The 247,780-nt window shown below is 52.1% G+C and overlaps 1 protein-coding gene and 2 long non-coding RNA genes across 13 annotated transcripts; 2 read left to right on the top strand and 1 right to left on the bottom strand.

Moving 5' to 3' along the window:
• The first annotated feature begins 8,144 nt into the window (after positions 1-8,144).
• On the top strand, positions 8,145-246,266 carry ANK1 (ankyrin 1). Of its 11 annotated transcripts, none has more exons than XM_020876352.2 (44): positions 8,146-8,575; positions 141,927-142,028; positions 165,249-165,347; positions 170,210-170,308; positions 170,811-170,909; positions 171,889-172,074; positions 173,064-173,162; positions 173,564-173,662; positions 173,937-174,035; positions 174,861-175,058; positions 176,667-176,765; positions 177,177-177,275; positions 177,755-177,853; positions 180,074-180,271; positions 180,689-180,787; positions 182,706-182,804; positions 186,039-186,236; positions 188,952-189,050; positions 191,242-191,340; positions 192,058-192,156; positions 193,236-193,328; positions 193,808-193,880; positions 194,628-194,651; positions 196,165-196,258; positions 197,656-197,734; positions 199,794-199,891; positions 199,985-200,209; positions 201,373-201,527; positions 201,818-202,029; positions 202,529-202,733; positions 202,997-203,093; positions 203,377-203,605; positions 204,983-205,108; positions 205,429-205,548; positions 206,803-206,881; positions 207,121-207,195; positions 209,139-209,270; positions 210,999-211,145; positions 227,202-227,760; positions 230,587-230,824; positions 235,852-235,935; positions 236,851-236,991; positions 237,212-237,345; positions 243,843-246,266. In XM_020876352.2, exons 1-43 carry the CDS (start codon positions 8,450-8,452, stop codon positions 237,308-237,310), a joined length of 5,778 nt encoding a protein of 1,925 aa, XP_020732011.2. In that variant the 5' UTR covers positions 8,146-8,449; the 3' UTR covers positions 237,311-237,345; positions 243,843-246,266. The 11 variants fall into 11 exon arrangements, with proteins under 11 accessions (XP_070315830.1, XP_020732011.2, XP_070315829.1 ...); XM_070459734.1 differs by having other exon boundaries at positions 8,147-8,575; positions 227,688-227,760; XM_070459731.1 differs by having other exon boundaries at positions 8,149-8,575; positions 236,851-236,916.
• On the top strand, positions 32,483-36,043 carry LOC139032558 (uncharacterized). Its single transcript, XR_011485080.1, has 4 exons — positions 32,483-33,081; positions 33,503-33,613; positions 33,800-33,872; positions 34,899-36,043. It is a non-coding gene; the product is annotated as an uncharacterized lncRNA (long non-coding RNA).
• LOC110126596 (uncharacterized) lies at positions 129,196-134,830 on the bottom strand. Its single transcript, XR_002310485.2, has 3 exons — positions 134,553-134,830; positions 129,835-129,947; positions 129,196-129,745 (listed from the first exon to the last, which is right to left on the bottom strand). It is a non-coding gene; the product is annotated as an uncharacterized lncRNA (long non-coding RNA).
• Positions 246,267-247,780: the final 1,514 nt, after the last annotated feature.

The raw sequence follows: 247,780 nt of genomic DNA, 5'->3' as shown, positions 1-247,780 counted from the left end.
TCTTTCATGTCTGACTCTTTGCAACCCCATGGACCATACAGTCCACAGAATTCTCCAGGCCGGAATGCTGGAGTGGGTAGCCTTTCCCTTCTCCAGGGGATCTTCCCCACCCAGGGATCGAACCCAGGTCTCCTGCATTGCAGGCGGATTTTTTTTTTTTTACCAGCTGAGCTATCAGGGAAACCCAGGAATCATGACAGGAGGAGGGCTGAACTGAAAGGGTCCGGGGCGGAGTTCTTACTCATGAGCCCCAAGAAGAGCTGAGTCAGGAGACAGGAGGGGAAGCAGGCAAGAGTAGGGCAAGATCCAGGAACTCCGGGAGACACAACCGAGCCAGATGCCCCCGGGAGTTACCTTCAGGGTGGAGACGCAGCTGTAGGTTCTGTGACGCGGATAGCGAGCTCGGGGTGAGCGGTGGGAAGTGGCGACTGAGCTTTCGGGCAGCTTGGCGGTGGAGGGAAGGGCCGGTGGGGCTGTGGGCATCATGGCTAGTGGAGAGGCATTGCGCGGATGTCCGCAGAGGCAGGACTGATTGAAGCCGCATTATTTCAGGAGGAGGGAGGCGGGGAGGTCCAGAGGACAAACCAAAGGAGGAGCGTGGACCAGGGGGGTGGGCGTAGACAGGTCCACATGCTGAGAGGTGAGGACGGTCAACCTGGCGCTTTCTTTTGTGACGTGGAAGACACGGGCACGCGTGGAGCGCTACAGGGGGCTGGGGTGGGCAGCGCAAGGTGCCGGGGCGCAGACTGGAGGGGAGCAGGCGGGGCCTCCTCGGGCTCTGGGGCCCGGGGCAAGGGGAGTGAACGCGTGAATTTGATTCCAGCATTTTCCAAGAATGCAAACGTAATAATACCTCCTTCTGTTTTTCTGTTTCCTTCGAGTACCTTGGCTTTAGGGCTCTTCCTATCTCTTCAAATCCCACTCTGGAAAAGGCAATGATTAAAATGATAAGTTCCATCATAAGTAAACCTTGGGCAGGAAACGAGGAATCCGGGAGCTCAGTGATCACCTTTGTGATGAGCTCCTGACATTCTTTTGGACAAGGATGGGAGACAAGGGAAAGCCTGCCTCAAATATCAGAAGGGACATCACACAGGAGAAAAGTTTGACGAGTTCTCCCTGTCGGTAATGCAGGGGCCAATAAACGCACTCAGGGAGAGGCTGTGGGCGCAGATGGAGCAGAGAATGGACCCTGCAGGCCACCTGCGGAGTGACCTGGCTTGGGAATGTGGGACGGAACAGAGGGATCCAGCGCTCACACTGGTTGGGAAATGGAAAGGCAATTCCTTTGGATTCTAAGATTCTCTGATTTGGAGCTCTGATCCTCTGATTTTTGATTCTCTGATTTTTGATTGATTCTCTGATTTTTCTGGCTCACATTGGACTTGCACACCTGTGGGGGTGGCACTGGTGGCGGGGCTGGGACCCACAGTGGGGCAGGAGAGCCTGTGTTCTCAGAGGGCTCAGAGCTGCTAGAGGCAGAGCTGGACAGGCCTTCAAACCCCTCCTCCATCTAGGATGTCAGCCCCAGCATCGCAGCAAAAGCATAGACTCTACAGACTTTTTGTTCCAAGCTCAGGTTTCCTAGGTGGCACTAGTGGTCAAGAACCCACCTGCCAATGCTAGAGACATGAGAGATGCGAGTTCGGTCCCTGGGTCGAGAAGATCCCCTGGAGGAGGGCATGGCAGCCCACTCCAGGATTCTTGCCTGGAGAATCTCATGGACGGGGGAGCCTGGTGGGCTACAGTCCACAGGGTTGCAGAGTCCGACATGACTGAAGCGACTTCGCACACACACACACACACACACACACACACACACACTAAGTCCCTTGGCTTACCAGCCAGAGACCTGGAACAAGTTATTCACTCCGTGCCTCAGTTTCCTCACCTATAAAATGGCAATGGTGATGATGGCGGCTCCCTCATGGAACTGTTCTTGGGGTCAATTATGCTCAGAAGAAGGCCTGGCGCATTCAGGGTATTTTAGCTATTTATATTATTTAGCAGCAGGGAGGCAGCTTTTATCTCGGGAAACTTTATTAATTATTAATAATGTTTCTTTTAAGAACACAAATTGGTCTAGTTGCATAAACTCATAATAACAGAATGGGGTTGGGAATTGGAAATTCTAGGGAAGAAAGCAAAAATATAAAAGTGGATGCCCTGCCTTTCCCTTAAGAGCAAAATTAAAAGACTCCACCGAAATCTAGAGTTTACTTGAGTAGTGATTGTCTCTGGGGAGGAGAGAAAAACAGGGGCTTCCAGGGACTATCTCCTACTCTGGGGTTTCGATTCACATCCCACAGTCACTTTCCTGGCCATCTGAGTGGACAGCCCATGCAGACTGTGGGTGCACGCAGGACCCCAGGGAGCAAGAAGAAAAGGCAAGCAAAGCCCAAGGAGGGTGATGGTCCTACCCTGCCAGCTGGTCAGGAGGTGTGGGGGTGCCCCTGGCGATGCTGTGCAGAGCCCCATGGGTTCTGCTTCTACAGCCTTGGGGGCACAGGCCGGTCCTCCGGTTGCCTGCCTACGGACAGTATCGCATGGGCGGAACTCAGGTCACTGCTGTTACCTCCCCACCGCTGGGCCTGTTGACTCACCTGCCCAGCCAGTCATCTGCTGGTTCCCTTTAGGTCAGCCTGGGAGTTAGGGAGCTTGGGTCTGAATTCTGACTCTGAGTATTACATGTATGACCTCAGGGAATTTAAATCAATACACTTGGTAAAGAATCTGCCTGCAATGCGGGAGATCCAAATTCGATCCCTGGGTCGGGAAGATCCCCTTGAGAAGGAAATGGCAACACACTTCAGTATTCTTGCCTGGGAAATCCCATGGACAGAGGAGCCTGGAGGCCTTAGGGTCACAAAAGAGTCAGACGTGACTGAGTCACTAAACTGCCACCACCACCTGGCCTCGGCTTCCTCATGTGGGAAACAGGGATAAGAAGGCTCTTGTCATAAGAAATAAATGGTGCACAATGAGTATCAGTGCTTTGGGCACAATTAATAAATGGTGATTCTTTTTACTATCATCTATTGCCATGGGGATTTTTCACTTTCACGCATTGGAGAAGGAAATGGCAACCCACTCCAGTATTCATGCCTGGAGAATCCCAGGGATGGGGGAGCCTGGTGGACTGCCGTCTATGGGGTCGCACAGAGTCTGACATGACTGAAGTGACTTAGCAGCAGCAGCATTGACATGGGGAGTGCCTAGAAGGGCTATCCTCTGAACCCCATAGATCAGGGATCCCCAACCTCTGGGATCTAATGCCTGATGATCTGAGGTGGAGCTGCTGTAACCGTAATAGAAATATAGTGCACAATAAATGTAATGCCCTTGAATCATCCAGAAACAAACCCCCTCCCCAATACCTGGCCCATGGAAAACTTGTCTTCCACAAAACCAATCCCTGGAGCCACCAAAGTGGTACACAGATGACCAACACTGTCTGTCCTCTGACCAGGATGGAGGAATCCCTCCAATGGCCAAGATAGCTGATGTTGTCTTTTTCTCCCATCTCTTTTTCTGCTGATAGGACTCAGCTAGAGCAGCCGCAGCCCCCTCGTCACTGCGCCCATGTCCAGATCATCCTGTTGGAGCAAATGCCTTCAGGCGGCTCAGTCGAATCTTCTCCTTCTCAGTTTGCAGCCTTCTCAGTACCTAAGATCCAAGGAATGACCTTATAAGTGACCCCCAGCTGTGGACCAGATTTCCATCTTGCCCTCACTGTGGTTTTGGAAATCTAGGGCCATCCAGAGGAAATTTGGGGGAACTGAGGCAGGACCTTTGTACCCACCTCCCACTGTTGATCAGCATTTCCCCTTTGTACCTGGGGGGTTTTGTTTTGTTTTTGATCTTTGAAAAGCCCCTGTAAGGATCTCCTGTATGGATGTGAGTTGGACTATAAAGAAAGCTGAGCACCGAAGAATGGATGCTTTTGAACTGTGGTGTTGGAGAAGACTTTTAAGAGTCCCTTGGACTGCAAGGAAATCCAACCAGTCCATCTTAAAGCAAATCTGTCCTGAATATTCATTGGAAGGACTGATGTTGAAGCTGAAACTCCAATACTTTGACCACCTGATGTGAAAGAACTGACTCCTTGGAAAAGACCCTGACGTTGGGAAAGATTGAAGGCAGGAGGAGAAGGGGACAACAGAGGATGAGATGGTTGGATGGCATCACTGACTCAATGGACATGAGTTTGAGTAAACTCCAGAAGTTGGTGATGGACAAGGAGACCTGGCGTGCTGCAGTCTGTGGGGTCGCAAAGAGTTGGACATGACCGAGCGACTGAACTTACTGACTGACTGTAAGGATCTAGATACAGAGAAATCAGGTTTCCGGAGCTAAAAATGACCTTAGACACCAATTTGTCCAACTCACTGCCTTAAGAAACAAAGCTCACTGCAGCACTTTCTGTTTACTGAATTGTTTCTCTTTCCCTCCTGGCCACCCTTTAAGGGAGGTATTATCAGTATCTCTGTCTGTCTATAGATAAGCAAATTGAGTGCTTTAGTGCAACGTGATGGTTAAGCATATGCACTCTGGAACCAGACTGCTCGGGTTCCAACTGTGGCTCCGTTGTTGACTAGCTGTGTGACCTTCAGTGGATTAGTGCCCGTCCATGCCCAGTGCCCCCACCTGGAAAATGACGCTAATGCCCAGTGCAGGGCTGAGTGAGGGTCAGCGCGTGTTATTGTTGCAGACGTCCTGCAGGTTCTGTTCCTGACCACCACGGTAAAACGAGTATGTATGGCAGTAAAGTGAGTCATCCGAATTGTTCGGTTTCCCAGTACAAATAAAATGATGTGTACACTCCACTGGGGTCTGTTAAGTGTGCAAAAGCATGACATCTTTAAAAACGTGCCTACCTTAATTAAAAAACACTTTATGGCTACAAAGTGCTAACCGGCATCTGACAATGCAGGGTGGCCACAAACTTTCATGCGGTGACCCAAGGACAGGAGCAGATGAAACCAAGGAGGATCTTGGAATGCAGGAATGGAAAAACCAGACCCTTATCCACCTTCCCTCCCATCCCCAATGTTGTAACTATTAATGAATTTCAAGTCCTCCTGACCAGTATAACCTGTCTCCCCTCTTTCCCGTATAGGGATAAGGTATTTGCCTTACTCTTCCCCCCAACCCAATATACCTGCCTTCATCCCATTAGCAAATGACCCACAAGACCCCTATCCTGCTCCTTACACCCAGGGTATAAAGATGAATCAAGGACCCCTGTTCAGCGTCGGCTCTCCCTGACCATCAGGGAGCCAGCCCGCCGTGCTGGCAGCCACTCTCCCCTCCCTACTCTAATAAACTTTATTCTTTTCATTCTGCCTCGTGTCTGGGAATTCTTTTCCAACCCGCGCACAGACCACAACATTTCATTTTGTAAAAAGTGTCGTGTCTGGGAAGTGTAGGAAAGTGAAATGCAATAAAACGAGATAGCCTGTCTTCCTTGAGCCAGTACAGAGTAGACTTGTTGATTTTCTCAACACACGTTCATTGAGTCACTGCGGTGTGCCTGGCCTGCAAGGTGCTGACGATACAAGGATGGGCAAAACCAGCGTTCCTTCCCTCACGTCTAGTGGGGAAAATGGGCATCGGTGGGAAGTCACACGTGTGTGCAGTTGTACCACGGCAGGTCTTATGCAGGAGGCACAGTGGGAAAGGCAGAGTTGGTGGGGCCTCCAGAAGAGCTTCCTTGAAGAAGTGAAGACCACCTTGATGTCTGAAGACGAGCTGGACTTGGGCAGCCTGGGGATGGTGGGGTGGGGTGGGTGGTCAGGCAGAGCAGTCTGAGCAGAGGGTAGTGAGGTCTGAGTCCCTGCGGATGGACAGCCCTGGCCCCTTCAAAGGCTGCGGACGCTGGAGCCCGGGGTACGAGGGCTAGTTTGAGGAAAGACCAGTCGGTGGGAGGAAGTGTCTGATCCTTCGGAGCCTCACCAAAGGATTTCTTCATCCCCAGAGCAAAAGAAGGATGCCGAGCTGAGATGTGAAAACCATCAGATCGGTGTTTTCGGAAGACTCGTGTGACTGCAGTGTTCGGGATGGGTTGTGGGTGACCGAGGGGATGCAGGGATGATGGAAGGAGGACAGGGGTGGGGCACCAGTGCGTGGGCCTGGCATTCGGAGGAGAGGTCTGAGCTGGAGATAAAATATGTGCCTTGTTGGCAGGATAATTACAGCCAGGGGCATAGGGGTGCTGCTCTGGGAAGACATTCTAGAGTCACCTTGTCCCAGAAACCACGAGTCACCTGCAGCTCTTACATGACTGAAACGTGCCTCCTCTGAATTTAGATGTGCTGAGTATAAAATACACACTGAATTTTGAATTTATTTGAAATTGCATTTATTATACTAATAAAACATCACTTCCCTCATGGCTCAGCTGTAAAAAATCCACCTGCCAATATAGGAGACATGGGTTTGAACTCTGGGTCAGGAAGATCCTCTGGAGAAGGAAATGGCAACCCACTCCAGTGTTCTTGCCTGGAGGATCCCATGGACAGAGAAGCCTGGTGGGCTACAGTCCATGGGATCGCAAGAGTTGGACATGACATAGCGGCTAAACAAGAACAGTATAAAACAATGTGAACTATGTCACTGATACTTTTATATCAGTTGCATGTTGAAATGATAACATTTTGGATATAGTGAATTGAATAAAATATATTATTAAAATGAATTGTACCAATTTCTTTGAACTTTTAAAAAAATGTGGCTACTTGAAAAATTAAATTACATGTGGAACTGGGATTATTGGCTTCTGTCATGTTTTGCTTGAACAACGCTGTTCCAGTGTGAGAAAGGGAGAGGGTCTAGGACCCAGCCCTGGGAAAGAAGGATGTTCAAAGCAAGATTTCAGACAGCACCTAAGCTAAGGGGAAGCAGCTGGGTAGATACGGTTGCCAGGGACAGGGAGACCGAATGCTCACTTCCAGGCTCTCGTCCGGCTGGTTAGCCTGCCTCAAGTCCTCAGTTTCGGAGGGTGGAAAGAGGCAGAGTATTTGATCAGAACCTTTCACTAATTCTGAAATACCGTCCTCCACCAATTCCTCTTAAGCTCTACGTGGACCAAGAGCTCCCTCCCACTGGCCGGGCTAGGAGGCGCCTGGGAAAGGCCCCAGGCTGAGGGATGGGGGCTGGCACCGGGTCACGCAGGGAGCTGGGGGATGAGCCGAAGGCCCTGCCCCGCCGCAGCATGAGCTTGTGGCCGGTGACCCACACGACCAGGGGTGTGGCTCCTACAACCGCACACACACGAGCAACAGGGGTGTGAGATGCCAGGAACTGGGGGGTGTCCCCGGGGCCGAGACCTAGATCCATTCCTCTCAAAAGACAACTGAAGGCAAACTTCATCTCGGACGCCTTTCCTATCTGTAATTGGCAAATATGCAAATGAAAGGCCCACATGGTCTGGCCGGGCAAATCAAGCTCTAGGCCAGCGACTGGGGGAACCGGCGCTTCCGGGGAGCCTGGGCACCGCGCCCCTCCGCGGGCGCCCGGGGCGGAAGGCCCGGAGGGCTCGGCGTGGGGGGTGCGTCCCGGCCCCCTCGGCCGCCGCCGGGGGGCGCTCCAGGCCCGGACCCGCCGCGCCCCCCAGCCCCCACCCTGGCCGCGCGGGCCTGGCCTCCGCGCCCCGCGATGCGGTCGCTTCCGCCGCCGCTTCCAGGCTCGCTGTTCGGTGGGATAGCGTGGGCTAGCGGCCCGTGGCCGGCCGTAGCCTCCCCCGCGTCCCCTGGCTCGTTGCGGCGGGGCCCTCCGGCAGCTCCGGGCGGCGCGGCGGCTTTGTTCCCGCGACCCGACGGCGCGGGGGCCCGTGCGTCTGGCGACGGCGGCGGCGGCACTGCAGTGGCGGAGCCCGGCCGGCCCGCGCGCCTGCAGCCGGGCGCTCGCAATGCGCCAGCGCGGGCGCCGCGCGCGCCGAACCTCGTCGGGCCGGCGGGGCAGCCCGGCCGCCAGCTGCCCCCGCGCCCTCCTGCGTTAACTGCTGGGGTCCGCCCCCTCCCCGCGGCCCGCCGCCCGCCGCTCGCCGCAGTACGAGCCGCCTCCCCGCCCCCGCCCCCCGCGCCGCCGCCGCCGCCGCCGCCGCAGGAAAGGGAGGGGGGCCGGAGGGAGGAAAGGAGGGAGGCGGCGGGGCAGAGCCCAGAGCCCGTCCCGGGCACCCGCCAGGAGCTCCGGCCGCGGCGGGAGGCGCCATCCAGGGGCCGCCGGGCAGCCGCCGCGCGCCTCGCCCTCAGCGCCTCTCGCGGCCGCGTCCCCGCCGACCCGGCCGCAGCCTCCGGCCGCGGGGAGGGCAGCTCCCCCCGCCGCCCGGGACCCCCCGACTCCGCGGAGGGCAGACTCCTTTTTTCCTCCCCGGGAGGGTGTCGCCACCTGGATCGCCAAGTGCGAAGGGCCCGGGAGGCGGGGACCCACCGGAGCACGGTGACCGGCCATGGCTCAAGCGGCCAAACAGCTGAAGAAAATCAAAGACATCGAGGCGCAGGCCCTCCAGGAGCAGAAGGAGAAGGAGGAATCCAACAGGAAGCGGAGGAACCGCTCCCGTGACCGAAAGAAGAAGGTAAGGGGAGGGGGGCGGCGAGCCTGGAGGCGGAGGCGCCAGGAGGTGGCCGCTGGGGGAAGGGGCACGGCGGAGCCCGGAGAGACAGGGGGGCGCGGGGCCCCGCGGCCGGTCCAGGCGATGTTGCCGAGCGCAGGGCGCGCGGGGCAGGAGCGGTGGAGGGAGGGGGCTTCGGTGCGGCCGGAGGAGGACCGGGCAAGGAGCTGAAAGGGCAGAGCGGGCGGCCTGGAGGCTGAGGGCGCGCAGGAGCCCGCCCGCCCGCGGAGACCTTTCAGCACCTTGGACAGACGCCGCGGGCCGGGCGCCGCCAGGAGGAACTTTTCCGCCCCCCGCCTCCTGTGGTCGGCGCGGGGTGGGGGGCTGCTCGCCGCCTCTCCGGGGCTTTCCAAGGAAGCCGCTTTGGGAAATGCGGCCCCGGGCTCTAGAGACTGCTCTGCCCGCCGCCTCCCCGGTGACCCACTCTCGGAGGCGCGGAGAGCCTCCTTCCCAGGTCTCTGAATGGTGGGGCCTCTGCCCTTTCCCCACCCTCCTTGAACCCCGGGAAGCACCTTGACTGACCCTGTGGGGTCCCCGGGGCAGAACAGCTTAGCCTCGTTGGGGGGGGGCGCGGAACGGGTGGGCATTTGGCACCATCTCCAGTTCGGGTCACTCAAGATGAGCAGCGGATGACCGAAGGAACTTCCCTTTGGAAACCGGCCGCGGGTGCTGTCCAGCATCTGGCCCAGGGGCCAGATCAGAGAACAGGTCTCCTTTCTGTGTAGGAGTCGGTTGGTGGTGGGGGCGGGGGCTGGTAGTAACAAGACAGCCCCCACAAAGACCCATATCCCTTAGGGAAATTGCTGTCTGTTCAGCACTCTGGGTCTGGGGCCTTCCTACCCCCAACTCAAAGCACCTTTTAATAAACACCTTTGGTGAGAAACACCTTCACTTGTGAAGGGAGGGAGTCAGTTGACTGGGCGAGGGCTCCAGTCGGGGTGTTGTGGAGCCCCCCATGGAGGAGCTAGGTGCCTATGGATGCGGTTCTTTGGGTTGGAGACAGGCCGAACTTCGGCTCCAGCAGAGCCATTTTAACCTGCGGGCAGAGAGGTGGGGCATGGCCTCCGAGCCCATTGCCTGGGAATGTGGCCCTCGGGGTTCCCGGACTGAGATGCTGGTCTTGGTTGAGAAGGAAACATTTTTTTTTTTTTCCTTGAAATTGGCTCCCTCTGAGAAAGAAGTTTGAAGCCTGGGGTTGAGAGCAGCGTGGGGACAGGCTGCCTGTGGGTCCTACTCCTCCTCCTGCCAGCCAGTCGGCAAGACCCACATCCAGCCCGTTCCTCGAGATGAAATCCAGGAGCAGAGAGATTCTCTGATTGCACCCCAAGTGGCCGGTGCGCTAAGCTTTCCTATATCCCTTCCAAAAAAGCAGCCTTCCTCCCCCGAGGGACTGCTGTCTCATGTGTAAATAGTAGTTGCACCAAGGCACCACCACTTTAGCAGGACCTAAAAAGAAGCCTTCTCCAAACTGACAGGGAGCCAGAGTTTGGGTTGGTGCCACTTAGACAGAACGCTCCATCAGGTCCTTCTGCTGGGTCTGAAATACTGGAACCCATCTTGTGAGCCAGGCCGGTAGGAAGTCTGGTTATAATCTGACAGTGCTCACCCACTTTCTTGGCATGAATGTAAACTTCTCCTTAGGAAGGCGTGTTCTCTATTTCCATCCCTGCCTCGTGCTTTAGGAGCCAAGCCCATCCTCTCCCAAACTGCTCACTCAATGTTTTTATCCCACTTTTTGCTCCCCAGCCTCTTCCTTGATGCTCCTGAGACCGTCAATATGTATATATATATATATATATATATATATATATATATTTGAGCCAGAGTCAAAACAAAACTCTCCCTTTCCTCTCTTCTGAGAATTCTTTCCATTCTCTGTAGCTCCCTTCAATATAACTCTGAATCCCAACTGCCTGCAGGACACACATAGAAAAGTAGCAAGTCCAATATTCTTTTTGTTTCTTAGTCTGGACATTCTTGGTCAACTTAATCTCCATGTCAAGTCTAGATGATAACATATTCCGCAGTACCCCCCCCCACCCCCCAACCAGTTTGGTTATTTTGTTTTACTAGCTGGTCACAGCGTACTGCGTCAGTAAGCATTTGAAAATCTTCCACACAGATTTTCATTATTTTACGCAGTATCCTGGGTGCTAGGAGGGATACAGCAATAATAAGGAAATCTGAATTCAAAGTGGTAGCGATGCTGTAAACTCTTCAAGGGATTTTTGGGGTAGAGGGGCACTAAGGTACGCGATGAGGTGTCGGGGTGCTGCATTTGTGTTTCGTAATGCTAGTGAGTTCTCTTTGCCATCGGCCTGGTCTTGCGAGCCATTTCAGAGAGCCGAGTTAAAATTTATAGCAAAAGGCAACGTCGCAAGAAGGTGGCAGGCCCTTGGGGAAAGGTGAGGGACGGACAGCACTGCAGGAAGGCTGGCTGGAGGACGCGCGTGCAGGAGCTGGTTGAGCAGATGGCCGAGGCGGGGGTGGGGGCCCAAGGGAGGGTTCACATAAGGTGAGGTCTTCGCTAGACCCATTTTTCACCAACGAAGTCATGGTTTGAGGCGAAGTATGTTAAGACCGAGCAGCTGAGGCCTCTACCCTGGTCACCCCAGGCTCGGGGACGCTGTGGAGCCACCCTCCTCTCAGCACGAAGGAAGAATTCACACATGCAGACAGTCATTTGATGCCAGTGAACTGGTAATTCAGGGGAGCGCGGAGCTCAGCAAGGGCATTCTGGATTTACGGAAAGGGAAGGCGTTTGTCCCACGGGTAACCTACTTATCGGGGCCTGACGGAGCAGAACCACAGCGCTCCCGGTTTGTAGAAATCATCACGGTTGTAACTTCGGCGGTGGTTGCAGCTTTTACAGTTGCTGGTATTGTGTGGGAAGGCGCTGGCTGAGGGCTGTTGTGCAGCGGCCCTGGAGGCTGCTGTTGTGACGTGCTGACTGACACAGATAGAAACCACCTCGACGCAGGGAATTGAGCTCAGACTCTGTAGCTGGAAAAAGGCCTGCATTCTTCTGGGGCTTCATTCAGTTTTCTGCTTGTGCAGCATACGTCCTCATCAGATGCCTGCCGTTGGAGCTACAGCTTTTTGGGGAAAAAAAAAAATAAGATCCAGTATTTATGATGCTGACTTGATAAGTCCCCTGCGCCTGAAGATGGGGATGGAAGTAAATAAATTGCAGGGCATGTTTCAAGCAGGTATTTGCATTAAGAATGGCAGCTTCCTAAGGCTGAGGAAGCCTTGGGCATAAGGATGTGTGTGCTTTTTCTGCCTTCTTGAAGCTTGAGCTTGGGAGATGAGGATGAGGAGTTTGGAGACGGAGGTGAGGCAAGGCAGGATTCAAGAAAGGGGAAGGGGAGTGGGAAGGGGGAGGGAGGTAGACAGAGAAGGGGGCTGGGCTCTCAGCCCTACTCTAAGGGGTGACCCTCAGCCTGCAGCGCCTGTGAGTGCCCCAGGGTGGCATTTACTGAGCTCTCTCCTCATCCCTTACTCTCTCCACCTCCTTCATCCTCTGATGCTGGTGAAGGAGGGGATCAGGCCCTGTTCGCAGCTGTCCATCTGATACCCAGCAGGCATGCCGTGAATGTGGGGATGGGGATGGGTGGGTGAATGAGTAGGGTCTTATGTCTGTCTCTGTTCACCCAGGTGATTCTTGTCATCGCTTGTGTTAGGTGAGCAATATGCTCTTGACTGTCTTTTGGGGGCACCTGAGGAAAGCCTGACATTTCTTTCATTCCTGATCACTTTGCAAACCACCGGACCCTTGTAGGCAGGCAGTGGAACCATCTAATTTTTTGGTGCAGTGGCTTCTACCACCCAGACTGCAGTTAATTCCTCACAGGGTCCCTGCTGCACTAGATGTCAAGTGAGTTTAGCCATTTGGAACAGCAGTGTTTGCACAGGGCCCCGAGGAGCCCAGCGGAGGCGGCTACAGAAAAAAAAAACAACAAAAAAGGAAGCCCAGGAACAGAGAGTGGCTGTCTCCACTTAGCTGTGTGTCAGCCCTGCCGGCCTCCGAAACATCCTCCGGGGCCCTGGGCCTTCCTCACGCAGCAGACGAGGCCCTGCTCCTGGACTGCGGAGATGTCTTCGGTTGATCCAGTGACCGGAATCACAGGGAGATTTAGGGGGACCTGTAGGAGACTGCAGTCCCCCAACTGTGGCCAGGGCTTGTTCCCAGGAAGAGGGTGGGATGGGGCGGGGAGGTGTGGGTGATTAAGAATGGGGTGAAAGGCAGGTAATTAGGCAGGAGAGACCTGTGAGCCCACGTTTCATTTGTAAAGGGTCCCGAATGTAAAGTGCTGCTGCCACCTCCAAATTGGTCTATACATTCAACCCAAGGAGAACGCCCAGGATCGGAAAGAGGCATGTTCCTCATGCGTCTTTAAACCAAGGCCCTGCCATGAAATCACCGCAGTAGTGTATATCGCAGTATGCCTTGATGTTTGTATATGAAATCTCCATTTGGCTTTTGGAAAGCATCATGATTGCATGTTAGCTATTAAACGCACTCATTTATTTAGTTTTGCGCCTTTAAAATGTACCACGACTTGGGTAACTGCTGCCTTGATGCATCTTATTTTAGTACCCGGGGAGCCTCAATACAGGGACGCGGCCTTGCCCCCCCGCCCCGAGCACTGCGAGAAGATGCGAGAACTTTCCCAACTTGTTCTCTGGCCATCTCCCAACCCAGCCCTCCCTCCCTGCTGCAGGGGCGGTTTTGGTGGGGCCGTTCCCTGGGGGCTACCGTCACCCTTAACCATCCACTAGACCAAGAGAGCAGGGTGTTATGGGCAAAGGTCTTCCACCCTTAGTTGTATCCAGCAGAGAGTGTGGCTGGCACATCACAGCTGCTGCTCAGAGTAGGTGGGGCGGCAGCTGAAATTCAGAACCTGGAGCAGGGGACCTCCCTTCCAAGGGGACCAGGAGCCGACTCTGGGACCCTTCTCTTGCTCGCTAGTTCAGCTTATTTCCTTCCAATATGGCAGTTTTTATTTTCACCTCAGTCTAAGGACTTGCTTATTTTTGTGGAAAAAACAAGCAAGCTTTAGTGAGCGGGTGCCACATGCCAGGCAGTTTTCATGTATGTTGCTTCATTCCTGGGCTTTTTCTCTGTCGGGTGAATCCATCAGCTGTTCCTTCATCCTTCACCATCAAAGCCCATCATTCTTTTCTTCAAGAGAGCTTTCCTGAATGTCCTCTGTCCCTCTTTCTCTGTATCCTGGGTTGCCCCAGCCTTCATTCTGGTGTGTGTGTTCACGTGCATGGGTGTGTGTATGCACATGGGTGTGTGTGTATGAGACACGTGATCTTATTTTATCCCCTCTGCTAGATTTTAAGCTCTTTGAAGTCAAAGCTAGAGTCTTTGCACATAACCACTCAACAAATATTTATGGTTTGAAACGATTCAGGAGCTACGTTTAACTGGTTCAGAAGTTTTTCCCTTGGTCTTTCTATTTGATGCTTGAAGAGTTGGCCCTATAGAAGTGGAACCAAGTAAATGTGGGGTTTTTTTCCCTCCCTGAATTATTCCGACTAAAGGAAAGTCTGCTGTCATCAGTGTTTTGGTTTTTGGAAAAGGCAAATATGCTTTGCTTGGCTCCATCACTCCATTCCTGGTTCTTGAAAAGCAGCTCAAACATCTTCCTCGTACAGAGCACTGGGCTGGGAGTCAGGTGCCTGGATTCCAGTTTCAGTTCTCATACTTACTGGCTACCTGGCCATGAATAAGCCACCAAATTTCTTTGAGCCTCAATTTTCTCATCAGTGAAATTGAAATGAGAATAAAGGAGGTGTACTTTGTAAACTTTAAAACTCCTGTCTATTTAAGAGGTTACAGTTAGTAACACAATAATGTTTGTCAATTAAATTATTCTTTCTAATAAATCCAAAGCCAGAGCTCCGGCCCAGACTTCCAGTGGTGGCATGAAGTCTTGACATTGGCTTGGCAAGGCCAGCCCATTATTATTTCAGTGCTGGTAAATGAGAAAAAGGACACTTTAAATCATTTTCTCCATTTCATTTTCAGGAAAGAAATGAATTTCCTATTTTGACAAGATTTATTATAGTGGGCTTAGTTATCTCCATGGGTGCAGTCTACAACTTTGAGATGGGCTTTATTAAAGCCCTGGGTGACAATTACAGCCACTTGCCAAAAGAGGAACATAAATGTGGTTCCTGAACTTTGTGAGAATACCATCCCTGTTAGAGCCCTGGCTGGTAAATCTGGGGTGTGGAATATTACAGACAATGAAACATGTTGTTATGGGCAGACCAGACTCCTCCAGGGGAGACTCTGTGTATCCCAGGAGTGTAAGCCCAGCACATCCTCCAGGAAAGGAGAACTTGCATGAGGAACCCTCAGAGATAAAGCAAAGAAGACCGAGTGGCCAGACAGTTTGAAACCAAAAAACCTTTTATTTCTCCTTCGCTGCCCATGTGACCGGATGCTTTCCCAAGAAGAAAATTTTCCTGTGTTTTTGCTAAGGTGATAATACTTTTTCAGTGTCAGTTAATGCCTTTTTACCCTTTTCAGGGCATCCTTGACCATGACAGCTGCAAACACCCTTCTTTGCTTATCCGAGGAGGGCCTGTGTGTACTGAGGCTGTGGGTCCTATGGGCATTGTCTCGCTGGATCCTCCGGTGGCCAGTGACCTCAGACCCGGGGCCTGACTCCAAAACTTGTTCACAGGCCTCTGCGCTAGGCTGCCTTCTTACATGTTTGTTACATCCTCGGTTTGTTCAAGGCTACCAGGTGCTGGGAGGGGAGTCAGAATGCTGGTACTTTTCCTGCCTATGCAGAAAGGACTTGCACATTGGAAGGAAAGCTGCTGGCGTGGGAAGTAACCCAAGGAGGCTGCGAACAGGGGCCAGTGATCCGGGCTCAGGACGGAAGCACTGGCATCTGGATGCCAGGTGGGTGGTGGAGCCCACGGGCTCCTCTGAACGTCTCTGTAGCAGCCCGTGGGATGGTGAAGACCCCATTGAGGCCTTGGGTTAAGACAAGGGGCCAGATGATGAGTGACTCCCAGGGGTGGCCTGCTCTGTTTCTATCTTCCCTGCCTCACAGAACGGTCCTTTCTCCCTTTACTGCCTGTTTTAAAGATTTCTCTTCCTACTGGTGGTAAAGAGGTAAAGAGTCTGCCAGTGCAAGAGACACAAGAGATGCGGGTTTGATTCCTGGGTCTGGAAGATCCCCTGGAGAAGGAAATGGCAACCCACTCCAGTATTTTTGCTTGGAAAATTCCATGGATGGAGGAGCCTGGTGGGCTACAGTCCTTGGGGTTGCAAAGAGTTGGACACGACTAAGCACGTGCCCACCACACTCCTGCCACAGAGCTGGCATCTTCCCTGTATAATCATTTAATAACGTGCTTCTACATGGAGTTATAGTGAAGACATGTCTCCGTTTTCATCCATTCTCCCTAACTCTCTGGGACTTTTGCTTTCTTCTGGATGCCTGTGAGGTCCTGGGCCTCTATGTGTAATGCTTGCCAAGACCTCAACTTGGATGGGTGGGAAGAGAAACAGCAGGGCCAGACTCTTGCCCTGAGTCCCTCCCTTGAATCTCTGCGGTTTCATTTCCTGTTCCTAAGAAGTCCAGTGGGCTAAGAGATGCCCATGAAGAGCAGTGCGGTCAGAGAGAAGACAGGCTCGAGAGATGAACAGGCACAGACTAGCCTTGAGGTCGACTTGGGAGAAGTCAGGGTGGAGTCAGAGGAAGCATCCCAAGAGAGGGAAGGAAAGGAGGCACTTAATTATGGGCTGGCCGGAGCCGTGACGCCTAACCCAGCTCTGAGATGGAAGGGATATCCCCAGATGCTCACGGTGAGACCCACAAGGAAACAGGGAGGAGAGAAAGAAATGGTCCCGGCGGCTCCCCCACGTTGCCAGTCTCAGAGCCACCCTGGGGAGAGGGTTTGTCATGGAAAGACCTGCCCCACTGCCTCCCTGCAGAATCGGCCGCTGGGGGCAGTGGGGCCAGGAGCCCGTCTGTCCAGTAAGTTCCCCCCCGGGCGATGATGCTCCCATAGAGCAGCATGGAACCTCTGTTCTAGCAGACAGACAGGAACCAGCTGGTGGACGTGGCAAGATCAAGGGAGAATCGAACCAGCAGGTGAAGGGAAGAGAGGAGAGGGTAGGGGGTTTGCCTGGACTTCTTATTTGTTCTCTGTCCACTTTCCCAAAGGAAGTGGGGAAGGAAGGGTTGACTTGAGCACTGTGGCCAGTCTTGTGGGAGGAGTAAGCCTCACTGGGAGTAGGGCCTGGGGAGGCATTCTGGGGGAGAGACTGGGTCCTCATGGACTGTTGAGGGTCAGCCAGGTGATGAGGGCCAGGACATTCATCTGAGGCTATAGCAAGGGCAGAGGGTGAGCCAGTGGGGTCTGGAGACGGGGTTGGCCCAGGACCTGTGAGCCAGTAGCAGGAGCCTAAAGACTGCAGTCAGGAGGACGGGGGGAGGTGGAGAGGAAGCTGAGCTGGGGCCAGGCCAGGGCCAAAGCCCAGAGGAAGCCTGAGGAACTCCGGAGGGGAGTGTGCAAAGCTGCTCCGCCTCCAGGGCAGAGGTGGGTCGGGACAGGGCAGCTGCACAGTGAGCAGGGCATTGAGAACGCTGAGCAACGGTGGTCCAGAGGAGGGTAGGGTAGTCATGCTTGGCGGCCAGTGGGGATGGAGTGTGTGACAGATTGTAGACGTCTGGGTGGTGGAGAAAGTCCATCTTTGTGAGTAATAAAGTGAGTGTGAGTAAGTAATCGGGGATGATGCTGTGGGTTTCTTCTGGACATATGTTAACACATCCATGTGTGTGTGACATGAAATGGCAGCGAGGCCTCGTATCTGACTTGGCGCTGGGGTGGTTAGTCGGTGGTGCCCTTCATGGACCTGGGAGAGGGTGAGGAGGAAAATGACGAGTCCTTTTTACGGAATCTATGGGTTGTCTAGTCAAGGCTATGATTTTTCCAGTAGTCAGGTATGGATGTGGGAGTTGGACTATAAAGAAAGCTGAGCACCGAAGAACTGATGTTTTTGAATTGTGGTGTTGGAGAAGACTTGAGAGTCCCTTGGACTGCATGCAAGGAGATCCAACCAGTCCATCCTAAAGGACATCAGTCCTGAATATGCATTGGAAGGACTGATCCTGAAGCTGAAACTCCAATACTTTGGCCAGTTGATGCAAAGAGCTGACTCATTGGAAAAGACCCTGATGCTGGGAAAGACTGAAGGCAGGAGAAGGGGACGACAGAGGATGAGATGGTTGGATGGCATCACGACTCAACAGACATGAGTTTGAGTAAACTCCGGGAGTTGGTAATGGACAGGGAGGCCTGGCGTGCTGCAGTCCATGGGACTCGCAAAGAGTTGGACATGACTGAGCAACTGGATTGAACTGAACTGAACTGTTCGGTAGCTTCCTGGGGCTCATGTGATGGAAGGGGAGCTAATAGGAAGTGTTCCTCAATGTGGGGGGAAGCTGTCAGACTCCATGGGAGGAGAGGCCCTCAGTTCAAGTCTGAGCTCTCCCACAAAGCCCTGGTGTGTATCTGCATCTGAGCATCTGAGAGATTGCCTTAATTAAGGCTGTGCACCTGACCAAGCCTGCAAGGCTTGGGCGGAACTCAGGCATCTGACTGGTGGATACTCATGCCTGCAGGGGAGGCGCAGGGCAGAGGAGGACTGCGGTGGGGACAGGACTTACTATCTTAGTTCCCCGGCCAGGCTTTGAATCCAGGCCTTCAGCAATGAGAGTGTGGAATCCTAACCACTGGACCACCAGGGAATTCCCCTGCCACTTTTTTTTTTTTAAATTTATTTTTGGCTGCACCAGATCTTCGTTGCTACATGGTGGGTTTTTTGCTGGTTGTGGTCTGTGAGCTTCTCACTGCAGGGGCTTTTGTTGTGGTTTGTGGGCTCTAGGGTGTGTGGACTCAGCAGTTACATTCCTGGGCTTTACAGCACAGGCTCAGTAATTGTGGGCTTAGTTGCCCTGAGGCATGTGGGATCTTCCTGGACCAGAGATTGAGCCCGTGTCTCTTGCAGTGGCAGGCAGATGCTTAACCACTGGCTCACCAGGAAAGTCACTGCCACTCTTTAAGATGTTACGTTGGTGCCATCATCCAAGTTGTGAAATGCTAGGCATTCATTCAAAATGATGCTTAAGAGAACAGGTTTTTAAGAATATGCTTCTAATAAAAAAGTAGGAATAGGCTTCAGCTGTAATAGAATTTAAAAATGTAATGTAATTAAAAGACAGAGAATGCCTTGCTTATCAAGGAGGGTCCCAGGCCTCCTCTGCTTGTGTGTCTCTTGGAGATGGAAGCTGGCATGGATGGATGACCTCACATGCCAGTAAAGAATTCCAAGGTGATGTGGACTGAAGCCCAGTAGGTAACAGAATGTTCTGGTGCCAAGTGGAGCTGGAGTGTGGTCCTGAGAGTCCAGGCAGCTGGGTCTTGGCATGGGGAGCTGTCCATTGTAAACCAGCCTGAAAATGTGTGTGTGTGTGTGTGTGTGTGTGTGTGTGTGTGTTGGGTGGAATGCTCTATTCCACAGCCAGAGTGATCTTCCAAAAATGCAAATCAGATCCCGACACTCCGGCCTTTAAATCCTTCGCTGGCTTCCTAATTGCCCTTAAAATAAAGTCCTAGAAGTTTACTCCAGCGTCCAAGGTCCCCAGTCTAGCCCAGAGTTGCCTTTCCTGTCTCATCTCTCCTGCAAGCTGCACTCAGCTGTCCTCCAACCTTCTTCTAGGACTTAGGATATGTTCGTGTTCTCTGCTTTTGGATCTCCCATTGGCTGAATTTTGGGCCTCAAACACAGACACCGGCTCCGCTGTCAGAATCCAGTTTAAACATCGCCTCGCGGGTGCTAGATGAGGTTGGGCCATGCTGCCCAGTAAGGAGGCCAGGAGATTGTATAGAGCACTGTGTGTGCCAGGAGGGCGTCTTGGGTCGAGATGTCCGAGCTGCAGAGAAGAGATGCGAGCAGTGGCCTTGGATGGAGTCAGGTGGCCCAGGGACTGTGTCCTGGATGTTTGCTAACTGAGCGACCCTGGGCAAGGTTCTCAGTTTTCCTCTGAGTCTCAGTTTTGTCATTTGTAGGGCAGAAGGAATATCTACTGGACAACTACGCAAGGTTATTGGAAGGATTGAATGAGTTAATGTATGTGAAAGTGTCTGACTCTTTGCAACCCCATGAACTGTAACCCACCAGGCTCCTCTGTCCGTGGAATTCTCTAGGCAAGAATACCAGAGTGGGCTGCCATTCTGCTTCTGCAGGGGGTCTTCTTGACCCAGGGATCATACCCAGGTCTCCCACATTGCAGGCAAATTCTTTACCGTCTGAGCCACTAGAGAAGCCCCCAAACACCCAACATACAGTAAGCACTCAATACATGCTAGTCTGATGCCTGAGTTCCCGCTTGCACCCATCCCCCCACCCTCCATGGGGAGCAACCAATGAGATCCAAGGCATGGCCCTTAATAGGCTCTGGGTTCCTTTCCAGAGATGGCCATCAAGGATTCCTCCCAAGGTTGGTATGCTCATCCAGCATCACTGCCAATTTCTTAAATGAATTAGGAAAAATGAAGAAATGTGAGCCTGATCTCAAATGCCAGGGAAAGCAAAGAATCGGAAACAGCCCAAGTCAGAAAAATGTCCAAGTCTGAAATGTTGGTAGAGTTGCAGAGATGTTACTTTCTCCTATGGTCTGGAGGTTTGGCAGATCTTGAAAAGAGGTGGTTTGGTCTCTGCCCCCAACCCCCAGGAAACGAGAAGGCCGCTGTGCCGATCCCAGCTCACGTGGTGTGCAGGACGCACGGGACCCAGTGCCCCTGTAGACAGGGAGCCATGTCCTGGGAACAACAATGCTGCAGCCAGACCTCGCTCTCTGCCGTCGGTGGAGCAGACCATAGTCTGAGGGTTGGCCTCTCTTTTCACGTTATCTTCTGGCTTGTGTGTGTGTGTGTCGTGTCCTGAGGACCTGATTCTTGAGCATATCTGCCTTTGAAGGACATCTGCACTATAAGCTGCAGGGTTGAGCCTTCGCACTTTAACCCACTTGATGTTGCTGCATGCACAACAGGACTGGGAAGAGGCAGATGGAAAGAGCATCCTTCATGACTCTGAACCAAGATGAAATGACTCTGTACCAAGGTGAATGCAATAACAGCATTAGATTCTTTCGGAAGAGCGTGTGAGGGTCTCTCGCATGAACTCAGCTTCCTCCGCCCGGTTTGTGCCTCCACTGCACCTTCCGGAACCTCCGTGGTCGCTCTTCTGGTCCAGCCTACATCCTTTCTCGTACTTCCGGTTCCTTCCTGTCACCTTTAGGCTAGAGTCAGGCTTTTCCTCACGACTTCCGAGGCTGTTGACACCCTGCCTACCCCTGGGGGTCTTACCCCATCCCCACCATGGTGCCACCTAGGTTTATGGTGCCACCCTGCCGCCTTACCTTTCATGCCCGCCTTCACCGCCTCCAAGCTCTCCCAAGTGTGGGCCAGAGATACCAGAGAAGAGATGCCTGCCCTGAAGGGAGGTCAGGGAGGGGGGTGTCCAGGACACCTATCAACTCTGCCGTCTGTCGCAGCGAATGGCACTTGCTGCCAAGTCCTAGGGCCATGCCGGGTATGGACCCGTTACCTTGCGTTTCTCAAAGGGTGATGGCTGTGTGTGATCTGGATAGTAGGGGCCTCCCCACCTCACACATCACCCCCAGATGATGTGTGAGCATTAGCTACGCATGGTTGTGGACGAAAAGGGCAGACTGTGGGATCAGGAGAGCTGAGCGTGCTTTCTAGTTCTTTTCTCTCTGGAGTAGCTCTGGACACGTCTCTGAGCCTCAGTTCTCCACCTGTCAGTTCAGTTCAGTGTCTCAGTAGTGTCTGACTCTCTGCGACAACATGGACTATAGCATGCCAGGCTTCCCTGTCCTTCAACTTCCAGAGCTTACTCAAACTTATGTCCATTGAGTTGGTGATGCTATCCAACCATCTCATCCTCTGTCATCCCCTTCTCCTCCTGCCTTCAATCTTTCCCAACATCAGGGTCTTTCCAATGAGTCAGTTCTTCACATCAGGTGGCCAAAGATTGAAGATTCAGCTTCAGCATCAGTCCTTCCAATGAATATTCAGGATTAATGTCCTTTAGGATGGACTGGTTGGATCTCCTTGCAGTCCAAGGGACTCTCAAGAGTCTTCTCCAACACCACAGTTCAAAAACATCAATTCTTCAGTGCTCAGCTTTCTTTATAGTCCAACTCACATCCATACATGACTACTGGAAAAACCATAGCTTTGACTAGATGGACCTTTGTTGACAAAGTAATGTCTCTGCTTTTTAATATGCTGTCTAGGTTGGTCATAGCTTTTCTTCCAAGGAGCAAGTGTCTTTTAATTTCAAGGCTGCAGTTACCATCTGCAGTGATTTTGGAGCCCCAAAAATAAAGTCTGTCACTGTTTCCATTGTTTCCCCATCTATTTGCCATGAAGTGATGGGACCAGATGCCATGATCTTCATTTTCTGAATGTTGAGTTTTAAGCCAACTTTTTCACTTTCTTCTTTCACTTTCATCAAGAGGCTCTTTAGTTCTTCGCTTTCTGCCATAAAGGTGGTGTCATCAGTGAGGTTAGTGATATTTCTCCTGGCAATCTTGATTCCATCTTGTGCTTCATCCAGTCCAGCATTTCTCATGATGTACTCTGCTTATAAGATAAATAAGCAGGGTGACAATATACAGCCTTGATGTACTGCTTTCCCTATTTGGAACCAGTCTGTTGTTTCATGTCCAGTTCTAGCTTTGCTTCTTGACCTGCATACAGATTTCTCAGGAGGCAGGTCAGGTGGTCTGGGTTTCCCGTTTCTTTAAGAATTTTCCACAGTTTGATCCACACAGTCAAAGGCTTTGGCATAGTCAATAAAGCAGAAGTAGATGTTTTTCTGGAACTCTCTTGCTTTTTTGATGATCCAACGAGTGTTGGCCATTTGATTTCCGGTTCCTCTGTCTTTTTCTAAATCCAGCTTGAACATCTGCAAGTTTATGGTTCTCGTATTGTTGAATCCTGGCTTGGAGAATTCTGAGTATTACTTTGCTAGCGTGTGAGATGAGTGCAACTGTGCAGTTGTTTGAATATTCTTTGGCATTGCCTTTCTTTGGGATTGTGATGAAAACTGATCTTTTCCAGTCCTGTGGCCACTGCTGAGTTTTCCAAATTTTCTGGCATATTGAATGCAGCACTTTCACAGCATCATCTTTTAGGATTTGAAATAGCTCAACTGGAATTCCATCACCTCCACTAGCTTTGTTCATAGTGATGCTTCCTAAGGCCCACTTGACTTCGAATTCCCTGATGTCTGGCTCTAGGTGAGTGATCACACCATCATGGTTATCTGGGTCATGAAGATCTTTTTAATATAGTTCTTTGTGTATTCTTGCCACATCTTTTTAATATTTTCTCTTTTTGTTAGGTCCATACCATTTCTGTCCTTTATTGAGCCCATCTTTGCATGAAATGTTCCCTTGGTATCTCTGATTTTCTTGAAGAGATTTCTAGTCTTTCCCATTCTATTGTTTTCTTTTCTTTCTTTGCACTGATCACTGAGGAAGGCTTTCTTTTCTTTTTTTTTTTTTTGAGGAAGGCTTTCATATCTCTCCTTGCTATTCTTTGGAACTCTGCATTCAAATGGGTATATCTTTCCTTTTCTCATTTGCTTTTTGCTTCTCTACACCTCTAAAGCAAGGGAACTGGTTTAGAGGGCTTCTGAAACTCTTCTGGGCTTCCCTGGTATCTTAGATGGTAAAGAATCTTCCTACAATGCAGGAGACCCAAGTTTGATCCCTGGGTCAGGAAGATCCTCTGCAGAAGGAAATGGCAACCCACTGCATTATTCTTGCCTGGATAATTCTATAGACAGAGGTACCTGGGGGGCTACAGTCCTTGGGGTCACAAAGAGTAGGACACGACAGCACGCATGCACATAATTGAGACTCTTCTGGGCGAGTAAGGGTAGTTCTGTGAACATGTGAATTTCCAAGGCCTCAGGGAAGCTGGCCCGCCATGGCCGAAGGTGTCCCAGGCGACACTTGGATGCAGGAGGCCCTCGGGTGTCGAGGTCCAGCTCTGATGGACCCCAGAGAGCTGGGCTAACCTCCCAAAAGGGATGTTGGCAACAGTGTGAAAGACTGCGTAGCTCGGGGGGCTGGCTCAGCATGTGGACACTCATCCCCTCTGACGGGTCATCCCCACGAGGCTGGTGCTGTGGTGGGCAGGCCAGGGAGGTGAGGGTGTGCTGGCAAGGCCGGGGCCACACGGGCTGCTGGAAGGCGGCCGTGCCCAAGGTCAGCAGTCCGGTCCTCTGGGCACAGGGCTGTCAGGTAGCCCCCGTGACCCCTCAGGCTCCCTGCAGTGGCCAGCTTGGGGCCGCCTCCTACGTTCGTCATAAGCGCAGCCGCTGGGAGGGCAGAGAGCACCTGCCAGGTGGAGAAAGAGAGAGCGGGCACCTTCTGTGTTCAGTGCTCGGCGACGGAGGCTGTCACCTGCTTTCAAGGTCATGAGCAAAGCCAGCCTCCCCACTGAGCTTGAAGGAGCCCAGAGCCCTGACTCTGATGGAGAAAGGGGCTCCAGGGGTCCCCACCTCCTGCCATTTCTTGGAAAGGAATTCTGGCCGTCTCCAGGCAAGAATACTGGAGTGAGTTGCCATTTCCTTCTCCACGGGATCTTCCCGACCCAGGGTTCAAACCCATATCTCCTGCATTGGCAGGTGGATTCTTTACCGACTGAGCTACAAGGGAGAGGTTGGTCCCACCCATTTCAGCCCCAGACAAAGCTCTTTTATATTTTCAGCCTCTGTCCCCCAGGGTCCTTGCCTTCTCCGGGGAATGCAATGTCCCGGGGCCTGCAAACCCATCCCCTTTTCTCCAGGGGCTGGGAGAGGAAGGAGTGACGTCCCAGGAAGGGGTCAGCCAGGGCTGGGCTGTTGTTGGACTAGAACCTTCTCCAGTGCTTGCACCATCTGGGAGGTAAGTGCCCAGGTCTCAGGCCTCAGAGAGCCCCGCGGACAGTGGCCACTGTGACATGGAGCTGGACGGATGGCCAGCACGGCCCATGAGTTGCTTTCACTGCACTCTTGGCGGCCGGGCAGAGAGGCAGGTATCAGGTGTGTCTCTCGGGAGAGGATGGTAAGCCTGGGAAGACTCAGTGTGGTTCACACCGTCTGGACATGTTTGTGCTGCGTGTCTTCAGACTGTCTCTCTCTGAAGTCGTGGAGTTTTGTAACAAGCGGGCAGTAGCAGGTGTAGCGTGTGGTGAATTGAAATCCATGTTGCGTTCAGTTTTCCGCATCCATCAGCCACCTACCCAGCCGCCCGCAGGGACGCAGCGAGGCCTGGCTATCAGTGGCCCGTATTCTCTCCTCTGAGGAACAGAAGGGATAGCAGGGGACGTGACTCACCTGAGCCCACTCCACCTGGGAGGCTGGCTGAATGGGCCATTATACAGGACCTTGGAGGGCTCAGGAAGGTTAAGTAAGCACCCCAGGTCACAGCTGATCAGAGCCGGGCTGGGGTTCACACCAACTGCCTGATGGGAAAGCCTGCACCTTACTGCCTCTAGGGCTGTGATGAGGCTCAGACAGAATGAAATACATTCCTCAGGGCAGAACCATGAGGGGCTGGAAATGGAGGACATTTTAAAAGCCCTTAGCACTGAGCTTGGAGGTGGACAAGAATGCCACAGGTCAGTTCCATGACTCTGCAAGATGAAATACATCCCGTTCTATGCGGGCCTCCAAACCACGTGGCAGGGAAGGCATGAGCCCTCCCCCATGAGAACCCAAGACACAGAGAGACCTGGAGATGGATACAGACAGACGTCCCAGGCGGTGCCCAACCAGCGCCTGGTCGTGGGAGCGTGTGGCACTGAGCATGCTGAGAAGTGGCTGGGTGACCTTGGGGACGTCACTTCTCCTCTCTGGGCCTCTCGCCCACAGCACAGAGGGCCTGGAGTAGGCCAGCTAACACAGCGTCTTGGAAGGGACCTTGGGTATCTCACAGACCTGCCCCTTCGTGGGGAGACCGTGGTCCAGAGACAGGAAGCAGCTCATCAGATCACACAGCCGTTCTAGTGGCCCAGCACGTGCTAGAACCAGGCTCCCAGGCTCGGCTCTCATGCGTAAAAGTGGTGAGAAATCCCTGCCCTTACGAGCTGTGATTTGTTGAGCATGACCTGGCAGGAAGAACTTGGAGAAGGGCTGAGGGACTCTGGTCCTTTGGTTCTCCGTGGAAAGGGCCCTGCCACGCCCAGGCAGCAAGCGGGAGAGCCTGCAGAGACGGGGTGTTTCCTCTGCACTGTGGGCGGAGGGGCTCCATTGCTGGGACCCGCCGGGCACCCCGCACAGAGCAGGCTGCCAGGGGCTGAGTTTGGGTGGAGAAGCCTGAGCCCTCCCTGGGCCGGGTGGACAGAAAGGTGCTCTGGAGGGATTGTTCCCACGAGCCCTCAGCCCCTGTCCTAACTAGAGCTCTCCAGTCCCACATACAGCTCGGGCCCTGCTCGGGACCCGTGCGTGGCCAGCCACGGCTGCTGTGGACACTGGGTTTGTTCCATGCGGCCTCGGGGGCATGTTTGTCAAGGACAACCTCCTCATTCTACACGCAGGAACTGAGGCCAGGACGGGGGTGGGGGATCCCTTCTCCCAGGCACACGCATGAGCAAGCTCTGAACCTGGGCCCTCTGGGTCCTATTGGGAGGCAAGGCCTACTTGCCCCTTGAGTTACCAAGTGTGTCTGTCTGTCTGTCTGTCATCTGTCTTGTGCTGTGCTGTGTTCAGTCGCTAAGTCGTGTCCAGGCTCCTCTGTCCATGGAATTTTCCAGGCAAGAACACTGGAGTGAGTTACCATTTACCTTTCCAGGGGAATCTTCCCAACTTAGGGATCGAACCCACATCTCCTACATTGCAGACAGTTTCCTTACCACTGGGAAGCCCTATCTATCTTAGTTACCTACTATTTCATTGTGCTCTTTCTTGGGGAAACAGGGGATAAGAAAAACTTCTTGTAGGCATACTGTGTTCTCCATCCTTGGCCTAAGCTCATTTCTCCCACTTATATTCTTCCCTTCCCCCTCTTCATCATCTGGGCAGGGTCCTTGCCTACATGCTACCATGCCCCATGCTGCACACAAAGTCTGAAACCCCTCTCCCCTTGGCTACCCAACAAGCTCCTACTCATCCTTAAAGTCCAGAAACACTATCACCTCTTCCGAGAAGATGTCCCTGACTACCAAGCAGAAATAATTGCCCCTTCTTCTGTGTTCCATCCGTCCTACTAGTCTCACCATCACAGCAATCATGGTTTTGTTTTAACCAGAGGTGGGAGCACTTTTATTTTTAATGTTTTTTAAAAAGTGATTTAATAACATTACAAGAATTTCACTACATAGAGAAACATTTTTTTAAGCCATCCATAGCTATATTCTCTAATACACTGTTCCTGTATGTTAGCGTATATTTATTTTAGACTGTTTCTGTGTTTTCTGTTTTTGTGGACACAGCATGCTTAGAATTTCGTGGTTTGTTTCCTTTATTTTCTTTTTTCAGTTCTCCTGCCTAGGGTGGGGGTCTATACAGAGCAAATGTGCTTCTGCTCTTTAGGGGCTCACATTTGACTAAGGGAAAGGGAGCAGAATAGATGACTGAAATGCTAGAAATTACCAGCTGTCCCAGTCTGCCTGGGACTGAACCAGTTTTAGGATCGGAAGCCATGTGTCCCAGACAAACCAGGACAGTTTCTAATAGGTCACCCTACTAGAAGCAAGTCCAGAGTTGGGCGAACTTTTAAAAGGTCAGATAGTAAATATTTTTCCGTCTCGGTTGGAGGCATTCAATTCTGCCAACCTGGCAAAGAAGCAGCCATAGACAATATACAAATGAATGAGCATGGCTGGGTTCCAATAAAACTTTATTTATGGACACTGAAATTTGGATTTCAGCTCCTTTTCATGTGTTACAAAATGTTATTCTTTTATTTTTCCCCCTACTATTTAAAAATGTGAAAGCCATTGTCAGCTTGTGGACTGTACCAGAATTGCCAGCAGGCTGGACCTGGCCCTTGGGTACAGCTTGCCACGCCTTGGGTTGACCGCTGCTTCCTTGTTAGACCTCGCAGAGAGGCTGTGTGTGCTGTGGCCATTTCTGTGTCCCTAGAACCTGCTGGTTGAATGAATGAATCTGATGATCTGATGATTTATGTTCAGCATGTACACAGAAAGAGAGAATAATCTTTTTTAAAAGAAGTATTTATTTTTTTGGCTGCATTGGGTGTTAGTTGCATATTCGGGATATTTGCTGCATCATGTGAGATCTTTCGCTGTGGCTCACGGACTCTTCAGTTGTGCCATGAGGGCTCCAGAGAGCCGCGGCTTCAGTACTTGTGGTATGCGGGCTTAGTTGCTCCGCGGCAGGTGGGATCTTAGTTCCCTGACCAGGGATCGAACCCAGGTCCCTTGCATTGCAAGGCAGTTTCTTAACCACTGGACCCACCAGGGAAGTCCCAATGGTTGACTTTTTAAAGGATCTTTTTGACACACGGAGACGTGATGAGCGTTATTGCTCCCATTTCACAGACAGGAAAACTGAGGCCGGAGGACTGGTCCATGGGAGAGTCTCAGGATCTCACCTCCGGCAGGGGCGCTGCTATGTCTTTTTCCCAGGGGGGCTGCTCTGGGTGTTGAGGCCCCTGCAGTCGCTGGGTGAGCTTGGAGGAGCCAGGCCAGCAGGACGGCTGGGCCGCGAGGGTGAGATCAGCCATCCAGGAGCGCGTCGTTCGGTTGTGAAAGTAGAAGCAATCTGGTGCCCGCCTGGTGGGGGAGGCCTGTGTCACCACGCCTTGCTTTCCTTCCTGTGTCTCTGGCACTGCGCTGTTCGGATGTGAGGCACAGTGTCTCTGCCGCTGAGGGGGAATTGTTACACATAGCTAAAATTAGATGTTTTGTTGGAATTATGTTAATTTGACTTAATTGCTGGGGGATGTCAATGTTCTTCAGAAATCCAGGCACTCGCTGGTCTGGCTGAATAACAGTGATCCATCCTGTTTGGGTAGCGCCTGCCACTCTGGCCCTTCCACCTTCATTATCTGATCTGATCGCTCACAACAAACGCGGAGGCCAACAGCCCAGAGGACGCCATCGGGTTGGAGGGGGGAGTGTCATATGGGTCTGAGCTCTAGGTGGCTGGAGTTTGAAAACTTTGTGCCTATTTTTGAGCTGTGGGTGAGGCTGGAAATGCCTGAAGGTGTGGGGTACCCTGCTCTTGCAAAGCTCCTGTGCTTGCCTTCATGCTATTAATGGTCATTTTGAATTATTCCTCGTTGTTTTTTTCATTTATTGGAGTGTAATTGCTTTACAATACTGTGTTAGTTTCTGCGGTACAGCAAGGTGAATCAGCTGTGTGTATACATTATACCCTCTCTCTTGGACCTCCTTCCCACCCACCCCCCACCATCCCGTTCACCTAGGTCATCACAGAGCACCTAGCTGATCTCCTGGTGCTTTATATCAGGTTCTCAATTGAGAGTTTTTTTTTTTTTTTTTTAAAGATTCCTCATTTTTTAACATTGCATTTTCATTTTGCACAGGGCCATGCAAAGCACGCAGTCCGCTCTGGCCATGAGATCACAGCCTGGCACTTGTATATTTCTGCCCTGTTAACCCTGGGATGTGATCTGATCTTGGCCATGACAGCTGGGATGTTCAGAAGAGCATCTTTTCATAAACAAGTCCCCCAACCCTGGCTCAAGGTGAGGTTCCTGGATGAGGTCTGGCAAGAAGGCCGGCTGGTCATTCCCCGGCTCCTCCCCCTTCTGCCTTCACCCTGGACCACGGGGCAGGTGTGTGTCCATGTGCGTGCAGGGGACCACTCTCCTGTCGGAGGCAAGGTTGAAGATGAAAGACGTGCCGTCCAAGCACTGCCTGGGGATTCGGCCTCAGGCTGGGCACACAGTGAATCTCTGGGTGCTGTCTCCCCAGCGGGCTGAGCATTGGGAGCCACCCTGGCTCCCTGGGTCTGGTGTAGACGAAGCTCTCTATTAGTTCTTGTTGCTGCTGCAGATGGCATTTGGGATGACGTCACAGGTCTCAGAGTGGGCGAAGCCACTGCTGTTGGACCCGCTCCCTTCCAGAATGTCGGTGTCTGGACCTGTAGTGGACTGTGTTCTTCCAGGAGTGACAATGGCCTGGGTCACTGACCCCCCGCTGGGTGCCAGGCTTGACCACCAAGCCCGAGCCTCCCCCTCACATGCTGCCTGTGACCCGTTTCCCAGACCCCCTCCCACCTGCCCCACTCAGGGCGTTGGCACGTGTCCGTGTCACTGTTCCCTGGAGCTCCCTGGGCCCCCTGTCTGTCTCAGCACAGATGTCACCTCCCCAGAAAAGACTGCTCTGAAGTCCCCACTCAGCTCCCCACCAGCCGTCCATCCACCCACCAGCACGTCATTCTGTTTAATTTCCTTCGTTATCTGGAATCATCCTATCTCTGGTGTTTTATATGTCTCCCTCTACCTGTGTTAAAAAAATACATTCTCTGTCATGTATATGTATGGCTGAGTCCCTTCACTGTCCAGCTGAAACTATCACAGCGTTGTTAATTGATTGTGGTGGTGGTTTAGTCGCTCAGTCATGTCTGACTCTTTGTGACCCCCATGGACTGTAGCCCACCAGGCTCCTCTGTCCATGGGGTTCTCCAGGCAAGAATACTGGAGGGGGTTGCCATTTCCTTCTCCAGGGAACCTTCCCGACCCAGGGATCGAACCCAGGTCTCCTGCACTGCAGGCAGATTCTTTACTGACTGAGTTACCAGGGAAGCCTGACTATAAAATAAAAAGTTTTAAAAAAATACATTCTCTGAGACCAGGGACCTTGTCTGGCTCATTCACTACTCTACTTCCAGAGTCTAGAAAGAGTCTAGAAGTAGTAGGTACTTAATAAGTATTTGTTGAATGAAATGATAAATCTACCCTCCTATAAATGTAGGCACCATTAGTCTCCTAGATGGGGAGACTGAGACCCAGGAGCAATTCAGAAAGCTGCCCAAGGTCCCAGCGCTTGGAGAGGAGGGACTCTGCGGCCCCACAGTCTGGGTGTGCCGCCAGGACCAAAGTCTTCCGCCTCCCCAGGGGCCCTGCCCCCTGCCCCCTGCCCCAGCCTGGGGTTGGTGTCAGGAGCGTGTGTGCACTTGTGCAGCTGGGCTCTCGCTTTTCCAGCCTGTGCTGGGAGGATCCCTTTCCTGGGGTCCTTCACTGTCAGTGGGGAAGTTCCGTACAATGCCATTGGTTTTCTAAAACATCGGATGCTGCAATTGCTTTCATTTACAAATTTTAAAATGAGTCTTTCCACTAAATCACACTCAGTTTTACATTTTACATTAGTTTTATATTGATCAAGTGGCCTTTATTGACAAGAAAAAGTTCCCTGACACCTGTCTGAACCCTAATGAAGTGAATTGAAGTGAAAATCGCTCAGTCGTGTCTGACTCTTTGCGACCTCTTGGACTAGACAGTCCATGGAATTCTCCAGGCCAGAATACTGGAGTCATTCCCTTCTCCAGGGAGAAGGATCTTCCCAACCCAGGAATCGAACCCAGGTCTCCTGCATTGCAGGCAAATTCTTAACCAGCTGAGCCACAAAGGAAGCCCAAGAATCCTGGAGTGGGTAGCCTATCCCTTCTCCAGCAGATCTTCCCGAGCCAGGAATTGAACTGGGGTCTCCTGCATTGCAGGCAGATTCTTTACCAACTGAGCCACAGGGAAGGCCCTGATGGGTCATCCCATCAACATGTGGTAATGTACGTAGAAGTGCTCAGAAAACCTAGAAGTGGTACAGAAACGGGAAGGATACCCAGCAACTCTTGGTTTCTTAATAAAATCGATCAGTCCAGTGAGGATCAGGTGAAGGGGTTTGGGAGGTTTCTTTCTGAGTTCTTCAGCGTTCAGGTTGGAAGTCAGACCTTCCAGTGGTTGACGGAAAGCGCCTGGCTTCTGGGTGGACAGACTTCCACTCAGTCTAAGCCACACCCTGTGCTTCTTTATGAGCCTCAGTTTTCTTCCCTGTAAAATAGGCCTGCAGTTCCTCCTTAACGCCTCTGTGTGGCTTAAAGGTTAAGGGAAATGTTAAACGCACCCCTCCTCGTTCAGGTGTATGCCCACGGTCAGCCCCATTCCCGAGTGGGGCTGGGAGATGGGTAGGGAAGGAGCACGGACTCGGGACAGGATGGCCAGTGGGGGAGGGCTGCTCACAGCCTGCAGAAAAGGAGACTGGCCTCCGTGTTGGGACAGCAAGGCTAGGGGAAGTCTAGAAGAATGCGAAGGCTTCTGTCCTGGTGGAAGGGTGCCGTCCCAGGCCCTACCATGCGTGCTCTGGGCTGGAGGGGGAGCCTTGGAGGTAACCTAGGGATGAAGGCAGAGGAAGGAGGTGCCCTTGGTCCCCACTTCTCCTACCTGGGTGCCCCCCCACCCCCGCAGCCCTTGGCTGCTTTAGATCATCTGAAAACACAGCAAAGAAAACACAGAGAAGCTATGGTCCCTGTGGAAGAGAGGGCGCCCCGGGGACCCGGTGACTTGCGTGAACCCATCATGCCCGGGGCAGCCTGTGCTTTGCTGCCCGTGGCCACGCGCCCCATGCGCTTCGGGCCGCTGTTACCTGGTGCAGCGGGCAGAGTGAGCCAGACGTCGTGAGTGTCCACCGCCTGTGTGTGCACGTGTCCGACTAGGGCGCGAGTTGGCCCTGACGCTGGGCGACCCGTTAGAAAGAGCCGGGACTTGGGGGTTGGGGGGCCTGGGGGTCGCGTCTAGGCTCCACTCGGCTGGGGCACTTGGAGCTTTTCCCTTTGTAGCTGTCCAGTGTCCACACTGAGGCCGTGCAGCTGATGCGTGGGTGGGGAGGCCGGTGACCACGCTCTTGAGGACTTCTGGATGCCCAGGGCTGAGGCTTTCATCTCCCTCCACACAGACGTCTGTGCATCACCCCTCTCTCCTCCTCACCCAGATCCCTGTGCCCTGCTGGTGCTGCCAATCCCAGCGGGCAGGGAGCCTGGTGCGGCTGACACCGTGTTCCAAGGGGGCCGCAGAGACCCAGCTTCTGGACCCCAGAGCCAGGAGGAAGGCGGGAGGGCCTGGGGTCTGAAGAAAGAGGAGGAAGGGGGCGGGAGGAGGGGGACCTGGTCCTTCTGGTGCCTTCTAGCCTGGTTCCCTGCTCTCCCAGCCACCGCCCCGGGCTCCATAAATGTCCTGGAGGAGATTGTCCCAAGGGTCTGCCTGAGGCTGGCACAGTGCCTCCCCCTGGACCACCGCAGTCTCCCACCCGCCCGTCCTGAGAGTCCCGCAGCTTGGACAACGCTCTTTCATCTCAGAGTTGGACATCTGTGGTGAAAGGGCTTGGAGGAATGGCCCCCGGAGGGCCCGGCATCCCGCAGAAACGTAGTAAGTCATGACACTGAAGGGAACACAGAGGGAGATGAGGCTGGAGCCAGAAGCCAGAAGCCAGGCCCTCGGTGCTAAACTTTGTCCTTGCAGACACAGAGAGTAGGGCAGCCCTCGGGGGGGCCCGCCAGGGTCTCATTGGTTATCGTCAGGGATGACACGGGCGCTTGTCGTCGCCTCCTCATTAGGACACCATGCCCAGACGTGAAGAGAGGAGTGGAGGGAACTCACGGTCCCTTGGGTGCCCCTCCCTCCAGGGCACTCCGAGAGCCGGGTGATTGTCCAGCACCGCTGGCTGTCCAAGGGCCCAAGGGCACGTGACTGGGGCCGGGGCTGGGGGGCATGCAGATGAGCAGGTTGACCTCAGGAAACTGCTTGTTGGCGACACCGTTCTTACCTCCACTCCCTGTCCTTCTCCTAGGCCCAGGGCAGCCTTTGAAATTAAATTTAATTTAGTCAAAACGAATTGTGATGGATGTGAGACAAAGCCTGATCTGAAACAGAGGCATTTCCAGGTTTCTGCGGGACCTTGGTAAGTGGCAGTGGGCCGTTCCCTGAAGGTAGAAGCTTCCGTGCAGAGCGGGCCTCCCCTCGACAGCCTGGGGCGCCCCCTCAAAGGCCCTGGGTACACCTCCCCTGCCTTGCCCACCCCAGGGAGCAGCTGCCCTCCCCCCACCCCAGGATGTCCAAAAATCTGGGCCCCTCCCCTCCCTGTTAGGTGTCCACGTTGCTGGTGGTTCTGCGTCAGATGTCTGCCTCCATCCCCAGGGACGTGGGCCCTCGGACAGTGGGTAAGACAGGCTCTGAGATTTGGAACCAGGGCAGTGGGGAAGGGGGACCCCGGCAGATCTCTTAAAGATCATGCGAGGGAAAGACCTGGGTGAACCTCCCTTCTTTCCAAGGCTTCATGAAGCCTTGCTGCAGGCGTCACCTTTAAAAAAAAAAAAATCTTAAATTCCTTTTATAGTCTAGATTGAGGATTATGAAGCGAGGGCCCCCACCCGCTTGGCAGGCGCCCCAGCTGTGCTAATCAGACACCCACGGCTGGCTGTGTCCCCGCGGCTCTCGGGGTCTGACCCCGGATCTTTGCTGTCACTGTCACCTTCGCCCGGGTTGACCTTCCAGAAGGATGGCTCAGGTGGAAGGAGGAGCTGGGTGTTTGGGCTTTAGAGCTGGACTAGAATCCTGGCTTCAGATCGCCATCAGGGGAGCTTCTGGCGTGTTAATTGAACTTCTTTGGACCTGAGTTTCTTTTTCTCTGAAGTGGGGGAATAACAGTATTGGAGGGGTCTGTGGGGTAGCGTGCACAGAGGGCCTGGCCCAGCGCCCGGCAGATGGCGACTAACGGTGCCAGGCAGGGCAGTGGGGGATGGACAGAGACAACCTGGGCTCAGAGCGGCCAGGTGCTCCCCATGGCCGTGTCCCAGCTCCGTTTGGGGGTGCTGGACCCTCCAGGGGGACCAGCTCCTTCTCTCTGCACAACCTCTGAGATGTTTAACTTGAAGTCATCTTGCTGCATTCCTTGGGAGGAAGTGATTTGTATGACTAAGAACACGAATCAGCTTGGGCGATGCGAGGCTCATCTGTTTCTGAAATATTAAAAACTCTCTGAAGTGAGTTAGAGCAGAATGATGACAGAGCCTTATAAATAATAAACCACCGGGGGCTGCTGAGGCTCTGTCCTCGGGACTGTGGGTGCCTCTCTCGGGCTGCCCCTCCCCGCCCCAGGGGGCCCTCCTCCCCAGCCAGGGTCCTTGGGAGGGGCTTTGCAAGATGCATGCATCCCTGGCAAGCACAGCCCTGCCCTCTGTTTCCAGGCAGCTCCCAGGGCTCTGTGCAACTTCCCAGACTCCAAATCCAGACTGTCTATCAGGACTCGGTGTATTTGATTGCTAGGTCAGCGGCTGTAACAACAGACTACAAACTGGGCGGCTTAAACCACAGAGATTGACTCTTTAGCATCTCTGGAAGCTGGAAGGCCAAGACCAAAGTGTCAGCAGGGCTGGTTCCTTCCAAGGCGGTGATGGGGAAATGTACCAGGCCGCTCTTCTTGGCTGCGGGTGGTTTGCTGCAAGTCCTCCGTGTTCCTTGGCTTGTAGACACGTCACCCCGTCTCTGCCTTCGTGTCATCTGGCATTCTCCCCGTGTGTGTCTCTCTGTGTCTGCACTTTCCCTTTTCATAGGCGACCAGTCACATTGACCTCACGTTAACTCGATTACCTGTGTGAAGACCCTACTTCCAAGCAAGGTCACATTTTGAGGTCCTGGGCGTTAGGACCTCAACCTGTCGATTTTTGGTGGGGGAGAGCTTAGGGGGTGACATAATTCAGCCCATAACACTCAGGTGGGCATCTGCTGAACTTGTGTGCCTGGGGTCACGAACGGTGGACACCGGAAACCCTTGGCTGTCATTGGAGAGGGGTGCTGGGCTCTTGGAGCTGGTGAGATCGCCCCTCACTCACTGATAAGGAATAAGCTCCACACGGGGAGCCCCCGAGGCAGAATGTTGGCTGCCTGGACTCCCCCTTGCCCTTACATTCTGTGCTCCTGTTGTTGGGTCAAGTGCATGTATTCCCATGACCAGGAGAGAGGGAGGGGAGGAAACGTTTGGGGCGTGTCAGGTACTTTCACCTCTCATTTGATTGTTAAGAGAACATCTTTGATGGTTATGACCATCCCCATTTTTCCTTTTATTGGTAAAATACATAAAACCTGAAATTTACAATCTTAACCATTTTTAAGTTCAGTGGCATTAAGTACCTTCATACTTGTGCAGCCATCACCACCACCAACATCCATCCACAAGCTCTTTTCATCTCACAGATCTGACATTCTGTACCCATTAAACAATAACGCCCCCTTCCTTCTCCCTGCAGCCCTCGGCAACCATCACCCTACTCACTGTCTCTATGAATCTGACTCTTCTAAAGACCTTGCCTAAGTAAACGTATACAGTGTTTGCCTTTTGTGACTGGGTTATTTTGTTCAAGTCCTCAAGGTTAACCTATGTTGTAACATTCTAAAGAATTTTCCCTCCTATTTCAGGCTGAATAGCATTCCATTATACTCACACACACACACACACACATGACCATCTGCTCATGGACATTTGGGTTGCTTCCATATTATGGCTATTGTGAATACTGCCTCCATGAACATGGTCTACAAACATCGGTTTGGAAGTTCCACTTTCCCCACACCCTCCTCAACACTTCTTCTCCGCTTTTTGGATAGTAGCCCCCCTAATAGGTGTGAGAAGGTACCTCACTATAGTTTTGATTGCCATTTCTCTAGTGATTCGTGATGTTGAGCATCTTTCCATGTACTCGTTGGCCATATTCATATATCTTCTCTGGAGAAATGTCTACTCAAGTCCTTTGTCCATTTTTGAATCAGATGGTTTGTTTTTGTTGTTGTTGAGTTTCCACCTACATTTTTAAGATGAGAAAATCCAGGCTCCGAGAAGTTAGATAACAGGCTGAAGATTGCCTGGGTAGTGGTGGGCCTGGAATTAGGACCCAGTTGCTCCAAAGCAAAGTTCCCCCTTTCCATTTCCATTGAGTGCTGCCTGAGAGGCGACACTTGAATCTAATGGTCCGTAGGAAAGCGGGGGAGGGGGAGAGTATAATCAATACAGATTTGTTGAAGCCCCCACTCTGGATTCAGCCCATCCCTAGAGTTTTGGGAAGTTAGGTGGGCATATCCATGAGCCCTATCTTCCAGTGGCTTCCAGTCCCATTGGGGAGAGATTTGGACTCAGAAATGAATCAGAATTGGGACTGACACACAACACACGACTATATATAAAGTAGATAACTAGGGATTCCCTGGCAGGCCAGTGGCTACGACCGCTCATGTTCAATGCAGGGGGCCTGGGTTTGATCCCTGCTCAGGTAATTACTTCCTGCATGCCCCAACCAAGACTGAAGATCCAGCATTTCTCAACTAAGACCCGGAGCACCAAATAAATTTTTAGAAATTCTTCTTGTTTAAAATAATAGATAACTAATAAGGACCTACTGCCGAGCACAGGGGACTCTACTTAATACCCTGTAATGGCCTTATACGGGAAAAGAATCTAAAACAGAGTGGATTTATGTATATGTGTAACTGATTCACTCTGCTGTACAAGAGAATGCAACACACGTTGTAAATGAGCTGTATTCCAATAAACAGTAAAAAAAAAAAAAAAGAAATTGGAGACTAATGCAAGAGCTATGTTACAGTCCACAATGGTTTGTAGACAAGTCGTAGTCTGCACTGAAACCCCGGCAGATGGGGAATGGGCCTCCGTGGTGGGAGGGGCTGGCCTGGGCAGGTGTGTGGTCCAGAGGAGATGGGGGGACTTGCTCTGGACATGGAGGCTGCAGAGAGGACACTTCTTGAGAACGGTGACTGCTGGCCGTGAGTTTGGAGGACAGTGAGCGAAAAGGGACAGATAGGCCCCTTGATCACCGAGGGGGTGCAGCTTGTCTTCACTCTGGATGGAGCTTTTGTTAAGGGGAGGCTGCGACCCCCTCTCCTCAGCTGTGCCCCCGGCGTGCAGAACCCAGGTGCCCCAGTCACAGCATCTCCAGCAGGACCAGGTGCTCGGCGGGTGTGAGTGTGGGCCGCTGCCGGGGGGAGCCAGGCCGGCCCCTTCCCCAGCCTCTCCCAGCTCGACTCTGCACAGCTCAGAGCTGATTGTGCTGCCTCTCTCTAGAATTGGTGTCTGCTCATCGTCCCAAGAATTGGGCCTCTTAGGAATGCTGTTGCCCAAGGCTGCATATTTCATGGGTCTCTAGTAGTATTGCTGTTCCATGACCCGTGGAGCTAGGGGTTCATGAGAGGCCGCTGGCAGTAGGGTGCTTGGCACTACATGAATCCCAGTCGTCCACTGGGATTTAACAATCCCAGTGCTTGTTAAAATCCCAGAGTCCTGCCCTCCTCAATCTACTGAACTGGATTTTCTGGGGGTAGATCTTAAGAATCTGTATGTTGGATCCTTTCTTCTTAAGTCTCTAGATGCTAAAATTTGAAAGACCAACATTATTGCTAAATGACTGGACGTTTGGATTTGTGACAAAGCTGAAAATACACAAGTTCCTAGTTCCCTTTGACTAACATCTGCTTTTACTGTGTGTGTGTCCTCATGCGAAGAGTTGACTCATTGGAAAAGACCCTGATGCTGGGACGGATTGGGGGCAGGAGGAGAAGGGGACGACAGAGGATGAGATGGCTGGATGGCATCACCGACTTTTTGGGCATGAGTTTGCGTAAACTCCAGGAGCTGGTCATGGACAGGGACGCCTGGCGTGCTGCGATTCATGGGGTCGCAAAGAGTCGGACACAACTGAGCGACTGAACTGAACTGAACTTTAGTCCCTAAGTCATGTCCAACTCTTTGTAACCCCTTGGACCATAACCCTCCCGAGACCTCTGTCCATGGGATTCCCCAGGCAAGAATACTGGAGCGGGTTGCCATTTCCTCCTCCAGGGAATCTTCCTGAGGCCTAGGGGTTGAATCCAAGTCTCCTGCATTGTCAGGTGGATGCTTGACCACTGAGCCACCTGGAAAACCCTTTTTTACTGCATACGGTGTCACCCAATCAAAATCTTGTGTCAGCTGACCAGAGCTACAGAGCATCCAGGTGTTGGAAAGTGTCTTCAGGCCCCCGTGGGTGTGGCCTCTGCAAGTCCTTGGGCCCTTTTCCTCTTTAGGGTAGCATTTCTCAGTGGGGTCCTTGTCTTACCTGTGTCAGGGCATACAGCCCATGGTAAAAAGTATAATATATAATATATATAGTACCATCTGGGTTCTGCCTCAGAATGGCAGAAGGAAGATCTCCACAGACGTGGTCCCCAAATCCGCATTTCCAGCCAGATCCCCAATGTGGGATGTTCTTTTGCTCGGGAACATTCCAGAATCGCAGGCTCCACCTCCCCACCTGGGACCCTCACAATGGCATGGGGCAAGTTGGGGAGCCCGCTAGTCCTGGGAGATGGGGGCCACTGGGGAGCAACCTTGTCCAGCCGCACGGACTTTGGGGTGAGGAGGGCCTCATTTTCTCATCTCTCCCTGCTCAGTGGCTGTAACTTTCCCCCTCTGGGCACAGGAAGGAGGGTCCCCCAAAGGAAGCCAATATATAGGGAGCTCAAGAATGTGAAATGATTTAGCAAATGTTTCACCCACCCCTTTCTTATTAGGATACACTTCACCTGGGGCTACAGTTCTAGCTTTCCTCCTCCCTGAAATCTCACCCTCTTCTGTTAAACAAGCTTTGGGTGAAATGTCTTCCATCAGAAAGTTTGGGCCTTTATAAATTTTTATCCCAGGGACTCTGCTCCCCTTCCCCTCCCTCCAAATTTTCTAAGCTCTTTTTAAATAAGATCTGGATGGGAACCGCTTTGACGCAGCATTTCCACAGCCCAGGCTTTAGTGAGGTTTGTAAATAATGAATCAGACCAGGGTCAATATCTTATAGCAAATGATTTAAGATTCCTATCAGACGATCTGTTGGAAGAGGTTCCCAGGCCCATTTCTTAATTATTCACAAGATATATAAAGTTATAAATCATTCAGGAGACGATAATAAATGTGGTATTTCTGATGAGATTTCATACATTGTCTGGAGTCCACATCCAGTCCCCGAGGGGCCCTGCCTGGATCTTGGTACAATGGTTCTCACTGGACGTGGTCGGCAACCCCACCACCACCCCAATCCCCAGGGGAAATTCAGCAAAGTCTAGAAGCATTTTGTTGTTGGGAGTGGGCAGCAGGGTGCTGGCTTCCAGTGAGTTGAAGCCAAGGGTGCTGCTGAATATCCCACAATGCATAGGGACCACCTGCCCCCCATCAGCAAAGAATTCTCCAGCCCCCAAGTCAGGAGTTCCGAGGTCAAGAGAGGCCCTATCTCAGTGCATACCAATGCCCTTGGCTGCAGAAACTTACCTGGGAAATATCCTTCACCCCTCCAAAAATACGTGAAGAGCTTCAACCATGCTAGGTTTGGGGGAGACAGAGATGTCATTTCAACAGAGGAACACAACTTTGTGCAGTGATGAACAGAAAACCAGCAGCCTGGTGGTGGAGACGTGCTGAGCGAGTGGGCCTGACCAGCCTGGGTTGGGGGGCGGGCGGCCAGGAAGCCTCTCCTGGGAAGGTGGGTGCTCGAATGAGATGCTGGGGCATCAGTAAGAGCCTGGCAGGAAGCCGCTCCAGGTGGAGCCCCAGGAGGGGCTGCCGTTGGCTGCCGCCGGCTTGCAGAACACCTGGGGAGGAGGGGCGTGGGCCAGGTCCCGATCGCCTCTTTCAGAAGCATTGCTCCTTAGGCCTGCCCTCCGGGGATTTTTCTCAGGGCTGTGCTATCAGCTGGACGCCACAGGCACCAGGGCACGAGCATTTCCACTAGGCTCTCAGATCGCTTATTTCCGAGAAGACGGCTCCTCCCTCTACAGACCACACTTCCGCCCTTCGTCCGCCCCTTCCGGCCTGGAAGGAGCCCGTCCTCAGAGCTGTGGGCCTCACCTGGCCTGCACCCTTCTCTTTCAGACTTGTGCTGAGAAATCTCCTTCTGAGGCCTCTTAAGGAACTGCTAGCAACTTGTGTCACTGAGTCCAAGCTCACCCTGCTCGCCACACGTTGGGCCAATGAATCCGAGGAAAGAGGGGCTGAGGCAAGGAAGAGACTTTAATCGGGGAGCTGGCTGACTGAGAAGATGGCACCTAGTGCCTCCAAATAACTCTCTTGTCGGGATCTGCATGCCAGGTTCTTGTATAGATCAGAGATGGGGGGAGGTGAGGAAGCAAAGTAAAAAGGCCACGAATCTTGCAAACATCTCCTAGAATGGCAAGCCTCAGGCAGCGGTATGTGTTAATATCTTCCTTCTTGCCATCTGCACGTGGACAGGGTTCTGAACAAAGGCAGCTTAGTTTAACAATCAGGCAGAGGGGCAGAATTCTCTGAGGCAGGCCATTCTGTGTGATTATAACAGAAGCAATGAAAAGCAAGTCAAAGAAACAGTTCCTTCATGGAGTCAGAATCGGCTTCTTCTCGGCAACACTTTCAGCTTGACTGCTTCTCCAGGTGTCCGGATCTGTCCTCTCCATGTTCAGAGTTGATGAGTGAGAAGGATGGAAAATAAAATGACATTTGGATGGAAGACAATCTGGTGCTTCTTCAAAAAGTTAAACAGAATGACCCTGTGGTCCAGCTACTCCACACCCAGGTATCAGTCATGTCTGACTCTTTGCAACCCCATGGACTGTAGACCTCCAGGCTCCTCTGTCCATAGAATTCTCCAGGCAAGAATACTGGAGTGGGCTGCCATTCCCTTCTCCAAGTTATAGATACGTTGGAGAGCTGAGAGCAGAGATTCAAATAGGTGTTTGTCCATTCACGTTCACAGCAGACCATTCATGGTAGTCAAAACATGGAAGCAACTCAAGTCTCCACTGATGGATGAATGGAGAAGCAGAAGGTAGTTCATACACACAATGAAAAATTATTTTTAGCCTTAAAAAGGAAGGAGATTCTGACACACGCCACAGCATGGATGAACCTTGAGGATAGTACGCCGAGTAAAAATAGCCAGTCACAAAGGGACAAATACTTTCTGCTTCCATTCAGATGAGGTCCCCAGGGGAGTCAGATTCACTGAGACAGAAAGTAGGAGGTGGTCACCAGGGGCTGGGGGAGAGGGGTGCGGAGTTGTTGACTCATGGACACGGAGTTTCAGTGCTGCGGGATGAGGAGCGTTCTGGGGACAGCTGGGGGTGATGGGCGTGCAACAATTATAAATGTACTTAATGCCACTGAGCTGTACCCTTAAAAATGCTTAAAATGGTAGATTTTATATTATGTATATTTTACCCCATTGGGAAAAAAAAAGGAAAATTCAATTTGGGGAAAGGTCGAAGGCATAGAACAAAAGAGAATACAGATTACCACTGGGTGGCCTTGTGTATCTGGAAAGGAAATGTAAGAAAAGAGGGGGCAGCTTCTCCACTGAAGGGGTGTCCGCAGAGTCCCTCCAAGCTCAGTGGAGCCGGCGTGGCGGGAGGGGAGCGTGGGCAGAGGGGCTGGCGGTGGCCGGGTGTGAAGCGACTTGTACCCCCCGGTGCTGGAGGCCCGTGGAGTGGCTGTGTCACACCAGCATTGTAGGGAGACTTTCCAGGATCGCTGTGGTCCATGGCTCTGAGGGACGGTGCAGAGATGGGGGGGCGATGGTGCTGGGGAGGAGCCCAAGGGCTTTGGGAGGAGATATGGGGTTCAGCTGGGAGCTGATGGGAGCCGAGGGAAGCGGGGGAGGTGGGTGGAGAGGGGAAGTTCCCCAGGCCCTACGTTGGGAGGAGGGGAGCTGAGGAGGCGGGGTTCCAGCCTGAGGGCCCACCCCCTTCCCCAGGCATCTGCTCCGGTAGCCAGTGGTGGGCATGCATTTGGCATTGGGGAGGAAAGTCTGGGGACTCCCGCGTGGCTCAGCGGCAAAGACTCCACCTGCCAGTGCAAGAGACACAGGTTCGATCCCTGATCTGGGAAGATCCCACATGCTGCAGAGCAGCCAAGGCCGGGCGCCGCGGTTACGGAGCCTGTGCTTGGAGCCTGGGAGCCGAACCTGCTGAGCCCGTGTGCTGCAGATAATGAAGCCCGTGCACCCTGGAGGCCGTGCTCTGCAACAGGAGAAGCCACTGCAAGGAGAAGCCCGCACACCACAGTGAAGAGTAGCCCCCGCTCGCTGCAACTAGAGAAAAGTCTGCACAGCAGTGAAGACCCAGCATGGCCAAAAATAAATTATGAAAAAGAGGGCAGAGGTCATTTCCTTTCTAAAAAAAAAAGAGAGAGAGAGAAAAGACTGCCGCCTCGGGAGAAGGCAGACATGCAGCCTTTCAGTTCAGGTCAGTTGTGTCCACTCTTTGGACCCCATGGACTGCAGCACGCCAGGCTTCCCTGTCCACCACCAACTCCTGGAGCTTGCTCAAACTCATGTCCATTGAGTGGGTGATGCCATCCAACCATCTCATCCTCTGTCATCCCCTTCTCCTCCTGCCTTCAATCTTTCCCAGCATCAGGATCTTTTCCAATGAGTCAGTTCTTCACATCAGGTGGCCAAAGGATTGGAGTTTCAGCTTCAGCATCAGTCCTTCCAATGAATTATTTTCAGGACTGATTTCCTTTAGGATGGACTGGTTTGATCTCTTTGCAGTCCAAGGGACTCTTAAGAGTCTTCTCCAACACCACAGTTCAAAAGCATCAATTCTTCGGTGCTTAGCTTTCTTTATAGTCCAACTCTCACATCCATACATGACTACTGGAAAAATCATAGCCTTGACTAGAAAGACCTTTGTTGTTTAATATGCTGTCTAGGTTGGTCATAACTTTTCTTCCAAGGAGCAAGTGTCTTTTAATTTCATGGCTGCTGTCACCATCTGCAGTGATTTTGGAACCCAGAAAAATGAAGTCTTGTCACTCTTTCCATTGTTTCCCCATCTATTTGCCATGAAGTGATGGGACCAGATGCCAAGATCTTAGTTTTCTGAATGTTGAGTTTTATGCCAACTTTTTTCACTCTCCTCTTTCACTTTCATCAAGAGGCTCTTTAGTTCTTCTTCACTTTCTGCCATAAGGGTGGTGTCATCTGCATATCTGAGGTTACTGATATTTCTCCTGGCAATCTTGATTCCAGCTTGTGCTTCATCCAGTCCAGCATTTCTCATGATGTACTCTGCATATATTTAAATAAGCAGGGTGACAATATACAGCCTTGATGTACTCCTTTCCCTATTTGGAACCAGTCTGTTGTTTCATGTCCAGTTCTAGCTATTGCTTCCTGACCTGCATACAGATTTCTCAGGAGGCAGGTCAGGTGGTCTGGTATTCCCATCTCTTTAGGAATTTTCCATAGTTTGATCCACACAGTCAAAGGCTTTGGTATAGTCAATAAAGCAGAAGTAGATGTTTTTCTGGAACTCTCTTGCTTTTTTGATGATCCAACGGATGTTGGCAATTTGATCTCTGGTTCCTCTGTCTTTTCTAAATCCAGCTTGAACATCTAGAAATTCATGGTTCATTTACTGTTGAAGCCTGACTTGGAGAAATTGGATCATTACTTTGTTAACATGTGAGATGAGTGCAACTGTGTGGTAGTTGGAACATTCTTTGGCTTTGCCTTTCTTTGGGATTGGGATGAAAACTGACCTTTTCCAGTCCTGTGGCCACTGCTGAGTTTTCCAAATTTGCTGGAAGTTTCACAGCATCATCTTTTAGGATTTGAAATAGCTCAACTGGAATTCCATCTCCTCCACTAGCTTTGTTTGTAGGATGCTTCCTAAGGCCCACTTGACTTCACATTCCAGGATGTCTGGCTCTAGGTAAGTGATCACACCATCATGATTGTCTGGGTCATGAAGATCTTTTTTGTATAGTTCTGTGTATTCTTGCCACATCTTCTCAATATCTTCTGCTTCTGTTTGGTCCATACCATTTCTGTCCTTTATTGTGCCCATTTTTCCATGAAATGTTCCCTTGGTATCTCTAATTTCCTTGAAGAGATCTCTAGTCTTTCCCATTCTATTGTTTTCCTCTGTTTTTTTGCACTGATCACTGAGGAAGGCTTTCTTATCTCTCCTTGCTGTTCTTTGGAACTCTGTATTCAGATGGGTATATCTTTCCTTTTCTCCTTTGCCTTTCACTTTCTTCTTTTCACAGCTATTTGTAAGACCTCCTTAGACAACTATTTTGCCTTTTTGCATTTCTTTTTCTTGGGGATGGTCATTATCCCTGCCTCCTGTACAATGTCATGAACCTCAGTCCCTAGTTCTTCAGGCACTCTGTCATATCTAATCCCCTGAATCTATTTCTCACTTCTACTGTATAATCATAAGGGATTTTATTTAGGTCATACCTGAATGGTCTAGTGGGTTTCCCTAATTTCTTCAGTTTAAGTCTGAATTTGGCAATAAAGCGTTCATGATCTGAGCCACAGTCAGCTCCCATTCTTTTTTTTTGCAGACTGTATAGAGCTTCTCCTATCTTTGGCTGCAAAAAAATATATTCAATCTGATTTTGGTATTGATCATCTGGTGATGTCCATGTGTAGAGTTTTGTCTTGTGTTGTTGGAAGAGGGTGTTTGCTCTGACCAGTGGGTTCTCTTGGCAAAACTCTATCAGCCTTTGCCCTGCTTCATTCTGTACTCCAAGGCCAAATTTGCCTGTTACTCCAGGTATTTCTTGACTTCCTACTTTTGCATTCCAGTCCCCTCTGATGAAAAGGACATCTTTTTTGGGTGTTAGTTCTAGAAGGTCTCGTAGGTCTTCATAGAACTGTTCAGCTTCAGCTGCTTCAGCCTTACCGGTCGGGGCACAGACTTGGATTACCGTGATGTTGAATGGTTTGCCTTGGAAATGAACAGAGATCATTCTGTCGTTTTTGAGATTGCATCCAAGTACTGCATTTCGGACTCTTTTGTTGACCATGATGGCTACTCTATTTCTTCTAAGGGATTCTTGCCCACAGTAGTGGATACAATGGTCATCTGAGTTAAATTCACCCATTCCAGTCCATTTTAGTTCACTGATTCCTAAAATGTCAATGTTCACTCTTGCCATCTCCTGTTTGACCACTTCCAATTTGCCTTGATTCATGGACCTAACATTCCAGGTTCCTATGCAATATTGCTCTTTACAGCATCTGACTTTACTTCCATCACCGGTCACATCCACAACTGGATGTTGTTTTTGCTTTAGCTCCATCTCTTCATTCTTTCTGGAGTTATTTCTCCACTGATCTCCAGTAGCATATTGGGCACCTACCAACCTGGGGAGTTCATCTCTCAGCATCCTATCTTTTTGCCTTTTCATACCGTTCATAGGGTTCTCAAGGCAAGAATACTGAAGTGGTTTGCCATTCTCTTCTCCAGTGGACCACGTTTTGTCAGATGCAGGCTTGGGAGAAGGCAAAGCACTGGTCCAGGTGGATCAGGAAGGAAGGAAGCTGTTCACTTACTCGTCCAGCAAGTGTCCACTGAATCCAGTTGAAGTCAAACACCGTGGTGGGCGCAGCCAGAGGGTACATGTCCCCTTGGTTACGTGCCCAGGGAGATGGGCTGAGTACTGGGTGTCGACCGGGCCCTCCCTAGGAATACAGATGGGGGAAGGCCCAGCTCAGCCCAAAGCAGGCCCTGCTGCTCCCAAGAGCTGTCATCTTTGGACGGTGGCTTAAAGCCCCTTCTCAGACTCGCTGGGACACCAGGGCCAGGGCCAGCTGCGGGTTAGCACAGCCCCTGAAAGCAACTCACCTAGAGGCTCCTTCATAATAGGCAACATGGTTCCTATAAATCAGGGAGTCCCATGGGGCACGTGGCCAAGTTTGTTTGTTTCTTTAATGGTTTGTGTTTTAAATTTTATTTATTTTCATCTGTGCTGGGTCTTCACTGCTGCACGGGATTTTAGCTGCAGTGCTCAAGCGTTACTCTCTAGACGTGCTGCTTCTCGCGGCGGTGACTTCTCTCGTTGCAGAGCACGGGCTCTAGGACATACAGGCTCAGTCGTTGTGGCTCCTGGGCTCCAGAGCACAGTTTCAATAATTGTAGCACACGGCCTTAGTTGTTCCGAGGCATGTGGGATCCTCCTGGATCAGGGATCGAACCCGTGTCTCCTGCACTCGCAGGCGGATTCTTTACCCCTGAGCCACCGGGGAAGCCTGTGGCCAAGTTTGTAACATGTGAGTCTATGGGAGTGGTGTCTGCTGGCTCCCAGCAGTGCAGTGGTCGGCAGCCTTATAAGTTCTGGGTTTTTTTATTTGCTGAGACTAAAACAGGGAGTTTGTCCCGGCTGACAAACTCGGGCAGCTGCGCTCACAGAGCCACACTGGGGCAGCAGGCTGTTGGTACCCATGGATCCGAAGCTCGTGGGGTCTCTGGAGGCCGGAGGATCCGAGAGACAGAGCCTGATGGAGTCTGCAGCCAGGCCCCCACTCAGAGCTCATAGTTGGGCCACAATTGGGTGGCAGGAATGGGCACGATGTCCTGGGTCCCTGGGGGCACAAGGCTCCCTGAAGGAGAGTTAGCTGGATGCCCCTCTCATCCGCTTGGGATCAGACTGGTCCACATTCCAGCCGGAGACACCTTTCCCGGAGGTGTAGTGGGGCTGCTCGGGCCGTGGAAGGTTTAGTTGATGTTGCACTGCTCGGGGGCACACTCAGTTGTGCCCGACTCTCTGCGACCCCATGGGCTATAGCCCACCAGGCTCCTCTGTCCATGGGATTCTCCAGGCAAGAATACTGGAGTAGGTTGCCATGCCCTTCTCCAGGGGGACGGTTGAGTAGGGAGCACTTTATACAAACCTAGTCATTCAACATCATGTGCACACAGCTTGGACCAGGGGTGCCTGCAAGAGAGAGGTGGGGGAGATGGGTCTCCTGTGGTCTTGGACTGCTCAGCACACACTCCGCATCCACGGGTTCAGTGACCCCCGTGGGGAGGGTGTTGGGAAGCACCGAGTGATCTCCCCTTCTGCTTCACCGTCTCCATGAGACTCTCCCGAAGGGCTTACTTTTCCTTAAATTCTTCCGTTGATTTTATCGACGACAAGCCAGTGGTTGTGGTTTGCTGTTGTTGACGACGCAGCCCAGCATGGTCACCAGAGAGTAAATCCTGCACTCTGACGCGAGGCCCTTTCCTGCGGAAGGAGGAGCCCTGGGTGGGGAGGGCCTGCCCTTCACCATCGGGCACACCCGCCAGCACCTACCTTCCGCAGGACAGGCTGTCTGCGGCTCCTGTGGCCTCAGACAGTCATCCTGGGGCTGCAAATAAGACCTTCGTATTGGCTTTTTCCTATATAATCCAGGGGGAGAAACACTATTCCAGTTGGCTTTTGGGTGAAATGGCTAAAGAAAGACAGCACAGAGCCGACTCATTCTTTGCACCTGGTGTTATGTAATCAGAACAAACCTGAACTGACCTCTGGCGCTTTTTCAGTCCCAAGACTCTCAGGAACAGCCTGAAAGGAAGACTGTTCGCTGCTCCAGGAAGGAGGAAGCCTCAGCTCTGGGCCCTAGTCCACCTCTTACGGCTTGTCTGACCTTCCTTAGGCACTGTTGTGGGCCTCAGCCGTTTCATCCACAAAATGGGGTTAATAACACCTCACTGACAAGGGTGCTATCGGAAAAACTCTTCAGCTAGTCCAGCCAGGGCCTTCACACCCAAACCTTAGATTCCATGAACACTATTAAAAGCAAAAATGTCTTTTTGTTTATTGTGTATGAATAGGCACAATTATATGCATCTGTTAATGTGAATTCATGAAAAAAAATAAAGAAAAAGCAAATTACCAAGCAGTACATCTTACATGATGTCCTTTTGGTCAGTAAGTAAATATTTGCAAACTCCACCTGCCTACGAGGACAGTCACACAGTTTCAAAATTACTTTTAGCCAATGAGATTATAAATGATTTCTCTAAGAAGGCATGTTAATCAAGTAGGATACGAGTCTCTCTGAAGACTTAGCAAGGGAGGCAGAAATCCAGAGAGTGTCTGCAAGCTCCTGCCTCAACCCCTGGTTCCCCATGTGTTCATTTTTGCCCCGGTGTCATTAGGCCTGGCTGTCGCTGGGGGGCTCGCGGGTCTTGAGTGTGGGGTCCTGGGGATGGGAAGTGACCCCTGGCTTGGCAGCAGAGTACAGACCCCCAGGCTGGCTTTTCTTCCACAGCAGAGCTCCACCGTGGTGCCCCCGAAAGGTGTGTTCGTGGGTTCTACCGCAAAATTGAACACTTCCAGCTTCAGACAAACTGCAGGGCCTCTTGGTCCGTTTCTCCTGCGTTGCAAATGGACGATGGGGGTTCCTTTCTGCAGAGTTCCCAAACCCTCTGAGCATGGAACCTTTTAAAAACAGAGCACGCTCTGGGATGGTTTCCATGGATACTCTGGGAAGTGCGGTTCCCCGGGGTTCCGTGCAGACTGTCCAAGCCTGCACCTCGTAAGACGTGCCCGGCAGCCCCTGCCTCGTCAGAAGGAGAGCTTTGCTTTATCCAGTGCGTGTTGTTGCGCTGCTTGTTGAGACTTCATTCCACCTGAGGTTGGTATCTGTAGATCTGTCTCTTCCAAGAGCACCTCACTAGACAGCCTTCCTCCTCAGCTGCACTCAGAGACCTTGGCCCCTGTCGATTTTCCTGTGAAGCTGTGGTTCCAGGTCCCCGCCTAGTATTTCAGCCCCTCTTTCCAGTGTTTCTAGGATGGAGCATTTCTGAGGTTGTTAAAAGGACAGGGGGGTGTCCTGAAAGCGGCGGGTGAGCATGTGTGACCCGTTCATATCACTTTTGCTGGCAGCCTGGCAGCCTGGTTGTGGAAATGTTGACCTGACCTCGGGCGTTGCTCTGGGCACATGGGGTGGTGCTCCGAGGACCCGCCTCATCGCATCTGTTTCTTGTTCAGCCCCCAGAGCACCCTGGGAGAGCCACCTCCTGGAGAATGTTCTTAGTTACCTGGATACTCCTTCGCTTATTTGTTTTCCCTGAACTGGAGAGAGATGCCTACGTGAATAACAACAGTTCCTGTTGTTTTTCCTTTCTTGGTTTCAGGCACCCTCCTGTGAGCATCGCCCTCACCACAGTTCTTGGAAGGGGACTTTCTTTGTTCCCATTTTACAGATGAGGAACCTGAGGTTCAGAGAAGCTAAGTGACCCAACCAGGTCACACAGCTAGCATTTCCACTGCAACTCACAGCCCCGAGCGTGGCGCTTACCATCCAGGTGTCTCGCTGTGTGGGGGGTGGGTGGTTCACGGTCTGGTCCTGGGCATGTTTTCACTAAGGGTGTTAGGTTTGGCCTCAACTCTTCGCTGACTGCCCCATCTCCTTCACCCAGTGTGGCGGTGGGCGGTGCTCTGGCCCCTTTATACTTTGGGAAGCCTGGCCCATGAGCCCCAGCCTTGAAGCTGGTCGAAGCAAGATTGCTCCTCTTACCCAGAGGCAGCAACCAGGCCAAGCAGGACTCTCCAACGTGGGGCATAAATCTTGAGCTATTCTTGGCCTGCAGAGACAAGATTTTAATGACCTGGCTCCTCTGGGCTTTGGAGACTGTGCAGAATTTTAAAGAGTCCGTGAGAACTGCAGGCCAGCCCTGCCCCCGTGGCCCTGCCCGCATCGTGTCATCAATGTCTGAGCAGGTTCTGTCTGCGTCTGTCTTGTTTGCTGATGTAGCTGGTGGAGGGCGGTGTCCTTGCTGCAGACCCTACGGTCTCTCCGACCGTACCTGCCTCCTCACGTTCCCTTCTTCACTGCAAGGGACCTCTTGGAGGCAGAGGTCAGGCACGACGCCGGCAATTTTCCAGGGAATGTGGGCGGTGGGCGCATTAATTCTGCTGGGTGACTGGGGCCGGGGTCGAGCTGCCCTGTGTGACCGCGGCCCTGCCGACCCCCACCTGGATCTGTCGGACTCCGGTTCCTTAGAGGTCGGAAGCCAGCCATTCGTAACCCTGTGCCTGAGCTGCTGCCTGGGTAGTTTCATTCCTGGCAACGGTAGCCAAGGAAGAAATCCTTCGACACGTATTTATTGAGCACGTAATCTGTAACTGTCGAAAACAGTAGCCTCTAAAGCAATCTGGATTTAAGAAACTCAGCTCTTGTCGGATGGCCAGGCCCCCGGAATAGCTCTCTAGGTGCTGACGGGCCACACTGCCCTGCTGCCCTCAGCCCATGGAGCCAGCCACCTGCTGTCTCCTCGTGCCTATTCCTGGGGCCCGGCCCTAAGCTCTCGTGGAGCCCCGTGGGGTCTCAGATATCCCCTCCCCGTGGGATGACCCGGGGGTAACCCCAATTCTGATGCCAGATTCCGGTCCCCTGTTCAGCGTCCTTCTTCCGCCAGGCATCGCTGGTGACAAGGTTCCTGGGTGACCCCCTGTTCTCACTCCCACCTCCCTTCCCGCTCTGAATCCTCTCTGCTCTTCACTGCCTGTTATTCCCCCTCCCCACAGAAGCCTCCTCCGTCACCATCACCCCACACAGGCGTTGAGAATAGCCTTGGTCTGTTCAGTGCCCTAAGGGGCCTCCCAGACTCGGCATTTATGTAAGCAAGCCCCTTAATCCACGTACAGCCCTGTGAAGTAGGTTTCACTATTGCCCTTCTCTGTCGTTTGTATTTTCAGACCAGGAGACAAAGGTGAGCTTGCCCTGTGTTTTATAGGTGCTAAGTCGGGGGGACAGCATTCAAACCGTGGTCTGCCTGCCCTCTGAGCCCAGGCTCTGAATCACTAGACCTTCAGGCCCCCCCTGTGTCTACACTGACTGTCTGAATGACTCACCTGGCACTTGGTAGTCTTGACACTTAAGTCGTATTGTCTTTTTTAGGGGACTGTGCTCATTTCAACCTGCACTCTGAGGACCACCCCACGGTCCCTCCCCCAGTGGCTCACATGGAAAAAAGTGTTAAAAAAATGTTTCTTGACAGTTGATGTTGGTGTTACCCCCTCGGCCCAGGTGGATTTTTAGCAGAATTCATCAATCAATGTCTCAGTATAAAGGGATGAGTCAAAGCGGGGGTTCAAGGTGTGAGATGGGGAGAAGTTTTCTTAGGGAATCTGTCAATTCTCATTAAGGAAGAGGAAAGGAGAGGGAGAGGCTATGAAATAATATGTATTAAGCACCAAAGCGTAATATACAGTAGTCACTTTTTTAATGCATTGTCTGAAAACTACGAGGTAGTGTTATTATTCCGGCTTTTCAGATGAGAAAATGAGACTCAGAGAGGTGAAGGGGCTTTGCCAATACCCAGAGCTATTGAATGAAGAATTGGGACTCAAAGCCAGTTTTCTCTGATCAGACTCTATATAGTTCCCACTCTGCACAAATCTTTTTCTCTCTAATTTTTAAGTAAACTTTAGGCCAAAGGTCTAAGTCAACTCTCATTGGTGTCGACATTTGATAAGGTTCAGGCATGTTAGAAAACCAGAGCAAAAGGCTTCAAACTTGCATTTCTATCAGGGGTTGTTAACCTAGAATTTCTGTACCCTAGAGATTCTGCAAATAGCTCTTAAGAAGTTCCCTTAAAATTAAAAGCAAGAACTGTATTCATGTGCATTTTCCCTGGAAGAGGGAAAGGGGACTTTATCAGTTGCTCACAGGTTTCACGACTCAGAAAAAGGTCAAGGATTTCCAGTTTAGAGGGACAGAAAATAGATTCCCAAAAGACAGTTCATCCATGGACTTCTGGTGGAGGCGACGTTGTCCTGGGTCGTTGGCAGAGTTTACATGCGTTCAGGAGGGAGTCAGTGCCAGAGGGTCTCCCCAAGCCCCTTTGAGCCTCTGGGTTTGAGATGTCCTGGCTCTAAATCTGTGGAGCCTGCAGCCTCCAGGCCCATCCTAGGCTGGGTGATGGATGGGATGTGACAGGAGGTGGATGGTAGGGAGCCAGGACATATAGGATTTTCCACTCAGCGGGGGCAGGTTCCGAGGGAGGCTCTGCCCTCTCGGGTTAATGCGTTCCAGTGAACCTGCTGATGCCAGGGGAACGGAGGGCAGAGATGTGTCTAGGCCGCAGGACATGCTGCAGTGTAACGTCCAGTTCTGGATGATTCAGTGTCGTCGTGGTGTTCACGTTTATAAAAATAGAGTCAGTTATCTCGGGTAAGGCAGAGCGCTTCCTCTCGACTTCTCTCGCTCAGAATAATTTGATTTCCAACATGGCCAGAAAACAGTGGCTCTGTGGGTTTTTCCGCACAACTAGTGGCTTCTTTCATTGAGTTGGACTGTGAAAAGTACTCTCTAAACATGACCCAGTGATCTGAAATGCTGACAGAAGGAGGATGTCTTCTCTGCAGTGTGGTTTGCCCTCTGCCCAGGCACGGTCCAAATGGGGGGCTCGTCTCAGGCCTTGCAGCCCACTTTCTTCACCTTGAAATGAATGATGGGAAGAGGATGAATCTAGAGATGACCTGGATTCTACGGGGTCCATACTTCTGTGACTTTGATCACTTCCCATTTTCTGGGTCCCATCACAGTGTATTTTGTTTATTTACATAATTGTCCAAGCATCTGCCTATCTGTTTGGCTGTCTATCCATCTATCATTTATTATCTCTTCAACTAACATTTCTTGAGTATGAGCTATTCCTAACGCCACTGCCGTTGGGAATGCGAAGATAAATAAAACATAGTCTCTAAGCTCTAAATACCAGAGCAGCGTTTCTCGATGTCAGCATACAGACAAATCCCCAGGGATCCTGTTAAAAGGCAGAGTCTGAGTTGTGGGTCTGGATCCAGAGTTGTGTGTTTTTAAGATGCTCCCAGGTGGTGCTGATGTTGCTGGCCTGGGAGCAAGTGACTCCGAGGTCCTTAATGTGTCCCCCATCTTCTCGGTGTTATCGTGAGGATCCGGTGTAGTGTCAGTCACTCAGTCACGTCTGACTGTGTTCCCATGGACTGTAGCTCTCCAGGCTCCTCTGTCCATGGAGTTCTCCAGGCAAGCACGCTGAAGTAGGTGGCCGTTCCCTTCTCCAGGAGATCTTCCCAGGGATTGAACCTGGGTCTCCTGCATTGCAGGCAGATTCTTTACCATCTGAGCCACCAAGGGAGCCCCAACGTATATAAAGGTACCTGTCAAATAGGATGTTTGTTCTTGCTGGATTTCAAGACAGTTGGGTGACATAGATGCTTCTGCCGGAGGTGTTCTTGGCCCCCTGGTTGATTCAGCGGAATCGGGGCCAAGCTGAGGTATATGGATGCTGGAAGATTCAAGTTTTAATCTTGATTTAAAGTTAAATCAGGTTCTTTTTTCAAATGCTTTTCCCTTATAGGTTATTACAAAATATTGAGTAGAGTTCCCTGTGCTATAAAGTAGGTCTTTGTTGGTTGTCTATTATATACATAGTAGTGGGTATATGTCAATCCCAGAGAATCTTATATATATCCACTTCACAGAATTCTACCAAACATGCAAAGAACTTATACCAATCTTTCTCAAACTCTTCCAAAAGACTGAAGAGGAGGGAACACTCAAAGACATTCAGTGAAGCCACCATCGCCCTGATACCAAAGCCAGACAAAAACACTACCAAGAAAGAAAATTATAGGCCAACAGCATTGATGAATATATATATTCATATTCATATATATTCAGATGAATTCACCTATATGTATGTGTATGCATATATATGAATCACTTTGCTGTACACCTTAATCTAGCACAGTATTGTAAATCACCTGTACTTCAATTTTAAAAAAAGATCAGGCAGCCACATACACTAAGTCCCCTCTTCCTGCTTCCCCTCGCCCCATTTCATGTGAGCTTTTCTACGAAGGATGTTCTCTTTCTCTTGAGATTACTCTGGCCCTATATCACCCACAGGACCTCAAACCACCCAGCAGGGAACAGCGGCCTGCTGCAGAGAGATGTGGTTTTGCTATTTAACCAATCAGCAAGATTGGCAGCCGTATGAAATAGCCAAATGTTTAACCCAAGATTAGTTAGTGAAAAAATCCTATGTTAGGTTGATAAGGATGTCAGCCTAACAAAGATATGTCCGTCCTTTATGAGGCAACGGTTTGTGGTATCCTATTCCAAGGGTGAGCATGGTACCCCTTCGTTAACTAATACTGTTAACCCCAGGGGTGGTGACCTTGTGTTTTGGGAACACCCGTCCCCTTTAAGTGTCTGTTACAAGGTGGTAGGAGTGTGAGGGGATTGAACTGAGAGGAGACGAGAAGCAGTTTATTCTAGTCTCATCCTTTCACTCTCTTTAAGATATCAAAATTAAAATAAATATGATTTGTAAAAGCAGTACATCAACATCATCTAGAGCACAATCAATACTAAAATTTCAAGGTGAAAAATTACCCAGAGGGAGAAAAACATGAAGTGTTCGGATCCCAGAAGAAGGAAGAAATCTAAAATATATTTCATTGATCTCATCAGAGCATTTTTAGGCTTGCTGGTTTTCACAATGCAGAAATTCCAAAAGTTTATTTGAACACTTCACTAAGAAGACATTGTAAGCAAAGTTGCCAGAACATTTTCGTAGAGTAAGTCATTTTTCAGCAAACCCTGGTTCTCTTTGGCATGTTGGTATCAGGAGGAAAGCCAGGAAAGAGAGCAGTTTTGTTCTCTTGTAAATTGATGATGGTCCTGTTCCTAAAAAGTTGAGCATCGAATGAATTTTGTAAATTGAGTCTTATTTTTGAATGCGCTAGGGGAATCCCATAAAAACAAGAAGCCTTTTGGTTAAATGAATACTTTCTCTCTCTCGCACTCTCTCTCTCATTTTGCAATTTAAAATTTTTTCTCTAGATCTGGAGTTTTGTATATTTTGTCTGCTCAGAGCAGGAACCACCTGTGGATAAAGAGAAGGGAAGAAAGAATAATTAGTCCAATCACACTCCTTGGGGTCCAGGCTGGGAGACCCTTTCAGAGAGGCCAGATGCAAGGTCCTCCAAGCAGCCTTCTACATGCAAGGTCTTCAGGAGCCGGATGAGCCCACGTCCCAGGTGGTGAGGGTGCCAGGCAGGGGGCCAGGCCAACCTGGGTTTGGCTCCTGGCTCTGTCACCCACCAGCTGTGTCCTAGAAAACTCATCTGACCTCAGTGCCTGCAGTTCCTCAAGTTTGTGATGAAGCTGTTTCCCTTAGAAAGTGCTGGGGGGTGAGCCAAGACTGCACCAAACAAACAGCAGATGCTCTGTAAGCGGTAACTGCATTTAGGGAGGGCCCCGGGGTATTTTTGGGTTTCCCAGGTGGCTCAGTGGTAAAGAATCCGCCTGCAATGCAGGAGATGCGAGTTTGATCCCTGGGTTGGGAAGATTCTCTGGAGAAGGAAATGGCAACCCACTCGAGTACTCTTGCCTGGAAAATCCCATGGCCAGAGGGGCCTGGTGGGCTACAGTCAATGGGGTCACAAAGAGTCAGACTCGACTGAGCGACTCAGCAGTAGCAATGGGGTGTTTTGGTGCAGAGTCCCTTGACCCAATGGGGACATCCTGTGTTTTCCTCACTTCTCTCTTTCTTGTCCCTACTTTAGCTGTTCTTACCATCTCCTAAAGACGGTCTTTCTCTCTGAGATCTGTGTGGGGAGGGCCATGACCAGTCAGCAGGGTTTCTCACAATATGGAATATCACAGTCGCCAGCTAGGTGTTTTTTTTTTTTTTAATATTTGCTGGTGACTTGGTCGCTCAGTCATATCCGACACATACTGCCCCATGGACTGCAGCCTACCAGGCTCCTCCATCCATGGGATTCTCCAAGCAAGAACACTGGAGTGGGTTGCCATTTCTTCCTCCAGGGGATCTTCCCAGCCCAGGGATTGAACCTGGGTCTCCTGCATTGCAGGCAGATTCTTTACCGATTGAGCCACAAGGGGAGCCCTTTCAATATTTATTTTTACTTACTTTTCTGGCTATGCCAGTCTTACTTGCAGCATGTGGGATCTAGGTCAAACCCAGGCTTCCTGCATTGGAAGTGCGGAGTCTTAACCACTGAACCACCAGGGAAGTCCCTTACCATCTAGTTTTTACACCAACCTGCTGCCCGCACGTTCCCTTCCCAGGGCAGAACTGTCAGGGGGCCCCTGGCTCTTAACTGGCCTGCTCCGGGTCTCACGGCTAATGGCTCAGAACAGCCCCGACTCTCCGTGCACCTCCTGCCTCCTCTCTCCCTCCCTGGATGCCGTTCCAAGGCATCCAGCAGCCTCTCCTGCAAGGCTCAGCATCCCTAACGCTGCTCTCCTTCCCGCCACTTGAATTTCTCCCCCTAGGAAGCTGTCGAGGGCTCAACCACTTACAGAGAGCCTGGCCCACCAGCCTTCATCCTAAAACCACAGAATAGGGTGCTGATATCTGACTGAGAAGGTCCCGAAGACCAAGGATCACCATGCTGAGAGCCCCCAGTCCAGGTTATTTTTCTGAGCTGTCTGAGCTGAGCAAGCACACGTTATCTGCATTTAGCAGCTTTCTGTACTTAGAGGCAAAGGAGCCATCCCTGGAGGCAGAGAGGCCGAGGAAGAGGACCGCAGGCAGGAGGGATGGAGGGGATGAAGGTGGCTGAGGGCCGGCCCTGCGCCGGGACCCACGCTGGGCCCTCCGCGCCAGGTCAGCCTCGTGAGACCCTCCCTGTGCCTCCGGGCCCCCTGAGTCTGGCTCTGGGAGATCTGGGTCCAGTTGGTGGCAGGTCGGCCCCTGGCCTTCCAGTTGACCCTGTGACAGCCCTGGCCGTTCTTGGGCCTGATGAAGCCTTTGAGAGAGAAGGAGACGGAGATAGCAGGAGGAGCCGCTGAGCAAGCTGATGACCGCACTGTGCTGCCAACATCGATCCAGATTTGATCGATTTCCGTCTGCGAACTCTGCAGCCCCACTATTGATCCCGAAGCACTCGAATCGACAAGGAAAATGTCTTCCTCTCAGAAGGTGGGCATGCTGGCCAGCTTGAGTGCTGGAGCGCCTTTGGAGTGAGGGGACACAGGTGAGAGTCTCATGGAGGGGACCTCCCTTCCAGAGACCGCTGGGCTCTTCTTGAAGGGCCTCCTTGAGGTGGCGTGAGGATGTGCGAGTGGGCTTTGGAGTGAAGTCCACCAGGGTTTGGCTCCAGTTCAGCCACTTGCTTTCCTGGCGTATTGCACAAATTTTTCATTCATTTGTTTTCCATTCAGTAACTATTGAGCGCCTAATATATACTGTGTACTTGAAATACACAAGTGAAGAAGTTCAGCCTGACACCTGTTTTAACAATGTTCTTTTTTTCTTGCTTGAGGAGGTCACTTTGTTTTAAATTTCTATTATGAGGAATGTCAAATATACCCAGAAGAAGAGTTTTCACTATCCGCCCTCCCCATTATAGGGCACTGTAACATGTGCTGGAGAAGTCTCTGTGAGACCTGAAGTCAGTTACTGAGCCCTGCTAAACCTCAGTTTCTTCATCTGCAAAATGGGGGCAATGTACTTACTTAGCGGGCAGTACAGAGGACTGAATGCTGTGCTTCAGGTACTGTGCTTAGGGCCCTGCATGCAGGTGGGGAGGACCTCATACCTGTGAACAAACACAGGGCTGCAGGGAGGACTCAGTGAAAGGACGACAGAGTGATGGAAGAGGCATAGTGCTAGTGGGACCAGGGACCATCGGGGTCACGGTCGTGATGCTGGCTGCTTACAGCAAGTGCCTGACCAAGAGCAGAGGCCCTCAGTAGACGAGGGTAATGATGAAGATGATGGTGATAGTGATGGTGATGATGGTGATGGTGCTTATGGTGATCCTAATAATGGTGATGGCAATGATGGTGATTATAATGATGCTGCTGCTGGTGGTAATCATGATGATAGTGATGATGGAGGTGATGATGGTGATAGTGATGGTGGTGGTGATGATGAAGATGGTGATCATAATAATGTTGATTATAATGATGATGATGCTGGTGGTAATAATGATGATAGTGATAATGGAGATGATGATGGTGGTGATGATGGTGATGGTGATGATGAAGATGGTGATCATAATAATGGTGATGACAATGATGGTGATTATAATGTATAATGATGATGATGCTGGTGGTAATCATGATGATAGTGATGATGGAGATAATGATGGTGATGATGGTGATAGTGATGGTGGTGATGGTGATGATGAAGATGGTGATCATAATAATGTTGATTATAATGATGATGATGCTGGTGGTAATAATGATGATAGTGATAATGGAGATGATGATGGTGGTGATGATGGTGATGGTGATGATGAAGATGGTGATGATAATAATGGTGATGACAATGATGGTGATTATAACGACGGTGCTAGTGGTGGTAATCATGATCTTGATGATGATGGTGGTGATAGTGATGGTAGTGGGAGTGATATGGTAATGATGGTGATAATGTTGATGGTGGTAATCATGATAGTGATGATGGTGGTGGTGATGATGATGAATATGGGGTGGTGAGATGCATTTTCTTGAATTTAAACATGGTTGGTAAAAGAGAGATGAGAGAAGAGAGAAAATTATGTGCTAGTGAAAGGAAGTGAAGAGATCTCTTAGAAGAGGCATCATCCTGTTCTGTGAAAATAATATATTAAATATGAAAGTATGAATATGCTGAGATGATGTAAAACCCCGTAGTGTGGGTTGAGGATCTTCCACGTGCAAGGTGTCAGGCTGGATTCTGGGGGCTCACGGCTCACAGTCAATGTCAGGCATTTGCCTTTGCCTTCAAAGAGATAATCCTCTATTTGGGGGAGACACAACAGAATCTCCTGATAAATTTTGACAATTATTATTTAAATAGCAGCCCGACACCGAAGAAGAGCTGACACAAGGTGAGGTGGATTAATCGGCCGTTAATGGTGCAGATGTTAAATGCTCCAAGGTCAGAGGAGAAGAGATCCCTTCAGGCAGAGCCATCATCAACCTCTTCTGATAGATGGGTTTCTGTTCAGTCTTCACGGATGTGTGAGAGAGAAAGTCCTTCAAATATGGTTCAGAGGTCAATGCAATGATGTCAAGTTTGGTTCAAACTTGGTTGCATAGAGTTTAGTGAGTTTTAAATCACTTTTAGGTGTGGTTCAAATCCCTGGGTCCCTGTCTGGCACTGGAGAGAAGAAGCCCACTAAATAAAGCTTCAGGGCAGACTGCTGCCCCCAGGCCTGGAGGCTGGGTTGCGTGCAGGTGGGGGAATGACTTAGCAGCCAGCCTTGGGCAATCCACCTCCCTGCTCGGACTTTGGGATTCCAGCTGTAAAATGGGGGTAACCAAACCCTCCACATGGCAGGGATTGTTGGGAGGATTACGAGATGACTTGAGGGCACAGTATATTCAGCTGTACAGACTTGGGCTGTTTACAAGTTGGTCTCATCTAATCCCACTTTCGAAAGGGTGAGTTTTTCCTTCACCCCCCAGGGACACATTTTCCCAGGCACCCAATACCCTGGGTGGTTTGATGAGAGACAGTCAACATAGGACAGAGCCTCGGGCACAGAGGTAAGCGTCCCCAGGCCAGACACTGGGCCAAGGGTAAGAGAAGACATTGGCTCTGTCCTGCATCCGGCTCTACAGAGACAAATGGTGTCAAGCAAAGGGGTGAGTGGCTACTGGTGTTTCATGTTCTATACTTCTCTTGGGAGGTATTTGCATTTTAGCCAAGACCTTATGGAGATTGTACCTTATGCTGAAAGAATTGCTCCTTGATGGATATCTGGGAGGTTGAGAGATCTGGTGATAAAACACTGGATACTTATCAGGAGGTGTGTATTAGATTTTGTTACAAAATAATGTGTGTAGTGTTCGATGTTGTTGTTCAGTTGCTAAGTCATGTCTGACTCTGTGACCCTGTGGGCTGCAGCACATCAGGTTCCTCTGTCCTCCACTATCTCCTGGAGTTTGCTCAAATTCATGTCCATTGAGTTGGTAATGTTATCTCACCATCTCGTCCTCTGCCGACCCCTTCTTCTTTTACCTGCAATCTTTCCCAGCATCAGGATCTTTTCCAATGAGTCGGCTGTTTGCATTGGGTGGCCAAAATATTGGAGCTTCAGCTTCAGCATCAGTCTTTCCTATGAATATTCAAGGTTGATTTCCTTTAGGATAGACTGGTTTGATCTCCTTGTGGTCCTTGTGTAGTATAGGTCTATTTTTCAAAGAAAATGACAAATCAACTGGATAGTCACTGTGAATACATTCATGCACATAAACACATGTACACAAAGATCCACAGAGTTGCACATCAAACTGATAACAACAGTGAATTTGGGGGAAATCTGGGATGGAAGGTAGGGTGGCCAAAAAGGATTTGTCTTCTCTATGTTGTTTCGGTTTTGTTTGGGGGAGAATATACTCATTGGTCAGAGCAGGGAATTTGGAGTTGGAGCACTGGATTCTTTGAGTTTCCTCATGTGTCAATGAAGACAAGTTAGCTTCCCTGGTGGCTCAGATGGTAAGGAATCTGCCTTCAATGTGGGAGACCCAGGTTCGATCCCTGGGTTGGGAAGATCCCCTGGAGAAGGAGGTGGCTACCCACTCCAGTATTCTTGCTTGGAGCATCTCATGGACAGGGAGCCTGGTGGGCTGCAGTCCACGGGGTTGCAAAGAGTCGGACTTGACTGAGCACCCCCACACACAGTCTTCAATGAGCTGTCATGGGGACCGAATGAGGTGATGAGGATGTGGCTGCCATCACAATGCGTGGCACAGAGAACTCCCTCGAGAAGAGTCAGTGTCGGCTCACCTGACCATTTCCTCTTCCTGTCCCACAGGAAGACTACATTTTCCAGCCTGCCTTGCAGTCGGCAGTCACACGGCCGGCTCTGGCTGACGAACTGTGTGCAGAAGTGCCGTCTACCTGTTCTCACCACAGATCCACCCGCACCATCCTCCTAATGTTTTATCTCCCCAGGTGAATGTTAGATAAATGTGTCTCAGAGGATGTCTACTCAGAAAGCCACCCAACTCACATTAGATGGTGACACGAGCAAGAAATGAATGAGTCTGCGTTGACCCACTGAGATTTGGGGGGTGCTTTGTTGCCAGTGCTGATGTGATAATCAACCTAATGTATCATTTCCTAAATCCATATTGGAAAATCCAATAAGAGATGATTGTAAAATTGCTCTGGGCTGTGAAGGGGCCCATGCGGTAATGGCCAGGCTGGGCAGTGAGCCTCCTGAGAGGAGAGCCCGGCCTCGGACTCCGGGAGGGCCAGGGATGGTGGGTGGGAGAAGGGCTCGGAAAGAGGGCGTCCAGGCCCCCGCCAGGTGCAGAGAGGAGCCTCCATCTGCGGATGGCTGCTGCCGCTTCTCGAGTTACAGGAGAGTCTGTGGATCAGGCAAGGCTCAGTTCCCAGGATCAATTCACTGCAGGCTGATAAGAGACTGGATGTGTTGTTGGGGATTGGCCGTTGCCCAGGCCAAAGCAGAAAACCTGCACTGTAAGCAGTAATTAAGAAGCGATTTGCCCTTGGCCCCTGTTCCTGGGATGAATGCCAGGCCCTGCGAGCATCCAGAGCGGCCAGTCTCCGGAGCCGGCTCGGCTGGGGGCAGGTGACACGTGCCCACAGGTGCCTCGGCCCACCTGGGCCTTGGTGGAGCCCTGTCCTAGCTCTGGGCCCGGGTCCTCTGTCGCGCCTGTCCTGTGGGTGAATACTGCTGCAAAGGGGGGCTTCTGGGGCATGAAGGTGAGCCGATCGCGGGGGCAAGCTTGCCAGTGTGATGGGCACTGTGGAAATGTCAGTAGCTGACTGTGTGAATTTGGCCACAGCACAGTCATTCCCTGGGTCTGTTCTCTCTTCTCTGCCACGGCTGGGGGTGGGGTGGGCGGGGGAGGGTGGCCTGTTTGTCCAATTCCGGACCCAGGGAGACGGTCCCGGTGCTGACAGCATCCCTGCCCTCTTGGAGCTTCCAATCTGCTTCATCAGTTCATGTCCCGCAGACAGGCAGTCTCGGGGGCTGTGGACAGTGAAACCTGAAACCGGGAGCATCTCCCTTTGCAGACCAGATAGTGGAGCTGAGTTTGGGGATGAGGTAGGGAGAAGCGATGGAAGAAAGCAAGACTTGTTGGTGAGCCTGGTATATAAACACTCCGCACATCTCTGTAATATATGCAGTGACATATACTTTTTTGCCTGTGGAAGCTTAAAATCGTGTTGGTATATATAAGACAGTTGTGGGAGGGGAGGGAGAAAAACAGATGGGAAAGAGGAACAGAGAGGCAATTTCCTTTTGCCTTGACTCTGGGTGGATTATTTCGTGGGAAGGCACGGTTTATGTTCCTCTTGGCGAGCGGTTTCCTACAGTTAATCATCCCCACCCCGCCCCCCACGGAGGTAAGGGAGGTGCTGCAAGACAGGAGTGACTCACCGGTTCACCACCAACCCCCCCAAGTCTCAACCCCTGCTTGCCAAGGCCCACACCTTCCCATCCGGGGTTTCTTGTGCCTTTTAGGGAACAGCCCCAGCAGCAAAACCCCAGCCAGGGGCCACCGAAGGATGAGAACTGAGTGAAGAAGTTTCCAGCCTACTGGCTCAGACATTCCCATCTTCTTGTGATGAGATCGGCTGCCCTGCTATTTTGGGGGGTGAAGTCTCTCTTTCGGAATAAAAATGAACGGGTAGATTAGCTTAGTAAGAAAAAGGATTTTGCCTTTTTCTTCCCTGTGATCCTATGAATGGTGCCAGGCCTGGTCTCTGGCCCCGGGGAGGTGCAGGGGACTCCAGAAAGCTGATCCAAGGGTGCCTTCCAGGCTCCTGCTTCCGACCTGCCCTCCCTAGCCCTGCTCGCCCTGCCCAGCCGCCCTGGGACTGCCTCACTTGACCGCTTAATGAGAAAAACAGCTTACCTTTGCAATCTGGCTTATAAGTTACACAGCTCTTTCAGACATTACCCCCCCTCCCCATTTGCTCTTTGTCGAGTCTGTTTGTTGGTAGGTCTGCATCTTGAGTGGTGGTGAGGTTAAGTGGTGTGCCTAGCACCAGTAGAGCTTGATTCTGTATCCTATGGGCTTCCCAGGTGACGCTAGTGGTAAGGAACCCGCCTGCTGATGCAGGAGACAGAGGAGACGCAGGTTCGATCCCTGGGTGGGGAAGATCCCCTGGAGGAGGGCATGTTAAACCCACTCCAGTGTTCTTGCTTGGAGAATCCCATGGACAGAGGAGCCTGGCGGGCTACAGTCCATAGCGTTGCAAAGAGTCAGACAGGACTGAAGCGACTTAGCACGCACGCACGCACTGTATCCGGTGCTTGCCCCTGCGGGGCAGTATTGTGAGGGGTGGGGGGCGTGGGGGGTGTGTGATGGGGAGGTCTGTGTGTGTCACTGTGTGCAGAGGGCCGTGCTGTGTCTGGTGTGTGTCTGTGTGTGGTGGGGTGCGTGCCTGCATGTGTAGGGTGTGGGGGCGATAGGGGCGGGGGAAACTGTTGTCTATGTCCGCTTATCGTGGGCTGCCAGAGGCCTGTCCACCTGCCTTCTTCCCCCGGGCCTGCCTGGATTCCTGCAGCGTCACATTGCACCTGTATCCAGCCGTCCTCATGAGACCAGGTCACACCTGTAGTTTGCCTGTGGGCATTCCCGAGAGGGTGCCAGGGTCGAGCAGGTGGTGGGTGGACATGGGCCGGGAGCAGCTGGCTTCTGAGACATCAACTTCAGAAGGCCAGGGACACGGCCACACTTCCTGGCTCCCTCAGTGACAAATGTGTGGTGTCACGATGGGAGACTTCTGGAAGCCCTCTCGACCTCCCTCTCTCTGATAGCCAGACCGCACCATGTCTGGGGCTAACAAGCTCCATACAACATATAAGCTGCTGGAAATTTGTTCCCAAATCACCGCCTTCAAATCTCGAGAGAGGTCCCTTGCGGCGTGTTCTGGGGGTTGGTGAAGTCCGCATCCCTGGATCCCTCTCCTTGAGATTCCCTGGATGCCCATTACATCATCCCTTCAGCCGCTCCAGGAAGGCCTGGGGCTTGACCGCTCCACAGGACAGAGTGACTCTTGTGACCCCAGGCACCTGGTCCGCATCGCTGCTGAGTGCGGGCTGTGTGCTGACCCAGGGCCGAGCTTTGCCTGCACAATCTCACGCCTGCCAAGTACCTTTATCTGAATGATGGATGCAGGTGGTTCACTGAAGGCAACGGTCCCCTGCCCCGCCCCGTCTCATCCAACTCCGCCCCCCAACAAAGCGTCTGTAACAGCTCCTCTGTGCACGTCTTCAGGTGGCTGTCTCCCATCTTGATATTAACATGCTCTCGGTTAGCCTCCACCGCAGTCCCGCGGGGCAGCTGCTCCTAGTGTCTCCATTTTACAGATGAGGAGACTGAGTCTTAAAGGAGACACGTGTTTTCCTCGGGGCCCCTGGAGCTGGGACACAGCCAAGCCAAGGCCCGCCTCCCTGTCTTTACCCGAAAGCCACAGCGCATCCAAGAGGCCACCCCATGCGTCCCCTCTTTCTGCCCGGTTGCCCCCGGAGCTCGGGCCCCCTTGCCACCCGGAGGGGCTCCTCTGGCTCCAAGGCCGGGCTAGCGATAGGCACAGCGCCCTCTAGCTTCCACCCAGCTCGGAGCATGGCCGTCTCCCCAGCTCAAGGATCACAGTCTGTTTCTTCTGGAAGTGATGCTCCCAGGAGACACGAGCTGGTGGCCGAGGGGCGTGGGCTGCTCCATGGGAGCTGCCTGAGCACACTCCAGGGAGGAGGGGGCCGGGTGGGTGGTGGGAAGCATCACTTTTTCTCCCTCCCTCCCATCCTTCCTGCTTTCCATTCAGCTTTATCAAGGCATAGTTGATATATTAAAAAGCTATAAGTTTAATATGTATAATCTGATGACTTTGGACACATGCATGCACCTATTATGCCATCACCACCATCACAATGGTAAACATATCCATCACTTCCAAAAGTTTCCTTGCATCCCTTAATTTTCTTCTTATAGTTTGGGTATTTTTTTTCCTGTGTAAGAACACTTAACGTGAGATCTACCCTCTTAGCAAACTTTGAAGGGCACACTTTCGAATTGTTAAATGTAGGCGCAGAGTTGCCCAGCAGCTCTCTGGAACTCACTCATCTTGAGTCTTTCTCTGTGTCCACCAAACATCCCAGCTGCATTTCCTCGCCCGCAGCCCCTGACAACCACAGACCCATTGTCTGCACCTGAAGTTTCACCTCTCTGGGTCCCTCGTAGAAGTGGGGTCAGGCAGTGTTTCTTCCTCTGTGACTGACTTATTCACTCAGCATAATGTCTTCCGGACCCATCCATGTTGCCCAAAGTGGCAGAATTTCCTTTCCTTTAAGGATGAGTAATATTTATGGTATGTGTATTAACCACATTTTCTTTATCCATTCATCTGTCTAGGGATGTTGAGTGGTTTCCACACTATTGATATTTTGAATAATGCTGCAATGAACATGGGGTTACTAATATCTCTTTTAGAGTCCAGTATCAGTTCTTTCGGGTTTACAACCTGAAGCGGGGTTACTGGATTATAAGGAAGTCTTATTTTTCATTTTTTAGGAACCTCCACACTAGTTTTGAAAGCAGTCGCACTATTTTACACACCCACCAGCACGGCCCACGGGCTCCAGTTTCTCTACCGCCTTGCCCACCCTGGTTATTCTTTCTGAGAACAGCCATCCTGACAAGTGTGAAGCGATAGGAAGGGTCACTTTCATTTTCAGCGGGCCACTTTTTCCTTTCTGGCATGCATATACCGCTACTGAGGCTTCCACGGTGGCTCAGTGGTAAAGAATCCACCTGCAAAGCAGGAGCCACAGGAGATGCAGGTTCGATCCCTGCGTTGGGAAGATTCCCTGGAGGAAGGCATGGCAACCCACTCCAGTATTCTTGCCTGGAGAATCCCATGGACAGAGGAGCCTGGCAGCCTACAGTCCATGGTGTCACAGAGAGTCAAACACAACTGAAGTGACTTGCTGCGAACACATACTGCTATTAAAGTCAGTTGTGTTATGGACTGAATGTTTGCATTCTCCCCAAACTAATACGGTGAAGTTATAACCCCTAATGTGATGGTGTTAGGAGATGGGGCCTTTGGGAGATGGTTAGGGTCAGATGAAGTTGTGAGGGTGCACCCCTCATGCTGGGATTAATGTCCTTATAAGAGGGGAACAGATGGCAGAGCTTCAGCTACGTGAGGACACGGCAAGACAAGAGCCATCTGCCAGTCAGGAAGAGGGTCCTCACCAGGAACCGAGTCTGCCAGCACCTTGATCTCGGATGCCCAGCCTCTAGGACTGCGAGAAAATCAGTGCCTGTGTTTAAGCCACCCTGTATAAGGTCTTTCGTGATAGCAGCCCAAGTTGAATAAGACAAATTGAAATGTGAAAAAGTAGACAGCTGTCGGTTTAAGTGGTACCACTAGTGAGTATGTATTTCTTGTATATTTTGAACAATTTTAGATTTACAGAAAATTGCACATACAGTACAGAGGGTTCCCATACTCACTGCACCCAGTTTTTCCTGTTATTGGCATCTTAGCGTGGTACACTCGTTACAGTGAGTGACCCAAAGTTGACACGGTTTTATTCACCGGAAGCCCACTTTATTCAGGTTGCCCTGGTTCTCTCCTCACATCCTCTTTCTGTTCCAGGATACATCCTGTCTGCAGGGCAGATGCCATGCTACACCTTCTCATAGAGGGTCAGGCTCCTCATGGCTGTGACGGTGTCTGACTGTCCTTGCATTGGATGATGTTGACAGTTTGGGGAGCCGTGGTACCCACTGGTTTCCTAGGATGTGATTTGGCTGATGGGCTCTTTTCCATCCCTGAGAAGGCAAGGTCCCCGCTGAAGTTGTCCAAATCTTCCGTTGGGAAGTTCCTTCTGTGGGTGAGGATTTGGAGTGAAACACACCAGTTTCCTGGGCAAAATTTCAGTCAAATGAATTCTCACCCCACCCATCTCTGCCAGCTGGAAATGGAAGCCACATCCAGGGCTGGGAAGGGGGTTGGCCAAGCCTGCTGAGTGCCCTGCAAGGCTCGGAGGTGGGGGTGGGAAGTGGGGGTGAGAGGAGCCCCACCGTCTGGGTTTGCCTCCAGCTCTGCCCGCACAGACACCCCCCTGCCAGTGACCCTGCATCCCCGCCTCGGTTGGTGGGAGAGTGACGGAGAGCCGCCTTGGTTAGCTGGTGCAGATGCAGAGTGCCTAGACTTGTTAGCACCGAGCAAGCATGGCTGTGCTGATGTCAGTACCAGTTGTAACTGGAAACCACTGACACGGAGGAGACTGGTGAATTCCCTTCCGCAGCACCCTTCCTGACAGCCAGGTGGTACGGCTGTTTTTCTACTTGCAAGATCCCTTTAAGACACAGCGCAGGAGTGTGTGGCATGTAGTAAATTCTTTACAAATGTCAGGATAGTATGTTTCACAGACACCTGGGCTCATTGCAGGCCCCCTGGCCCTCCCAGGCGATTCCAGTCCTACAGCCTCGTGGGTAACCCATGGGCTCTGCGGTCAGATGCTTGAGGGTTCAAATCCTGGCTGTTCTTGAGACAGGCTGGGACCTGGGACCCTTGGCGGCAGGGCTTGCATCGGACAAACGTCTCCTCCAGTAAGGAATTGCAAAGCAATTATAAAGGGACTAAAAATAACTGTGTCCATGGGTAGTTGGTGCAAATTATGGACAAAAGGTACAAAAAGGCCAAGAACCCAGCTGCTCCTTCTGAAGATCTGGGAACAAAACAGTGTGTTGGGAGCAAGGCAGGGTACCCTGCACACCCCCTAGATACAACACCCCCAAGGGGGTGGGCAGACCACCTAAGCCATCCTCTGGCTTGACCCCCACACACACCCTACCCTTACCCCTTATAAGGCACAATCTCGCCCTCCTTGGCCAGCAGGCGAGGGAAATGGTTACTTGTTCTTACTCCCCGCCCTGCCCCCACTGCAGCGTGAGCCCCAGGAAAGCCTTGTCTGGCCTCTGATCAATATTTGCTGTAATCATCATCTGTGGTTGCGTAGATCCCAGACTGGTAACACTCTCACCACTGGCTATGTGATCTCGGGTAGTTCACCAGCCTCTCTGCACCTCGCTTTCCCCAACTGTAAAATGGGGATAACAGTAACACTTCCTTGTAGCATTGTTGTCTGGGTTAAATGAGATGACGGGTGTGGCATATAGTAAGTGCTCAATAAATGGGAGTGATTAGTGTCATTAACACATCTGTGGGGACAGCCTTTGTGGAAGGCACTGCCCAGGGGCTCAGGAGAGATCACCAGTAGTGGGGAGCATGCATGTGTGCAAGAGGTGGCCTCTGAGGTCCAGTCACCCCTCCGCTGGGGACTCAGGTCACCTGCGCTTTCCCCACAGCTTCAGTCCTTAAGGTGAATATGTTTCTGCTACCCCATATTGTGTATTGGGGTGTCATCTGAATAAGGTACCATTTTTATTTATTTGTTTATTTTTTTAAGGTACCATTTTTAAAGTTCTGCCCTGTCCACAGGCCATGCTCCATGCTTTCATATATACGATTTCACTCAATTTTCACAAATGTTATCCCATTACGCAGGCAGAGAAACGGAGGCTCACATATGCATCCACAGGTCACAAGACTGTTGGCAATGGGCTTGGAAGCCCACGGGTCTGTGCTTTTGCCCCCCAATGCTTGGCCACAGAGAGCATGTGCCCCAGTAATGAAAAGCACCGCACCCTCATTATGAACATTAAATCTTTCCCGGGGGCAAGGGCTGTGTCTGCCTTGTCACCTCCATCCTACACCTTAGTCCAGGAAGTGGCACAGAGTCAGGGTGTGATCAGTGCTTGCTGAGTGAATCATGACTGCTGCTTACAGCCATGTTGCACCCTTCAGCCCATCCTATCCTCAGAACCACCCGGCGGGAGAGAGGCTGATAATGTAATCTCTAGCTCCCGGGTCAAGGGAATGTACGGGAAATGAACACTGACCCAGGCTGTTCTGCAGGCGGATGTGTTGCGGATGTAACCTTGTTTAATCCACGCAAGTGGACTCTGAGGCGGTGTCCCGCGGCAGCAGACTGCAGAGAGCCAGGACAACGGCCTCCATCCACGTCCAGACCCCCAGGCCCGTGTGCTGCCCCGGGCACCCCTTGCCCTCCTTTCCAGAGAGCCCTGGAGCCCTAAGCCCTCGTGGTCCTTAGCCCAGGCTGAGTTGCCAGCATTCAAAGCTGGGGCACTGAGAAACGGAGCTTGACCTAGGACGACATGATGCTCAGCCCCCCAAGACCACCCCGGGGGGATGGGGAGACAGGAGCCCGCCTGCGCCGCTGCGACAGTGTTGTCCGTAAAGGGCCTGGTGCGGCGTCCGGCACGTGGGCTGTGCTCATGGCGCAGGACTGGTCATCGTGTGTTCGTGCTCTCATCACACGGCCCCTAACATTGCAGACAAGAGACAGCAGGAATCAGTGGAGGGCGAAAACCCTGCCTCATCCATTTCTGTTACGAATGACTTCCTCTCCCCTCCACAAGAGCAAGAACTGAGGTTTTTTTTTTCCCCCTTCTTTAAAAAACTCGGGGTTGTTAACAAAGGAACTGAGCCGTCAGCAAGTTTTCCTCATCAAGAAAGGATTTGCAGAAGGAAAGGAGGTCATTTTGACAAGTCTTGTGAGTTGCGCTGGGTGCAGGGGAACTTTCTGGCACATCTGGGCCTTCCAGAACTGCTGCTTCAGAGGGCCGCGTCATCCCCACTGGGGTCCGCGGGAGAGCGTGACTCCCTCCACTGGAGCAGCTGGGCAGGGCGCAGAGCGCAGGGTGGGGGTGGGTACGTGGACTGGAGCCGCTCCTCTTCCAGTCCTTCTGCCCTCCCCGCCTGCAGTAGACAGCAGGTCCTCTCCCTTTCCCCTGGTGGGGGCTCCCAGGAGACTGGATGCTGTGTGCGAGGGTCCCAGGGGGTCATGGGGGGGTCTTTCTGCTTGGAGGAGCCAGGACCTCCGGGTAAAGATGTCCCAGGGCAGCCTGGCCCCCCGCTCAACGTCTCAGATGGCAGAGACCTCAGGTGTCCCTAGGCCAGGAGTCAAGAAACTTCTACGAAAGGCCAGACAGCAAATCAATACCTTAGATTTTGCAGAACGTGTGATTTTTGTCACAACTGTTATTCTTGATTTTTTTCCCCAACCATTAAAAAATGTAAAAAAAATCCTTAGTTTGTGAGCTGTACAAAAATCAGCCAGGGGCCATAGTTTGCACACTCCTGTCTAGTCTGTGTTCCTCTTCTTGCCTCCTGAAGCCTCCCCTCTCCACCCGACCCTGGACCAGGTGTTTGTCCAGCCCAGCCTGAAAGTCTTCCCAGTAGCGATCAGCCATCACTCTTGTTAACGAATGTGAAAAGCCTCAATGGTAGTGGCCTTGGTCTCCAAGACACCTCTTGCCTTCTAGCTACGCCCGCCTTCTCGCTGTCTTCAGATCAGACGTTCAGTTGTTGGGAATTAGCCCGGCCCTGGGCTCAGCGACCATCCTAGTCAGAGCCCTGCCCTGGGAGGGACCAGGTGTTGAGGGATGCCGAGTGTGTGCAATGGCAGGAGGCGAGCAGTAGGCGGCAGCACTGAGCCGCCTTTATTCAATTTCTCCCTCAGCAAGAGTCTCAGACCCAAAAGGGCCCTGGCCTTTGCATCCTCATCACTGGAGGAGATGGAGACAAGACTGCTGCGCTCCAGAGCGGGGGCTGGTGCTCCGGCCTGCTCACCTGGGGCTCCATCCGCCACATTGCTTCCTCCAAGACTGGGCCACATTCCTTTACTTTGGGTGACCTCTTTGATGCCTCCAGGACATCCCCGCGGTGATCACTAAAGGTCCGCTTGGGCCCCTGATCACCTCTCTGCAGGGCCCGGTCAAGCCAACGCTGCAGGGGTGGGGGCGGGGCCGGCCAGGCGGAGACTGCAGAGCGGACTCTGTTGTTGGGCTGGGGATGGTCTGAGTGGCCGGGCAGGTGCTCGGGAGTGCACCTGGACTTGGCAAGAATGAAACCCCAGGACTGCCCCCTGACGTCAGACCCACTTCCTTTCTATCATCCTGGCTAGTTGACTGGTGTCCCGCATCTGAAGCTGGCGTTCATCTGCTCCTCCCCTCCCCCTGCCTCACTGCCCACCTCCAGTTCACCCCCGGGTCTGCTGTATCACCTCCTACCTGCTTTTCAAACCTGTCTGCTGCTCAGGACCTTGGCATCCTAACCCTGGACCAGCCCACCCCTCTGCCATCGAGTGCTCTTCCTAAGATGCGCCTCTGACCCTCGTGGTCTCAGCATCCAGTCAGACCCCCTAACCGGTCATGCCAGGCCAGCCAGGCCTTCCACGCCCGTCTCCTGCCACACTGTTCCTTGTACACCCTCCGCCTTTTTTTTTTTTTTTAACCTCCAGGCCTTTGGCCGAGCTGGGTCCCCCGCCTGGAGCGCCACCCCCGCGAGTCCCCCCACTCCCCACCTCCTCCGGGCCCACCTCTGCCGGTCCTCCCAGAGTCAGCTCAGACGTGGCCTCCAGGAAACCCCGCCGACCCGCCTGCAGACCTCGCGTGCTCCCAGCTCTGTTGGGTGCTGGGTGCCCCCAGAACACGACCTCCTTGAGCACCAGCACCGTCTGGACGTGGCTGTGTAAGCGCAGCGCTCGCAGCAGCGGGAACACAGAGGCACTCTAGAGATGCGTGGTCGTCATAGCAACAGGTGACGGGTAGGCAGGGCCGGATGAGGCTGAGACACGTCCGGCCCCCACGCGGGGCAGCCAGGAACAGGAGAGGACCCGATCGTAAGCGGGGACCATTCCCTTCGTGGCCATCGGACCTTCCCGAGATCTAATCGAACCCAAGTCCCTGGCACTTCAGTTTAACCTTGTTCCATCCACCCCTGCAGACGGAGAGCAGCTGCTTCGAGTCTGCTGGGGCTTTTAATACAAATTCTGTACAGATTTGCCCTCTGTTAATGGCAAAAGAAAAAAGTCCAAGAAGGGAAGTGACACCCCCTTCCCTACATGGTGGGGGGCCGTGGGTGGCTCCTCCCCCAGACATCTGTCACTATCACGGGGCCTCAGAAAGTGCAGAGATCACTGAGAGTCCCCTAAGGGTGACTGGTGGCAGAGTCCATCTGGGGGGGGGGTCTTGAGGGTGACCCCTGATGTCTTTTTCAGAGGGTCTGATGTATCCTGGAGGGGCTGCCTTCGCCCCAACCTGCTTGTGAGCAGAGTCTCGGGCTGGCTTTCCCTTTCCCACCCACCTACCTGCCCACACCTGGCCTTGGAGTCCAGCTTCCAGTGGGGCGTAGAGGTTGGAGAGAGAATCTCCTTGGCTGGCCTTTTCTGCCCCTCCCCCAGCACCCCAGTCTGCTTTGGGGCCAGGTTTCTAGACAGGTTTTCCTAACAGACCCAGCTATGTAGTCCCCAGGGGAGGCGCCAGGGGGCAAGCGATGTGTGTGCGTGGATTTGGATGCACGAAAGTGTAACAAGCCACCTTCGAACATGTGGTAGGCAGGGCCACACGTGGTGGGGGCATGGGGGAGGATAGCGCTGCCCCGAGAATTGACTTGGGGAATCCCGCAATTAAAAAAATGCGTGCACGTATCACACGGGACACACAGCAAACACACTTACACCAACACGTTACTCCTTACTTATCTGCAATTCCGATTTATGGAGCTTCCCGTCTTTTCTCTGGCAACCCTGGTAGAGGTGGCTCCCTTGAAGTGGGTGGACGGTCCCCGTGTCAATCAGTCTGGAGACGGGTCCTCCTTTAGGAGAAGAAGGGGCTGGAAGCCGGGCCCCGGGTACCAAAGCCGTTCCTCTTGGCTTTACTTTCTTGGGGTTCTGGGTCTTTGACCATGTGGTGGTGGGAGAAGTGGCCCCGTCCCATTGATGCTGAGCAGAGCTAGGCAGGGAGCCCATGAGCTGGGCCTTAACCTCTGGGTTTCCTTCCCCCTTGTTGGACCCCAGAGCCTTTGGGGAGGGGTGCTGAGATCCTGGGGGGAAGGGTGTTGTCCTTGGGTGGGGGGGAGCAGCAGTGTCCACGGAGGCCCAGCAGGTGGGTGTGGAAGGTGGGGCCCCCTCGGGAACTGAGTTCACTTGGAAACCCCTTCTTTCCTCCCAGTGGGGAGTCTGTCTCTCTTTTCAGTCTTGGAGGATCTGGGCTTGAGTTTTAAAGCAGTTTTTAACTTAAAAAAAAAATTGTAGTAACAGTGAAATCCACCTCTTTTGTTCAGTCCTGTGGGTTATGATGACTGCACGGAGCCATGTCCATCACAGTGGAGACCAATCGCTTCCATCAGGCCCCCAGATTCTCTCACGCGCCTCCTCACTAGTCACACCCTCCCCGCCCAGACCCACAGTTCTGTTCCCCGCCCCTGGTTCGGCCTCTTCCCAAATGGCCTGTGCCCGGATTGTGCCAGCTGCATCTGAGAGCCATCCGTGTCACTGGCTGTATCCGTGGTTCATTCCTGAGCAGTGATCCACTGCATGGATGTGACAGGGTTCATTGACTCACCCGCCAAGGACATCTGGGTCGAGTCCAGTTTGGGGCGATTATAAACAAAGCTGCCATAAACACTCATGTACAGGTCAGGGGTTGTGTGTGAATGTAGGGTTTCCCTTATCTGGGACACATACCCACCGGTGGGCCTGCCAGCACATGCCGAGTCTATGTTTGATGCTATAAGAAGCTCTCAGGCCTGAGGGTTATGTGGAAACTGGTGGATACCCAAGCCTCCCATGCTTTCCAGTCGATGGCACCATATCCCTGTTTGGCACTTTTGCAAATGGGGAGATGGAGGCCCCGGAGGTCCAATGGCTAGAGATTGCATCAGGGGCCTCTCCCAGGTCACCCTTCTGCTGCTTCTCACATCGCCCTTCGTCAGCTTCTGCTGCGACTCCATCCTTATATTATCCGCGGAATATGTAGGCAAAGGTAAGGGCACCTCACTTAGAAAAAGGAAAAGATTTGGTAGGTCAGGTTTTTCTTTGTGAAAGGTCAGTTAAGGGGGTGGCAGGCTTATAAACAATAAGGTCTCCTAGTGCACTTGGAGAATCAGTAGGAGAATCTGAATTTTGGAAGACGATGTACGCTTCGCTAGGGCACTATAACTTTCAGATCCTAGTGAGAGGGTGAGACCAGGAGAAAGCAGAACTAAAAGTGAAGACTGGGACTCTGGAGTCCGAGTGCCTGGGTTAAAATCCAGCTCCATTCGCTGCTCATGTAGGCTTGATGTGTCCGTTAGGAGCATGGTGGCGATGACCACAGAGCTTCTCCATCCACTGATAAGGGCACTGTGACCAAAAGGATTAATCCACTGGGTTGAGAAAGTCAAGTGGCTTAAACACAGACATATTGATGTACTGAACTGGTCTTTAAAGAGAAGACCACAGACACAGTCCTGGCGCTGGGTGGTTGGCTTGATGGAGTCACCTACAAAGGCGTTCTTCTGTGATTCATCTACTCAGTGAGATGACGGGCTTCTGAGAGCCCGTCAAACTGCTGGCGACTGTTTGCTTCATCTCGCTCGGGTCTGACTACATCCCCCCAGCGCCTGGCTGCCATCTGGGACTTGTGAACTGCTCCTGAAAGTCTGAGCCTCCGGCCGCACTTCCTTTTATCTGCTCCAAGTTCAGAATCAAGACGGCAGGGGCTGATACTCCCTGGGAATCTTGCCTTGACCACAGTCCCAGCTTTTGAACATTTCCACGGAGGATTAATTATTATTCATGCTGTCATTGTTATATAGGTCATTTTTTCTTTGGAGCAGTTGATGGGATTTTTATTATCTGTGGAGAGCAGCCATGCCAGATTGGAGACTACTTTTGATTGATGATTTAGCTTAAAAATAGTTTCCTATTTTAATAAGTCTCATCAGGAACAGATGACCCCCGAGAGCAACTGCTTGCTTATCTGGTAGGCTGTGTGCTTTGAAGAAATGTGTGTATTTTGAAGGAAAGGAGAGAGCTGCCCCTGGCAGCTGAGCACTGAGGCAGAGATTGGCCGTTCCAGCTTGACCCGCTGGCTTCTACACAGGGACCCTCCGTGTTCCTCAAGCTGAGAAGTCAGGCAAGGACAAGGGGGCTTTTTCCAGTTGCATTCAGGCAGGCAAAAAATCAGATTCCACAAATATTGAGTACTGCCCATGTGCCAGACAAAACATGCTAAATGCTTTCATTTATATTATCTGTGGCATATGTGGGCAAAGGTAAGGGAAACTGAAAAATGAAAAGATTGGGCAGGTCAGGTTTTTCTTTGTAAAAGGTCAATTAGGGGGATGGCAGGCTTATAAACAATAAGGTCTCCTAGTGCACTTGGAGAACCAGAAAGAGAATCTGAATTTTGGAAGATGATGTTTGCTGGGGAGCTATAAATTCCAGATCCTAGCGAGAGGGTGAGACCAGCAGAAAGCAGAACTTAAAGTGAGGACTGGGACTCTGGAGTCCGAGTGCCTGGGTTCAAATCCAGCTCCATTCGCTGCTCATGTAGCCTTGAGCACTTCGTCTCTCTGAGTCTCAACTTCTGTACCTGCAAGTGGGGGTAATGATGATCCCCCCCCCCCATAAAATCACTGTGAGGAGTGAGATCTAAGATCATGAAGCCGCAGGAAGAAACCTCAGAGGTTTTTTTTCTAGAAAACGCTGCAATTGAGGTTTCGCCTTGCAGCCTTGTGGAGGAAGCCGAAAACCAGCTAATAGATCTGGAAAGGTGCTTCCCCAGCATCCCTGTTCTGTCAACAGTGGTCGCCGCACTGGGCAGAGGAGAGCAGGGGAGATGTGAGTGCGTGGTGGCAGGCTGTGCGGTGAGTGCCCCCCCGCCCTCCCAAAGCCCCTTGTCTAACCATTCTAAAGTCGGGTCAGAAGAGCATTTCTTGCATTTGATCTTTTTTTTTTTTAACTGGAATATAACTGCTTTACAATGTTGGTCAGTTTCTGCTGTATGGTGAAGTGGATCAGCCGTATGCATCCATGTATACCCTTCCTCCTGGGCCACCCTCCCACCCCCACCCTCACCTAGGTCATCCCAGAGAGCTGAGCTGAGCTCCCCCGGCTACACAGCACGTTCCCACTGGCTGGCTGTTTTACCCGTGGTGGTGGATACAGTGTCAATCCTTGCCCCCCAGTCTATCCCGCCCTCCCCTCCCCCACCGTGTCCACCTGTCTCTTCTCCACGTCTGCATCGCTGTTCCTGCCTTGGACGTAGGTTCATCTGTATCCTTTTTTCTAGATTCTACATATGGTTGGTTTAGTCACTAAGTCGTGTCCGACTCTTGCGACCCCGTGGACTGGGGCCTGCCAGGCTCCTCTGTCCATGGGATTCTCCAGGCAAGAATACTGGAGTGGGTTGCCATTCCCTTCTCCAAGATTATACACAAATGTGTTAATATTTAAGCAGTGAGTCCGCGCACCGAGGCTCAGCGGCCGCCAGGGGGCGCCGGCGAGGGGGGCACCGCTGGACCGAAGCGGGGAGGGACCGCGCGCCAACACCTTCTCCCTTCCTAGAGCTTTTGCCAAACGCTTTCCCCCAAAGTCTGCAGCCTTGTATGGAACATTTAAAAGGTAATGAAAAAAATCACTGCCCCACCGTAGCATCCCCTCATAGCTCAGTGGGCAAAGAATCCGCCTGCAATGAACGAGACCCCGGTTCGATCCCTGGGTCGGGAAGACCCCCTAGAGAAGGGATAGGCTCTCCGCTCCAGTGTTCTTGGGCTTCCCTGGGGGCTCAGCTGGTAAAGAATTTGCCCGCTTAGCGGGAGACCTGGGTTTGACCCCTGGGTTGGGAAGATCCCCTGGAGAAGGGAGAGCTACCCACTCCAGGATCCTGGCCTGGAGGATTCCATGGACTATTCCATGGGGTCATAAAGAGTCGGACACCACTGAACAGCTCTCACCTTAACTTTACCCTAGTGTCCGGGACGGCGGACATTCCCGTGTGAGAAACAAGGTGTGCCGTGGTTACAAGTGCCCTCTGCCCAGCCCTGCGAGCAGGAATCATTCAGTAACAGTTGCATTGAAGGACATTTCAGTGCTATTTCAAGGGCAGAGAGTGGGTATAAGACTCAAACAGAGGAGCAAACAAAATGCCCTTGGGGCACACAGGAGGTGCTCCGTCTGGTGATGGGGGTGATAGTTATAAGGAAAGAGGAGCTTCCTGGAGGAGGTGACATCTGGGGTGCACCTGGGCCGCTGTTTCAGGGAAGGGGCGTCGGGCAGGACTTAAGAGGCTGGTGGCCTCCAATGGAGCCCACACCTCTGCCCACGTCAGACGACTCCACAGCCCTTTGAAATCTGAAACATGAGATGGGGAAGGTGCAGAAGGTTCTTCCGTAGAACCCTGGACCCAGGAGCGGGAGGGAGGCCGCCACGCCTGTATGGAAAAGGAAACGGTGCTCAGAGGGGTAAGGCGATTTGCCCAAGTCACACAGCTAACTCAGCAGGGGCTGGGCCGGGGTGGGGAGCACAGGGAGGAGTGCGGGGGGATCTGGAGGGAAGGGGAGCACCCAGACTTCCTGTCGCGTTGTCCCTGGCACACAGCCTTCAGCGTGAAGCTGGGCATCAGACACCAGAGCGAAAGCAAGTGTTGGTCGCTCAGTCGTGTCTGACTCTTTGTGACCCCATGGACGGTCGCCCACCGGGCTCCTCTGTCCATGGGATTCTCCAGGCAAGTACTCTGGAGTGGGGTGCCGTTCCTTTCTCCAGCATCCCTGGCCCAGGGATTGAACCTGGGTCTCCTGCATTGCCGGCAGATTCTTTTTCATCTAAGCTACCAGGGAAGGCCACATTAAACTTCAGGTGATGGAGAATTGATTAACTCCAAATTGATGCCTAGAATTACACCCCCACCACCACCCCCATGGTCTAGGGAGGAATGTCCTGTTTAGATTCTATTACCCTGGGACTGCGCTGAACTTGTGAATGATCTTGGTCCATATTACTAACAAGTGAGGTGCAGAGGGTGCTGGCTCTTTCTTGCTCCAGCTGGGGGTGGGGGTGGGTCTGTATGTGGGAGTGGAGGGAACAGCCTTTGCAAAATAGTGTCAGAAAAAAATGCTGCTTCAACCTGTCTTTATTGTATCCTCAGTGTCTAGAACAGTGCCTGACAGAAAGCAACAGATGTTGAGTGAATGAATGAAAAAAAAATGCTGCTTCAGTGTCAGCAAATAACTCTTGTTAATTTGCAATCCCATCGAACCTTAATTTCCTTTGGAAGACCTTTTTACTCATATTTAAGTTTGGAGACAGGGTCAGAAGGAGAGTTTGCATTTCATTACTTCTTTGTTTGATGAACTGGCCAGACTGTGGGATGGTTCACCCTTGGTAAACTCTGACCCAGGAAGGTCCAGGGTAGTTCTTAGAGAACCAGGCCGCGTGTCCTCCGCCTGCCAAGGGAGGGCCTGAACACGAGGTGTGAGCCCCATACTTTTCATGAGATTGGTGTTTACTCCTGGCTTCTGGCGGCTTCTCTGAGAATTTCTACAAACATCAGAAGGCAGGGGGCGTGACAGAATTCACAAAACAGGAAACTGTCTGAAAAGCAGCAGTACTTACTCATCACCTACTATACATGAGGCACAGTTGCTGACCTTGAGGGGCTCACATTAATTCCAGGGACATAAGACCAATTCAATTAGAAAAGATAAGGCATGAGATAAAGCCCTGAATTGTGCCATCTGTATCACAAAGGCGGAACGTATTGACAGGAACCAAATTAATACCAACTGGGATTATCAGGCCAGGCTTGGCAGGACCGGGAATTAAAGGTAGGAGGAGATTTAAATGGATGGAGGAAAGGGGTGAGAATTTGGGAACAGCACGCCTGAGCTACAGAGGCAAGAATGAGTGTTGTGTTTATTGTTGGAGCGAGGCTGGAAAAAAATCACCATGTACAAACTATTACACATGGTATACATCCAATTTTGAAAAAATATGTTTTATTCATATGCAAGAAAAAAACTGCAAGCAAGTTTATCAAAATATAAACACTGCTTGTTGAATGATGGAGGGATGATGGAGGGTTTTTAGTTTCTCCTTTTTACTTCTTGGTATTTTTTTGTTTATAATGAAATGACAGTCTTACAGTGAGGAAAAACTAACACATGGTTCCTTTTTTAAAAAAATATTTTTTTATTTGGCTGTGCTGGGTCTTAGTTGTGGCACACAGGATCTTTCATTAGCAGCTTGTAGGATCTAATTACCTGACCAGGGATTGAACCAGGCCTCCTGCATGGGGAGTACAGAGTTTTAGCCACTGGATTACTATGTAAGTCCCCATTGTTCCTTATGAGAAGATATACTCATGTGTGTGTGTGTGTGTGTGTTCAGTTCAGTTCAGTTCAGTCGCTCGGTCATGTCCGACTCTTTGAGACCCCGTGGATTGCAGCACGCCAGCCTCCCTGTCCATCACCAACTCCCAGAGTTTACTCAAACTCATGTGCATTGAGTTGGTGATGCCATGCAACCATCTCATCCTCTGTCATCCCTTTCTCCTCCTGCCTTCAATCTTTCCCAGCATCAGAGTCTTTTCCAATGAGTCAGTTCTTCACATCAGGTGGCCAAAGTATTCAAGATCAGTCCTTCCAATGAATATTCAGGACTGATTTCCTTTAGGATGGACTGTTTGGACCTCCTTGCTGTCCAGGGGACTCTCAAGAGTCTTCCCAGGTCCAATTCTTTTGCGACCCTGTGGACTGTAGCCCACCTGGCTCCTCTGTCCATGGGGTTCTCCAGGCAAGAATACTGGAGGGGGTTGCCATGACTCCCTCAAGGGATCTTCCTGACCCAGGGATTGAACCCGCATCTCTTGCGTCTCCTGCACTGGCAGGCAGATTCTTTACCACGAGCACCGCCTGGGAAGCCCGTGTACTCATGAACCTGTGCTCAGTGCCCTGGCGCCTAGGGAGGGCGTGTCTGGGATCGCACAGACCAGCGCTGGGCGGGTGTGCGCACGGCGGGCCGCAGTGGTGAGGGGTGAGGACTGGTGGGTGGTGCCCTGCGGGCTGCACTGCATCCTGCCCGGCAGTGGGGAGTGGAGGGGGCCTGGTGGGAAGAGACCAGCGCAGAGGCCATCACAGTGAATGATTCCGACCCAAGAGAACAGGAGACCCGGCCCTCGTGGGTCATGAACACTAAGGGAATGAGCTTGGCCAGAAAAGCCTTTTCTAGAAAAATACAGCAATGCACAGGCAAGAAAGGAAGGATAAAACGTCCAACAGTGGGCTGTCAGAGGTGCTGAGATGATGTGTTCCATCCCTCGGACTGGATGCCCCGTCTCAGTCCTGGGCTAATCCCCAGGACTCATCTCAGGTTCTTGTGGCTGGACTAATCATGAAATTAACACGGGATGGATTAACAGGAGCAAAAAGACGCAAATCTGAGCTTGTGCTTATAGAGGTCACACAGAAACTGGGACCTAAGAAGTGGCCCAAGCAGGCAGCTTTTATGCTTTTTAGACAAAGAAACCATAAAATTGTGTGACGGGACAAAGAAACTGGGTTTGGGCGCTCAGTTAATGAGTCTCTGCAGAACTCGGGCTTGGGGTTGTCAACTAGACAAGTAACAGGGTTTGTTCACACAGGTTTCTTGGCCCCAATTCCCCAGCACGGGTGCTGTTATTCCCCGTTTTCTACCTCCAGATGCGGGAGGTCACCTTCTGAGGAGGAGATTTATGTCCTGCTTTTTGGGAGACAGAGAGGAGCGTCAAAGTGTCCCTCTTGTATGTCTTTTCTTCTTTTCTTTTTTTTTTAAATGCTTACATAAATTTATTTTTATTTACTTACTTTTTGGCTGAGTCTCAAGGCATGCAAGATCTTAGTTTCCCGACCAGGGATCGAACCCATGCCCCCTGCATTTCTTAATAACTTGAATTCAAAGTAACTAGAGTGCCATGGAGGGGGATTTGGGAGCCACCCACTCCGAGACCCAGCCCCTCCATCAGCAAGTGGTGAGACTTCCGAGTTGCTGGGCCTCTGGACTGGGGTTGAGGGGTCGTGGTTGCCTGTGGACCATCACTCGCAGGCAGGGTCCGGGTGTGACGTCTTCACTCTGTCCCAAACCCCCACCTGGAAACAGGGTGGTTCCCTGGTGCCCAGCGCCTGCCTGGGACTCTGTAACCTACACTTTGTCAGCAGGGCAACTTCTCAGAGGCAGCGGCCACACAGGTGGCCCTGAGCGTGGGAGCTATACTGGAGGGGGCCCTGGGGTGCTGCATGGCCATTTCAAGGTGCGGAAGGGCAACCTGGGCCACGTGTTGCCTAGGACAGAATCATCACTAATGTCACTGCTCACCTGATCAGGACTCGCCCATCCAGAGGCCCGAGACACTCTGGGTTTTCCCTGGCAAACGTCACTGACTTCCATCCCGCGGGGGCTGGAAGTGATTCTCCCACCCAGAATGCAGGGGCTCGGTCAGTGAGCAGCCCAGCGTGAGTGGGATTAACTGAAAGTGCGACCCCAAGGCCAGTGCTTGGGGCCACAGAGGCTGGAGGAGTCCTGCAACTTACCGACAATCGCAATAAAAGATGAATGGTCTATCGATCCCTTAAGGTTCACAGGAGGATTGCTGTGTACCTCATCCCAAGGACAAGGAGGTCGTGAACCCTAGAAGCCCTGGGAACAGGCAACCAGATGGGCTGCAGCGTGCCCTGGGTCCTCTGCTGAGAACTGGTGAAAATGACTTCACTTTCTCGGCCTGCCACGGGTGACCAGTGGAAAGCAAGAACTGGGGAGCAGGGGGGTGGTGGGCCTTGAGGTCTTCACCCTTGAGTAGATGCAGGGCTGGAGCCTGTGAAAGGAACACATGCTCCAGGCCTCACAGCGGATTTGTAGCCAGCCCTCTGCACACGAAGCCCCTGGTGGACAGAACCCGGAGGGTCAGGAGTGCTTTCAGCATCAGCGCTACTCAGATGCCTCCGTCACTGAACTCCCAGGGATCCAGTTCAGGAGAATCCTGTTCTGTTCTGAACTCTGATGTCCAGAGCTGAAGCCTTGTGGAGGCGGGGTTTCCAGGCATAACTCCTCCTCCATCCCCATCATGCACACCCTGCCTGCCTTCTGGGGGAGAACCGGTTTAGGCATTTGTGGCATGTTTTTATGCCCCAGTTCTCAAATTGCAGAGTCCAGCTTTACTCTGTATAATAACAGAGTGGTGGGTTCTCTCTAGAGATAGTGAAATAGAAGCAATCGGAATTTGCAAAGTCTGAAAATGACTTTGCAAGGAACCATTTTTCATGTTGCTTGTGCTGACACCTTTGTAGGGAAGGGAGTTCCCTGGATATCACAGTCCATCGTGGCACAAAGAGTGTTGTAGGTGCTTTCTAACTGTTGTGTGGATCAGTTAACGAGGCAATGTGATTATAATAACGAAATGAGAAGACATGTTCTTAAGTTTAGAAATACTTCGAATGATACTAGGCACTGCTTAGGGATATATCCATATGTTATAAAGGTGTGCAAACATGTGTGGAATGACAAACACCAAATTAATGTTATTGGATTGGGACGAAGTTGCAGAAGATGGATTTAACTGCTTCCAATGTTTTATTTCTTGAGCTGAGCGTTGGATACACAGCTGTTGTACTGTATTTTTCTTTGTCCCCTTTAGTATGTCTTCAACATGGTAGGATACGTTTTAAATATAAATAAAACTACATTTAAAAGATTTCTCATATAAAGATGGCTTCACAGAAGAAAAACTGGAGGGCGGGAAAGCTGAGTAAATGTCTGTTTCTCCCCTAAGTTGGATGCTTTTTTTCTTACTCCCTTGCTTATCTACACCAACCACTTCTCCCTCCCTAGATTGTGCCTTCCAGCGTTTCTAAGTAATTATATCTTCCACCACCGGCTAGAAGAAAAATACGTCCAGGCAGTAAGATGGGGGCTCCTGATGTGATCTGAGCGGCTGTGTTTCTTCCAGACACCAGCTTCTAAATAAAAAGATCATGCATCATACGTGAGAGGGTACAGACATTGTTGGTGGGGCACCCGTTTTGTGCCCACGAGGCACCTGTTACCTCATTTAATCCTCGTATCAGCCTGAGATGTAGGTCTTAGCCTTCCTACTTTATAGATGAGTGATGGAGCCTGGTGGTTCTCAGCAGCTTGCCCAGAATAAGGAGCCCACTGCCCGCTCCCCCCCACCCCACGACCTCTGGCCCCGGAGTGCTTGTGGGCTTTCCTAGTAGCTAAGACGGTGAAGAATCTGCCTGCAATGTAGGAGACCCGTGTTTGGTCCCTGGGTTGGGAAGATCCCCTGGAGAAGAAAATGGCAACCCACTCCAGTGTTCTTGCCTGGAGAATCCCACGGACAGAGGAGCCGGGCGGGTTATGGTCACAGAGTTGGACATGACTGAGGGGCTAATGTTCACTTTCACCAGCGGTTCCCAGACACAGTCACTTTGGCGCTCATGCCCAGAGCGGCCTCAGTTGCCCACCTTCTTGAGCTGTGGCCCCCAGAAAGGGGTGCAGATCCAGCCACGCACTGGGGCTCTCTGCCTTGTGACCAGTGGCTCCCCTTTGGGAAATGCTTAGGAGGGTACCAAGTGACTCATTGGAAAAGACCCTGATGCTGGGAAAGATTGAGGGCAGGAGGAGAAGGGGACGGCAGAGGATGAGATGGTTGGATGGCATCACCGACTCAGTGGACATGAGTTTGAGTAAGCTCCGGGAGTTGGTGATGGACAGGGAAGCCTGGTGTGCTGCAGTCCATGGGGTCGCAAAGAGCTGGACATGACTGAGCGACTGAACTGAACTGAACTAGAGAGTTAAGGATACAAGCCAGGTGGCTGTGGAGGGCAGTGAACCTCTCTGGCCCTCAGGAGTACTGGCTCATGATCATGACAGTCCTGGGATCTCCAGACTGGGGTCCATGTACCCTTCTCAGTGTGCAAGATGCAGGAAGAAGACCTCCATCCTGTAGCAGTTTCTGCCTCACTGTGTTTTTTATATGCACATTATGCATAGGCAAGGTAGTACATTATATTATTTATGGATTAAATAATTAGCCAGATATTGAAGCTACAGGCTCAGAAATATTTGTATTAGTAGGAGCATGCAACTTAAAATGTTTGAAGGCTTTGAAAAGTCAACTCAACTGCCCTGGTCCACCTTGTTTCCAATCAGCCGCTGTGTGAGCACACGCATGAGAAAAGAGCCCAGGTCGTCTCGTCCAGACACACGTTCTCCCTGGTGCTGAGTGCATTGGACATGTGGGCATGGAGGCACTCTGGGGAATGTTGATGAAACTCAGAGAGGAAAGCTGGAGACAGGTAGATGTCTCAGTTTTCAAGAAATCAGATTTCAAGGTATACATTCTGGGAAAGAAAATTGGTGGCTCAGATGGTAAAGAATCCACCTTGGCAATGCAGGAGACCCAGGTTTGGTCCCTGGGTCGGGAAGATCCCCTAAAGAAGGGCAGGGCAACCCACTCCAGTATTCTTGCCTGGAGAATCCCATGGACAGAGGAGCCTGGCAGGCTACAGTCCATGGGGTCGCAACAGTCAGATACGACTGAGTGACTTTCACATTAAGCAGATGGTTAATGGCCGGTTAGGGGAAAAATCATGATCTCTGGCAGCTAGCGTGGGTTCAGCAGGAATGAATCAGCCCAGCTGAACTCCTTTCCTTCATAACACTCGACAGGGGTTTATTGGGAGACATTGTTCATTCATTCATTTTTTCACACACACATACAATTCATGGTCCACTTGACAGGAAATTTCTAAGCATCTAGTATGCTTAAAATCTCATGCTTGAATGACATCTAATGATGAGTATATTGGAATCTCTGCCCCCAAAGAGCTTTCCTTTTAATAAAGGAGACCAACCGGTGCACAAGTATCTATAATAAAATAGAATAAGTGCCACATTTGTTGTTGTTAAAACACTTCAGTCCTGTCTGACTCGTTGCGATTCCGTGGACTGTAGCCCATCATGCTCCTCTCCTTTTTCCCAGGCAAGAATACTGGAGTGAGTTGCCATTTCCTTCTCCAGGGGATCTCCCCGACCCAGGGATCAAACACATGCCTCCTGCATTGGCAGGTGGGTTTCCTTTTTAACCACTGAGCCACCATGGAAGCCCATAAGTGCCACACAGAGGTTCTATGATAAGCAATGTGGTTCTTTCATAAATGAATGTGGCTAGGATTCAGCCACAGGAGAATCGTCTGGAGACAGTGATTCTGACAGCAGGACCACACATATCAGAGAGGAGGGAAGACACTAGAACTTCTAAAATACTTATTTTGAAATATCATATTTCCAATTTTTTTACCTTTATATATGTTTGATACTGGCAGAGCCACTCAGTAGACTTGGTGGACAAAGTGAAGAAAACTGAAGACAGTTTGGGTCGGACGAGATAGTTAGGGAACTTGAAACTAGGTGAGCAGCCATACCCAAGTGGGTTGCTTGGTGAACCTTTACCAGCCCTGGGAGGGGGCTTTGGTGACAGGCATCGGGTCCCGTCCTCAGTGGGCACCAGTTGACCCCTTAATTTGCAGTTTTCTTGTAAGCACAGTGACCATATTCACCTAACTCTGCGGGGGAGGGGGGGAGCATTGTGTGCATTCCGATGCCTGGAGACTGTGAGTGCCCTCTGTCCTGGGTTGGAACATTCTGGAATATTTCATCAGGCTGTCCAGATGAAAGACTGAGAAACACGGGCAGGCTAGGAGGAGAAATGTGGAGGAAATAAAGATAATGAGATAATAATAGCTGCATTTCCTGAGCACATACTATTGTGCCTGAGGAGCTTGTACACACGTGGTCTTGTTAGCCCTCACCGAAGCCCCAGGAGGTGGCCTCTGTGGTCATTCCCACCAGACAGCTGGACACGCTGAGGTTTACAGAGGGTCCTCAAGCCTGCCCAGCTGCCCAGGACTGGGGGAAGGACCTGGGATTGTGGCCGGGAGGGGAGGCAGCCTGAGGAGGTGGAGCCAAAGGAGGTGGGTTACAGGGTGGCAGCCCCCATATGTGAAGGAGCTTCTGAACCCCGAGAACAGTCCTCTTGGATGGTCAAGGGGAGGTGGCCCCATTCCCCATTGAGATTCTGCCATGAGATGACATTTAAGGTCTGTTGCCACTTCGAGTTCTATGATGTGTGTGAAACATTGGACTTGTTGACGGTGGCTTTGCCGGCTGTAAAAGAGACATTGATCTGGCTCCAGGTAGCATCCTTGGAGGAGCACAGATGGCTTCACCATGGACACCAGCTCGCTTCCAGAGAGGCCAGATCCCTGGCCCGAGGGGCGGAGGGAACCACTGTGAGTGGCTGTTACCTGAGATTTGCCTTTTAGGGGAGGAATAAAAATCAACCTTCAAACCTTTATATCGTCTAACGTGAAACTTCAGATGCACCGATTATTCAGCTGCATTTTGAACAGTCAGCATTTGTCAATATGACTGACTTCCTCTCCAAATGCTGCCGAGATGTAGGAAACGCCAGGTATAAATAATCACACAAACTGAGCTGTGTTGGGAAGCATAAGCTGGAGAATCGAGCTTAAACGCCCTCTCGGCTGGAAAATGACTGCCAGACAGAACATTCCACACCTGAAATGTTATCATTGTTGGATCCAGGGTAAACCTAGAACTGGAGGGGATCGAGGGGAGTTCTCTGTGTCTCTCTTTCTTTCCCTGCCCCTTCTCTCTTTCCTCGACCCGTCACCCCTAACATAGGACCCCATCCATTGGATACCTATGTGTGTATGTGTGTTAATTGCTCGGTCGTGTCTGACTCTTTGTGACCCCATGGACAGTAGCTCGCCAGGCTCCTCTGCTCATGGGATTCTCCAGGCAAGAATACTAGAGTGGGTAGCCATTCCCTTCTCCAAGGGATCTTCCCGACCCAGCAGTTGAACCCGGGTCTCCCACATTGCGAGCAGATTCTTCACCATCTGAGTCACCAGGGAAGCCCTTTGGTAGCATATGGTCCATGCTAAATGGTGACCAGGTGAGCCCAACAACAGGACTGATTTCCTTTTACAAAGTCGAGGAAGTCGTGTGGTGTGAGTCTGGGATTAGTTGGAAGAGTGGATTCCAACCTTGATCACTAATTAGCTGTGGGACCACAGTGACTCAGTTTGATTTTCTGTGTTTCCATTCCCCAGTTTGTAAAACAGATAGTAATCATCACTTTTCATGATAATAAAGACTCTGGGATTGTCCCGAGGATCACAAATCTCATTGTACGCTGATCTGTCTGCAAACTGCTCTACAAATGCGTAATATTATCTCGGCTGTTATAAGGGGGAAACCTCCCGTGACTCTGGAGGCTGTTTACAAAGGTGCACTCACTCACTCACTTCAGTCGCTCAGTCATGTCCAACTCTTTGTGACCCCATGGACTGCAGCACGCCAGGCCTCCCTGTTCATCACCAACTCCCAGAGTTTACTCAAATTCATGTCCATTGAGTCGGTGATGACATCCAATCATATCATCCTCTGTCATCCCCTTCTCCTCCTACCTTCAATCTTTCCCAGCATCAGGGTCTTTCCAATGAGTCAGTTCTTCACATCAGGTGGCCAAAGTATTGGAGTTTCAGCTTCAGCATCAGTCCTTCCAATGAATATTCAGGACTGATTTCCTTTAGGATGGACTGGTTGGATCTCCTTGCAGTCCAAGGGACTCTCATGAGTCTTCTCCAACACCACAGTTCAAAAGCATTAATTCTTTGGTGCTCAGCTTTCTTTATAGTCCAACTCTCACATCCATACATGACTACTGGAAAAACCATAGCTTTAGCTAGACAGACCTTTGTTGGCAAAATAATGTCTCTGCTTTTTAAAATGCTGTCTAGGTTTGTCATAGATTTTCATCCAAGGAGCAAGCGTCTTTTAATTTCATGGCTGCAGTCACCATCTGCAGTGATTTGGGAGCTCCCAAAAATAAAGTCTCTCACTGTTTTCATTATTTTCCCATCTATTTACCATGAAGTGATGGGACAGGATGCCATGATCTTCCTTTTCTGAATGTTCAGCTTTAAGCCAACTTTTTCAGTCTTCTCTTTCACTTTCATCAAGAGGCTCTTTAATTCTTCGCTTTCGGCCATAAGGGTGGTGTCATCTGCATACCTGAGGTTATTGGTATTTCTCCCAGCAATCTTGATTCCAGCTTGTGCTTCATCTAGCCTGGCATTTTGCATTGTGTACTCTGCATGTAAGTTAAATAAGCAGGGTGACGATATACAGCCTTGACATACTTCTTTTCCTACTTGGAACCAGTCTGTTGTTCCATGTCCAGGCCTAACTGTTGCTTCTTGACCTGCATACAGGTTTCTCAGGAGGCAGGTCAGGTGGTCTGTATTCCCATCTTTTGAAGAATTTTCCATAGTTTGTTGTAATCCACACAGTCAAAGGCTTTGGCGTGGTCAATAAAGCAGAAATAGATGTTTTTCTGGAATTCTCGTGCTTTTTCAATGATCCAACAGATGTTGGCAATTTGATCTCTGGTTCCTCTGCCTTTTCTGCATACAGTTTGAACATCTGGAAGTTCAGGGTTCATGTACTGTTGAAGCCTGGCTTGGAGAATTTTGATCTTTACTCTGCTAGCGTGTGAGATGAGTGCAATTGTGCAGTACTTTGAACACAAATGTCCACATTTGCCATAAATGCAGGGTTTGATTTACGGCTCCCCAAATGCTTGAGATAATTAGATAAATAAATCTCTGCTAAGCCAGGATGTGTAACTGCCCAAACTGGTGGTCCTGCCCTTACCTTATAATATGTACACAGAGGAGCAGTAAGGAGTGGGATCATGGTAGGGATTAAGCATTGCTCCCCAAATAAGGATGGTTCTTAAAAGCCTTTAGGAGGGCCCTGGGTGGAGTCCCATCTGTGTAGTGGGTCTGGCTGTCCGCCTCAGGCCCCCAGCCACACCACGACTTGCAAGGCTGGCTCGCAGCTTCCTAAGTGGTATGGGGTGATAAGACTACCTCAAGAACTTGACTTTTCTAAGAGTGAAAGAATAATTAGTCCCCATTGCCAACTGGGTCCCTGGAAACAGTTCACCCATTTTCTGGAGGAAAATTGGCATTGCCCATCAAAGCCAGCCTAGAAAAATGTCTGGGAAAGATGAGAAGGGAATAATCACATTCAAGAACATGAAGATATTAACTGTCACATTGTTTAAACTGGCAAAATAGGACTCCCCTGGTGGTCTAGTGGTGAAGAATCCACCTGCCAATTCAGGGGACGTGGGTTTGATCGCTGATCTGGGAAGATCCCACATGTCCAGGGGCAACTGGGCTCATGCACCTCAACTACTGAAGCCTGCGTGGTCTAGAGCCTGTGCTGGGCACCAAGAGAAGCCGCTGCAACTTTCACTGAGTCCAAGCCCGCTCTCCTTGCTGCAGGGCGGGCCAATGAATCTGAGAGGCGAGGGGTTGAGGCAAGGAACAGACTTTAATCAGGGAGCTGGCTGATGGAAAAGATGGCACCCAGTGCCTCAAAATAACCACCTTATGGGGTCTGGATGCCAGGTTCTTGTATAGATCAGAGATGAGGGGAGGTGAGGAAGCAAAGTAAAAAGGCCATGAATCTTGCAAACATCTCCTAGAATGCCCAGCCACAGGCAGAGTGTGTGTTAATTTCTTCCTTCCTGTCATCTACAGTACACAGTTCTGAACAAAGACACTTCAGTTTAACAGTCAGGCAGAGGGGCAGGATTCTCTGAGGCCCATTCTATACAGTTATAATAACAAAAGCAATGAAAAGCAAGTCAAAGAAACAGTTCCAATGTGGAGTCAGAATTGGCTTCTTCTCTGCAACAATGAGAAGCCAAGCTCCATAACAAAAAGTAGTCCCTCCTCAGGACACCTAGAGAAAGGCCACATGCAGCAATGAAGACCCAGCACAGCCAAAAGCAAGTGCATTTTATTTATCTTTCTCTTTCTGATGCACTTCACTCTGTATAATAGGATCTAGGTTCATCCACCTCATCAGAACTGACTCAAATGCGTTCCTTTTCATGGCTGAGTAATATTCCATTGTCATATGTACCACAACTTCTTTATCTATTCATCTGTCAATGGACATCTAGGTTGCTTCCATGTTCTAGCTATTGTAAATAGCGCTGCAGTGAACAATGGGATACATGTGTCTTTTTCAATTTTGGTTTCCTCAGAGCATATGCCTAGGAGTGAGATTGCTGGGTGCTTTTATGGTGCTTTTATTCTTAGTTTTTTAAAGAATCTCCATACCATCTTCCATAGTGGCTGTATCAATTTATATTCCCGCCCACAGTGCAGGAGCCTTCCCTTTTCTTCACATCTTCTCCAGCATCTATTGTTTGTAGGCTCCTTGATGATGGCCATTCTGACTTGTGTGAGGTGATATCTCATTGCAGCTTTGATTTGCATTTCTTTAATAATGAGCGATGTTGAGCGTCTTTTCATGTGTTTGTTAGCCATCTGTATGTCTTCTTTGGAGAAATGTCTGTTTAGGTCTTTTTCCCACTTTTTGATTGGTTGGTTGTTTTTCTGGTACTGAGTTGTATGAACTGCTTGTATATTTTGGAAACTAATCCTTTGTCAGTTGTTTCATTTGCTATTATTTTCTCCCATTCTGAGGGGTGTCTTTTCACCTTGCTTATAGTTTCCTTTGCTGTGCAAAAACTTTTAAGTTTAATCAGCTCCCACTTGCCCACACTGTTTACTTTTGTTTTTATTTCTGTTACTCCAGGAGGTGGGTCATAGAGGATCTTGCTTTGATTTATGTCATCAAGTGTTCTGCCTATGTTTTCCTCTAAGAGTTTTATGGTTTCTGGTCTTTCTTTTAGGTCTTTAATCCATTTTGAGTTGATCTTTGTGTATGGTGTTAGGAAGTGTTCTAATTTCATTCTTTTACATGTAGCTGTTCAGTTTTCCCAGCACCATTTATTGAAGAGGCTGTCTTTGCCCCATTGTATATTCCTGCCTCCTTTGCCAAAAATAAGGTCCCCATAGGTGCATGGGTTTATTTCCTGGCTTTCTATCTTGTTCCATTGGTCTATATTTCTGTTTCTGTGCCAATATCATTACTGTCTTGATGACTGTAGCTTTGTAGTATAATCTGAAGTCAGGAAGTTTGATTCTTCCAGCTTCATTTTTCTTTCTCAAGACTGCTTTGGCTATTCTGTGTCTTGTGTTTCCATATGAATTGTGAAATTTTTTGTTCTAGTTAGGTGAAAAATGCCATTGGTAGTTTGATAGGGATTGCACTGAACCTGTAGATTGCACTTGGTAGTATAGTCATTTTTACCATATTGATTCTTCCTACCCAGGAACATGGACTGTCTCTCCATCTGTTTATGTCATCTTTGATTTATTTCATTAGTGTCTTATAATTTTCTGTGTACAGTTCTTTTGTCTCCTTAGGTAAGTTTACTCCTAGATATTTACTTCTTTTTGTTGCAGAGGTGAATAGGATTGATTCCTTAATTTCTCTTTCTGATTTTTCATTTCTAGTGTATAGAAATGCAAGTGATTTCTGTGTATTGATTTTGTATCCAACAGCTTTGCTAAATTCACTGATTAGCTCTAGCAATTTTCTGATACTATCTTTAGGGTTTTCTATGTACAATATCATGTCATCTGCAAATGGTGAGAGCTTTACTTCTTCTTTTCTGATCTGGATTCCTTTTATTTCCTTTTCTTCTGATTGCTGTAGCTAGGACTTGCAGAACTGTGTTGAATAATAGTGGCGAAAGTGGACACCCTTGTCTTGTTCCTGATCATAGGGGTATTCTAATGCATATATATGGAATCTAGAATAACGGTACTGAAGAATTTTATTTACAGAGCAGCAATGGAGAAGCAGACATAGAGAATAGACTCAGGGACATGGGGAGAGGGGAGGAGAGGGTGAGACGTATGGAAAGAGTAACATGGAAACTTACATTACCGTATGTGAAATAGAGAGCTATTTTAAAAACTAGGGAATTTGCTGTATGGCTCAGGAAACTCAAACAGGGGCTCTGTATCAACCTGGAGGGGTGGGATGGGGCGGGAGATGGGAGGGGATGTATGTACACCTACGGCTGATTTCTGCTGAGGTTTGACAGAAAACAACAAAATTCTGTAAAGCAATTGTCTTCAATAAAAAGTAAATTAAGTTTAAAAAAGAAAAAAATACATTTTAAAATTTTAAACATAAATTAGCAAAATATTTTAGGCAGCACCTAAGTGGTCAGCAGTAGGGGGTAGTTTAAGTGAAATAACAAGCTTTCTTGGGAACCCTTACTCTGCAACCAATAAAAGATGAGCAGATGTGTATTTTTCTTACATCTGAATATTTTAATATTCAGTAACATTTCATATGAAAAATATTTAACAAGAGAGGCTTCCCAGGTGGTACTGGTGGTAAAGAACCCACCTGTCAGTGCAGGAGACATAAGAGAGAGGGGTTCGATCCCTGGGTCGGGAAGATTCCCTGGAGGAGGGCGTGGAAACCTACTCCAGTATCCTTGCCTGGAGAAGCCCATCGGCAGAGAAGCCTGGAGGGCTATAGTGCATGGGGTTGCAGAGAGTCAAACATGACTTAAGTGACTTAGTATACGTGCCTGCACATGTTAACAAGAGCAGGTTATAAAGCGCTAAGAGTCCTGTTTTTGGAGTCGTGTGTGTTCCTATGTGTTGCATGTGCATGTTTAGAGGTCTGAGGGATAGTCACTTGAATGGTAATGCCAGCTACCCTTTCTGGAGCGCTGGCCGTGTGGGGCCGGCTCCGCGCGTGTGTTATCCCCTAGACCTCTCACCAAGCCCTGAAGCCAGCACGTGTGGTCTTGGCTCACAGCGGAGGGGATTTAGGGCCTGAGAGCGGTGAGTAGAAGGCCAGGCTCCTGCTCTGCTCAGGGGAGAACCCAGGTCTGTCTGACTGCAAAGCTGGGGTTGTCAAACCTTTCTTGATCCAACCTTTCTGTCACAGTAGTGGTTCTATTCAAACTGCGAGATCATGAGCTATTTTACTATTTTGAGGACTTCCTTGGTGGTCCAGTGGCTAAGACTGAGCTCCCACGACAGGGGGTCTGGGTTTGATCCCTCGTTGTGGAACTGGGTCCCCCATGCCACAAATGGAAGGTCACATGGCTCAACTAAAGATCCTGCATGCCGGAAATAAGACCTGGCACTGCCGAAGAAGTAAATAAATATATATGTATATTCAAAAACCTACCTTTTTAAAAAAACTTTTATCTGATGATAAATTCTCATTTCCTGTGTATTTAAATAAATGTGTGTTCCACCCAACTGGATCGGATGGGGATGACAGCATGGGGAATGACTGGCATGAGGCTACTGGCATTTTGAAAATGGCCTCCAGTCCTCAGGTTGTTGAATTGCAAGAACAGGGCATTACATAACCCAGGCCATTACCGGAGTGTGACATTGTTCAGTGGATAAAAATAAAGTGCTTTTAGATCAGCACTTGTCCTCATAAAATTCTATGAAGCAAGCAGAGACGGTTTCTCATACCCATTTTGTAGATGAGGAAAACTGAGGCTCAGCGCCTGTAAGTGGCCTGTCCCAGGCTCTGTGGCCTGTCCCAGGATCCGTGGTCTGAAGTAACAAAGGATCCATTAAAACTTAGACCATCTAACTCCTAGTCCAGAGCTGTTTACATAACAAGAAGTTTTCAGAAAGAGGTGTTCTGGAGTGGAAAGAACCCCCTGGGAACTTGGGTGGGACTGAAGTTGGGTGGAGGGTCTGCAGCAGGGGTTCTTGGGTCAGGAAGCAAAGCCCTATGACCTCTGAGGAGGTGGAAGGTCGAGCACTGATCTATCTAAGCGAGACCCTTTCGGGTTTGGCTCAAAGCAGAGGGCTGCTGACCTGGAGACAGGCCAGACAGGCTCTTTCTCCAGAAAAGTAATCTCTCCCTCCACCCCACCCCTCTCCTTCTCCTCCTCCAGACCACTGTTCTCCTAGAGAGAAACCCAACCCTGTAGACACTTATAGAGAAGGACGTTTCAGTGACATGGATCTGACCTTCTTCAACTAAGGCCCCCCTTGAAGACCAGTGTTTTATTCTCCAGTTTAAAGCTAAGAGAGCAGCCTCCTTGGCAGCGCGTGTAGCCTGTGGCCTGCACGGCTGGCCCTGGGGGACCTGGAGACAGCCCTTCCCAGTGGACACCCGTGGCTGGCATGCTGTCTGCAGTCCAGGCTCCATTCAGCTGTGCGTGGTGCTTTTGAAAAGCCCCAGGGCAGAGGCCAGGGTCCACAGTGGCCAAGTCGTAATATCCATCCACACCAAGCTGTAGAACAAGGAACATGTGACTGAGCCCCCCCACACAGCCAAGTTCAAGTTCTCTGGCCACCAGAAGATCCACATCTCCAAGAAGTGGGGCTTTACTAGGTTGAATGTGGATGAATTTGAAAACAGGGTGACAGAAAAGCAGCTCATCCCCGATGGCTGTCAGGTCAAATACATCCCTAAAGGTGACCCTCTGGACAAATGACCAGTCCTGGACTCATGAGAGTCTTGGCACCGTCCCCTTCTTACGCCACCAATGAATCCTACTTTCCTGTCCAAAAAAAAAAAAAAAGAAAGAAAAAGAGAGAGAGGAAGTAAATGTCCTTGATTTCTTACAACTATCTCAGGATCTCTTAGAGATGGTCAAAGGTTTCAGGCGCCGCCCACTGTCTTCACCACGTCATCACCATCCCCAGGGGACCCATCGTGGGGCAGGGCACGGCCGCCTCTTAAACTCCACCTCCTGCCTGTCACGTGGCAGCAATGAAGTCATACTCCTGAATCTAAGGTCGGGTTAGACGCTCGCTGCAAGAAGGTGAGAGGGTCAAAAGGAGTGGGGCAATAATGACTCAATTTTCCACGCGAGTCTTCAGGGGCGGGGTGTAAATTCAGATAACGTGAACTGCAAGTGGCTCCAAGCCATTTGTAGGCTCATGCGCTGCTCTGGGGACAGGAGACTGCTCCAGAGTAAGACACGCGTCTCTTCTCGAGCTCCGTGACCTTGGCGAGCCTCTGTGCCTTGGTTACTTTGTCATGAAAATGGGGTCATCACAGTATCTACGCTGTGGGGTTGATGGAGTCAGAGGTGAATGATGGAAGCATTAGACTATTTCCTTAACCGTCACATCTGTGGTTCCATGCCTGGAATGTAATAGTTGCTTGTAAATACTGAAAGATAGATGGATGGAAAGAGAGAGAGAGATGGAGAGAAAGAAGGGAAGGGAAGTGTGAGCGGTGGAAAGAAAAGTGAATGAACAAGCTCATGATAAGTGCTTAATAAATCCTAACTATTATTATTATCAAGCATTTCATTCTTTACCCCTCCTCTGGAAAGGAGAAGTACAGTTCTGTTGATTTGAGTGTGGTTACCTGTTTTTCTCCTGACGTGTCTCCTGATGGTGAGACTGTTGGGAGTAAGAGAACAAATCCGATGCAGCATTAACAAGGGATATCTGAGGAAGAAGAGGGTCTGGAGAAAAGCATTGAAAATCAGCACGTGAAATAGTATGGGAGGGTCGCAGTTTGCTGTCTTAGATCATGGAGCTGCGGCTGTACTAGCATCTTCCTCTTCCTTTTCTCCGCATTCTTCCTCTTCTTTTACCCAGCGGGGCAAAGCTAGAGGACTCGGGATTTGGCTCTGCAGACATCCTGGATGAGTTCTGGTGTCTCTCGGGTGGGAATTCGTTTGCACAGTAAGGATGCAGCTGTCTGAGTTGGGATCAGCCTCTTGTACTGTAGCTCCACGATTTTTCTTTCATAGCTCAGTGTCTGAGGACGTTTGATTCCCTGTATCTGCAGTCTGGAAAGTCTTAGGGAGTCTCCCAGGTGCTTTCAATGTGTGTGTGTGGTGGGGGGTGTCGGTGGCAGGGGGTGGTAATGGTGGGGTGGTGTCCAAGGGCAAAACTAGTCCCATACTATTAAGATGTTATTTTCCCTTCTCTTCTCACTCTTTCACAAGTGTAAAGAATATGAGATTTCACTGATCGTCCCTGAGACTACACACGGCCGCTAACCTTTAAGAAATGCCCGCTTGCCGAGTGTTGGTGTCGGATCCAACAAGACAGTATATGATTAACTTACAAGGCTGAGACAGCCCTCCCCCCTTTCCCACCTACATATCTGAGTGAGGCCAGACTTCATGGACCTCAGCCTAAATAGGTTACAACCCTGGACTGAAGAAGCACAGAAGAATTCAGCTGCCTTTTCTTTTAAGCCAGACACCAGACAGATCTGTGAACATACAACAACCCTCTTCTTACTTTTTAAGAAAGTACAGTTGTTTCCCATAAAAATGTTATCTAGGTCCGTCTAGTCAAAGCTATGGTTTTTCCAGTAGTCAAGTATGGATGTGAGAGTTGGACCACAAAGAAAGCTGAGGGCTGAAGAATTGACGCTTTCGAATTGTGGTATCAGAAAAGACTCTTGAGAGTCCCTTGGACTGCAAGGAGATCCAACCAGTCCATCCTAAAGGAAATCAGTCCTGAATATTCATTGGAAGGACTGATGCTGAAGCTGAAACTCCAATACTTTGGCCATCTGATGTGAAGAGCTGACTCATTTGAAAAGACCCTGATGCTGGGAAAGATTGAAGGCAGGAGGAGAAGGGGACGACAGAGGATGAGATGGTTGCATGACATCACCAACTCAATGGACATGAGTTGAGCAAGCTCTGGGAGTTTGTGATGGACGGGGAAGCCTGGCATACTGCGGTCCATGGGGTCGCAAAGAGTCGGACACGACTGAGCGACTGAACTGAACTGAACTGATGTTCATGCGAAATAAGCTTACTGTGCCATGTTCAAGTGTATTAGTAAGCACTAGTTTAAAAAACTTTCTGGTTTAATTGCTAATACAATAAATATTGATAGATAAAACACATTTAAGAAAAAAGCTCAATTATTTTTAAAAGATAAAGGGGTCCTGAAACCAAAAAGTTGGAGAGTCACTGTCCTAAATTTATGAGAATGAGTGGGTCTACCAATGGTTTACTTGTCATTAATTAACTGTCTATTATTTAACCTCTTCAACCTTGTACCTTCCTGAACTCTTCATGCTGAAATACTTTAAGTGAATGAGGTTACATCTTTGTTTCAATGTTTTGCTGAATGTAAGAATTTTGCAGAAGGCTAGGCTAGGGCAAGGTAGATAAAAGACGTATAAGGTTTAAGAAAGTGGGAGTAAGTTTTCAGAGTCTGGAACGTGTTCTAAACATATTGAAATCTTATCAAACTTGCAGTCTGAAAACACATTGTGACATTAAAACAATTAGCATTCTCCCTTCCAATAGTCTCCTTCACTTTGAAAAACACACGAGGACAAAATGATTTTGCCAACAGGTTACCCCTCTCGTGGACAAACCACGGCAGGGAACAGACAAGGAAGGAAAGCTACCTGACTCATCTTATGAGTTTGGTTTAGCATGATAAGAAAACGAGACAATGTGGGAAAAAGAAATGATAAACCAATGTGATGGCTGAAAACATGAACACAAAATCTTTGATATACTTCCTTTGACAGCACCCTTGCCCTTGGGTGTGGACTGGGCTTAGTGACTTGCTTCTAGCAAGGAGGCTCTGGTAGAAGTGACGATGTGTGGTGTCCTGCTGCGGTTGCTGTTTAGTCGCTAAGTCGTGTCTGACTCTTTGTGACCCCATGGACTGCAGCCCAGCAACTCATAAGAGGCTTGTGGCGTCTGCCTTGCTCTCTTGGGTCCTTCTGGGGGCAGCCGGCTGCCACACTATGAGGACACGCAAGCAGCTGTGAAGAGGTCCGAGCAGTGAGGAGTTGAAGCCTTTTGCCAATAGCCATCCAAGTGACCCACCCGAGGACCTCGCAAGCAGAACCCCCAGCCCAGTTGAGCCATCAGGCGACTGTAGCCCTAGCGACACCCTGCCTGCAATTTCATGAAAGACCCTGAGCTGGGTCACCCAGATGAGCTGCTCCTGAATTCTTTTTTTTTCTTTTAATTTTTATTTTATATTGGAGTATAGTTGATTTGTAAGGTATTAGTTTCAGGTATTCAGCAAAGTGATTCAGTTATATATATACATTTACGTATTATCTATTCTTTTTCAGATTCTGTTCCCATTTAGGTTATTACAGAATACTGAGTAGAGTTCCCTGTGCTAGACAGGAGGCCCTTGTTGCTTTCCTATTTTATGTTCAGGAGTGTGTGTCTATTAATCCCAGCTTCTTGATTTATGCCCCTCTTTCCCCTTTGGTGACTCTGTTGTACATACATACACACATACATACATACTCAGTTATACATGTATATACATACATGCTCAGTATATACACATACTCAGTTATACATGTACATACACACATGCTCAGTATACACACATACTCAGTTATACATGTATATACATACATGCTCAGTATACACACATACTCAGTTATACATGTATATACACACATGCTCAGTATACACACATACTCAGTTATACATGTATATACATACATGCTCAGTATACATACATACTCAGTTATACATGTATATACATACATGCTCACTATACACACATACTCAGTTATACATGTATATACATACATGCTCAGTATACATACATACTCAGTTATACATGTATATACATACATGCTCAGTATACATACATATTCAGTTATACATGTATATACATACATGCTCACTATACACACATACTCAGTTATACATGTACATACATACATGCTCAGTATACACACATACTCAGTTATACATGTATATATACTGTCATGCTCAGTTATACATGTATATACATACATGCTCAGTATACACACATGCTCAGTTATACATGTATATACATACATGCTCACTATACACACATGCTCAGTTATACATGTATATACATACATGCTCACTATACACACATACTCAGTTATACATGTATATACATACATGCTCAGTATACACACATGCTCAGTTATACATGTATATACATACATGCTCAGTATACACACATGCTCAGTTATACATGTATATACATACATGCTCACTATACACACATGCTCAGTTATACATGTATATACATACATGCTCAGTATACACACATACTCAGTTATACATGTACATACATACATGCTCAGTATACACACATACTCAGTTATACATGTATATATACTGTATATATATTCTCTTTCTCATTCTCTCCACTGTGGTTTATCACAGGATATTGAATGCAGTCCCCGGTGCTGTCCAGTAGGGCCTTGTGTATCCATTCCACATGTAACAGTTTGTATCTGCTAATCACAAACTTCTAGTCCCTCCCTCCCCCACTCTCATTCCCCCTTTGGCAACCACAAGTCTGCCCTCTATGAAAAGACATTATTTTAAAAAGTCAAAAGGTGAGCCCCACCCAGGGAAAAGCTTCTTGCAAAGTCTGTAACTGAGAAACGATTGGTATCCAGACCATGTCAAGAACTCCGACACCTCACTAAGAAAAAGACAGATAACAGAACAGAGAAATGGGAGAAAACAGGCTTCACAATCCTTTCACTGGAAGGAGGAAACAAATGGCCAAGAAGCACCTAAAAAGGTGGCCAACCTCGTTAGTCATCTGGGAAATGCAAATGAAAGCTATGACCATTGTACACCTGTCTTCTCAGTCGCTCGGCCATGTCCAGCTCTTTGTGACCCCATGGACTGTAGCCTGCCAGGCTCCTCTGTCCGTGGAAACCTACCTGGCTGACAAAAATGTCAAAGTCTGACAGTGTCAAGTACTGGTTCAATTGGGGAGCAACTGTATCTTCTGCTCTTGTGAGTTCCATACACATCTTGACGGTTCTAGGAGAACTGAGTGTGCACATTACAATCCCGTGACTTCACGCCCACTAACACACGCCAAATGGATCTTACACATGCGCAGTAGGAAATGTGTCTAAGAATGTAGCAGTAAGTAGCAAAAACCTGAAAACGGCTTAAACCCCAATATCTGCAAAATGGACAAGTAACTTGTGCTATTCAAGTCCCATGGAACACTGTCCATGGGAATGAACAAACGACTCCCTCTGAAGTGCAGGAATTATGTTGCATAAAAAATACAAATACTAGTAGAAGAATCCATATAGCATGATTCTACTTATTCGAAGTTAGAAAGCATGCAAAACTAAACAGTATGTTGTTGAGGGATACATTCAGAAGTGGTAAAATGGTAGAAGAGGCAAGGGAATGAGAAACAGAATTCAGAACCTGGTGGGTGGGATGAGGTCTCCAGGCAGGAGGAATCAGAAAGAAGGTATGGATGTGGGCGCCTATAACCCTTTCTTCATTAGCTGGGTCAGAGTTCTTGGTGTTCATTTTTTTAACACTTAAAAAAAAAAATTCTTCTCCATTATGGTTTATCACAGGCTATTGTATATAGCCCTGTGTTATACAGTGAAAGTGAAAGTCTCTCAGTCGTGTCCAACTCTTTGTGACCCCATGAACAGTACAATCCATGGAATTCTCCAGGCCAGAATACTGGAGTGGGTAGCCTGTCCCTTCTCCAGGGGGTCTTCCTGACCCAAGCATATAACCCAGGTCTCCCACATTGCAGGCAGATGCTTCACCAGCTGAGCCACCACGGAAGCCCTGCTATAGAGTAGGACCTTGTTGCTTATCCATTCTAAAAGTGGTCGTTTGCATCTACCAACCCCAAACTCCCAGTCCATTCCTCTCCCCCCCTGCCTCCCCTCAGCAGCCACACGTCTGTTTCCTATGTCTGTGAGCCTGTTTCTGTTCTGTAGATAAGTTCATTTGTGTGGCTGATTCACTTTCCTATACAGCAGAAAAACGAACACAGCAGTGTAAAGCAATTATATGCCAATTAAAAAAAAAAGATGTGGCACATATATAAAACTGGGGTACTACTCAGCTATAAAAAAGGACTTGACATTCATTTAATTATCTTTCTTTATGCCTTCCGCATGGCTATAGTAGGGTTTTTTTTTGTATTGAAAATTCATGGGACCAATAAATACCAAATTCTGGTTAGTCGTTACCTCTGAGCAAGAAGGGGATGGGATTAAGTTACATTGCACTTAAGGCCTTCAACAGTATCAATTATGTTTTATTTCTTTAAGAAATCTGATAGGAGACAAATTTTAATGAAACTGAGGAATGCGTCCTGGAGTATTTACACAGACATTCTCTGTAATTTTCATTTTGTTTGAAATATTTCCTAAAAAAAAATATTAGAGGAAAAGAAACATGTGTGGAAAGTCTGGAGGGAAATGCATCAAAATCTGAGTGTGATCACATTAGGGGGCTGCAGGGGGGTTGAGACTGTAAGTGATAATCTGCACTTCTGAAAATTTTTCAATGAGGATGTCATTACTCTTGTAATTAAAAGCCTATTAAAGATTTTTAAGAATTTGAAAAGGAATATGTATATATATAAGTATACACAAATATACATATATGAAAATGTATACATATGTGTACATGAATCACTTTGTCATACACCTGAAACTAACACAGTGTTGTTAATCAACTATACTCCAAATAACATTAAAAGTTAAAAGAAACTATGAAAAACTTGTATCAACTTATTTTTCCTCTTCTAAAACTGGAACATCAAGAACCCTTGAAACATTCAAACAGTTGCTGGATTCCATCCTTACTAAGGGAATGGATTGGTCCACTGTGAACAAAACCGGTGTTAACCCTAAAGCCAGATGGTGACTCGGCTTCCAGGCCCTGGATACAGACTGCCGGCTTGGAAACTGGCTCTGTTGCTTGAGTAGGTTCTTGTTCTTTCTGTGCCTCAATATCCTCTTCTGTAAGCTGGGCCTCAGGCTACGGATGCCTCAGAGACAGTTACAAGGATTATATAGGTGACTGTCACGTGCTTAGAACAGCCTGGCCCATAGAGTCCCAGGTATAAGCTTGTACATTCATAAGTCAGTGGAACAAAGGAGGCGGGGCTTGGAGAAGGAGCAGTGCTGAAATTTGGAGGGATCCTCGAGTTCCTGAAATAACCAGGCCTTGTGCTTCATGGGCTGAGACAGCGTCCATGGTTCCCTTTCAGAGATGAGGAGGAAAGAAAGGCAGAAAATGCGTGAACACTCCTGGGAGCAGCCTGCGGACCAGGGGCTGACAATGTCACCTTGTTCCCCATCAGACCACTCGCCCTCCCTTATCCTGGTTGTCACGGGAGCTCCGCCCCGGGGAAGAGTCAGGGCCTCCGGGCGCCGTGAGGCCAGCACTTTGGAGCCTGGTTGAGCCTGGTTGCTGGTTTTGTGCTGTGTGTAACTGGTCTTTCCCTACTGACGGGTCCACGGGAGGAGAGCCTTGCACTGCCCACGGGGCTGGTTCTGGGGAAACTTCCACGGCATCCGGGCGGGCTCCGGGAGACCCAGAGCTGCTGGACTTTGAAGGCTCAGGGGCCTGTGAGATCCATCTCATTGCCTAAAGCACCATCCAATGGCCTCGCAGAATCCTCGCAGCCTGCCTGCTGGTCCCCTTGCCAAAGATTTGAAGTCACAGTTTCGACTACAGGCATTTTCTAAGTCCTTGTTACGCTCCATGTTTAGTTGCTGCTGGCTTCTCTTTAGAGCCCAGGGACTCTGAAGAGGAAACTATTATAGTTTCTGTTCTTCCCAGGATGGTGAACCAGCTCCTTGCTCCCACCACCCTGCTGGTGACAGCCACGGTCGGTCCAGAACCTCCTCTGAGCATTTTTTTTTACTATTCTGGCCTCTCAAAAAAAAAATTTAAAAACCACATGAAAAAAAAAAAATTCTGCGCTAAGGACATTGTTTTGAATTCTTGTCTATAATGATTGTGGGCTTCTCTGGTGGCTCAGTGGTAGAGAATCTGCCTGCCAATGTGGGAGCCTCAGGAGACTTGGGTTTGATCCCTGAGTCGGAAAGATCCCCTGGAGGAGGGCATGGCAACCCACTCCAGTGTTCTTGCCTGGGAAATCCCATGGACAAAGGAGCCTGACGGGCTACAGTCCATGGGGTCGCAAAGAATCGGATACAACTGAGCGACTGAGTACTATGGTGATCATACTGTTGTTCAGTTGCTCAGTCTTGTCCGACTCTGTGACCCCATGGACTGCAGCACGCCAGGCTTCCCTGTCCTTCACCATCTCCTGGAGCTTGCTCAAACTCATGTCCATTGAGTCAGTGATGCCATCCAACCATCTCATCCTCTGTCGTCCCCTTCTCCTCCTGCCTTCAATCATTCCCAGCATCAGGGTCTTTTTCCAATGAGTCTGTTCTTCGCATCAGGTGGTCAGAGGATTGGAGCTTCATCTGCAGCATCAGTCCTTCCAATGAACATTCAGGACGACTTCCTGTATTGAACCCTGCTGGTTTGATGATGGTTATAGTGGGTATTTTTATCCTAAAGGTGCTCTGGAACCTGCTTTGCCCTCCCCACCCGCCTCAGTGCTGGTCTGCTGGGGGATGCCCGGCCCCCACGCGGGGTTTCCAGCTGCTGTGGGAACAGAGCGTCGCGGAGCGGTCCTCGCTGGTGGTTCTCACCGCAGCGGTAGCCTCACACCAGGGCCCGCTTGGATCTGCGGAGAAGCTGAGGCCGGATGGCTGCCCGTTGGGGCCCCGGACCAGCCTCAGCACAGAGGCGGCCGAAGGGCCAGGAGAGACGCTGGAGAGGCTTTCTCAGGGAGGACAGAACCCAGCAGCATCAATACACGTGGCGAAGCAAAAACACCGATGTGTCCCACCTGAGCGTGTAACATGGCCCGTGCAGGGCAGGCCTCATGTTTCATCCGCTCCCTCTGCCCCCGACTGCGATTCCAGGGCACCGTGTCCTCACCGGATAAAGCCACTCGGGGCAGGTGCCCCCTCATCCGGTCCGTGATGGACGGATATTGCACAAGAAGCCTCCTTCCACGCCAGGCCTCAGGAGCGTGGCGCTGGCGGGACCCGCTGGGCAGCCTCGACTCTTGGCCCTTTTCCCTCCCAGGCGCTGTTTCTGGTGACTCGCCTCTGATCCCCAGGAATGTGGTTATTTTGAGCCCCAACGTTATTAAGATCGTGCCCAGATTCCCTGCAAATTGGCCATGAATGAAGACAGGGCCTGGGAAAGCCTGTAAAAACCTAGACCCCGTGTCCCTGCAGCCCAGGGCTGGTTACGCAGGGAGGGTCAGGGGCTCTGAAGGGCCCTCTGCCCCTGGGAGGGGAGCTACCTTCACTTGGGGAATTTGTCCCCTCTGGACGCCTCCTCCAGGCAACCCCCCTGGCTCTGCAGGACTCCAGCACCCAAACTCAGCAGCCAGGGCTCAGAGTGGCCCCCCACCCTACTCATCGCCTGAAGGGCCCAGGGAGTGGGGCCAGGCCTCCTGGCTTAGCACGAGCGAGGGCGCCCCAGCAATCTGCAGGCCCCAGGCAGGCGCCTCCCCTCTGCTTGGCTCCTGGGCCCGATAGCGCCTGTGCTGCTGATAAAGCCTCCGAGGCCCCAGCCTCGCGGGCCCCGCAGAGGCGTGGTGGCTCCGGCAACCCCAACTGTATCCACAGCCCACGGTGACTGACCTCGGGGACCTGGCCAGGGACGGCATGCACTTCCCAGGCTTTGGCAGAGTGAGTGCTGGGGCAGCCACTCCAGGGAGGGGAGGGGGCGATGGCAAAGAGAGAAGGCGGGTGGGGCCAGGGAGGACCGGAGCTGCGCGTTCACCCAGTCGCATCCCTGGGCCCTTTTTTCGTCGGCAAAGGGGGCAGGTGGCCTCTGCTTGACTCAATTAATCCAGTTCATATTTTTTACTGCCCGAGATTTGCTGTCAACTTGAGTTCCGCCTACCTGGCTCTCTGAATTATATTCTCTCTGTGTTAGGGGTCGGGAAGGATACTTTGGAAGCTGTTTCTTTCGTCTGTCTGCAGGGTCTCTAGAAGCTTTCCTCTGATGCTACCGAATCCTGCCTCTTCCGGGAGTGTGGTCACAGGCCTGTGTCCCTGAGGGAGCATAAGGCAGCTTTCTGGGGGCTGCTCTGCGGGGGCCCGGGGTCAGCCCTGTCTGGAAGGGGTTTCTCAATGACCCACAAAAGCCAATTGACCCACAAAAGCAGATGCATTGATCTGCTTGCTCTGTTGTTGAAACGGGGTACTTTGGATTCATGTTGCTAACAAAGGATAGGGGGAAAGTCGAAGAAGGAAGGGCTGAAAGTGGCTCTGGGGTACGGGGTCTAAGGGTGTTCTTAGAGAGGCTGCGGAACGTTTCAGGGGTCACCCCCCCCCCCCGATTCTCCCCACGATAAGAGTTATCGTCGTGGCCTGCGGGCTGTGCCTGTGTAAGGTGTCCTGGTTCGGGGTGAGGTTCTTGCCTTTGGTGGTGGATTCAGGCCAGACCCAGACCCCAGCACACAGGCTCAGGGGTTGGTGGGTCTGCGCTGAGAGTCTTCTCTGGAAGCTGGGTCTGCGCTGAGGCTGAAAGTTCTGAAAACCTTAGGAAAAGAAACTAGTCTCAAGTGTGGTTTTTATAAGCAGGGCCGTCTAAGCTCAGCTGAGCCCTGGACTTCAGGAGTCAAAGACAATGAATTTTTAGACTCAGATGGCCACGCCTTACCTCCCCACCCCCCACCCGGCGTCTTTGCAAAATGAGCCGATTTATCTGGAGGTTTAGCTAAGCGAACCATGTTGAGAAAGGCAGGTTTTTCATCGGTGCTGTGGCCGAAAAAATAAAAGAAAGGAAGAAAGATTAAGAGTGCTTTCTAAAGGCAAAGTAACTGAAAATGACTGTCTCCAAGGTCTGTTCAGCATCTAATCTGGCTTCCTCGTGGGCCGCTGGGTCAGTCCTGGGGTGGTACTGGCAACGCAGCCGTGAACAAAACACACACAACCCTGTCCTGCGGAGCTGACCATCCAGGAGGATGAGAAGCCAGGCTAGAAACAAAATAAATGAGTGTTCCTGCATTCAAAGCTGAGAGGCGCTGGGGCAGGGTGCAGGCAGGGGGTTTCTGCCATCAAAATAGGCGCTCGGCAGGCCTCAGATAGGTTGACTTTGGCCTTTGTGTTTCAAAGCTCGATTCCACAGGACTATGAATAAAGGATTGTAATTTGCTGTCTGGAATCTTAAATATCAGACTGTGTTAATGGTCAGAAGCTGCAGATTTCTCAGTTACATCATCACTGTCGAGACAGGACACCTAGGGATGGGGCAGCAGAAACTGTCCAGTGGGACGGCTGGGTGCTGGCCTTTCTGGCTGGCCCAACTGGATGGATGGATGACATCTTAGGCCTCTTCTCTCTGGGGTTGCCAGGATTTCTCATATCAAACTGCTGTGGATTGTATTTGCCTGTTATGATTTGGGGTAGGGGGGAGCTTGCTAAATGTGTTATGAGCACTGACAGACGTGATGATCTTGGTTAGGAATAGTCTCAAGAACAAAGAATATTAGTTTTCGTAAAGAAAGATAGTGCTGAGTTGTGTCTGACTCTTGTGACCCTAGGAACTGTAGTCTGCCAGGCTCCTCAGCAAGAATCCTGGAGTGGGTGGCCATTCCCTTCTCCAGGGGATCTTCTCGACCCAGGAATCAAACTCAGGTCTCCAGCATTGCAGGTGGATTCTTTACCAGCTGAGCCTCCAGGGAAGCCCATTAGTTTTCAAATCTCCTATTTAAACAAACAAACCAACCACTGAGCAGACTTGAAGGAGGTGAGCTCGGCCCTGCAGGGCTCTGGGGCAAATGGCCGATGCCAAGGCCCTGTGGCCGGCTGGAGCAGCAGGAAGTCATGGGGTGGCGGGAGGGAAGGGTGGGGGAGGGGCGGGGTGCAGAACTCGCGGGGCCTTGTGCACCATCATAAGGACATTATTTTAACCCTGAGAAGGATAAAAAGCATCAAAGACAGTCTTGGGGTTGAACAAATGGGATGACTTGACTTATCCCTGTACCCATGACCTCCGAAAGCCTTTGCAACCAAACTCTCAGGTATGGAGTTGGAGTATGGAGTTGACCCCTCGTACAATTGTTCTCTGCCTATTTTAGCTCTGGGATGCACAGGGCTGGCTGCTGACATAGTGACAGATGATTGATTTCATAGTCATACCCAGGTATTCATAACCCCCTCTCCCTTACACTCTGCAATTTAAGGAGGAAGTAGTGTCACAGATGCTCTTGACTTAAAAAAATTACCACGTGTAAAATTAAGAAGGAAATGGAGGCCACTCTGAAATCATAATTTATATGCAGGACAGCAATTTGCTGTCACAACTGTTGCTGGTGGCTCGTTTTCTGTGGATGGAGCTCCTGGAAGTTAGCTGTCCAGAGAGCTCACTGCATGAACACGAGGAATTACTGGAGGGAGAAGCTTGACTTTGTTCCAAGTTTCGAAAAGTAGTAATGGTCTTCTTGTCCCTGGTGGCTCAGATGATAAAGAATCTACCTTTAATGCAGGAGACCCGGGTCCAATCCCTGGGTTGGAAAAATATCCTGGAGAAAGAAATGGCAACCCGCTACCGTATTCTTGCCCAGGAAATCCCAAGGACAAAGGAGGCTGGCAGGCTACAGTCCAGGGGGTCACAGAGTGGACATGCCTGAATGACTAACACACACACAATGGTCTTCTTGGGTCTTCCCAGGTGGCTAAGTGGTAAAGGATCTCCTTGCCAATCCAGGAGATGTGGGTTCGATCCCTGGGTCAGGAAGATACCTGGGAGAAAGAGATGGCAACCCACTCCAGTATTCTCGCCTGGAAAATCCCACGGACAGAGAAGCCTGGCGGGCCACAGTCCATGGGGTCACAAAGAGTCGGGCACAGCTTAGTGACTAAACAACAACAAATGGTCTTCTAAGTGGCCTTGCTCCCTGGGATCCATTCTTCACACACAACCAACGTGGTTTTGTAGGAAACACATCCCACCCTGTCACTGCCCTGCTGTGAACCTTCTGTGGCCTCACCTTGCTCTTAGGATGGAGTCCAAACTCCTCCCTGGGACCTCCCTCACCCTGCCTGCCCATCTTTCCCTGCCCTACTTCCTACTCCATGCTTCCAGAAGAACTGTCAGCTCATTCAACAGGTTGAGCTTGGAAATTATTCTATTATATGTGTGAACTTCACCCGTGCATGCTTTGTTCACTGTTGTTACTCAGCATGTAGCACAGAGCCCTGCACATAGCAGGTATTCATGAAATCTGCTTGCAATTCATGAACGAACAGTACATGACTTGCAAAAGAGCACCTCATGACTGTTGACAGTTCACTCATTGGGCCACAAGGCTGCAATCCAAGCTCTAGCGGTTTGTGTGTGTGACTTTTTATATATTCTGCTCTTGGGATTTTTTTGTTTTTAATCTACAAGATTGTTTCTGCTTCCTCTGAACCCTTTTTGCATTAAAAAAAATATTTATTTATTCATTTAGCACCAGGGTCTTTGTTGTGGCTCTTGGGCTTTCTCTAGTTGCAGCAAGTCAGGGGGGCTACTTTCTCGTTGTGGTGCAGGGGCTTCTCATTGTGGTGACTTCTCTCGTTGCAAAGCCAGGCTCGAGCACAGGCTCAGTAGTTGCCATGCACAGGCTGAGTTGCCCCTCAGTTCAGTTCAGTTCAGTCGCTCAGTCGTGTCCGACTCTTTGTGACCCCATGAATTGCAGCACACCAGGCCTCCCTGTCCATCACAAACTCCCGGAGTTTACTCAAACACATGTCCATTGAGTCGGTGACGCCATCTAGCCATCTCATCCTCTGTCGTCCCCTTCTCCTCCTACCCCCAATCCCTCCCAGCATCAGGATCTTTTCCAATGAGTCAGCTCTTTGCATCAGGTGGACAAACTATTGGAGTTTCAGCTTCAGCATCAGTCCTTCCAATGAATATTCAGGGCTGATTTCTTTAAGGATTGACTGGTTTGATCTCCTTCCAATCAAAGGGACTCTCAAGAGTCTTCTCCCACACCATAGTTCAAAAGCATCAATTCTTCAGTGCTCAGCTTTCTTTATAGTCCAACTCTCACATCCATACATGACCACTGGAAAAACCATAGCCTTAACTAGACGGACCTTTGTTGGCAAAGTAATGTCGCTGCTTTTTAATATGCTATCTAGGTTGGTCATAACTTTCCTTCCAAGGAGTAAGTGTCTTTTAATTTCATGGCTGCAGTCACCATCTACAGTGATTTTGGAGCCCCCCAAAATAAAGTCTGACACTGTTTCCACTGTCTCCCCATCTATTTCCCATGAAGTGATTGGATCAGATGCCATGATCTTAGTTTTCTGAATGTTGAGCTTTCCAACTTTTTCACTCTCCTCTTTCACTTTCATCAAGAGGCTTTTTAGTTCCTCTTCACTTTCTGCCATAGGCACGTGAAATCTTCCCAGACCAGGGATTAAACTTGTGTCCCCAGCATCGGCAGGTAAATTCTTATCCACTGGACCGCCAGGGATGGACTCGATGGACATGAGTTTGAGTGAGCTCCGGGAGTTGGTGATGGACAGGGAAGCCTGGCGTGCTGCAGTCCATGGGGTCGCAAAGAGTGGGACGCGACTGAACTGACTGGACCAGCAGGGACGCTCCCCTCCTTCTTGTTTTACTGGAACCTCCGTTGAGACTCTTGTCGTTTTCTAATACTATGTCTTTCCACTTATTTAGACAGGTGTCTTCTCCCCCAGGGCGGGGAGGTGGGGGAGGGTGCAGCCTGGCTACTCAGCTCCGAGTCAGGTTCTTCTCCCCAGCGCCCACCCAGGTCTTGAACGTGGGACTGAGAAAAAAACATATTTGTTAAAGGAAGTCGTTTAAAACCCACGAATGAGCCAGAACGCTGGCTTCTCCTTCGCTTGCACACCCGGTGAGCGCTGACGGGGTGTTAGGAACCTATCGCGGGCGTTTGCTCAGAAAATCCGTCTCCCGCAGGCCCCACGCAGAAGCCGCAGTCACAGCCTGGGCCCGCCGGCCGCTCGGCCCTGATGCCCTGCGGGGCGCGGTGTGGCGAGGCCCGCGGGCCGGCGCTGGCAGACGCGGGGGCTTTGTCATCGCGCTCCTGCCGGCGGTGACAGCCAATCAGGGATCGAGAGGGAAACAGAACTGTCGCCCCCCGGGCCTCCCGCTCATCCCGACCCTCATCCCGACCCTCATCCCGACCCAGGCTGACTCATCTCCTGAACGACCGTCGCTGCCGGGAGGGAAGGCGCTCTGTAGAAAGGAGGCGGTCCCGGGCTAACTAACGGCCGGAGCCGCGGGCAGGGGAAGGTGGGCGGATGCATGCGGCAGGGATGGATTGAAAGGAAACGCGCTTGAAGGCAAACGCACCCCTACCCCCAGACTTTCTCTCCTGCCCGGGGCCTGGAAGGCAGGTTCCCTCCCGAGGAAGCTACAGGCACCAGAGTTGCCAGGATACGGAGGAGGCCGCGGGAGGCCTGTCTTGCCCACCCCCCACCCCCCACTCCCCACACCCGCCACCCCACCCCACTCCCCCGGCCCCCTCCCCAAGACCATATTGGTCAGAATACTGCCTTGCTTTTCTGGAATGATGGATTGTGAAGCGCGTAGCTTGTCAGGAAGAGCGCAGGGTTTCAGTTTCCTTTGGAAAACGTGTGCCTGTAAAAGCCGAAAAGAAGCTGGCTTTGGTCCAGCCATGGATGGAGGGTGAAGATGATTTGCAAACATTGGAAGAGATTCCAGTTATTCTGAAAACCCAATCTGGGCTCTGCTCCCTCTCCCACTCTGGCAGCCTCTCCTCCCAGCGGGGTGGATCGGGGGTGTATCTGTGGTGGTTTTCTTTTTCTCTGGGGGAATGGAATGGCTGGGCTGTGACATCTGTAGGCTGCCCCTGCCCACCCCCCTCGCCGGGGGCTGGGGGGGGGGGGGGCGGAACTGGCTGGCATTTCTAAGTGGTTTGATTTGAAGGTACCCTTAGGCTTGGTAAGCCCCAAGTTCCACCATTAGAAAGCATTCCTCAGGTTCTTAAAAGGGCTTTCATCTCTCAAAGTCTTCTATTAATTGCATATGCTTAAGCCTTTTTAATCGGAGAAGGCAATGGCAACCCACTCCAGTACTCTTGCCTGGAAAATCCCATGGACGGAGGAGCCTGGTAGGCTGCTGTCTATGAGGTCGCACAGAGTTGGACACGACTGAAGTGACTTAGCAGCAGCAGCAGCAAGGCTTTCTAATAGGATCTCAAGTCATACAGATGCTAGGAGGTAATTCTTATTTTGTGGGTTTAGCTGAGGATCAGGCTAAATCAAGGAGTGGAATTTAGGGCAGGGTCACAGAATGGGATGGAGAGGGTTGAGGTGAGGACAGAGGGGTAGGAAGGAAAAGTCACTTTGCTCCGGACAGTGACTGGGATCAAGACCCCTAGGCATCTGTACATCCTGGGATGTGGGTTTCAGGCATTGTGCCTGTCACCGTGTAGACCTTGATAAATGATGTTGGACTGAAAGTGCGAGTAGGGACCAGTGGTGGAGTTACTTGGATTCCGAACCCACCTCGTGCACAGGCCATCCAGGGCGTCGTGAGGTCAGCCCAGGAATCGGCCGAGCTTCTGGACTCCAGTGCCCAGGAAACTACTCCTTGTTCCTCTGCTAGACTTTGAAGAGCTGTCCAGAATAATGTAGTTCTGAGTTATTATGTTAATCCGTGCAGAGTTATGTAGCACTCGCTATGCACACTTCATCTAAATGCCGTCTTGAGGCCACCCTGAGAGGTGGGTGTTCTTATGCCCACTTTCCAGATGAGGAAATAGAGGCTGCACGGCCAGTTAACTGGCTCAAGTCCCACAGCCAGGTTCCTGGCTCTTGTAAGTCTCCCAGCACCCTGTAGATGCTCATAGGTTATCCAGTCTCTTCATTTCACATCCTGGTCATGCTGAAACCATTATTTTATATGCCTGTCTCCCCACTGGTCTGCATCCCAAGGCCCAAAGCTGGACAGGACAGAGGTCTCACCCCAGCGTTGCCAAAGGCTGGTACGACCTCGATGGTCCAGCCTCCAAGGTCTGCAGCCAAACCACCTGCGCTTGAATCCCTGCCAGTTTCTCGGTGACACCTTGAACTAGTTTCCCTGAGATGCCTCCCTGACAGACTGGATGTCTCCCAGATAACCAGCGGTCAGAACACAGCTCGTCTGATCATAGCTCGGTGGGCTCCATAGGTGCAGCACCCAGGCCTAGTTGCTCTGCGACGTGTGGAATCTTTCTCGACCAGGGATTGAAACCATGTCCCCCACATTGGGAGCGTGGAGCCTTAACCTCTGGGCCACCAGGGAAGTCCCTGGAATGTGAATATTTCTGCATGGCAGCTTCAGACTCAAATTTCATTTCCAGCTGCTGGGGAGCCCCCCCAAAGGCTTTGGGTAGGACAGTGTCATGACTATAGAACATTCCCTCTGATTGGGTGAGGAAGGGGGTCTTCAGAGTGTCAGGGAGTGGAAACCAGTTAGGAAAATGTCTCCCTCTCCAGGCAAGAATGGGTGAGGTCCAGATTAAGGGGATGGTGGACCTTTGATATCCCCGAGGGGACCAGCTACCACGCGGTGGGAGTACTCAGCTCAGCTCAGCCCATGCTCCCAGCAGCCCCTCCAGGAATCACTACCCATGTTACCCCAGAGGAAACCGAGTCTTGATGCATCCAGGAGGGGTGAGGAAACCAGGTTGCTCTCTGCGGCATTGTCGGGGCGCCCCTGGGGTCTGGGGTCTGGTCCTCAGCTTTCAGGCCCAGCACCTTGTTCTGGAGGCACCACCCGAGGACAGCAGGTCTAGGAAGTGACTTCATGCTACCCCGGCCTGCAGGAGCCTAGTGTGGACATCAGCTGGCCAACTTCACAGGGAGGAGGAGGGCCCCTGTGGCCCTCTGGCATCCTGCTGTCTCAGGCACTTGGGTTCTCTGGCCAGTGAATTTGCCCCACGAAGAGAATCTAAGTGGCCAGTCGGTTAGAGCAGTGTCTGGGGAGCATGCAGTCAGGGAGACAGGGGCGAAATCATCCAGGAGAAGATGTCATCAAGACTGCAGGGAGGCCTGATGAGCTATTCACACACCACAGCCAAGAGCATCACACTGGTTACAAACGGCTGGTTAAATAAGACGGGAATAGAAAACAGGTCTCGTCACCCGTGTCCACGCTGATCAGAGTGGTACCAGATGCCCGGGATGCTGTGCTGAGCAGGAGCCTGGAGCCACTTTCGGGCTCATAAAAGTGTGTGTGATGAATTAACAGCGTCTTCCGGGTGCCAGGTGGGGGAGGGTTGGAGTACCAGTGGGAGGGTTATAGCAGCCATTTCTGGTCCCTGGTTTTTTTGCTTTTTCTGCTCTTCCATCTTTTTCTTTCTTCTTCCATCGAGCCGCAATCAGATGAGCCATGTTCTGACTGCTGCTCATTTGAGAGACATGCAGTCTGTCAAGGAGACGTCAGAAGCCAGCCAGCGCTGTGCGTTGGGTGTGGATTTCGCTGGTTACCTCTCAGAGGGTGAGATTATATCACACGTTCCATCTTCCTTGTCTCCCCTGGCTGTGACTGTCAGGTTCGGGGGTCAAATTCTCGTGAGAGAGTGGCAGGGTCTATGCAGAGACCTAGGCACGGAGCCCACTGGCCCCCAGCCCTGAAGTGATGGCAGTGGGGGTCAGCTCATCACCAGCTGTGCGAGTTACCACTCATCTCAGCTGTCAGAATGGAGATTTCCAACCCAACTTCCTCAACCAAGCTTTGGATAGAATCACCTTCCAACCTGGACTGTTGACCTCCCGGCTGGGTCTGCCCCCAACCCCATCTCTCTGCACCCATTCAAAGCCACCCTCCTTTGAGAAGGAGGATTCCCATTGTCCTTTGACAATGGGAATTGTCCCTCCTCCCCCCAGCTCCCACTCCACCCTCCCCCCGACCTGTCCCCGCCAGGCTGTGGCCTCGTCTACCAGGCAATCCTCTCTGTTCTCGTATGTCTCTGGGACCAAATATGTGCGGCATCAAAAAAAAAAAAAAAAGTGAATAGCAAGAGATTTCCCTGTGGGGTTCAGTGGTGAGAATCTGCCTTCCAATGCAATTTGATCCCTGGTCAGGAAACTAAGATTCTGCATGCTACCAGGCAGCTAAACCCTCCTGCCACAATGAAGACCCAGTACAGCCCCCCAGAATTTAAAAATAGCAATTGAACCCCAGCTCTGAGTGTGTGTGTGAAACTTTACAGAGTATCGAGTTTGTTGCATTGAGTGACAATTCAGCAGGGCTTGTTTCCACTGCTGTCTTTTTTCCTTCTCCTTTAAGATTCCCTCCCTCATTGAAACAACCTTTTAGGAGAACTGCAGTGTTTTTCAGATTTGGTTAAGACTTATTTGCAGATGGAGTGACGAACTGACAAGCTGGGAGCTTTGGATTCTACATCTTCGTCTAAACTGTCTTCCTGTAGGGTTTTGAAAAAAAAAAAACACTTCAGTTTGAAAGTTCTTGTTTCTCCATCTGAAAAATATACTTGGCACCAAGGGCCATGAGGGAGTTTGGTGTCAGGCGCTGTTTGTATTAGCGGGTTGTTCTTTATGTCTTGGGCACAGAGCGATGTTCAAATAGATGCTCCGGGGTTAGGGTCCCTGTCCTCGCCTTTTCTCTCTACCCCATTCATCCCAGTGTGGCCATTGGGAATTCTAACTCCAGACATTGAATATATGGGATATATTTAAAGCATGTAGTGCATGGGTCGGCCTTTTTTTTTTTTTAATTGAAATACTGCTGATTTACAATGTTGTGTTAATCTCTGGTGTACAGCCAAGTGATTCCGTTACACATATGGATACTTTTTTTTTTTTTTTTGACCATGCCACTCAGCACGTGGATTCTTAGTTCCCTGATCAGGGATTGAACTCGCACCCCTGTGTGGGGACCACAGAGAGTCTTAACCACTGGACCACTAAGGAATTCCCTTTTTAAAATATTCTTCCCCACTGTGCTCTATCATAGGATATTGAATATAGTTCCCTGTGCTATACAGTAGGTCCTGGTTTTCCCATTCTGTGTGTAACAGCTTACCTCTGCTAACCCCAACCTCCCACTCCAGCCCTCCCCCACCCCGTCCTCCTTGACAGCCCCAAGTCTGCTCTCTATGTCTGTGAGTCTGTTTTTGATTTGTAGAGAAGTTCATTTGTGTCATGCTTTAGATTCCACATGTGAGTCATATCATATGTTATTTGTCTTTCTCTTTCTGACCTGCTTGACTTAGTGTGATAATCTCTGGGTCCATCTATGTCACTGCGAATGGCATTATTTTGTTATTTTTATGGCTGAGTAGTATTCCATTGTCTATATGTATACGGTGTATACCACTGTGTATATGCAGACAATGTATACCACTGTGTATATGCAGACAACATTGTGTATATGCAGACAATGTATTCCATTGTGTATATGCAGACAATGTATACCGTTGTGTATATGCAGACAACATTGTGTATATGCAGGCAATGTATTCCATTGTGTATATGCAGACAATGTATACCATTGTGTATATGCAGACAATGTATTCTACTGTGTATATGCAGACAATGTATTCCATTGTGTATATGCACCACATCTTCTTTATCCGTTCATGTCAATAGACTCTGAGGTTGGTTCCATGTCTTCAGCCTTAAGTTGTTGATTGAAGCTCTTTCCTTGGTTTGTTGGCATTTAATTTTGTTTGTGTAACAATGCACGTGTGTCCTGCTTAGAGCAACTGCTGGTGGCTGGGCTGGGGAGTCTGTCTCTGGGGTCCCCATGATCCAGTTGATCCCCTCCTGAGGCAGTTCTGCCAGGGCCCCTGCTGGGAGACTTCCTTCCATCCTGCCCTTCCCACATGGAGACCTTCCTCCAAAACCTCCTCCCTCCCTCATCCCCAGCCAGCCCTGCCCCCTACTCCTGTTCCTTCAGTCTTACTCTGGAGCATCACTCACTCAAGCTGGTGAGTGATTTCTGAGCTCCTGAGATGGGCGAGCTCCTCCGGAAGTGAAGCCTGGGGTGGTATGTACAGAAACTGCTGGACCCCAAAGGTGGGAGGAATTTGCCACAAGGAATAAAAGGCTTTGGAAATTCCCAAGAGAGAAAATCCTGCAAGCAGAGGAAATCGAGGGGAATTCCATGGAGATAGGGCCTCCAAACTGGCTGTCAGGGACAGGTTTGGTGCAAGTAGCTGAGGATGGAGGCAGAGGAGAACATGGAAGGGCATCTCAGAGGAAGAAAACAGTGAGATGCCAGCTCTGATTGGGTGGCACGTCATCAATCAGTTCAGGGCAGGAGAGGAAGGGAGGGGTGAGGTCAGGCTAGACATGCAGCTGAAAAGGGGGATGACCTACCAGGCTGTTCAAAGGACCTGGAAAGCAGTGAGCCGGGGAGGTTCAGGAAACTGACTCCTGCACCAGCGTGTAAGTTTCACAGGAAACTCCACCTGGAGGTGGAGGCACCTGGGAGGTCGCTGCTGAGTGGTCCAGCCTTGATTCGAGGCGTGAAACGGAAAGCAGTGGATGCGTGTGATGGTGGGAACTGAGAGCAGGAACTGATGGCCCCCATGTGGGCTGTGCTCTCGGGACTGGACAGGACCCTGGTCCTGGCCCTCAGGACTGCATTGCATGTGATGCTGGGGACACGGAGATGCAGAAAGGTGAAAATGCTCACAGCTGCGAAGCAAGTGTTCAGTGGAACTGGGATAAGCAGCCAGGACAGCTGGCCCCAGAGCCCAGCTTCTGATCCAGTGGCTTCTCCTGCTTTCACGAGAGCAGCTGAAGCAGGAGGCTTGGGAGGCGTGGCAGGGGCGGGCGGGGGGCTGGCATCCCTCCTGCTGGGTCCTGTGGCAGCATTTCTCTTGGAACTCCTGAGCCCCCCAGCCAAACCTTTGACCCCAGGGTGCCAGCGTAGCCCTCTGGCAGGATTGTGTTGGCCCAACTTTTGGACCCTTCCCATCACCTACACTTCTCATCTCTTCAACGGAGCCTTACTGGTTTCCTGTATGCAGGGGTCCCCCCCATAAACCAAAGCAGAAGCACCTCAGGAAGCGTGTCCCCATCTGAACTCAAAGCACAAATGCATGATAGGATGTTTACTTAATTTGCAAAAGCTTCACCATGGGGTTTCTTTAAATAACTAGCTCCCAAGTGCATAGGGAAATTATTATATATGAAAATGTTTGTGGAAGGCAAAAAAAAAAAAAAATAAAGCTTTAACAGAGTTGATTAAGATGTACCGTACACGCTGAAGGTATCTAAAAATGCTTCCAATTTTCTCCTTGCCTTTCATATTTGTCCGTGAATTTAATGGCAAACATCAATCATCTAAAAAAGTGTCTGTGTGTAGATGGTAACCTTGAATTGTTTCACAGGTGTAACTAAAGAAATGAAAATATATGTGTAGATGGTAGCCTTGAATTTTTTTAACAGGTCTAACTGAAGAAATGAAAATATAGTAAAGTTCACACATCCCAAACAGGACAATTATGGAATTGATTCTTTATATCACCAAAGGATGTTTTGTTTTAGGAAGGAATCCACTAAACACAGTTTGCTATTGCATCGAAAGTGAAAGTGAAAGCCGCTCACTCGCGTCAGACTCTTTGCAACCCTATGGACTATACAGTCCATGGAATTCTCCAGGCCAGAATACTGGAGTAGGTAGTCTTTCCCTTCTCCTCCAGGGGATCTTCCCAACCCAGTGATCAAACCCAGGTCTCCCACATTGCAGGCGGATTCTTTCCCAGCTGAGCCACAGGGAAGCCCAAGGATACTGGAGTGGGTAGCCTATCCTTTCTCCAGGGGATCTTCCCAACCCAGGAATTGAACCCAGGTCTCCTTCATTGCAGGCAGAGTCTTTACCAACTGAGCTATTGCGTTGAAGTTCTTGTTTTTACATTAATTCCTGGGGGCCAAGGAGATATCGGGGGCAGGGTAGGCTGGGGTATAGAGAACTGAAGTGTTACAAGGCTTAGCCAGTGGGACATCAGAGTGAAATGACCAGCCTTTCCTGCTGTGGGGAAGATGAAAGGTTTTAGAGTCAAATGCTGTTGATGGTACATTGACCTAAACACCTCTATCAGGGTTTCCCCAAGATTGCTCAGAGCCTTAATATGCTCCCTTGTTTTGTGACTCTCTAAGGATGAAGTTTGCATGTTCCACATTTGCTTGCCCAGTGCACCCTTGGTGTGGAGTGGGTGACGCTGCATGGGGCTGGTGTTCCTGTGAACACACTTTGGGAAATGGAGTTACCAGTTTCCATGGAGAGGGTGATGTTCAGATTTCCACTTCAGGACAGACATCGATGATTGGAGCACATATGCAGGGTCCCCATTTTGAGTGAGAAAGAACTTTCCAGCAGTTAGAACTCTCCAAAGAGAAAAGGATGTGATCAGATGCCTGCCTAGAAGGCCATGGATCGGGAGGAGGACCTAGGGGGCCTCGGACATGATGACCTTGAGCGATTGTGATGAGATTGCTCAGACCAGAAGCAGGTTTCAGTTGACAGACATTCCCGTGTGCCACACTGTTCACACTGTTACTTTGTTAGGGGGTTGACTTGTCTGAATGCCAGTCTAATCTTCTTCTCCTGCTGGGTCTATGGGACTCAACACTCGCATGGCTGGTTTCATAGCTCTCTGTGGAAATGAGAAAACCATTCCATCAGGCGAAATGGATTTGGAATGAGTAGAGGAGCTTTTTCCGGTGTAGCTATTTTTGGAGTGCCTCTACCACTCAGTATATATGGTGGCTAAGAATCTCAGGACTTTCTGATCCACTGATGTCTAGGGATCGAGTCCATGAAATCCTTGAAATTGTGGAAGCTGAATAGGATGGAATTCTCTCATCTACTTGGGGATCCAGACTGACATCTTATTGACTTAGATTTGCATGGGTGATTAGAGATAGAGAGGTCCTAATTCCAAGTGTAAAAATTAATGGCTGCAATGTGCTATCTCTCGATTCAAATAAAATGCTTAGACCTTGATTCACTAAGGATCCGAGACCACCACCTGAGTGATAGCTCTCAGCAGGCAGCACCTAACTGCCTCCCCCACCCCCACCCCGGGCGTTAGGAAATACCCAGGTGAGGGGTTACAGATATTTAGGGACAGGCCTGCAGGATGCAGAAGTGACTCACTCCGAGTGCTGCCGCTTCCGCTGGGAAATAAGATCTTATCTTGCGGAGGTGGAGACTGGAATGGTTGGGTGACTTGCTTGCTGGCAAACGGATCAAAGGAGACACACAGGGGGTGATATGAGGAGGCCCGGAGGATGGCAGCTTTTTGCTCTCCCAGTTGAAATACGCAGGGAACGCCAGGCACATCCTCATTGACACAGATGGGTGTTTCTACTACATCCCCTACTTTTTTTCTGGCCCTATATTTGACCTTGAGAGAGTGCACATTTCGTGTAACAGCCCTCCAGGAAATATTCCGTCTTCCATCAGGCAGCCCCCTAGAACTGGGGTGGGCTGGGGGCTGGCTTCCTCTCTGGGAGGAGGGCAAGGCAGGCACACCCCCATGTTGGAGGCTGGCCCCCTTCAGCTGGTGCCTGGCACAAGAAGCTGGTGTCCGGCATCTGAAAGGTCTACTTTCTCTAAACCAAGGACTCAGCATGCAGCGTCCGAGCTCCTGTTCCTGTACCCGTCATTTAAAACCCCAGTGATTTGCATCCTTGGGTTTCTTAGCACCATTCCCCGTTTGGCCAGAGAGGTTCTGACCACTCTGCCTTTGACCTTCAGGCGGTGGGGCCAGCCCCAGCTGCTTCATGCAAGCCAGGTGGTAACAGCCACGGATCGGCCCCCGCAGCCCCTACTGAATTTGTTCCGTGCCCCCAGCATTTGCTCTCGCCTCCCGAGCCCTGGGCTCTGGGATGGAACCTGAACTTGACCTTCTGGACCTTGGCAACCTTGTGCCTTCCTTCCCCCACTCCCCTCTCCTGGTTCCCGTTGGTTGTAGCTCAGTGTCTGAGCAGGCCCCGCACCCAGGAAGGGCAGGGAGAAGGGGCCTTCTGAGCAGACCCCAGGGGTGTGAGCTGTGCTGGACCAGAGGACGGAGACTTGGTTTCTGGTCCTGTAAATACTACCGCCATGACCTGTGACCCTGAGCCGGTCACTTCATCTTTCCGGACCCAAAGATGAAGGGTGGTTTTCAGGTCCTGAAGTCTGTGCCTTTCCAGCTCATCCAGGGCATGCAGCTCTCTCTGAGTCGTGTTTTGGTTTCCACTCTGGCTGGGGTTAGGAATGATTGCATGCTGATCCCTCGGCAGAAGGCAATAGCAGAATGTGTGGTGGGAATAAAATGAGGGCGGGGAAGGAAGGAGGCAAGAGCGGAGCCTGAACACCAGGGCCGGGGAGCCTGGAAGGTGGTCTTGCCAAGTCCCTCCGTGCTGGGATCCCTGGGGTGCGGTCCCCAAGCAGAAGGCAGGCGACACCACTGTCGGTAGGGGTGGGGCCCTCTGGTACCCAACCTGAGGCATCTCTCGGATCACACGGAAATTAGGGGGATTGCTCAACAGTTAGGAAGGGCGCCGGGGCAGGGAGTCCTGGCTGTGAATTCTGGATGGCCTGAAGCTGGCTGAGGGCTGGGATGGCAGAGGTGGCTGAGAAGGCTGGAGGGCACGGGGCGTCCCGCTCCCCATTGTGACTTCCGACTGCCTGTCTTCTCCTCTTCTGAGCCTTCCAAACAGAGTCCCCAGTTAAAACACAAAAGGAGGACTGTTTTCCCAGATAGGGAAGACTTTCCCACAAATGCAGAAGCACAGGGCGCAGACATTTCTCTTCAGCATCGCTGGTAAGGGATTTCACCCGTTTCCCCGCGAGGCATGGGGAGAAGTTAAATGCCGAGACCTCTTCTGGTTTTCTGTGTGTGCGTGGTATGGACTCTCCCCACCCCACCAGCTTGTGCCCTCTAGACGTGACCTCTCTGGTCAAACTGTAACACACCCGCCCACAGAAATGATGGAAGAGACAGCGGTGAACCCAGCGGTCCTCTGCCCTCCTCAGCATCCTGCCCACATCCAGCCCCAGACTCGATGCCCTCTGACCCACTGTTTAGCTCCGTGTCTGATGTTGCCCTAACAGTGACGATCCACACACTCGTACACACACACACACACACACTCGTACACACACACGCACATGCACATGTACGCATGCATGTATGTGCATGCACACAGATGCACACACATCATCCCTGAACAAGTACTGTGGCCTCCAGGCCTAGGAGTCCAGGAAAACCAGCCCCTGTGGCCCCAGGAGCACCAGCCACGTGGGTGGGAAGAATCTAGTAAGAGATAGGTGTCTGCTCCCCGCCCCCCGGGGGGGAGGGGCGGGCGTTGGGTATAGAAGGATGAATCATCCTTCCCGAGGAGGAGGAGAAGCTGGATGCTCTAATAATGAGTCACTCAGGTTCACTCAACAAACTCCTACGGGCACTTGAAAGACGTTCCTGCTATTTATGAATCCAGAGTCCAAGAGGAAGGCATGGAGAGATATTGACTCCAGCTGAAGAGGTGAACCTGGGCCTCCCATCTGGCCTGATTAGCCAGCTGGGCTCCAGGTGAGGACCCGGGAGGGCCTGGGAAGGGGCCATGAAGGTCCGTGACTTCAGCCTCCCTGGTCGGCCCCTGGACAGGGTCTGCTGCTGCATGCTAAAGCCCTTCAGTTGTGCCTGACTCTTTGGGACCCCGTGGACTGCAGTCCACCAGGCTCCTCTGTCCATGGGATTCTCCAGGCAAGCACACTGGAGTGGGTTGCCATGCCCTCCTCCAAGGGATCTTCCTGACACAGGGATCAAACCCGTGTCTCTAACATCTCCTGCATTGGCAGACGGGTTCTTTACCACTAGAGCCACATGGGGAGTCTATTAAAGAGGCCAGGTTGGTGGAAAGGGATGTTTGCTTTATTTTGGAAGCTGGCAATGTGGGGAGGGTGGACTCCTGTCCAAAAAGCGACTCCCTCTCCCAACTAACAATCACTGGGCAAGAGTTTTATAGACGGAGGGAGGGGGCTACAGGCAGAAACAGCACGGTCAGCTCTGACAGCCATCTTCAAACTGGTCCTCAGGGGTCCGACCAGCATCACCTTGATTGTTTTCAGTACAGTCACCCTTCAGAGTCCATTTGCTTCCATTTCTTGGGGTCAGTTCTTGGAACTGTGGCAGCTTATGTCATGGACACAGTCTGGTCATCATACAGTTAACCTCTTGCACCTGGGGTTTCAGTATCTATGAGACGGCTCACAGGATATGGCTCAGAATATTATCTACAGCCCTTGAGAAGGAACGAAAGGTCCTTGACTATGCCTAATGACTACATTATTATTTGGTCTCCTTTGGTAGCTTTCCTTTGCTTCTGCATGTTCTCACTTCTCTGATTAAGCTTATTCTTTGGCTGAAGTTTTTCCACAGACAAAAGGCAGGCAGAGGACATGGGGGCGAGGACCGCAGTGTCATGCTGTGTTTTACATACACGTGTCTTATTACTTTATCTCCTTTCCTTCCCCATCAGAAGGCAAGCTCCGTGAGAGCAGGATGTCTGTCTGTCTGTCTGAGGACACGCTGGGTCGTAGATAGTCCAGGCACTTAATAGGCACACAAATATTTTTTAAAGAAATAAGCAGATCTAACAACCATCATCTTACCCTCCTCTTGCATAACATAGGGATGGGAACTTCCTACAGCCTCACGACGTTTAAACCTTTAAAGGCTGTACTATCATTAGGAATAAACCATTCTTTTACGTAGTTTCCATGCCATTCCCTAGAGTAGGCATGTTTGTTTTGTTGACTAACATACATATTTTTAATCGACGAGTGTTTCTGGATCCCTACCTTCTGTTTACGAAGCGTGTATTCTCTTTATCTTCTAGAACCCGACACCTAGAACACAGGGGGCTCCAAGTAGGATCGGTAGTGTTAACACGGATCCCAGCGACTGCCTGGAAACTGGCAGCCCTTAAGGTTCTCACTGCTGGATGAAAGGGTCCCCTGAGTGCCTTATTCCCCTGTGATCTCAACTCTTGATTTGAATTCCTGGCACTTCTTGATGGAACCTCATACTGCCTTTAAAAAAAAAATACATTGGAGTAGATTTCACTTACAGTGGTGTGTTAGTTTCGGGGGTACAACAAAGTAAGTGATCCAGTTACACATACACATGTATGCATTCTTTTTCAGATTCTTTCTCTTCTAGGTTATTACAGATTGCTGGGTAGAGTTCCCAGCGCCACACAGCAGATCCTTGTCGGTTGTCCGTCTTATATACAGTGGGGTGTGTATGCTCACCCCAAAGTCCTGGCTTATCCCTCCTCCCACGGCTCCCCTCTGGTAACCATATGTTTGTTTTCAATATCTATAAGTCTGTTTCTCTTCTTTAAATAAATTATTTCCTATCATTTTTAAATTGAATTCCACATATGAGTGATCTCATATATTTGTCTTTCTCTGTCTGACTTATTGCACTTAATATGATAATCTCTAGGTCCATCCATGTTGCTGCAAATGGCATTATTTCATTCTTTTTTTATGTCTGAGTAGCATCCCATTGTACATATGTACCACATCTTTTTTTTTTTTTAATCCATTCTTCTGTTGAAGGACTTCCACACTGCCTTTTAATCAGACACTCATGGGGTATCTCTTGAGCTATTGTCTTACTGAAGCTTTGGCCTGTGTATTGTTCTATGTATTTCCCATATAGCTATATCTTTCCCCTCTACAAGTTTGCAATCTTCCCAAGGCCAGGAACCACAGAAGATGCTTGTCTGTGTCTTCTGCAGGGTTCTCAGATCGCACACAGCAATTCAGCAGCTCATACGTCAGAGTGGAAGAGGGAACGAATGAGAGAAGGAGACCTGTTAGCATCCTGTATGGATACTTTTTCTCGCTGCCCTCATCCTAAAATCACTTGCAGAGCTCAAGGTTGATGTGGATATTGACAAATGGCTTTCTTTTGGAAATGCTGACTTGGCCTCTAGGTATCTGATTTCAGAAGTCCTGGAAATGTGTCTCTGATGACCAAGAACTAGCTCAGTGATTACAGACATGATAACACTCGTTTTACTGATAAATGATTCACTGCCGATTTCTCTTTCTTTTTCTAATATTTAACCTTTATTTAGGAGTTCAAGGTAGGGGCGGGGGGTTGTTGCTAAGAAAGGCCATGTCGAAAAGTAGCTAGGGAATGGCTATCAAGGGTGATTTTAGAGTAGAAATGAGGTCTTCATGAACTCATAACATTTTGGGGACGGCAAGAGAAGGAAAACATCTCTAACATTTTATTTCTTTAAAAAGATATGCAGTCAAGGCTTCAGAGAGGGACTGTCTAGTCAGCCTTCATCATTGTCCGGATGAGAAATGTCTAAGTGAGAAATAGATCTCAGAATTCACCCATGGTGGGTGGGGGTTTCTGCAGATGAAGTCGGATGGAGAGAAACGTAGATCGGCCTGATGACTTATAGCTTCTTTCCTCACCTTTTTATTTAAATAATCATAAAAGGGGTGATATAAATACTGTATGAAAAGATATTTGAAAGAGAAGCCAGCCGGAATTCACAAGAGGATTAAATAGAGAGCTAATGGTCTCTATTCAATTATTAAGGGTACTATGATGAGCTCTATGTGACATATCCTGTGTAGCATCTGTCCTGTTGCCTTGGTAGTAAAGAGACAATAGCACGGGGAAGCTGAAGGCCGTTGCCAAGGTGCTTTTCAGGGGTAACCGCTAACTGCCCTGTTGAAAGGCGCTTAAGCGCATCTTAAAGGACAGAGCCTGCCCTCCTGTTGTCAAGTTGTGAAAAACAGCAAGCTTCAGGGGCTGGTCGGTGGGCTGGGTGGTAGTTTAATTGGGCTTGATTCCCTTGAAATGTTCTGGCTCCGGGAAGAGAGAGAGGAAACCTTTTCGGTCAGCATTTGGCCGTCGGGGCCTGAGTGAAAGGGGTGAGATGTTGGCTCCATCGCAGAGGATCCCCAGGGCGCCACTGCCGTGGGCTTAGCACGCAGGGCCCCCGGGGGGAGGCTTAGCACCTGCTGCCTGGACCTCCCTTCGCCCGGTTTGGGAGGGAGTGTCCCTCAAGTCACAGTGATGATTCCAGAGAACTCAACTGGGGAGCCTGGGATTGAAATCACCCTTATTGTTTCAAGTCTGTCTATTTCCCCAACCCTCTGGGAAGGACAATTTCAATCACCTCTTATTAAACCTTTAATATAACAAAACAGAAACAGACTCTCAGACATAGAGAACAAGCTAGTGGTTAGCAATGCGGGTGGGGCTTATGAGATACAAACTTCTATGTATAAAATAAAGACAAGGGTATATTGTACAGCGCAGGGAAATAGAGCCAATGTTTCATAATAACTCTAAATGGAGAATAATCTATGAAAATGTTGATTCACTATGCTGTATCTCTGAAACTAATATAATATTATAAATCAACTGCACTTCAATGAAAAAACAAAACAAAAAACTTCAGGGGCCTGGATTCATAGAAACAGTGGTCTAATATTTCTGCATTGAACACATCTTAGAGCAGTGGCTAGGGTCTTTTCTGATTATAGAGAATGGCCACATTCATAGACAGGTTCTAGTTGCACTCAGATTTCCAGGACTGAACAATTCTTTCTGGAAAATTCCGAATTTCATGTTTCTCACATACCCTAACCACACCTTAGGCTCACTGAATCAAGCAAAAACCAGAGCAGCTGCCTTCACTCTGCTCCACATACCACCCAGAGCATCATATTACCCCTCAGTGGCTTTGGGTAAATTACTCAGTGTCTTCATGTCTTGGCTTTGTCTTCTGTACAAAGGGGGCAATGATGGAAGCTACCTCACGGAGTGGTTGTTGAGCATTAAAGGTGTTAAGTAAAAGGCTTAGAATAGGGCCTGGCTTGTAAATTTCAGCTATCACTGCCCTTTCATCTGCATCGAATTGTCATGACAGTGAAGTATCAGGGCCATAGGGCATGGAAGGGCTCACCCAGCAACACCTTCCCAAGCCCCGGTTCCTAGGGGATGTCTCCGCCAAGCTGGGAAAGCCTTGCTACCCAGGCTGGACAAACTCGGAGGCCGCAGGCCTCTCTGGAATCCTTCAGGCAAGTCTCCACATGGCTGGCGATGGGTCACCCCCTCCAGGCTCTGTCTCTTCAGGGAGAACCGTTCAGATAAAGCCCAGCCATGCAGGGCTGTCAGAGCTGACACTGACCATCCTCCAGAAACTCTGGTTATGATGGGTTTCATTGCGGATAGACAAGCCCGTTGCGCTACTTGAAAGAAGACAAGGGTTTCCGCGTTAGCATGTGCTGCTGAGAAGTGAGTGCGGCCGTGCAGTTTCTCTGATGTGTCCACCTCTTCTCCTCACAGCCCCAGGTTGCAGGAGCAGATTCCTGCAATGTGAGGAAGCACTGGGTATAGTTTAGCAATGGGACTGTCCGACAGCCCATCACGTCGCTTCGCCCATGTGTTTTCAAAAATGCGTGCAATTTCCACCCCAGGTCTGGGCTCTGCACTCAGCAATCAGGCAACATGATCTGAATGTAGCTGGCACTTCACACCATGGAGAAAGTGAAGCGTGATGGTCCGATGTGGGCCAGTGCACTTGCCGATGGGGGATGCTCTTGGAACGATACTGACACCTCTCACGACATCTTGTGCCCCCTCCCAGCCTCCGCTGAGAAATGTGAACTGTTGCAGACTGGTCTGCCTCCCTGCCCTGAGACTGAGGAGGTGGAGTTGCTCTGTGGGGTCCAGATTGGCAATTTAGAGCAGATGGAGATTGTAGGGGAAGGGCTGGGAGCCACAGGCTGGGGTGGGGGACCCTTGTCTGCAATGCAGCCCACCTAGGACTGTATCCTCCCCACCCAGAAAACCACAGTGGTCCCAAGGCTGTATCCACAGGCACCATTGTGGCTTACAGGGAAATGAACAATTGGGTCAAATAGCCCTGGACATCTGATTATTTTTTCACTGATGTGACATTTACAAATCTGAACTGATCAAATCAGATTCCAATTTGGCTAACGTTCCTGGAGCCTCTGGCGTGTGGGCAGAATCACGCTAACACTCACGTCTTGTTTTGACCTGGCCTGGCCAAAGCTCCCGTTCGGTTGACACGTACTGAGAACTGCTTCCATGCTGGGCACAGGGGTTCTGAGACGCACAGGAGAGGATGCCTCCTGCTTCTTTACCGCCTGCCCGGTGGTCCCAGGGCTGCTCAGCAGAAGCACTTGCTTGTTCTCAAGGCAGTTCATCCTTTAGGAGTTCCGGGTCTATGTCTTACCCCAAAAGAGAAATGGATGCTGACACTGAAACTTGTTATTGAACATCAAACATTCTGTTCTCTTCATCTGGCTTTTGATGAGAAACTGATGTCGGCTTCTCACTATTGGGGAAATAATCTCATCCCCTGCAGACTCGCCCCTTCAGCCCCATCCCCACCTTCTCTCCAGCACAGGGCAGGATTTCCAGGGTGGGGAGTGGGCACAGAGACCTCTTCAGGGGTCACGGTTTTTTTTGCTTCCTCCTGTAGGCAAACTTGGCTGTGTGCTGGCAGGGCTGAGGGGCAGCGGGGAGAGGGAGTTTCCAGTTCTGATATGAAAACCAGAAGAGAGGGAGATGACTGATACATAAAAAGGCAGGTTGATTTTTCACACTGTGCAGGGGTATATTTTTAAAATCTCGATACTGAAACACAGACCCAGCAGGCAACTCAAGACTTCATGGTGAGGGGGCGGCTTCCATGAGGTCAAGTCCCAGCGGGGCCCATGGTGGACAGTTGGCATCTAGTTCCAGCACGGGGGGGAACCCCTGTGTGTAGGTGAAGGGAAAATCCTAGGTTCAGCTGTGCCCTCCCCGCCTCCCCGCTGCGAGGTCGGGTTTAAGGCCGGCCCTCCCTGGAATCCATGTAGCACCTTCTCGTAGGTTTAAAAATAGACTCCAGGCCTGCCAACCCTCTTAAAAGGAACATGATGGGAAGAGGGCCAGCACCGTGGGACCTGACACCCGGCTCCCATCAGCTCCCTAAATAGACCCCGGACTCCAGGTCCTGCGGCCACTGAACTGGCTGCTGGGAACTCCCCACGCAAAGTTCAACAGGAAAGCAAGCCAGACTCTCTTTCCCTCGCCTCTGCAGGTCTGAATTTCTCGGTCCGCTGGATTTCTCGGTTCATTCAACATGACAGCCGTACCATCTGTTCTGTGAAGTACCCCCCCTAATTAACTAGGGAGGGGGCCGGGGTGGGAGGGTTCAGTGCTGTCCACAAGAGGGAAGACATTTCCTCCCGCAGCAGCAACAACGCTCTAGACGGTTCGCAGAGTCCTGGGTGGCTGACCGCTGCCCCAGGTGCAGATAAGCCGGCCTGCCTTTCTCAGTAAAGGGCGGAGCCCTGGCGCCCACCCTTATCGGCCTTGGACAGAGACACTGGGCCGGGGCACCTCCCTGCGTGGGTGTGAAGCCCAGCAGATAGAAGAATGGTCGGGGGCAAAGCCAGCCTTGTCAGCTGGGGAGGAGCTGCGGCCCCAGGCTGGGCTCAGGAGCAGGGCTTCAGCTGTATGCGCACCCTGAGACCTGGTCCTCCGCTGCAGAGAAAATGGAAATGGAAAATGATGCAGCGGAAGACAGCCCAGGAGGTGCAGCTGCTATAGCATCACAGCAGCGTGCTGGGGGTGCTGGGATCCTGCTCCCAGCCAGGGCTGTTCTGACCTTGCAGAAGCAGTGACCGGGCCCTAATTTTCCAGTGTAGAAGCCAAATCAGTCATACTCCCTGTCTCAGGGTGGGAGGGGAGGAGGTCACCTTTGACCAAGGCTTTCATGAAGGAAGCTAGAGGGAAGGAGGAAAAAGAGCATTCTTGCCATTCCCTGAGGACCTACTACCTACCTGGGGTGGTGCTGGGCATTTTTACATTATTTGCACAATACCTGGGGTGGGGGGCAGGGGAAGGTTACTTTCATTTCACTGATGAGGATGCGAGTGCTCAGAAAAGTTATTTCCCCTTATCAAAAGTACATGAGCCTGCTAACTTTGAGTATTTTAAAGCTGCCCAGGAAAGCAGATGGTGATCCTGACACTCAGGGAGGACCCAGCCTGACTTGATTGCAGAGGAGGATGAAAATTGGAGGGACAGGAGCCCCATGGGTCCTCCAGTTCCCTGCAGGGGGAGAGGCATGGTCACTGCTCCAGGTGTGAGTTTCCAGGAGGGCCATCTCTGGAATCCCAGCTCTGCCCTGAGTCTCAGCTTTGAAGTCCCTGGAGCGAGGAACCAGCTGGGATCATGGCTGGTTCCTGCCGGAAGCTGCCTCTTCCTGTTCCCCCGAAAGGTTTCTGGGGAGGCAGTCATCTGAAGACCCCAAGCACCCAAGATCCTTTGCTTCAGGCTTCTGAGCAAAAGGAAGCATGCTCCCAGTTTGTGGAAGGAGCTCAGGTTCACGGGGGAGTCTGTGGCAGGGCGCCCGGGAGCTGCGTCCCTTTCTTCTCCCCGCGCCATCTCCGCCCAGCATAGCTGATGTGGCCTGGAGCACAGAACTTCACAACTCCTCCAGCACCTCATTAGGCTTGTCCGTGAGGAACTGCAGAGACAGTTGGTAAAATATTCAGCACGACTGGGGAAAAAACTGCATACACCATGAACCTGGAAGATGGAACCAGTGGTCCTTACCAAGCAGCCCTCATCTTTTTCTTAGCCCATCGATTCCTCTCTGCTCCTTTGTGATGGTTGTTTGCTTTGATTTCAGCGACTCTCCTGGCAGATCTCCCAGGCATACTAAATACCTGTAATAAAGATGAATAAGTAAATGCATTACCATGTATAGAACAGATAACTAGTGGGAACTTGCTATATAGCACAGGGGGATCAACTCATTGCTCTATGATGACCCAGAGGGGTGGGATGGGGTGGGGTGGGGGGTGGTCCAAGAGGGAGGGGGGATATATATATATACATATATGTAACATATAGCTGATACACTTTGCTGTAGAGTGGAAACTGACACAACATTTTAAAGCAATCTCACTCCATTTTTTTGTTTTAAAGACACATTGAGAAGAGCAGTCTTCAGGCATGAAAATATACAGGAAACAGGCAAGCAGCAGTATGATTCCTTGTTGTCGAAGGGTGTGGGAGTAATGGAAGGTTGAAGAGGGACAGTCTATTAAGAGGGGAAAAGTAAGGGCTTATGTTTCTGAATCCCTAGAGCCCAAAGAGGCCCTTAAAAGTCATCAAGTTTATCCTGCATTTCTATGTGCTATATCAAATGATGAGTTATGTTTCTCTGCTACTCCAAAGGACCCCCCCCCACCCCACCCCCACAGCAAGGATTCAGCTCTTTCTGAACAATGAATTCTATTATGTCACATCCCTTAGCACTGGAAAAAAATTTCTTCTGTCTGATCTACACCTTCTTCACATCAATTTAATCCCATGATTGCCAGTTTCCTTATGACCCATGGAAATATTCATATGTCGGTCAGCAAGCATTTATTTGGCACCACCCAGCTCTTTGTGAAGTGAGGGAGAGGGACTGGGTCTACAGGACATGTGGACCAAGCTGTCTCTACCTCTAGGAAGCTTATAGCTGAGTCCTGGTGGCCAAGGCAGCTGGGGAAAGGGTGCCATATAATTCGCCCCACTCTGGGATCTGGGTTCTAGTGCTGAAGGGGATTACATACATCTTAAGAGCCATCTTCTTGAGCTTTCTGTCTTTTTAAATTTTTTTGGCATGTGGGATCGTAATTCCATGAGCGGAGATGGAACCGGTGCCCCCAGCACTGGAAGCACAGAGTCTTAGCCCACCAGGGAAGTCCCTGCCTTCCCTTCTTTAGTGTCAATCATCCCAGGTCCTTTAACCTCAGACTTTATTGAGTAGCGTGCCTGGAGTTTTTTCCTTCTCCTCTTGGGCTTTGTCTGACTCTGCATATCTAAGTTGCAAAAACCTCAACCCTTCCGAGGTCACAACCAACCTCAAGAATTCTTGGCAGTCCTGAGTCCTCAAGTCCTCTAATAACACCTCGGGCCCTTTCCCGTTCTCAGCAGAACCATAGGATGTAGTCAGCTTCTGGTCCACTATCTTTTTTCTTTGTGATTGTATTGGATATGTGTATTGAACGTATTGACTATATAACCCACAGCATTTATGGTGTAAAGAACCCTGGGCTTCGGAGTTAGATTCCCTGGGTATCAGAATTGGATTGGGAGTTTTGTGCTATTTAACTTCGAATATTTCACTTGTAGGATCTCAGTTTTTGTGCTCTGGGGAGGAATTGGGAGGTTGGCATCGACACATATACACTACTGATACTGTGTATACAGTAGATAAATAATGAGAACATATGTGTAGCACCGGGAACTTTACTAAATCCTCTGTGGTGAGCTGAATGGGAAGGACATTCAAAAGGGAGGAAATATACGTATATGTATGGCTGATTCATATTTCTGTACAGCAGAAATTAACACAACATTGTAAAGCAACTCTACGCCAATAAAAATAATTTTAAAAAATAAATGTGCTATCTAGGAAAAAAGCTCAGTAATAAGACGACAAACAACCCAATTTTAAAAAATGGGCAAAATATTTGAACAAATACATCACCAAAGAATATATGCAGACAGCAAGAAAGCCCCTGAAAAGATGTTTAGCATCATTAGTTATTAGGGAAATGCAAATTAAAACCACAATGAAATACTACTACCCATCTATTAGAATGTCTAAAGTGGGACTGACCATACCAAGTTGGAGCTTGTCCTAGCTATTGTAAATAGTGCTGCAGTGAACGTCGGGGTGGGCTTCCCTGGTGGTTCAGATGGTAAAAAAATCCACCTGCCCATGCAGGAGACTTGGGTTTGATACCTGGGTCGGGAAGATCCCCTGGAGAAGGGAACGGCAACCCACTTCAGTATTCTTGCCTGGGAAAATCCCATGGACAGAGGAGCCTGACAGGCTATAGTCCATGGGGTCACATATCGGACAGGACCGAGCGACTAATACCAAGTGTTAGCAAGGATAATGGACCAATGGGAGGGGCTACAAATGGGCAGGAGGAAACTGTTGGAGGTGATTTTGGAGGTTCCTTGTCTTGACTGTAGTGATGGTTTTATAAGGTTCTGTATGTATAAAAACTTACCAAGTCCATTTAAAATATGTAGTTTATGATGTGTCAATTATACTTCAATACAGCTGTTCAAAATGGTCTGTTTTTCAGTTCATTGTGTGAGCCAATTGTATTTGTGCTTTTGAAACTATTATAAGTACTGTTCTTCTTGCATTTGAGTAGGGCATTTCTCTCTCTCTCAATATTAATGTTAGAACAGTGCTTTGGAATCCCTTGAGATATTGTGCTGGGCTATCATCAGGGCTGTTCCAGTAACCATCATTTATTAATTGAAGCTCGCTGTGTAGAGGCTTTTAGCAAATCTGAGAGGCAGTTTTAAGGGGGCACCATAGCAAAAGACCTGTAAGATAACAGGAGGTTTTAAAATGTGTGCATTTTTGTGCCTGAAGGAGGGGCTGTGGTGAACCCCCCGCACCCAGGCACCTGTCTTTGGTACAGGGATGTGGTGCTTTCACCTTTCAGAGGTTGCCTGTCCTCTGATGATGATGAGGGTCTTGGGCCTGGAGAATTCTGATGCCTCGTCTTCAAATACCAGTGTTGGCCCCCACACAGGAGTTCACTGCATTACACACTGCAAGTCACTCTTTTCTGGGAGCATCCTATTCCTCTCTCTTGATCCTTATTTATCCCTTTTATTGGGGACCTTCCCCTAATTGTCGAATAGTGCTGAAGGGGACCTTACTTGTTATTTTTTTTTAATTGAAATATAGTTGATTCACAATATTAGCTTTCAGTTTCAGGTGTACAACATAGTGATTCAGAATGTTTATAGATTGTATCCATTTAAATTATTATAAAATATTGGCTCTAGTCCCTGGGCTGCACTTTGCACCTGTATATCTTGTTTATATAACACCTAGTAGACTGTACCTCTTAATTTTCTTTCCTATCCCCTATCCTCCCCCTCACCGACCTCTCTCCCCACTAGTTTTTTGTATCTGTGAAACTATTTCTCTTTTTTTATATCCATTTGTTTTATTGTTTAGATTCCACATATAAGTGAAAATGCATAGCTCTTTGTCTTTCTCTGTCTGATTTAATTTCACTAAGTATAACACGTTTCAGGTCCATCCATGCTGTTGCCAGTGGCAAACTTTCATTCTTTTAATGGCTGAGTGATATTCCATTACGAGCTTCCTTAGTTGCTCAGTCATAGAGCATCCACTTGCCAGTGCAGGAGATGTGGGTTCGATCCCTGGATTGGGAAGATCCCCTGGAGAGGGAAATGACAACCCATTCCAGTATTCTTGCCTGGGAAATCCCATAGACAGAAGAGCCTGCCAGGCTACAGTCCATGGGGTCACAATAAGTCAGACATGACTTAGTGAGCACATAACTACAACTACAACATTCCACTGTATATACCACATCTTTATCCATTCCACTGTTGATGGACACATAGGTTGCTTCAGTCTTGAAAGAAATTGAAGTCGCTCAGTTGTGTCTGACTCTTTGTGACGGTATGGACTGCAGCCTGTCAGGCTCCTCCATCCTTGGGATTTTTCCAGGCAAGAATACTGGAGTGGGTTGGCCGTCTTGGCTGTTGTAAATAGTGCCGCTATGAGTGCATTTTTTCGAATTAGCGGTTCTATTTTCTTGGGCTAAATACCCAGGAGTGGGATTGCTGGATCATATGGTAGCTCTATTTTTAGTTTTTTGAGGAACCTCCAGACTGTTTTCCACAGTGGCTGCATCAATTTACAAGAGCACCTTACCTTGGAAAACAGTCAGTTTTTCTAACCTCAGAGCATCTTGCGTAGTGTCCCCTCCTGGCCCTGTGCACACTTAGTTTGGGGATCTTGCCAGTGCTGCTAGTGGAAGGGCTTTGGGTCAGCTGGACCCTCTGTTTCCCGGTAGTAACCTCGGACCTGACCTTAACCTCTCTGGGTTCAGCTTGTCCACCATACAATTTCACTAGCATCTTCTGGCTTAAGAGGTGGCTGCGAGGGTTAAATGAGGTAATGGCAAAATGTCCTTCACCTCACAGTTACTTAAGGGGTTGATGCCTCCCAAACACACGGCCCTCCTGTGCCCCTGCTTCAGGGCGGGAGGGGTGGGAAAGAGCCTGTGCCATCCCAACTGCTCTTTGCAGAGAGCGTGAAGCTGGGCTCACGATACAAAACACGCATGTTGGAGCAAGCGGTGTCGCCAGCGGCCGTGACAGCTCCCGGGGTGCTTCTGCGGGCATCGCTCAGCGTAATCCCTGGTGCCACCCCCACCTCCCCGACATGTCTTTGACATCCCGCCCCCCCATACCCCCGGAATGACCTCGGGAGAAGGGGAGATGGTCCGGGAGCAGAATCTGAGCGCTTCCTCCGGCCTTGGATGACAATACCCTAAAACCCGCGTCAGCCTGGAAGGATGAAGGAAGACGTAGTAACACAGTCTGGCCTCGCGGCTTCCCTCCGCCGCCGCGCGCTCTCGGCAGGAGCTGGAATCTCAGGAGGCACACGGGGCGAGAGCTGGAGACACACAAGGCGGCGATGGGCATAAATAGACTCTGCTGAGCTCACCGTGACCGGCCCCGCCGGCCCCACGGCCCATTCACCCGGGCGGCCGAGGAGGCAGGAGGCAGGGCGGCAACGCCATGCGGCTGGGAGCGCCTCACCTCCATTGGACGTGGGTGCCGCCCCCCCAGCAGCCGCAGGACGCTGCCCCCCGCCGGCCGCCCTCCCCGGCCGCTCGGCCCGCGCGCCCGCCGCAGCCTCCCCGCGCCCGCGCCGCGGGGCTCGGCCGCAGGCGCCTCATCTCCAGAGCCCGCTTCGCGTGAACTTGCCCAGCAGACGCGAGGATGGGGGACACAGTGAAGACACCCCTCTAGGAGCTGGCGGGCGGGCCGGGGCCGGGGGCCCGGGGGCCGGAGCACCGCCGGGCCCCGCCGAGCGGCCGGCGCCGGTATTTTTAGCCCGATGCCGGGGAACTTGCTGGCGCTCCGCGCGCCGCCGAGCAGATAACGGGGGAGGGGAGCCGCGCGCGGGCTCGGGTTTCCGCGCGGGCGCCGGACGATGGCAGCGAGACAGGGCAGGTCGGGTCCGGACGCCGCGGTGAGTGCCTGGCCGCCGCGCCCTCGCGGGGTCCACGCCGCCGCCGCCGCCGCCGCGCCCCCAGCCGCGGGCTCGCCGGGCGCCAACTTTTGGGGCGCAGGAGCGGGCGCCGGCGGGGCCGCGCGCCGGCCGCCCTTCTGCTGCCTCACGCCCGCGGGCGCCTCGGCTTCCAGCCGGAGCCGGAGGAAAATTCCTCTGACCCGGAGGCCGCCGCCGCGGAGGGGCTGGTGCGGGAAGCGTGCCCGGCGGGAGGGCGGGCAAAGCGGGGCGCACGGGCGGGCGCGCGGAGGTGCCCGGAGGAGAGTCCCGCCGGGCCGGCTATGCGACTGGGCGAGGAGGTTGTGGGGGCGTCCGGCCGCCCCTCGCGGGAACCCCTCGGACCCGCCGGGTTGCCCCGGGCTTGGCCCTTGGCCGGAGAAGGGCCGCCTCGCGAGCCCACGACGCGCCTGACCCTTAGACCTCCGAAACGCGAGCGCCCGGACGTCCAGAAGCAGCGGGAAATGAATGGGGGGAGAGGGAGCCGGGGCCGCCTGTCCTTTGTCATCCTCACCGCCACCCCCCCCCTCCCCGGAGAGCTGTGTGCTGTCCCCATTTTAGCAGTGGGAACGTTGAGGTCGGGAACTTGTCCGAGGCACAGCGTCAAGTGGCAGAGCGGGGCTCCCCGCCAGTGCTGCCCACCGTCAGGGTCCGCGGGTGGCTTTTCTCCCGGCCCGCGTCGCCCAGCCTCCGAGCCCGCTGCCGGAGGAGCGCAGGAAGGGGACGGCTGGTTTCCCCCCCGGGCCTCGCCCTGGGGTGGATAGCTTCGAAAAGGACCTTGTGGTCTCCGGCTTGCGCGCCTCGTTTCGTCAGCGACACCTTTAACAGTCCAACTTTCCAGAGAGAAAAGGAAAGGAACCTAATGAAAACGCACCCTGGGGCCGCAGGGGTTCACGGCTGCTTCTGTGTAGTCGGTGGGATTGAGGCAGGGGCCAGGCAGGTGTGCGCCCGCGGGCGCTGCGCCTTTCTTTTGGAGGCCCCACCTGGACCGCCAGGAGCACCCCAGCGCTGAGTCCGAAGGGCGCTCAGGACTGGAGGGCTAGCCCCACGCAGGCCCGGCTCTACTTGGTCTCCTGGTAGAGCTGCAGCCCCCTAGGACAGGGTCCAGAGCCTGGACTGGGAGATCCAACCCTGACTCTGGCCAGGAAACTGCCTTTTGCCCAGACAGGACCCTTTGGGAAGGAGATCCCCTCTTACCGCTGTTTACAGAAGCTGGTAAGAGCTGTTTCCAGTCATCGTTTTAGATGAGAATTTTGCACTGAAAGACCTTGAAAAAGTCATGATTCGTCCTGGGAAAACTCAGGTCATCTCAAGCTCCAGACAAGGCCTGCGGAAGCCATGGGTTCTCCCCGCTGCCTGGTCTAAACTTCAGCTTCGCTCTGGTGTTGGGCTTTGGTCTTAGGGAGCCTCCCCCACCCCCAGATGCAGTCTCCCACCCCCCAATTACCCCACCCCCACCCCTGGCTTGCTGACATTTGGCAGCAGGCTTCTGGCTCTCTCTCCCGGAGACACTGGAGCCCCCAGGGCTACTATCTATTGCTATATTCGTATGGCCCCACTCAGGAAGTGCAAGTTTAATAATAGTCTGGGTGTCTCAGGTAACCAAGGACTCACCTCCCTTTTCCGAAGAGCAGCCCTGATGGGAACTTGACTCCCAGGAGGAATCCTGGTCCCTTTCTTCCCCTCTACTTCCTTCCTCCAGAGGGGAGGGCTGAACTGGGCACAGTCTCTGAGCGGGGGCAGAAGGCTCCCCCCCTCCTCCGCCAGCCAGAGCTGAGCTGAGCTGGAGAGGAATCTCAGGGTGGGAGAACGTGGGCAGTGAGGAAGCACTGCCTAGGTTCACATCCTGACCCGGCCAGGATTCGCTGTGTGACCTCAGACAATGTGCTTAACCTCTCTGTGACTTGTTTAGCTCCTCAGTGAGGAGGAAAGAAGGAAAAGTACCTGCCTCCAGAAAGTATTGGGGGGAGCCAATGAATCTGCTGATGGAGAGGGCTTAACACAGAGGAAGGGCTTTCTAAAGGTAACTTCTGTTGTTATGGAAGGAAGTTCAGGGACATCACATGAGTTGACCTATAGGGATGGGGGCTGGGGACACTGTGAGATGTGTGTCCCCTCCTCCCCTGAGTGCTGGCAGTATTCTCAGGGGAAAACTTAGATTTCCATAAAGCTCAAGATGAGCACGGAGCAGAGGTGTGAGCAGGCAGCCTTGGTGGGGTGATCAGAGGGGTGACAGCTCTCGGGGGGTGATGCAGAGGTTAGGGGCATCGTGGATTGACTTTTCTGGATGCAGGGAGCAGCCTTCTCTAACCTCTCATCTCTCCACTCAGAGGCTGCCCTACAGGGAGGAGCGCTCAGGAAGGGCCAGGGACTCTGCTCCAGTCTGTCCAACCGCTGAGATAGTCCGGGGCATATTTGTCACTGTTGTTTTTATGGTTGGTGTTTACTCATGTAAACAGTCTAAAATGGAGCCTATTGGATTCTTTTGACTTTCTGCCCTATTGGATTATAGACTGTTCCTAGATGCACCAGGAAGCGGCTCCTAGGACAGGTCATTGAGTTGGAGGTAATTGAATTAGCGGCTCGGCAGGATGAGCTGGCAAGAGGCGGTCTCATACTCCAAAGAGGGTCATTTGCTCTGCAGCTGAGACAGCCCCCGGCGCCCAGGAGATGCCCACTGCATGCTTGTCGAAGGGGTTACTTTCTAACTCTAAGTCACGTTGCGCTTCAAATCTTGAGGGCAGGGACATATATGCGGAATTTCTACTCTCTCCGTCGTTGCCCTAGCAGGATCCTGGACTTGCAACAGGACCTCAGGAAATACTCGTAGGATTAACTGGGGGGGTTCCCAGTGGAATGACACCATTATTACCTACAATCCACCTGTAAGATACTCCCAGGATCCTGCTTGGGTTATGACTACCCTATACCCAGAGAAGACAAGAGAGGAAACGAAAAAGCCTTAGTAATTGAACTTCACCCCTAGTTATGTAGGTGACCTTAGCCAGTCACTTCCTTTTTGCCATCAGTTTCATGATCAGAGAAGGGAAGGACTGAGACTAGATGATTCCTTTCTAGAGGCCTATCTTGGACTTAATGCAGTGGCCAGGGTCAGAGCAGAGACCTGCCGGGTCCCTTTCTCTGCTGTGAGTTCACTGCTTAATTGGAAAAGGCATAGGCCCCTCCCGGCTCCTACATCTGTCAGGGCTTTCTGGTCGCCCTCAGGTTTGAAATTGCGGAGAATGCGCCTTGAGATCAAAGGCAGTAGGAAGGTGTTGGCTTGGTTCAGGGAGTCGTGGCCTGAATCCCTGAGTATTAACCGACACAGAACCTGGGCAAACTGTTCACCTCCCCCAACCTCTAAAATGGATGTCATCGTTACACCAACCTTCACAATCCAGTTTGTGATCAGGATTAAAAGATAGAATGTTGGTAATATATTGAATTGACCAAAATGTTCATTCGGATTTCTCCTTAACAGCTTGCAGAAAAACTCAAACTTTTGGGCCAGCCCAATACTTGCCCAGTGATTGGTATAAGTATTATAATTTCATGGTGCAATTATATACACAACAGTAAGTATTCAGCCTTCCTCAGCCTAGTCTAGGTCGGGCTTCCCCTGCCCTCTATTTATCTGTTTGTCTGTCTGTTGTAAATACTCTCCTTTGCTGCCTAGATTCATTGTTTTGAATAGTGACAGTGTCATTAGCTGGTGTTGCATCTGTTTTTATCCACTGTGCTCAGTTTTCATCCCTAATGCTCTGGTTATGCTGCAGAAGATCGTTTGGGCAGGTGAGAGATGTATTTCTAATACTGTCATTTTGGGGGAATAACATACTGTATTTTTCTAAACAGCTGAGTCCACCGAGGCCTTCTGAAGCAGCAGGCACAGACATTTTTGGAGAGACTAGCCCTTGAGCCTGATTTCTTTGGGAATCCAGCTCATAGGGAACCCATGGATTGGTCCTCATTTCTGAAATACTCCTTTACAGATTCCCTGCCAAGAAGCCTGGGGATACTAGGTGCCCTGTGTTTTGGGTCAAGGGAAGTCTTGGCCTAGCAGACGATTTGTACTTTGAAGGATTCAAAAGAGATAGAAGATTTGGTCCCTGACCCAAAAGCAAATGATTAGCCCATGGGAAACAAGACTTGCGTAAAAGAGGAAAGTGTATTGAAAATGCATTTTAAGAAATCGAGCTCTTGTTTCTAGATGTAAAGATGGTAAAGATTGAGTTTCCAAGGTTAGCAGCTCAGAGGACAAAGGGCCTGAGTGGACTGTGAAGAAAGGCAAGACGGGGCTTAACAAGCGAGAGTACGTCAGAGTGAGGGCCTCTCAGGAGACAGGGGATGGGGATGCCGGGGCGGGGCTGGGGGGAGGACGGAGAGGAACCCGCCATCCTGTTGTGCTGGGGGTGTGCGATCCGTGTGTGCAATGAACCAGCAAACTCCGGGCTTGGCTTTGAGCTTCTGTACCGGGACCCTCACGGGCCTGGAGTCGGGGAGGCCTAGCACGACATCAGGACTTTAGGAAGAGCAGCGAGGTTGAGTGGAGAAGGATCAGCCAGGAGTCTTGGAGCAGGACGGGAGGGCTGAGATGGCTGGGGCAGCCCTCGGGGGTGAAGGTCTGTAAGGCTGGAGACTTCTTCTGCCTTGGATTAGCTCTGGTTTAACTGTCGTACATGGCGATTGTTGGCTGTAGATTTTGACTCTTCCGTGGTTGGGGACCATCATCTGTTCTAACAAACTGCTGCAGACTTGGTGGCTTAAGACAGGAGAAGCTTCTCTCGCAGTCTGGAGGCCAGAGGTCTGAACTCAAGGTGTGGGCAGGACTGAGCTCCCTCTGGAGGTGCCAGAGGAGAGATTCTATGCTTCTAGCTCCTGCTGGTTGCCGGCTTCATTGCTTGTGGCCGCATCACTCCTATCTCTGCCTGCATCTCATGTGTGTGTGTGTGTGCGCGTGCGTGCGTGTTCTTCTGTCTTTTATAAGGACACTTATCAGTGGGTTTAGGGCTGGCTTCCCAGGTGGCGCTGGTGGTGAAGAACTTGCTTGCCAATGCAGGAGACCCAAGAGACATAGGTTCAATCCTTGGGTCAGGAAGATCCCCTGGAGAAGGAAATGGCAATTCACTCCAGTATTCTTGCCTGGGAAATCCCATGGACAGAGGAGCCTGTTAAGAGTAGGACGTGAGGTGGCAAAGAGTAGTACACGAATGAAGTGACTTAGCACACAGCTCAGGGGGTATCCAGGGCGCTCATCTCAAGACCCATGACATCATTACATCCATAAAGACACTTTCCAAGAGGACACATGCTGGGGTTCCAGGGGTTGGGGTACAGACACATCTTGGGCACCACCCTTCAGCCCACGACAGCACGTTCTTGGATGAGGGGAGCACGAAACAGGGAGACAGAGCACCCCAGGCTGGATCTCCTGGAGGAACAACGGTACAAACCGCCCCCCCACCACCAAACCTAAACACTCCCCTTCACTCGCGGCCTGTCATATGACAGCCCTCGCCCATCAAACTCATCCCGAGTGCCCACCACGTGCAAGCCCTGTGCTCCGCGCTCACGCTGGTGCAATCATTACACTCACATATAATCTGTAATATTTCCATTCAATTTCACAGCCAGGGTATGGGACAAGCCTTGCCCTCCCCTTACAGCTAAGAATGCAGGAGTGGAGGTACCTGCGGACCGTGGGACCCCCTAGATGCAGGGAGCTACTCAGAGGCCCTGCACTTGTCTGCCTCGCTGGACCTTATGTCACCCCCTTTCCCGCTTTCTCACCCCCTCCCCCTTCTGGCTGTCATTCACCTCTAGCACAAGCCGGTGGGTGTCCCGGGCAGGGCCTGCTTGCGTCTGTAGGGGGCTGAGCCTCAGCCTACAGACCTACGTGCTTTACTCTCGTTCAGGAAGACTGGCGAGGGGCGCCTGCCAGGTCAAGAGGCAGGGATCCTGCGCAAGTCACGTGGGCTCTCTGGGCCTCAGTTCCCGCATCTGTGAAATGGGCACGGCAGGAGTACTTATCTCCTGCGGATGTCTTTAATGGCTCAATGAAGCTCTCTCCTCTCTCTCTCTCCCGACCCCGCCCCGTGTAAATGCATATTATAGTCAAGTGCCGATAATGGTTCCCGGCATGTAGTAAGTGCTGGGTGCTGTTTATGTGAAAGCAAAACCCGTAAAACAGCACCAAAGTGCTTCGCCTGATCTCAGCGGGTGGGGCCGGGTGGTGGGGGCCAGGCTCCCGAGTGGGAAGGTGGAGCCTGCGGAGGCCCCGAGGCAGGGAGATGCCAGGCCTGCTGAGACGTCTCCCCGGTGGAATGGGAACCCTCTAGAAGGCAGCCCCTCCCGGGTCCCAGCCGAGATCGCTTGCTTATAAATACTCCAGCCTCTGAAGGCTACCCCACCCTTGGGCCGAGAGCCGTCCGTCTTAGGGGGCTCCAGACCCGCGCACGCCTGGGGACCATGGTGGGCACTTAAGGGGAGGGGGTGGCGGCTGCTGTGGCCCATGAGCCCCTCAGCACGCAGACCCACTCACAGCTGCTCTCTGTCCTCACAGGCCGATGCTGCTACCAGCTTTCTGAGGGCAGCCAGATCAGGTAACTTGGACAAAGCTTTGGATCACCTGCGGAATGGGGTAGACATTAACACCTGCAACCAGGTAAGTGAGAGGGAGGTGGGTGTGTGGCCTCTAAAGAGTGGCTCGTGCCTGGAGCTGTTTTCTGCAGGCTCTGCCTCTATGAACCTTTCTCCCCCTGGCCTCAAACACCCCCCGGGGCTCCCGCCCATTGAAGGCCCTGCCCCGGGCGTGTGCCGGCCCCGCTATGGCCCAGGGCCCCACGGGGAAGGGCTGGTGCCCTGACAGCGTGGGCTGTGCCCTGTCCACCCCCCGCGGCCTCTCCCGTCAGAAGGGCCCGCTGGTGCCCGCTGCGGGCTTGGACTTTGTGGCTTTTGAAGTGGGGGCAGGGGGCGGAAGGGCTTTGAAGGATGCTGTGTCGGTGGCGACATTCATCTCCTTTGTCCGCCGCGGCCTTTGTGGGTTTGCTGCTGAGAAGGAGGTAGCGCTGAGGACTCCCTGTTGGGTGTTGCCAGAGGCTGAGAACCAGGGCGGCTGGAAGGGTTCTCTGGACGTTTCTGGTGCTGATGACGGGGCTCTGTGGCAGGGGGAACTGAAGGTGCGCGGGACGGCCTGGGGCACAGATCGGCAGGTGTGGGGCCCGAGACTCGAGGCCCTGACTGAGCAGAGAGCCGTACGCTCCCTGGGGAAGAGAGGACAGGGGTGGGGCCGGGGCTGTGGATCTGATGCCTTTGGTTTCGTTTGTCTGTTTTTGCCAGTCGGTTGAGTTGTTCGGCTACGTGGCCAATTCTGTTTCTAATTGAGAAGAAATTTACCCATTCTGGTTTCGTAAAAAGCCATCCTAACCATTAGAAAACTGTTTCTGGTTGTGGTGAGAAGCACCTCACATAGAACTGACCGTCTCAAGCATTTGTAACTATACAGTTCAGTGGCCTGAGTTACATCCCTGGCCATCACCACTATCCATCCCCAGGTTCATTTTTCATCTCGCAAAACTGAACCTCAGCACCCAGCAAACTAACTCTCCGGCCCCTCACGACCAGCATCCTCCTGTCTGTCTCTGGGAATTGCGTAGCAGTGAACTCACGATGCCGTGTTTGTCTTTGCGGACTGGCTGTTTCCCGGAGCACAGGCTCCCCCGGGTCTGTCTGGGTTGTTCTGGAATGGGTGGCTTTCACAAACCAGCAGAAGAAACACCCAGGATGCAGCTTAAGGCCCCTCAGCCTCGCCTCCCTGCCCTCTACTCCACTTAAAGTGCACGGGATCATGTGCTGAGATTCCTTTTGGACACAGTTGGGCTTCTGTGGCCTAAATCCACACGTGGAAGCTCAGAGAAGATAGGGTGGGGAGTGTGGGATAGGAAACAGAGGTAGGAGGGTGATACGGAGCAGCAGCCATGGCAGTGGGCTCCAGGGGGAGCCAAGCATGTGGATGGACTTGGGGTGCAGACTGGATGGGGAGAAGCAAGCCCCCGCTTCTGTCATCCCTCCCCCCAAACATCCCAGACGTGAGGCATTCTGGGTGGTTCTAGACAGCATATTAAAAAGCAGAGACATTACTTTACCAACAAAGGTCTGTCTAGTCAAGGCTATGGTTTTTCCAGTAGTCATGTATGGATGTGAGAATTGCACGAGAAAGAAAGCTGAATGCTGAAGAATTGATGCTGTTGAACTGTGGTGTTGGAGGAGATTCTTGAGAGTCCCTTGGACTGCAAGGAGATCCAATCAGTTCATCCTAAAGGAAATCAGTTCTGAATATTCATTGGAAGGACTGATGTTGAAGCTGAAACTCCAATCCTTTGTCCAACTGATGTGAAGAACTGACTCGTTGGAAGATAACCTGATGCTGGGAAAGATTGAAGGCAGGAGGAGAAGGGGATGACAGAGGATGAGATGGTTGGATGGCATCACCGACTCGATGGACATGAGTTTGAGTGGACTCCGGGAGTTGGTGATGGACAGGGAAGCCTGCAGTCCATGGGGTTGCAAAGAGTTGGATACGACTGAACGACTGAACTGAGTTGATAGGTTCAGCGCAGAAGGTTGCCTTTGGGGAAGTGGACACTCTGGTCCCATTTCTTTTGTGGAAAGGGGCAGAGGAGCCAAGTCTGGGGGCCACGAAAGGGTGCTGGGGTCAGAGGGCTCAGCAGAGGGGCTGTGTGAGCTGTGGTGGTCTCCCCGCCCCCTCCGGGGGGGCACCTGCAGATGCACTCCTGGGGGCCAGGAGGCGAGCTCCCAGCTTCCTTCGTTCAGGCCCAGAAACGGAGCTGAGCGTCCCTCCACAGGGCAGCTCCTGGTGAGAAGCACCAGCCCCCCCAGAGGCCCTCCGAGGGTTAGGATGCCCACTCTCAAAGGGGCCACTTAGCAGGATCAGGGGCAACCACGTGGTCCTGAGCCCTGAGCCACGGGCAGGTTCTGAGCACACGGGCAGGACTCTCCTGATGGGGCTGCTGCCGACAAGGCCCCACGAGCCCGGCCTGTCCCTGGGCGGCTGCTCCACGGGGCCCCTCCTCGGTCCATTGCCGGCTCGACCAGCGCCCAGGCCGCATTTGCACATTATGGGCACCGTCTCTGAGAGGCTTAGTGCTGGAGGAGGCTGCTAACTGCTGCCGGCAAGGAACGGGGGGCTGGTGGTTGAAGGAAGGGCTCCCCAATGCACAAAGCCCCTCCTGTTGGCCTAGCCCCGCGGCTCCTTCACCCCTCCCCCAGATCTGAGCCCCGATGGCCCTTGCCTTTCGCTCTGCCTGCTGCAGAGCTGCCCCAGGACTGCCCACGTCGCCGGGGCCTCCTTCCCGTGTTACAGGGCGATCGGGCTTTTGCTCCGAGTGGAGATACAGGCGGAGAAGATGACAGGGCCCCGGGGTCCGGGGCGAGGTGGGTCAGAACCTAAAGCTCAGCTCACCTTGGCACATCCCTGGGACAGCGCCCTGGCTCTGCGACACGCACAGACCCATCTTCCTTACGGCATGAGAGCGTCTTCTCTTTAGAGCACACATTCACTGTTCTGAGAAGATTAAAAAACACAGGCTCTTGTTCTGGGGTCATGGCTCGAGAATTTGCTTCTGTCGGAACCTTTTGAGCCGATGGACCGCAATCACAGTGATAGGGCAAACGCCGATGCTTACATAAGTAACATACTTTCAGAGGATGTTTCGTGGAAAGAACAAGAGTCGTTTGCCATAATCGGAAATAATTACTCTAAGTAGTGTGGAAAGAGGCTTATATAAGAGACATCTGAATATTCAGGGCAACTTCCTTGGTGCATGGATTTTTGTCTGCTGATTTTTGTCACCATGATTACGGTTGTAGAAAAGAGCAAATCCACACACAAGGACATAGAGCTACACGTGGCCTCGCAAGTATCTCTACGTAAATACTCCTTTCATTTATTCAAGCGTTTTTCAAGCTTCAAATCACACAGTCCATGTCTTCCCGGATACCTCCTCAAGTGTAGAGCTGGGCTTTAGGGATTTCATAGTTAAAAAACAAAAGCCATCCTCCTCATCCACTCTGACCCATAGTCTGCTGACTGTGAGAGCTATTTATCCAATAATCATGCAAACAGATCTGCAGACAAGCTATATTAGGAGCCCAGGAGGAAAGTCATAGGGAGTGAGGAGAGTCTGTAAGAGAGATTTGGGGGTAGGGCCAGAGGTCAGAAAAGACTCCTGGAGAAAGAGCTATTGAGCTAAGGGGTAAGTCAGGGTTAATGAGGGGAGGGAGGGAAGAACATTCCAGAAGCAGAGAAGAGCCCCGAGAGTTTAGAGGCGAAGGTGGCAGAGCTGCTGCAGGCGGGAGGGAGAGACCAGGGACCAGATGAGGTCACCCAGCGAGGTGACCTCGGGGCTAGGCTGGACGCGAGAGGCAGGGGTGATGGTCACAGCAGCCGATAACTGGGTCAGCATACCCCAGGGCCTGAGCCGCGTGTGTGCATCATGCGTGTGGGCACGTGTGCGCCCGCGTGTTTCCTGCTCCGCCGCACGTGAACCCTCTGGTTGCAGAGTGAGGAGGGGGGTCCAGGGCAGGGCCAGAGCAGCCAGAGCGGCAGGGGTAGGGGGCAGACCAAGAAGGATGGAGGCATTTCAGCCCTTGACCTCCCACACAGCCGCGTGCGTGTGTCCTGATGGAGCGTCCACCCAGCCTGTAGACCTGGGGAGGGGTGCCGACCTTTACCCTGAGAGCCGAGGGGGGCGGCCACAGATTCAAGCACAGCCGCCGGGGCGGCGGGTGCCCACTGTGGACACGGCAGGCGGGAGGGCCCATGGGCGGGTACGGGAAAGCCAGTTTTCAGACGACGGCAGCGGTCCGGGAGGGACGTGTCACTGGCCCGGGTGAGGGTCGTGGCCATGGGGATGGATGAATTGGACAGGCATGTGGGAAGGGGCAGGAGACTTCAGAAGGGACCCTCAGATGTCTGGCTTGTACTGGGGGGTGGGAACGACTTCTGCTCACCGACCCAAGAACTAGGAGCCGGCTCAGTGTGTGGAATTGGGGTGAGGAGGTGAGAACGGGGTGGGGATCCTCTTACAGAGCCTTTGAGGAATCTGGATATTTGAGCCTGGAATCCAGATAAGAGGTCCAACCCAAAGATAGATATTTGGAAACCATTCAGCACTTGAGGAAGCGAAGTTCTGTCCTTTGGCTGATGAGAACAGGAAGGAGAGGCATGTCAAATCCAATTCCCCAGTGTCAATTCGCACGTGTAGGGGTCAGTTCACCCGTGTTTATTAAACACCTTCTTTGTGCCAAGTATTGGGTGCTGAACAAGATAGTCAAAAGGGACAACATCTGTGCTCTCGTGACATTTACAGCTGGTGAAGAAGACGGGTGATAAGAAAGCAAAAAGGTATCTAGCGTTCGCTAATGAGACATCCTGTGGAGGAGAGGGGGTGAGGGGTCTAATCTTGAGGGTGGTTAAGCCAGGCCTCTCTCAAGGGGTGATTTGAAAAGAAGTGAGGGAGAACCATGTGGGCTCCTGAGGTGAGCAGAGCAGTCTTGGAAGATGGGGTGGAGTGGGGGAGGGCAGGGGGAGGATGTGCAAAGGCCCTGGGGCAGCATGAGGTTGGTTTGTTTGGGAAAGAGCAGGAACAGGGTGGCTGCAATGGAGAGATGGAAGGGAGGCATAGGGTGGGGGGAGGTGGGAGACATTGCTGGGGCCGAATCTTGAAGGATTTTTGGGTCACGGTGAGGACCTGGACTTTGCTCCAAGGGTGATGGGAAGTCTTTGGAAGGTGCTCCATCTGACTTAATATTTAAGAGGTGACCCTGGCTGCCATGTGGAGGATCGTCTCGGGACACAGCAATGGAAGCAGGGAGATGGTGGGGTGTGAAGGAAGGGGCCAAGCAGAACCCCGAGGGGGCTTTGAATAAGGGGGAGACACTGCAGAGGGTAAAGCCCAGGGACTTGCCTCCCCAGGGTCACAGAGTCATCGCCTTGGCTAGGGCACATGGGATGTGGGTCCTGGGGACCCTCACTCAGCCCAGGACCGTGTCATTCTCATCACCGGGGCTACCACATGGCAGTGGACTGGTTAGGCTGTGTCTCAACTCAGAGGCCATCATGAAGACCCCGTGGTTCCCAGGGCCTGAAGCTACGTCCCCCGCGGTCACTCCATACCTCTCACAGCTCAGCGTGTCTAGCCGCCCAGAGTGGCCATGTCTTATCTGTCCCAGGAGACGCTAGGTGTCTGGGGGCGAAGTCCACAGCTGCCTCTGCCCATAGCACCTGGCACACAGCGTGTCATGTGGTCAACACTGGGCTGAATAAATGGCTGCGTTATTAGGCATATCCTAACCTCAGCTTCCTACGTCCAGTTTCCAGAATGGTTGCTAGATTGCGGTATCAAAATATTTTATTATGGAGGCCATAGCAAGGTAAAATAATACTTTTCTGGGATAACTGATTGACCGTATGCACTTAGCCATCAGCCCAATGAAAAGAGAACGAGAGGAGACCAAGTCAAAAATCCTCTGTTCTCCCGAATTCCTAGAATTGCCAGGTCTACATGGGGCTCCGACTGGGAACAGCCTGCTCTAACTCCAGGGACAAAAAGCCGCCTCACTGTTTTAGGTTTCATCCCTGTTCTTCTGATGCTCACCAAGCCTGGCCTTCCTGATAGGAACAGAGTTCCTTGAGACCCATGGAGGGAGTTGCACGTCCGCAGTGCTGGCCCAAGGCAGAGAGTTAGGAGGCGTCACCTGGAGCATCCCAGTTACCTCCACCCCCAAGCCTGTCATCCTTCTCATGGTCCTCACTGCTGCCTGACCTCCTACTATGCGTCTCTGAATCTCTTCATCACGCTCTGTCTTTCCCGCTATGGTGGAGACACCCCAATGGGCAAGGACTTTGCTCTGTGCAGTGCCCCTTGTCAGGGATTCTGCCCGGCACATAGTAGGTGCTCATAATTGCAGTCCCGAGCTGTACAGTCTGCTGTCACCACGAAAGGGGAAAGCTTATGTATTTGGTGCCTAGCCCATGAAGGAACCCCACCTATGCACTGCCACTATTTTTTGTCTTAAAAATTTATTTATGTGTACATTTTTATTGAAATGTAGTTACAATGCTATGTTAGTTTCAGGGATTCAGCAAAGTGGTTCAGTTATATATATATATATATATATATATATATATATATATATATAATTCTTTTCTTATATTTGCTTCCATTATAGGCTGTTACGAGGTGTTGATTATAGCTCCCTGTGCGATAGAGTAGGTCCTTGGTGGTTATCTCTTTTGTATCCGGTAGTATGCTTGCGTGCTCACTCAGTCGTGTCCAACTCTTTGTGACCCCATGGACTGTAGTCCGCCAGGCTCCTCTGTCCATGGGATTCTCCAGACAAGAACACAGGAGTGGGTTGCCGTTTCCTCCTCCAGGGAATCTTCCCAGCCCAGGGATCGAACCCATGTCCCTTGCGTCTCCTTGCATCAGCAGGCAGATCCTTTACCCCTGGGCCACCTGGGAAGCCCCTGTGTACGATAGTGTGTGTATTTTAATCTATCCCTCCTCCCCTTCTCCTCTGGTAACCGTGTTTGTTTTCTGTGTCTGTGAATCTATTTCTGTTTTGTGAGTTCATTTGTAGTCTTTTTTTTAGATTCCACATATAAGTGATATCATATGGTGTTTGTCTTTCTCTGTCTGGCTTGCTTCCTTCAGTATGATGATCTCTAGGTCCATCCACGTCGTTGCAAATGTAAGCACTGCCGCTTTTAAGAGCATAATGAAATAGTCGCTCTCAGAATAATGACTCTTTTGCAGGATGGCAGTTTTGGCACCAGCCACATGCGTCAAATATGTGGCAATATTTGCTGCCGAAGCCAGAAGCTCGACCATCTGAGCAATCACAAAAACATAAACAATTTCCAACACAGCCCACGAGAGCATGTAAAACCATTCAAGTTCCATCGATGTTCCCTAAATTTCCACGTGTGCCTTCACACACAGGCCACCACTGCTGGGTACTTGTTTATCTCGAAGGTGAAGGGTTTTCAGCATTTCAGATACATGGAGCCATGGAATAATCTTTTCTGCAGCAGCCAAATTCCAAGTCTTCTGATCAGGATTCGCTGGGCTCTGGTGATTGTGATAATTGCTACCTTTCCAAATTACAGTCTTAGAGCTTAGAGGAGAACCGGGCATTCAACTCTCACTTTTGTAGCTCAGAAAGCTGAGGTTCAGAGGTTACTTCTGAATGTCTTCTGAGCTTTATGACTTTGGATTTGGAGAGATGGGTTGGCAAAGACCACCTGAAGTTTCTCTGCTCATTCATTTATTCTAAAAATTTTAGATGTATTTAAATTTTTTTTCTTTCAATTTATTTTTTTCTTTTTAAGAATTTATTTTATTGAAGTGTAGTTGATTTACAACATTGTGTTCATTTCTGCCGTACAGTGAAGCGACTTGGTTATACACATAAATTCTTTTTCACGTGCTTTGCCATTGTGGTTTACATTGAATAGAGTTCCCTGTGCTATCCAGTAGGACCTTGTTCTTTACCCACTCTACATATACTAGTTCTACAAACATAAACCGAGCTCTTACAGTGCCCCCAGCACATTGGTAGACACTTAATTCATCCATGCCCTGCTCTCAAGGAACTCAAAGGCTAGTAAAGAAACGCAGCTTGGAAATAGAAGGTTACACATCTAGTAGCATCCGGGAAGAACACAGAGGCTGTTTTCATTCATTCACTCCACACACTTCTTGAGCTGCTCTACTAAGCCACGTGCTGGCCACTAAGAGGGAGTCCCGGCGTCAACTCCCCCGTCGCTCCCCGTCCGGGGGTGGTGGCTGGGATGCCAGTGAGTCAGAGGAAGCCTCGGAAGAAAGAGTGGGAGTCTGCCAGGGAGACTGGGCACGGGGAATTGTAGTCAGAAGGAGCAGTCGCTGCAGAGGCAGGGGCGGTGAAGGGCGTGGGGAGTGGGCAGGAGTGAGGTTGGGGGAAATGAAACGTAAGAGGGAAGGAAGGGGGCAGTCAGGCTAGGAGGGTACATCTGGATCAAGGTTGATACGCAGCCTATTACTCTTCTCTGGATTCATCTGTTCTTTTTCCTTTTTGGCCGCACCGCAAGATCTTAGTTCCCCGACCAGCAATTGAACCCATGATCCCCTGCAGTGGACGTGCAGAGTCTTAACCTCTGGACCCCCAGGGAATTCCCTTCTGGTATCATCTTTTGCCTAGGAACTGCTGATCGGCATAGAGATCGTGTTCATCTACATCCTCCCCTAATTCTACTTGTACCGCCCCCAACTCACACAGAAAGCCTCTCCCTGTAATGACGGGGTAATCTTCTGGTGGGCTTCCCAGGTGAGTCGTGGGTAAAGAATCCACTTGCAATGCAGGAGACCTGGGTTCGATCCCTGGGTCAGGAAGATACCCTGGAGGAGAGCATGATAATCCACTCCAATGTTCTTGCCTGGAGAATCCCACAGACAAGAGGAGCCTGGTGGGCTACAGTCTGTGGGGTCGCAGAGTCGGACACGACTGAAGCGGCTGAACCCACGCACAAGCCTTCTGGAAGCGTGCAGCTCTGGATTAGTGATGAGGCGAGGGGAAGGATGTGTAATTGCAGCCCCCACGTGGGAGAGAGGTGGTCCTGGGGAGTTGGGGGAGTGCACGTGAATGAGGGGAGCGCCAGATGCCCCAGCGTCCAGTTCCAGGGACAGTTTCCACCAGAGAAAGATGTTTGTGAAAAAGACAGAACCTGAAAACCTCCTTCCCCTGAATTATTTTAAATAGGTAAATTACTTCTGCATCGCGGCAGAAATGAGCTATTTGATGTTCATCTTGCTAATTACAGTGACTAATTTATCGTTTGAAAGGAAGTTGATTGCTTGACTGGAGTCAGGGTGACCCATGGTGCTTAAGAAACGCAGGTTTCAGTTCTCCGATGTCTCTGCTTTCTCAAGCCCCTCCAGGCACACCCACTTTGAAGGCCCGCATCACCCTTGTGGGGTGGATGATAGAGCAGGTGCTTGATTAGTAAGGTCGGCAGAGAGGCAAAGAGGCTTCCTGGGCTGGAGCCAGGGTCTCCCAACACTGAACTCTGAGGACAGGCTGACTGTGCAGCGGGCCCCCCCATTCTCTGGGCGGCGTTCCTTGTGTTGGTTTTATTTTCATTTTCCTTCCCTCCTGGTGAAGGGAGAGTCAACAGACCGCTTCAGGCAAGTAAAGATGCCCACTGGTAGCAACAGTGGGGACATCTCTGGGATCCTAGGGACGAGAAAGGTTGACAGCATCATCAGGAATGATCTGGAATGCTTCACAAGGAAAGCACAGCTTCCAAAGTCCACTCAGTGGTTTGATTGCTCTGAGTTTATAACGTGAAGACCAGATGTGCCATCTTCGTTTCGAGAGACTGAAAAGAAAGATAGCTCTGTGTGCTTGTCGGGTTGCAAGCATGTGAGTTCAGTTCCGCCAATGCCTGGGGAGAACACAGTGAGTGCCCAGGCCCCAGGCTGGGATCAGAGGTACAGTGAGAAGCGGGGCTCTGCAGACAGTCCTACCTGGGGACAGAGACTCGAGAGCTGGTAGGCGCAGTGATAAGGTCATCAAGTGCCCTGGGGATATGGCCGGGAGAGCGACTAACTTTGGGAGCTGGCAATACAATGTGTGTGTGTTGGGGGGGGGCGGTGGGGAATGAGAGAGAGACAAGGAAATTCAGAGAGGAAAATGACATGGGATCTGGGCCTTGGAAGATTTACCTCCTTGGCTAACAGGAAATGTAAACACAGTTTTTTCTTTCAGAGTAGAATAGAGCAGGTACGTGAATTTGTCCTGGCATCGTTGACACTCGAATGTGAATTCTCTAATAGGCACGTTTTTGGCATTTGTGAGAACCATCTTCCTAGGTTTCATTGTTTCGTGATTTTTAATTTAACAACAGATGAATATAGGGTGGTTGCTGAAAAAGTCACCCTTGATAGAAATACAGAAAGTCGGTCTTCTGTAAGTTTCCCCTTCTGCCCCCACGTCCCTCAAATTACTGTGAGCAGTTTGGCATGAGTCTTGTATCTTTCTCTGCATCTCTGCATGCAGAAACATATCTCTAGATTGTCTTCTGAGAGTGCATACAACTGTTTGATTCTGGAATTGTGGAATTAAGAGGAAGCAGGCTGGGACTTCCCTGATGGTCCAGTGGCTGAGACTCCACGCTCCCAATGCAGGGGACCCGGGTTCAATCCCTGGTCAGGGAACTAGATCCCGCATGCCACAACTAAGACCTGTTGCAGCCAAATAAATCAATATTTTTAAAAAATTTTTAAAAATAAGAGGAAACAGGCCTGCCATTTTGAAGACTCATAGACAGAGGCCCCGGAGGTGAAGTGACACGTCTAGACATTAGGAGGACAGCTGAGAGGCCTTCGTTCGGTATCTGATGTCCTTCCCCTGCTTCTGAGGGGCTGGCTCTTCTCATCCTTTTGAAGGGAGGCCGAGATCTCGGACGTGGATACTCTTTCCAGTCCATGGGAGGTTTTCTTAGCGGCCAAGCTGCATGTCAGAGTCCCATTGTCTCATTGCCCTGAGCTCAGCTGCCAGGCAGCTGAGCTGGGAGGCGGCCCAGGTGTGTGTCCAGCGAGGAGCGGCCAGGGGACCAGGTTGAAGCATCTCCTCCCAGAGCTCTCAAAGACATGTGGGTTTTTTGTTTTTTTTTTTCCTTCTTAAGATAATGAAAAGTGTTCAGGTGTTTCCCTCCTTGTGAATATCCAGTAAACCAGAATCAGAAGCAGTACCTGGGTCAGGAGATAAACTCCGATTGCGATAGAGCAGAGGAGGGGCATGCTCAGAGCTGGCCCTGAGCGTTCCTCTTGGACCCTGTGCCTTCCTCCCTGTTTCTGAGCTTCCCCGGTCCTGGACCAGAGTCAGGCTGGCGAAAGAGATGAAGGGTGATTTCCCGGCAGGGTGACAGCCATCACGTCGGCCCTTTCTGGCTTCCGATGCGTTAGATCCAGGATCATGTATTTTTAGCAGACCTTTCCCATCAAGCGGTCACACGATATCCGGGTCAGGAGGAGGCTGCGGGTGGGGGACCTGCCCTCCCATCGGCTGGTTCCCACGCACGGCTTAGGCTGCTCTCTGGGCTTTCCAGCCTGAAATGGTCTCTAGACTCTGGTAAAGGCGGCACCCCTTGGGCCTGCAGAACTCAGGAATGTGTGTGCTCAGCTCCCACACCATCTGGTCCTAGATGTGCAGGAACCCCAGTGGGCTGCCCATCCTCTCCCACCACAGCCAGCACCCAGAGTCATCCCCAGCTCGGCCTCGGCTTCTCCGACAGCCTCTGCTGCTCTTACCCCGTGGCTCCCTCCTACCCAGTCCCTGGCTTTGTTTTTTTTTAATTTTAAAATTTTGCACCTATAGAAAAGTTCCATGAACAGTACAAAGACTCCTCCGTCACCCAGATCCTCTGACCTTTCCTGTCTGTTGATGTGTAAGATGTACAGAGATGGTGTCATTCCCCATCACTTCTAAACATCCGGTGGGTACCATACGGAAGTCAGGACACTTTCCCGCATAATACAGGATCTCTCAAGGACTACACTTTGGGCCACTTGTCACGTCTTATGGGTCTCCTTCAATCTGGAATGCTTCCTCAGTCTTGGCCCGTTTCATCTTCTTGACTGTCTTCCATCCTGTACTTTGAACCCTATTTGTGTCCGTAGACGTTTCCTGGTGACCAGGCTGAGGCCATGCACTCTTGGCAGGATCCTGTAGAAATCAAGCTCTCTTTCCACATCCGAGGATGTTCACCTTGATATTGGTGTCTGCCAAGTTTTTCTTCTGTAAAATCATTGATTTTTTTCCCTTTGTGGTTGCTCAGTGTTTTCTTGGGGAAGAATATTCTCATGTATTGCCAATAGCCTGTTCCTCATCAGACTTCCAGCCACCATTTTTGGCAAACACGGTTGGTTCTACCAGCATCGGTTACCACTGTGATGGTTCCAAGGAATGCTTCTCCATCTTTATCATTCTTCCTACATTTATTAGCTGATATTCCACTGAAGGATAAGCTTTCCCTTCTTTCTTACTGATTCATTTTTTCATTATTTATTTATACCTGTTCAGACTCAGGAGTTCATTTGATGGGCTGTGGTCTGATACTCTCAGATGATAAAATTTCAATCAGGCCACTAGCAGGCTTTTCAATAAGCTGGCTTCTGTGTTCTCTGACGTGTCTGCATGATTCTTTGATTTCTTTACTTTAAGGCACAAGTTATGCCAGCATCATTTTGTACTTTCCCTCCCCCAGTGCTGAATCAGCCACGTTTCCAAGGCCTCAGTTTCTTGAGTGGAGCCTGGTATGTAGACACCAAAATCTGGTCTCTCACTGTGCCCATTGCTACTGCTTTTGTGTGTGTGCACACATCTGTAACGATGTCTACATCTGTCTCTGTGTGTGTGTTTAAAAATCCATGAGATCAGGCCAATACTTCTAATCTTAATCCAAGACCTCAGGGCTCTTCCTAGCCTTTCCTCTTTCCAGGTTTAAATTTCTTCAGACAGTGAGCAGCCTGACTCCACTGATTTACATCACCTTCAACGCACTTGTTTATTTGCTCTATGTACCCACCTCCCAAGCACTCCAGGGCATCCCCTGCCTCCTTCTCAGATGCTTCTGCAGGGCACCCCTCTGGTTCACCATCCTGCATCCTCAGATGCCAGCATCTTCTGGCTGGATTGGGGGGAGGGGGGAGCGGTGTGAGGGAAGGGAAGAGGAAGAAAAGGGAAGATGGGGACATCCCTGCTCCCTTTCAATTTTGTTTTTGTTTGGGCTGAAAACCTAATGCAGGCAATTTGAGGAGAGGCCCCAAGATTTACATTGTTGTAGTCATTTCTTTGTCAGCAGCTTCATCCAAGCCCTTATCTTGTGAGCCCAGGATAACAGTCACCTCATCTCTCCTTCCCCATAACCTCGGGTTGCTCACCGTCTCCTCGGCCTTTGGTTTCCATGGTCTCTGCCTCTCCTTCTACCCTGATCCTTTCCCTATTCCCCATAAATTAAAGGATTCAGAGGCGGGATGGCCACCATGTCGACCTTTTTGTTTCTCTCCAGCACCCCATTTAGATTCTTATTTCCTGCTCCGTTTCAGGGCTGCAGACCTGCAAATATATAATGTCAGTGATCTTGCTCCACAAATAAGAACCAATAATAGAGCAAAGCCAGAGGTCACAAATGCATCAACAGGTTGTTATTCAGGGAATTAAGCTTCTGTAACATAGAGTAGAATACTTATCTTCTCTGAACAGATAGAGCAAGCTAACAGAGGATCTAGACTGAGTGGGAAAGTAGGGTATAACATATAAGAACTAGGGGTATGATCCTGTGTGTGCACATCCTTGTCCTTTATGGGAGAGACTCTCACTCTTTGCTGACCACCTGAAGGCAAGTTACCTGAAAGCTCGTCCCTGGCTTCTTCTTGTTCCCCTCCGGGGTCCTTGGCTTCTTGGGTTTCTCTGCCACTACACTGGCCTGTTCTTCCAGGACTCCACTCCTTTCCTTCCCCATCAAAGCTTCCCCTGCCCAGGGCTCCATCGCCTCTGGCGGTAGGGCAGCCAAAATTAATCTGATAAACCCAATCAATAGTAGGGTAGTAGGTGTTTATGAATAAAAAGGCCATGCTTCCCAGTTGCTATAGGAGCAGACATCGCTTAGCTCAGAGAAAAGGGGTAGGGGCTGGAATCATGAGTTTGGGGGGGTCAGTGGGGTGGGAGGGGCAGGTGGGCATGAAGTCCTTAGAACACAGCCAGAAACTGTGCCCGCGGGGGCAGGACCAGCTGAGTGTGCTGGTGAAATACTCACCAAGTGTGAGAAAAGGCATGGAACAGAGCGTGTCCATGCAAGCACGCCAGCACCAGCCTTGGAGGTGTTCCTGGAGCTTCCAAAGAGGCAAAGGTCTCCGGACACCATGGCCTCTCCATTTGGAACAGTCCTCCACTCTAGCCAGGACGAGAGTTTGAATTGCCTGTGACACATCTACTGTATTTGTACATTAAGAAATCAATTAGCGTAATTGGGGCAATCAGAGACATGGAACAGAGGGATCATTTGCTGAGAACAAATGTCTAGAGTTGTCTGTTTTGCCAGTGGAATTTTTCACAGTTGGTACAAGAAAATACTGCAAATTAAATCATTCAGGCTGAATGGTTTTTTTTCCCTTTCTTCTTGAAAATGTTAAAAGAAACACAGCCTGGCTGAGATCTCCGCTCCCTCCCATCCGGCAGATTGCTGCTCAGAAGAACCCACTAAATTGACATTTTACCTGAAAAAAAAAAAAAAGAGCAAAGGCAAATGAAAAACTCCAGGTGTGCGTGCTTGGAATGAATATTTTTGCCAGAAAGATCCTAAAATGGTTGTCTGCTGTGTTAAGACCATGTGGGACAAGATCATATGGAGGCCAGGTGGCCTCAGAGACTCAGGATAGAGTTTCTAGGATGTAAAAAGCTTCGAAGAACATTGCTCCCACCCTAACAGCAAAAAAAGCCTGGATACTCTTCAGAATGACAGTTTTGCCTAAGCCCATCAGAAGGCTGAGATTGCAAGGCAACAAGATTGGCTGAATTCTCAAAAGGGACAAGCCCTCCTAGAAGAGGCCCCTGTTTCAGTTTTGGTAGATGCAGGAGAGAAAAGCAGTTGCCGTAAAGCTGAAGTCTTACCAGATTCTTGGCTAACAGGCCAGTGTGGCTGCAGTGTGTCTGGAACCTCAGGCCTCCACCAGGGGCTCCTGAGAAATACTGGAGTGAATCAGATCAGAAAGCATCCCTGGTGAACAGAGAGCTCATGACAGGAGAGCGGGTGTTGCCTGTGGCTGTGGGATCCAGGTGGAGGGGACCACAGACAAAGCCTTGCCTGCATTGCAGACTCTTCTTTTATGTGAAGCAAAAACAGACTCTCTCCCCTTCAGACCCCAGGCAGAAATCCCGTCTCGAGGGGAGAAGTAGAGTCAAACTGCCTCTGCTTTTGGTGAGGGTGGGAGACCTTCCAGCCCCAGGACACAGGCAGAGACCCCTGCAGGAAAGGGGGGGTCACAACCGCTGTACCCCTAGGGAGGGCGGGAAACTGGGGCCAGTAACTGTCTTGTACCAAGAAAAAGCAGAGATCTGCTTCTGTTAGGGGAGGAAGAGCAAGGAAATATCACTCAACACCAAGTATAGAGACAAGGCAGGTTTTGCTGCTAGAAGAAGAGGGGGAAAAATAATGGAAAAAAAAAACACCAAACACCTCCACCTTTGAGGTCCAAGAGCAAAGCCTGCCTAAGACTGAAGCTGGACCAGGACAGAAGAGAAGCTCCGTGCTCTGATCTTGTAACAAGGAAGAACATAGGACTGCAGGGAGGGGGGCAAGAGTGTGGAGAAAGACCCCAGTGGAGGCACAGGCGTGCCAGGATGGGCTGGAAGCTGAGGGGAGATCGGAAACACAGAACAGGCCTCTGGCGTCCCAGCTCTGCCTCTGGACTCAAGGGGACAGCAGCCTATGAAAGGCTGTGTGTACCAGGGGTCACAGAACACCCTGGTGCAGGCCAACTCCCGAGTGGATTGACTCAGCTCCCCCACCTTCACTCCTGTGCCAACAGCTTCTCAGAAGAAGAAGAAGCATGTCCATTTCCAGGCACAGATTACTTCAGTCTCTACTGTTCTTCTGTGCATGATGTCTGGCACTCAATTAAAAATTACTATACACACACAAAGTAAGAGAGAACAAAGCGTTGTCAATAGACAAAGCCATCAACAGAGCCAGACTCAGAGATGACCTGGATGTTGGAGCTATCAGATGAACTTCAACGGTGCTTAATATGGATCTGGTAGGAAAAATGGACACCATTCACGAACAGAGGAAGTTTTAACAGAGTGGGGAAAACTGTAGAAAGCTGTTCATCACTCAGTTCTGCCCCAGTCTTTGCGACCCCAAGGACTGTAGCCCACCAGGCTCCTCTGTCCATGGAATTTTTCAGGCCAGAATACTGGAGTGGGTTTCCATTTCCTTCTCCAGGGGGTCTTCCCAACCCAAGGTTTGAACCCACATCTTCTGCATTACAGGCAGATTCTTTACCATCTGAGCCACTAGCGAAGCCCCAACTGTAAGAAAGAGCCCCATGAAATGCTAGAAATTAAAAGAAAGTTTCTTGGCAATGAGAAATTTCTTCAACAGGCCCAAGAGTAGACTGGACTCAGCTGAGAAAAGAATCAAAGAACGTGATGATCAGTCTACAGAAATGATCGAAACTGAAGCAAAGGAGAGGAAAAGAGTAGTGAAGGAAAAACAGCAGAGCAGGCAGGGGCTGTGGAACAAAATCATTTGGTCTAACGTGTGTCGGTGGAGACCCAGAAGCAAGTGTCTTTAAGAAGAGGAATTTGGCAGGCTGGCGTTTGCCTGAGAAAGTCATATGTTAAAAAAATGGCCACAAGTAGCTACTGCTTTGCTCCTCGGCTTCTAATTTAGCGGAACCTTTTCCTCTATCTCCTTCTTATTTATCTTCTACACCCAGTTATTTGAGTGAAGAAATAGATGATTTCTCCCCCACAACTCCCCTCGATAGCCTGTCTGCCATTCGGCATGGAGTGGAGTCATTGTCGGGTTAGCTGGACCAGCTGAAAAGGTTCAAGGAAGACTCAGCAGCCTTTTACTCATGGCCAATGTCTTGGCAAATAGATGGGGAAACAATGGAAAGAGTGAGAGACTTTATTTTTGGGGGTTCCAAAATCACTGCAGATGGTGACTGTAGCCATGAAATTAAAAGATGCTTACTCCTTGGAAGAAAAGCTATGACCAACCTAGACAGCATATTAAAAAGCAGAGACATTACTTTGCAAACAAAGTTCCATCTAGTCAAAGCTATGGCTTTTCCAGTACTCATGTATGGGTGTGAGAGTTGGACTATAAAGAAAGCTGAGCACTGAAGAATTGATGTTTTTGAACTGTGGTGTTAGGGAAGACTCTTGAGAGTCCCTTGGACTGCAAGGAAATCCAACCAGTCAATCCTTAAAGAAATCAGCTCTGAATGTTCATTGGAAGGACTGATGCTGAAGCTGAAACGCCAGTAATTTGGCCACCTGATGTGAATAACTGACTCGTTTGAAAAGACCCTGATGCTGGAAAGATTGAAGGCAGGAGAAGAAAGGGACAACAGAGGATGAGATGGTTGGATGTCATCACCAACTCAATGGACATGAGTTTGAGTAAACTCTGAGAGTTGGTGATGGACAGGGAGGCCTGGCGTGCCGCAGTCCATGGGGTCACAAAGAGTTGGACATGACTGAGTGGCTGAGCTGAATGACTTGAAGCTCAAATTTAACTCCAATACAGCACACGGATCCTAATTTTAAAGGTGGGGGTAGACTACAGTCCGCCTCTGTCCATAGTTAGAGCTAAGAACAAGAAGATCTCAGAATTCACACCCTTCCCCTCTTCGGATTTGAGTAATAACAAATCTGCTGAAAGAAAAAGGTAGGATGAAATGAGGTATTTATTCATAAAAAAAAACTCTTGAAATACTGAAAGGAGTCTCCTATACAAATTAGTTGTGCCTCTAATGAGTCCGTTGCGCAACCTTCTTCGTGAACATATGTGGTGAACGCATTTTCAGGCTTGCAGTGACTTCAGCTGCTGGAGGTGAGGGGTCATCCCCCCACTGAGGCCACCTACTGAAGAAGACTTGCTGAAGTGGGCCTGGGGGTTTGTGCCCCCCTTGTATTCAGCTGCTTCACAGAAGAAAGAGGAGGGCACTTGATGAGACTGGCTGGGGACATGGTTTCTAGCATCTGAGCTCACGGGTTTGGAATTCGAATGCACCTTGCTGTTGTCAATGGACTTGCACCCCTGACTGTGTGCAGACTGCCCTGAAAAGACCTCCGTGAAGCTTTCTGACCCCCCTAACCAAGCATCTCCTTTCTCATCTCTGTGCTATGTGGTGTCCTATGCCTGCATTTGGGGCGTTTTTCACATGACTTCACATTTGTCTGTGCATCTCTTTTCTCTATAAAACTGAGTCCTTTGAGACTCAGGGTTTGCGTTTCAGGCCTCCCTAGCACGGTGCCTCGCACGGAATAGGTCCTCAGTAAACGTCTGCCGAAGCAGATGAAGTGTGTGCTCAGCCTGAAGCGACTGTAGCTGGGACAGGAGTTTGTCGCAGCCGTGACCTGTGTGATTTTACTCTGCGCAAAACTCAAGAGCCTTTTTGCGTACTTGTTGCAGCTGTGCCACATGGGGCTTACCCTGGGCTCCTGGTGAGGGTATTGGATTCAGATCATCCCAGAAATGGACTTGAAAGTGCCTTACGGTGACTGTGTTAGAAACGATCAAAGACAAGGTGAGAAAAATGAAGCCATCAAGAAGATATCTTTGAACCAGGAGCGAGGTGGAAGCTGAGTAAAGCTATTGGAGACGCAGATCTATTTAGACCATCCCTTGTCTTCTGCCAGAGTGCAGCTTCGGGGGGGGGGGGGGGTGGCATGTGACTTAAGGAGGAAGCAGAGGGGCTTCCCTGGGGCCAGGGCAGTGAATGAGTAAAATCCCGGGGACCATCTACAGCAGTCGTGGCCAGCCCCACAGGGATGCTTACGGTGACTGGGAAGTCCCTCTAGGCTGCCTGGTAATCACAAAGGGAAACTGTGCTTTCATCATCTATGAATAGAAACAGTAGTTCCTCAGGTTGAAAAGAAACAAAAACCCAAACCTTTTCTTCTGGGGAATCCGGGTTAGCTCTGTCTGTGGCGGTGCCCTAGAAAGGCTGTGTGACTTGAGCCAGTCGTTTGACCGCTCTGGGCCTCCGTTTCCTCAGCATCCAGGGATCTCCAGCATCCCGATGGACACCAGCCTTCTCTGGGCAGACAGCACGCTGACCCTGTGGCTCCAAAGAGCAGGGACAGTCACCCTGGGGCTTTAGCAGCAAACATGAGTGTTTTCCTTCTAGACTTGCCACTTCCCCAGCTTTGAGGCATATTCAGGGCCAGTAACTGCCCCAGAAGGTGACTGCAACCCACAGCACCACTGAAACCCCAGCAGTCAACACACAGACACACACATGCACACACACACATGCATGCACACGCACGCATGCACACACACAACCACAGCCGAGACCCCTGCGTGAGCAGACTGCGATTCCCATGGCCACACATGCCATCCCAAGTACTCATGTAACCATAGGGTGTCTGCACTCAGCACCCCGAACCTTCCAGACTAGGTGGCTGTTGGGTGTGTAGACGGGATTGCAGATCACAGTGCTGGGGAGGGAGGGGGTCTTCTGCCGTGCAGACCCACCCCAGTACTGGGTCAGGATGCAAAGCTGGAGAGAGTGGCTCCTGGGGCCACTAGCAGTTCACCTGACAAATTGCTTTTCTGCAAGTTTGTGTTTCACATCAAAGTGATTTGAACAGGGCTGGTGTACTTCAACCCCAAGCTCTTCCTCCTCCCCCAGATTCCTCTAGTAACAAACTGCTCTCTGACACTCAACCAGTCTCTCCTTTTCTGTGACCCAAACTGGCTCTGACCTGGCCTTTATCTGATAAACCCATTCACACTGGGGTGTGAATAGTTCACAGTTTTGGACCCTCTCTATCATGCTATCCAAAATCTGCAAGAGGAAGAAATCTCATGGAGATTTTCAGGCATGCATTTGCAAGAGGAAATGGACTTCCCAGGTGGCGCTAGTAGTAAAGAAACTGCCTGCCGATGCAGGAGATGTAGGAGATGCTGGTTTGATCCCTGGGTTGGGAAGATTCTCTGGAGGAGGACCTGGCAACCCACTCCAGTATTCTCGGAGAATCCCATGGACAGAGGGGCCTGGAGGCCTACAGTCCATATGGTTGCAAAGAGTCGGGCACAACTGAAGCAACTTAGCAAAGCACGCAAGAGGAAAAATTGCTCAGGCTCTCAGATCACCCACCTCCCACCCCCTCCACATCCCTGCCCCCACCAGCAAGGCTGGCTGTGCTGACGCGCAAAGATTTGGCCAACTGCACGCTATTCAGCGTGCAGGGCGGGGCTGTTCTAATAGGAAGTAGGCAAAGCTGCCCTCAAGCCTGCCGTCGGCTGTCTTCTGACCCCCAAGGCACCTGCTGTATTTGCCGCATCCAAGACCCCGACTTATGTCTTCGCTCTCCGGTCCCCCTCTCCCGTCATGAGGCACCTGCGTTGTGTGCCTGCAGTGATCGCTCAGTACTTTCCTCCGTGGTTTTAGCAAAGCAACAGGACCCATCTGTTCATGGGTGGGAACACTACCACTCCCAGGCAGAATATTTGTGCTTTAATTGGAATCTTCTGAAAATGATGCTCGGATGCAAAGTGAGAGTGGGTGTTTTGGGACCCCAAGGTGGAGCTGCAGAGGTGTTTGAAGATGGCTGAGTCAGGGACCCCTCCGCTCTCATCAGGAGGAACCAAGTCCCTCCATCCTGGCGGCGAGGGTCTTTCTTATCGGCCAGAGCCCGAGGTCATCCTGGGGCAGCCCCTGAAAGGGGATGTGTGAGAACAGAGTTGAGCAGCAGAGGAGACAGGAAGGGGCAAGTGGGAAGAAGGAGAATTGCTGGTGGGGAAGGAGGTGGGTGGAGATCACTGACTGATGAAAACCATTCTCTATGTGGAGCCAGGATTGCCTTCTCCGTTGGAACTGACAGCCATTGTGCCGTCATTTATCTCTGCTCTGAGTTCAGTTCAGGCGCTCAGCTGTGTCAGACTCTTGGCGACCTCATGAACCGCAGCACGCCAGGCCTCGCTGTCCATCACCAACTCCTGGAGCCCACCCAAACTCATGTCCATCGAGTCGGTGATGCCATCCAGCCATCTCATCCTCTGTCTTCCCCTTCTCCTCCTGCCTTCAATCTTCCCCAACATCAGGGTCTTTTCAAACAAGTCAGCTCTTCTCATCAGGTGGCCAAAGTGTTGGAGTTTCAGCTTCAACATCAGTCCTTCCAGTGAACACTCAAGACTGATTTCCTTTACAATGGGCTGGTTGGCTCTCCTCGCAGTCCAAGGGACTTTCAAGAGTCTTCTCCAACAACACGGTTCAAAAGCATCAATTCTTCTGCACTCAGCTTTCTTTATAGTCCAACTCTCACATCCATACATGACTCTGCTCTGAGTAGCTCTCTTTGAATTCAGCTTTTGCCAGGAAGTTTCGAGGCATCTGAATGCAAGGGCAGAAGAATCAGAGGCAGAGGGGGACCACTGGAGCTGAGCTGGCTCCTGACTCTAGGGCCCGGAGGAGCTCCACCAGGGCAGCTGGAGCTTCAACTGCTGACTGAGAGAGAGTTCTGCTTTTGTGGACTGATGGTTGGGCCTGAAAAATGTCAAATGTCTGCTTGTTTTTTTTCTCTCCCCTAAAATTTAACTGTCAGGCAAGTTTTGGTCCTATTTGAAATGCCATGATGGCTAAGGGGCCATTTTATTTCATTGTAGTATAGTTGATTTACAATATTGTGTTAGTTTCAGGTATATACCAAAGTGATTCAATTATATATGTGTGTGTGCTAAGTCGCTTCGGTCATGTCTGACTCTTTGTGACCCCATGGACTGCAGTCTGCCAGGCTCCTCTGTCCCTGGGATTCTCCAGGCAAGAATACTGGAGTGGGTTGCCATGCCCTCCTCCAGGGGATCTTCCTGACCCAGGGATCGAACCTGCATCTCTTACACCTCCTGCTTTGGCTTGTAGGTTCTTCTTTATTTTTTTTTCCATTTATTTTTATTAGTTGGAGGCTAATTACTTTATAATATTGTAGTGGTTTTTGCCATACATTGACATGAATCGGCCATGGATTTACATGTGTTCCCCTGCTTGCAGGTTCTTTGCTGCTAGCAGCACATGGGAAGCCCTATATATACATTTACATATATTTTCAGTTTCTTTTCCATGATAGGTTATTACAAGATGTTGAATATAAGCCCCGTGCTATACATTAAATCCTAGCTGTTTATCTGTTTTATATATAGTAGTTTGTCTCTGTTAACCTCCCACTCCCAGTTTATCCCTCCCCAACTCCTTCTTTGGTAATCGTATATTTATTCTGTGCCTGTGAGTCTGTTTGTTTTGGAAAGAGATTCATTTGTATTATTTTTTAGATTTCACATATAAATGACATATACTTTTTCTCTCAGACTTATGATATACCCTAGAACTATTTTTTAAATAAATTATTGGCTTTATCTTACTATTCTTATTATTTGGCCACACTGCAAGGGTTGTGTGCTTTTAGTTCACTGACCGGGGATTGAACCCACAGCCTCGGCAGTGACATCAAGAAGCCCTAACAGCTGGACTGCCAAGGAATTCCCGCAAAGGGCTATTTTAATACTAACTCTTCTGTGGAGGAAATCTTATAGCGGGATGATTGGTGGTATTTAGTTTTCAGATGACCTCCTTTCAAAATGCATTCTTTTGCTAAACATGTGTCTAGCTCTACAAATGCTTAGGAGGCCCCGGTGTTGCTGCTTTGCCATTTCTGGTTGCTGCTATGAAAATTAACCAGGGGGTTAAAGCTAGATCATCCCACTTAAGTGGTGCCTGCGCCCGGCTAAGATGTGAATTTCAAGGTCACTGCTGGTTTTATGAGAGCTTCCCACACTTCATTCACACCTGGGGGTGGGGGGGCTTGTCACCACCCTCTTTCTTTCCATCTGACTCGCTACAGAAACCCTGCTCTGGAGCTGGCCTGGCTCAGTCCTGAGCCTGTGCAGACACCCCTCCGGGGTCCCTCGGGTCTCCCCTTCCAGCCCTTTCACTTCCCCTCGGGGGCAGGGGCCTTGGCCCAGCCTCATGGACCGGCAGGACACACGGATCCTCTAACCCCACCCTCCCTGCCTCTCTGCTCTCCACAGAATGGGTTGAACGGCTTACATCTGGCCTCTAAAGAAGGCCACGTGAAGATGGTGGTTGAACTTCTGCACAAAGAGATCATCCTGGAAACCACAACCAAGGTACGTCTCTTGGGGAGCCAGAGCTTTCCCCTGAAATTCACATATTGCCCCAAACCCTCAAGCCGTAGAGACCAGTCCTTCATGACAGAAACCCAATCCTGCTTCTGAATTTCTCTCCTTCTTCCAGTCGCTTCCTAGGTCTGTGAGCCCCTGAAGTCATTTGGAAAGCACAGGACCCCGTTTCCACAAAAATTCGGGGGGCCTTTATCCTCATCGCGAGACTATAAGTCTAAAAACACAACCTCTCCCAGGGGCTTCATGCTGTCCTCCCAGGCTGACAGCACTGAAAGGCCCTTGTGTCCAAGTCCTCACTGAGGTTCTTCACACTCTGTGACCTTAAGTGAGTGACTCTACCAGTGAGAGGCCGAAGTTTACTCACCTTTAAAATGGGGATTCTGATAATTGCAGGCTTGGTATGAAAGTTAAACATGGTACTATATAGAAAATGTCTACATAGAAAGAAATCAGTAAGTATTGGCGACTGTGTCATTTGTGAGGGTTTCAGAAGAATCCAGATCCTTCCCATTCATCCTTCTCCAGCAGGTTCTTGATCGTTTCGAGAACCTGCTCCTTGATCACTTCCAAACCCGTCTCCTCTCTTTACTCGGTCCCTTGAACAGCAGACAGAGTTCTCTTTTAAGCATGGCTGGCATCACACCTCTCTTAACAGGAGGCTTCCCCCCAAAGCAGTAGATTATAAACACCAGTGACTCAAGTCCAGAAACTACAATCATCAAATGGATGCATTGATACAGGTTGCAAGTGCATTTATACATGTTGTGAAATCCATTTCATTTCTTATGCATCTTATTTGTGTATTCAGCACCCTTCAGCCAGCATTTAAAGACAAACAACATTAAATCAAAAAGTCACCTCTGTTTACCGTGTTCAGTACTGTTTCCCCTTCCTCTCCCTGTGGTTTTTTCCCTTGGCTGGTCCCCCTGTGTCTTATTTTTCATTTGCTGTTTATTTAACGTGCCTCAAGCACAGCTCTGATTTGTTTCACACAGCAAGCGTTTTGCTGCCTTGCGAGCTGAGAACAAGAACAACACGTAGAGAACAGACATAATTTATGGTTATGAAGTGAGCTACCAAAATATTATGAAAGTAGAATCATCTCTGAGGTAGAATTCTGTAATTTTCATGTCATTTCCCGAAGGTGAAGAGATCTCACGGGTGAAATAGACTGACTTGCTCTTTCTGAACGTGTACAGGGTATTGTATTTTCTAACCCCATGACAAATTGAACATTCACTGGAAGGACTGATGCTGAAGCTGAAGCTGAAGCTCCAGTACCTTGACCACCTGATGCAAGGAGCTGACTCATTGGAAAAGACCCTGATGCTGGGATAGATTGAGGGCAGGAGGAGAAGGGGACGACAGAGGATGAGATGGTTGGATGGCATCAGTGACTCAATGGACGTGAATTTGAGCAAGCTCCAGGAGATAGTGGAGGATAGCCAGGTGGGCTACAGTCCTTGGGGTTGCAAAGAGTCAGACATGGCCTAGCAACTGGACAGCAAACAAATGATGGATACTGTTCATCTCCACCTGCTTCTTCTGTGGGTGAAGGGTCTGTGGCTCTTTCTCTCCTGATGCTGTCGCCTACCTGGCTGTAAGCACAAGGCCATCTGGCCAGCTGTGGGGGCCGGAGCAGCTGTGCCTTCTCTGGCATCCCCCCAGGAGCTGTAGAAACAATATGCTTCAGCACGTTTACGAGCTCCGAGTTTCCCCCTTTGATTGGTATTTTGCAAGCGAACACTTGGAGTGTCTTTGTTATTTATAGAAGTGATATAAGCTGGTGTGGTTTCTGAGGGCCCAACAGAGGGAGTTTAAAAAAAAAAAAAGAGGGAAGCTGAAACCGTGGGCAAAGCAAGAATCACAACAGATTGGGGAATTGTAATGGGTCTCGCAAGCAGGAGCAAGATTAAAAAAAGACACGACTGAAAAGCCAAAACCAATATAGATTCCTAAACTGTGCTTAGAAATTTTAAAAGCGTGAAGCAAATGTGTTCCCTGCCTCCCACCTCCACCTCCAGAGGCCAGCTGAGCATCCAGGCTGGTGGTGATGGAACATCGTTGACCACCCCCCCCCTCACTTAGCACCCACCACAGCCACCCTCCCTGCTGCGAGCTCTGGGGCTCCCTGGAAATGGAGAAACTGGGTCTTTGAGGATCCAAATATAGCTAAGTAATTTTTCCTGCTGCTTTGAGGGCATGCTCCTTCGCGCTGAGGGAGGGGCAGAGAAAAGCCCATCTCCCCGTGACTCTGAAACCGAGGCTGGGGGGCCTTCCTCCTGAGCCTTGCAGCGTGTGTAAGTGTGTGGAGGTGGGTGGAGGGGGGTCCCTTCCTCACCTGGGCTGCCCTCGGCCCAGATCCTGAAGATGTCACGGGCTGAGACCCACAGCGGGGCCCGGACAGCCCTCCCTGGCTTTATACGGTTTATATGGTTGGGCTCTGTTACCGTGGGTCAGGCAGGAAGGAGCAGATGGAAAGAAACATTTGATAACCCCTCCTGAGCTGGCCCGGTGCCTGGCACACACGTGCTCGGCCTGTGCAAATAGATGGAGGGACACAGCGTGCCTCCTTCTAGGTGGGGAGGCCTGGAGGTCCCAGTCCTGATTCCTAGAGAAGGTTCTGGGGCCCACACCTTGTTCCTTTTGCTACAGGAAGTGAGTCAGACGCAGGTGCCCAGGTGTCTAAATGTAGGCTCTTTAGACTTCTGAGAAGAAGGATTAATTAGTATCTACATACTCATTTCTGGCTCTTGCTCTCTGATGGACATTTGAGAAAAAAAAAACCCTTTTGCTTATCAAAAAGGAGAAATTGGAAAGACAAGTTTGGGAGGTAACAGGGGACACTCCTGCCTGAATCAGGTCACACAGTAGAGACCAGAACCTGAGCCCTGGGGCCCTAGGGCAGCGGTGACATGTGGGGGCCCCTCACCCCCTAGGCGCTTGGATTTGGTGCTCAGACTCCCAGGGGAGACACTTGATTCCTAGTGACTGGTCAGTGGCCCCATTGCATGGGCTGAATTTGAAATCCCAGTTCGGTGGGTTTCCCAAGATGGATTAGCAAGTGGCTTAGTTTAGTTAGAAACTAATTGTCGTTAAAAACTATACGCTGCAACACCGACTCGATGATGGCATGACCGACTTGATGGACATGAGTTTGAGCAAGCTCTGGGAGTTGGTGATGGACAGGAAGGCCTGGTGTGCTGCAGTCCATGGGGTCACAAAGAGTCGGACATGGCTGAGCGACTGAACTGAGTTGATATACTGCCTGAACTAGAAAAAGTGAGGTCATGAGAAATCTCTGCTCCTTAAGTAGCAGAGGGCCAGATGGGTGCAGCTGTGGTCCTTATTTGATGGACGTAGTCAAGTGCCTGCCCCTCCTGGAGCGGGGGTGCCCTTGGAGTCACGTGGGCGAGAGGGACTTCACAGGGAAGCAGGAAGGGGCCAGGCAGGGAGGAGGCGTCCTGGAAACAAAAGACGCCTGCAGGACTCGAGCCTGTCCAGAAAGTGCAGGTACACACACCCAGGATGGAGCCAGACAAGAAACTCTGCCTGTCCGCCCAGCTTCTCAGAACCGGCCTGGCTTCCTAGTCTCTGCTCTCAGTTCTCAGCTTTTAAAAAGTTTACTTTAACCGGTCCCTCCCATCAGGAAGCTTACAGAAGCCTCAGTCTCCTCCATCAGAGGGCAGACAGAAGAAGCAAGAAAGAACCACAGTCCCACAGTGACTAAAACCAAAGCACATTAGAGAAAGTTAATCAGTGTGAAAAAGCAGAAAGTTATGCCCCGGCTTTTAGGGACGAGATGAAACCCCAGAAAAACAACTAAATGAAGTGGAGACAGGCAGCCTTCTGAAAAGTTGACTTTGAAACAGCTGTGACCTTCACTTTCGTCTAGCGGTCCTTCTGAGAAAAGAGGACTCTCTCCTCTCTTGCCTGCTGATCTCTCACTCGCTGTATTTTATTATTCATATTTTTTCTTTGGATTTTCTGTTGCCAGATTTTATTTTGTTTATTCCCCTCAAACACACACACAATTTCGTATTTTTTCCTTCTCTTCTGCATACACTACCTAGTCCGTCTTATTACCTCCCCCACCCCTTTACCTATGTTGATGGGCTTCCCCTGGTGGCCCAGTGGTAAAGAATCTGCCTGTAAGGCAGGAGATGTGGATTCAATCCGTGGGTCGGGAAGATCCTTTGGAGGAGGGCATGGCAACCCACTCTAGTATTCTTGCCTGGGAAATCCCATGGACAGAGGAGCCAGGCGGGCTACAGTCCATGGGGCTGTAAAGAGTCAGACATGACTAGGCAACTAAACAACAACCCAACCCTCCCACTCCTGCCTGATGCTGTGCCCTTCTCATGGCCTGCCCGCTCTGGTCCCGCCTCCGGTCGGCGGGTGTTACCGTCTCGGCACAGGGTGCCGGCCTGTGGGATCTGCAGCCTCCTTTGTCCCAGAGCTCCGGGCCTCACGGGGCTCCACGCTTCACAGGGCTCCACGCCGTCCTGCAGAGCCGCGGCCTGTGAGGAGCTGGCCGTCCAAGGAGCCGACTTGCCCGGCAGTCCTTCATCGGGTCTCTGCCGATGACGGGCCCCTGAGCCTGCGGGCTGCAGATCAGCTGAGAAGGAGGCGCTCTTATTCCAGAGCAGTGTTTTTCAGGAGAACAGGAAGCGTTTCCCTCCCCGGGCTTCCGGTGCCGCTCACGAGGTCTGGTGGGTCAGGCACACGAGTGCGTGTTGTGTGCCCCCTGGGGCCATAAAGGAAGCCTGCTGCCTGCCCGGGGCTGGCGCGTGTTTCCCCCACCTGCGGCCGGCCCCGGGAACCTCCTGTCCTCCCCTGTGTTGCAGAAGGGGAACACGGCGCTGCACATCGCTGCCCTGGCGGGTCAGGACGAGGTGGTCCGGGAGCTCGTCAACTATGGCGCCAACGTCAACGCCCAGTCGCAGGTGATGCTCGGGCCCCTGGGGGCTGGTGGGGCTGCCCGTCTGCTTCACCCCGGGGAGTGGGGGGGGGGACGGCGTACACTCACTGTGTGGCCCAGTCTGGGTGTGATCAGGCGTCTCCAAGGGCTTTCTTGCCTTTTCCTGCTTCAGTGGGTATTCTGAGCATGGTGGGCAGGGCCATTGTGGACCCTGTTCCTGGAGTTGAATAATGTGTCTTGTTTAGCTGTATGTATGTATGTAGCTCGTCTATGTATGGAGGGGCATTATGGCGGGGTGGGGGCGGAGGGTCGCCCCACCTGGTGGCCTTTTGCAGTAACCCCACTACGCCAACTGAAAAGTGTCCTGAGTTTTGACAGCTGGAGACACAGGTGGGGATGTTGCCCCCAGGGCTGGGTGGAAACAGGATGTCGGAAGAGCCGTCCTTCAGTTTGCAGGATTTTGCACCGGTTTTAGCATCGGGCGTGGACGTGGCTGGCTTCCAATGGCTTTTCCTTTTGGTTTACAGAAAGGCTTTACCCCCCTGTACATGGCAGCACAAGAGAATCACTTGGAGGTGGTTAAATTTTTGCTGGAAAATGGAGCTAATCAGAATGTAGCCACAGAAGTAAGTACCTTGAGGGGATGTGGCCTCATGGCTGAACATGTCTTGGGGGGAGGACAGGGTCATAGGGGCATGGATTCCGGGGACAGGGCTTGGGATTCATCCTCTGTCATGCTGAGCGTCCAGGGCACTGTCAGACCCTGCAGCGGGCTGAGAGACAAAGTCATGGCTGTTGTGGGATGCCCAGACACGTACCAGAGAAATGACCGCAGGGATGAATCTGTCATTCCCACTGTGGCCAACACTGGAGGCTGCAGGGGTGGGGGGCATGCATGTGTGTGGGTGACAGGTGTGCCTCAGACCTTTACAAGAAATATAAAGATCTTGCTCTGAGCCCACAAACACCCTTGGACAAGTCGCTTGACCCTGAGTTTTGTCACTGGTGAAATGACGGAATCGGAGTAGATGAAACCAAAGCTTCTCTTGACTCTTAGCATCAGACGATGCAATGATTAGATGGCTGTTTTCATTCTGCTTCTCCAGTTCAGGGGCTTCTCCTGTGCCCCTGTTCACACCGAGAAGATTAATAACAGTAGCTCAGAATTGAAACCTTGGTGCCTGCTGTGGTTTCCAGCATTTGGTAGATGTTCAGTAATATTTGTGAAATGAATGAAGGCCTGATTGTCGGCCATCTGTTCAGGGCCCTGTCCTGACACTGGGTCATGACATGCGAGGGAGGGAGGCAGAGAGACAGGGCAGTCAAGCGCTCAGTAAAAGCGCTCGGAACAAGCCATAAAGGAAAAATTAGCTAAGTGCTAAAGGAAAGTTATCACACGTGCTGTGAGATGGCAGAGAATGAAAGTGGAGCCAAGGAAGGCATTAGGGAGGAGGCGGCATCTGAGCTGAGCTTGCAGGACGTGGAGGAGGGAGGTGCTCCCAGGCCGAGGGCAAGGGCCCTGAGCTCGAAGGCGCATGTCCCGCCCCGAGGACCGCAGCGGTCAGGACGGTGGGCGCACATGGGTCTGTCCTCTGCCCCCGCCAGGACGGCTTCACCCCGCTGGCCGTGGCCCTGCAGCAGGGCCATGAGAACGTGGTGGCACACCTCATCAACTACGGCACGAAGGGCAAGGTGCGCCTGCCCGCCCTGCACATTGCGGCCCGCAACGACGACACGCGGACGGCCGTTGTGCTGCTGCAGAGCGACCCCAACCCCGACGTGCTCTCCAAGGTGAGACTCCCGGGGGGGCCTCCCGCGTTCCCCGCCAGTTCCCCGGAACCAGCCCAGACCAGAGAAGCCCCAGTGTGCACCCCGAGAAAGCCCCGCCACGCCCGCCGTTCCCGGCAACCACATGAGCGCCCCGCTTTAAATCCCCGGGCAGCGCCGAGAAAACACGTGCTGGGGCACTCAGAGCAGTGTCCCGGAGAGACAGGAAGGGGCGTCTGACCAGACTAGGGCTTTGGAATCCGGCCCCTGACCCCTGGTGGTATGTCAGAATTGTATTCCAGCTCTTTCCCTGGCCATCCCCTGGTAGAGGGAGGTGGGGATCCCCACATGGAGAGGGGACCCTGGAGGGACTCCCGGGGGGCCTGGCCAGCCTGCCACCTGCCCACACTGTTCGGTGTGCATACCGTCTGTAAGTTTAGGCTGTCAGTGTCTCCCTCCCAGGGGAGATGATGTATTTGTACCAAGTCAGTCACGAAGCAACCCTTCCACCCCCGATGCAGAGGTCATGGGGTTCCATCTGGATAACTCTACCTGGGTTATTAGTCGTGGGGCAAAGTTAGGAACAGAATAGTGGCAATTGGCACACCAAAGATCAGAGGTCTGCCTTGTCCACCCAGCTGAGTCATCGCAGCCCTTTTTGGAGCTGAAACGGTCCCGAGGATTAAAGTCGTAACCCCGTAATGCTTCTCTCATTCATGAAAATCTCTTCAAAAGTAGCCGTTCAGAGGATTGGGCCCCATCTGAAGGGCTGGAGGTGACCCTGGTCTGTGGTTTGTCCACGTGAACTCAGAGACTTGGTGCTCCCCCCCTCCACAGGCAGCACCTCACTTTTGGATGTAACTTGCCGTGGGATGTCTGATGACCCCTTCGGTCCAAATCTGCCCACCTGTGGGGTCCTCTGGTCCTGCCAGCTTTTCAGAGCCTGGGCTGATCCTAGGTAGAAATGACAATACACCGTAGTACAGTGCTGCTTGTCCTCTATTTTGCCCCAGACGGGATTCACCCCCCTCCACATCGCAGCTCATTATGAGAACCTCAACGTAGCCCAGCTGCTCCTCAACCGCGGAGCCAGCGTCAACTTCACGCCCCAGGTGAGGCTCTCAGGGCTGGGTGGCGGGGGGGACGCCCACACACGTGTGGCAGCTGAGGGTCTAGAATCCAGTGCCCCCACCTCTCGTGGCACCGAGGACATCCTCGAAGGGCGGGTGGGACAGCCTGGAGTCTATTAAGGCTCCCGGCAGGTGGGTTTCTAAGAGGTTGCAGCCTGTTTTATTGACTCCCCGGGAGACCCAGCCTGGCCAGCATGCGGTGATGAACCACGATGCTGGCCTGTCTTTAGAGGCTTGGAAATCTTTCTTAGGCGAGAAGAGTCCAGCAGTGGGCTCAGGCTGGCTGCCTGTCTTGGGGTGGGGGCACGGGTGTGTGGGGTGCGGGGCAACTGCCCCTCCCCTCCAGGAAGATGTGCATCCTGACAATCTGTCCCTCCTTCCAGAACGGCATCACGCCACTGCACATCGCCTCCCGCAGGGGAAACGTGATCATGGTGCGGCTCCTGCTGGACCGCGGGGCCCAGATAGAAACAAGGACCAAGGTGGGTGCCAGCAAGCTGCATGGTGAGGCCAGAGGAGGGAGTGCTACCTGCCGGGGCCCCAGTCTGGGAGGTGGGCTCTCTGTGACCAGCGAGGAAAGGGCGTCCAGCCTCTAGAGCAGCCCGCAGGGGCAGCCGGAGACCAGACTGCTCCCTTGAGCCAATCCTTAAGGACTCGATGTGCCCCTGCAGCTGGGATGATGCCACGGGCTGTCCTCTCTCCAGCAGCTTCTGATGGGTGCCTCTGGGGCTTTCTCTTTTTGACTGTCTTTTAAAGGATGAATTGACACCTCTCCACTGTGCAGCTCGGAATGGGCACCTGCGAATCTCAGAGATCCTGCTGGACCACGGGGCAGCCATCCAAGCCAAAACCAAGGTGTGGGCTTCCTTCCTGCAAGGAGCATCCTTTAGGCAGGGCTCCAGGTCAGGCCGACGCGGAGTAGAATCCTACTTCTGAGAAACAGACAGGCTAATACTGCTAACTTAGCCATTGTATGCAATGTTGACCCCAATGCCTGGCACACGGGAGGCACTTGGCTCTATTATCAAGATCAAGGTTGGCTAACTTTCCCTCTAAAGAGCCAGATATTAAATACTTTTAGGCTTTGCAGGCCATGGTCAAGGTCACAATTATTCAAGTCCGTCACCGTATGGGAAAGCAGCCCTGGATAATGTGTCAACAAGCGGCCCTGTTCTAATAAAACTTTACTGACAAGCACAGGCAGTGGGCCGGATTTGAGCCTCGGACTGTCATTTGTCTGTTCAGCTCTAGATCAGGCCTCGTCTCTTTTACCCGAGCTCCAGAAAAGACAGAGACTGAGCACTCAGGGAGTCTTCAGAGCCTGGGGTGGGCTGGATGACATTAAAAAGAAAACAGAATAGTTGTTCTCAAAGTCCTTTCAGGGCTAGAAGGCCCTCATTTCTAGTATGAGGTCTTAATCTTCCTGGGTGGGGCTAATGCTGTCAGGCTGCCCCAGTACTGCCTATGCCACCTCCAGGCCTGGAGGATTTGGCCAGGTGGGAAGGGGAAAGTTTGCTGTCTGAGACCAGCAGGAGTGTGGAGGCCAGAACGAACCAGGCTCACTCGAGAGCCACGGGGAGGCCCCGCAGCTAGGGGGGAGATGGGAAGCGAGGTTGGACTCGGTGCCCTGAATCTCCGTGTTCATTTCCATTCCAATTGCTTGCTTTCCCTCTTCACCAGAATGGCCTGTCCCCGATCCATATGGCGGCTCAGGGAGACCACCTCGACTGTGTCCGACTCCTATTGCAATACAACGCCGAGATTGACGACATCACCCTGGATCACCTGACCCCACTCCACGTGGCCGCCCACTGCGGCCACCACAGGGTGGCCAAGGTCCTTCTGGATAAAGGGGCCAAACCCAACTCCAGAGCCCTGGTGAGTGGGAGGCTGTCGAGAAGGGGCCGGAGGGGCGAGGGCCAGAGCTGCAGGGCTCAGTCTCCGTCTTGGAGACTCCGGGCAGGCAGAGGGCTGGGGTCCCGAGGCCAGGCAGCCATGACCTCCCTGCCTGCCGTGTTTCTACACCTCATGACCGAGCCCCCATAACAGGCCAAGGGGCGCACATAGTGCTCGTGGGGCTCGAGCAGAGAGGCGCTCAGGCCTAAAGCAAATTCCCTCCTGGGACTGTGGTTTCTCTTCCCTCGCCCCAGGCCGAGAGCTCCCAGGGAAGTTCCTGGTGGGGCCGGAGTGCCGCACAGAGCCTGCCCACGGCCCCCATCTCATTTCTGCCCCTTCCCAGAGGAGATTCTAGAAGACAGGACAGCCTCCAGGGCCACAAGGATGGCTCGTCCACTCTTCATTCATTCATTCAGAAAGCTTTCCCCGAGCTCTCCCACCAGCCGGGCACTGTCTGGGGCAGTTGGGGTTCTTTGACCTCAGCCCTACTGACTTTGGGGGCCCGATATTCTTAGTTGTGGGTTTCCCCAGGGGTGCAGTGGTAAAGAATCTGCCTGCAAATCAGGAGAGGCAGGAGATGTGGATTTGATCCCTGGGTCAGGAAGATCCCCTGGAGGAGGGCAGGGCAACCCACTCCAGTATTCCTGCCTGGAGAATCCCATGGACAGAGGGGCCTCATGGGCTGTAGTCCATGGAGTCGCAGAGTCAGACACGACTGAAGCGACTGAGCGTGAACGCGATTCTTTGCTCTGGGGAGACTGGCCTGTGAATAGTAGGCCCTTTAGCAGCATCCCATCTCCACCCGCTAGGCACCAACATCACTCCTCCCCTAGTGGTGACAATCAAAAATGTCTCTAGATATTGACAAATATTCCTGGGGTTCGGAGTGGTTGAGACAAACTCCCCTCCCCCAGCCTTGAGAACTGTTTCCCTAGAGGAATAAAGCACTGAAAAAATAAGCAGAGAGACAAAGCCTAGGAAACAGAAATCCCTCCCCTTGTGGAGTTTACATCCTAGTATTTCCTGCTCACACAGTAAAGAGTCTGCCTACAGTGAAGGAGATCTGGGTTCAATCCCCAAATCGGGAAGATCCCCTGGAGGAGGGCATGGCAACCCACTCCAGTATTCTTGCCTGGAGAACCCCATGGACAGAGGAGCCTGGTGGGTTATAGTCCATGGGGTCGTGAAGAATCGCGACTAAGCGACTAACACACATAACACGTTACAGTAGGGATAAGGTACAGGAATCCATTTGACCAAAAGCTGATCAGCGGTTCCAGGGACAAGGGAATGTGATGTGCTTCACACAAGTTCTCTTTCATTGTAAATTTCCCCTTAAGGAAACTAAACAGCAGGCTCTTTCAGTACATCCAAAAATACGACCAAATTAAAAAAAAAAAATGAAAAGATGTGCAGACATGTTCAGAACTATGCATGGTGCATGGTGTGTGTCACCTGCCTCTTCTGGTTTGTGGGAACCGCTGATGGGCCGGGCCCGAGGCCGCCTTCTCATCAGCGAGGTGGTCTGGATGTTCCTTGGGCTCACGGGTAAGCCCCTGCTCATCTGTCTCCCTCTGTGTGGGGCTGCAGAATGGCTTTACCCCCTTGCACATCGCCTGCAAGAAGAACCACATCCGTGTCATGGAGCTGCTGCTGAAGATGGGGGCCTCCATCGATGCAGTCACCGAGGTAAGGGGAACTCTGTGGGCGATCCGAGGGCCTCCGAGGGTCTTCTTCTAATAGACATCTTCAGAGTTGTCCTTTGTGGCTGCCCCTGTGTGTGCCCCTGTCCGCACAGGTACTAGTCTAGACCTCTCAAAAGAATGAATCAGGGATGGATAAGACCGGGAGCTTGTGTTAGACCTCAGGGAGCTGTCCAAGGTCAGATGCAATATGCTGAGTTGTGAATATGGGTGGAATCACCCTGCAATGAGATTCCCCCCACCTCCACCCTTCTCCTGCAAGCAGACCCATTTCCTTGAACTCCCTTTCATGGGAAAACTGTTGGCGAAGCACCTAGAGGCAAGAGAGCCTAAGCTCCCTCTAGCTGTGTCTGAGATGGGGATGGCTCGCGTCTCACTCCTGTCTGGTCTGTTCCAGTCCGGCCTGACGCCTCTCCACGTGGCCTCCTTCATGGGGCACCTGCCCATCGTGAAGAGCCTGCTGCAGCGGGAAGCATCGCCCAACGTCTCCAACGTGGTGAGTCCATGGGCAGAGACAGCACTTGCTGGGGACTGAGGGCTCAGAGGAGTCCATGCTCTCCTCTCCTGGACAGAGGTAGAAATCTCAGAATAGCAGGGACTTCTGACTTATGGAGAATGTCTGTATCTCAGTGAAACTTGTTACGCATCTGTAAGTCTTGGGATTTTATTTTGGACAATTATTCGGAAACTTCTGTGTTATTCTGGGAATATATGTGCATTTATTAACATTCCTTTGCTCTGGGGTTTAAGTGTATCTTGCACACATAAACACACACTCACACACATAGACACCGCAACCCCCCACCCCCCCCCACCCCCCCGCCAGGCATCAGCAGGCCAAAGGCTGATGTTGCTTGCTGGGGCAACTCCACCTCTTGGGTGAAAACCCCGCCAAGCAGGCACCATGGAGCTGTGTGTGTGCCCTTTTAGAAACCCAGTGCGAGTTAACACCTCCATAATTTTGTTGTTTTGCAGAAAGTGGAGACCCCGCTACACATGGCAGCCAGAGCAGGGCACACAGAAGTGGCCAAATATTTGCTCCAGAACAAAGCCAAAGTCAACGCCAAGGCCAAGGTGGGTTCAGGAGGCAGGAGCAGTCCTGGACATGAGCCCTGAAGTGCAGGAGGAGCTCCGAGGCCAGGCTGCAGGGCTCGTGGGGCCGAGATTCCCTGTCCCGGCCACGTGGTTGCACCCAACGCTCAGGTTCTGCTTTGCAGGGCTTCTGAGAAGGCCAGACGTGTGCTGGCATCAGAGCTGTTTCTTTAGGAAAAGAAAAGGCCAAGAAGCAGTGTTTGGGGAGCTAAAAGGATGCATGGTGGTTACAGTCACAGTGTCAGAAGAGAAGTCACTTTTTCAGAGAAGCGTTGCTGGTGAAAATCAGGAATTACTTAATTTGAAAACAAAAGACTCCCCCTGGTGGTAACAGGCATCTCAGAGGGACTGAGTGAGCGAAGGGGAAGAATTGCTGCTGGATTTGCAGGCTGGCTTTGGTCACCATCGGGCTTCCCTACCGCACCGGCCACAGAGGTGCTGTTAAGTGTCAGGACTGCAGTCTCGGTTTAGACCATGTGACAGAGCCCGCACTCCTGGTTCCCAATAACACAGAGATCTGGCCCACCGACTGCTTCCGCTTCGGGGGGAAACGGGGAGCAGCGGGGGACAGGGGATGAAAAATCATCTTGCCCTTTCACAGTTCTGACCCTCCATCACCCTTGGCATAGAGAAAGCCAGGGAAGCCTTCAGACAGAAAGACAAGAAGACACTCAGACAGGACAGATCCCCTGGTTTAATTGCCCTTTGCTTTAGTGCACTTTGCAAATAATGTGTTTTTTACTGTTTGAAGGTTCGTGGCAACCCGGGTTGTCAAGTGGTTAGCATTTTTCTAGCAATAAAGTATTTTTCAATTACGATATATATATATATATATATTTGGATATAATGCCATTGCACACATAACGGAGAATAATATCATATAAAAATAATTTTTATGTGCACTGGGAAACCAAAAAAATTTGTGTGACTCATTTTACTGTGATAACCCTTTTTATTGTCGTGGTCTGGGGTCGAACCCACAATGTCTCTGAGGTCTGCCTGTGAGAAGAACCACAATGGATTAGTTCAGTTCAGTTCAGTCACTCAGTCGCATCTGACTCCTTGCGACCCCATGGACTGCAGCACGCCAGGCCTCCCTGTCCATCACCAACTCCCAGAGCTTACTCAGACTCATGTCCATCGAGGTGGTGATGCCATCCAATGATCTCATCCTCTGTCATCCCCTTCTCCCACCCTTCAATCTTTCCCAGCATCAGGGTCTTTTCCAATGAGTCAGTTCCTCATGTCAGGTAGCCAAAGTATTGGAATTTCAGCTTTAGCATCAGTACTTCCAGTGAATATTCAGGACTAATTTCCTTTAGGATAGACTGGCTGGATCTCCTTGCAGTCCAAGGGACTCTCAAGAGTCTTCTCCAACACCACAGTTCAAAAGCATCAGTTCTTCGGTGCTCAGCTTTCTTTATAGTCCAACTCACACCCATACATGACCACTGGAAAAACCATAGCTTTGACTAGATGGACCTTTGTTGGCAAAGTAATGTCTCTGCTTTTTAATATGCTGTCTAGGTTGGTCATAACTTTTCTTCCAAGAAGCAAGCATCATTTAATTTCATGGCCACAGTCACCATCTGCAGTGATTTTGGAGCCCCCAAAAATAAGTCTGTCACTGTTTCCATTGTTTCCCCATCTATTTGCCATGAAGTGATGGGACCAGATGCCATGATCTTAGTTTTCTGAATGTTGAGTTTTAAGCCAACTTTTTCACTCTCCTCTTTCACTTTCATCGAGACTCTTTAGTTCTTCTTCACTTTCTGCCATAAGGGTGGTGTCATCTGCATATCTGAGGTTACTGATATTTCTCCCAGCAATCTTGATTCTATCATACTTGGTGTGAGACTTCTTATATACGCAGTCTGCTTGATCCTAACTACAGCCCTATGAGGTCAATACTATTTTCCCCCTTTTATAGATGGGAAGGCTAAGACTTTAGGCAAATCAGTAGGAACAAGAACTCACCTGAAAGGTTGTCATAGGACTAAATGAGTTATAAGGATTAAATGAGAAAGAACGTATTGGTTTCTGTAACTTGGAGACTTGAATCTCAGCTCTTCCTCTCACTAGCCGTGTGGCTTTGAGAAAATCCCTGAACCTCTCCAGGCCTCAGCTGCCTGCTGTGTGAAATGAAGCGTTGGGTTAGGTAACCCTAGCGTTCCTGTCCTTTGTTTTCGCTCTGGGTTCCAGGATGACCAGACCCCGCTTCACTGCGCAGCTCGCATCGGCCACACAAACATGGTGAAGCTCCTGCTGGAAAATAACGCCAACCCCAACCTGGCCACCACTGCCGGGCACACCCCCCTGCACATCGCGGCCCGAGAGGGCCACGTGGAGACAGCGCTGGCCCTTCTGGAAAAGGAGGCGTCCCAGGCGTGCATGACCAAGGTATGGCCTCCCTCCTCCTGTTGCCCAGAAGCAGCAGGCTGGTCTCCGCTGGGTCCCGGGCAGGGGAGGGCCGTCCCGCCTCTGTGTTGCCTTGAACTGCCGTTTCTCATCTACCCACCCAGCCTTCATCCGTTCATCATGGAATGTCTCAGGGTCTGCTCTGAACAATCCAGATGGGTCCTGGGATGAGAGAAGGATGACGGGCCAGCCCCAGCCCTCAGCTCGCTGGCCGTCAAATAACAGCGCGAGCGGTTCTGCCTCCGTCACAGGAGAGAGAGGGGCGGTGGCCGGTGGCCGGGCGGGACCGCCCATTCCGTGCCAGCTGGGGTGGGCGCCTCCTTGGCCGCACGCAGGCCCTTTCCCTGGGGAGGACGGCAGGGGGCGCCCAGGCTTCTGACGGCCGGTGTTTCTCCTCAGAAAGGATTTACCCCTCTCCATGTGGCGGCCAAGTACGGGAAGGCGCGCATGGCGGAGCTGCTGCTGGAGCACGACGCGCACCCCAACGCCGCCGGGAAGGTGCGCTTGACCTCGCGCCCCATCCGGGGTCAGGGGTCGGGGTCAGGGCGGAGCCAGGATGGAGGCGCAGCTTCACGCGGGTGGTGGCATCTCTACCTTGTGATCAGGCGGCCGCCCGGGGAGAGTGGTCTCTGGGGGGACTGATCTTTCTGACGACGCCTTGCCCTTCTAGAAAGACCTGGTGGCCCCTTTGAGCCAGAGTGTTGAGGGTACTGCCCCGTTGGCCCCAGGACTGAGGAGGTGACCCCCTCCAGGAGTGAGGTGACTACTAGGAATGAGGAGGTGACCCTCAGGACTGAGGAGGTGACCCCCCCCAGGAGTGAGGTGACTCTCCAGGAGTGAGGAGGTGACCACCCCCAGGAGTGAGGAGATGAACCCCAGGATTGAGGAGGTGACCCTCTAGGAGTGAGGGAGCCCCCAGGAGTGAGGAGGTGACCCCCCAGGACTGAGGAGGTGACCTCCTGGAGTGAGGGGATGACCCTCAGGGCGGAGGAGATGACCCCCAGGACTGAGAAGTTGAACCCCCAGGACTGAGGAGGTAACCCCCCAGGAGTGAGAAAGTGACCTCCAGGACTGAGGGGGTGACCCCCCCAGGGGTGAGAAGGTGACCCCCCAGGACTGAGGGGGTAACCCTCAGGAGTGAGGAGATGACTCCCAGGACTGAGGAGGTAGCTCCCAGGACTGAGGGGGTGACCCCCAGGACTGAGGGGGTGACCCCAAGGATTGAGAGAGTGACCCCCAGGACTGAAAGGGTGACCCTCAGGAGTGAGGAGGTGACCCCAGGCTTGAGAGAGTGACCCCCAGGACTGAGGGGGTGACCCCCAGGACTGAGAGGGTAACCCCAGGACTGAGGGGATGACCCCCCAGGACTGAGGCAGTAACCCTCAGCAGTGAGGGGGTGACCCCCAGGACTGAGGGATGACCCCTAGGACTGAGGGGATGACCCCCCAGGACTGAGGGGGTGACCCTCAGGATTGAGAGGGTGACCTCCAGGACTGAGGGGATGACCCCCCAGGACTGAGGCAGTAACCCTCAGGAGTGAGGGGGTGACCCCCAGGACTGAGGGGTGACCCCTAGGACTGAGGGGATGACCCCCCAGGACTGGGGGGTGATCCCCAGGACTGAGGGGATGACCCCCAGGACTGAGGGGGTGACCCCAAGGATTGAGAGAGTGACCCCCAGGACTGAAAGGGTGACCCTCAGGAGTGAGGAGGTGACCCCAGGCTTGAGAGAGTGACCCCCAGGACTGAGGGGGTGACCCCCAGGACTGAGAGGGTGACCCCAGGACTGAGGGGATGACCCCCCAGGACTGAGGCAGTAACCCTCAGCAGTGAGGGGGTGACCCCCAGGACTGAGGGGTGACCCCTAGGACTGAGGGGATGACCCCCTAGGACTGAGGCAGTGACCCTCAGGAGTGAGGGGGTGACCCCCAGGACTGAGAGGGTGACCCCCAGGACTGAGGGGATGACCCCCTAGGACTGAGGCAGTGACCTTCAGGAGTGAGGGGGTGACCCCAGGACTGAGAGGGTGACCCCCAGGACTGAGGGGATGACCCCCCAGGACTGAGGCAGTGACCCTCAGGAGTGAGGGGGTGACCCCAGGAATGAGAGGGTGACCCCCAGGACTGAGGGGATGACCCCCCAGGACTGAGGCAGTGACCCTCAGGAGTGAGGGGGTGACCCCAGGAATGAGAGGGTGACCCCCAGGACTGGGGGGTGATCCCCAGGACTGAGGGGTGGCCTCCAGGACTGAGGAGGTGGCCCAGGTTCCGCTGGCTGTGTTCTCCAGTGGCCTGGCTCTGACATGGCTCTTCGCGGATTTCCTGGGTAGCAGAAGGGACTCGGACCCCTAGGCCTGGCTCCTGGGGCCTGGCCAGGGGGCCGGCCCGTGAGTAAAGGTTGTCCCCGTCCCCCCACAGAACGGCCTGACCCCCCTGCACGTGGCCGTGCACCACAACCACCTGGACATCGTCAAGCTGCTGCTGCCCCGGGGCGGCTCCCCGCACAGCCCCGCCTGGGTAAGCCTCCCGGCCGGTCCCCACCCCACCGCCCACCCCGGGAGCCCACTGTCACCCCCCCGGGTGGGCTGTGCTGAAGCCGCCGAGCTGCCCGCAGCGGGGTGGGGGTGTGGGGGCAGTTCCCACCACAGGTCACCTCCCAGGGCGGGGACTTGTTCACACAACAGATGTGTCCCCAAGCCTGACCTCAGAGGTCAGCGTGTACAGCGTGCTCTTGATGCTGGAACAGGGGCCCCCCTAGATAATATTCAGGGTAGGGGGTGATCTCGTGCTCTTGATGCTGGAACAGGGGCCCCCTGGAGAATATTCAGGGTGGGGGGTGATCTCGTGCTCTTGGATGCTGGGACGGGGCCCCCCTGGAGAATATTCAGGGTGGGGGGTGATCTCGTGCTCTTGGATGCTGGGACAGGGGCCCCCCTGGAGAATATTCGGGGTGGGGAGTGAACTTGCCAGAACCTTGAAGCACAGAACCTGTTTTAAAGGCGAATAGTCTCCCCCAGCTCTGCTCTCCTCCTGAGTTCAGGCTCTGAAGCGGTGCTCCTTCTGTCCTATGTTACACGGGGACGCGTGGCCGCTGACCAGCCTCACGCCAGCCCCTGAGATGCTCAGAGTCGCGGGTACATCACCCCTGAGGGGCCCTGAGTGTAGGGAGCAGGTGGGGCTTACGTTAGAGTGGACTGCAGGGCGCAGAACAAGGTACAGAGATGAGGCTTGACACCAGCATCATTTGGGGGGACAGGCTGCCCCCCTGCGGGATGAGATGAGAGGGTGGCAAGATCTGCAAGGGCAGAGGGGCCTTGGGGGTTGGTGGCCAAGTGGAGGAGGGTGAGGAGAGGGAGCAGGGCTCAGGGCAAAGGACACACGCGGTCTCTCCGCTCACTGTTAGAAGGACAGTCGAGACTCAGAAGAAAGGAAAGTGTGAGTGAGGATAATCTACAGATTTTGGGGGCGGGGCGCGAACCCCCGTGCTCAGCCCTTCAGCAGGAGGGGTCTCGGGTGGGTCAAAGTATAATCCCAGCTGACCCCTGCAGACTCCTGTGGGGATGCGGCCTGGTCGGGGAAGATCTGTGCTGGCCTTCAGATTGCCCTCCCCGCTCAGATCGGATGCTCATCTGATATTTACAGCATCACCTTCCTGGAGACACAGCACACGGCCTCTCCCAGACACCCTGTCTCCTTGGGCTCCAGTCCCCCACCCCTGCTGTGGCAGAGCCCGCATCACTGCGCAGACAGCACGCGGCCCCGCGGGGGACGTGACTTACTCCTGCCTCTAAAAATAAAACTGCTGGACTCCCCTCCTCCTCACACCCCTCCTTATATAAAGGAAATTGGAGCCAGCCCCATGGTATTTAAAGAGAGCTTTATCCACACATAAACCCTGTACAGATGGGTTTTGTTTCCATGGCAAAAAATAGTTTCCAAAGTAGTCTGGCAATTTTGTAGAATTTCACATGCAAATCTCTCTGCACCCAAACCAAACCCGCCCCCTTTCTCATTCCGATGCTGATGTTGTTTTAACATTGAGGCAGCTCTCTCTCCGGCGTGTGCGTTCCTTTGGACGAGCTCACCGCCTGGGGAAAGAGGAGCCTTTTATGGCTCACGTCATCTCTCCCCAACTCTCCTGCCCCTGTCTCATCACCTACAGAAGGTCATTCATTCCCTGTAGTCCTGGCTCGGAGGGAGCTCCGAGGGGCTGGCCCCTGATTTGAGACAGACAGTCGCTCTTGTATCTCGGTTTTAACCGGGGGTCACCCGGCAGCCTGAGCTCCAGGGCAAGCTTGCCTGTTGCCAGGACAGGATGCTGTTCTTGCCGCACATCCTCCACTGTCTGGCCTAGTGGCCCGGACTCCCGATTATACCAACAAGAATAAATGCTCGAGTTCCTGACCTCTTCACAGGGGAAGTCCCTGATCCCTGCTTCCGTGCAGGGAATGGAACGCAGGCTGCAGTGTGGCACCCAGGGTGGGCATCAGCCTCACCACATTTTACCCGAGTCACACCTCATCCTGACCCGGGAGCTTTTCAAAATACAGAATCTGGGGCCTGCCTAGTCAGAATCTGCACTTTAACAAGTTCCCACGTGATTTCATACACACATGAGTCTGAGAAGCAGGGCTTCAGCTAAAAGCACCTGCGTTCTGAAGTCAGAAGATTCTCTGATGCTCAGAGAGCAGGCTCTCCATGTGGGCCTGACTCCAGATCTCAGGCCTGATCCACCGAACCCTGCCTCTTTCCTTGGCTCCCTCTTGATACAGTACAAAACTCATTTTGTTTAATTAATTTTACTATAATCGAAATGCCAGTCTTGTCAGGGTAACACAGCCTCCAAAGGATTTAATGTTTTCTCATAACATAATCCAATCTAAAAGGAGGAACACTAAAATGGTCTTACGTAATTCCTCGAAAGAGAATGATTTTTGTTATTCAGTTTCCTTCTTTGGGTAAGTGACTTTTCCTTTCCCCATAAAATCCACCATGGAGATGGATCTTACTCTGTTCCTCAGTGCTTTAAACTGGGATTTTACTGTATTGGTCTGCTGCCACCTTGTACAACCATCTCTGTATCCATTCATCTGTCAATGGACATCTAGGTTGCTTGCATGTCTTAGCTACACTATCCACTTTTAATGCCTTAAAAAAGTACAAAAGGTCATTGACTCTTTTGCCCCTAGTGACACAGCTAGCTAAAGTAGATCAGGGACTTGTATTTTAATAAAAAAATAAAATAAAAGTGAGCCAAGGACTGACTCCATGTCCCCAGGTCCCTTGCCAGGGGCTTGTCCCCTCACACCACCTGCCTGAAGCCACCAAGCTCAAGGGGAGCCCTTGGGCCAGCCGCACACGGAGTCAGAAAGAGCTCTGTTCTTTCCCCTCCATGAACTGTCCGGATGCTCTTCTCATGGCAGGAAAGAGGGTCTTGTGTTTTCATCCACACCTAGCCTGCTGGTTGTTCTATAGGCTGCCTGGCTGAATCCTAGCATCTGCTGGGGACAGGGTACTCAGGCCCAGAACATAGATGGAGAGAACGGGAACAGGGCTTTGCTGGTCTGGGAGCCTCTCCAAACCCAATGGACTCGGTCGGTTTGTTTGTTTATGAAGCGGCCCTCCTGGGTGACACCAGCCCTAAACCAGACCTCCTGGCCCTGCCTCGGAGGATCTGAACCAGGAGGCCTGTGCTCAGCTTGTCAACTCAGCACTCCTGTAATCAGGCTCTGGGGGCCCCGTCTATTTCAGAACGGCTACACCCCTCTGCACATCGCCGCCAAGCAGAACCAGCTGGAGGTGGCCCGCAGTCTGCTGCAGTACGGGGCCTCGGCGAACGCGGAATCGGTGCAAGGCGTGACCCCCCTCCACCTGGCGGCTCAGGAGGGCCACGCGGAGATGGTGGCTCTCCTGCTGTCCAAACAGGCCAACGGTAACCTGGGCAACAAGGTAAGCATGCGTCTGCGACGTTCCTGTAGACCTGATCGCGTTGGGGGTCAGCTGAAGCCTGGGAGCACCTGTGGTGTGGTGTGCCCGGGTTCTGAATCAGGTGTTGCACGTGTGTGTGAGTGTGAGTGTGTGCGTGTGTGTGACCCTTACAACAGCCCTGTGTAGGTTTTATCTCAGTTTTATAAATGAATAAACAGGTTCAGAAAGGTTGCTAATTCCAAGGTGGTAGGACCCCATGCCTACCTGATGCCAAAGCCTTGGCTGGTCCTTCCTAAATAGAATGACTCGAGAACCCACACAAAGGTCACTGTTGAAATCCACCGCACAGTTTCCCAAATAGAGGCCAGTTTCTACATTCAGGAATGTATGAAGTTGAAACTAAATATTCTTTTTCTGTAGGGAAGGCATTGTTTTCAAGGCTGACCTGTCCCTTAAATGGGATTATCAGTCCAGGGACTATTGGTGTGTGAGTGGAAAACCCTCCTGGGGTAGCGACCTGTGGAGGGAGGACCTGGGAACTGGTTCCCCGGTAACATCCTCGTGGTTTTCATCAGCCCCTCAAAGGAAGGCATGGCCCAAGAAAGCCTAAGAGTCACTCCTTTTGTTTTTTGTTTTGTTTTGTAAGTTTTAAGCTTTTTGTTGTGTACTGGGGTATAGCCAATTAAGGATGTCGTGGTAGTTTCAGGTGAATAGTGAAGGGATTCAGCCATCCATATCCCTGTGTCCATTCTCCCCCAAACTCCCCTCCCATCCAGGCTGCCACAGAACATTGAGCACAGTTCCCTGTCTATACAGCACGTCCTTGTTGGTTATCCATTTAATAGACAACAGTGTGTAAATATCAATCCTCAACTCCCTAACAATCCCTTCCCCCAATCCATCCCTCCAGAAACCGTAAGTTCGTTCTCTAAGTCTATGAGTCACTTCTTTTATTAAGCAGCCGTTTTATTGAAATTTAACTCCCATACCATAAACTTCACTGGTTTGAACTGTACTATTTGGTGGTTTTGGGTATATTTGCAGAATTGAATGAACACCACCACTACCTAACTTCAGGATATTCCCGCCACCCCAAAAGGAAACCTCAGACCCATTAGTGGCCACATCCCGTCTCCATCAAACCCCTGTCCCCTGGCAACCATTCATCGGCTCTCTGTCACCATGAATTTGCCTGTTATGGACATTTCTTCTAAATGGAATCATACGCTATAGAGAGTCACTTCTTTAGATGATAACATGAACATAATACAGTTTCAGAAGGGCAAGCATTTTAAGAATAACTTAATATTTCTTTAAGAATCTACTGGATCTGCTGGCTCTTTCTGGACAGGTTTGGACAGGTGACCCCCAGGAGGGAACCATTAGGGCAGCACCATTATATTGGTTACTTGCTGGTGCCATTTAAGTGAGCTCTGTCAGGGACCAGGAGCAGGATGGCCATGCCTTGCCCTGGAGACATGCCCACCCATCCACATCCCTCATCACCAGACAGGCTCCTGTGTTATCCCAGGGGTCAGGCACAGCGCCTGGTAGCTGGGACTGACCCAGGACCTGTTCTTCTCTGGGCATCCCTGCCCACTTCGCTGGCTTCAATGTGGGGGGCACTGCCCCTGGGCCTCCCATCAACCAGGGGGAAAGGACAGATGGTAGGGGAGGGTGAATGGAGTTTCTGGAGAAGGGGCAGCCCCGTTTGCCCCACAGTGAGGAAGGCTTGTAGAGTCAGATACAGGAGATAGAAGGCTTTCCTGGCATTTTTTTGTGAGCGCACATATATCAAGCAAGATTTCTGGAGTATTACCATCCTTATAAGATGGATGGACTTCCCTGGTAGCTCAGATGGTAAAGAATCCATCTATAATGCAGGAAACCTGTGTTCAATTCCTGGGTCAGGAAGATCCCCTGGAGAAGGGAATGGCTACCCACTCCAGTATTCTTGCCTAGAGAATTCCATGGACAGAGGAGCCTGGTGGGCTACAGTCCATGGGGTCGCAAAGAGTCAGACACGTCTGAGCGGCTAACACTCTCCTATGCACTATGAGAAGGATGTGATGAGAACTTCAAGAATCTGGCGTTTTTCAGTTCCAGCAGGATCTTCCATCATCCCATCCTTTTTCCAGTGAAGCACTGGCTGGGTGTGTGGATCACAGACTGCATTTAAATGGCACATCTTGCTTTACAACATGTTTTTGTCTATGTTTTCTCAAGCGAGCCTTCCTTTGCCCTTGAGATTTGTCAGTGAGAATCCCTATTTTCTCGATAAAGGAAACCAAAACTTTGAAGCTCATCTCAAGTCATGGAAATAAGAAATGTTACCACTGAAATGGACAATAAAGTTCATGTAGTTCAGATATCAGCAAACTATGGCCTGAAGGCCAAATCCGGCCCACCACTTGTTTGTATAAATAAAGTTTTATTGGAACACAGCCATGCCCATTTGTTCACCTGTTGGCAAAGATGCTTTCTCATTATGACTGATGGAGTTAAGCCTAAAATATTGCTTATCTGGCCCTTAGCAGAAGCCATTGTGGACCTCTGGCTTAGTTCCACCACCTCATCTTTCCGCTAAGGATGTAGGGGCCTAGAAGAGCTTGCCCGAGGTCAAATAGCTGGTTAGTGGCTACAGAGCTAAGTTTGACTCCCAAACCTCAGCGCTTTCCCAGGGTGACCTAGAACTCTATCTTGGCTGCAAGCTGATGAACTTCTTTTCCTTCCCAGAGTGGACTCACTCCCCTCCATCTGGTCGCACAAGAAGGTCACGTTCCAGTGGCAGACGTGCTGATCAAACACGGTGTCACAGTGGACGCCACCACCCGGGTAAGACCCACAGCCTGCATCCTGTCCACACCTTCCCCCTGCGCCCACGGGCCTGCCCACTCTGGCCTTCCTCGCTGGTCCATCCCAGGAGTCTGGAAACCCCAAGGACACAGCGGCCCATTCTTGTCTGCCTTTTCCTAGGGGCAGCAGTGGACCCCAGGCCAATGGACTCACTTTCCAGTGGGGAGTTTAAGAAGTTGGTTAAAACTTCTTTGAGCCTCTGCAGTGAGTCATGATTCCAACTCCTGTCTTACATGAGCCAGGTGTCAAAATGTCAGGCTTCCCTGGATGCGCTGGAGAATCCCGTGCCTTCTAGTCCAGATTTGGCTCAGAGCGGGTTAGCATTCCCAGAGCCTATCTGTGTGCAGAGGGTTGGCAGCGGGGCTGGCTCTGGGGTAGGGGGTGGAGAATAACCCAGTGCCCAGCACACAGTGGAATCTGCCTCCAGGCGCCTGCAGATGATGTAAGAGGCAGAAAGGGACAGTGGGTGTGATGTCTGGTGCAAGGAGGGCACTAGTGAACCCAAGGGAGAATAGAGGGAGGGAGGACAGGGTCTCTCCACTTGGTGGGAGAAGGAAGCTTCCTAGAAGAGGCATCATTTTGTTCCTTTTCACTGCAAGGCAAGTGTATTAAAAGAAAGGGACAACATGACACCCCTCCAGCCCCAGCCCCCTCCAGATCTCCGTTAAAGGCTCCCAGAAAAATCCAAGATGTAGTTTATCCCCAACTGCCTACAGCTTCCACAGGAATCTGCTTAAAACCCAAGAATGTTCTGGATCTTTAAGGTTCTCTGGCTGGCCCAGTTAGTCTTTTGGGATCTTGCCCTGAGTGGTCCTATGCTGTGAGTTAGAACTTGCTGCTGCTTTTGTTCAGCGGCTAAGACTTGTCCAGCTCTTTGCAACCCCATGGACTGCAGCACACCAGGCTTCCCTATCCTTCACCATCTTCTGGAGTTTGTTCAAACTCAGGTCCATTGAGTCAGTGATGCTGTCCAACCATCTCATCCTCTGTCACCCCCTTCTCCTGCCTTCAATCTTTCCCAGCATAAGGGCCTTTTCCAGTGAGTAGGTTCTTTGCATCAGGTGGCCAAAGTATTGCAGCTTCAGCTTCAGCATCAGTCCTTCCAGTGAATATTCAGGGTTGATTTCCTTCAGGATGGACTGGTTGGATCTCCTTGCTATCCAGCGGACTCTTAAAAATCTTCTCCAGCACCACAGTTGAAAAGCATCAGTTCCTTAGCACTCAGCCTTCTTTATGGTTCAACTCTCACATCCATATATGACTACAGGAAAAACCATATCTTTGACTAGATGGGCCTTTATCAGAACTTAGAGATCTCAAAGCCAGCCCATCACTTCAGATCCAGCCTGTGGGGTCTGGATCCAGATGGTCTCTGGGATCAGGCTCCCTAGGACACTTAGGGGCCAAGAGAGCCTTGGCCTGTCAGCCTGTGGAGGGAGCACTAAAATATTCAGCAGAACAGCTTCCTTGAGAATTACCTCCTTTGTGGCCAAAATTCAAGTGAATAAATACTGAGAGCCCACTCTTTTCAAGCCATGGCCAGTTCCTACCATCATGGTCCTGACTGTACCACTCAGTAGCCCAGACAGCAGGGCAAGGCGGGTCTTGTCCGGGTCAGCAGGGACCTCGTTCTCATACAAGGCCCCTGCCCTCCCCGGTTCCCTCGCTCCCCGAGTGCCGTCTTGGCTTCCGCAGCACGGGCTCTTCCCCCTTCCCTCCTCCCTCTTTGCTGCCCCCTCCCCACCCTCTTTTCTGAACTCCCTGTAAATATTGCCTCAGTTCCGTGAGCACCCCTTTTTTCTCACCATACTTCATCTGGGGACCTTCACTCACCACCAAGACTTAACGCCCACGGGCGCCTCCTCGCCGGGCCCTCTTCCCCAGACCCAGGGCCGGTTTTCCCATCACCTGCTTTCCTGCCCACCTTGAGTCTCCCCTGCTCACCTCACGCTGCGCTTGCCCGATGCCAAGCCCCGCACCCCTCTGAGGCCCCTGGCCTCCGACGGCCTGGACAGTTGACCCCAGGGAGCCGCTGCCAACCTCGCCAAGGCCTCCTCACCCATCCTCCCCTTTACCGCTGTTGCCGTGCGAGTTTCCTTCTCGTCCAGCTCAGAGTGACTCATGTTGTCCCCAGAAGCCCTGTCAGTCACTCTCCTCTGTTACTTTCCAGATGGGTTACACTCCACTCCACGTGGCCAGTCATTACGGGAACATCAAGCTGGTGAAGTTTCTGCTGCAGCACAAGGCAGACGTCAATGCCAAGACCAAGGTATGGGAATGCCCGAGATGGAGACATGCTGGGTCCACCCGCCTTTGCTGCAGGGCTTGTACCAGGACAAATATCTCCAGCAACAAAGATACAAAGACTCCATAAAGGGCAAAAAATAATCTCGCACCTGAGCAGTTGGGACAAGTCATGGATGACAAGATACACAGAAACCAAAAACCCAGCTGCCACTTCTAAAGAGCTGGGAGCAAAACCAGGGGGTCAGAAGCAAAAGCAGGGTCCTGTGCATGCCCCCTGCACACACCACCACCCGAGGGCAAACCACCGGAGTCAGCCCTCCAGCCTGACCCGCCCCTACCATCACTCCATGTCAGGAAACAGCTTATCCCATCGCCTTGGGGAGCAAGCAAGGAAACCTGTTACTTATTTTTAACCCTCCATCCCCGCTGCAGCAGGGGCCCTGATAAAGCCTTACCTGAGTTTCTTGTCTGGCCTCTGATCAATTTCTATTGACTGGAAAAGCCGAGGACCCTGGTCGGTAACAAGACCAGTGCCAGATACAGAGGCACCTAGAATCACTCTGGGCACACGTGGGGCTCCGCCTCAATTTTCAGCTTTGACGCTGGAGGAAGAAATGGGGAAAATGCATTCTTTTTTTTTTTTTTTTTTTTTGCGTACAGAAGACACAGGCTCTGTGGTGGGTGGGCAGTGCTTTCTCTGTCGCTAGCTCATCCTCCCAAATGTCTACCCGCTTCACAGCTCGGATACAGCCCCTTGCACCAGGCGGCTCAACAGGGCCACACGGACATCGTGACATTGCTTCTCAAACATGGTGCTTCCCCAAACGAGGTCAGCTCGGTGAGTACCGCCCGGGGCCCTGATTCCGGAGACCTGCTCTCATGGGGGCTGCTGAGACGAGCTTTCAGCGGGGAAGCTCAGTTCATCCTCCAGAGCATCTGGGACCCGAACAGGCTCCCGGGGGCATGGGGCCTCCTTCCAGAAGGTGGAAGTTTATCCTAGTAGCACCGCTTACCCTCCCCCTTTTATTTTTGTTTAAATGTTGTCAAAACCCTTAGTAATATCCTTGCTAAAATCTGTGAAGCTGTTCTCAGTGTGACGAGAGCGAACAGAACCAAATGTCTTGGGGGGGGGGGGTCCTGATGTTTGGGGGCCTCGGGGTTTACAGCCACGTCAGCGGTCACTGTTCAGGGGTCACTTCCTCCCCGGGCAACGGGACTGTCAGAGATACTGGCTTATCTCCATGACTGCTTCCAGCTCAGAAAACGTGAGGACCTCTGACTGTAGCTGTGGTTGCTGAAGCCGTAGCTGAGGATGGGACCAAATCTGCGTGGGGTAGACCCTGGAAGCAGAGAACTTTGAAAGGGCGCGGGTTCGACCCCTGGTCAGGGAACCGAGGTCCCACATGCCACGTGACGTGACCAGAAAGTTAAAAAAAGAGAAAAGAAGGAAAGCCTAGTTATCCATTTAGTTTCACTTAGCTCTTCCTTTTAAAATCCGAGTAGAAATTTGCCCCTCCCTTACTTTCTGGTGACTTGGGATTTCCCGCTGGCCTGAGAAGAGTTCACTGAAGTGTGTGGGTTATTTGAACTGTTTCCACGCTCAGCAACTGACACCCAAAGAACCGGCCTCGGCAGCCGTGGGCAGTACCGCCTGGGGCCCCCTTCTTCCTGCACCCCCACCGGTGCCTCCCTGACCATGACCTTGCCACTGGCTCCCTCTCGGCCGCTCTTGACTTCGGTGCAAGATCTCCTCTGAACACCCAGCACTGGCGGCTTATGTACCAGGGCAGCCCGGCTCTTTGAGCACCACTGACCACACCCATCTGGGCGCACACGCGTGCGGGGTCTTGCTCCGGGTGTGAACGACTGGGGTGTGGGTCTGGGCTGATCACGCCCTCCGTCTGCTCCCCTCCCCAGAATGGAACCACGCCTCTCGCCATAGCCAAGCGCTTGGGCTACATTTCTGTAACAGACGTGCTCAAGGTTGTCACCGACGAAACCAGCGTCGAGGTACGTCTGCTCCTCCCCTGCACCCCCACCTCAGACACGCACCGCCTGCAGGGTGCCCTCGGGGGTACCCCGGGAAGTGGAGCGTGTTCTGGGGTCCTGGGATCTCTGAGGGAAGCTTGAAGCCTGAAGAATTGAGGGTTGGGGGTGCGGTGGGGCGGGGCGGGGCGGGGCGGGGGTCCTCCTCCATCAGGCGGGGTTTTACTGCCACCTGGTGGCCAGAAGAGTTGGGGCCTGGACCAGACCAAGGGGCGGCCCAGACCGAGTTGAGGGCAGGCACCAGGCAACCAGAAGCTGGGGTTCCGTTCATCGCCCCCTACGGTTCCTGCCAGACCCCAGAGACCCTCTTGTCCTTCTCTTCATTTGGGACAAACCTCCTTTCTCATCTCCTTCCGGTCTCCAGTCATGACCAGATAACTGCCGGCTGGGTGAAAGGGTCCCCTGCGGTGTTGGGGTTGAATTCCTTGCTTTTTTCTCTTCAGTTGATCACGGACAAGCACCGGATGAGCTTCCCCGAGACGGTGGATGAGATCTTGGATGTCTCTGAAGATGAAGGTACAGGCTGGGATCCATACCACGTGCGGGTTGAGTCAGGCTGAAGCGGGGGCACTCGGGACTCTGAACACTCATTCAGGGGGGCCTCTGGCCGTCACCCCAGGTCACCAGGTCGTCAGAGTCGCAGCTGGACAGAACCACTTTCTAATGACGCTGTCCCTCATCAAAAGGGCTTCTTTAATGTGATTGGAGGAGAAGGAAATCTAACATCACAGAGATTAAAAATAGAAAATCCCAGAAAGTTGCATAAATACACGTGTGTTTGCATATAGCATACATGGAGTGTGATTCTGCTCAGATCAGCTCTCAGAGCCCTAAGGAACTGTCATAAAATTCCACCTGGTGCGTTCCTTGTGCTTTGAACGAATAGCAAGCTGTTTGATTTAAATTGCGTTAAGAATTCCTTTTCATCGGCTGCTCTTCAGACCACATGGTGGGTCAGTCGGTTTTGGGGGTGGATCTGTTATGAAATGACTGTTTTCCACTTCTGTGGGCCGCGGGGTACTTGTAGCACTTTTTCCTGCCCCAAGTACACCTGTCGCCTCGCTTAAATTGGAAGAGAATCCTGTGATTAACAAGGGTGGGGCTGCAGCAGATTCTCTCTCTGGCCCCTTCCATCCTGGTAACCCAGGAGTTGTGCAGCCTGGTGGGCTAAGCTCTCCTGAATGCCCTTTAACGAGACACCTCTCACTTGGCCTGACTTCAATCCTGTCCTTCCTTAAACATGGCTCTTTCTTTGCTTTCCAGGAACTGCTCACATAACTATAATGGGTATGAAACACTCTCTGTTCCCTGTGGTCCTTTCTCATGAGCGCATTTCACCCTCAGCCAGCCAAGCTCTCACTAATCCACCCCTGCTTTCCATAACAATCAGAGCTTGACTCAAGCGGGACATTTCCGCCTGTACAGTCCACGCCTTGGCGGGTGCTCCAGCCTGTCCGCGTCTGTGTCTGTGCCACTTGCCACTGTGTCCGCGGTCATAACTGCATGAGCTGCTGTGGTTCCATCCTGTCGGCTCCTGATCACCAGGAGGGGCCGCTGAGGGGCAGGAAAGGACCCTGCAAGATCCAGGGCCCCCACTCCAGTGCAAGGAGGAGAGAGAATCTAAGAGGCAGAGTCGGGGTTGCAGACAGAAGTTGAACCTCCTGGCAATGGGCTTCGGGAATGCGGATTCAGCCGCTGAGGCCACACAAGTCCCTAGTGCCTCTCCAGACGGATGGGCTCTGTTCCACGGGGGGTTGTTCTTCTGTCCCGTGTGGCGTGGAAAAGAACAGAAGCACCTCTTTAGGGAAAGAGCACCCTCCACAAGGGCTGTTTTGAAGTGGAACTTGTCAGGCAAAGAAGGTTCCTTCCGGGCCTTCCCTGGTGGTCCAGTAGTTAAGACTTTGCGCTTCCAGAGCAGGGGGTGTGGGTTTGATCCCTGGTCAGCTTCCCTGGTAGCTCAGCTGGTAAAGAATCTGCCTGCGATGCAGGAGACCTGCTTTGATCCCTGGGTTGGGAAGACCCCCTGGAGAAGGGAACAGCTGCCCACTCCAGTACTCTTGGGCTTCCCTGGTGGCTCAGCTGGTAAAGAATCTGCCTGCAATGCGGGAGACCTGGATTCAATCCCTGGGTTGGGAAGATCCCCTGGAGAAGGGAAAGGCTACCCACTCCAGTACTCTAGGGCTTCCCTGGTAGCTCAGCTGGTAAAGAATCCACCTGCAATGCAGGAGACCTGGGTTCAATTCCTGGGTTGGGAAGATGTAGGCTACCTACTCTAGTTTTCCTGGGTTTCCCTGGTGGCTCAGCTGGTAAAGAATCTGGCTGCAGTGCAGGAGACCTGGATTTGATCCCTGGGTTGGGAAGATCCCCTGGAGAAGGGAAAGGCTACCCGCTCCAGTATTCTGGCCTGGAGAATTCCATGGACTGTATAGTCTGTGGAGTTGCAAGGAGTTGGACACATCTGAGGGACTCGCACTTTCAGGGAACTGAATCCCACATGCTGTGAGGCATGCCACCACCCCTCCCCCGCCACCCTCAAAAGGAAGAAAGTCCCTTTTGATTGAGTTGTTATCTTCTCCAAAGCCTGGTGCAGACTATGTTAGGGACTGGCTGCCCTGCTCCAGTGCTGGAGGTACTGGGCTGGTTGAAGATGAAGACATTGCTATGGTCCGCTTTGAGCATCAGAGACCTTGCCCCATGCCCCAGCAGGGGCGAGCATTGAGAGGAGGAGGGGGAAAGACACTTTTTAAAAAGAAAGAGAGTCTCTCCTTCCTATCATTCACTTAAACCTGTGTGGTTTCAGGGGAGGATCTTGGCCCCAGGGCAGAGAGGCCAGATGCCAGGGATGTAGATGAAGAGAAAGAGCTACTGGATTTCGTGCCGAAGCTGGACCAAGTGTAAGAAATGCTTCCGTTGCGGTGTGTGTGTGTGGGGGGGGCCCTCCTCCCCAGACTCCAGGTAGAAGATCCCTGAGCAGGGAGGCTCCAGGAAGGCCAGGCCTGGACAGAGAGCTGGCCCAGTGTCTTAGGATGAGCCAGGCCTGCACTGGGGGTGCCAGGCGGGGGCAGAGGTCTCCCCTACAGCCTGCCACCCTCTCTGGGGTTCCTGCCTCCTCCCACTGTTCCTCCTCCCCTCCCTCAGTGCTCTATCCACACCCCTCCCCCTTTCAGACAGTCAGCTTTGCTCCAGAAAAATCCACTGAGGGAGATCCCATTAGAAACCGTTGTCAAAAAAGGGATGGGCTATTATAGGATGGGGCTTCCCTGGTGGCTCAGAGGGTAAAGAATCTGCCTGCAATGCGGGAGACCTAGGTTCGATCCCTGGGTTGGGAAGATCTCCAGCCCACTTCAGTATTCTTGCCTGGAGAACTTCATGGACAGAGGAGCCTGGTGGGCTACAGTCCATGGGGTGGCAAAGAGTTCAACATGACTGAGTGACTAACACACACACATATGTTATAGGATTATATGAAATCACATGTGTGAAATTTTGAACATTGTAAAGCACTATATAATTTAGTGAACCTTTCATTTAGTTAAGAAATTTAAATAGAAAGAAACTATTGCCAAGCTGAGCTCACAGGCCAGCCTCGTCTCTCCATCAGCCGGTCCAGTAGGGAAACCCTGCAAAGGGTCTGCGTCTGCCTGGCACATGTCTCTCGTTCCTCCGGGAATGCAGTGAGCTATTCCCATGTGCATGTGTTGGTGCACACAGGGGTTCTGTGAACGAACCTGAAAGCAACAAGTTTGTAGGAACATTGAGCCCTTGGGTTTTCTGAAAAGACAAACATGTGCCAGCTTGGTTCCGGGGCTTATACAAAAGAGGGCCGTGGACCAAGGAGAAGGGAACCTGTGATTAGTATTATTGAACTTTAGTCAGAAACACAAAACTAAGACCTCAACCACGGAGAACCTACAGATGTATTTGGTAGGATGAAAACACACACCCAGTGGTCAGACCGTGATGCAGAATAAGATGTTATGGCCAGAACAAGAGTTCCCTCAACAAGGGGACTAAGGCTATAGAACTGGGGTTGTACGGGCAGGAAGACTTCCTGGAGGAGGCAGTCTTTCAACTCAGGCTCAAGACAGGCTCTGGGGAAAGGCCTAGAGGTGGAGTGGGGGAGGCCAGGATGTAGGACCTGTGCCAGTGGGGTTCAGATGGTGGAGGGGGTGGGATCGGATTGGATAGGTGATCCTGGGGGTACAGAAATGTCTCCCTGAGGCACCCAGTGGAAGATTATGGGCTATGCAGAAGGATCGCGCCCTAATATCCCAATGTCCTCGGCGTACAGGGTAGAATCTCCAGCCATCCCGCGGATTCCCTGCGTCACACCTGAGACAGTGGTGATCAGAGCTGAAGAGCCAGATCAGGTGAGACGCGTTCTTTCTCTTACCTCCTCTTGGCGGGGAACAGATTCCCCAGGCAGTGATTGCTCTGAGATGACCTGCAGGATGGGAAGAATTCATAAAGCTCGCCACACTTACCAGGCCCCGCGGATCCCAGGTTTCACGTGTCTTCTGCAGCAGCTGTGCCCCCAGCACTCATATAACCCCAGCTATTGAAGATCTGAATCTCTGAGAGCCCGAGGGTGCCTGAGACACCCTCATGCCAGTCTCGGTGGGTCTGAGAACTGACAGAACAAGTTCTAGCTCCAAAGCCCATGTTCTCTTGCACAGACGCCCTGAGCACACGCTGTCTGCACCCATGGGGGCCATGGGTCCCGGTACTGGAGAGGGGGCCCCGAGGCTGCAGCCGCACCTCCGTGGAGCTGCGGGCAAGTCCGGCACCTTTTTGTTTCACATCCATAAAAATGGGACAGTTTCTGCCTCACCTTCCTCAAGGGATTACTGGGAACTTAAAAATACCAGTCCAGGTGGAAAGGGGACGTCAAGGAGAGCTGTCCCCAGCGTGGCTGCTACTCATTATAATACCCTATTTGTGGCTTCCCTTGATGCCGCTTGAATTTGTCCCCCAAATGGGTGGGATGGTTTAAAACAATGTAATGCTCCTCGATTTAATTTTTATGCTAGCTGGCACTCTTTTTTCCCCAGGACCAAGGGGTTTCTGGGATCAGAAGGAAGCAGTGTAGTGTTTAGAGGTTGGAAACAGCCACCCTGAGCGTGGTCACTGAGCCAGACGTGTTGGTTTTCCAGCTAGGGCTGGTCTCTTTCTCCCCCATGAAGGGATACATGTCTGAAAGCAGCGGCGGAAGCCCTGGACCCCAGTGGGGCAATGGGAGAGGATGGCTGTGACACAGTCTGGTCAGCCCTCCCACCCTAGGGCAGGTCACAGGGCTGCCCTGTGGTGGTGTCTTGCCACGGGGCGGGGGGGAGTTTGGGAGATACGGTCAGATACGGCCCTGGCACTGCCATGGTATGTTCCCCCCATGCTGCTGAAGACAGCGATGAGAAAGCCCCAGGGGGACGTGGGTTCTGCTGTCCCCTGGCCAACCGTGCACTCTGAGGCCCTGCTAAGTCGTGAACCGAGTCAGCAGGGGCTTCCTAGAGTCCCACCAGGCGCCCTGGAGGGGACCGCGGGTGGGAGGGCACGGGAGCAGATGGTCCAGCTGGGGAGGGTCTCAGAACGCAGCGGGGTGACTACCCAACGGCTCAGCAGTATTGGGGGCGGCGGGGAGCCCTTCCAGGTCAGAGTCAAGGGCAAGGGTTCTCAGAGGAGGCAAGAGGTGGATGATGCACTGGGGTCCAGTGAAGGAGATGGATGTGGGCGCCTGGGACGATAGGGATGCCAGAGCGAGGGCCAAGTTGAGAATAAAGCTGGAGGGGGTGGGGGTAGGATCCGAACCTACAGGCTTCGTGAGTCCTCGCGATGGACAAGGCCTGGGCTGAGGCAGCCCTGAGGTCCTGCAATTACAGCATCACTGTGAGGAGGGGGCCGCCCCATTTGCAGAGGAAGAAGCGGGGAGCCCCCCCTGCCCTGGGATGGGTGGGGGTCTGTTCTTTTTTCCTGGATACTGCAGTTCACGTGGCTTTCCCAGAGCTGGGCAGCTTTTAGGTGATGGCGTGGGCTCTGGTGCCAACTCGCATGTGAAAAGGAGCTGCGTGGAGCTCACATGGCAGGATTCATGGGGCAGGTGGGGGCAGGGGGAAGGCTGGAAGTGTGCGTGGTGTGTGAGCTAAGACCGGGGCTGGACGGGAAGGAGGGCTCGCTCCAGCGTCGGAAGCCCTGGCCTAGGGTCCTGAGCCGAGGAGAGGCCATGTAGGTCCCAGGAGGCCCGTGCTCCCTTTTAGACTCTGGGTGACCTTTGTCCCAAAGGGTCAGTGAATTCCGGACAGCACCTCCTTCGCTGGGCCCTTGGCTGGCCGAGTCTCCCTGACCTCTGTGTGAGGTCCACTGGCCGGGACCATCGGCTGGAGCTGTGACCCGCGGGTGATAACAGCTGGCCTTTCCCCCGCCCCGCTCCATCCCCAGGTGTCCAAAGAGTACGATGAAGATTCTCTGATCCCCAGCAGCCCGGCCACAGAGACCTCGGACAACATCAGCCCCGTGGCCAGCCCGGTGCACACAGGGTGAGTGGACCGGGAGGGGCTGGCGGCCCTGGCCCCTCTCGCCCGCCCGGCCGCCTGCCTGGGAGAGGCCGACATGGATCTGCTATACCCTAGGTTCCTGGTAAGCTTCATGGTGGACGCCCGTGGGGGCTCCATGCGGGGCAGCCGGCACAACGGCCTGAGGGTGGTGGTCCCGCCGCGGACGTGCGCAGCGCCCACCCGCATCACCTGCCGCCTGGTGAAGCCCCAGAAGCTGCCCACGCCGCCCCCACTGGCCGAGGAGGAGGGCCTGGCCAGCAGGGTCATTGCGCTGGGGCCCACAGGCGTCCAGTTTCTGAGGTAAGAGCTCGCTCCCCTGCCCCCTGACCCGTCCCTGCCGCACCCAGGCCGAGGGGAGGCGAACCCAGAAACTGCCACCCCCAGCCCCTGCCCAGCCTGCTTTCTCTGTGTCCTGACTTGTCAGAATTAGAAGCCCCTGGGCTCCTAGGTACACATAGGAGGCTGGTGCCTGGGGCGAGCTTAGCACCCTCAGGTCCTATGTGATGCTCTTAGAAGGGGATGAACACGGCTACTTCGGAGGCCCCCTGCCCCGCCCCGAGGTTTCGTTAAGTTCTGAAATGGGCTTCCTAGAAGACAGCCTTGCAGCCTTGGTCCCAAGGACAAGTCTGATGGTTTTGGAGGACCCCCTCACCCTTCTGGCAGCAGACCTGCTTCTCCTGGCACCCCTGCCTCCTTCAGGCACCATGGGCTCCATGTTCGGACAGGCCTGGCCCAGGAGGCCCTGACCTCCCGTCTGCGTCCATGGCCTGTCTCGCTCCCACCCCCGCCCCCAGCTTTCTTCCACTGACTGCAGAGCAGCTGTAAACATTCACGTTGATTTCCCCTTTAAATGTGACGCTCAAAACCGTCCTTCCTCGATTCCCTCGTGGCTCCGCAGTAAAGAGTCTGCCTGCAATGCGGGAGATGCTGGTTCGATTCCTCGGTCGGGAAGATCCCCTGGAGGAGGGCATGGCACCCCACTCCAGTATTCTTGCCTGGAGAATCCCAGGGACAGAGGAAGCCTGGTGGGCTACAGCCCGTGGGACTGCAAAGAGTCAGACACGACTCAGCGACTAAATAACAGCAACAACTACAACCATCCTCCCAAGGAAATGCCACTGTCTAGACTGACAGAGGAGGATGCTGAGGCTCAGAGGGGTTTGGTCCCCTGTGCAAGATACGAATGGGTTCTCCAGGTCAGGTCCAAGGTCAGGGTTATTCTGCCAAGCCTCAGCCACGTGGTCGTGGCAGGACGCGCCCTGTGAAGTGAGGTTGGGCCTGATGAGACGGTCCTGGGGCATCCCGAGAACCTGAGGCAGGTCTGTCCGCTGTGAGGACCAGCCCGTTGGGGGGACCCTGCTGCCCCCCGCCTGCCTGCTCTTGCCTCCCGAGCCCACGGCCGTCGCCCACACGGCACACACACCTGCGTCCAGCCCCTCGCCTGTCCCCTCTGTCCCCCCCAGCCCTGTCATCGTGGAGATCCCCCACTTCGCCTCCCAAGGCCGTGGGGACCGTGAGCTCGTGGTGCTGCGGAGTGAAAATGGCTCCGTGTGGAAGGAACACAAGAACCGCTACGGAGAGAGCTACCTGGACCAGATCCTCAACGGGATGGACGAAGGTGAGCAAGCCCCGGGGGCCCAAGCAGCGCCTTCCTCCTGGAGGAGAGGGTTTGATGCTGTGCTGGGGGTGGGCTGGCGGTGCCTCCTGGGGTGTGGGAGGCCCTGAGAGTCTAGAGACGGCTCAGCTCCGGCGCCCAGGCCCCCTGCAGCCTGGTCTCCTTGTGCTGCTCTGTCTGGGCCTGGACTCTTTCCCACCCCTGCCAGAGGGGGGCTGGTGCTGGAGCCGGGACGAGGGGCCCTGGGGGCCCGCGGTGGTGACCGGCGGGTGGGCGTGTGTGTGTGGTTGCAGAACTGGGGAGCCTGGAGGAGCTGGAGAAGAAGCGCGTCTGCCGCATCGTCACCACCGACTTCCCCCTATACTTCGTGATCATGTCGCGGCTCTACCAGGACTACGACACCATCGGCCCAGAGGGCGGCTCTCTGACGAGCAAGCTGGTGCCCCTGGTGCAGGCCACCTTCCCTGAGAACGCGGTCACCAAGAGGGTGAAGCTGGCCCTGCAGGTGATGCACGCAGCCCCTCTGCCTGCTGGGGCTCCGTCAGCCTGGACCGGGTTCAAGGCATCAGGGCCCTCAGAGATAGCCTTCATCCTTAGAGATAGCCTTCATGCCCCCCAGGACACCTCTACCTGTTGGTCCACTGCCTAAAAAATCCCGTGAGAGCTCTGACCTTAAGCTCAGAAGAGAGTTGGGTGGCTGGGATAGGGCAGATGCTCCATTAAGTTGCAGGAAACCCTAGATGACGTGTTTAAACCGCCGGGTCAGCATTGAGGGGCAGCCACGTGGCTCCCTGGACAGGTGCCTGATGCTGAGCAAGGCCCTGGAGAGTGGGGAGCAGCAGGGAAATGGGGGTTGAGGCTCAGACAGGGGAGCTGGGCAGGACGTCAGCAGGACACCCCCCCCCAGCCCCCAGGGGTCCAGGCTGCCGGGACAGCTGCTCTCATCCCCTCCCACGGGCCCCTCGGCTGCTCCGGGCTGAGTGTCCCCCTTGGGCATCTTGCAGGCCCAGCCTGTACCCGATGAGCTGGTCACCAAACTCCTGGGCAACCAGGCCACGTTCAGCCCCATCGTCACCGTGGAGCCGAGGCGCCGGAAGTTCCACCGCCCCATCGGCCTCCGCATCCCGCTGCCCCCGTCCTGGATGGACAACCCCCGGGACAGCGGGGAGGGGGACACCACCAGCCTGCGGCTGCTCTGCAGCGTCATCGGTGAGGGGCGCCCCTCGGAGGCGGGAGGGGATGGAGCTGGGGAGCGATGGGCCCTTGGAGGGATGGGGGTCTGCCTCCAGGTAGAGTCTCCCTGTCCCTGAAGAGCCCCCGGACCCCAGAGGAGGGGGTCCTCCCAGGGGGGGAGGAGGTCACGGGGTGCAGGGTGGCAGGGTGGGGGGCTGGGATCAGGGCCTCAGCCAGGTGTGCATGCCCTGCGTCGGCCTCTGGAGATGGTCCCCCAGCCCTGTCTATGCCTGTGGCAGGGGGAACGGACCAGGCCCAGTGGGAGGACATCACGGGGACCACCAAGCTCGTCTATGCCAACGAGTGCGCCACCTTCACCACCAACGTCTCTGCCAGGTGAGACCCCGCCCCGCGGCCCGACCCCGTGGCCTCCCCCCCCCGCCCCGGGCCCTGTGCAAGGAGGGTGGCGGCTGTCCCCGGGGGCGGCCGTGCTCAGGCTGACCTTGTAAGCCGGAGGGTCCTCTGCTGTCCCTCCCCTTCTCCACCTGAAAGCGCCGCCCCCACCCCCACTGGGGCTGTCTGAGCGGCCACCGCCCTGCTCACAGGCCGTCCTGTTGGATGGGGGGGACGCTCCTGCCCCGGACGCTTAGGGACAGGCTCAAGGCTGCCCTCCTTTCAGATTCTGGCTGTCGGACTGCCCCCGGACGGCTGAAGCCGTGAACTTTGCCACCCAGCTGTACAAGGAGCTGACCGCGGTGCCCTACATGGCCAAGTTTGTCATTTTCGCCAAGATGAATGACCCCCGGGAAGGGCGTCTGCGATGCTACTGCATGACGGACGACAAGGTTGACAAGACGCTGGAGCAGCACGAGAACTTCGTGGAGGTGGCCCGGAGCAGGGACATCGAGGTAGGGGCCGGCCCCACCCCTGGGCCCACGCCTCGAGGGGAGACGGCACCTCCAGGGCCGCGGGTCCGGGGGGGGTGGCACTGGAACCCCAAGCCGTCAGGAGGGCCGCCTCTGCAGAGGGGCTCCTGGGCGTGTCCCTCTCGGAAAGCATCCTTGGGAGGCCGCCCCAAAGCTGAGGACACCGCCCTGTGTGTCTCAGGGAGGCTGCAGGCTGTCTACCCAGTGGTACTAAGAGCTGACGTTCATTAAAATTCTCACCTCCCAGATGCTATTAAAAGTGCTTGAGGGACTTCCCTGGTGGTCCAGTGGTTATGACTTCACCTTCCAGTGCCAGGGGGAGGGTTCGATCCCTGGTCAGGGACCAGGATCCCACATGCCTCACAGCCCAGAATCCAAAACATGAAACTGAAGAGATATTGTAACAAACTCAATAAAGACTTTAAAAACGGTTCACATCAAAGACAAAAAAATCTTTAAAATTTTTTTTAAAAATAGAAAATAAAAAGACTCAAGTGACATCATCTCCCCTGATTCTTGCAATGGGGTGTCCTTCTCTTATCCCCAGTTTACAGATGAGGAAAGCGAGGCTGGGAGAGGTTAGGTAACCTGCCCAAGGTCACACAGCTAAGTTAACGGTAGAGAAAGGACTTGTCCTACTCTCTCTGCCACACCAGGGTTTAGGCGGTGCCCAGACGGGGAAGCAGGGGAGAGCTTGGGCAAATGGGAGGCGAAGTGAAGTGCGGGCCTTGGTGTGAACCTGTCACCCATCCTGGAGTCCTCACTTGGGTTAAGATGTGTAACAAGCCAGGACCTTGCCCAAAGTCTGGTCTCAGAGGCTGTCCTGAGCCTTCCAGGGGTTCTGACGGGCCAGAAGGAGGAGCCCAACGCTGGGACCTGCCTCAAATGCTGTTTGGGGCACTAACCGGGCAAAGGATTGTGTCTCTTTGGGCCTCAGTTTCCTCACCTGTCAAATGGATTCCTGGTAACTTCTCAGTGGAAAGTTTTATATACACAGTAGGGATCGTTTTGCTGTGGGTGAGATTAAAATACCACGTGGCCTTTCTGGCACTCACATAAATGAAACACTGTTGGATGGGTGTTAAAAGAGAGAAATGCTTTCTGGAGCCGTATTATGATCTGCTAGTGGAGTTCTGGAGTCCTTTGATAAGCAGCGGCGATCAACCACACAGGGAGACGTGGAAAGTTCTGCCTATTATAAAAAACCCTTTGAAGTAAAGAACCATCTGCTGTGACCTTTCCAAAACCCTCCATGGGGCTTCCCAGGGCACAGCCTCTGGGCTTGTTGGGAGGGAGAGACCAGGGCTGCCAAGGGGGCCAGGCGTCTGTGTGTTCCCACCTGCTCCCTCTCTCCCGCAGGTTTTGGAGGGCATGCCGCTCTTTGCCGAGCTCTCGGGGAACCTGGTGCCCGTCAAGAAGGCTGCTCAGCAGCGGAGTTTCCTCTTCCAGTCCTTCCGGGAGAACCGGTTGGCCATTCCTGTCAAGGTGCGCCCTCCTCTCGCCCACCCCTCGTTCGGGTCTAGAAGTTTGGGAGGCAGAGGCTCCAGAGCTGGCCGGGCTGGTGGCTGGGGTCGGGGAGGGGGATGTCCTCTGAGCCGGCCGGGCTGGTGGCCGGGGTCGGGGAGGCAGAGAGCCCAGAGCCGGCTGGGCTGGTGGCCGGGGTCAGGGAGGGGGATGTCCTCTGAGCCGGCCAGGCTGGTGGCCGGGGTCGGGGAGGCAGAGGGCCCAGAGCCGGCTGGGCTGGTGGCCGGGCTGGGCGGGGCGAGGGCGGCCCCCGACCCTCCGTTCTGTGTGACTGAGTCCAGGTGAGGGACAGCAGCCGGGAGCCAGCAGGGTCCTTGTCCTTCCTGCGAAAGGCGATGAAGTACGAGGACACGCAGCACATCCTCTGTCACCTGAACATCACCATGCCGCCCTGCACCAAGGTGAGTGCCCCACCGGGGCCCTCGGCCAACAGACGGCCCGAGACGCGCCCCCCTCCCCACCCTCCGGGGTGGAGAAAGGCCCTGGGCTCTCCTCTGACACAGGCTGTGGCCCGGTCCTTCCTGCAAAGCTCAGGGGCACACGTCAGGGTGCAAGGGTGACACCCGTGTTCACCCCGAGGCCCCGAGCTCCCCAGGACCCCCCCTCCGGGAGGTTGGAAGGCGATGCCTGAGAACCGGATGGCTGGTGGCTGAAGGTGTCCCAGCCACGGCAGGGCTTCTTCGGAGCCTCTTTCTCCTGAACTTGCTCAGAGGCCAGGCCTCCCCAGAGAAGGGAAGCCTGGTGTCTCAGCCCCACGCTTGCCCGGGGCTCTGAGCTCAGCGGAGGCATGAGAGGACCGAGTGTCACCAGCCAGGGAGCACCAGGCTGCCCCAGGGATGGAGGGACCGCTTCGGTCGTGTTGGTGACTCCTGGTGTTTTTATCATCAGCCTTTCATGCCCAACTAGACAAGTGAGGCCACGTCCAAACGTTGAGGCTGGTTTTCTTTCCTGACTAAGGACGAGGGGGAGCCGACTTCTTTTTCACCAGAGGGGCTCCTGAAGCCTTGAACAAGCACCCTGTTGCTTTGCCACAGCGCAAGCATGCAAAGGCTTGGGCACAGGTCTTTTGAGAAAGGAATTCAGAAAGAAAAGCTCATCGTTTTTGGTTTTGTTTTTTTTAGAATGCAAACCCCAGCTCCACCGATTACTGTCTGAGCGGCCTTGGGTGGGTTGTTGCAGCCACTGGGCTGGTGACTTGGGAAGAATGATGGCACCTGCCTCAGGCAGCTCTGACCACCAGGCAGGGCCTGGCATATGATTAGGGCAGCGTGAGCTTATTATTATTGGGCGTCCCTGGCGGCTCAGTGGTAAAGAAGCCGCCTGCAAGTCAGGACAGGCTGGTTCGATCCCTGAGTCGGGAAGACGCCCCTGGACGAGGGCACAGCAACCCACTCCAGTATTCTTGCCTGGAGAATGCCACGGACAGAGGAGCCTGGTGGGCTACAGTCCATGGGGTCGCTAAGAGGCGGACACGACTGAAGCCACTTAGCACGCACGCACGAGCTTATTATCATCACTAGAAATGAAGCACGTGAACCTCATCTACTCCCTCTCGCCGCCCCCGCCCCATACACAGCCTGTGCGTCATGGAGCTGCCCGTCGCCAGGGCGTCCTCCCCGCACCCACAGCGCCCCCTCCTGGTCTCTCTCCTGCAGGGCAGCGGAGCCGACGAGCGGAGGAGGACGCTGACGCCGCTGGCCCTGAGATACAGCCTTCTCAGCGAGTCCACAACGGGTACACACCTCTCCGCGCTCACTTCCTTCCCCGGGGGCGGCGAGGGAGGTCGTATCGCCGGGAGCCCCCGAGCGGACACCATCGGCTCGGCCCTCGGCGGGGGTCTCCACCGACCCTCTCAGGCTCAGCCACCAATCGGGGGGACACGGAGAGTGACGTGAGCGCTCTGGAGGACCCCCGCCCATGCCGGGCGGTTCTGTGACCTGCCAAGGTTGCTAAACAGAATGCTCTTTCCCCAGGTTTCCTCAGTGGCACAGACCGGGCCGACATGAAGATGACGCTCATATCCGATCACCTGGGCCTCAGCTGGGCCGGTGAGTCAGGAATCGGGGCGAAAGAGCAGGTTGCCTGTCCACACCCCCCTGCACACCGCCTCCCCTCTGAGGAGCAGCGCTGACAGCCTTTCTAAGCCTCTTCCCACCATCCACTGTGCATCTGATCCGGGGTTGTCTCTGATGGGGCTGTTGCCCAGACAACGCCTTTGGGTACCAGGGGAGGCGAGCTCCCTCCCTCCCCCACTTCTCTCTAGTTTGCCTCTTGAGAAACTCGACTTCTGACATTACAGGAGACCTTAAGGTGGATCCAGTCTGCCCATTTTACAGATGGGGAGACTGAGATCCCACTAACAAGGGTGACTTTGGTTGTGCAGCGAGTTACTGATAGAGCCCTGAAAAGGCCAGCAAACCAAGGACACACAAGCAAACACAAAATGCGTGTCCTTACTGCCTGCCCACCGCTCTGTACACCACACACGTCATCTGTCCTGCAGGCTGGCTTTGTTGAGGGAAAGGAGGAAAGACAAGGGCAAAAAAGCACTTTGCTGCCACTTCTTGGTTTTGTGAGTGTGGATGTTTGTGTGTGTGTGTTGTGTATGTGTGCTATGTGTGTGTTGTGTGTGTCTGATGTGTGTGTGTGGTGTATATGTGTTGCATTTGTGTCCTGTCTGTGTTGCGTATGTGTTGTGTGTGTCTGGTTTGTTGAGTGTGTATATGTGGTACGTGTATGCAGTGTGTGTGTGTGTGTGTGTGTATATGTGGTATGTGTGTTTGTGGTATGTGACTGTGTGTGAGGTGTGTAGTGTGGTGTGTGACTGTGTGTATGTGTGGTGTGTGTGTATGTGGTGTGTTATGTATGTGTTGTGTGTATGCGTTGTGTTACGTGGAGTGTTGTGTATGTGGTGTGTGTGTATGTGGTGTGTTGTGTACATATTGTGTGTGTCTGGTTTTTGAGTGTGTATGTGGTATGTGCGTTTGTGGTACGTGAATGTGTGTGTTATGTGTATGTGGTGTGTTGTGTATGTGGTGTGTGTGGTGTGTTATGTATGTCTTGTGTGTATGCGTTGTGTTACGTGGAGTGTTGTGTATGTGGTGTGTATGTGGTGTGTGTGTATGTGGTGTGTTATGTATGTGTTGTGTGTATGCGTTGTGTTATGTGGAGTGTTGTGTATGTGGTGTGTGAATGTGTATGTGGTGTGTGTGTATGTGGTGTGTTGTGTATGTGGTGTGTGTACATGGTGTGTTGTGTATGTGGTGTGTGAATGTGTATGTGGTGTGTGTGTGGCATGTTGTGTGTGTTGTGTGTACACAGAGTGTTGTGTGTGTGGTGTGTGTGGCACACGCACATTCTGGTTCTCACCATCACTTTCCACACTGGTCTTCCTTATCCCTGAAATGAGACTCAGCCTGTGCTCTCATCTAAAGCACCTGCGAGAAACAGCCGTGAAGACAGCGGGAGAGGAAGTGCTCGCATTCTTCGATGGTGCCTTGCATCTAGATGGGGACTTGTATTCCCATTTAAAATGTAAACGCACCTTTCCCTGAAGAAACACAAATACACAGATGCATTTCCATTATGACTGCTTCCCAAGGGAAGGGTGGCGGCGTTTGCCGCACTGTCAGTGCCGAGGTCATCTGCCGTTCAGCCCTTCCCCCGGACCCCAGCCGGTCCTGGGACCTTCCGGGGCTCAGCCTCATCATCTGTATTCCACGTGATGACAGCAAAAGCGTTCATTCATTCATTCAGTCAGTCCTTATTACCCTCCTGTGATCATGCCTCCTCCTGGCGCATTTCCTGGGGATACCACGGGGCAGGTGTCACCTTACACTAGGCATCCTTGGGAAGAAGGCTCCAAGCCCACAGAGGACTTTTCTCTATCTTGGGGTGCCTCTCGGGGTACCCCTCGGGGCGCCCCACTCCACATGTGGGCTCAGGGCTGGCTCCAGCTGGTCTCACCCTGCTCTTGGTTCCTTGCATGCAGAGCTGGCCCGGGAGCTGCAGTTCAGCGTGGACGACATCAACAGGATCCGCGTGGAGAACCCCAACTCCTTGCTGGAGCAGAGCCTGGCCTTGCTGAACCTCTGGGTCACCCGTGAAGGCCAAGACGCCAAGAGTCAGTACCGGGGCGGGGGCGCAGCTGGGACCCTTCTCTCCCCAAAGCCTATGCCAGGAGCTCACCAAGCAGTTCACCTCTCTCAGGGTTCTGTTGACCTTTGGAACCAATCTCTTCTGCACATTCTGTCTCTCACACACACATACACAAGTGCACACACATGCATGCACACACCTCTGAGGGTCCCTGATCTTCTGGGCAGTCCTGCCAGGAGGGCACATCAGAACCTTGGCCATGACCTCTTCCCATTCTCAGGATGTTTGCACTTGCACCAGGACCCCTAAAGACCGCATCTGTATAGGCTGTGTGCCTCTTGGTTGAATTTCTCAGACGAGGACTGTCCCCTCAGGACAGGACAGAGCCCAGCCAGATGTACTTCTTGTTCTCCCAGGATTTTCTTCAACCTGGAGGGAAGATGTGACTCACTCTTTTCAGCTCCTTCTCAACCACATTCCTGAACACAAAACACTAAGAGGAAATTGAGTGTTTACATTTGCATCTCAAATCAACTGGAAAGGACCAAAGATTTCCAAAGGACAGAATCCAATTCTTCTCCCTCTCATTTTCTTGGAGTATTCCTCTTGTTACTGTTTTGCTGTTTAGTCGCTAAGTTGTGTCCAACTCTCTGCAACCCCATGGGCCGTAGCCCGCCAGGCTCCTCTGTCCGTGGGACTTCCGTGGGACTTCCCAGGCAAGCATACCGGAGTGGGTTGCCATTCCCTCCTCCAGGGGATCCTCCTGACTCAATGTCTCCTGCATTGGCAGGTGGACTCTCTACTGCTGAGCCACCAGGGAAGCCCCAGTATTCCTTTTGTGCTACAAAAAAAGAGAAAGAAACAGTCTTTCCATGCCTTGAAATTCATCACTGTTAGGGTTTGGAAAAGATCTGTTAAAGGATAACAAAACACAGGCCTCCCTCACTTTACTGTGCTTCAAAGATACTGCATTTCCCTCCCAAATCCATCAGATCTGTTGGTGCCAATTTCCAGCAGCATCTGCTCACTTTGTGTCTGTCACATTTGGGGAATTCTCTCAGCGTTTCACATTTTTTCATGATGACTGCATTTGTCCCGCTGATCTGTGATCAGGGTCCTTATGTGACTATGAAGACTCAATGAAGGCTCAGAAGAAGAGTTTGCATTTTTTAGCCATAAAATACCTTTAAGATATGTTCCTTGTTTTTTCCTAGACACAATGCTATTGCACACTTAACAGACTAGAGTGTAGTGTAAATGTAACTTTCATATGCACTGTGCATCAGTTGCTCAGTCGTGTCTGACTCTTTGGGACCCCACAGACTGAAGCCCTCCAGGCCCCTCCCTCCATGGAATTCTCCAGGCAAGAATACTGGAGTGGGTTGCCATTCCTTTTCCAGGGGATCTTCCCGACCCAGGAATCGAACCCGGGTCTCCTGCATCGCGGGCAGATTCTTTACCATCTGAGCCACCAGGGAAGCCCCTGGGAAATAAAAAAATTTGGTTTCTCCTTCTTATTGGCTTTATTGCACAGTCTGGACGGAAACAGCATCATCTCCAGGTCTGCCTGACTTCTCCTAGAGGTAGTTTGTTTGGACTTTTAGAAAAGAGGGGGCCTGCAATCCCCTCCCCCCCCCCACACACCCACACACCCACACCCACACACTCCAGAGTTCAGAGCCGCGCAGGCGGCCCACGCGGCCCGCGATGGGTAGCGGCCCGCGAGCGCCCTCTTCCTCCTCTCTGCCCGCAGTGGAGAACCTGTACACCGCCCTGCGGAACATCGACCGCGGCGAGATCGTGAACATGCTGGAGGGCTCCGGCAGGCAGGGCCGCAGCCTCAAGCCCGACCGCCGGCCCGCCGATCGGGACTACTCGTCGTCCCCCTCCCAGATGAATGGTGAGTGTCCCCCGGACGTGGGCGGGCGGCCCGAGCCGCCGCCGGACCCTCCCTGGAACCTTCTCGCCCGGAGGCCGGAGGTCAGTCTCCCTCTGGATGGGTGGTGGTGAGAGCAGAAATGATGGGGGTCCCGGGGCGGGGCGGGGCGGGGAGCAGGATGGGAGGGGCGGCCGCCGCCCCCACTCCGCTCCCCTCCCCTGCTTGCCGCGCCCTCAACGCTGCGCAGACCCACCTGCGACCCCGGTCCGAGGGAACGAGGTTCTGGCGCAGGTCGGGTGGGGACCAGCGGGGAGGTGTCCTCGAGCCCTCGGGCTACCTCTTCTCTGGGGCTAAGCGGGCTCTTTCCTTCTAGCCGGTTTCTGCTTTTGTCTCCCTTTTTTTCTCGCCCCATCCCTTCCCCATCTCTTGTTTCTATGCGGTTTGGCCTAGCACGGAGCCCCGCCCCCTCCGGTGACCCCCGCTCCACGGAGGCCTGACCTTTGCCCCCAGCACCCCCTCTGTGGCCTTTAGGACACCTTCCTTGCAGCAGAGGACGGGCCGTGTGGGGAGCAGGGCCCAAACCCCTATTCCCCTTCATCTGCGTCTCTAACCAGAGCGCAGAGAGGCAGGTGGGGAGCCTCATCCTGCTGGTATGGTGGGAGCTGGGACCCTTCCTTTCCTCTTGATTCCACCTGCTGGGCCATCAGCCTCTTCTTTAAAATCCACAAGTTGGATCAGAGACCTGAGGTTCCTTACAGGCCTTGAGAAACAATTTTGTTCTGGGGCCTGGCTTTCCGGGTGCAGGGTATGCCCCCCCAACCCTACCCCTCCAGCTTCACCACCCACCTCCCCCCACTCCTAGGTCGCCAGCCATCCCGGCCACTCCCACGTGTGTGCCCCCATGCAGGCCCCCGCGGCCGGAGCTTGTGAGAGAGTGGGGGCAGGGGGCAGGGGGCAGGGGCCTCCCCAGTAAACGCCGCACCCCTCACACTGGTCTCTCTCCCCAAAACCTGGCGTCCAGCGCCCCCGGGCGCAGGGCCCATTGGGTGACCGCGTCCTGCAGCCTTCCTCTTCTGCCCCGACCTCATCTGGGCTGCTGGGCTGCTCTTGCCCGCACGGCCTGTCTTCACTGCCTCACCCCGGCGGCCCGTGTTCAGGGCCCTCGGCCTCCCCAGATGCTTTTCCCGAGGACCCTGGCCTGCCCCGGGGGTGGCTGCCCTTCCGGCGGGGCCTGTGTGCAAGCTCCGGGCTGTCCCCGGGGAGGAGGCACGCTCTCAGCCCCAGCGTCCAGGGCTCCCAGGCCAGCCTGCTTCCTGCCCCTTGGGGGACCAGATAGACAAGACTGGGACCGCTAAGCAACCAACTCGCTTTCACAAGGACGGGGGTGGGGGTGGCGGAGAAGTGCTGCAAACTGGGGGAAATCAAGAGATTTTTTCCCCTTTTTTAATGAGATAACCAGTCACTTGGTTGGGTTTATTAACAGACACCCAGAGCTGGTTCAGTCAAGGCAAGGCAGCAAGTTTTGGGGGGTTTGTACCCCAAATCTATGGACACCGGGCACATAGAATTATATGAGGATAAACAAGGCAATTACAACAATTAAAATCCTGTCAAGAGGACAGATCCCACGCCAAATGTTCGTATCACAGTAAAAAAAGTTTTTTTAAGGGCAGTTACATACCTGAGTATTTATGAATGTCTCTTCTGGCCCTGGGACTCCCGTGGGGCCTGGAGACTCTAAAGCCAGAGCAGGGCTCTAACCCCGATGGGCCTGGGCCCTGTGCCCTGTGACTGTGGAAAGGCAGTCCAGCTGGGCTGCTCATTTGGCAAACATTCTTTGAACACTTGCCACCCGCCAGAGGTTGATGTAAGCCGGGCAGAAAGTCAGTTCTCAAGAGACCCCGAAAGGAGCAAAGCCCCAAACTGCCTTCATGGAGCTTGCCTTCTCTCGGGACAGGCAAACAAAAATTTATGGAAGTGAGTTAGATAACGTGCTAGCGGGGTGATGGGGGGAAAAAAGTTAGAGTCAAGCAAGGTTGGTGTGTGGGATTGAGGGGTTAGATAGTGGGGTGGGAGTGGGTAGCACGTGAACAGAGGCTGGACGGAGAGGCGGGGTGGGCATGTGAACTGGGGAGAGAGTGCCCAGACCAGCAATCTGGGCAGGGGCCCCGAGCAGGTGAGCCTGCTGCGCCCGCCGAGCACGGAGGGGCCACGGGAGGCTGGCTCCTTCAGGCCGTCCTGGGGATGCTGGTTTTACTAGGAGGGCGATGGAGAGCCGTGGCTGGTCTGGAGCAGAAGAGTCTCGAGATCTGACTGGTGGACCAGGGGCCCTCGCCGCTTTGATTGCAGACACAGTGTGAACGCTTCTGTGCTTCCTGGCCGCTCTGCCGCCTGTCAGCCCTTCCGAACCCCTCGTCCCGCGGGTGTCCCGGCAGACACGGGCCATATGCCCTGCGTGCTCGCTCCCGGCCAGGCCGAAGCAGACACTCAGACGTCCGCTTGGTCCATCCTGTCCTTTCGGGGCACCAGAGCTGGCTTCTGTGTGTTTTTCCTGCCTTCTGCCTTCCTGTCCCGGGAAGACCATGCCCTTCTGGCCTGGAGAGGAGGAGCAGGAGGGATCAGAGGTGGAAGAGCAGGCAGACGGCTGCCCCCTGCACTTCCTCTGACTTTCTGTCCCGGGCCAGCCTGGCCCTCACGCTGATGGCCTCAGCATCCTTGCTTCCTTTGTGCTTTCCCTGCCCTCTGCTCGTCTGAGCCTTCCTTGGCCACCGTGGGCACTCAGGGCGGTGATTGGTTGCTCTGCGTTTTCGGGAAAATAGGAACCTGAGGTCTCTCATCCTTCCTTCCTGGCTCTTCTTGCTGGGTTTGTCTGGACTGGCCGGGGCAGAAGGGCCAGTTTGCTTCTCCTATAGAGGAGGGAACTACCCCAGACCCTGGGAATAAATTTGAAGGAAAAAAAAATTGCCCATAGAGCAAAAACAAGAAACAAAACATCGTGTTCCTAAAAATAAAACAGATATCTCATATGAAAGGGAAAGATGGACATCTCACATCCCCTTCAGTCAACTCTGTTTGGTTTCATAGGTTGGATGCGACGTCTACTTGGAAATATGTCTCATTTCTCTCAACTCTTAGCACAACTAGTGAAGTGTGGCTTCTGTCTGAGGTCAGGTTGTCTGTCCACCTCTTGTTGAGTCTACTGCTGATATCAAACTATTAGGGTCATCATTATGTCTGGGTTAACAGAGACCCCAGGTGACAGCTGAGATAAGGAGGAGCTGGAATCAGGGGGTGGGTACTACTGGATTGCTCTGCCCCAAGGCTGTGTGTTTGGTTGCCTATTACCTGATTTCCCCAAAATGCGACCCCTAGGGGACAGCTCTAGACAGAGGGATGGGCTGGTGACCCAGGAATGGTAGGGTCACGAGAGACTGCTCCAGAGACAGGCACTTATGGATCTCAACCAGAGAACTCGGCCGACCTTCCTGTGCTCCGGTCCACCCAGACCTTGTGTGATAGTCCTCGCTGAGCATGCCCCCTGCTTAGTAGGAATCCCCACTCCACTGAGGATGGCCACCTACAGCCTTAGATCCATGCTTGTGGGGGTAGGGGGGTCAGTGGAGTCTTCTGGAGACTGAGAGGGGGCAGGGAGCATAGCCCCCAAACCCTGCAATCAGGGGAGGGGCTCCAGGATAAACACAAAGCAGAGAGAAGTCCTGAGGAAGGGTGTGCATGAGTTCTCTTTGTGGACACACGTTCATTTGGGTGAAATTCCATTCATGTGAACCCCAGGAAGTTTCAAGGTGGTAAAGTCGCCAAGAATGAGACTCAGGCATACTGTGACTGGCAGAGTTATTACCCTCTCTCACCCTTAATCAAATCTTACTGAGATTCCCAGGAGTGATAGAATGTTTATCCAACCATATCTGAGGAGCTATCTGAGATGCAGTCCACTTCTGGCTAAAATAAGGCAACAAGGACTGAACATATCCCTCCTGCTTAAAACAAGCAAAAAATTGACAAGCTATATGAAACATCAAGACACTGACATCAGGCAATAAAGGTCATATGAAATATGTGGAAAATAAATGAGATGAACCCTACAATTGCCTGTATTATTGCCTCGAAAGAGTTTCTAAGTCATGGTGGAAGGAAGAGAAATCCAGAAGAGCCCCTGGTTATGGACAAGTTGCTGGCAGTCCAAGGAGATCGGGGCAGCTAGAATTCCCTAGAGAGAGAGCTGCACAGAGGCAGCACTCTGGAGCGCTTCAGAAGGTCCCCCACAAATTTTGGTTGATTATTTATTAATCATCTATTTCCAACAGTCAGACTGACTGTTCACAGACATTGCATAGGGAACACAGAGTGGTCCTTCTCAATAATGGAGAATGATTAGCCCTAGATTGATCAATGCTCCCACCTAATTAACCTTGAAAGCAAAACTCAACAGGATCAAACTGTTTCCAAGTAACTCAATGACATAACAGAACAAAGCTCAAGAATCATTTGTTGTTGTTCGATGCTAAGTCATGTCCGACTCTTCACAACCCCACAGACTGGCTCTTCTGTCCTCCACTATGTCCCGGAGTTTGCTGAAATTCGTGTCCATTGAGTCAGTGATGCCATCTAACCATTTCATCCTCTGCTGCTCCCTTCTCCTCCTGCCTTCAATCTTTCCCAGCATCAGGGGCTTTTCCAATGAGTCATCGCTTCACATCAAGTGGCCAAAATATTGGAGTTTCAGCTTCAACAACCGTCTTCCCAATGAATACTCAAGGCTGATTTCCTTTAGGATTGACTGGTTTGCTGTCCTTGCAGTCCAAGGGATTCTAAAGAATTGTTACAGGAATACAAGTTACCCAGCACCCAACAAGATAAAAGTCACAATGTCTGACATCCACATAGTCCAATTAAAGGTTCTCAGACACATATTCAAAGAGGCAGGGAAACAAAACCCATAATGAGGAGAAAAATCAATCAAAACTGATGCAGATGTTAGAATTAGTAGACAAGAATGATAAAACAGTTATTATAACTATTTCAGATGTTCCAAAAGTCAAGTAGAAACTTGGGAGATGTTTTTTTAAAGACCCAAACCAATCCTCTATAGAGAAACTACAAGATATAGGTTGAAAAATACACTGAATTAAATTTCATTAAAGAAGAAAAGTGAACTTGGCAACATAGTAATAGAAACTCTCCAAAATGAAATGCAAGAACAACAACAAAAAAATCTTTAAAAGCATCTGTGAGCTATGGGGCAATTTAAGTGACCTAATATTTGTGAAATTAGTTTCCAACAGAGAAAGGGGCTGAAAAAGTATTTGAAGAATTAATGGTCCAGAATTTTCCAAGTTGACAAAAACAATAATTACACAGATCCAAGAAGTTCCATTAACCACATGAAATGTGAAGTCTACTATACCAAGGCACATTTTCAACAAATTAGTCAGAACCAGTGATAAAGTTTTTAAAGTAGCTAAAGGTGGGGGGAAAGATGCATTATATACAGAGATAAAGATAAGAATACATCAGATTTCTCACTGGAAACAATGGAAGTAAGACCGCAGAGCAATATCTTTAAAGTAGAACACATCTTTAAAGTAGAAGATCTCTAAAGTAACCTACAATTCTATACCCAGCAAAAATAACTTCCAAAAAATGAAAGCAAATAAAGACTTTTCCAGACATACAAAAGCAAAAGGAATTTGTCAAAAGGAAGTGACGGCTACAAGCAATTTTTTTTTTTCATAAAACGTCCTTCAGGCCAAAATAAAAATGACACCAGAAAGAAATATGGATTTACATGAAGGAATGAACAGTGCCAAAAGTGTTAACTATAAGGATAATACATACTTTTCTAATTATTTAAATCTTTTAAAAGATAACTGTTCAAACAAAATAATATAATGTGTTTATAACATATATAAAAGTAAAATGTATTACAACGATGGTACAAAAGTTGAAAAAGTTGAGAGAGAAAAACGGAAGTATATTATCGTAAGGTTCTTATACTATTGCAAAGTGTTATAATATCACTTAAAAGTAGACTGGGGTAGTTTAATGACGTTTGTGAGAAGCCCTAAAGCAACTACAAATACTCAAAGAATCGTAGCTAATAAGCCATCCAAAGAGATAAAATGGAAATTTTTCAATTAACACAAAAGAAGGCAGAAAGAGGGCTTCCCTGGTGGCTCCATGGTAAAGACCCCACCTGCCCGTGCAGGAGAGACGGGTTTGATGTGTGATCCAGGGAGATCCCACATGCTATGGAGCTACTAAGCCCGTGTGCCACAACTCCTGAGGCTGTACTCTGGAGCCGGGGAGCCGCAACTACTGAGCCCAAGCACCCTAGAGCCCGGGCTCTGCATCCAGGGAAGGCGCTGCGCTGAGAAGCCCATGCACCACAACTGGAGAAGGACTTGTGCAGCCAAGACCTAGCACAGCCAAAAATAAATAATAAAATTATTACTTTTTTAAAAAAGGCATAAAGAAAGGGAAAAGAGAACAAAAAACTGATGGGACAGAAGTAGAAATTAACAAATGATAGATTTAAACCTAACCATATTAATAATCTCATTATTGTAAATGATCTAAAAAAACCCCAAAAGGCAGATATAAAGGTAACTTTCAACTATATACTGCCTACAGGAAATGTCTTTAAGTATAAAAACACAAACTCCTTAAAAGTCACAGGGTGAAGATAAACTATGCTAACGCTAATCAAAAGAAAACTGAAGTGGCTGTAGTAATATCAATCAAGTAGATTTCAGAACAAAGAATGTTACCAGGGATAAAGAAAATAATTTCATAAGGACTAGTAGTCCATCAAGAGGGCATCACAATCTTAAATGTTGATGCACCAGTAACATAGCTTTAAAATACATGAGCAAAATCTGAGACGACCACAGTGAGGAATAGGCAGGATAACAGTTAGAGTGGGAGATTTCAATACCCCCATCTTGCTAATTGATAGAACAAGTAGGAAAATGAGTACCCAAACGGATTTGAACAACAGTCATTCACCTCGACCTGATTGACATTTATAGAACATTCCACCCAATGACAGAAGAATATACACTCTTTTCAATTGCGCCTGGAACAAACCGACATAGACCATATTCTCAACCAGAGGTCCCTGACCCCTGCGCCACAGTCCACCTGTTAGGAACAGCAGGTCTGAGTGGTGGGCGAGTGAGCGAAGCCTCATCTGTAATTACAGCTCTTCTCAACACTTGCATCACTGCCGGGGCTCCATCTCCTGTCAGAGTGACCGTGGTGTTTGATTCTCCATAAATCGAACACAATAAATGTAATGTGCTTGAATCATCCTGAAATCATCTCCTGCACCTGGTTTATGAAAAAAATTGTCTTCCACAAAACTGGCCCCTGGTGCCAAAAACGTTGGAGACCATTGTCCTAGACTATAAAGCAAGTCTTGATAAATATCAAAGAATTTAAGTCATTCAAAGTATGTTCTCTGACCACAGTAAATTAAATTACAAGACAATAACCAAAAGATAGGAACTCTCAGACATTTGGGAGCTAAATAATACACTTCTGAGTAACCCGTGGGTCAAAGAAGAGAGCAAAAGGGAAATTATAGAGTATTTTGAATCGAATGAAAATGAAAACATGAGATGTCAAAATGTATGGGATGCCAGCAAACCAGTACTAGGGAGAAATTTATAGCACTAAACATCCGCGTTAAACAAGAGGAAAGTTCTCAAGTCAGTCACCTCAGCTTTGTAATATTTTAAGATATTCTAAAAAGAACAAATTAAACCCAAAGTAAGCAGAAAGAAAATAATAAAGATCAAAGCAGAAATTGATGAAACTGAAAACAGAAAACAGTAAAGAAAATCATTAAAACCAAAAGCTGGTTCTTTGAAATGATCAATAAATTGATAGGCATCCAGCCAGACTGATCATGAAAGAGAAGAAAAGAATTACCAATATCAAGAATAAGAGGTAATATCACTAAAGATTCTGTAGGAAGCAAAAGGATGATAATATTATGACAATTTTATTCCAATAAATTTGAAAGCATAAGTGAGATTGACAAAGTTCTTGGAAAATACAAACTATCAAAGCTCACATAGTAAGAAAGAGATACTCTGAATATATTAAAGAAATCAAATGTATAATTTAAAACATTCCTACCAATTTGTAGGTTGGTGCAGCCACTATGGAAAACAGTATGGAGGTTTCTCAAAAAACTAGTTGCCATGTGATCCTGCAATCCTAGTCCTGGGTGTATATCCAAACAAAATTATTATTTGAAGATGCATGCACCCTAATGTTCACTGAAGCACTATTTACAGTTGTCGAGACATGGAAACAACCTGTCCATCAACAGATGAATGGATAAAGAGGATGTGGTACACATACGCCATGGAATATTATTCAGCCAATAAAAAGAAGGAAATAATGCCACTTGCAGCAACGTGGATGGACCTAGAGATTATCATACGAAGTGAAGTAAGTCAGACAGAGAAAGACAACTACCATGTCATGTCACTTATATGTGGACTCTAAAATATGACACAGATGAACTAATCTATGAAACAGAAGCAGATTCACAGACATAGAACAGATTTGTGGTTGCCAAGGGGGAGGGGAGCTGGGGGAAGGATGGATTGGGAGTTTGGGATCAGCAAATGCAAGCCATTATATACAGGATGGATAAGCAACAAGGTCCTACTGTATAGCACAGGGAACTATATTCAATATCCTATGATAAAACAGAACGGCAAAGAATATGAAGAATATATATATAACTGAATCACTTTGCTGCACATTGAAAATTAAGACAACATTGTAAATCAACTATACTTCGATAAAACAAATTAATAAAAAAAAACAAAACACTCCCACCAAGAAAACTCCAAGCCTAGATGACTTCACTGGCAAATGCTACCAAGCATTAAGGAAGAAATAACTCACTCAGACAATTTTAAAGGATGTAATATTTCCCAGCTCATTCTATGAGGGCCACTTTACATTTTCGGTTAAAAAGAAAAGGAAAGAAAGGAAGCCATTTACAGAAAAACTACAGACCAATAAGGAGCAATGTTTTCTGCATTTATGCAGAAACTCTAAATTTTAGCAAATCCAAATCCAACACTATATAAAAGGACAATGCATCATGATCAAGTGGGGTTCATCTAAGGAATGCAAAATAGTTGAATATTCAAAAATAAATCAGCATCTGGTTTTGCATGTAAGGAGCGTGTATGTCACCACAGCATGCTGACAACAAGTAAAAAGCTAAACAGTTTGAAAAATCAGTAACTCTTCTAGAATCTGTAGAAGTGAGGGCTTAGGGCAGATTACTATCCTCCAAATCAGTCTGATCGGTGAATGTGAAGAATAGCAATTTACTGGAGCAGATACCTAAAGGCATCTGCAAAAAAACCCAGAGTTAACATTACACTTGATGATGAAAGACTGAGTGCTTTCCCCCCACATTCAGTAACAAGACAATCATGTCTGCTCCTCCTGCTGCTGCTTTTTTTTTTTTTTTTTAATATTTGTTTGGCTGCACCTGGTCTTAGGGCACTCAGGTCTTCAGTCTTCCTTGCAGTGTGTGGGATCACATAGTTGCAGCATACGATATCTTGTTCCCTGACCAGGAATGGGAACCCGGCCCCCTGCACTGGGAGCGTGGTGTCTTAGCCACTGGACCACCAGGGAAGTCCCACTACCCCTGCTTCTGTTCAGGACTGTCCTTGAGGTGCCACTGGTACAATAAGGCAAGTAAGAGAAATAAAAGGCAGCTAGATTGGAGAGGAAGAAGTAAACTGTCCTTGTTCACGGACAACATGATATATATAAAAATCCGATGGAATCTAACAAATGAGTTTGGTGAGGTTGCAGGATACGATTTCAGTATATAAGAAAATCAATTGAATCCCATATACCAGCAGTGGAAAGGTACCAACTGAAATTGAAAAAAGAACAGCCTTTACAGTAGCACTGAAAAAACAGAAATACTTGGAGGTGAATCTGATAAAAGATGTGAAAGATATACACTGAAAACTACAAAACATTGCTGAGAGAAATTAAAGACCTGAGCAGACTCCGGGAGATAGCGGAGGACAGAGGAGCCTGGTGTGCTGCAGTCCATGGAGTCGCAAAGAGTCGGATATGACTCAGCAGTTGAGCAACAACAAATAAATGGAGAGATACACTGTGTCATGGGTCAGAAGACTCAATACTGTTGTTAGTTCTCCCTGAAATGATCTAAATATATGATGCAGCCCAATCAAAATCCCAGTAGGCTTTTTTGTGAAAAGTGACAAAGTTGTTCTAAAATTTATATGGAAAAGACCTCAGTTCAGTTCAGTTCAGTTGCTCAGTTGTGTCCAACTCTTTGTAACCCCATGAATCGCAGGACACCAGGCCTCCCTGTCCATCACCAACTCCCGGAGTTTACTCAAACTTATGCCCATCGAGTTGGTGATGCCATCCAACCATCTCATCCTCTGTCGTCCCCTTCTCCTCCTGCCCCCAATCCTTCCCAGCATCAGGGTCTTTTCCAATGAGTCAACACTTCGCATCAGGTGGCCAAAGTACTGGAGTTTCAGCTTCAGCATCAGTCCTTCCAATGAACACCCAGGACTGATCTCCTTTAGGATGGACTGGTTGGATCTCCTTGCAGTCCAAGGGACTCTCAAGAGTCTTCTCCAACACCACAGTTCAAAAGCCTCAATTTTTCAGCGCTCAGCTTTCTTCACAGTCCAACTCTCAGATGCATACATGACCACTGGAAAAACCATAACCTTGACCAGATGGACCTTTGTTCACAAAGCAATGTCTCTGCTTTTTAATATGCTATCTAGGTTGGTCATAACTTTCCTTCCAAGGAGTACGCGTCTTTTAATTTCATGGCTACAGTCACCATCTGCAGTGATTTTGGAGCCCAAGAAAATAGTCTGACACTGCTTCCAGAGTTTCCCCATCTATTTCTCATGAAGTGATGGGACTAGATGCCATGATCTTAGTTTTCTGAATGTTGAGCTTTAAGCCAACTTTTTCACTCTTTTTCGCTTTCATCAAGAGGCTCTTTAGTTCCTCCTCACTTTCTGCCATAATGGTGGTGCCATCTGCACATCTGAGGTTATTGATATTTCTCCCGGCAATCTTGATTCCAGCTTGTGCTTCTTCCAGCCCAGCTGTACAGTTTCTCATGATGTACTCTGCATATAAGTTAAATAAGCAGGGTGACAATATACAGCCTTGACGTACTCCTTTTCCTATTTGGAACCAGTCTGTTGTTCCATGTCCAGTTCTAACTATTGCTTCCTGACCTGCATGCAGGTTTCTCAAGAGGCAGGTCAGGTGGTCTGGTATCCCCATCTCTTTCAGAATTTTCCACAGTTTATTGTGATCCACACAGTCAAAGGCTTTGGCATAGTCAATAAAGCAGGAATAGATGTTTTTCTGGAACTCTCTTGCTTTTTCAATGATCCAGTGGCTGTTGGCAATTTGATCTCTGGTTCCTCTGCCTTTTCTAAAACCAGCTTGAACATCTGGAAGTTCACGGTTCATGTATTGCTGAAGCCTGGCTTGGAGAATTTTGAGCATTACTTTACTAGCGTGTGAGATGAGTGCAATTGTGTGGTAGTTTGACCATTCTTTGGGATTGCCTTTCTTAGGGATTGGAATGAAAACTGACCTTTTCCAGCCCTGTGGCCACTGCTGAGTTTTCCAAATTTTCTGGCATGTTGAGTGCAGCACTTTCACAGCATCATCTTTCAGGATTTGAAATAGCTTAACTGGAATTCCACCACCTTCACTAGCTTTGTTTGTAGTGATGTTTTCTAAGGCCCATTTGACTTCACATTCCAGGATGTCTGGCTCTAGGTGAGTGATCACACCATCATGATTATCTGGGTCATGAAGATCTTTTTTGTACAGTTCTTCTGTTTATTGTTGTCACCTCTTCTTAATATCTTCTGCTTCTGTTAGGTCCATACCATTTCTGTCCTTTATCGAACCCATCTTTGCATGAAATGTTCCCTTGGTATCTCTAATTTATCTAGGAAAAGACCTAGAACATCCAAAACAACTTTGAAAAAGGACAAAGTTGAAGGATTTATACTGACTTCAAGAGATGGCAATCCACTCCAGTATTCTTGCTTGAAAAATCCCATGGACACAGAAGCCTGGGGGGTATAGTCCATGGAGTCACAAGAGTTAGACTCAACTTGGTGGCTGAACAAGAAGGTTATTACAAAGCTGCAGTGACCAATGCAATGTGGCATTGCCATAAAGACAGATAAGTCAGTGAGTCCAGACACAGAACCACACATACAGGAACAACTGATATTCAGCAAAGGTGCAAAGACAATTCAGTGGATCATTGTTACCACATATTGTGCAGGAGCAATTGGATATTTATATGCAGAAACAAACCTTGATTCATACCTTACATCATATACAAAAATTAAATCAAAGTGGATCATAGATTAAATGTAAAACCTGAAACTATAAGACTTCTTGATTAAAACATAAGAAAAAAAAAAAACCTTAGATTGGATAAGGCCAAGATCTCTTATATGCGATACCAAAAAGCAAAAGAACAAATCAACAAGTTGGACTTCATCAAAAACTTCTGGCCTTCAAAATGCACTACAAAAAATGGAAGAAAAAAAAGGAAAAAAAAAAACAAGCTACTGATTGGGAGAAAGTATTGGCAAATAATCATCTGATATAGGACTTGTATCCACAATATATAAAGAACTCTCAAAACTCAATAATAACAACCCAAGCATTAGGATGAGCAGAAGACTTTAAGTTAACCAAGAAGACAGACAGATGGCAAACAAGCACACAAAAAGATGCTCAGCATCATTAGGCATCAGGGAAATACAAATTAAAACTATTGATGTAAGGAGGTACACTACACATCTGTAAGAAGAGCTCGAGTGGAAAAGACTGACCATACCAAGTGTCAAGGAGGATACGGGAACCTGGGACCCCCCATGCACTGCTGGTGGGAATGTAAATGGGACTGTCACTTTGCAAAAAAGCTTTGGTTATTTCTTTAAAAGTTAAAGATATCCCTACAGTGTGACCTAGCCATTCAGCAAAAATAATGGATGAACTGTCAATACATGCAACAACTTGGATGAAATTAAGCTGAGTAAAAAAAAAAAAAAAAGACGCAAAGATTCCACACTGTATTGCTCCATTTAGATAAAATTCTGGCAAATGAAACTAATGTACAGTGACAGGAAGCAGATTAGTGGTTACCTGGGAGCAGGGTGGCAGAAGGAAGGACTGCAACGAAGCCTGAGGAAACCTTTCAGGGGTGATGAATGGCCCCCTCGTCACTGTGCTGATGGTTTGTTTCATGGGTGTTTCCCTGTGTCCGAAATTATCAGATTATCTACTTTAAATGCATGCATTTAGGGCTTCCTCCATGGCTCACGGAGTGATAAAGAGTCCATCTGCCAACCTAGGGGACACGGGTTCAATCCCTGGTCCAGGAAGAGCCCACTTGCCGCATAGCAGCTACGTCCGTGTGCCGTAACTCCTGAGCCTTTGCTCTATAGCCTGGGAGCTGCGATTCCTGAGCCCACATGCCTCAGCTGCCGAAACCTGCACACCCTGAAGCCCGTGCTCCACAACAAGAGAAGCCAGCACAATGAGAAGCCCTCGCTCGGTAACTAGAGAGTAATCCCCATCGCCCCAACTAGAGAAGAGGCTTCACAGCAATGAAGACCCAGCACAGCCAAATAAATTTATATATAATGTGCATTTATCATAGGCCAATTGTACCTCCATGAAGCTATCTTTAAAATACTGTATTGGCGAAATTTAGAACCACTCTGTGTCCATCCAGCAAGTTGCTGAATCTCTCATTTCCTCATCTATAAGGTGGGAGTAATGTTGTGACAAATAAAATTAACACATTGGATACATTTTCATGAGAGAGAACTCAATCAGTAATGGTAATAATGGAATAATGCTTTCAAGAATAATAACAAGAAGAAAACTAATTACATGATTCTTAAACGGCCTGCTCACCTCTACCTGCAGAGATTTCTGTGGAGGGTCGGAAGGCCGTGGCCCTGGTTTCCCAGTTCGGTCATAATCTCACATGTGATGACTTGGTGTCACTATCCGACGCACGCGTGTCCCCCACCCTCCGCCTTGTCCCTCCCAGTTTGGCCAGAGCTGGGGGTCTCCCTTGGTCCCTGTCACTGCACAGCCCTCCCGCCAGCCCACACCACCCCAGACATCATGGTTTCTTCCTCCTTCTCCTAATTTGGGAACGCAAAACCACGTAGATGTGTAGGAGTCTTGTAGATCAGACAGCAGGAAGCCTCCCGTGGGAGATTACGAGAGTCAAGCACGTAGCTTGGTTGCCCGCCACCTTGCACACCTGTCCTTGTTCGCCGTTGCCGTTTCACGACTTACGGGCGAGGTCATCCATCCTGGCTCCTGCATCTCTCCTGTATCTGAAGGCTCCGCCCTGGGACAGGCTCCTTGTCTGCAGAGTGGACAGTCCCGGGAACCAGCCCGGGAGATTGTGGGGCAGGTTCAGAGGTGGAGGATCTAGGTGAGCTGGAGTCGTTGGGAAAACGTCGTGAAAGAAAGAGGACGAAGAGAACCTCTCCGTGTGTGTGCGTGTGTGCACGCGTGCATGTGTGTCTGCCTGTGTGTTTATTGTCCCCAACCCTTTGGCACGTACGGTACCTGCCACGGAAGCAGACCTCAGTGTGTGTCGGTGGGAGAAGTGAGTGCATGAGGACAGTGAGCTCTGTCAGAAGTCTGGCAGCTGGAGGGCAGGAGCTGAGGCCCAGCTGGGCGTGAGGTGGGCCGGTCTGCCCAGGAGAGGGGCCGGAAGCCTGGACGCAGTGGAGCAGTAGAAGTGGGGGAGAAGCGTCGGGATGGAGAGTGTGGACACTGGGTTAGGGGCCTCTCTGGGCTCCTGGGAAGGGCCCCTGGGGGCCCTGCAGGGCAGCCGCACCCATGCCGCAGGTCCCTTTGGGCTCTGCCGGATCTTCAGAGTTTGTGGGCACACGCATGCTCCTGGGGGCCCCAGACTAGCTGGACCCAGTGGAGGATCTTGGCTTCTAACCTTTCCCCGGCCAGTGGATGAGCACTGGCTCCAAAGGGAGGGCAGCGATCCCCTCCCTCACCGCAGTTAGAGGAGGGCTGAGGCTCCTAACACACACACCGATCTCACACTCACACCTGCCGCCCCCTCAGTTTCCTCCTCAGGTCTGCACACCAGACCCAACCAGGAAACTGTCAGAGGTCGGGGTCCCGGCGCGTCCCCAGGGACCAGGCTGCTGCATCAAGGGCCTGGGCCCTCCGGCTCCCCGCCCGCGGGCTCACGGCTGACCTGGCCAGAGCAGCCAGACTTCCAAGGGAGCGGTGATGTGCCTGGGACCTCCTGGGCCCTCTAACCCAGCCTCCCGCTGTTAACCCCGAAGGACCCCACCCCCACCCCCACCGATGCCACTTTAGACCCTTCCCAGTTCCTGGAATCCATACGCCGCTGCTTGCAGACGGCTGACCCCATCTTCAACCTCCTTGGGGTTTCCCGTTTGACCACCGCGCCGAGGTCTGCGGATGCTCTCTGTACACGCCAGACTCCCCTCCCCCAGCCAGGGCACAGTCACCCACAATGGTTCTGGGGTTGCCCCCCTCCCTTGGAGATGCCTCCCTAACAGAGCCCCCTCCCCCGAGAGCTGTGCCCAGGGGACATGGGTGCAACGAGAGTGCAGCCCCTCCTTCCGCGCGACTGTCGGAAGGCTCTGGCGCAAGCCTTTGGATCAAGGCGTCTTGATCCCTGCTCTGGACTCGGAAGAGCAAGCGTTCCATCCTCTTCTCTTGGCGTCCAGCTCCCACCCCCGGCTTGCCCCGCGCCCTGCGCCCCAGAGCCTTGTCCTCTTGCCCATGTGTCTGGGCAGCAGCCGCAAGGCTTGGTCAGCCCCGCCCCGGAATGCGCATGCCCGATCGTGGCCGAGCCTGTGCGCGCGAGTGAGTGGCCCTGCACGTGCGCGCGTGTGACGGAGGGCGCCGCTGGAGCACGTCGTCCTCTGTCTGCCCATCCAGGTTACTCGTCGCTGCAGGACGAGCTGCTGTCCCCCGCCTCCCTGCACTACGCGCTCCCCTCTCCGCTGCGCGCGGACCAGTACTGGAACGAGGTGGCCGTCCTAGACGCCATCCCCTTGGCGGGCACGGAGCATGACGCCCTGCTGGAGATGTCTGACATGCAGGTGTGGTCCGCGGGCCTCACGCCCTCGCTGGTCACTGCTGAGGACTCCTCTCTGGAGTGCAGCAAGGCCGAGGACTCGGACGCCACCGGGCACGAGTGGAAGCTGGAGGGGGCGCTCTCCGAGGGACCCCGGGGCCCCACGCTGGGCTCTCTGGACCTCGTGGAGGACGACACGGTGGATTCAGATGCCACAAATGGCCTTATCGATTTGCTTGACCAGGAGGAAGGTCAGAGGTCAGAAGAGAAGCTGCCAGGTCATGAGAGGCAGGAGGACTCGACAGGTGCAGGGCAGGACTCAGAGCGTGAAGTGTCTCTTGTTTCAGGCCAGCAGACGGTACACGCCCGCCTCTCAGAAATCCCCACCGTGAGTTGGGCGACGGACTCGAGCGAGGACAGGTAAGGGCAAGGGCTGGGCTGCCGGGCGGGGTGCCTTTTGCCATCCCGGGCTGCCGGGGGGGGGGGGGGGGGTCCTGTGCCTAGCAGTGAGTAAGGGGAAACTTTTATATGCTGCTGCCCCCCAAACCTTGTGTGCCAAACGCCCTGGAGGAAATAATTCAGTAAGGTGCCAGCTCGCCCTGCGCCTCCCAGCTGGCACGCAGGCCTCTGTGTTGTGATAAAGAGTGGAGCTGCGTCTGCAAAGGTCAGTTGTTCCCTGCCCCGCCCCCCAACTCTTGTGCAGCCCCCAGGAGAGAGGCTGGGGGTGTTGGGATGGGGAGAGCGATTGTCAGGCTGGGACAAGCCACGGCCCTGGCAGCACAGCAGAGCTGGAGGCCCTGGGCCCCAGTCACTGCTCTATGTCGATGGTTGAAAGCAAACCATAATTGGAAGCCTGGAAGCTCCAGGGCCCAGGCGAGTGGGTGGGCAGTCACAGGGCCTGCATGTGACGGAGCTGATAAGGCTGCCCTGTCTAGTTACACCTCTTCGGAGGAGTGAGGCCAATTGGGTTCATCTGAGCGGGACAGAGCTTCAGCCGTTGAAGATGGTTCCTCTCCTGGGTAGCTCCTGGCCGCGCTTCCTGCCGTAAGAAGGCCTGGGACCCGGCCAGGCTGGCAGTGCAGGCGGAAGGGCCTCGTGCGCCTCAGTGGACACGGAGTGTCCAGGGCACATCCATGCGATGCACAGCCCGCCGCACCCTGGCGCTTGGGCTAAGTGCAGAGGGGTCTTGGGGCGAGAGCGAAACAGACAGACGAGTGACAGGTATCACCGTGGCCTCTGGGGCTGGCCCAGGAAAGGCGTGACTGAGGCCCAAAGCCGTTTAGGAGACAAGGTAGCCGGGAATCATTCAGTGCCCCAGATGAACCCTTTGATTCGTGAGAATTAGGCAGGCTGAGCGGTGAGGATCCAAGGTGAAATTCGGCCTCCCAAGCATCTGCAGTGGCCCTTTGCTCAACAAGCACGGATTGGATGCCCATGTGTGCTGGCCACTGCCCCGCTGTGACAGCAGCATCCCTAGACAGGGACCAGGGGCCTGGCGGCCAAGCCTCAGAGCATGACCGGCGGGCTCTGTGACCTGGGCCAACCCTCCCGTGGGGACAGATGGATTTCATTCATTCACGCGACAGTGTATTGAGGCCAGCTGTGTGCCCGGCCCCTGTGCAAATGCCTCCAAGCCAGGGATGTGGCCTTGAGCAAAAAGACAGTCGCCACCCGCAAGACATGTATGTTCTTGTGCAGCAGTCCCCAACCTTTTTTGGCACCAAGGACCGATTTCGTGGAAGACCGTTTTTCCACGAACAGGGTTGGGAGGGATGGTTTGGGGATGATTCAAGGGCATTGCATTTATTGAGCCCTTTATTTCTATTATGATTACATCAGCTCCACCTCAGATCATCGGGCACTGGGATCCCAGAGGTGGGGGAACCCCTGTTCTGGGGGGGAAGCTGACAATAAACAGATAAAGTAAATGGAATGGAAACTAATTTTAAAAAAGAAATGCTTGTCAGTGCTAAGTGCTGAAAAGAAAAAATAAAGCAGGAAAGAAAAAGAAGGAAAAAAGAGGAAAAGGGGGTGATTGGAATTATAGAGAAGGCAGCCAGGGATGCCTGAGAGTGACTTGGAAGAAAGATGTCAAGGAATTCAGGTGACGAGCCCTGTGAGCATCTGAGCGGAGGTGCCCTCAGAGGCCCTGTTGGTGCAAAGGCCTCGGAGCAGAGCACACCCACCGCATTCCAGGGACATCGAGGAGCTGACTGCGCCCGGAGCAGGGTGATCAGGGAGGTGGTGGGGCCCGACACGGCAGGCCTTGGGGTCATAGAAGGACTGTGGTGCTTCCTGGGTGGGATGGAGAATCGTCAGAGGGTTTTGAGCAGAGATTCGAGGTGATGTGGCCATAGCTGGACACGGCCAGGGGTAGCGGCAGGAAGACGAGCTGCAGGAAAGAGTCCACGGTGATGTGGACCCAGATGGTTGGCCAGGAGTAGTCGTGCTCGGGATGTATTTTTGCAAGTTGAATCCCAAGGATTTGCTGGCAAATAAGATGTAGTGATTGAGAGAAAGAGGGGTGTCCAAGTGGACACGGGTGTCCTTGAGCTGACACCTGAAGGACGCAGGGTGCTGTCTACTGCAGGGTGGGGAGACGGCTGGAACAGGCCTGGGGAGGAGCCCCTCAGTGAGGACTTGAGCCCCCGAGATGCCCATCAGAGGCCTCCAGGACAGGTGTCGAGGAGGCCGTCAGACACACAGGCCTGCAGCTCCGGGGACCCGCCAGTGGGCTTAAAGCCATGGGCTGAATGACCTCATCTGGGAAGTGGGGATAGACAGAGAGGTCTGAGAACTGAGCCTGGGCCCTTCCAGGGTCAGATGCCGGGGGAAGTTAGGAGGAGACATGAAGGACACAGAAGGAACAGCCAGCGGGGGAGGGAGGAGCAGGCACGTGTGTCCCTGAGGCCGTGGAAGAGCCTGCTTTGAGGGGGCAGGGGGGTCATCTGACCAGCTGAGCGCTGGCATGAGTACTGTGGTGTGGGAGCAACGTGGGGAGGGGGGCTGGACACGGGTGTGGGGACCCCTGATGACCCGATCATCATGGGGCCTCAGGAGCGGAGCCGTCCACTCAGAGGACAGGGCCCAGCGGCACTGGTGTCCGCGTCTGTCTGAACAGGCAGATGCTGTGTGATGGGTCACACCTTCCCAGCCTCCAGAGGGCAGGGCAGGCTCCGGATGGGGAGGACCCCTGAGAGTGGAGGCTGGGGGTGACCGGTGTCCTCGGGCTCTTCCCGGGGGCAGGGTGCACGACTGGGATGCGGAAGGCTCCATCGTCTCCTACCTGCAAGAGGCCGCACATGGCTCCTGGCTGGAGGAGGCCCTGCTTGGCCCACGCTCATTCCAGAGAACGGTCAGCGGCTCTCCGGAGCTCGAGGAGGGCCCAGGGCCTGCAGCTGAGCTGTCCGAGGCTGACAGGGAGCAGAGACCACCCAGCCCCCAAGAGTGGATGCAGGAGGCTGGCAGCACCTTCTCCCTCGAGGTAAAGGCGGGCGCCCTGGGGCAGGGCCTCCCTGACACTCCACTCGGAGGACCAGGGCCCCTGGTGTCAGATCCCTGCCGGGAGTGGTTTCTGTCTTTCAAGGTTGGGGTGGTGGCTCCTCTTTCTGTCTGCCCACCTGTCGGCCTCCGTGACCCTTCTGAGGGCAGGGAGGGGCTCTCCTTGATGGGGGTCCAGAGACTCCCAAGCACACCTATGGTGCCCCCTTCCCACTCCCCACTGCCGGCTGCCCTTCATACGCCCAAGGTGGTCACAGGATCAGAGAGGGGCCTTGTAGCTGTTGTTCAGCCGCTAAGTTGAGTCCAACTCTTTGCGACCCCACGCACTGCAGCACGCCAGGCTTCCCTGTCCTTCACTGTCTCTCCCAGAGCTTGCTCAAACTCATGTCCACTGAGTCGGTGATGCCATCCAACCACCTCATCCTCTGTTGCCCCCTTCTCCTTTTGCCTTCCATCTTTCCCAGCATCAGGGTCTTTGGAGAGCTGGTTTTGTTTGTTTTCTTTCTCCATCATGTTTTAGGAAGAAGGGCTTAGAACCCAGAGGCCTGGCCACTGGGCTGACTTGGGTCTACCTTGTCTTTGGGGCCAAGGACCAGCTACTTTCCTCCAGGCCTCTGGGTTCCCCTGTGTAAAGGAGGCAGAGAAAGGATTGCTGCCAGGGTTCCCTGGGTTCTGTGCCCACACGGGTGGACCCCCGTGGGGACAGGCTGGGACGGGGTGGGGGGGCAACCCCCGCACAGGCTCTGGCCTCCACCCTCCCTTCAGTCACCCCCACTTATTTTATTTATTCCCTTTGTCTTGACTCCCCATTTCCATGGACATCTGTTTCAATGTATTTTTTGAAATCTTTTTGTATTTGGAAAAATTACAAATAGATACAAAACCAGATAGGATAGCCTATCAGCTTCAAGCGCACACATACTTCCCCCAACGTTGTCTGGAAACTAATCCCAGGTGTCTTATGATCTTGCATGCATGCTCAGTCGCTTCACTCATGTCTGACTCTTTGCGACCCCATGGACGGTAGCCCGCCAGGCTCCTCTGTCCATGGGGATTCCCCAGGCAAGAATACTGGAGTGGGTTGCCATGCCCTCCTCCAGGGGATCTTCCCGACCCAGGGATCCATCCCTCCTCTCTTACCTCTCCTGCATTGGCAGGCGGGTTCTTTACCATTAGTGCCACTTGAGAAGCCACTTATGATCGTGACATCTTTTTTTTTTTGTAATAGTTTTATTTATTTATTTACTCTTGGCTGCGCTGGGTCTTCGTTGCTTGGCGCGGGCTTTCCCCTGGTTGCGACGATCGGGGGCCGCTCTTCCTTGTGGTGCGGGCAGGCTCCTCACCGCAGTGGCCTCTCTTGTTGCTGAGCACAGGGCTCCAGGCGTGCGGGCTTCAGTCGTTGCCGCTCACGGGCCCTGGATCTCCGGCTCAGCCATTGTGGCACGCTGGGTTTAGTGGCTCCGCGGCACGTGGAATCTTCCTGAACCAGGGATTGAACCCATGCCCCCGGCACTGGCAGGTGCATGCTTATCCACAGAGCCACCAGGAACATCCTTGACATCTTTTCTAATTTGTGTTTGTATAGAGTGTGACTCACTGCTCTGTAAACACGTATCGACGCTTTCAGCACACGCATAGCCTGTGCTCCGCGCCTCCCCGGTCCCTCTTCCTCCATGGGCACATGTCCTTTTCCACCCTCCGCTTCACTGCCGGCTTCTCCCCCTGCCCCTGTCCCAGCCCGAGCCTCGCAGGCACCTCTGAGGACCCCAGGACCAGGCGGGCTCCACCATGGGCCTCGGGCTGCTGGCTGCCAAGAGGTGCCAGGAATTAAACAAGGTTTTATTTAGAAGGCGTCCCTGCCAAGGACATGCCTCCGATGGCCGGGCCGCTGCACCCGTTTTTAACCCCAGGCCACCCCATGCGTTCTTGATGGTCGGACTGCACCCACTTCTGCCACTCCTGGTCGTGCACACTTGTCCCAAAGCACCGGGCCCACCCCCCAACCCTGGGTCGGTGGCCCCCACCGCGAGTCCTGGGGACGACACCGCACAGGAGCCGCTCCGTGCCCGGCTTCGTGGGGCGGGTGAGGACTGGAGAGAAAGCAGGATCCTGGAGAAGCAAGCCCTCCAGGGTCACTGTGCCCAGCTGCCCCGTTTACAGATGAGGAAAGTGAGTCCCAGGAGGCTTGGCGTCAGGGCGGGGAGAGTCCCGGACCTCCTGGTCCTGGGTCCCAGGAGTGGGCAGGGCCCGTGCCGCCCCGTCTAGGGCGGATGGGAGGTTTGGCGAACTGTCTCCTCACGGTCTCCTGGGGCCCCAGGGGATGATCAAGAGGCCTGCTGAAGGTGACAGCGTGCAGAGCACCTGTTGACTGGTATTTCCAGAGAGCCTCAACGCACAGAGGGGCTGGGGGGTGGTTACTGTAACTAGGGACCTAACCTGGAAGGCAGCCAGCCCTTCTCTTCAGCCCGGTGGGCAGCATCTGACCTTGGGCTCCCGGCCCAGGCTTGGACCCAGGGCTCCGGGGTCCCCTGCACGCACCGCGTCTTCGTCCTCGGCGCGCCTGTGTTGCGATGGGACAAGTCATTAATCTCTCTGTGCCTCCGTTGCCCTCGCGTGAGGGACATGGGAACTCCAGAGACACGACAGTGTTAATGTAACCCAGTTGATGTGTGGAAGGGCATGCAGAGCCCCGCCTGGGCAGCGGGCCGCGTGGCGTGAGGGCCGGCACGGTCCCTAGCGGTGGGTGGGCTCACAACCCACCCCTCGTCTTGATGGCTGGGAAACCAAGGCCCAGAGGAGTGCCCCCCCCCCCCCCCCCCCCCGCCCAGCCCCGCTAGGCCTCCAGCCACCCCACTAGACCTCTGCAGGGTCGGGGTGCCAGTCCTGATCCTGGTTCTTCCCGCCATGCCTGCTGCTGCCCAGAGAGGAGCCGCCCCGTCCCAGAAACGGGACTCCTTTGAGCCTCAGCTGCTGGGCTGCCTTGGGGAGCCAGGCCTGCAGAGGCGAATTGCAGGCGCCTGGTTTCTGCCCCTGGTGCTGCCAGCCCCGCCTGGGGAACAGCCGTGAAGGAGAGGTCTTAAACAGACACACCAGGGACCCGCTTGCATTTAGGGTGGCTGTGCTGCCTAAGGCGGGGGCTGGGGGGCCACCAAGGGCCGCGGGGCTCATGAAATCGCATGGGCTCCCAAGGCCCCCACCACCTGTGCTGAACGCCTGCGCTCCTGGGGCTGACCACTCACCCCGGAGGGTGCTATTTTTGAAACAAACCCTGCAGCCTCCAGGGTGTTAGCCGGCCCCACCCCACGTGCAAGCTGGTGGACGTCCCCATGGTCCTGGCGGTAGCCACCCAGGAAACACACCAGGAACCGCATTCTGCAGATGTCTGAGTTTTTCCCCCAGTCCTGAACGGGACCCTTTTCCTGGGCATGGCTAAAGCTGCCTCTGGCTAGCACAGGGGCGGGCTCTCGGGGGTGGGGACGGGGGCGGCGTCTCTCACAGCGCCCTTTAACACGCACGTCCGGTGCCCGGGAGGCGCACACCTGCCGGCTTCCCTCTGGCCCCGCCGGACAGCCTGGGGCAGCTGGCTCGGGAGCTAGAATTACTGGGGCCTGACGTCAGCCAGTCCAGGGGCAGAGGCGGGCGCTCAGCCGGGCGGGCACTTGGGCGGCAGTTCCACCGTGGGGGCCTTGCAGCCTCCCGCAAGCGCTGCAGAGAATGGAGTGGGTCCCGGGGGGCCTCCGGAGTCCCCGGGGAGAATGAGCGGCTGGCCCCGCCGCCCTGGCTCCGCAGGCCCTGGAGGCCTGGGCTGGTGAGCAGTCAAGGATGTGGACCTTCGTCACCCAGCTCCTGGTCACCCTGGTGCTGCTGGGCTTCTTCCTGGTCAGCTGCCAGAATGTGGCGCACATTGTCCGGGGCTCCCTGGGCTTTGTGCTCAAGCACATCCATCAGGAGCTAGACAAGGAGCTGGGGGAAAGTGAGGGGCTGAGCGACGACGAGGAGACCATCTCCACCAGGGTGGTCCGGCGCCGGGTCCTCCTGAAGGTAACCCAGGCTGGGGGGGCGCGGGAGGCGCCAGTCCGGATGCCCTGCGGGAAGAGAGGTCAGGCGGCCTGGCTGCGGGGGGCGCTGGGCACGTGCAGGCCCGGAGCTGGGCGGCACTTCCTCGCCCTCCCCACTCCCTGTCCCCCACGATGGCCGAGAAGGCACCGCTCTGGGACTCAGGAGGTTGGCCCTCCGCCTGCTTCTGTCCACAGCCAGCTCAGGGAAGCAGCAAGACCCCCCGCCCTGGGGCGCGGGCGTCTGTGGCCGGGGCGTTCTTCCCCTGAAAGTGCCAGCGGAGTAGACATCAGGGTCTCCCTCTCCCAGGAGCATCATCAATCTGCATCATCGAGGCCCCTGTTTGGCCCACTCCGGGGCGTGATGGCAGGGATCCGTCACTCGGTGCTCCTGTGAGCCTGGGCTCCCCTCCCGACCTCAGGCCCAGGGCCCCCGGGGGTGCCCCTCCCCCGCCACGGCCTCAACTTGGAGCAGCCGCTGGCCAGTCCGACTCACTTCTTGCTGAGTTGCGGTTTCCTGCCAGGGTGGGGTCTCACCAGACTCTGGCTGCTGCTGCTACTGCTACCTTATTTCCTTACTGGGCTTCCCTCACAGCTCAGTTGGTAAACAATCAGCCTGCAATGCAGGAGACCCTGGTTCAATTCCTGGGTCGGAAAGATCTGCTGGAGAAGGGATAGGCTGCCCACTCCAGTATTCTTGGGCTTCTCTTGTGTGGCTCAGCTGGTAAAGACTCTGCCCGCAATGCGGGAGACCCAGGTTCGATCCCTGGGTTGGGAAGATCCCCTGGAGAAGGGACCCGCTACCCACTCCAGTATGGCCTGGAGAACTCCACGGACTATATAGTCTACGGGGCTGCAAAGACTCGGATGAGACGGAGCGACTTTCACTTCCTCTTTCTTTCCATCCTTATCTCCACTTATCCATCTCGAGTTTTCTCCCTGCCTCTGATTCCAGGGGAATGAGCTTCAGAATATTCCAGGGGAGCAGGTGACGGAGGAGCATTTCACGGATGAGCAGGGCAACGTCGTCACCAAGAAGGTGAGTGCAGAGGGCGCTGGGCTCACCCTCAGCGTCTTGCTGCCGCCCTAACAGTGGGGTAAGCCCAGCTCAGATGGGATGGTTTGGGTACCTGCCGCAGTTCCAGACGTGGCGGTCCTTACTTTGCCTGATTCGGCCTGAGCTCAGCTGGGGCGGCCGTGTTCCAGAAGGACGGGGCCCTGTGGATGCAGCCCATACCTAGTCCTGTGACCCCTGGCCCTGAAAACAGCTGCGTGACAGCAGTACGGGGGGGTCCCCACAGGGCTTCCTGAGATAAAAAGGATGTGAGAACGCATGGGGCTGGCAGCAGGTCTCCACCAGGAGCCGCGATTCTGCCGGACAAGCGCTGTGCTGGGTGCGGGCGGGGGCTGACCGGTGTGGCTCCGGTGCACACACTCGGTCGGAGCAGGGCCTGGTCTCCCCTTTTGCATGAGGAGCTCCAGGCTTGTGCATGTTCTCACCTTCCCACTCCTTGCACGTGGTCGGTGCAGAGCAGACAGTCATTGGCATATTCAGATGTGTGAATAGGGAACAGATAGTTGCAGGGACAGACACGCCCTCCCTGTCAGCGGCTCACCGTCATGCAGGGAAGAGAGACAGTGTAAACGTTCGTCACACAGCAGCAGGCAGAATGGACCCCATGGGCTAGAGATGGAAGTCATGGGGTCAGACCCACTCATCTATGAGCCCCGCCGAGAACCCCCCCACCCCCACCGCAAATTCCAGGCCTTCTGAGAACGCCCAGTGCGGGCTCCCCACCCAACCAGGGGGGTCAGAGGCCACCCCTGACCTTGACCACAGGGAAGGGCACCTGGGGTCACAGCCCGCGTCCACCCCCCCACCCCCTGCACTCCGGGACCTGCCCCTTTTCAAGCTTCCCCCAGCCCCCTCCTACCCTCCCTCTCATTCTTCCAGATCGTCCGCAAAGTCGTTCGCCAGATAGACCCTTCCGGACCCGATGACACGCCGGAGCTCGAGGAGGTGATTTCCGAGGGGCCCCCGGAGGACCCTAGTGAGATGGAGGCGGACATTGATTCCTTTATGACTCACGCCAAGGTACTGCCGGGGCCGCGGCCTCCCAGGCCCTCGCTCTTCCGAGGGGCCGGCCCGTGACCTCCACTGCCCCTGCGCCAGCCCGCCTGGGCCTCTCCTCTCACCTGTCTGCCGGCTCCCCCTCGAGCTTCCCGCCGCCTCCGTAGGGTGCCCGTCCTCTCTGACCTTCCCGCCGTCTCTCTGTGTGATCTGTCCTGCCTTCTGTCTGAACTGCTGTCTCCAGGTGGAGCTGAGAGGAAGTGGCCTGCAGCCGGACCTGATAGAGGGCAGGAAGGGGGCTCAGATAGTGAAGCGGGCCAGCCTCAAAAGGGGGAAGCAGTGAACTCCAGCCCCTCCTGTGGAATGGCCTCTTTGGAGGTAACACGGGCATCGGTCTTTTCTGCATGGCCCGGTCTCCCGCTGCCACCCCCCCTCCAACAACCTCCGCCAAGGCGGCTCATTTTGCATCCCCATCTTTCCTCCAACCCCCGCCTCTCCCAGCATGAAGTGGGAGGACCAGGCACGGCTGTGGTCTCCAAGCTCGGACTCCCGCTTACTAACGGTGCCTTCTGAGCTGTTTCCTCCTCGAGAGAACCGTCACAGCCTCTGCTGACCCGTTCCTCGGGAGTGCAGAAACAGATGTGGGACACGTGCTTCCCTAAGTGAGAAGCACTGGGTGCATCTCCGTACGATCGTTATTCTGGAAGCCCAGCCCAGCAAGGGAGCCTGGGGTGGGGTGGGAGGCAGGACCCCGGAGGGTGCAGTGGGGTCCGCTAGCTGTGAGGTTTCAGCGCACGTGCCCAGGAAGATCGGGGAGAGGATTGGAACCCAGCTGTACCTTGAACCAGGAATCCAAGGCTTCCATCCTCCTTGGTGTTTTCTGAAGCATGTGACTTCCTGGCTTTCTAGGAAGAGGCAAAGTTAACCACAGGAGGCTGTAGGGGCGACGGGTGGGGGGTGCCGGGGCGTGGTGTGCAGTGCGGGAGGGACGGAGGCCGTGAAGACGCGGCGAAGGCGCTCCAGTGGGCTGCGCAGTGCGGGGCGGGGGCGGGGCTTCACGGTCCGCTGGGACCTGCGTCCTCCCTGACGGGTCCTGTACTGAGCTGCCCCGAGGCCCTTCGCTGTGCCCAGCTCGGATCAGCTCAGTGCCGGGCGCGTCGGGGTGGGAGTCGGCCGGAAGCAGGAAGCACGTGGCCCCAGCGCCTGCGCGCGCACGCACCGGGCTGTTGTCACTTACACCCGCTGGGCCTGGCTCTGGGCCCGAGGCCAGCAGGCTCGCTTTCTGCACTTGGCAAAAAAAAAAAAAAAAACCGCAGGGCCGCTGTCTCCCAAGCCCCCAGAAGTGCTGACTCTGGGCTTCCCTCAGCACTTGGAGGGGGGAAAAAAAAGTCTGGCCCATCCAGTCATAGGATAAAATTAGACCTGACTTCTCAGCAGCTTAAGGAGGTCACCACGTTAACCCCCACACTGCCAGGGTCCCAGCAGGCTGCTGGTTTAGAGCATCGGCTGTGGTCAGTCCTGGAAATGATCCAGAGGTGCAAATACTTTGAGAAAGCAGAGTGGAAGGCAGAGGACACTCTTGGGCCTTATTTTTCTTAGGGCAGTGACGTTTGGCTCAGGTTCTGCTGCTGTTCCCAAACAGGAGAGAGGTGGCCCAGACCGCAGGCCAGGGGAAGGACGGAACCTAGACGTTCGGAAATTTTTTTCTGTAGATCTGCAAAGTGACTGAACCCCGCCACACACACATACACACACACACTTGGGAGATGCAGGTCCAACGCCACCTGGCGTGGGTGGCAGGGTGCAGAGTGGCCTGGCTACCGCAGAGGGATGAGGCTTCTGCCTGGAAGAGGTCAGGGAAGTCTGTGGGGCGGGAGCCTGTGTGCAGGAGGCTCCTGTCTGGTCCCCAGAGCCCAGGGGACAGCCTGCAAGGCTCTACCCCCTGAGCAAGACAGAGTGCAGACAAGACGGGGAAGGGGCTGAGGGCGCTCAGTCCTTCCTGCTTTGCTACCTGCCACTTGCAAGCTTACACAGGCCCCGGGGTTCCTGGATTCCAAATAATTGCTAACTTGCACAGTTGCCTACTAGTTACAGTACATGTAACCCCCAAATCCAGCACACCCACGCTTCCCTCCCATGGCCTTTCAGGGACGTGCCGGTAGTAAAGCAGTGGGTCCCCTGCGGGCCTGTTCCCAGTGGAGGTCGAACAAGGCGACCGTCTCTCTGTCCCTGTTTCAGATCACACTCAGATCCAGCGTCCTTTTGGTGTCTATTTAGTGTCACTTTTTTTTTTTTTTTTGCATCTTTGTGCTGTTGGTGGGTGATTTCGCTATTATAAATAGCCCTGCTGTCTGGTGTCGCTAAGAGCAGCAGGGCTGTGATGGGCTGTGTGGAGGAAATCCGTGTGTTAGATGAGCTTCATTCAGTCATGAGTTAAAGCTCTGCAGGACACTAGTTCAGTATTAATAATGCAACAATATCCAGTTGACCCTTGAACAACTTGGGACTTAGGGGGCGCTGACCCTCCAGGCAGTTGAAAATCTCAGCACTGTTCTGTCTGCCTAAAAAACAAAGGCTTTGATGAATGACTCGCCCCCGGGGCAGGAAGCTGGAACAGTCTGGATAGAATCCTGGGTTCAAACCCTGGTTCTTTCAACTCTATGTGGTGTGATCTGTAATCCGATACGAACTTGTCCCCACCCTCAGTTCGTCTAAAGATCCTGTGAAATGAAAATGCAAGTACTGTATTTATTGAAAAAGAGAGCCAATGTACAAGTGGGTCCGTGCAGTTCAAACCCATATTGTTCAAGGGTCAGTGGTACATTAAATATGTTGTCTTTGATCAGAAATACACAGGGTTGTGTGTTTATAGTTTGAAAAACATGTCACGACCAGAGGCTGGCAGGAACCCTGAGCGGCACTTTGCTGGGGAGCAATGGTCAAGGCCTGGCTAATTCAGGGGTCCTGGCGACTCGAGAGAACATGCCTCCTGCAGACAATGAGAACTGACTGAGAGAGAGTGGAAGCTGGGCAGGGGTCCAGGGTCCAGGCCTGGCTCCTCCTGCTCCGCAAGCTTCCGTCTCCTACTGGGAGGATGAAATTACTCTCTGAATGCGTGTCACTCCGGTGCTGTTGTTGTTTAGCCACTAAGGCGTGTCCGACTCTTTGCAACCCCGTGGACTATATAGCCCAGCAGGCTTCTCTGTCCATGGGATTTCCCAGACAAGAATACTGGAGTGGGTTGCCATTTCCTTCTAGGCTTAAAAATAACCATGGGAACCGTGAGGGCGACTGTGAGGAGTAAGGAGAATCCAGGGTGTATCCTGGCACTCAACCAACGGCAGGTCTTACGTGCAGCGTGACCCAGGCGGGTCAGCTGACCTCTCCAAGCCTCAGGTGCCCCAGCGTCTTCCTCTTGTAGGGTGGTTATGGTGATCTATGGGTTTACGTTCATGAAAGGGTTTTCTAAATTGTCCAGTCCCAGTCCACTGATCCTCAAAGTGCCGCCCACATCCCTGTGGCACCCTCATCTGGGCGCCTGGTGACAGAGCAGACTCCTGGCCCTGCCCAGCACTTCTGAACCACCATCCTGGGGCTCAGGATTGGGGCAAAAGCTCCAGTGATTTTGTTGCAGACTGAAGAGTGGGTTAGTAGGACCCATTCTGATTTTTCTTCCCAAACCGCCCAGAGATCCTGTGGCACAGTTGTAGACTTGACTCCTAAAAGGTGAGCTGAGATGAGACAGCGACAGTTTGTTCAAAGCAGTGGAACAGCCCAGAGGGCAGAACACCCTGATCCCTGGTGCCCACTGCATTTCCGCACCTATCCCCCCTGCCCTTGGGAAGGATTTTGCATGAGTTCTGGCAGGTCGGGGAGGGCACTTTCTAGTCATATTGCAGGAGCTAGATAGTTGCTGTGGAGACAAGCCTGGTCAGTGTGCAGCAGGCAGGAAGCAGCTGGTGGGTTTTGCTCCAGGTCCAAGAATCAGGGTGTCAGCACTGCCAGGGCACAGCAGGGAGCAGGCAGCCTGTGCCCTCTAGTTTAGAGGTGCCCAGCTGGGTGCTGGGCAGTGCCACGCATGCGATAGCTGTTGCTTTTTTTGTTTCCTTTTTCAAGAGACACTTTTCATTCAGACACAGTAGTTGCCAAGTTTTGTGTTAGCTCTGACTAAAGAGAGCATTTTAATAGTAAGTAACTGTTAGCCACTTCAATTGTGTCTGACTCTTTGCGACCCGGCACTACACTCCTCTGTCCATGGGATTCTCCAGGCAAGAATACTGGAGTGGGTTGCCATTTCCTTCTCTAGGGGATCTTCTTGACCCTGGGATGGAACCCAGGTCTCCTGTATTGCAGGCAGATTCTTTACTGTCTGAGCTACCAGGGAAGCCCAGAATATTTTAATAAATGAAAGTTAACCTATAAAGAACCCACCTGCCAGTGCAGGAGGCCTAAGAGACTCGGGTTTGATCCCTGGGTCGGGAAGATCCCCTGGAGAAGGGAATGGCCACCCACTCCAGTGTTCTTGCCTGGAGAATCCCATGGACAGAGGAGCCTGGCAGGCTACAGTCCATGGGATGGCAACGAGTCGGACACGACGAAAGCATCTTAGCACAGCACAGTCTCCGTAGGAGGTGGGAAGGAGGGCTGAGGTCCTGTTTACTTTCCTCTTTTAAGTGACAGTCCACTCTCACCCCCAGCCTCCGCAGGTATATTGGGCTATGGGAGACAGGAGATACCCCCAGATGCTGGCAGGGGTAGGGGCCAGTGACACAGAGAAATGACATGAGGGAAAGAGCCTGACCTGCCCAGCCACTTGGAGCTGCAGGAGGCTGTTGGCTTAGTGTTTTGGGGGTGAGACCTTTCTGGATGGGCATCCAGGGCAGTGGTGAGCAGAGATCCGCACTCCCTGGCCACCGCTGCCACTGCCAGCCGGTCCCAACGCCTCCTGGAGCTGAGCTCACCCAGAGACAGGAAGAGCGGTTACCCCAGAATCATCCCTCTCCGCGTTGAACCTTATCCTCTGCTCCGTGTCAGGGCCGAACAGTGGGAGGAGGATCCTAGCTTGTCTTCCCCAGGCTCAGGATTCTGTAAGGTCTCTTACGAGAGGCATGCACAGCGCTAGGGTAGGCGCTCTGGCGCCCGAGGGAAGGGTATGTACATGCGTGCTCAGTCACTTCAGCCGTGTCCGACTCTTTGCGACCCCAAGAACCCGAGTCTCTTACATCTCCTGCATTGGGAGGCAGGTTCTTTACTCCTGGCACCACCTGGGAAGCCCCCCACAGGAAGAGTTAAGGCTGGCTACTGCCCTCAGAGTGTTGATACTCCAGCCAGGGAGGTAAGCAGATGAGAGACAGGACAGATAGGACAGAGTGTTTCTGGATCCCGACCACAGCGGCATCCAGTACAGCTTAGGGTCCCGAGCGCTTCCTAGATGCTGTCCAGCATCACAAGAGTTAAACGAGCTGCGTCCTCCTCCTCGCCTCGTTTTACAGCAGGGGAAACCGAGTCCCCGACAGTATAAGTAGCTTGACCGAGACTACAAAGCAGGAAACGGGCAGAGGCAGGATATGAGTGCAGGCAACCTGGCTTCAGAGTTCATGCTCTCAGCCAGACTGTTTGTTACATGCCAGGCTGTGACACAAGAGGCAAGAGAGAAGGGGAGCTGGAGTTTTCAGGAGGGCTTCCTGGAGGAGAGGGCTGGAGGGCAATGGGCCGAACTTCAGCCTAGAGGAAACTGGATGGTGTCCTTGACAGAGGAGCCGAGGTCAAAGGCAGGCAGCAGCGGGCACGGGGCTTCAGACTCCGAGGAGGTGGCTTCGCTAACAGGGACACGGGCCGTGGTGGAGGGGTCCCTTCCAGGGCGACAGCTCGCTCACGCCATAGCGGCAGCAGGCCTGGCTTTTCAGTCTGGCGAGGAGCTTAACCCTGCTCTCCATCCTGGGGAGCTGCTTGGGGCTGAGCTGCACTTGGTCACCTCCAAGCCTCCTCCCCAGCCCTGGCTCCTGTAGGGCCCACCCACGATGACGAGCTCCCCGCCTGGAGACAGCTGTGCCTCAGATGAGTTTCTGCCTTTCTGTATCACTTCCAGCCCCGCCTAGGAGGCTGTCAGCACCTCTTCATGTTAAATTCCTACAGATAGAACCCTGGGTGGCAGATCCCGCAAACATGGAGTTTTACGTGCGCCCCGCCCCAGGCTGGAAGACGAAGCCCCACAGGGAGGCAGGGGAGCCACGTGGCTGTGACTTGTAGGCTGCAGAGTTCAACTTCACCCGGCAGGCACAGCTGCCGTCTTCCAGTCTGATACACCTCGTCTCCTGGGGAGAAGGCCTCTGGTTTTCAAAGGCCCCTAGACCCCAGTCGAGGCTGTCCATCCACAAGACAATGGGGAGAGGAGCCAGAGGCCGCTGACAAATAGAGTCGTGGACAGAACCAGAGCGGCACTGAGGTCCCTTGAGGCCACGAGCTCCCGAGGTGACGCCTGCTCCGTGCAGCCTGGCACACAGGAGACATCCGTGCCCGCTGGCTAGACTGAACGAGCCAGGGCAGTGCCGACCAGCCCGGCCCCTCTCCTGGGTGCTGGGTACACGGGGGGCCTCTCCCCAGGTGACTGTGCCATCCAGGGAACTCATCCAAGGGCATGGAGCCTGTGGCAGCCTCTGGGTCCGGAAGCGGGGCAGCTGGGGTTTCAGGAAGGTCCCCGCCAGGCTCAGCACCTTGCAGCTCCTGCCTTGCTTGGGGAGGCCGCTTTTCCTGATTCACTCCTGCCCTGGGGCCGCCAGTGCAAAAGCTCAGGATGGTGGGTTGTTTTTTTTTTTTTTCCTTTTCTGCGGGTTGCGCCTCTTCTAAGGGACCCCTTCTGTCTGTGTGTCCCCCAGGATCACACCTCGACACCCAACCCTTGAACTCCACACACTCTGCCACGCATCCAGGAGGAGAGCTGGCCCGGAGGCCCGGCGCACGCGTCCCTGGAGGCTGACGGCATGACCTCCGTAAGGGACTTCCTTTAGTCACCTATTCGCATGAACGACTGTAGACGCATGACCTACAGTCTTCAGTCCTGCCTCTAGCGACGGTGGATCCCTGTGGGGAATGTGGATGGAAGCAGCAAGAGGGGGTGTGCAGAGAGAGAGGGACGCAGAACGCGCAGGAGAGCGCCGAAGGCAACAGCAAAACAAGGGCTCTTTGTGGCTGGGATGAGATATTTTTTTAAATCATTTCAATTTCGACTTGTTACAGGGTACTTTTTTTTTTTTCCCCCAACCTCATTCTGTAGGAAATCCATGTGAGCTTCCTGGAAAGGGAAAAAAAAAAAAGCTTCCTGGAAAGGGGAAAAAAAAGAAAACTAGACATGAAATCAGTCCCACACCTTTAATCCCTTGCCCTCATCTGCCAGCCTTCCACACCCACACACCTCCATGCTCCATGTGTGACCATCCTTGCCGGTGGACCGAACCTTCCAGAACCTTCCAGAATGCGCTACACGGCATCAGGACACACAAACACGCCCGCACATGCACACCTCTCCCCTCCGCTCAGTATATACACAGATTTTACTGTGATGTCCGAGGCTGTATAGACTCTCCTGTGGATAAACTGGAATTTTTTTTATGTTGTCTCTCTCTCTCTCTGCTAGTATTAATCATCTTCCAATGGAAAATCATTATCTTCAGAATGCATTCGGGGGTTCCTTGTGTCAGGGACTTAAGAATCTGAGGTGAGGACCCCCAGGCTTAGCTGTAGGGCTCCAAGGGAGCCAGCGCCCCATCCGGAAGGGTCTTTGCTCTCAGCTGGGGGAGGGCCGATGGCTGTCCCAGGATTGCACCAGCATGTTCAGTAGAGAAGAGGTTTTCTATACCTTCAAGCACTTACATCCTAGTCTGTGTTCAAAGTGTAAACTGTACAGTAATCAAGCCTTGTGTATATGGAAAACAATAAATACTATGCAAATCAATAGAAACACTTCAGCAGTATGTACAGAGCACTCACAAACAGCTCAGCTGAGGACTCCAGGCTGCGGGAGAAGGAACCCTGCAGGCTTTCAGTGCAACAGGAAGGAAGGGCATAGGGCTCGCGAATGCGGACCTGCCCAGGTCTTAGGTCAGCCGCCACCCGAGGTCTCCCGGAGCGAACTCGGTGCTCTAAGTCCAGGCAGCCGGCGGGATGGGGGGTGGTCTGGGCTGGGCAGTCAAGGTGCCCCCGCACCACCCCTCCGGCCTCCTGGAGAGGCAGCGCGGGGGGTGGGGCGCGGGCGGAGCGCAGGGGGACAGACGGCTGACCACCTGGAGGCCCCAGCCAGGAAGGAGACCCTCCCGGCCCAGGGCTCCCCCGCCGTCAGGGCAGCAAGGAGACGAAGTTCCTCGCCTCGGTGCCATCAGGGAAGAGCCTTAAAGTTACACCAGAGCCCCCGACCCGCGGCAGAGGGAGGCCCGAATCAGCACAACGCGCCCGCCCCGCGGCGCCCTCCAGGCCGGGAGAGCCTGCAGGCTCTTCTCGCCCGCCCAAGGGCCACACTGTGTGTGGATGTCCGGTCACCGTCCTCCCCGCCGCTCTGCCGAGGTGTCCTCCGAACACATCCGAACCTTCCAAGTAGCACAGAAGCTCCCTCGACGGCAGAGCGCGCCCCCCACCCCCCAGCGCCCCCGACCCCGGCCGGGCCCAGAGCACACGTGTTCCCGTGGGCCCCGGCGGGGTCGGGGTCGGCCCGGCCTCCAAGGGGCGCGAGGGGAGAGGGAGCCCCCCGAGCGCGCGGGGCGGCGCGCAGAGCATCCTGGCCGCCGCCAGCCTCACCCCTCGCCCGGCCCCGGCGCCCCCACCCCCCAGCGCCCCCGGCCGGCTAGACTCGCTGAAGGCCAAGGAAGACAGGCGCGGGGCCGCCTCCCGCCGCCATCGGCCCCCGCCTCGCCCCGGCGCCCCGACCCGGTAGCCCCCGTAGAGCCCCGGCCCCGGCCCGGCTGCGCTTTGGCCCCTCTCTCTGTCTGGCTTCGCTGCTTGGCCCGCCGGCCCCGGCCCTCGGCGGCATGCCGCGTCCGCTGCTAGTAGGAGCTTGTAGGGGAGGGGTTTGGGGTCGCCACACGATGCCTAGAGAATGCTGCAGTCTGCACCTTAGACGCTTTTTAGAAGTTTTGGAATTACCTTGATTTTTTAAAATTGTTATGAAAATGATTCTTTTCTTGACTCTTCCACACGGCTCTGTTCTCTGGAGGGAATCTCCCCCCTACCCACCCCTCTCTGATGTATAGACCATTCTCCCTACACCAGCTGAACAAATGTCAAAATTAATAAAGAAATCGATTATGGCACTGGCTTGCTCTCTCCTTCCGGCTCATCTTTAGGGAGTTGGGGGTGGGGGGTAGCGGGGCTGGAGGAGTCTGGGGGTGATCAGTCTGCAGGGAGGCCTGCACCCCCCCCCCCCCCCCCCGCCCACCTTCTGGAAACATGGGCAGCCCCTTAATCAGAACCACCCCTTCTAGGAGAGGGCCCCCACACCACCCTCCAGATGATAGGGCAGATTGCTGTCCCACCCATAAGGACCATGAGATGGGGGCAAGTCCAAGATCTTTGGAGAGGGGGCAGAGGGAACCACAAACACCAAAGTAGGTGGGTAAGCCCACAGCGGGCGTACACTTAAGGGGGACCCGCAGCACTCCCTGTGAAGGTGTCTGACCCCTGCATTCAGTGCCAGAGTTCAAGAACTTCCAACAAAATCACTCTGATCCTAACTAGTTCCTAACACTTCCTGCAAGGCTAGCCAACAAGCTGGCCTCAGTTTTCTCATCCATCAAACGGGGGAAGGGATCAAGCAAGTAGTAAAGTCTCTTCAGCTTGCCATCCTGGGATCACTGAACACAAATGCCTTTGTCAACCTTGGCATGAAATAAATTATTTACTCTGGCTTCTCCTCCTAAGTTCGCATCATTGGTGGGGGCAGGAGGCAGGGTATATAGCCAAGTCATAGTCATAGGGTGTTAGGAGCGCACCCAGCCTCAGTCTGATTCTGAAGTGTCTCTCTCAGTATCCAGGCCAAGTGGCCTGCCGAGCTGTGCACCACCATCACCCAGAGGGATTTTAAGACACAGGTTCAGAATCACAACCGCCAGGGTGGGTTCTGGCGGCCACGCAGGGAACTGGAATATAGCTTCCCAAAGGGTGGTGATGGACAGCTTTGTAGCGCAGCCAGTTTGGACGGATAAAAAACCTTTTCTCTTGTGTTTAATCCAAACTTCCAGAAAAACAAGGTCCACGGCCTTTGTGAGGTCTTTCTTATGTTTAACCTGCGTCACTTGTGCGACAGGGTCACAGCCAGTTCCAGCCCGAGCAGATAACAGAAGTGTGGGCAGAGCCAGCTCTTTGTGAAATGGAGCCATTCCTACAACCTGGGCCCTGGGCCTCCTGCTGAAAACCCTGGAGCAGGCTTGTCTCCGCCTGCTAAAGGGCGACCGTGGGCTGGAAAGAAAGGGCTCTGGGACCACCAGGCAGAGAAGGGACACAAGTCCATCTCTCTGGCAGCCACTGTGTTCCCAGTCATGTTGCACGTCCAAACCAGTGACATGCTGACGGGCATTTAAACAGAAACTACACACGGGGAGGGAGTGGGAGGCAGGTTCAAGAGGGAGGGGATGTAGGTATACCAATGGCTGATGGTGGCCTTTGGCAGAAACCAGCACAATATTGTCCCTGGAGAAGGAAATGGCAGGCCACTCTAGTATTCTTGCCTGGACAACTCCATGGACAGAGGAGCCTGGGGGGCTACAGTCCATGGGGTCACAAAGAGTTGGACATGACTAAACGACTCACACTGCAGCACAATACTGTA

Source organism: Odocoileus virginianus, chromosome 32, assembly GCF_023699985.2.
Source record: "Odocoileus virginianus isolate 20LAN1187 ecotype Illinois chromosome 32, Ovbor_1.2, whole genome shotgun sequence".
Taxonomy (NCBI): Eukaryota; Metazoa; Chordata; class Mammalia; order Artiodactyla; family Cervidae; genus Odocoileus; species Odocoileus virginianus.
This window is presented reverse-complemented; position numbering and strand designations above follow the sequence as displayed.

Excerpts from the sequence above, each read along its gene's own strand:
- ANK1 (XM_020876352.2), top strand. The coding sequence starts at position 8,450 with ATGGCTCAAGCGGCCAAACAGCTGAAGAAAATCAAAGACATCGAGGCG. Across the intron at positions 173,663-173,936 it reads AGATAGAAACAAGGACCAAG|GATGAATTGACACCTCTCCA; the intron begins GTGGGTGCCAGC and ends TGTCTTTTAAAG. Across the intron at positions 206,882-207,120 it reads TCTCAGCGAGTCCACAACGG|GTTTCCTCAGTGGCACAGAC; the intron begins GTACACACCTCT and ends CTCTTTCCCCAG.